The sequence below is a fragment of the Acanthaster planci genome, linkage group LG16 (assembly GCF_054643075.1).
Source record: "Acanthaster planci isolate LZ-2023a linkage group LG16, COTS_SCS, whole genome shotgun sequence".
In the NCBI taxonomy this organism is placed as follows: domain Eukaryota; kingdom Metazoa; phylum Echinodermata; class Asteroidea; order Valvatida; family Acanthasteridae; genus Acanthaster; species Acanthaster planci.
In genome coordinates, this window is record NC_141792.1 from 4,817,533 (window position 1) to 5,020,240 (window position 202,708).

Consider the following 202,708-nt stretch of genomic DNA (forward strand, 5'->3'; position numbering starts at 1 on the left):
TCAAAGACCCAGGCAGTTGATCCTGACAACGATTTACACAATCTCACCATTTCGGGGGCCAAACAATCTCCCTTTTTTCAGAAAAATGCTGGGCTGCTATTTTTAATGCTAATAAGCTGAGCAAAAATTCTTACTTAAATAGTGGACTGCATGCACCCAGTACATGGCATCCTCTCTTTGAGTGCCGCTGCCGCTATGGGCATGCAGAGCCTTGAACTGACAGCTTTTGAAATATTCTCCAATCGTATAGAATAGATCACGAGAAGAACTAACGCAACATCATGCCCAAAATTACTTTCATACACGGAAAAAGCTGCCAGATCGAGGCTCTGCATGCCTATGGCGGTAGCGTACAAAGAGCGAATAGGTAGCAGGTCTTGTTTCTGTTATTGTTCTTTTTCATGGTTACTTTCTAACTTTGTGTTTTCGTTAAGAGTGCAGTGAGTTGTTGAAGAAAACTCTTTTCCCTTTTTCTTTTTTTAAATCAAATGTAATCAGAAAGTGCTTCGCGACTAATCAGCATTGTGTTCAGGAAATGTATAACTTAACGTCAGCCACAACAATGTTTTAGCCTTTCCTGATCTAGTTTTGATTTTTCTAATAATTATTGTAAATCCATCCTAGAATACAATATATCAATCATTATTATGTGCTTGCAAAAATGTAACATGCAGATCTGATGAGAAATTAAGCGCGAGGCCAAACAGAGAAGAAGAAAGGACACAGTCGCAGTGATAGTACCTACAGTGTTTTATTAAGAAACACGCCGGCGGACTAATATCATTGAAAGTGTGGTGCTGATGAAGTTAACGAGGAAGACTAAATTGAAGAAAGACTGAAGACTGAATATTCTGAGGCTGGGTGGTAACTACCTCAATCCGTGGTCAAACTTGCGGTTGTACGATTGTAGACAAATTGTCTGGAGGACTGGGAGAACTAAGGTTACAAATCTGGCACAAATGGAAACTTCATCAACGGTCTTAAAAGGAAATTGGACGGACATTCGAACAAGGATCAGCCGGGTAAATTAAATAGTGACGAATTCTGGGCTTACACTAATTATGTGAGAGCACCTACATAGGCAGATTTTCTTTTTGCTCGTTTTCATATTCTTTTCGATAAAATATGACAAAAACTAATTCAATTTGATGAATGGATGAACACCCCCCCAATCAACGCCTGCAGCTCATGGCATATATTTTGGAATCGCGATGGACGGAAATGAGAGAAAACATAACAAATAATTGCTGGGAAATTAAGGAGTGACCAATTCTAAGCTTGCTTTTTCCACTTGTTTTGAGAGGGCAGTTTCAACATATTCGGATTTCCTTTTGCTTTTTTAAAAATATGACAGAAATTAATCCCAATCAATGAATCGATGAAATAAAAAAATGAAAAATCAACACCAAAGAGCGAATTGCATGTACTTTGCAAGAAAGGTGGACGGAAATGAAAGAAAACGGTAAAGGCGCCCTCTATAAACACCATGAAGCTTAGGGCGACAGCGTCGTGCGTCGTGTCGTGCGTCGTCCGTGCTTCAGGCGACGCAATGCACGACACGACGCACGACAGCACGGCGCGATAGGCGACGGAAGGGTCGACGTTTAGGCAGAAAAAAATTCAACAAGGAAGGGACCTAAGACAGCACGACGCGACGGGCGACGGCACGACGCGACACACGACAGTGTCACACGTGATCTGAGGGGAATTCGACAAAAGTGTGAAAACTGGGCACCATAAGTAAGGTGAAAAATACAGGAAATGACAAAAATGGGTCCCAATGAAAAACGAAGTGAATTTAAAAAAAAAAAAGGTTTCTACCTGGAAGTAATGTAATGACAGGCCATCTTTATGGAGGTCCGCTTAAATTATTAGTTTAAGGACGCCAACGCAAAGGAAGTCGGGCAGAAAGAGTCCAAATGTAACTGTCTCAAAATATACAGAGTTTTTATTTACTCGTCAACTTTAGGGGATTCAAAAGTCCAGGTATGGTTACAATAATTACAATTCAGATCTCTTGTTATTCCTTTACATGAAACGAAATGCCGTATTCCCCCAATTCCTCAAATTCCCCGAATGCCAGACCGGTGTCCGATCCGACCGTAGACTTGGCCTTCCAAACAGCACTCTGTGGTGCCCACACTGGAACTCATGCGCCCACCGCAGTCTTTGCGGGCATTTTAATTTGTTATACATTTCTAAGGGGCCGGGTGGCATGCCAAATAAGCTACCTTTACCCCCTTAAACACGCTTCCCTGCATCTTCCCCGCTTTGAGAACCCTCGCACTCGAGTGGTTCAGTTTCATTACATTTGAAAATCTTAAACTCTGTTCCAGGAGTGAAGAGCGTGTCATTGTAAGTTTCGACAGTATCAATCCGACCGGTGACGCCCTTGCGCGGTCCTCAATTGTAGCGCTAGCGGAGTAGACGTAACTTTCACTTTGATCGAAATTTCTAGACCACGTACCGTTCAGATTCATAACAATTCCTTGCCCTAAAGATAGGATGTAGTCATCTCACCGATGTAATAGTAACCTCAGTGGGGAATGAGAAAAGTGGTAAGAATTTGGCTTTATATTTCAGAGTTATTCAATGCGATTATTGGGATTAAAGTTAGTGAATTTCTGCAGCAAGTTTGCACGTGTTATGCACAGGTTACGTTGGAATGCCGTGTGAATTTACATGTGCATGGGTTTTCACTATATACGTGTAAAGAACATTGCTTTTCGGGATTTCTTGTGGATTGGACTGCAGTCTGAGAGTCCTGCTTCTTTTTCACACATTCTTATTTAGTTCTGTAGCCCTTTGGGCTGACTCTGATTATTATTTAGATAGCTGTGATAGGCCTAAATAACCTTGCATGAGAATTCGCCTTTTTTTTGTAATGGCGTTATTGTAGTTAAGTACTCCACGAGTATAGCAACGTGGTTTATGTTTTTACTGTTCTAGTTGACCGCATGCATGTTTGTGGATGGGAGTCACAAGGAATAAAGACCAAGAGTGACAAACCATAGACCTGTGCGTGTCCAACTTGATCCAATTCCTGCCTGAAAATCCCACTGAGAACTTACAGTCAATGAATTCAGCTCATTGACCCATTTTCCAGCAATAATTGCAAAATATTCAGCAAATCAAACAACTTCAAATCAAATAAGTAATAATACAGAAAAACTTTAAACCTACTTAGGTAATGTAATCATCAGTTCAGATAACACCTGAAATATAAGCAATTCAGAATCTGACTGCAAGGATTGCAAAATGATTTACAATGTCTGATCATGGGAACCACAGGGCTTTACTTTCTTGTTCAGTCCAGACACCTTTTTTTCCAAAGGTTAAAATTATTTTGATACCATAAATATGGAAGGCAAAACTTGAATGGGCACTGTGATGATGCCCTGTGAGCTGCTAAAGGTCGCATCCGCTGGGGGTGCACCCTCGCAAAAAGGCCCTAAATATGTCCGCCGAGCTCATTAATAAAAGTTATACACTCAAAATATTCTATATTAGAGAGTCCAGAGAGCCATGAAATTGAGGAATTGGAGAAATATGGCACTGAACCCCTGGCCCGGACTCTGGGCTTCAAATTCTGAGTAATTTGGATGCAGTTTGGTCCGAAAATGGCACTATTTGGCCGTTTTACAGAGGGATGGTTTTTCAAAATGGCTACTTTTCTGGACAGGGACATTTTCTTCATTTTAGGGGTGGTCTGCTTCTGGTGAAAATTTCTCAAAAATTCATTGGTCAACCCCCCGAAAATTGAAAGGAAAATGAAAGAAGACATTTCGTTCATCGTATTTCTGTGCAGCCTGGACACCTGTGAGAGTTGTGAGTATTTTTAAAATTATTGCAAAGTGTGGGGATTTATCATTGCAGTCTATGGGAATTTATTTGTAGTGGTGCACCCCTGGGAACCTCACAGGGTTCGCCTTATCCCAGCCATCGAGTTTCGGACAAACAACCTGACGCCTGCCTTCTGGCCTCCGGACATATTTGTCCCCGATGTAGCTTCTCATTCGCGAGAGAAATTGTTTCTGGTTTGTACTCTCCAGTGGTACCCTGCCAGGACCAAGCATCCCCGGGAGCCTGGTTCCAGACTTTTCATCACAACACAAAGCCCTTTCATCCAGCGGCAAAGGACACTAATGCCCTACGGACAGTCTCGGTCATTATCTTCGCGCATCAGGACTGGCCGACTCGGCATGACGAGATGACTCGTTCTCACGTCGGAGCCCACAGCGTTCGGGCCGCCTCCGCGTCCTGGTCATACTTCAGAGGCGTCTTCTTGGCAGATATACATTAGGCCTGTGCCGGGTACCCGCCCGTCGATTTCAAAACCCGGTTCCATTTTTCCGGGCCGAGTACCCGTAAAAAAGTAAATAAATTAGGAACAAACATTCATGCATAAAATGTCTGAAATTTCTTACTGAAGGACAGACTTCATGGAAAACCACCGTGCCGATGAAAACCCGGTCCCGTGGTCATACATGAAACTTGAATTCGGAGATCGACAGCTAATTTTGATACCCACTCCGCCCATTGTACCGCAAGTCGTTTTCCTAGTTCCGGAATTTCCTAGTTCACAAGAGCGAAAAAACCACTAAAATTCACGGGCGATAGGTCACTCGCTACGTGTGATTTTAAATATTTCTTTAAATTGAATAGTCATATAAATCTTTGCATCTAATGTCTGCTTAATCAAAATGACTTTTTTAGAGTTTCCGTTTTGGTTAATTTACCGAAACTGCAAGCTTTTCCCCCACTCTCGGATCGCGCGGCGTTACCACGCAAAGTCGTTGCGAACTCAACTACACGGGCGCAGCAGAAATGTATGTGACGTAATGGGTTCGTCAACTGTGCGGCGCGGGGAGGATAACGTCGATAGCTCACTGTACAGTTTAAAAGTCGAGTCAAACCTTACACAATTTCTACCTTTTTAATTCATTGGAATTCTTATTTTTCATCTAATTTTCTCAAAATTAAAAGATTCTCTATTAGAAAAGCAACTTTTTACAATGGTTTTGGCTGAAAATGGATTTTTCGTGTGGTTACTTTTTATTTGTGAAGACGTTTTTGTCTCGATCCCAAACCGATCCAGAACGAGGAAAGGTGTCATCATCAATTTTGTCGATCGATCCTGTGAGTCCAAATATAAAAACTTAGATTTTGAAAAAAAAATTGAAGTATATCCAAAACACAAAGTTGACTTATGACCATATTTCACTCGAATTAGAGGATTTTTTAGCTGCAGTCTTACTGAATAATTTTCGCGATCCGGAACTAGGAAAATGACTGTAGGCCTATGATGACCTATATGAACAAGAGACCGAAGGAGTTTTGTCTTTTGAGGGGGAAGCGCTGTTGACGTACACTTGCATGACTGTATTTGTAACTATCAAACCCTGTCGGCCTAAATGACTTTTGTGCGGAATAAGTAGTGCTTACTGTTTGAATTAAGAGTATTTTTGTCAAATAAAACAATATGAATGAAAATTAATTTATGTTGGGATTGACGACGAAGCGAGAGCGGACTGTGTAATATTCCTGCGGTACTGGGACTCCACGCAGCGTGCGGTAAGTAGTGATCACGCACAAATTGTGCGGTTGATCGGCCTCTTTTTATAATCAAAGCACTAAATGTGCGCTACAAACCCAAAGAGTCAGAGAACCAGTTTAGTTAAGTTTTATACCAAGAAATATTCCGTTTCAAAATTATTTTTAAATTAAAGCAACTTGAATTTCCTCAGTGATTCAGCGGAACTGTGGCTGTGGATGAGGAATTGACAAAAAAAGCAGGAATGATTTTTTCTGTATGTACTAAAGCATTTCAAATCCAAGTATTTTTTATTCGAAAAAAAGGAAATGTTGACAGGTGCAAGTCATAATACAGTCGGCCAATCAAATATCACTTGTCGAAGTGCTTATGCATTAAAATCTCGACAAATTTGAACCTCAGGGGAATGGAGTTATCCTGAAAAAGTATTTATAAAACTAAACCACTTCATCGTGGTACGTACCTTCGTGTGGCAAGACTTTCGTATCGCTTAGTCATTTAACAACGTGAAGCGCTGCTATTTTTTTCACTTGAGCTTCCTTATGTGTGGTCACATGACCTTTCTTTTTACGGTCACATGGCTGCTGCAGTGTCAGCGATTGGACTGCCTGAAGGGGACTACAATTGGGCCCGCGTTGCAATTAGGTTAGTTTCAGCGTCTTGAAAGCCAGGATTACACAGTTGCAGCTACGTTGATTTATGCAACGTGCTGGTTCTCGTGAGAAAAGAAATGAACTTGCGATGATTCCTGACCCTATATAGACTTCCGATTCTTTCAACGCCGTTTGAAGCATTTTGGTGGCGGTTTTTTGAATCAGAAACTTCGAAATAAGTGGATGTAAATGTGTGGACATTGTTCGAGTTACGGTGGTATTTTTGTACATAAAACTTTAAGCCTTTTAACCCGTGACGTACATAGCACTGATCTGATCCGCACGTGACACGACCAGCGCTCACCATTTGTGCACGCCACATGCGCTCCGCGTGTCCGTAGTCATGCAGCATCCGGGAAATTTCCTTTGAGCGTCTGCAGGTGTGTATATAATGTAGGTGGTTTGCAGCTCTGTTCTGTTTTCTGACGTTTCCCGTGAAGATTTGTTTTTCTGTTTCATACACCAACAAAAAATTTGCAAACTGAAGGTAACAATTTCGTTTGATAAAAAGGTAGGAGAGATTAATTCCGACGTTTAGAACAATGTTCTGCTTGCTTCCTACGTACCAAAAAGAGCCGTGTTTCGGGCACATGACGCACCGGGTTGTGCGCAATGCCATTTGTTATTAAGCGATCTCTTTTCCGGGTACCCGATGTTAACAAAAAACGGGTACCCAGTTCTAAAAATACCCGCAAATGCACACCCCTAGCAAATGCACACCCCTAATATACATGTATGCCAGGCGGCTTCCTGGAGATCCCTCTCCACCTTCACCGAGTGCTACCTGAAGGATGTCCTGCGGAGCGAGACGGCTCACGGCGCAGCGACCTTGCGCTCGGCAGTTGGGACAGAATCCAGCGCCGCCCTAATGTAGGGCGTAATAACGCCCTAATTTAGGGCGTATTAATGCCCCGTTAAGGCGTTACAACCTTATATCCATGTTATTTCTGTACATCAGGACTACCCATATGATGCAAGATACGGGTGGAGAGAACCCCCCGCCTTTGTGTTGTTTGATTGGAATCTCAGGAATTCTTTACAGACTTCTATGGGGGATGTATTAGGTTAAATCCTACTAAATCCTACACTATTCGAATTGCCACTGGACTTTTGGTTAAGTAATGTATTGCTGTGACAGAATAAAATAACAGTGAACCTGACTTTCAAGTTTATGAATCTGGCTTTAATTAAAAACCTTTGCAAGCTAATGACCATCAGGACGGCCTTTAGTTCAACACTGGCTTAACATTTATGTTTCACATTCTTGTGAAAACCCCGATTGCAAGAATATCATGATTTGTTTTGCACGAAAGGAGGAAATAAAAGAATTTTCACTGCTCGAAAAGGCTACTGCATATTGTAACGAAAACCTTTTTTTGATGTTCAGTTAGAATTCCTTTCTTTCTTTTCGCTTGTGGCTCATTGCATACAGAGAATTTTGCATGTTCTTTTCTTAAGCAGGACTCTTCTGTTATGTTGAATAAGCTCGAGCAGAGCTCAGTGTGTGGTCCGTAGATCAGAGTCATTTACATTTGAATTATTTTGTATCACCAGAGAAGGCGGGGGTCACTCCCTTACATTCCTTCTATTGAAAACTGAGTAGGGCACTCTGTATAAAAACTAGAGCCCACTATTGTCTGTCGAGGGTTTGCGACTGGGTGCTGGTAAAGGCAGCATGCTGTTTTGATTTGTTTCTGTTGCATATATATGAATGCCACTACTGAAACACATGGATATCCTGACAAATTCTTTAATTGTTTTTCTAATCTTCATGCATTTGTGCCCCGTGCCTCATCTCAGCCGTGCCTGTAGTTCCTGTAATTCTGTTATTATTGTCTAATTTACTGCTTGTGCTGTATAACTGTAGATGCAGTAATGAGTATTAACCAAACTGTTTAAAGATGGCACTTGATTCAGTTATTTGCTGGGTAGAGCCGCGAGCTAATTAGATTGTTAATTACAGCCGAGAAACTTGTTGGGCTGATTCAACTGTACAGTTACAGTTCCTGTAAGTTAGCCATGTATAAATATGATATATTGGATATTTATTTTATACATTTATTCCTTGCAAAACCATATCTTGAGCCAGTCAAAATGAGATTTGCCGAGATAGTGCATCAAATCCTAATTGATTTAAGTAATTTAAGTTGAGGTTGTTGCAGCACTGAAACAATTATCTTGAAAGTTGACACACTTCATTACTCTTCAAATTCATTGATGAATATTTTGTGTTAAATGTAACTTGGCCAGAAAAAACAGAAACATGGGAATATGGTGGTAATTTTCAGGGTTTTACGCTAAGAGGAAGAGGAAGTCGGTTGACCGGTGGTGACAGAAGGGTTGGACTGCGGCGGCGGGACGCAGAAACTTGCCGAGTCAGCCACAGGCCACAGAAGCCGACTACAACGCAAGAAACAGAAGCAACATGGTGGCGGGACATTGAGGCTCTCATCACCTCATTTATATTGTAATTAAAAACAATGTAATGTAAGAAATTATCCTTATTTTTTGTTCTTTTATAAATAAATGTAAATATTGTACAGGCAAAACAAATTTCCAGCAACAGGTGTGTGTATATTCGTGTCTCAGCTACCAAAGGTCTGTCCCTAAGTGTAGTACAACTCTTGGGGTGTGACAATCAGACATATCCATATACAGAAAAAGGGGAGGTTCTTTTATCTCCCGGAGCTTGTGAAAACTGTCCCTCTCTTTTATATATGGGACCGTGAAAAAGCTATCTTCAAGTTTGTGTCTCTCTGTGAACTGATATTTCCTGAGTAACACCGCGCACCAACTGGCAGAGGCTCTGAAAAGGCACATTAATCATACTGAGACTTATTTCTTTCTGCAGATCTGGCAAGCCGACCAGCTGCAATTGCATGGGCTTGCTGCAGAAAATTAGCCTGCTGAGCCACAGCATCCTCACCCCAATCACTCGCTGTGTTACCAAGTAAAGGATCAAGGGGAATGAATGGCTCTCTGCCAAACATATATGCCAACGTCTGTTACACCGTGAGGTGTAGAGTTACAGACAAAGATCAAATGTGGGAGCACCTCTGGCCAGTTCTTCCGATCACTTAGTTCAACAGATTAGACGGCATACCTCCCCAAGGGACATGTCTTCCTCCTGTAAGGAAGATAGGTCTGAATGTCAATAGGCAGGCAGGATTGAACTTGCCGCCCTGTCAGGACTTTGTTTTTGCCCTTACCTCATTTGCACACAAAGATTCAGGAGTGTCTAGTTGAACAACACGCATATAATGCAGGATTTCTACTGGGTTATTCTCTGATGCATTATGTGGATTTCGACTCAGTGCATCTGCACATTTATTGTATCTACCAGACTTGTATCGAATTTCGAGGTCAAAGGCTGCAAGCTGTGCTACCCACCCCACCGCTGCTCAGTGGCCCCCAATTTTCCCCCAATGTAGGCCTAAATACATTTTGAAAATAGTTCGCGTTACCCGCTGCTTCATGTGACTCGGACCGGCCAACTGACCCCGGCAAGCTCGGTGGTCGAGTGGTTAAGACGTCTGCACTAGTAAGCAGGAGGTCGTGGGTTCGAGTCCCCTCGAGTAAACTTGTGACTTTTTTCGCAAGCACTGATCATACAGTAGTTATTAATATGTACGTTGGGTGAGGGCAAAACCCGTTATATAAATTAACATCTCCCCAACGCAAAAATACATCTTGAAAATTCCCGAATCATGTTGGGATACTTGATGTGATTCTGTACTGCCTTTATGCCCATCACGTTCAAGCTGCCACTTCCGCTTGAAACAGTTTCCCACATCATGGCCTGCGCGGCTGCAAAAGGTACACCATTTGTCTGATTCCGGAGGTATGAAAGACTTTTTTCCATGGTGGTAGTCAGTCGGTCAAGGCGGTCATTAGTGGTAGCTTGTTGCTGCATCATGGCAGCCTGTTGCTGTATCAGTTTATCCAAAGCGGAAGTGAGGGCCTTCTGGCTTTCAACCAAATTTTACAAGACCTTTGTATTTGCTGTATCTTAAGTTGCTTACAACCCTATGAAGTCCTAGTTCAGTAGGCTCAGTTGACCAGGCCTGTTCAAGCCCCACTTTGTTGAAAGAGGGTTTACATGTGTCAGCATCTTGGAACAGCTTGAGGGCAAGGTTTCTGACTTCAAAGAATGATGACTCTGAGTGATCAACAACTAACCTACGCAATTCTCTTCGTACAGCAGAATCAGTGGCTCCACGGACAAACTGTTCCTTTAAGGCTCCTCTCTGAGTTGAGCCAAGGCTCCGTTTTCTTTTGGATCAGTAGCTACAGCCTCCATCCTATTATACAATCGGATAATTGACCTACAGAAGTCTGTCAAGCTCTGACCCAGGCTTCGAATTAGAAAAATAATCTACATGCACCAGTGCATGCAATCTAAAACGTTTAGGTGCACCTTCCAAAACTTACATGCACTATGAACTTACATGTACGTATGTCAAAAAATTAAAAAAGTATATGATGTACAGTACATTTAGGTTACATGTACACTGAATTGCAAGTTTACCTCATGCAAGCTGTACATGTACATGCACCCGACTACTGTTTCCGCTCACTGAAAACATTTACCTGGTGTATAATAACGTGTCAACTTGAATAACAACAAACTATCACTTACCTTTAATACTGGCACTGCAACGCCCGACTGTGGACAGTGGGCAATCAGCAGTCATGATCCTCATCACTAGGTTCCCCATGAGTAGAGGAGCCTGACTGCCATGATGGGCAGGGAGACTGTGGACATGGAAGAGACTGCTCAACATCATTGGGCTCCCCGGGCTTGAACTGTCTGGTTTTCAGTCCATAGGGTTAAGTGTTCAGTCTGCGCTTGATCTTGCCCCGGTCGGTTCGTATGTTCTGAAGTCCAGTCCACTAAGCTTGATTGTCAGCAGATCCGCCATTGATTGTGTTGTGAGATGAGTGCGCTGATCATTCATGGTAACATTCATGTGACTGAATCCACGTTCAAGTTCAGAGGTGTGAGCTGGCAAAACCAGAATAATCCTGATGATGGGCAAAATGTGGTTGAACCTCAGCTGATATTCCTCATCCTGGAGCACTGTTGACCACATACTGATGGGGTTCAGGAATGGGTTCTGAAGAGAGTGACTTGCTAACCTTTTGCTGTTGCTTCTTTTCTGACTCCATTTCTAAGCGGCGTTTCCTCATCAAGTGCACTTTTAGCTCAACCCATTGTAGCTGGCATTGCATTAGATTAACTTGTCTGTTCTCTAAAAGTCCACTGAAATGAGAGTACAAGTCCTGTATGTATTCTATCCCATACTCTGCAAGGGCTTCTGGTGATTCTGGCCAGTTTGCAGGGTTTATTATGGCTGCTGTAGCCTTCATGACTCGATGAGACAACAAGGGCTCAAATCTCTTAAAGATGTTGTTGATGGTTCCTTCCATTATCTTTGTGGCCTGACGAACAACCTTTTGTTTCACACGGGCTGCACCTTTGCATGCTGATGATCCGTTTTCCTTGTCACTGCAACATGGAGTTGCATTTTGCCTGGTGCTTCTGGGCTGAGTGGTTTCTAGCTCTAGAGACCTGAATTTGGTAAGATTTTGTGCATCATCAAACCCATTTATCAAAATGTTGTTCAGTTGTGTGGGTACAAACACCTTCTGTAGCTGTTGTTTTACTGCACAGGTTTTCTCCATGACAACATCTATTGTGGTGGTATTTCTTTGCAGAACCAAAGACAGGGCCATGTATGTAAGCATGAAGCTCATGAAGTTGATAAACTCCAAAGATTTCAGAGTGTTCAATAGTTTTGTTACTGTAAACCGATCTGTGCTGTCACCGGTTTGACTGAGATCCTCTGGGTGCACAATCACTGCTGGCCAGTTGTGTGAGAATGATGTCAGTGCACGGTGATGATGAGCGAACCACCTTGTCCCAACCAGCTTTACAGGTCTTCGTACATAAATTTTCAGTGTCTTCCCCGTAGTTTGAAGGGTATTCCATTTTGCTCTGGATCGTTTGTATAGCCTGTAGACAGACTGAAGGGTGGATTCCAATTTGGCAACAGAAGGGACCTCCTTGTTTACATCTTTATTGCCAACTCTAGACGATGGGCACAGCAGTGCACAGGTACAATGTGTGGGGCTTCCTTTGCCAACCTTGTAGCTACACCAGACAGTGCACCCAAATTGACCGAAGCACCACCAAAACAGCAGTAGACAACGTTGTGTGTCCAATCTCTCGGCTTCAGTTTCTCAGTCATTGTTTCTTTGAGTGCTTCTGTCACATGTTCTGCATCAGTATTTAGAGCAGAATGCAGTGTGATGAACTGTGTGACTGGCCGACTTTCCTATATAAGCATAGTCACATAGATAATTTCCTACTCAGTGTTACTTTTATCGGTACTGCCATCGGCTAGAATGCTTATGAAGGAATCTTCCTTGATGTGGGATGCGTTTTTCGCCAGTAAATCTTCTGCAATACATTTGATGAATTTATGACACGCTTTGTCATTCAGGTACGTTTCATACTCACTTTTGGACTGGGTGCCAAAGTTTGTTACCTGCAGTTCCATTAGATCCTTAAAATCTGTGTAAGGTTTCCCAGCTTGAGCTATGTAAAAACCTGTCCTGAAATATTTCTTCATTCTTTGCACTACCCCATCTCCTAATTTTAAGAGTTGCTTCTCCGTTGATCGGTCCTTTCTCTCCAAAGTTGATACTTTCTTGGCATCACTGGCCTTTATATGCACTTCACTCAGTTTGTGAGCTTTAACGTTGGACCAGCGCAAAGACTTGCATCCTCCCTCATGAAAAACATTTTTTCCTCTGATTTGTCATATGTCTGGCAATATGTGCAAAGCATGGATTTATGAACACTGTCCTACACAAGCCAATCATTGTCGGTTTTCCAGCTTGTTTAGAAGGAATATTTTTAGCGGAACTCGACGAATAGTGTTGTTCAACATTACATGTAACATTAGGCCTACTGTCGGAACTGGGATCATCAGGGCTTGGCCTACTGCCGGAACTGGGATCATCAGGGCTTGGCAAGATTTCAGAAGGTGGCGGCGTGGTGCTGTTGTCGGGTCCCGAATGTCCAGGGGGAAGTTTAGGTTCAGCCTCAGGTCCGTCAGAGTTATTGGGGCCGGATTGGCATTCGCCTCTTTTGGGTGCTTTTCCGGAGCTCCAGAAAGTTAACAGCGTTTGTTTTGGCATTGTAGTTCATGTAGTTGTAGAACTGTCAAAACGCAACCGTAGAGGGAGTCCGGACAACTCGACCGTTTGCCAACTTGACTTCGGACAACTCAACCATTGAAAAAACTCGACCGTTGAGACAACTTGACCGTCCGTTGAGACAAGTCGTCTTTTGAGACAAGTCGTCCGTTGGGACAAGTCGTCCGTTGGGACACTGTCCGCTCAGCCCAGTCGTCTACTGAGGCCACGGTGTAAAATAATATACATGTATACCTTAATGATGGGATGGAATTTCATGTAGTAGATAGACAAGCTTAATTCCTGAGGTATTTATAAGAATGGTGGCTGTAGTAAATCAATCTTTGCGCAATCAACTGATATTGCACCCGCGCTGCATGTATATGGCCCATATGCATTACAGTCGTAGCTTGAAATAAAAACCTATACTTGGTGTTGTCCTGGGATCAGGTCAACTCGGACCCAAACCAACTCAGACTCATTCCAATTGGGACCCATGGCAACTCGGACCCAGGACCAACTCGGACCCACGCCAACTCGGACCCACCTCGAGTCAACTCGGACCCATTGAGCCTCATGGTTGCACTACACCAAATACGCGCCGTAGACTGAAATAGCGCCGACTCTTGAACCTCGCAAAGAGGTTGGCCTTTATTTTTTCGCTGGAAATTCAAGATTATGGCCAGATCGATCACTTTTCGTTTCATTTTTATGAACTTTGTTTATTCGCCTCTTCTCGAAGACACCCCCCAATAGTAGTAAAACTATGCGCTCAGCTCTGAATGTAGCCGCCCGCCTCTTTCCAAAATAGGCCCGCAATGTGGGGCTTTTTGTGCAAGAGATACTCTTAACTGGAAACTATCAATTCCAAATTCGGGATTTATTTAAATAATTCTGTGATCCCTCGTGATTATGACACGCCTTATTGTAAAAAGAAACCGTGGGATCACAAAATGTTAATGAGGTCGCCAGCAGACATACGACGCTCCAAAGCCGTCTTCTCAGAGAAAGGGCGTCAATGATTTGGCATGGGTCCGAGTTAGCGTGGTCCAAGTTGGCTTGGGTCCGAGTTGATTTTAAACGGTTGTCTTTCAGTTCTTCATTCTCAGAAAGGTTTTGGTTAAAAGTGAAACGTAAACTTCTTCTTGAACAAAACTTACTCTCGGAAAATTTGGCCAGAATTCTGATTGGCACTTTGGCATTTTGGAATGGTAGTGGGAAAAAATGACGAATAGTCTAGGGCGATATATGTCACTCACTTTGAGTGATCCCGAATCCTTTTTTACACTCTCAACAGTCGTATAAACTCTTGCATCTAATGTCTGTTTAATCAAAATGACTTTCAAAGTTGCGTTTAAACTGGCCGAAAACTGAACGCATAACACGGGCGATTCACAATAGTTCGCCACCAAGAGTATGCAAAACGTTGGCCAATCATAACACGTGAAAGTTGTCGACCCTTTCAAACGCGCATTAGGTTGACAAATTTTGTGCATTGTGATTGGCCAACGCGTTGCAAACTCTTGGTGGCGCACTATTGTGAAACGGCCGTATTGTTTCCTAGTTTTGGATCACGCATTAAGTGCATGCACGCAACTTTGAATGTACTTTGCAAACTCCTCTCGCTACGGACGTTGCAGAAATATACTTGACGTAATGGGTTCGTCGATGGCTCGCATTGTGCAGATGAATAAGTTGAGTCGAAATTTACATAAGATCCATTTTTCAAAAAATCATTGGAACCTTATTTATGAATCAAGTTTTCTGAATTGAGGAATTTTTCATTAGAAAATATATGCAAGCTTTTTACAATTGTTCTGGCTGAAAATAGATTTGCCACTCGCATGGTAGTTTCCGGTAACCGATCCAGAACGAGAAAAAGTATCACCACTTTCGTCAATCTTGTACGTCCGAATTAAAAGTTTAAATTTTGAAACTAATTTGATGGTAACCGTGGTATCTCTATCACACAAGGTGGACGGTAACCACGTTTCATTGGAATTTAAATTTTTTTGTACACCTGCAATCTGAGCGAATAATTAATTTCACGACCTCTAACTGGGAAAATGACTGTATTATGTGAAGAAATCTCACTGGTTGAGTTGTCTCTCTATCAAAGTCGAGTTGTCCCAACGGTCGAGTTGTCCGACATCCCCGTATAGAAGACGGGTGCAACAGCTGTCACCAAAAAAACCCCAAAAAACTAACGCGTAGCACGTGTGTATACATACATGTACAGTACATACACGTACACGAACGCTGAGGGGTTGATCCCATGCATTAACAAGGCAGTAACCCTGTGTTAGTGTTTCCTCCAGACGTAATGTTGGCTACGTACGAGTAGGGTGCATTTACGCCTGCATTACCCCGGTAAGCCTGCGGTCAGTGCGCTTCGTATTGAGGCTACGTGAGCAAGCGATACGCCTGCGCAATGCACATTAATGCAAAGGCGCAGGCGCTGCAGCAGGCACGTGCACTTGGGGTGCACTGAACCAATTCAAGCTCCATTGAAAATAGTGTAAAATCAACCAAGTTTGGAGCCCCATGGCAGGCAACTGAAGTCCCTGAGGCCTCTCAAACAAAAATCAATGTGTTGTTTGGTCCTTCAGATTTCATTTGATTTTCAATTTTTAGTAGGATAACCAATGATTTTTTTTAATTATCCGCCCAAAACAAACTCACCCCCCCAAAAGTGAATGCTGCCAAGCCCTCCCAGCGGCCATTTTTCAAATGACATCCCTCACCTTCCTGGGGCTCTTCTGACTAATTTTCAATCCCATTTTTGTCTGCTTTGCCCCCAGATGGGTGCCCCTGAATCTACAGAGATGATCCTGGGCCATACTGACACAATTCCACCATTTCTTGGCCCAAACAGACCCCTCTTTTCGAAACAATCTCTGGGGGGTACTTTTTGTGCGCCTCGGCCTGGCGGAGAATTTTCCTTGAATTGGGACACTGCACCCTTAGTGAGCCTGCGCCGAAGCATGACCGTAAACTGAGCTGGCTTATCGCTTGCTCAAAGGCGCCCATGGGATTGCACCTAAAGTTTTGGGCAGAGTTATCCATCTTGCGCCTTCGGCGCTATACGATCTTTGATCGACACATCGCGCTATCGATATCGCAGGCTACTAGAGGCCGGCCGGAGATGGCGACGCGGCGCGCCCGGTATTTAGAAAACGGTGAAACTACACACGAAACAAAATTACTGTTATAATTATTTATTGTCAAATTTATCGGAAATAACTGAAACTTGGGTATGGTAAACCGGACAAATTGGCACTAACAGTTACATAAAAATTCAAAGCTGGGAAAAAAAGCATGCACGTCGTGCACCTAATTCGTCGGAGCTACATGCACGTTGAAAAAACCGCATGCACCAGTGCAGGTGTGCACCCAGGTAATTCGAAGCCTGCTCTAAGCCTCAAGTTCTTCCCTTGAATAGAATTCAGGGATTGCACCGACTCCGTTGCTCCGAATCGTGAACGTAGTACTTCACGAAGTTTGCTGAACTCAGCTCGGTTCTCAAGAGGACAGCAGAGAACATCCTCAGAGGCTGCGCCCGTGAGATGGTCAACTGCAGCATTTACTTTTTCCTTATCTAAGGCCAACTGTCGTGCATATGTCTCCACATCCACAAGCCACTCCTTGAGAGTGCACAGAATAAGGCCACACACTGATACAGATACACAAGAATGAAAACTTGATACAGATACACAAGAATGAAAACTGAAGTGAACCTAAGAAGCTGCCGAAATGGTACGCACGACGACTCCATCCGGGCCTGCGGCCGTCTGAACATGCTGTTTCGTGTTCCTTGCGCTTTGCTGAACAGAAAGCAGTTCTCCAAAACTCCACTTGACTTCACAGCCTGACCCGTGCAGTACCACCAGTAAACCCTTACCAGCCACTGATGCCAAAGCTCTTGCAATTGCAGTGAAAACGTAGAACTTTGTATTTGAAGCAAAGCAGGACTTCAGAGTTAAAAACATTCCCAGGGATTCAAGCTCGATGATCAGGTTGTAAGGCAAACGCACCCAATCCCATCCTCGTCGCCATTTTGCAGTTGTACGCCGCAAGAAGAGGGGTCGGCCTCCAATATTATTTGGGACGACGTGCATTTGTAGTGCAACACAATGCAGAAAGGACGCCACACATCACATAACTGCCTGCAATTCTTCTTTGTTGCTGACTTGTCCCCTCTAAAATATCCCTGGGTGTGTTCTATGTTTGAAAAGTTAATGTACATAGAAAGTGGGCGTACAAAATAGCGAGAAAAGACTCAAGTGCAGTCACAGTCACGTGTTGTACATGTGCACGTACAGCAGATACAGTTTGTGGGCCATGGAACGAAACTGTTACCGGAGGATGAAGGTGTAAATACCTAAGGTTTTACTTCTAAACGCAACTGAAACTCGTTCAATTTCACCCACCCGGGAACCTTACTGGCAAAAGAAACCCTACAAAGGATTTACTCACCCCTTTTTCAATCACAACGTGGCCATAAAACATCCTTGGCGCACATAACCCAAACGAAAAGCTAGCTGCAGTGCATGAGCTGCACCAAATTCCGCGCGTCCTATTAACGTATGTGTAACCTCGCTATTCCTCTGGCAATAAACCCCAAATTATTTACACATTTTGAAATAGACTAAGACAGATCTTTATTTAAATGGGCAAATAATGTTTCTTTGAGCAATGTTTAATTAATTTTTCTCAAAGGTACTGACTAAAAGGAATTCTGTAGGTGTCCTATTTTTTGTTGAACATGAATACAGTGTTTACACTTTTGCATGTAGTGATGAGTAGTATTGTAAATGGCAAAGGTGGACCAAATTAAGTCTCCTATATCTACCCGAATAAAAAAGCGAAAATTCCTTTTAAAAACACCAAACAAGTAACATTGTCAACACCGTCAACACCGCTGGATACCTACCCAACCCCCTTCCCCTTCCCTATAACTACCCAACTAAAAAGTAAAATCTCTAAAATTGTCAAAAGGGGATTCATCTAAAAACCCGCCAAAAAGTAACACTGCAACCCCGAATAAAGTCCCACCAACCCAACCAAGCGTAGAAAGGGCTCTATGTCCTTCCTACTAAACCGAATTAGGGGAATCCCCCAAAAGGGCTTGCCATTTGACCTTCAGCCTCCAAACCCGCGCAGAAATAGTGGGGCTTTTACCACGGCATATTATGTACCACCACGCTCTATTATGTCGCAAGAGCGGGAACAATAAATGCAGAATAATATTTCACTCTAAATAAATGTTCTTATATATAATAAAGTATATTATTAATAAAAGGATGTCAACAAATCAAGAAACCAAATGTTGCCAACGATGCCATAGTTGCAAACCGATTACTAAATTGAAACAGATAATTAAAACAAAAAAATATGTATAATTCTGCAACGCTTGTAAAGAAAAAATTAACAACTGGCGAAAGTGCGAAAATAACAAGACAAGTATAAATGTCCAGAGTGTCGCCCCGTTTGCCCACACGGAAAAACAAAGCAAAGATGCAACGATTGTCACAAAGCTATGTTTTGTATACATTGAAAATACAAGAGCAGTTCTTGGCATTGTTTAAATTCAAAGTGAATTATTGTTAATGTGTAGTTGGCTTAAACAAATGTTACTTTATTAAAAATGGCAAAGAAATATATTGTAAGTGATTGTTACGAATTGCTCAATCAAAATTGTGAGGATCCAAACGTCATACATGGCCCTTTTGATTCAAAGAATCTCATTATAGAAAATACAAATGGTTTCACATCGAGAATATATTATTTTCACAAAGATGAAAAATATAAACTTGTAATTATGGTACCCGAAGCAAAATGTTATGGTATACAACCAATTTCTAAATTTCAATCAAAAAAATACCATCAAATATTAATGGTGTCATTATTTTAAAAAGAAATAAAAGGCTTAAATCAAATTAATGAACGAGTGTATGAATTTATCAAGTTAAAAGTGAGAACTGACCAAAATATTCCAAAGCACATTTTGGAAAAATTAAATGAGAGTAAGATTTGGGCAAACGGTAAAGACAAAATACATGATGTAGTAAAGCCTATTTTTACAAATAGTCAATATGGTAAACGTATATTTGTAAAATTACATACAAAAAATAACAGTGAAGACACTAAGATTCTTAATGTTGGTGCATAAATGGGAATTTGACCAATTTATGAATTTAGAACAATATGAAAATGTAAAATGTGATATTAAATCGTTTATTAGTGTAGGGATCTGGGAATTCCCCATTAATTTAGCGAATTGTGTGACCTTTGAACCTTGTGCACGTCTTCAAGGCGTGATTTTTCCCACGTGGGTGCACAGAATGTACAGTACAAGTATTTTCTGTAAGTCTTGCCTGTCGGCCGGAAGTGGCCTACAATGTGATACTTTTTGGCGGCACTGAAGTTGGGCGAGTTTCCAAGGTTTTTTTGGGAGAGCGGGGTGTGCTGTGGGAGACGACTGGGTGGATGGACGTTGTGATGGCTCGGCCGGGAACCACATAGATTAGCACCGGTTTAATTGTCCAAGCAGTTGTGATTATAAAAGAAATCCAGTCCGCTTGAACACCCAAGTCTTTCAGTGTCTGCTGAACTTTCTTTTTGCCTGCCTGGCCTCCAATTCCCCCTTCAGTGGCGGACGGACCGCCGCCCCCGAGCGATCGGCCAGGGGGCCGGACCGCTACATTAGTGTCGATGATATTTATTATGGAACACGTGCAATCGTTAGATTTAAAGTTGTATGGGCCCATTTAGAAGAAAGTTTTAAATGAACCTGAAACAGGGCAACAACTTACTTAAGAAAACTTTAAAAATCGCATATTAGTATGGAAAAGTGAAATTGTCTTAAATAAATTGACTAAATATAAAAGTAGAAAAATTAAATACAATTATAACACTGTATAATAAAGTAGTAAAGATAAAGATGAGTAAAAAATTATTAATACCGTATAAGCTTAGATCGTGGACGCTTGACAGTCTGAAACAATTGTCAAAGATTTTAACGTTAATTTATCACCACCCAGAACACGTTGGCATTTAAAAAAAGACTATGTCAAAGCGATTCAAGATCATCTTAAAGATTACACAAACATCACCAGGCGCAAAATAGAACACCTCAAGCAACTTGTTGAAAGAAACCATTTAAAGGTCACACCCACTGGACAAAACGGACGATATACAAGATCTGATTACATAAGCGCAATAATTCATTTGAAGCCGAAATACGGCTTAAAATAATTTATTGTCCCAAGACAGTGTTGGTATGCGGGGCGCGGAACAAGCCCTCCTTACTCATGCCAACGTATGTCACTGGTTAATTGATACAAGGTCGTACATACTAGTACTTGTTTATCCAAACCATCACGGAGTGGTTACTGTTGTCAGAGCAGTGGAGCCAGATAGTCATTATTTGCCATAGAGCTCTATGCTATTTGCCTCGTCTCTAATATTTGCAAAGTTTTCAAGTTTTTCGAACAATTTAAGTCTTGCAAACCATGCCTAAATCTAAGAGAGGCACTGCTGGATCTACGGTTCAGTCATCTGGGGCCAGGAGACCGCGAGGACGGCCTCGTTCTTCTGGCGGAAGGGCCAACCGACACCGGTCGGCCGTGGCAGTCGGCAACGCTGCTCCACCTCCACCTAGCTAGCCACCTGTCCAGGGAGGTCCACCCAGTGTCCCCGCTCAGGCCAGTGCTCCTGACCCGCCTCCGGCTCAAGGGCTGGGTGAGCCGCTGCTTCGCAGTTTCCTTCAAACGTCTCCCCCACTCCCCCGGTCACGCCCGTTATTTTGATCAGTTGCCCGTTACAAGTTCCTCCCCTGCTGTGACAGCTGTACCTCTGTCACTCCCTCTGGTTACATGTACGAGTACTGCCAGTAGTAGTATTGCCATGGCCGCAAATGAAAGCATGCTAACGAGTGTATGCGAGGATTTGGGCATGTGCGTCCCGTAACCAATCCAAGAAAAAATTTGGAATGGGGATTATGTAGAGTTTGGTTCCTTGCTACAGCCGAATACTAACACCCACGTGAATCAAAATGACTTCGTGTTCATGGTCGGAACGCACGAGTCACCGGCCTGGCAGATTCGCCCGCACAACACTGCTCACAACGTGCGCATCACAACGATTGAGCAGTGGACATCGGCCTTTCTAGTATTTTCGTCCATTTATTTGATGCGGCATGGGGATTGTGCTCGGCATTGTGATTAATTATGTCAATGACAAACAAAAAAATAGCTTTAGTGACTGTACATACAGATCAGTTTTCGCGGTTCCCTACGACCGGGAAATGTCACGCTATTGATAGTTATCGATCCGGCAATAAACTGCTCTGACCATACATAAACAAAGTTAAGCTATCTTGCCAATGCTTAATTACTTTACCAGCTGTCTTGTCGCATGGGCAAATAAGAGATTATACAAGTCCTGGCAAATTTGATCGAGTTGACATAACGAAAACCACAAGGTTTAAAAACAATAGCGTCAATTTTGAATTAAAACCAGATCAAACCATTGCAGACGTAATGACATTTTACAACTATTATAGCAAACTGATTCGCGAAAAAAAGTGTATCGGCTTAGAAAGAAATCGGTTCTCGTCGTCAAATTAAACTCCAATGGGCTATAGAGGTGGGACTTTTTAACCCAGAACGCGGATCTGATAACGACCGAGACAAATATTTACAATGGACATTTTCTACAGAAAACCTCATTGTAACGACACGCGACTCGTTAGACCAAATTATGATTGATCACAGAAACAACCTTATTGAACAAATTGAACGTTTTATAAATAAAGGTTCGGGCTATATCGTTGACGAAATAACTACAATTTATATTAACATTGTTAGGTATGGCGACATTGGCGGAAGCAGTTATATCAAACTCGACCACACGTCAGCGCCAAAAAAGCCGTCATTAATATTAAAAATGAAGACCAATAATGTATACGATGGTGTCTAGGGGCGGCGCTTGAAAAATATACATCAACCGTCTTACAATGGCTAGAAAATAAACCAAATTTCAAGATACACAACGAGAGAACATCAATTTACACTACAGACGACGGTCTTGATTTTACGGGTATAGATTTCCCAACACCGTTGTCACAAATTTCAAAAATTGAAAAACTAAACAACATTACGATTAACGTGTTCGGATATGAATATCCAGAACCAGAAGAAGAAATAGGTGCTAAAAGAGCTGATCAAATATCATGCGAAAAAGAAAAAGAAATATTACGAAAAGAATGCATAAACAATGCAAATCAATGCATAAACATCTTAGTGCTAAACGAGGAGATTTGTTTTATTTTACAGATTTCAAAGAATTTGGCACCAGCGGGATTAAACAAATTAACTCACGTAGATTTACTATACATTAAAGAAACTGAATCTGTTAACAGCCACTATTGTTGGATTAAAGACAAATCGAAACTTTTAGGATCAGAAATTAACAAGCACTACGGAAAAAAATATCTATGCGATCGGTGCAATATACACTTTTATAAGCAAGATGATTGTGTCAAACATTACAAAGAATGTCGAGGCGAAGGAAGCCCAGCTTGCTTTGTTGAAATGCAGGATGAAGTTTGCACCGAACTAAAACTTAGAAATTTTAGACAAAAACAAAAACACTGTTTTTGATTTATGCAGATTTTGAATCAATTTTAGAAAGAACACAAGACAAGTCTCGTTTACAAAACCACGTACCTCGCGGTTTTATTACGCAATGATACGATATGACAATCATAAAATGGATGAAAAACGTTATCGAGGACCAAATGCAAGTTAAGTGTTTGTTGTGAGTCTCATGGAACAAGTCGAAAAAATTAACGACATTTTTATTAACCCAAAACCGCTTAAATTCACGCACGAAGAAGAAAATAACCGAGAAGCCAAAAAGTGTTGGATATGTGAAAGCCTATTGTGTTATTATAAAAACGAATGTTGCTGCGATGACCCGATTGAGGTAGAAAGTAAGAATAAATGTCAAGAATGTAAAAAACTTTTATCAAATAATCCCAAAGTCAGGGATCATTGTCACGTTACGGGTGTCTTTAGAGGCGCGGCTCACTCTTGGTGCAATTTACAACTTCAAGTCGTGCCTAACGAAACGGCGATTCCCGTGATATTTCTTTAAAAATTATGACGCGCATCTTATTATGCAAGGAGCGGCTATGTTTAGAGGCAATGATCGAACAGACATAATTTCTTGCATTCCTAAAAATAGCGAAAAATACATTTTGTTTAGCCTCGGTCAACTTCGATTTATAGACTCGTATCATTTTATGGCAGCTTCGTTGGAAAATATTATAAAAGCGTGTCCAAAAACTAACTCGAGCACATTGCCAAATTATAAAACGCAAGTTTGCTCATGCAGAAAGGCATTTATCCGTATGAGTGCATGGATTCATTTGCCAAGTTTAACGAAACGCAACTTCCACCGCAGCATTTGTTTTATAGCTCACTCAGACGGTCGAGCGTCACCGATGCCGAATATCACTATGCGCAACGAATGTGGAACGAGTTTGGATGTCAAAACATGGGCGATTACCACGACCTTTACATTAAAACAGACACTTTAATTTTGGCGGATGTGTTTCAAAATTTTAGAAATACGTGTTACGACAATTATAGCCTCGATCAAGCAAATTATTATACGTCGCCGGGGCTTTTTTGGGACGCGTTGTTAAAACATTCTGGCATAAAACTTGAATAATTAGAAGACACTGACATACATTTATTTTTTGAAAAGCCAAACGAAGGGGCATCTCGAGCGTCGGTGGTAAACGATATGCCTGGGCTAATAACAAACGACTTTAACCCAAACGAGCCCATAAGTTATTTGTTGTATCTCGACGCAAACAATCTTTACGGATTGGCCATGAGCCAACCATTGCCACTTGAAGGTTTTGAATAGGTAGAAAATCTAGAAAATTTTACCGAAGACTTTTCTCTCAGTTTAAAACCCACAGATCATTTTGGATACATACTCGATCTTTTTAACGAATTTCCTTTAGCCCCCCCCCAAAAAAAATTAAATAGATTGTTCTAGCCCGCAACAAAAATTGATGCTTGGTAACAAAGCCCCCAATGTGAAAAAGCTCATTGCTACGCTCGCTCCCAAAAAAGATTATGTGGTGCACTATCGACTATTGCCATTGTATTTGCGATTAGGCGTAAAATTGACGCAAGTACGTCGTGTAATGAAATTTACGCAATGTAGTTGGTTACGTAACTATATCGAAAAAACCCCAACGAAATTACGTAAAGAAGCCAAACATCACACTGACCAAGACTTTTTTAAACTCGCCAATAACGCGGTATACGGTAAAAAGATGGAAAACGTTCGCAAACGTTGTAACACAAAATTAATGTGCGACAACAACGATTCTGACGTTACAAAATTTAAACGCATGACATTTAAACCAAGTTTTAAGAAAGTTTTGCATTTCAAAGAATGTGACATGAGTTATGTCGGAATGATGAAAACAAAAGTCGTACTAAACAAACCAATTTACGTCGGGGTTACAATTTTGAAACTTTCAAAGATGCTCATGTATGACTTTTATTACAACACTTTAAAATGTCGTAACGACGAGCGAATATGCTTGCTTTAACCGACACCGACAGTTTACTCGTTGAAATTAAAAGGGACGACGTTTATCAGGATCTATTTCACATGCGCAGCCAATTTGATTTTAGTAATTACCCGACAAATCCCAAGCTATATGACGGAGGCAACAAAAAAAGTCATTGGTTGGGCGCAGTTGACGCAGTAGAATCTGCCAACGACGGTAAAGACAAAGCCATCGCCGACGCTTTTAAAAATAGATACGCCATTCCGTTGGACGTTCCCATGTTTACGGATCACGGCCATTTTATCCCTCAGGTTTTAAAAGAACCGTTAACTTATCAACTCACCTTTAACAATAACGATAAAGTAGTTAACTCGACCGACACGGCTGCTGAATATTCAATTTCAGATCTAACTTTGGAATACGAAGTCGTTACCAACAAAGAGCTAGCCCAAATGCTGAGGCAAAAACACAAAGGCTCCGAGTATTAATTATTCGACCTGATTCATTGGAAGAAACAAGCGGTAAATAAATCGGACACGTTGTGGAACATTAACATAGACCTTTGAAAGGCGTTTTGGTTTTGTTCAATGACCCGGCCCTTAAAAATCCCCAACGATTTTATAATCCGCACATTACAAAAACAATCGTCACGGTCGAAGGTAAACCAAATCAATTGTATTCGCAAGGACTATTTGAATATCAACACTTTTCTGAAATTTCCAATGAATGAATGCGCAATTGACTGTGGAAGACGGTAATTTTAAAAGTATGGTTTATTAAATCGGATTTAAAATAAATGGACAAGTATAAATCACCTCACTGCGCCCTAATTGTGGGCAAAACGGGCTCGGGAAAAACTAAATGGATATTGGATCTTTTGGAGTGGGAATATCATTTCGCATTTGAAGCGATTGTAATAATTTGTCCGACATTGTTTAAAAAAAAAACTACTTTAGAGCGTCTATGGATTTATAGCGACGATAACGTTCATTTGTGTGATTTAGATCGAGAAAAACTCAAATCTAATGAAGTGGTCGACTTGTATAAAAACATTTTTGACGGGTGAACACTTTGTCTACCGATCCATATGTCAAGTATCGCAAAAAATTCAAAGGAAACAGCACGTGTGCGTTAACTAAAATGGCCTTCAGTGGGAGACACTATCTTCACAGTTGTTGGTTATTGACACAAAAGTACAATTCGGTGCTCAAAGACCTCCGCCAAAACACCGCCTGGATCGCAACGTTTTACAAAAAAGATATAAATTCCTTTGATCAATGTTTAGACGAAAACGACGTTGTACCAGACGAAGAACGAAATCGGTTGGAACGGCATTTGCGAGACGTAAAGTACAGTAAACCAGTGTTGTTGACTGAGCCGCCCGTTTGCTATAAATTAGTTAGCTAGTTACTGCAATTAACTTGACGTATTACACGTTTGAAGACCTCCATGCTAAGCTAGCGTTTAACAAATTTGAAAATCATATAATTAAATGGATGACATTAAAAGTAAACTCGCAGATTCAAAAGTCAAAACAGAATCAGTCGAACTCAAGCCCAACGTCAAAGACAGACTATGTTCAGTAGTAGCCTCTGGCGAAAGCAAAAAATATTTAGGCCGAGAATATTCTGTAAAAGACATCGAATCTTTAACCAAGAACAAGAAAAAATGTGAAGTAAAATTCGGCAGAGAAATTGTTAAAGCGTTGGGTAACTCAATTTTGAGCTTGTACGCGCGTCCATTGGCAATTGCTATATCGATAAAACTTTTGGGATTTAACGTCGATTCATAATCAGAAGAAAACCTAAGGCAGGATTTTAACGATGATCCAATCATATCACGAACGATGGGCCATTTCTTGAGCGAGCTTTGTAACAAGTACGGGGTTTATTTATCACCATTGGTAGCAACATTAATTACTACTAAACATTTGGCCATCAACAGAAATAAGTCTATTATAACAGAAGATGTCAACATACAAAGAACAAGTAACACCAACACCAGCCAACAGCCCTGTGAAGGTGGTGACCAAAGTTAAAAATCCCAAACGAGTGGAGCAGGGCAAACGCCTGGCGGAACATAACAAAAAGATGAAACAGCAACTCACTAAAATGAAACTAAGCGAAGCAAGCGAAGCGAGCACAAAATCGGAAAAACCAAAACAGATACAGAAACTTGATTTTGGGTGATTTAGTAATTGGAGGAATCGCACTGGCGTTGTTTTTGAAAAAGAAGCCCGCTGTTCAAACAAAACAAAAACAAGTTCAAACGGTATCAAAACAGGCGCAAGAAGTTTTAGACATGGAATAAGTTAAAAATTAGTATATAATAAGAATGAGTAACTTAACAGCGATAGATATAAATGAAATTGCAAATACCGTTTATCTCGGTGTAGTAGTTTCAATAATATCCATGGCCTAGGCCATTCTTAGTAAAAGACTATTACAAATTAAAGCACCCGATTTGGATCGACTTTTGGTTGAAGACACAGCCAAACTGACTGCAATTGCCAGTGGCGCATTGGCCACAGAGGGCTGGCTAGTGGCGCAAGGTATCATACTCGCAATTTTAGCCAGCAGTTAAAAATGGTTTATTAAAAATATCGGGTACATTTATACCAGACAAAATTCCTCTGTTGGATAAAAATAAAGAACCAAATCAAGGAAAAGAAGAATTACAGGATGATACAACGCAAGATAATGAATTTGCATTTGACAATAGCCTTGCCACAACGGAACAAGAAACGTCATTTATAGAAAGTCAACCACCAAAACCAGAACACCTTCAGAGTGAAATGATTAAAGAGAAAATGAATAGTTTTTACGACGATATTAAAAAAAAGATATAGGTATGAAGCGACATTCAGGGATCCAAATGTCTTTAACATTAGTAACCTTAATCTATGTGTTAATTTTAAAAGTGTTAAAGTTGTTCTTACACAAAAAATTGATAAAAGTACATTTTTTAGTATACATACAATTTATAAAATTACAAAAGTAAATTTCATAAGAAATGTTTTAGGTCTCAGTGACTATGTTACCAATAAAACCAAACAAGAAGTAGAAAAATTAAAAAAAGAAGTTGAACAAATACAGCCCGAAAAAATTCCAAAAGAAGAACTTGCTGATATCGCTCATGAATTGAAAATGGCAACGTAGAATTTGAGACACAATCCACAGACACCAAGGTACAAACTGCAGACACCAAGGTACAAACCACAGGCTTTGACTATTTACCACAGCAGCTTTATGAATTAGACAAAAAATAAAAAAATATTTGAGGTAATTTACAACTTGTAGAAGCTAGAATTGCGAATGTAGAAAGAGATATTCAATCAACTGAAAATACATTAAAAGAACCAAATATCACACAAGAACAAAAAAATCAGAGACTAAATTGCTAACAGATTTAAACAATGAATTAGACTCATTAAAAGCGCGACAAAACAATTTAACCTTGGGATTTAGATATCAACTTGTAATGTTGAAAGAAACAATTCAAAAAGCTTTAGGTGCTGATTTAACTTTACGCGAACGGATTTGAACGTTGTTTAAAGAGCAAGGTGTCACTTTAGTAAGCATTTTAACGGCCTTTGGTTTAGCCATTAGTAACTTAATCGGTTCCATAGTAGCTGGTGTTAGAGCTTTGGGCACTCCTACGCCTGAACCAACACCAACGCCAAAACCGCCATCAAAAGAAGGTGAAACCGACTGGATCAAACGTCAATTGCAAAATTTGGCAAATGTGTCGAAGAAACTCGGTTTAAAAGCTTTAGGTGCTTTGCCCGGTGTAATTGGTAGCGTGTTGAGATGGATTTTTAACGTAGCGAGCAAGGCAATTGGATGGATTGCTGATCACGTTTGGACTTTGTTTTTAGCGGCGGGTTATTTGATTTTGACTTTTATACAAAAAAACGTAACTGTGCAAAAAATAAACCTTTCCTTAAATTTGGGGAGGGGTTATTTTCATGCCATAATTTATCCTATTTCATTATTTTATACAAGACGAAACCGAGACCAACAATGGCAATAATTCCAACAGTTCACAACAATTTCTATTCGGTGTGATTGTCTAAAGGTTGTTTTTCTGCGGTAATTTTTGTATTGGCAAAGGGGGTGTGGGTTCTGCTTCAGCTTTTGATTTTTTTTACTTGATCGAGAACCGGCACTTCACTAGAATTTAAACTTGGTACATAACTCATTTGCATGTCGGCTGTCGCAATCTGACGGTTGTTGTTGTAACCTTCAAACGTCCGATGCGTAAGTCCATGTCAGAGGGCACCAAATACAACCCCGGTGCGACTAAAACTAACAAACGATGCATCACTGGAGCGTTAGAACCAGAAGCCGTAACTAAAAGAGTGGTTTTGTCTGGGATTGCGCTTCTGATGGTTCTCGTTCTTTCATCGTGTCATCTTTCTCTTTATGCAATGGACCGGATGATGTTTCTCTTATACTCCAACGTTCATCATTCGTATTTGATTGTTGAGGTCAGTTATTTTTTGCATAATTGAGTGATCAAATTTTTCTAAATTTCCATCTTCATAAGCTCGAATATAATCTTGTATTACGCCATAAAATATATCCAAAGTGTCTTTCTCTAATTCTTTGAATGGTATTTTGAGTTCAAGCGCTTTTACAACGACCTTGTTAATTGTTTCAGCTCCACTTGATAATTTCTTCACTTGGTCTTTCTTCGGGTGGTTGTGGGTCATTAATTGGTCTTGTTGCTTCGAGTCTCCTTTCTGCGGGACTTTCTTCGACTTGGGTCTGCCATTCAATTTCAGTAGATTTTGTAATGTTCAAATATGATCCCGGTTTAAATCTTACTTTTCTGAATTTAATCTTTTTATCGTCTTGCAAATTATCGATGGCATTTTCTAATTTAAACGTCTGTGGATTTTCGGTCAAATAAAAAGTATTTCTATTTTATTATACCATTTTAAATGTTTTGACGGCATTGTTAAAGTGCTCGTCCGATACTTGAAACAGACTTTTGATTTCGTCGTCTGAGACTCAAATTACTTCTTGATAGCACACCGCCGTCAATGCCTTGAGTGGCCGCCCTCGAGAAATTTTACCCACTAAAATTTGGTTTAGTTTGTATTCTATGGCCGCCGCTTGTTCTCTCGTTAATTGAATATTTAGTTGTTTATATATTTTGTCGGTTTTTGATACGGGCTTTTTATAAACAAAACGCTGATTATATTTGCCGCTTTTGTTTTCTGCCTCTTCTGAATAAAGGGGACATAATACCAAGCTGCAATCGCGACAATAGATACATTCATTTCTTTTAATTTTTAATTGTTGTGAAGACATGCGTCTTGTGATTGTAGGTCAACTCGCCCCCTGGCCGACTCGCCCCTTACCAACTCTCCCCCCTGACCGACTCCCCCCCAGCCGACTCGACCTTTACCAACTTGCCCCCCCTAGCCAACTCGCCCCCTGACCGACTTGCCCCTGACCGACTCGCCCCCTAAGTTTGCCAAGCACGTATGGCCGGCCCATTCACCATTTAAAGAAAAATACAATCAGTCAGAGATGGAATCGGTGATTGCTGCCCTTACAAATAGGTTCTGGGGTTTGCAGCTGGCACTCAAAGTTGAGTTTGTTTAAAGCTTGGTGGATTTTCTCTTCATGTGAAATTGGGGGTAACAATCATTTCTTTTTTATATTGGTAAAACTAATTCAGTATTATCGTGTGTATGGGCCATGGTGCAGCGTTTCCTGTGTATTGTCTATGGGATTTCGTGCACCACAACACCAACACCCTACCATATTAATTAACTTTGCAAACTATTTCAGATAAAAAAAATGGTACATATTGGGCATAATGCCCGGCGACGCAAACCTACGGAAGTGTTAAGGAGACATGATTTATGACAAAGGGTGTAACGGTTGCTACACACTTTCAGGTTCCGATAACTTCACCGGATGCATTTATTAGTTCACAATTAACACTACTTAATACTGATTTATTCGGCGAGTACAGTCATCAAGGATCACATTGTTGATCGGCCATATTGAATTATAACCCAGCATACGCTGTCGGTGTCATGACGTCAGGGAAAAACAGTCATGTCATCTGGTGCCCATTACTTGTAAACAAATTAAGAGCACTCTCAGAGATATTCAATTCCAAAAAAGGAATAAAAATTACGCAAACAGAAAAAAAAATTAATAATGGGGTGTTAAAAATTGACATTAGTGTACAATGTACCACTATGACTTTATACATCACACAAAAAGCGTATATCCAAGAACCTAAATCAATTTTCGCAGTATATGTGAGGTCCAAGTCGAGTGAATGAGCAAAAGAACACTATAACTAACTAACTGACTGGATATCGGGTCACTTCAAGAAGATACAGTCACATACCCAAATATTAATGGGATCGGTTCGAAGTTATTGATCCTAAGGCATCGAAATTGAGGCTGTCTGTGTTGAACCTCGTACAAGGGGTCATCCAAGGTATCTTAAGGGGAAAGGCAAGATCAACCTTCCCAGCCTTTAGTGGACTGTCAGATCCCACTACCAGGAGCGAGAGGCAACTGACTCATACAACATTTATCCCAGTTGACCCATGAACCCAAGGAAACTCCTAAGAATTCCTAGTTCGAGCATTCAACCTCGAACAGAAAGTGATCTTTGTAACCCAGGAGACTGACTCCCAGCTACGATATGAGCCAAGTCTAATGCCAAAGATGGAATGTTTAGACATGGAATTTTGACGGGCTTGAGAAATTATGCTCTAAAACAGTGCTCAGACCCTAGATGACCATAATATGAGCGACGAGGTTAATCTTTGAATTACATGCAGGAATGACTGTGCCAGTCTAGAGGCAGAAAAGCAGAAGCATGATGTAGAGAGGTCAAGTACAATCAGTGGAGCGATGACTGAAACACAGCCAAGCCTAAAGGAAAGGAAATTCTGAAATATTTTGCACGTGTGTATAATTTTGCATTTATTTTTGAAAAGGTCCATTTCCACACCATGCGAAAATCACACTAAATTACACACAACTTAAGTTTGGACTGTAGGTCTTCCCTTATGCACATGACCCTCAGCTGAAACAGTGTCTACCATCATCTCTCTCTGCCAATGTTAAAAGGGTACTTCTACAAGAAGCGGATATCGTGCAAACAACTGACGTGTACACATGTACACAAATACATGTACAGTATGTGTTTGTGCATGGAGCATACATCTTGGTCAACAAACAATATGATTAAATTATGCGCACAACTTATTCATTCTTTATTTGGGGGCATTTTTCTCTCTTTGGGCTCCATACCACAGCACTACAAAGCACGAAAATCCGTTTTTATGGACACATTGAATTTGATGCAGCAAAAACTAACTTCAACATAGCCCAGGATGATCTTCAAACATTTTAGGTGAACTTAAAGGATTTTTAAAATGCAAAAAAGGCAAAGTAAGGAATTAAATTTTGTGCAGAAAACCCCATAAAATGTGACTTAAATGGGCTTGTGAAGTGATTTGAATACAGTAAGGACAAGACACAACATGCTGTTTGAACAGATTTAAAGAAACACGCAGAAGATATTCAGCTCATTTTGTTTTATTCAAATTACTGTAAATTACATTACAAACAAGATCTAAATACTTGTTCCATTAGAAATCAAAGGAAAGTGGTAGTTTTTCAGTTCTCAGAAAATATCTTCGTCAATGTATGTACGAGAGCACTATTTTATGTTCCCATACAAAATGCTCATTGTCAAAAGAGCATAAGAACAGTGAAAAACATCAATCCTTCAAACTCAACCAACAACACTGTTTTGAAGAAATATGGGCCACTACTATTGTCAAAACAAGCTGTTTGATATGAAAACCAAATATAAACTACCAGGGTTGAGAAGGGGGAAAAAAATTAAATATCTACGAAATAATAATCACCTGAGGTTTTGATCAAGGGCCCCACAGCAGTGTTGTGTTTATGGCATACATTTGTGTTTGCTAGGAACAACTCATACCCGTCATGTTCTATGTCAACTTTTAAACACACAGGCTTTTCCAAATTTAAAGAGATTGACTGAAAAATCCAGAGGTGGGGAAAATCCTTACAAATCTCGTCCCTGCAACCTACTCAAAGAAATGTAGAAGAGAGTCATTCATATACTGTGCACAAACCTACGGAGACAATTCTACTCTGCCGTGAATGACATAATGCTTTGGTGTTGTAAGCATAACATCCAAAATGTTGAAATTTCTCCCTTTGCACAGGAGGTGAAATGTAATTGTAGCATGCAAATAAAACTGTGATACATGTGTATTTATTTTAAGTCATAAAAATCCAGTAGTTCATTGAAGAATGGTTCAACCTGCCCATTCAACTTTTATTACAAACCAATCTAGTGGAGTCCCAAAACAGCCAAGACTGATCTCCTGAATTCTTTCTCACCTACATGTGTATGAATTAATACTGCATGTATTCTTTCCTGTCTTGTGAACAAACTGCATATGTGACCTGTCACCACAAAATGAACTGAAAGTCGGAATTTTCAAAACTCAGATATTGGTACTTTTGAATTCAGCAGAAAGAGAGCTTTCCAATCGTATGAACATGGAACACTAGGGTAAAAATATAAGTTGACACTGTGGCATTATTCGGGCAGCTTTGCGTCTTTGTCTCCGACACTGTATCAACATTTCAGACCAGGCACAAGTAATGCTATCGTAAAAATTGCTACAAAAATGACATTTTACAATATGTGATTCTGCAAAATATATGTAAATAAATAGAAGGTGGACTACTCTGTCCAAATATTACAAAACCCCAAAATTGACCTCTACTTCAATATAACTTTGAACCCTCAAAACAGGAAAGAGTGGGATGCTACTTTACTCTCATTTTGTCGTGACAGGTCACATATTTTGCTTGATGAATGGTCTAGAAAAGTGTATAGGTGCTTGTGGAGCAGTGTACATCTCGCTTGTGGAGCAGTGTACATCGTGCTCATTATGCTTGCAAGTTTTGCAAAACATTGGACTCCACTATTTTCATAAAGAAAGATTTGCTTTCTTTTTCAACAGCCATGCTCATGAAATGCTGAACAGCATAGCATGAAAGGAGCCTCATGTTGACCTCTAGACTTTATCACACTTCATACTATCACACTGTCCACATATAACCGTCCCAACTGTTTAACTTTTATCCTTACTGCTTGGTCAGAACCAGTATTTTCCATCCTTTGGTGATCAATTCTTGGAAAATTTTGGATTCTAGATGTTCTCTGGTGCAATCTTGGAGACATTCCGGGTCACTTGCTTCTGTATCCCAAATCTGCTAGCATTTACAAAGTGAAATAATGACAAGAATTTCCATAGAGTCAATATACACGTACTGTACATACTGCACCATAAACTCATTTCATTTGTGTTGCATATACAATAGCACAACTCTACTGTACTGTTTGGTTCCATCTTAAGCAAAAGGAAACCAGACTACATCACGTTTTATGCATGCGACTTTTGGCCACTATTTATTTTCATGACAATTCAACAATGATTCCACAGCACTGACTTAAAAAACCTGGAAAACTATACAAATTTGCTAGCCTTATACATCTGTGAGAAACATAAGGCTGTTCTTATGCTTGGACTGCAGAAATGTGACCCTTAAGACACTGCATCATGATAATGTGGGACAAAAACACACAGTCCAGGCTACCAATCAGGGGTTGCCATGTTCAAGTGAGCTATTCGTGTTATCCCAGGGCGCATGCGGGGAGTATGTGTATACTGACTCCAGATAATGCATATGCATCCTGTCAAATTACCAGAAGTAGCGGCTTGAATGCACCATGGATTTACAACATTTACATGTACAAGAACATAACGTAATTTGACGCGACTTCAAAGACAAAGAAAAGATGACGGATGATCAAAACAAAAAAGGCAAAGTCAGTGTAAAGTGTGCATTTCCAAATGTTTGAAAACTAGCCTTTCCTGAACAAACTAGAAAAAGATGCTGTGTAAATATATTGTTTTAATTTTTTTCGCATCTCAAAAATGTGGGGGGGGGGGCTATGCCCCGGGCCCTCCTTGTGTCCATGGCCATGCAATATGACATAAAGATGCTGTTGCTTGAGTGGTCTATGCATTTTGTACACCCGAAGGACACCTAGCCTTCACATTGAAAGGTGTTCAACCAAAGACTTAATATGATAAGTTTTTAAAGCATAAATGGGCCGATGAGCAGTCTGGTGGCATCACTTTTGTATGCAATGTACCAACATATTGATTACGTAAAAGACATTTCTGGTCATAGGCTTTCTTGTGCAATTCACTTCAATACTATTGGACTGGTTTTTCATGTATTAATTTAACTGATAAAGTGTACATACAAGAAATTGAGAATCTATTTTTTTTTTAAGGGGAAGAGGGGTTATTATACATGTATGTACATTCAGAGAAGATTGGGGGTGATGTCATGGTCTGTGTGCTTTGCTCTTAGCTTTCTTGTCCTTGGTAGGTATTCTGCTCTTAGCAGTAGACTCTGCTTGTTTACGAGGTGTCTGCTTGTGCTTATCTGCAGCCTGGCTCTTCTCTCTCACTGTCATAAAATACACAAATAAACAGCCAATTTACTATCATGTCTATTAACACTTTGCCAATGAAAACTCCAACATCCACAACTGTGCAGGAAATCACTTCATAATTTTGTATGTCACCTTTCAAGGGACAGCCGGGTCCTATTTAAAGAAACAGTAGCTATATCACTGTATCTAATGATGCATACATGTACGTGTATATCTACAAAAGGATCAGACTAGCTAAAAACATGTGAAATCCTAGTCTTGGCACAAAACTCCATTTGTATTTTTCCCCATGTATGCTGCCCAGGAGACGAAATATGCACTGGCAAGCACAACTGAATAGTGGTAACAGTAGAGGATGCCAAGCCACAAGAGATGAAATGTTCTGCAATCCAGTCTTGATTTTTGCAGGCTTACCTGTAAAATTCCGAGCATGTCTTATGTGCTTAAATGACCATGAATAATAGCAAGGTGTGCATCTTGGACTTTGACAAACAATGAGGAAAATCCAATCTTTACAAGACTTTGTACAGTGTTTTTCAATTTTTAATGACATAAGTATGAAGTCACAAAGAAACCAGCTGATCCAAGGAAAAGTTGCATGCCTTAACAGTACATGTGTTAATTCCAGGCTGTTGCAAAGTGGACTGGTGCCTTGAAACATTGATGAATGGCTGAAAGTGTTAGTAACAAACGTTGGTGATACTGTTGTGCCGGCTAACGATGGATCAATTTAGCAAAAATGGACAAATGCCACTGATGACATGAATCAGTATTTCGTAGCTGTACCATTGCTAACTCACAAAATAGCCAACAGCATTGAATTAAAAGAGCACGACAATTTTCAGGTTCTTAGAGTAGAACCAAACTGAAATATGCCTACATGTGCTGAGAATTACTAAATTTGTCAGTGCCTGAATCTCACAAAAATTGCTGAGCAGGGGGTCAACAGATGACGAGGGATAATTTGTACATTTGTTGAATAGGTTGTATTAAACAAAATACTGCAGCAAAGGATTTTTTCCTAAATATTTAATGATCAAGTGTAGCAAAAACTCAGAAAATTGTATAGTACAATGCGGTCTTGATGCCTTTTGTCTTAGGGATCAGAGAACTATTTATGGTAATTTGAACACGTTGAAGTCGGCTCAGAATTTTTCAGTAGGCTTGCCAAATTTCCCAAGACTGGACTTCAGATGAGTTTGTCTTTTCATGATCATTGTCCTCTACTGCTATCTGGCTGTGCTGGTCAGTGCATGTTTTCACAGTATCATGCATATTTGTAAAACAATGCAAATCCAGTTGTGAGCCAAGACTAGTAAAATCCTATCAGATGGTAAGCATGTACATTTATGTTCATCAGACTACGCCCCTTCTGTTTCCAATTACACTACACTCCTAAAAAGGGTATGTACACTAAGTGGGATCTTTTTTCACTTGTTGAAAAATAACTTCCAGTGTAACTGGAAATGGGAAAAAAGCAAAAAATCCCCCAAATTACCAGTGTCAGCAACAAACTTCTGTTAACAAGAGAGAAACTGATCTTGTTTGAAAGGCAATGTGTATGTGTTGTTTGTTGATCCCAGGCTGGCTAGATAGCAAATCCATATGAATGTTTTCTTATTGATTCGGTAGTGAATTTGCTTCCAAATCAGTTCAAACATGTTCTTTATGAAACTGAAATTAATAGAGTACCAAAGTGTGACACCATTTTGAACCATCAGTGCAAACGAATGGAGTACATGCGCATGTGTGATTCACACATTGGTTCTTGCTCTAATGCCTTTTACACACATAATTGTGCATGTGACATAGTCATTTCGATGAATAAGGAATTGCAATAAAAAACTTGTATGATATTTGGAAAAAAATTGAAATGCAACTACAGAGAAAGCTGACTCATCACCAATCACTGCTGAAGTGATGTAAGTGCACGAGTGCATTAAATTTTAGTCAGTAACTAACTAAAAGCTACAATTTTATACATGTACAAAGCGAAAGAAACCAGTAAAGTTTTATGGGACAGCAGAAGGCATAGGTTGGGGCCTGGTAATAGTTTTTGGAAGGAAATGAATTTTTTTAACTTTTGGGATTTAAAACTTGTACATGTGACTTCTAAAGACACAGTTTTGGGTAAATAATGGATTTTAATTACGCATGAATTTTAAATAAGTTTTCAAGTCGGGTAGGGGCATTTTTCTTGTCTCTTTTTCTGTTTTGTGGGGTAATTTGTACAGAGTTTTTCTTTTTTCAAGATGTATTTGTGTTGGGGAAAGTGTCAATTTTAATTACAGGTTTTTGCCCTTCCATCAATGTATGTCAAAACTGCCTTGTTTATTTCACCTCTGTATTAAGTGTTGAGTCTGCAGGTTATAAGCAAGATAGCAGGTGGACATACACTGTTGCACAATATGTTTTCTCATAGAGTTTAATATATAATGTCCATGTTATGAACACAAACTTGCTATCATTCACTTTGCATACCATTACGGCAATAGATTGCAGATTTGGTGTTAAATCATATTTCAGTTGTTAACAGTCCATAAATCTTTCTAACAAACATTACTTCTCTGGTTGACCCATTCATTGTATGAAAAATGATCACTTTCTCAATTTTTGTACATAATAGAGCTCACCTAAACACATTTTGATTTTAAGGGGTGAAGATTACATTATTTTTAATCACTTTATGTTAAAGTGACATGGACACATCAGACACAATTCATAATATGATACAACTTCAGCTGCTTGGACATTTATGTAAAGTATGAAAAATAACTTAGGACACAAAGTATGTATATTGACTCACTTCAAGAACAAATAAATCTTTCATTTTAACATATCTTGCTCCAGGGCCTCTTCTTAATCAAGCCCCTTTTTTGGGTTCATTTTGTAACAAAAATGCGTCATGTATCATATCCCTCCCTCATAGTTAACCACTTGCTGCCCAGTGCTTTGAAAAAATGCAGTGGATAACAAAGGGTCATTTTCAAGATTTTCTGTCTGCAAATTCTTCAACATTTCTTCATTTCATTTAACAGACGTTTATACCCACAAGAAGTAATCCTTGGGCACTACTCAAGCTGACAGGTGACCTTCATTGATGCCGGAGTATTTTAGCCAGGCCTGCAGCCTTGTCAAAAGAGCCCAGATTGTGCAGTGTTCTACCCTTTTTTTTGTTCTCGAACGTGCCACAGTATGCTACTGCCCTGTTTTTAATCGGGGCCAGATTAGCATGCAGTGTGGCTCATCACTGTGGTGGTAGAGAGCTTTTGTCCCCAGTTGTAATCCGCTAACTCTAAATGCCCCAAATCCTGGTATAAGGTTTCAAAACAATACTGTATTATCTCCATTATTGAGAGTGAAAAAATGTCGGTAATATCCAGCAGGTCAGTCTTATGTGCCGAGCATGGTCATTTGTTACAAGGCCCAACTCTTTTGTCCAGAAACCGGCTCCCCATCTTTGTGCATTAACCCTAACATTCCTCAGTCCTCCAACAGGTGAAGGATTGAGGAGTGTTAGGGTTAAGCCCAGCTCCTTGAAAATGGGTTGCCCATCAGGAAGTGGTTACGGTAAGAAAATGTTTTCAGAGCCTAAGATGTTTTGCTCATTAAAAACAATTCTTGTTTTAATTTTTTCTTTAAAATTTTTTAAAATGACATATTCTAACCTCTCTTGATAGCTAGTTCTCGCCGGGGATTTTTAAGGCAAGCATCCTTGCCTGTTCCCATTAAATGCTTCCTCCAGTTGCCATCTTTATCATCTGCAGCAGTTACGCTGACATGACACAGTGGGCATTTACTCATGCCAGGCTTGGGAGCTGAACAAAAAATAAGTATATGATTAATTAGAACTCCAGTAGTTAGGCAGATATTCAAAGATCAAATAAAGCAAGCTTCACAAATGTAAAAGCTTAAGGGAGTACATACAGTGCGGATCAAAATAGCAACTGGGCCATACCTCCTTCCAAAAGCAAATAACTACAAGAGGGTAATTGTGTGTTTCTGTTCCCACCCATTCCATTTTTAATTTCAATCACATTGAAACTCTGCATCAAGACCCAACACACCAAAAAGTAACCACCAAACAAACAGTGTGGCTGAGGAATGTAAGTGTAAGCCAGGGTTGTTGATATTTATTTTTAAAAAAGGAATGTTTAAATTGAAATGTTTTGATACAAATTCAAGCTGATCTATTTTAAGGCAAGGAAATATAGCCATGTGTGTTAGTTTTCTTTTGTTTATTTCTTTCGTTACAAAATCTAACAAATCTATATTTAGGTTAAGAGATTGAAATCAAGCAATTTCATTGAAATCATTATTAGCAAATAGGAACCACCTTCAACTTTGTTTAAGCCCACATGAACACCTACCTGTACATGTACCGACATATAGAGCACAGTTCTTTCCAAGATACAGGTGTCAAGGATAAAATACCAGATTTTAAACGGTAAGTCAGAGTTGGAATTATTAACCAAGAGCTGAACCTAATGGACCAGTAAGCAAAATTGCCATCAAGCACATGTATATGTAGTTACTGTACATGCTAGATACAAAAAGCTGGTACAGGGCCTGAAAGTAAAAGGTCACGCGATGAGCATCCAGAACCCTCAGCCCACTTGTGGGGATTTAACATTGAGTCACTCATTACATTCTTAATTTTTGGAAAATGATTTCTGAGACCACCAGGGGCCTCCTCGAAACACTTATGTTGGGATTTCATCTTTGTATTCTTTAAGTAAACTTGTGCACAAATTACCTGGAAATGGGTAAAAAGGATTTCATTTACCTGTCACGTCTGGCATTATCGTACCTCATCATGTACTGTGTACCTAATTGTTTTCTCAATGTGTGCTTACCATATAACATTGTAAAGACATACATATACCTTCAGCCGATGGATTATAGAATTAATTGAGCTGGCCTGAAGCAAGTCTTGTCAGCAAAGATAAGAGACAAAACTTACAGTTTTGTTTAAATACTTATTTTTCCTGTATATTTATTTTTTAATAGTCCAACTATTTTAATTTGAGTTTTACCTGAAAATCACCAAGTAACTTTACACATTTTTACTTGCGTACAAGTACACCGAGTTGCACCGGCCATTATCTATTTTAGATGTTTAAAAGAGAGAAGTCAATTTATTAGCATGATCTTTCTCTTTCAGGTTAGGCAATTTCAAGTTTCCGTAAAGTTATATGCTAAAAATATTAAGTACCAAGAGTCTTTATGACAGCGATTGTTTTAATGAAGGTCAGGGAATTTTTCAGTGTCTAAAAAGTCATGTGCCAGAAAATAACTTTAAAGGGCTTTTCTTGAAGGTGATTATTTCAATGAAACAAATAAATGTAACAAAATTGCAAATTTTGCTTATTTTTGCTATTCAAGGGCTTCTGAGGGCACTTCAGGGGATAAATTTCAGGCTGTATTTTTATCAGGTTCCAATACTTATAAAAAGAGCAGTCTCATTACAATATTTAAGACACTTCATAACTCTCTTTGTCATCCAGCTTCTGTGCCATTAAGCCTAAAAATTCTCATCCAGTGATTTTACATACACCCAAGGGGACTAGTGTTAATAGAGTTACACATGTATGGTTCAGGCTTGCTTCTTATAGTAAGAACTTTTGTTACTGCTTTTGGTTTCACTGTGTAAGGAGGAACAAAATTGTAATCCAACTAAAACAGTGACAAAAGATATATGTGCCCTCTTACTTTTTAATGCTCAACTCAAAGGTGAGCACCTCAATTGCAGTTAAATTAATTCATTTGTGTAGCCAAATTTTTCATGCATTGAGTCCAAACGTTTGATTTAAATTGAAATAATAGGCATGATTGGAACAAAAAAAATTCCGGCTGAACTCAATTATGTGTTAATACACATGCAGCTCTAGTACAGGTACAAGTACTGGAAAAGCACCAAAGAAGTGTAAATGGGTCTGTCCACACTACACCTAAAAGGCACATCTGTGTGACACTTGACACAATCTTCCAATTGTAAAATTTTGTCCTTTTTTTGCTTATACACTGTATGTCTTCACTGTTTCTTATCCACTTTCTGCCGGGGACTCCGGGATCAGAGACGCATGGTTTATATGGGTGGCCGGGGTCTCCAAACTCGGACAAAGGAAACAGGGCCCTGTAACAAAAGACCGTACTCCGAACAAAAGACCAGGCTGCTGGGCATTACCGGCATTTTTCATTCTCAAAAGTGGTGATAATCCAGCGTTATTTTGAAACCGTATACTAGGGTTTGGGGCATTTAGAGCAAGCGGATTACCACCGGGGACAAAAGCTCTCCACCACCGCAGCGATGAGCCACACAGAACCGCTGCATGCTAATCTGGCCCCTATTGAAAAGAGGTCAGCAGTGCACTGAGCCAGGTTCGTGAACAAAAGACAGTTGTATAACACCGCACAATCTGGGCTCTGTTTACAAGGCTGCAGGCCTGGCTGAAATATTCGGGCGTCAATGAAGGTCACCTGTCAACTTAGAGTAGTGCCTAAAGATTACTCCGTGCGGCTATAAAAGACCGTTAAATGAAATGATGAATTGTTGAAGGATTTCGAAAATGGAAAAAATGATAGTCATGCCGGCCCAGCATCATCAATATTGAAAAATGCCCCGGCACGAAGTGCTTATTGTTACCACAGAAAGATCAAGACAAATTGAGCATTATTTAAGAAGCTACATAAGTTTGTTCTTGAAGATGTAACATTTGTCACATTGAAAATTAAATTTAGAATATGACAATTACCTGCAATATAATAAATAGTCATTTTACTTTACATTCAGAAACTTTCATAACGTCAAAAAACAATTCCAGTATACATAACACTGAAATTGATTTCATGAAACCAAGATAACATTTGTCACTGGACAGACATTACGTTACGTCACATGGACAGATATAACATGTGTCACATGGACAAACATTTTTTGGTGCTTGAATTAGAGTATGAAAACCGAATTGGTCACAAGCCAGACTTGTTTGTTTTCAGTTTAAAAAACCATTTTTGTTAGAAAGACTATTAAACTTCAGCTTAAATGAACACTAAGTTTTTCTCAGTGAGTAACATTTGTCACATATAATAAGCTGGGGACAGACGGTATTCTCTCTTTCTTTTAAACAAAGTGAACAGACTTTTTTAATGGATTGTTATTTTATTTAATTTGGCTTTGTAATATATGTAAATGTACTCATAGGATAAGTTTCCTCAGATTTCTACATTTAGAGGGAAAAAATATGTATTCTCTCTTTCTTTTAAACAAAGTGAACAGACTTTTTTAATGGATTGTTATTTTATTTAATTTGGCTTTGTAATATATGTAAATGTACTCATAGGATTAGTTTCCTCAGATTTCTACATTTAGAGGGAAAAAGTATGTTACATGTACAAAATATTTGAAAAAATATTTTCAATTCCTAAATTCAAATCTTAGTTGTTTCCGAAGAAAAAACACAAATGTGATGTTAACCACTTCACGCTGGTGGCAGCTATCAATATTGATGATGCTGGGATGGGATAATCATCATTTTTCTGTACTCAAAAATCTTTAAAAATTCCTTTCACCATTTATTGGGCACTAACACCCACATGAAGGACTGTCTGGTTTCTACTATAATCTGACAGACATCTATTGATGCTGGATTATTTCTGCCGGGCCTGTGGCCTTGTAAAAAGAGCCCAGATTTTGCGGTGTTTCAAAATTTTCTTTTGTTCTCGAAACTGGCATAGTGCACTGCTGACCTCTTTTCAATAGGGGCCAGATTAGCATGCAGCGGTGCTGTGTGGCTCATCGCTGCGGTGGTGGAGAGCTTTTGTCCCCGGTGGTAATCCGCTTGCTCTAAATGCCCCAAACCCTGGTATACGGTTTCAAAATAACGCTGGATTATCACCACTTTTGAGAGTGAAAAATGCCGGTAATGCCCAGCAGCCTGGTCTTTTGTTCGGAGTACGGTCTTTTGTTACAGGGCCCTGTTTCCTTTGTCCGAGGTCGGAGACCCCGGCCACACATATAAACCATACGGTTCTGATTTCGGAGACCCCGGCTGGTAGTGGTTAAAGTATATCTCTACAATTCTACAAATATTAGTAAAATTGTTGAAGTTAATTTTCTTGACTCCCAACAGTGCTTAAGGGAGAGATAACGTTGGTTGTGTGCAAATGTACATGTTAGTGGCCATTAAAGTGTGTAAGACGTGAAAAACAAATGAAAAATTAGTTTTTTTTCTAAAAAAACACATTTTTGCCATTTCAAAAAAATTTAATTATTAAATCTGTGATTTCATGAAAATTATTTGATTTAGATTGTGATTTAAATCAAAATTCAAATCAAAGTGATTCAAATACCCCAACCCTGGCACAGACTTCATTGAAATGTTATACATACCGAAGTATAATTTCTGAATCTCTCACTACGTGAGAAAAATTAAAACGAAGGATTAAGCATTTTTGGGCAGTGGCTACAGTGGTTTTAAGGTAAACACAGAATTGAAAAAAAAATGCTCCTTCAAACATTGGTTTATGATGCATACATGTACACTTACGTTGGCATATCTTGTCTTTAACGTATCGTTCTACTTCCGTTTTCTCATGGGTTTCTGTACATCTTGGGCACTTTGCATACTTGGCTCGACCTTCACATTCAGTCAAAAGATGGTTGTTAAAAGCTGAAATCTCAACAACCTGAAATAAAAGATCAAATTAAATCACAGCTTACTCAAGATTTGGGAATATATCAGGGGGTAATATCCAATCATGCAGCATTTCACAACAAAAGGGATGGAGAATCAGACATGTACATGTACTATACACACAGACATAAAATGACATTGACGTGGGTGTATGGGGATGTGCTGAAACCAAACACCTAAGTTCTCATTCCCTGTGTGTGGAGTCATATGCTTTGAGGCCCCCATCTGCAGAAAATATGGAATAAATGCAACGCACAAACACAATATGCGTAAAAAACATATACTGGGTAATTATAGTGCCTTATGTATGAGAGTAATGCATTAAAGAGGTCTCTGAACTGAAAAAAATTGCTATTTTTGTGCCATAATTTGCTCAAAGTGAATTAATTTAGGATTTGCCCTGCCCGATGTGTATTTAAACACTGTATACTCAGTGTATGCCCTGAAGGTTTGTGAAAAAACCCACAAGCGCCTTCGGGTGGGACTCAAACCCACGACCTCCTGCTTACTAGTGCAGATGTCTTAACCACTCGACCCCGACTCCACCTTTGAAATAATTGCTCCAAGTGGTCACAACTTCATTAGTATTTAAAAATGTCAAAACACCAAAATAAGTGGAGGAGGGGCAGGGAAATGGAAAAATAACAAAACCCTCCATGTACTATGAACATCTCCTCACATCACTTGAACATGCCCCACAGAAATTCTGAGCAACTGTGTTGGACACAAAACAGGGCAACTCATTAAAAAAAGACCAAACTTTGCTAGCAGCAGCATGTCTGCCACTTCTTGCAGTCTCTGGCAATCCATTTGCCCTTGATATTAATACTTGCATGTTATTATCATTGGAAAATACGTTCATATATTGTGTGCATGTAATTATTATTATAATTATTAATTGTTTATGGTAATGTGGGGAGTTGCCCATATATTTATCATGTGTAATCTACATGCACATGGTATACGCCTTTAAGATCCTTTCAATGTTTACGTTGTTGCATAGCAACTGAGAGGGTCCCCTCACCCTTCACGTTGACGTGGCCTTGCGCCTCTATTGGAATTAGCTCCATTCAATTTTTATCATGATAACATAAAATTTGGCCGGGGTGCCTTCCGCCGACTTCATTATCTGTTTTAAAACGCTTGGATTCATTCTTATTGTAATTACAGGCATTGTCAACATTTTTACTATTTATACCGCGCATGGATATGCCGGTCTGCCCAGTGTGCATTACCGACCCTTCGACCACGTCTAGTCCTTTTTCTTTCCGTGGCCATCTCGGTGGACACAGCGCAACATTTCGGGACCATTTTGGACAGTTTTCAGCCTGTTCCCTTGGAGTTGCTGGGCCCTGCAGACCACTGTAGGTCTTGCAACCCGTGGTGTCTGGGTGAGTCGGGGTTTGGGGGGTATTTGGCATATCCTAGCGCCGGTATTTTGTAATTTCATCCATTATACATTGCCATTTATGGTCACTTATAAACGTTTGACATGTACATCGTTTTTGCGCTGTATTGTCACGTGGTCAGTGCATTTCCATAAAGCCCCCAAAGCCACTGTGAATAGAAAATTGGGTTGTGCTGTTAGCTTAAATAGCATATTCGCTTCTATATATTATGTGTGATATGTATAAGCAGTACGCACTCATGCCATTACAGAACATCGATTTCGCGTACACCATTGTATTTGATGTCATTGTTGTTTAATTATTGCCCATGAATCAACTAAAGCACTTATGTAATTAATTAGGGTTCATGCTTTTGTATTAATTTATAGGGTTTTCTTTCCATTGACGAATAAATTGGAGGTGATTATTTGATGACCTGTGTTACAAGCTGATCCAATCCATCCCTTACCGGGAGACCAGTCTCCCCCCTCCGGATCGTCAGGGTCCGCCCCCAGCGGGCGCGCAAGCGCTGCCGCTACAGTAATGACACCAATGTTTCCTCAATAGGGCCCTAAGCTCTGTAGCTGGCAAGCCTGGAGGACTTTGTTAGAGGATTCAACGAAAAGCAGTTACAGTGTTAGAGGTGGGTGGAAAGCCCCAGAGTAAAATTCTGGGTAAAACCAACGGAATCAGGTAGGAACTGAAACCCAATCCACACATAGACCGAGCCATGATTCAAACCTGGACCACTGAGGAGGAAGGCGAGGAAAGAACCACTACGCAAACCTGACTCCCAGTATGTAACTGTATCCAGGTTTTATGCATACAGTTAACAATTTCAAACACTGCACAACAGGAAATTCCTGCAGAAATGGAATTAGTTGCTTTTTTTTTCATTTGCTCAAAATTGGTGAAAATACAGTTACATCTTGTACAGATATATTTAGAATTTTAGGTATATATTTAGGGTCCATTAGCATACATTTAGGGTAGGACAAGGTACATGATTGAATGTGTGGCAGAGGCCTGTGTATACTAGTACCTGTTTACAGCTATGACACCTTTTTAGTACAGGACAGTACTTCCAGTAATGCATGTCTAATCCTTCATCCTTGAAGCTCTTATCTTCCTCTCCACAAAATATGCACTGCTTATCAATGTCATCGCCGAAGTCTGACTGTTCAGCTATACTTGGCGCTCTTGGCATCTTTTTGGGTAGTTGGTCTATCAAGCAAAACAAAAGTAAATTAAACATTTTTAAGTTCAATAGCAATGCCACTTCTATCTGTTTCATTCTGTCACATTGTGGACTTTACTTCATTTGTATTACTTTCCTACATGTGAGGTAGGCAGAATGGTTACATGTAGTTTGCTCAGTAAACCATGCATACAACTCATATGAAATCTAACCGCATAAGGTTACTGACCCAATAAGGAGCCAATGAGAAAATAGTATCTTAATTCCTATCAATGAACTTTTGATGCCACAAATAAGGATTAATCAAATGAGAACATGGCATGTTGCTTCTGATCTTTAAGCTTGTGTTTTACACAATTCTTAGGTATATCTTTCAACAGCCCAAAAAGAGTGGAGTCAAGTCAACAAAAGAAACTTGCGGATAAATTGGCTACTTTATATGCAAAATTTGCTAAGTTTTTATACGACCCAGTGTACTCACTGGCCCAATCCATCACCAAGACTTCAGAGTCAGGTGCAAGCATGAGGTAGCCTTAAGTTGCAGACATGCAGCAGTATAAGAAACCCCTTACATACATGCTCATGTTACCTACATGTGCAGGCGTGGCATACATAGTGCGATGGCGTGGACATCGCACACATCCACACAATGTTTCCCCCCTCTCTGAAAAAGAGTTTCAGAGGCAAGGTTATGTGTGGCAAAATTAAGAGGAACAGTCTAGGGAGTCGTCATCAAAAATCCAGCTCGAAGGAGTTATCCTGGTTGGAGAAAAAGGAGCATTTTCCTCAAGTTTCCTTAACCACAGGAGAACAAAGGAATGTCCACACTTTGCATGTAAAACAGGTATGTGTGTACCTGTGTGGTTATTTCTTGGTCACCCATGTGTGTTGGACGTATATACTAGAGAATATACCACCCCAAATAGTTTTACATGCGCGAAATTCCCATGCACTTATAGTTATTTGCTGAAAAGACTTGATCAAGTGTATTTTTCTCTGACTTCTCACAATACACTGTGGTCACGCTGGAATGTTTGTCCTTTTTTAAAGCGATTCAGGTCGGAGCCAGAGTGGGGAGGATGGGTGGGTGAGGACTGTTTGGAGTAGGTATTCTCTATAATGACCTTGTCCCATACATGTACATGTGGGGAGGGGGAGGTCACTGCACTCAACCTACCCCAAACAGTATTACATATGCAGAGTGGCACGGTTGCAGGCAGTAGCAAGGTTGGCTACGACGTATGGACAAGCCTTGTATAACAGCAGGTGTAATACCACTCACTATGATCAGGTCTTCAGGATGCCTTGTCCACTGTCTTGTCTGAGGCAGGTCTGACTTCTGCACAGCCGACAGGAGAATTGTCTTGCTGTGTGCAGCAAGTAGTGAAGGTAGACGGGCCTTTCCAGCATGCAGCGTTGCATGTGACTGCAATAGAAACACCCTAAAAATAAGACCAAGTCGTTGGGGCAGCTCTGACATCATGGCTCTGATGTGGTATTGGGTGGCGTCAGCAGAGTGGGCTGGCTAGTCTGGGTTTGCAACGTTGTGGCCGAGGTTGTCCAGTGGGCAACGGTGTCCCTTGTCGCCGGGTGGTGAGGTTTTGTAGTGGTAATGAACAGCTGGGTGACTGGTCCCCTGAGGTGTTTGGTTTTTACCAGGTACCATTTAAGTGTGCAGACCGGACACCAGTGTTTCTCCGAGTTGTCGCTCGTTTAAGAAGCAACAGAGGGAATGAATATCTGGCAGTTCAAAGGATGGAGTGTGGTTCTTCATCAAGAATCCAATAGCTGGAATTAGTTGAACTTTATCACCCATGAAAGGATGCATAGCTTTAGAGAGCATGTGGCACCTTGACGGTTGAGGAAGGCCACAGCTGTCAAGTTCGTCCCTCGATGTAAGTAAGAAAATGACGCAGAGCGTTGAAGATTGCCTGGAGTTCCAGCATGTTGACATGGATTTTCTGGAAGTTGGCATTCCACTCTCCTGAGGTCTGGTGTGGGGGAAGGGAGGCTCCCCATCCGAGTGATGACGTGTTATCACCACATCGGGTTTTGTTCGGGTGAAGGGGAGGCTGGCCGTCAAGTGGTCCTCCTCGAGCCACCATCGCAGAAGATGACGAGCATCTTGTGACAGCGGGACTGGGAGGTCTGATCTGATTAGATCTGTTTTGGGACAGTAGTAGGAGAGTAGGTGGAGCTGAAGCAGTCTCTTGCGTAGTATGCCTCATGGTACCAGGTCCACAGTGATGGCCATCAACCCTAGAAGACGAAGCCAGGAAAGGGCCGGAGGTGCCTGGGTAGACTGGAAGTGAGACATGCATAGGTGAAAGTTGGCAATGTGTTCATCAGTCAGGATAATGATCCTGTGGAGGTCAAGGATCACCCTGAGGTAGGTCAGCAGTTCGGTTGGTACTAGCCTGGAATTTTTGAGGTTAATAAATCTGCGATGGGTGGTGAGGTCATGTGTCAGGCAGGTTGATGTTACGGCCTTGTCCTGAGGTCAGCCAGAGTCTTCACTATTCAAGTAAAAACTCCGGGCAACACTGATAGTCCTAACGGAAGAGCCAGAAACTTGTATGTGTTTCCCTTGTATGCAAAGCGTAGAACTTGCAGTCTTGCTCGCAGATAGGGATGTGGAGGTACATGTAATTGTCCTGGAAGTCAACAGACGAAGCCCAGGACGGCACAAGAAGGAATGGGTTTTTGTCTGGAGTGTCCAAAACTTCTTGGGGTGGATAAACTTGTTGAGTGGTTTGAGGTTGATAATTGGTCGCCACTTGTTGGGTTCCTTCTTAGAGGTGAGGCAGGACGTTGACAGAAAGTCAACCTTCACTTGGCTGGGAAAATCTGGAACAATGGCTTGTTTGTGAAGCAAACAAGAAGAATTTATCTCATTCTCCAATGTCTGGATTTGTCGTTGTTGTGTGGGGGTTGTTGAGTTGAGCGCAATATTGCCTTGGACAGTTGAGGTCTTGTAAACTTAAGTGCGTAGCCAAAGGCAAAAGTTGAAAGTAGCCAGCTGTCCGAAGTGATTTCCTGCCATAACTGTGTGAAATGCTGTAGATGGCTGCCGATGGGTTCAGGATTGGAGGCCATGAAGCATTGTAATCATTGCAGGTGTCCCACAAATGAATGGGGAGTGCACGATGAATATCCTTGCCCCCTAGAGGCTTGAGTTGTTTCCGGGTGGTGCAGGGCTCAGCGCTGACTCAGTTGTGGTAGTGGCGGTTGAAAGGAGTAATGGGAATACACATGGTCTGATGGTGGCTTGAGCTGGTGAGTCTGGTGTGGCTGGGGTTGCTGAGGTAGGTGTTTCGCGGAATAAAATTTTCTTGATGGTACAGTGCACACTTAGCTTTGGCCTCAAGGACTTCAACGAACTTGCCAGTGAAGGTCTTTCCCTAAAAGTGGAAGGTCGAGGAGCTGAGCCTTGGCAAACTTGTAGGGAATGAGCATTGCCTCCAGGGAGTTGGCCCTCCGGGTGGTAGTAGCCAAGTAAGAAATACAGGCTAACTGCTCAAATGTGAAGTTGAGTCCCTCATCCAAACTGTGGAGTATGGGGGGGATGCAAAGTCTGGAGTCACCAGAGAGTTCTCCTTGCAGGCAAGAGCCAGATACGCTGATAGGAGGAGCAGGAAAGCCATGCATCTTAGGTAGAAGCGGGATGCTTTATCCAGCTTAGATAAGGCAGATTCAAGGAGAGCCTTATCTTTGTCACGGTAGGCAGCCTTGGTGGATGCTTTGCCTGAGTCAGCGATGATTTTGTCTCTGGCGGTGTGTGGTTTTTACACAAACAAGAAGTTGTTGACATCCTCTGTCAACAAGTGGAAGTACATTGGAGTCTGTTGTAGAATGGGGTGCTATCACCAGACTTTCGCCAGGGACCTGAACATCTCCACAAAGGAACGGTCGAATGGAAATACTGGAAAAACCAGATTGGAAGATTCCAGTTGGGCAGTGTGGCGTTTGAACGAACCATGTCCAGAACCTGGTTGGGGCTGGGAGGTTGCAGGAAGACAAAGGACGTGGACCAAGTCACAACACAGGTAGCCCTCAGAAAGAGTAAAGCTTGCGACAGAGTTAATCTGAATGTCTGAAGACACTGCCAGTTGTCAGAAATGTCGCGGTGCGTGCCACATTTGGAGCTGTGGGTGCTGCCCTGAGTCACTGGTTGTGTCAGCTAGGGGTCATCACTCTTACTAAAAGATTGTAGCATGTCAGGAGAAAGACTTTATTCAAAACAAGAGGGAGGGATGATCAAGTCAAGAGGAGTGAAAATGAAAGCTCAAAAATCAAAGATGCCTAAAAAGACCTGTCAGTTACGTTTCAATGCTGAGAAAGTAAAGATGAATATGGCGTCATGACTTCAGTGCACAGTGGGAGGTGAAGGGGCACCATGGTTGATCACATCTTTTCAGAAAATGACAACAGGTGCATGGGAAATTTGCATATGTAAAACAGTTTGGGGTAGGTTGAGTACAGTGGACTGTTCCTTTTCTTTTTGCTAGACATAACTCTAACCCAAAAATGCATCTTGAAGTGTTTTCCAGAAAAGGGATAATTAACCTTATGTGAGTGTGGATCTGGCTTAGTCCACAAAAGGTTCACACGGCCTGCATTACATGGACCTCTTTTGATGGGTTCATACTATGCATAGGTTAAGTTGGTGCACCTGATGACTGAATGTAGTGTAAATGTTTGATGTGTTAAGCTTAAATTAAACAGTACATGGGTAAAGATAGAAATGGTGAACTGAACAGTGTGAACATTACATATTACAGACCCAAGTTCTATGTTACATATTCCAGGTACAATATTAACTTTACATGTGTAAAAAGTTACCTTCTAGATGGATAACACTCTGCAAAGACCCCAAGAGGCAATGTGGCAGTGTTGTAGTCGATTAACCAATGTCAAGTCCCAGTTGTGAGTCACAATGCTCATCTGAGTTATGAATCACTTGTTTTAAGTTATTCCCCAATTAATCAGGCGGTTTTTTTTTACTGCACGTATCTACAATTCTGTGAAGTAGCTCTTGAAGGTTTGCATGGTGGAATAAGATATTGTAGAGAGTTTGCGGATACACCATGTGGAAATATCTGTTTGAGTATGTGTGGTTCTGAAAAGAACCGGTTACTCGATGTTTCGGACAGTGAATGCTCTGTCCATCTTCAGGACTGATGCAATCCAACCGTGCTGCTGCTTATATGCTTGACATAACTTTTTCCAGACTGTTTTAAGTTAATTAATTACTTTCCAAAGAGCTATGATTCTAACAAAGATGGTGCATACCAAAGGAAAAGCTGGATTTTTTTATCAGAAAGCAAAAGAATCACCATGTAAACTCCTTCCCCACGCGGAGTGGGTCAGGTCTCCTAGTGATACCCCTGCCCAGCCTACATAGGCAGATTCCCAGGTGCCCATTACAATTCACTGAAAAGACTTGATTAGGTATTCTGCCCCTTGACCCTCCACAATGCATTGCGATCCCGCTGCCATGTTCGTCCTTCTTTTTGAAGAGGTGAGATCACCGGAGCCAAAGTGGGGAAGGACAGACGGGAGTGGCTGGGCAGGGGTAAGTATCACTAGGAGACCGGACCCACTCCGCATGGGGAAGGAGTCTCCTGCGTTCACACACCCCTGCCCAGTCTACATAAATGTAAGCTGAAGGGCAATGTATCCTGGAGGTGGGTCAGCGACGAAAGTACAGAACATAAGGCGGGTTTCACAAGAGTGGATACTCACTAAAGCTAGCTATCAGCCGTCTGGCCCGGAGCAGCGCTGGATGCTGCCTGGACTACCAAGTGGAGGGTCGCTCTGCCATGAGCCGTTTCGCTCTGCAGGACATCCTTCAGGTAGCATTCGGTGAATGTGAAAGATTTCCAACAAGCTGCCTGGCAGATTTCAGCTAGGGGAACCCCCCCCAGTATGAACAGGATGTAGAAGCAGCCCGAACATCATGAGCCCTGACGTAAGGCACTAGTAATGTCATCATACTGAGCCGGCCAGTCCTGATTAGCAAAAATAGTAGCCGAGACCGTCCATCGGGCGATAGTGTCCTTAGATGTTGAGTGGAAAGGTTTTGTTATGGTAACAAAAAGCTGCGAATCAGATTCCCGGCGATGGTTGGTCCTGGCAAGGTACCACTTGAGAGTCTGAACTGGGCATCATTTATTGTTATAATTGTCTCCCGCAAGTGAGGTTATATCGGGAACGAGTATGTCGGGAGGCCGGAAGGTAGGCATCTGGTTTTTAGTGAGGAGCCCAATAGATGGGATGAGACAAACTCCTTGAGGCTCCAAGCGGAGATGTGGCCATCAGCAGTCAATAGGGCATGTAGCTCTCCACTCCGTGTCGATGTGATGACTGCCAGGAGGAACGCAAGCTTGATGCTGAGATGGAGATCAGAGGTGTCAACTAATGGTTCAAAGGGGGGGACCACGAAGAACGCGTAGAACGTTTCTGAGATCCCAGGATAAGACGAGGCGTCTGACATGGGGCACTCGATAAATATTCCTTGAAGAAAATGGTGGATAGCAGCGTTGTCAAAGCCAGTCGACCCATCACTGAAGCCTCAGTATACAGCCGCCAAGGCTGACCGGTAATTACGGATGGTGGCAACCTGGAGGCCTGAGTGAAACAGGTAAATGAGCTGCAAGTCTGCAACGGAACTCACAATAGCTTCAGTCGGAGAAGCATTGTAGTGGCCATGCCACTTTAATGTTGTAGACGGCTGTTGTAAGTCTTGAGTGGATGGTCGTCAACCCGGGGCTGCCATGGATGCAGCGTCTATGAAAAGGCCCGATGCTCTGAAGGATCGTTGGACAATGTCCAACACGTCAAGTGAAGACCCTCCGATACTGGGTGAAAGATCCCCAATCTGGGCTAACGGAGGATGTCCTCTCTGACCAAAAGGATTAACGGTCACTGTACCAGGAGTCTTGTCAGTCTTGGAAACCACGGTTGGCGAGACCAGAACAGGTGACAAGGATGATTCGACATGGCTCCCGTTCTTGAACAGGACCCTCAGGATGAGGGAGATTGGAGGAAAGGCGTACGCCAAGAGGGCCCGACCAGTCGATCTGTAGGGCGTCGGTCACCCATGCCCATTGGTGAGGAAACCTGGAACAGAATGTTTGGAGATGGGCGTTGTCAGCGGAAGTGAAGAGATCGACGTGAGGATGTTCGATCTCTGCGAAAATCTGGATGACCACGTTTGGATGAAGAGTCCAGTCTGTCAGTCTGACGGCACCCCAAGAGAGTGCGTCTGCCATGTCGTTGCTGGTTCCTGCTATGTAGACAGCTTGGAGGGTGATGCCTAGATTGTTTGTCCACATGAAGAGCTGCCACGCAAGGGTGCAGAGTTGGGGAGAGCGAGTGCCGCCCTGAGGATTGATGTATGCCACTGCCATGGAGTTGTTGCTCTAGACCCGAAAGTAACAGCCTACTAGTTGTTGCCAAAGAGCATTGAATACTGCTTGAAGTTCAAACACATTGATGTGTTTATCCCAAGAGGCAGAGCCCCAGACCCCAAACGCATTGAGTGCAGGAAGAGGGGCTCCCATCCGAATAGCGACACGTCTATCGTCACAGTTACATCCAAACCTAGAGATACAAGAGGATGGTCCACCACTGGAGGTGATTGTGTAAGGAAGGTCGGCCCACATGTTAAAACAAGGCTGAAGTATTCATTATAAGAAAAGAATACATGTAATAAGCCCTGCTACATTAAACTATGTTCGAAGTGGCCATTCATATCCTTAAGTTGGAGGACTATGGCCATATCATTATATGCATGGTGAATTAAGGTTATTCCGCATGCATTGCAAAAAAGTAGAAAGGCTGCAGGGTAAGGAGCACCCAAAGATGGAAGATCGCTCCATGACTTAAGTATCCAAATATCCTAGATCTATCTCAGCCTCATAACCTTTCCATTTACTTGCTGGAAGACAGAGCATGAGCAGCTAAATGGAGAAGTTAATGAATGTTCGCCAATTCTGCCTTCCATTTCGATTACGCTGGGCGCAGGCTGAAAGTCTACAATGGCAAACCCATAAACAAAATTGTACACAGATAGTAGGCACAAATTTTTAGTCGTAACAGTCACAGTATACACACTTTGGACACGCCCACGACACGACAGAAGAACTTTTGTCTGGAAATCATTGTGGGCGTGGCCAGGCCGAGCAAAAGAATATACATGTATGGAGAGTCAGAAATTAATAAATTAAAGGAGCGTGCAGAATTCACGACGATGTACATGTAAAGTTCGGTAAGTTAGGACGCTCCAGACGTGGATACTGAATTGAATGGCGTGCTTACCAGTCATAGATAGAGGAGAGCCTGTCTGGAGATCGCAGTTGATTTTACATGCATGAGTGCCTCCGCTGACGAAGTTTCAGATATCGGAGGGCTCGATAGGACTGCGGGTAGGGCGATGACATCTACGACAGGCATTATGAACAGAGGACCAATGGTCAGAATAAAGCACGCATGGTATGCTGATCGTATCGTGTTTTATGCACCGGGAAAGCTCCATACAATGGTGTAGTGACACCCGGAGAGCAGATTTCTCTGTTTCCCACCTAGCTGGCCCCCAGCACGGGAGTCTAGGTGCCAGCTGGCGATCTGGTGCGTAGTGTAGCAACAGGCCTGTGAGCAATTGTTTGAGCCACGGTCTAGGTTTAGTATGCGTGACCCAGTCTCACATTTACCAGGGGCCGAGCAAATGACGTAAGGCAGCCTGGAAGAGCATACATGTAGTTCCCGCATGCCTGGACTTCCCGAAACTGGACAGATCAAGGCAGAGGCATAGGGCTGAATGGGAAACGTACCAGCTGTACCTATTAAATACGAAAAGAAGACGCCCCCAGGCGTAGCATGTTCACAGGGTGGCGCTAGATGTGTGTCGTAAGTAGAGCCCCGGTAAGTTGAATTATTATTATTATTAAATGAATTTCTTAAGTGCAATATCAATTCACAAATACATGTGTTAAATGGACAGGTGCCGTCGTGTATTAGACAGACGGACGGAGTCAGATGTAAAGCCGGAGATGAACGTGGATGTCAAGTCACAAGCAGAGCCGGCTACAAATCCGCGTGAGGATCCGGAAGGGGATCCTCACAAAGTGCATCCGGGTCTGGGACAGTCGCCTGGGAATGGAGAATGACTCAAGGTGGCTGGCTGAAGTGGGCAGCGTCTCTGAGAGAGCAGACCACTGTCATCAAGCCCAGTGAAAAAAATATCTTACCAAGGTGAAAAGCGAGATTTCTTGCATCTGGACCCCACAGAAAACAGTGAGTGTTTATGCTTCTTACGTGCTGTGATCCGGCTGTGGAATCTGAAGGGAGAACCTAAGAACCTAAAAACCCGGGGCATCAGCAGTATGTATGGATTACAGGTCGAAGCGGGCTGAGCCACCGGAAAGCTGTGACGGAAGCACCCTGGTCGGATAGTCTTAGCTGGTACATAGGTAGAAGCTGCAGCGATGAGTAGCGTTCAAGAACAATGGCAATGATGCAGTTCTGTAGCCTGAAAAGTGGTCGGCGGAGAGCCTGCATAGTTAGGTGGCGCCTCTGAATGGGCAGCCCCCGGGAATAAAGGGGCATTGACCTGAGGCTTTGTAACTTCCAAGTTATGCCTAAGTGCTATGAAGTTCATCTGACATGTAGTTCATGTGGGGCCGCTCTGATGTGTAGACTGATGAACCATACCAATGAATACACGACCCCCACGGTAGGCACCGGTCGAAGGGAGACCGTCAGAGGACTTCGGAGTGCGGGAACTGAGGGGGAGGAGTAAGTTTACTTGCCCCAAGTGCAGTGCTGGACGGGCAGAGTCGCCACGATCGTGGGCTGCTGCAAAAACTGGTCTGGCTAGAGGACAGCAGTCAGGCTCTGTTGCTGCCAGCTGAGGCTTGGAGTCTATCTTTGCGGGCGAGAGACGTGAAGGCCTCCAAGAGGGACTGAAGGGTCGCCACCCATAGGGGCGGATCCAGGTCTGAGCGGCATTTCTTCTTAGCCTTGGATGAGGAAGAAGCCAAAGAAGACGTTTTGACCTTGTGCTTCTGAGTCTTTGCCGAAGCTGGGGGAGCCAGAAGCCGGGACGGATGGAGATGCAGCCGGGCAGGGATCCCCCGAGTGGGCGGGGATCCCCCGAGTGGTCGGCGGCCTCATGTCCGGAGTCCATCGGCAGAGTAGGGGTCATAACAGAACTTTGGATGGAGTGTGGTGGAAGAAAGCCCCGGCGACGTAGCAGTCCAAAAGGGCTAGCATCGTCCGATGTAGCTTGAGGCTAGGTGTAGTATCGCAAGTTCGCCCGCAGTTGAGGTGGTGGACCGTGGTGACCCAGCCGTGGAACCTTTTGTCTGCTTGGAGGGGGTTGACTGGCCCAGTTCCTGAGCAGACCCTGAGGGACCTGGGGCAGATGGCGGCCTGTTGCACAGCGAGCCCCGCAGGGCCATCAGTTGGTAGGGTCGCCCAGAAAGTGGCTGGTAGTAACACAGTGTCCATATCACAGAGAAGAGACAGCCTGTTAGACTCTGTTCAGCGACGATCAAGGGTAACGTCAGCATGGCCTGACTGGTAGGCACACCGAGTAGTCATCAGTGATCAAGGGCAGTTTTGTGGCAGCTGCTCGCTCAGCCCGATCAATTCCAGCCATGGCCATCAGTGATCAAGGGTATTTTGCGGCAGCTGCTCACTTAATCCATCAATGTAGATAAGGGTCTGGGGTATCTTGCGGCAGCTGCTCACTCACCCCTGGTCCATTGGGTCTTTCCTCGTCAAGGCCGGTTATCTTGGATAATGAAAACCACACCACAAAGGAGCGGGGCAGCCTGCCAAGCCCCACTCCATGGCCAGACCCATCCATCGTTGGGCCGTTATTGTTCAAACACACGCACCACATTGAGAACAAAGGGCTACCCGCTAGCCCTGTTCAACGGCCATACACATGCACAACACAGTCCAATGGTAGGTCACACCAAAACCTGTAGATAATGCACAAAAAAAGGGACAGAAAAGAATGACAAAAGTACGAAATACAAAGAAAAGCACTCTTACCAATAGCACAGAAAACACTCTGTATTCATACTCAGGAATCAAGTCAATTCACAAACGTGAAAGGTTACGGAACTCGAAACTCCAAATATGCCATAAAGACAAATCTCTAAATTATAGGCGCTGAAAAAAGGACAAAAAGCATGGCGGCGGGGCCGCAATGCCTTGCAGAGGGTCAAGGAGCAGAATACATAAGTCTTTTCAGTGAATTGTAATGGGCACTTAGGAAATCTGAATATGTAGGCTGCGTCAGGCAGTAACTGTACGTAAATTTCCTATTTATTTATAAAAAATTTGGGTTTTGTAAATTTATCCATTTCATCAGACATTCTTCTACATGTATACAAGGTGTATACAGTGTTAACATCCCTACAGGTATGGAGTCCTATTAAGTTTTTCAGTTGTGCTCAAAATTATTCATACCCTTTGGAAAATAACATACTTTTCTATATTCTTCATTTGTAAAAGCTATTTTTAATTTTGCCCTGCTTGATGTGTATTTTAACACTGTATGTATGCCTGCGAAGGCTTGCGAAAAAAACACAAGTATACTTGGGTTTGACTCACACCCACGACCTCCAGATCCTGCTTACGTCTTAACGCAGACGTCTTAACCACTCGACCACCAATCTTGTCGGTGTTGGCTGGCTGGTTTGGATCAGTTTTTGCAGTGGGTATCACAAACAACTATTTCAAAGATGGATCTGTGCCGGGGAGATGTAAATTACAATGTATTTGTGGATTTTTGCCCTGCCAGACGTGTATTTTAGCACTGTATACACAGTGTATGCCCCTGATGGCTTGTGAAAAACCACAAGCGTACTCGGGTGGGACTCGATATTGCATCTGATCCAAACTTATATGCTCCTTGATTCCTCCAGACGTAGGCAACATCCATGTGGCCAAACAACTCCATCTTCATCTCATTAAACCACAGGACCGATGAACAAAAAGTAGGATCTTGGTTCAGATGTGCTCTCCCAAATGCCAGATGAGCCTCCTTGTTTCTTCCTGAGTAGTGGTGTCTTCCTGGGCTTGCATCCATGGAGACCTCTTTGTGCAATACTCGCTGGAGGGTTATCTGTGAAACCTTCATCCCTGCCTTGTTAAGGGTACCAATTAGGGCCTTGGTTGTGATCCATGGGTTGTTGTTGGCTTCCCAGCAGATTTTTCTGGCGAGTCTAGGAGATAATTTGCACTTCCAGCCACACCCATTGACCTTTTTTACTGTGTTGAACATCTCACGCTTCCTGATGATACTCTGGACTGTTGCAACAGGGACCTTGTATTACTTGGAAATTGCCTTGTAGCCTTTGCCCTAGCTCTTTATGGACATTCACGCTGGCTTATATCTTCACTGAGTTCCTTCTTCTTGGCCATGGTGACGAGAAACTGAAAATGATCTGAAAACTTTTTTCTTTTTATACTCCTTGAGGAAGATGGCATTTCATCAGAATCTTGAACACAAAGTCATCAAGAGAAGGTATTTATTCTACTGGAACATCTTGAAATAGCTTCATGCCGAAGATTCTTGCAGTCATAGAAAGTGAAAATAAGCGTATGAATGAAAGGACATTTTGTCTTGGGATATTGTCTGAGGTACATGTATGAATAATTTTGACCAGGAGCAAAAAAGAAACCTGGGCCATATCAAATATTACGCAAATGAAGTAAAGCCAACACACAGTCAGAATAAGGCGACCCTTTCCTTGTTTTATGACCATTGTACTCCACAGTGTATATAACTGTGTTTTCTTTCCCTTTTAGTTTGTCCAACCCTTTCGTTCTTATCCATGAGTTTCTTTAAAACAGGCTGAATCTTGCAAGCCGTGGTTGACTGATCATGATAACAATGTAGCTTCCTGCCACACAATGCCTGGGAGAGCATCTTCTCCACATACCAATGCACACACAATACACATCTGTGCTTTCTCTGCACACCTAGGATACTTTGTATATTCATGAGTGTATGTTTAAATGTGAGTGGAAATGATGTTAAGTTTGATTGAGGGGATGGAAATGAGATGCGAAGGGTGGTAAAGGTGAAGAGAATTGGCGGGAACATTTGAAGCAAGATATGGGACGGAGAGAAACCCCCCCCGCCTTTGTGTTGGTCATTGTTTGATCGGAATCTCAGGAATTCTTTACAGACTTGTAGGGGATGTGTTAGGTAACAATAGTCTACAGTGTGTATAGGGATTGGACAGGTAAGGGGGGTACCCCTCCGTCCCATATCTTGCCTGGTATAGGCGAGAAAGGAGACTGTCTCCCTGAATTTCATCTATGTAGATGTGTTGTCACTTGGCTCTGCTGCAGCGATATGATTTTTCTTTAGAGCAATTCAGGCTCTAGGATCATAATAACAAGCAGTCTGGCTTGTAGTAGGCAGCAGCTTGCTAAAAAGTAGAATTTCTAGAGTGGCTACCGAGCAATTTTCTGCTTGATGCTTGTTTTCAACCTGACTTGAGGGAGACGAGTCAACAATATTGATCTAATTGTTCTTTTTACTTTATACAAAGGATGTCATTTTCATTAACGGACCTTTGGTATATTTCCTTATTGAGGGTAGAGTTTGGAATTTGAACTGTTCGAGATATGTTTTGATTGCTGATTTATTATAGTACTTGAACCAGAAATGTTTTAGTGACATGGAACACAAGTAACATTTTATGACCTTTTGAGAATAGAGTTAAGATATTGCATCCATCCCAGTAAATGTCTTGATGCATGATTGCGATTAAACAGATATTTTGAGCCAGAATTACTGTAGTAATGTACTGGAAATTGCAGACAGCCTGCTCCGAAGTTGAGATGAAGCGAGAGCCAGACGGATTGTCTTTGACACCGTGAGAGCCAAGAAAGCTGAAAGCTGTCTGATGACCATCAGCCATATACATGTATGTACCTCAGGTGACAGTAGGCTGGAGCAGCATTTCAAGTTGATGGGACATGAGAAGTGCCCAGAGACATCAGAGACTTCATTCATGGCAGTTTGCATGAACTCTGAACCGTAGATATGTGTTTGTTTCTGGCATCACTCGTAGAAGTGAAGATTTTGTTAATTTGGTAACGAAATTTGAATTATTGTATGAATAAGAATCACACGTCCTAGGTGTAGTGACGAAAGCAACTGTTGATAGTAATTAATACTAGTAACCTCTGACTTCTGATATGCCATTAGTGGCTCTGATTGTTCCTTGAGGTATTGCTGTTGGAAAAAGTATTGTTTAATTTAATAAAATTTGAGAAGTGTAAATTGAACCTGTGGACATTATTTCCTCACGATTGTCATTGAGCATTGTTAAAAAAGGCACTAGTTCTGACACACACATGTGGGTTTGTGTATTGTAACAGACAAAAGATATAGTGGATTTACAAACACAATAGCTTTGATAAATAAGAGGTTGAAACAACCGCAGCCTGTTTCAGTATTTAAAAAAAAAATTGAACTTAAAAAAATTCAACCAAAAGTTAAACATGAAAATATCAGAATGAATAAAAAACAATGACATTTCATGGATGTTACACAATTCAATCAGATTGACAAGAGTGCCGAAGATTGGCTGTTGAAAAACGTGTACAAAACCTACAGTGGAAAATTTGATTTTCTAAAATCAATAAAAAATTAGCTGATGGTTTAATCATGATGTCATAAATTAAACAAATTTTTCTTTTTTCAGGGTCTTGGTCAAACATCTCAAAGTTACTATAATGGTGGCTTGAAAACATGTACAAAATCAATAGGCTAAAAACACACATGCTGAAAAACTGCTCCTTTAAGTTGATGTCATGTGATTTGCATTTAAACTGAAAAATTTTTATGAAATATCCCTTGATATTTTGACTCTAGGCTATATTTGTAATCGAACGAAAGCAAAAATTTAGTCTGATTTCTCTTTTGTTCTCATAGTGATCTTGAGCCCATGTTAAAGACTACTCATTAGTGTTAAGTGGAAAAACGTGAACAAAACCCATGGAGAAAAACTGCAGCTTTAATCTAATGTCATGTGACCCTCCATGATGTTATTTTTACGATTTCGTCCAGGGACCCCCTGTCCATGGTGGACTACATGTGTATACATGTAAATGGAATCAGTCAAATCGACCAGAGTGTCAAAAACTGGCTGTTGAAAAGCATGTACAAAACCTATGGGGCAAATTAAATATCCAAAAATCCATAAAACAAATAGTTCATGACATTGTCATAATGTCACAAATTAAGCACAATTCTTTTATCAGGGTCTTTGTTGGCTGTAGTTTTGGTGACCATCAAACATCGGGAAGTTATCAAAACAGTGGCTTGAAAAGGAATACAAAGTCAATGTGCTGAAATATATTTTGAAAAATCAATAATGAAATAAATACTGTTTCAAGGTCTTTGTTGGCTACCACTTTGATAACAGTCAAAGATCATGAACTTACCAAAAATCGATGGGGTATGTACTTTAGGAAATATAGAGTTTTATAAACGTGCACCTTTAATGCCCCGTGACTTATCATTTGATGATGCAATCATCACATGAGGTCAATATTCGCCTGAAGCACTTCCTTTCCAAGATATCAGCAAGGTTTGAACCCAATTGGGCATGCATTTGGATGCAGTGCTAGGATAAGTGTACCTTTACTGTCACATGATATAATCATCTGATAACCTCATCATCACATGAGGTCATTTCGTCTATAACACTTTCATTTCTAAGTACCTGTCAAGTTTCACCGAATTGGACATGCACTTCAGGAGATATAGTACTTTAAAAACATGCACCTTTAATGTCACGTGACTCGTCAGCTGATGATATTGTCATCACATGAGGTCAATCTCTGTTTATAAACCTTCCTGCCCTATCTGCAAGGTTTCAACACAATCAGACATGTACAATATAAAATACAACACAAAATATTATAGTTATCGCGGAAAGAGGACAGATTAGATATTTTAAAGGGGATGGGTCATGTAGGGTTAAATTGATATACTTTTCAACCGTCTTATACACAGTAAGTTGAATAAACCACTCTTTTATGCAATTAAATCAGCAAAAATTGGAGTTTTCTGAATGCTTTTTTCAATCTCTGCCTGAGCTCTTGGCAAAAACGTACTGAAATCGGTCATTGACGGCAGCAAACAAATCTTGGCAAAATTGTGACATCATTGGATGGACTCCACTTTCAAGACAAGGATGCATAGTTCCGGCAAGAAAGTCGATCGGTCCGCGCAAGAATAATATTCTCTGCTCTGGCACGTAGTCGAGTGTGCAACTTGGATGTGTCAAGTCAACCACATTTGGTCTTGTTTCCTATGCCCTTCTCTTAACACGAGGCAGAGCTATTGGACAACTAACATGACGTGTCGCGTTCATTCTGTTTTGCATCGCGTTTTACACTGTAATAATTTCTACAGTGAATTCTGAATTTCAAAAGAATGCAGATAAACTGTGTTGTCGGTAGCTTTTATCGCAATCAAACATTCCCGAGAGAGCAGTGTTCGTACATTCTCAACCGGCATTTCACATCAGCAATTGTAGGTTAGATTTGTGGATAACACACGATAAGTTTTTACGAGGACTCAAAATTCCCAAATGCATGTTCACATGTGCATTTTTACATGCGCATGTATATACATGTACGACGCGTAAATGATGTATTATGGGACTATATTGCACTAGTGCATCTTCTAGAACTATCTTCTAGTGCAATTAATGCCGCACGGTCATCATGCATGCGACGCATTGATGCCAAACAAGTGACGTGAAGTGCACTGTGAAAAAAACTGTTGGAATGAAACACCGACTTTGATGAATTAAGTACATGTAGGTGAGCCCTATAACCATGGACAAACCTACTTCTACCATACAGCTATCGAATAGCCAATGGTAAGACAATTACATCTTTTCAGAAACACCACAGGACAAAATAAAATCATGACCAGTCACTGTTTGGTTGTTTATTCTCCGGGTTGCCGCAGTGCCCTAGGCCAACAACCTCGAGTTGCAAAATCTCTTCCAGTGTCCTATGACGTCACGATTCTTGGGAATTTCTTCAGACAACTTTCTGTACCCATGGCTGTTGTTTAACTTTTGCTCCCAGAAGGGAGTGAAATATAGGGTCATGAAAACTATAATTGTTAACATTTTTCCGCGCATTTTGAAATTATGCAGTGTGTTTTCTTGTTACGTACATGTACATGTCTATGTTTGTTTTATGTATCGATGCATGTTTTACAAGAAATCTTCCCAGCACTGCCCATCCCCATTAAACATTTGTCTCTTTTGGCATTCCATACAATGCGATCTGCTCTAAATGCCATGTGTTTGGAAATTTGCCAACTCCTGAGTACATGCCCTATGCACATTGCACTGCCTGTATTAAAGGCATTTTACTCACATTTTACCCCAGCCACTTGTAAACAGAATATTGTGGGGGGCCACAGTTGATTTTATATGGAGCTTTAAAAATTAACATAACGTTATTTATTAACATATTTCTTAACAGAATTATATGTGCATCCAAGTGTGAATGCAGATTTTCAAGGAGCAATAAGCCAATAATATTCTTGACTAGATCTAGAATTGGAGGTACGGTACAGCACTGACATAACTACAGGAGTGGGTGGACTATGGGAGAGAGGCATATAACCCCCATGTGGAGGTCCATGCTCTTTCCCCATTTGAAATTTGTATGAAATTTTGAAATGTAAACAACCTATGTACAAGCTGCAGTGGATTGCTTTTGGTACCCTTCTACAAAAATAAGTGCGACCCGGGAGCTACCTTTGAAATTTCATGCAAGTTGGTTCTAGATTGGTTGACACATCAATCACACAGTCTCATCAACGAACCCTGTGCAGTTGTTGAGGGAAGATCTACACCACTGAGTGACATCAGTGTGTGCCTGCAGAATTTCTATTTGTAATTATACTTGGTAATGTCCTGAGACAGGTGCCCAAGCAAGCACAAAGAACTTTGTTTCCACTCACAATGAATGGTAGGGCAGAATTGGGGGACCAGATTCTATCCAGGTCAGAACAACTGTTGTGGAAGGCAAATCAATACGTCCATACCTCACACTCAAATTCTGTCACATTTTTATTGGGAATCCAATGGTGGAAAGAGCCACTGATATTTTATCACCTGTCTTCATACCCCAACACCAGCCTCCAGCAACAATCTCTATTTATTTATTCTTTTGATTGTCTAGGAAGGCTGCCATGTTGCATTACTCACCCGTTTCACTTTCAAGGTATGTTGAGGTTACACTACAATGGACTGGCCTGAGGGCTAGAGATACACATAGCTACATGCAAGGGTAAGTTTGTATGTAAATTTGCTCAATGTTATGCCACAGGAGTAACACATAAACCAAATGATATACCATACCTTTATTTGCTGCTTTGGTTTTCTTCCCTTCAGATGGACCATCAGTGTCTTCAGACTAAGAAAAACAGAAAGATCTTGGTTTCATAGTGATCACTAAAGTTTTTAAATTTACACATGTATACATGCTTTACTTGGCCTTAAAGTCATTTATGATATACATCCATAATGAGCACTTAAGATTATTACAGAGATGCTAGAAAACAAAATGAAAAAAAAACAGAAAATTGCCAACAAATGGAGCATTTTCAGTTGCTATTATGGAATAATTGTATCAAGTATTCTATCATCCAAATTCCAAATGTGCATTTTCATTGGAATTCTTGCTGGTATTTTAAAGAACAGTTTAAAGATTTATACAGCTAATTGATCGAAGAAGAACATCAAGCTCATATTCCTGGTCACCTTCGACATTTCTTCTCCTAATTCTATGGTTTGATTTACCATTTTTCAGATTCTTGAAATGAACCACATTTACAACCGTTACAAACTCTGCAAAGTCATCTTAACTCTGACTACGTATTTTCACATGAACCCTAACCTATTAAGGTAGCCATTCATTTTTAATTTTTGTGAGAGGGAAAAGCTACACATTCTTTGTTTGTGAAAGCAAATCAATAGCGCTTGCAATGTGAATGATCTGTCCTCCATTTGTGCCATACATTTGAGTGCTTATCCTCTGCCTCACTTTCCATAAGGAATTTCAGTTATCACAACAAATCAAAGAACTGCCAGAAATACACCCATTCCATGTTCATGTATAACAAGCTCAAGTTCTAAATAACACCCACCGGTTCAGGTAAATGCAAGCCATTTTTCCTACATAAATATGTGTTTGAATTCTTTCTACCTTGTCATCAGATAGCATCTGGACCTTAAAATGTACTTCAATTATACATGCCACTACAATTTAATAAGGGTCAAACCGCATGAGGCACATGTTTCTTTGTATTATATTAATTTAACAGAACAGAAAAGACTGACATGTTGAACATGCAACTGCTGTTGATATGGATTAAGAATCTAGAACTCAACTAACTCAGCTTGATAAGCCACAGTCATCCAGCTTAAGTAGTTTGACCGCGGGCAGTCTGCTCACCCTACCCCTCCCATGAAAAATCACATCAAAAGTGGAGGATTGCAGCGGTTCTGGCTAATAAATCTTATATCAAAATCAATCCTGAAGGCTGAAAGCTACAACAATCAGACATGACCTTCTGGTCCAGGGTAAATGTCCGCTTCAAACAAATGTAATATAGAATGTGATATCAAGTGGGTCAAAATTGACACAATGACAGCACATTATACAAGAACAAGGCTACAGTTGACCTGCTGCAAGCTAAGCAGGCAGCAGTTCAGTGAGGCTAAGGGCATGAAGGGCAGCAGTGTGATGAGAATTTAGTAGGGCTGCTCACCTAAATCATGCACCCCAAAACTAGCTGACGACTAGGAGTTTGAAAAGACTGTAAAATGTCACAGTTGTGGGAATAAACTTGTTCAACAACAATCACTGAGTCTACCACTTGAGTCCATAAAACCACTTGTGCAAGCCACACGAGTGCATTTAATACACCACTCTGAGCTGAGATTGAGAAGATGGCTTTTACTGACTGACGACAAGCTTTTACCAATGGTTGCCTGCTTATTATACCTTTATGGAATTAAACACACACAAGCATGTGTGTAAACGCCTTCAATCGTGGACTCCCTATCGTTCCTCTTTTGTTCATACTTTAACTTTTTCGGAAGACCTCCCATATATTTTGTACAAAATTTGCCAACCGTGGATTTTTTGGCAACCGTGGACCCTATTGTCCCCTATTGTTATAGGCCCTTGATTGAAGGCGTTTACACACTCACACATGCCCACTTACCTTACATACCTACATGTACTGTAGACATTCCTTTCTTTTCGTGCAGTTAAGAAAACTCAGTGAAAATACTTGTTTTTCTTAAACTGGGAACATGATTTTCAGCTGTTTTTTTGTACAAGGTTCCCTTGACTATTCCTCTTCCTTTTACGACGATGACCCCTACCCCAAAATGCCTCCAATCCTCTTTTTCAGAGAAGGGGGAAATGTCCTGTGGACATGTGTAAGTCCACAAACACCTTCCTTTCCTGCATCGTTTGGACATCTTTTGTTTGCAAGTCCACACTAGGCATGTAAGGTTAGTGCACAAAAACAGTCTTGAAAGGTAGAGAGATATAACCTTCTGGTATTGTGGATACAAGAACATTCATTGCAAAGAGTGGCTTTGAGGCTCACAGGTGGTTGGTACCAACAATGGGGATGAATGGCTCTTCTCTGCCCAATTACATCAGCACTTGCTGGAAATAACATCCAGTTTGGTCAACAGACCTTGACATTAATTCATTATTCTACCACTTGTCCACTGGACTAGTCAATGCAAACTTGTCTGATGTGTGATTGTATTTGCCCAGGCAATTTTTGCCATAGATATTTACTGATCTGTGACCAAAAGCGGAGCCACAACATCGGGCCACGTTACCCGCATAAGTTTCAACGGGAATTTCTGAACTATGCATATCGGATTTTGAGGGTAATTTGCAGCATGCAAACAGCTCTTTCATTTTGTAAAATGTACATCTTTTTCCACTTTTTGGAAATAATAATACGAAACAAAAATATTTTCACAGTAGGATCTGGCCCATTCCTAACCATTTGGTCTATAAAAATAAAACCGAGACACAGTAACAGAGTGGGTAAACCCAGTGATTTTCGTCCAAAGCTCTTTTCGTGAGCACTAGTTCGTTTATGTGTTGGCATGGTTGCTGAAAACAAAGAATTCAAAATTTACCTCAAATTTCCAAAAGTGGGCTGGGGTGGAGAAAGGTGTGAAGATTTCAGATTTGTTGACAGTTTTTCCCTACATTTTTTCCTTTTCCTGACATGATGCATTTGCATATCAACCAGAACTTACCATTAACTATGTGTGTACAAAGTCTTCCAAATGAGAATACTCAATAGAGGATGAGCAAGTTGCTAAGGACTTTCCTTTAAGGTTTACAGGGGTCTGGCCAAGTAACTGCTCTACCTGTTTTGAATCATTTCTGCACGTCAAATGGAAATGCAATGTATGTCAGCCCCCATCTTTCTGCCTGTACATGTTCCAAAATTTGTGCATATAAACTAAAACGATTTGGCATCCTGACACAAGGGCATTTACAATTAATTTTGTGTGGGTTTTCCTTTTGTGGACAGGTTCCATGCTAAATGTAAAATGTGCATCATGCCAACTTCATGCCCAGTGTTTACTTTAGTTTTAGCATAAAATCGAACAGTAACACCTACATGTACATGAGTACACTGTTTGACACGATGGGGACAAGGTTGGCATATTACACGTGACATGCCTACTCTGTAAATTTATGGAGGTTGCATGCAAGATATGTAAATTATTTTGAGACCAAAACATACTCGAAAACATTTTTTTGGTATGAAGAGGGAACATAAGTCAAAGGTAAAGTTTGTGGATACTATTTTAGGCTGTGAAACACTGCACTTTTGAAACAAAAAAGTACCTGTCCATTGGGCAACTTGTCCTGAAATTTTCTTTGCCTGGAATAATAAATTCCTTGTCCCAATCCATTCCGCAACTATAAATGTCAAGGTCTGCTGGCTAAGCTCAAAGGAAACGGGTAATTATATTGAATTGTAGGGAGGTTCAAAGCGACAAAATTGGGAATACAAATTTGTGATTTTGTAATTACCCATTTTAAGATTTTCTATATACATGTATTATCCTTGCTCTGATTTTTGTCGATTATCTCTGGTAACAAAATTGTATATATTGTGCTCATTTGTACTACTGCAGTGCCACCTCTGCTGGAGTTATCCAAAACACTCACTAGAGGTCACACACAACAAATGAACTTCAACTTATTTGAATTTTGTACACGTAGTTCGTGATGGTTTGAAATTTTAAATATGGCACATTATTTTTGGTTTTATTATCAAAATTATTCATTTTTTCCCAATTCTGCTGTCTAAAAATTCCTGTAGTCAAAGATCCAAGCCCTGCTATAATAATCAACCGGACATGTATTGTATGTATTATCCCCGCATGCACAGGACCAGAGAACTGAACTCAGGGACAGGTGGACACTCGCATTCCAACTTTTGTGTCGATTGGCCTGAGCAGCCGTTTATTGAACTTGACACAGTTCAGGTTGTTCCCGCCCGAAGCTGGTGACGCGGAACTGCAAGCATATCTTACATTGCGTTTCAAGCAAAGTGTAGCTATTCAGCAAAAATTACAGAGATTGTTCCCGCCCGAGCCTGGTGACGCGGAACTGCAAGTATATCTTACAATGCGTTTCAAGCAAAGTGTAGCTATTCAGCAAAAATTACAGAGATTGTTCCCGCCCGAGCCTGGTGACGCGGAACAGCAGCACATATCAGCAAAAGTACCGGTACTATGACAATCAGCAAATGTCAGCAATTGTTCCCGCCCGAGCCTGGTGACGCGGAACAGCAACTCATATCAGCAAATACATAGAGCCATCAGCAAAAATGTATGAAAGCAATTATCATATCAGCATTTGTTTCCGCCCAAAGCACATGGAGCGGTAAATTAATACTGGGATGTACCTGCTCGGTACAAAGCCTTCGATATGCAAATTCAAACAGCAATTACAACTGGCAGAATGCAAAAATACCCAACTTTCATGAACAAATTAGCAAGGATTTACTCCAGCATACAATAACTTTGGGCCAGCCATCAAACGCTGGGATCGGACACCAATTTCCACGAGGTGCGGCCCGACTTGGGCTTACACTGGGTTGCTGGAATAATGGGCAACTAATGAGCATTTTCAACAACCACTTACAGCTATTTATGTCAAACAGCAGAAATTAGTGAGTACGAAATGGCTTTTCTTAATTTGGCCCTTAATACTCTAGTGACTCCCCCGACAAAGGAAGGGATCAGGCCTTTCCTTTCGGCACATTCCCATAAGTGTCGTAAATAAGAATACAGTGCCTTTAAACCGAGGTCGATTTGCGGTCCCTGAATGAAATTCACGCCAAACAAACCACCTACGTCGGTGACTTTGCCATTCTAAGAAGGGCGAAAACCCCCCTAAAACCATTAAGGAGAAAAAAAGGGGGGAAATTCCCTTCTGGCTCCGCAAAACTGGCAACCGAGTACAGGATTTACCGGATCACTGTCAATTACTCTAGAATCGGCAAAGTGGACTACCGACGGAATGCCATCAACATTTGTTTTGCAAGGCAACAAAATAGGTATAAAAGTAAGCTACAGCTGACAGGTGGTGGCATTGAACGGGGTGGAGGAGGGTTGCTTTTGCAAAACAGACAGATTTTCTCTTTTCCAACCAAGCGCCACGGCTGCTCAAGCAAAAGTGACCGGGAGTAACTCTCTCCAGTGCTACTACCATTTTAAGGTCACGCCAGTAACTAGTTCGAGGCATTAAATCACCTTGCCAGCAACCGCAAGTAAACACTACTGACCCACTTAGTGACAAGAGCCTCCAATGTTCCGCGGTGATAAATTATTTGAAGCTGCAATTTATTTTGCCTCAAATTGATTATCCCCGCATGCACAGGACCAGAGAACTGAACTCAGGGACAGGTGGACACTCGCATTCCAACTTTTGTGTCGATTGGCCTGAGCAGCCGTTTATTGAACTTGACACAGTTCAGGTTGTTCCCGCCCGAAGCTGGTGACGCGGAACTGCAAGCATATCTTACATTGCGTTTCAAGCAAAGTGTAGCTATTCAGCAAAAATTACAGAGATTGTTCCCGCCCGAGCCTGGTGACGCGGAACTGCAAGTATATCTTACAATGCGTTTCAAGCAAAGTGTAGCTATTCAGCAAAAATTACAGAGATTGTTCCCGCCCGAGCCTGGTGACGCGGAACAGCAGCACATATCAGCAAAAGTACCGGTACTATGACAATCAGCAAATGTCAGCAATTGTTCCCGCCCGAGCCTGGTGACGCGGAACAGCAACTCATATCAGCAAATACATAGAGCCATCAGCAAAAATGTATGAAAGCAATTATCATATCAGCATTTGTTTCCGCCCAAAGCACATGGAGCGGTAAATTAATACTGGGATGTACCTGCTCGGTACAAAGCCTTCGATATGCAAATTCAAACAGCAATTACAACTGGCAGAATGCAAAAATACCCAACTTTCATGAACAAATTAGCAAGGATTTACTCCAGCATACAATAACTTTGGGCCAGCCATCAAACGCTGGGATCGGACACCAATTTCCACGAGGTGCGGCCCGACTTGGGCTTACACTGGGTTGCTGGAATAATGGGCAACTAATGAGCATTTTCAACAACCACTTACAGCTATTTATGTCAAACAGCAGAAATTAGTGAGTACGAAATGGCTTTTCTTAATTTGGCCCTTAATACTCTAGTGACTCCCCCGACAAAGGAAGGGATCAGGCCTTTCCTTTCGGCACATTCCCATAAGTGTCGTAAATAAGAATACAGTGCCTTTAAACCGAGGTCGATTTGCGGTCCCTGAATGAAATTCACGCCAAACGGGCTTGTTGCTGAATGAAGTCGGCAACATGACCGCCGCCAAATAGACCTCAGGTGGTGGTATTAAGGGGAGATGCAACAGGCAAACAATATGGCGCCAGGGCTTGGTAGAAGTTGTGGAGAATGAGCGAACAACTATCATCAGTCAAATGAAATTCGTCCGCATGAAATAACGCCGCGGACGACCACTGGATCTGGGGGTGCCAAATAACACCCCCATGAGAGTTTCGAAATAATGAATGAACGTACGCGTTGAGCGAACGTCGCGTACGCTCGAGGGAACTCTGCTTTAGGGCGTGAGGGTAAGTTTGGCGGGGCAGTAACTCGGAATAAAAAATGACAGTATGCGGCAGTGCTTCTCTGGTCAAATTGATGCACTGCCGTGCTAGAATACTCAGTAAATGTTTGTGTACAAGCCCCAGGTCGTTGGCGCCAAACTGCAGGATGATGACGTCAGGTAAGATCGGAACTGCCGACCACGCTTCCAACAGGAAATCAGAGAACTGGAACATCTGGAGTCTTCGCCGTCCCATCCAGTGGATATAGGCCAGCCGATTAAGACGCTCTCCCCAGGGCGATGACCCCGCCACCCGAGCACACCAGCACACAGAGCTGTCCCCAATGACCCACACAGTTGGCTTGGCAGGGGCCAATTCTCGCAAGAAAAATGAAAAGAAAATCGGAACAAAAAACGAGCAAAGTACGTAAGCTAATACAACGTGTAGCGTTCAATGGAAAATAGCTGGGGGAATCCGAATGTAACGTCGGTAAGCCCCAGACTTCCAACGCCCTAAAATTTTAACATCATCCTCAGACACACCTGCCATAGCTGCAGACGTAGCTGCCCCTATGCGAAAAGAATGAGAGGTAAATCTGGCGTCATAAAGCCCTATATACTCAAGGGCACGACGGAGTACCGCGACAAACTGGTAACGCGTGACAGGACGCCCATCGAAATGTGACAAAAACGGGCCACGGGGGGATGTGGAGCAGTCAAGATAGGACAAAGTCGCCCGGACGGGGCACATAATGTTTTGCCGGCTATGCGCTGCTGGGATGGAAACTACATAACCATGGCCATATTGATCGTAGGATAAGTTCGACCCTTAAAGGGGAGTCTTTGACGGTAACATCAGACCGACACAACGGGCTAGAAGATTGGTGGGATTGGGCAGTAAATTCCCCAATGCGAAGGAACCCAAAAAACGCAAGTAAGAAAGCCACTCGGAAAAGCCGAGCCTCGAAATTACTCGAGCAAACAGCCTGCAAGGCTGGGACCATACGACATAAAATATCATAAGTGATAGGGCGCCGTCGGTCGCGACGACTACTACGCCTACGACAGCCCTCCAGTAAACGTTTGACCAGAAAATGCTTAGTTAAATCAGGATAACTCATTAACTGCAAATTGGAGGAAACCCCCGAGACGTAAGAGGTAATCGTTGTGGGGGCATACCCAGATACCGACAAAAATGCAATAAATCGAACTATCTGAAGCAGGGAGGGGGAGTGCTCGGCATCGAAACCATGGGTTTGACGAAACCATTGAAAAAGATGCCAAGCCCTCTGATAAGACAAGTTCGTGCGGGGGGCCACCGCGTCATGCAAAAGACTCTGGACCTCTAACTGAAGACACTCCACAGGTTGTCGGGCAAGGGGGTCATATCGCAGTCTGCAGCGGGTGCGAGATGACGAAATCTGGTCATCTGAAAACGTGAAAGAGCATCAGCAATGCCATTATCCAGGCCTGGAACGTGCTGCGATCGAAACTGGATATTGTATGTGAGACATGTCACAACGAGGCGGCGCACCAAACGCATCATTAAGTGACATTTAGACGTTTGTCTGTTGATGACACTAACTACAGCCTGATTGTCACACCAAAATATCACACGTTTATTATGCAATGGGACAGCCCACTGCTGGACCGCTAGCACAATAGGGAATAACTCCAAGCAGGCAATAGAAAGGGACTGACTTTTTACATGTTCGGGCCACTTCCCTTGACACCAGTGCGCAGCAAAGTAAGCCCCAAAACCAATTTCAGCAGAAGCATCAGTGTACATGTGCAATTGGTCACTATTGTACCATACCGAATCCGGAAACATTATCGTTCCGCTGAAATGTGACAAAAACTGTTGCCACGCCAGCAAGTCTGCTCGTGCACCTGAAGTGATGCGAATTTTGTGATGAGGTTTGGAGATACCCCTAGCTAGATCATGCAAACGACGGAGAAAGGCCCTGCCAGGTCTTACCGCCTTACAAACAAAATTGAGACGACCTAGCAGGGACTGAAGATTGCGCAGCGTGATTTTCTTCTGATCGAGCACACTCACAATCGTATTTTGTAAAGCAACTTGCTTATCAGTCGGGATTTGGATCTGTCGTGCAACCGTATCGATCGCTAAACCCAGGAAAGTGAGGTTCGTGGCTGGACCTTCGGTTTTTTCTTCCGCGATGGGAACCCCAAATCGCCGACAAACTACTCTGAAAGATTGGAGGGAACGTGCGCACTCGGCATAACTAGCCCCAACGAACAGGAAATCATCCAGATAATGCACAATGTGAGGAGATTCGGCCACCTTACGAGTACAGTACTCAAGGAAAGTACTGAACCGCTCGAACGTAACACAGGATATAGCACAGCCCATAGGCATGCATTTATCAAAATAAAATTGGCCGTTATGGGAAAAACCAAGCAAATCAAAATCACTTGGATGGACGGGAAGTAAACGAAAGGCCGATTTAATGTCTGACTTAGCCATCAGGGCACTGCGTGGTAAACCTGCGATCATAGTTATAGCCTCATCAAAACTCGTGTATGAAACGGTGGTGTCTGCGGGATCAATGAAATCATTCACCGATTTGCCGATAGGGGACGACAAATTATGGATTAACCGAAATTCACCAGGAGTCTGTTTGGGCACCAGGCCCATAGGTGAACAACGGAAATGAGGAAGAGGCCGGGACAAAAACGGGCCAGCAACGCGACCCAAAGCAACTTCACGATCAATTTTTGACTGCAGAATGTTGGGATGTTTGCGAGCAAATGCAGAATTACGAGCAGAGGTACTAACCCTGGGGCCCGAATAGCCTACCCGGAAACCGCGCAAAAAACCTTCTTGCAAAAAGTGGGAGTCCTGAGTATTAGGGTAAGCCCGTAAAAAAGGGAGCATACTACTTAGTTTTACTGGGGTTGATGCCAGCTGCCGGCACCCGTGCTGAGACGCGAGACTGTGAGCTTCCCCGACAACGGGTTGCGGGGTGGCCAAATGCCCTGCAGGTGGAGCAGCGATGCGCGAAGCGACACAACGGGCGATTGCACTGACCGCGGTTGAAGTCGTTACATGTAGGTTGACCAGACCCGGCGACTGGGCGCCGACCAGGCCCGAAATCGGACCAGGGGTTGGTGGCAGTGGAGGGGGCACGCTCGCGTTGCTGGTACGGACGAAAATTATGCTGGTGCGAAACGGGCGCACCAAGCAGCACCAGCCAAAGTTCGGCATCAATAGTTGCCCAAGAGCGCGACGGCACACGCGCCTGGCGCAATCGGAACTGGATGTCGTACTCGCGCCAACCATACCCCACATGTCGAAATGCTGCCGAGCGAATAGTGTCTGCGTACTTCAGTAACGAACGCGCGTGGGTAGGATGGCGCAACAAATACACGGATGCAAAAACTAGAAACGCTGACGTCCACTGCTCGATAGACGTTATACGCGGCGCCTGCTTATGGGGACGAATCTGCCAAAGTGGGGACTCATTGGACCCGATTGTAAAAAGTGTCTCGTCAAAGGAATTATCCAAGCTGGTGCCGCGCGACGACTTCAACAAGGTTCCAAATTCTACGTACTCCCCCCTCCAAATTTTGTCTTTTAGATGTTGAGGAATCGCGGCCCCGAGATCGTCACAGACGCTAGTTAATGGCATATTCGAATCGGAAAAGGAGGTAATTGACAATGTGCTTGGAGCCGAAGTTCCCGACACCACGGGCGTGAAAATGGAAGGTTGCGGGGCTAATTCAAAAGGAGTAGCAACAGGGGACTTACCCGGCTCCAAAGTTTGCGCCGAGCTCCCTCCAGGCCGACTGATGGTAGCGGGCGCTGGCGTTGCATGGGTAGCCTCAACACTCACACTGTCTGGAATCATTCCGACCGTAGCCAACGGTGTAATAGTGGTATCCGGACCGGACGATGCAAGCTGCGGTGCACTAGACCCTGCAAGGGCCGCAACCACCGACGCATCTTGACGGGAAGACTTGCGAGGCCGCCCCCGAGCACGCTTCGCTCCACTCGTCGGCCCAGAAGGAGCCCGCCGCTTGGAATTGGCGCGGGGCATAACTAACAAAATTGCTTTTGCAAAACAGACAGATTTTCTCTTTTCCAACCAAGCGCCACGGCTGCTCAAGCAAAAGTGACCGGGAGTAACTCTCTCCAGTGCTACTACCATTTTAAGGTCACGCCAGTAACTAGTTCGAGGCATTAAATCACCTTGCCAGCAACCGCAAGTAAACACTACTGACCCACTTAGTGACAAGAGCCTCCAATGTTCCGCGGTGATAAATTATTTGAAGCTGCAATTTATTTTGCCTCAAATTGATTATATACACAGTCTCTTAGATAGCATGGGCTGCACAGCCGTGCCTGCCCAATTTCAACAGGTCAGGTCTCTGACCGCAACAATAAATCTCAAGCACAGTTTTGGCAGTGAAGGGTGTGAGTTCCACAGACCCACCAATCCCCTACTCTCCAACCCCACTCTGAATCTGTGTGCCTCCTTCCAAGTGCCCTGGAGGGGAGTTTCCCACCCAGCACAAACTCCACCCCCTACTGGAAGACGCCCAAGCCTCTTCACAGAATAAATAAAAAATAACATCTTTCTCATTACACATGTTTAATAGTGTGTGCAAGTTTTGAGAAAAGGTACGTTTCAGTAACTTATTACTGAAAGATTGACTTTAGACAACGTAAACAGAAACCATGTAAACGATATGACAGTAGTGACAATTAGTATTGCTCACGGTATCATATCGTAGTCTCCACTTTAGTAGGAAAAATGTTTCAAAAAGTCTGAAGTGTACATGTGATCACTTTGCAAGACTTGCATCATCATGTAAAACAGCTTTACAGAATTAAAGATGCAGTTGTTTTTTCAAAAGGAGGATTTAGAGTGCCTACTTTCAGTTGGAAACAAATGAATTCAGGTTTAAAGATAAATAAGGTTTTCTTGCTCTTGAACTTATGTGCAAACGTTTGCAGAAGTATGCATTAAAATATACTGCATCTCTCTCCTTTTGTATATTCATTCCCATGTTGGAGCATGTTTAGGTTACATAAATACTTGAGAAGTAAAAATTTCCATGGATTGATTTATTTTGACCATGCCCAGTATTCAGATTTTTTTTCAGGATTCTGCATTCGCATGCTAATAAAAGGTGTATTGCCCACACTATACATATGATTATGTTTTCAACACTTCAAATGCAAGGTCCCTTTTGGCTGAAAGAACAAACACTAGTCATTGCTTTATGAAACCACAATTTTTTTGACACAGCATAGTAAAGACATCCAAGGGCCTGGTAAATGTTAAGATGCCTGCCAAATGTATCAAGACAGCGGAAAGAAAATGTCAGTGACCATTATTGTTAAGATGACTCAGCTTAAGTTCTATTATAGGCCATCAATGATCCCAGTGCTCCCCAGATGAATGCCAGATGTACAAGACAAGGAACTGCTGGTAGTATAGGCAGCTGCAAAAGGTTCAACTTTACATACATGAGAGAAATAATTACCAGAACACAACTACATCTACTGCATTTCTGTGCATTTGGAAGGTTACAGTGTGCTCCGAGGAAGCTATTGAAAGAAAATCCTAGATGCTACATGTGATCTGTGGGATACTAAAAGAATGGAAGGTGTCGAACTGACAGGCAGGTATAAAGTTAATCAACAATTATCAACTGAGACCACAGAGACCACCTACGTTTTTTCCCTGGGCTATAGCTGCTGCTCGAAGGTCACTCAGTTGTTGCTGTAGCTCTTCTATCTCTGCTTGTTTCTGTTTCCTTTGTAATGCTTTTTCACTTTGCGCCTTGGCCTACATAAACCAGAAAACTCGATTACTATCAATGTATATTCACAGTGCCATTCCATACTGCAGCTCTGAACCTAAGGTCATGTGCTTTGTGGGGGAGGGGGGACACTTCACATGCTTTTATGCCCCTTCAACATCATTGTCTGGGTTTCCTCCTGTGGCATAAAAGTTGGGAGGTCAAAGTTTAAGGAACCTCAAACCATGTGCCCAATGGGTTTTCTCATTTCACCAAACAATTCTATGACATTTTAAACCAGGACATGAATGTTTCTTAGAATCACTTTTTGTTTATCTATGTACTCTTCTTCCCTGTATGAATACTGTTTGTCGTCTTTTTGGAGTTTCGTGAACTGAACCGTGCACTTTTTCAAACATTAAAAATTGACCAAGCATTTCTGGACAAGTGAGGGCCCTTTTGCTCTGATGTAAATCCAGGAAGATGTGGTTCAGGTTGCATGTTTTCATGTTCAAATTGTGAATCCCAAATTTGCTAACTGGAAGCATTTCTGTGAAAAGGAATTTTGCTGGATTATTGCCATATACTTACACAGCAATAAATTGCCAAAGAAAATAAAATCTGTCATAGCAGTGGTTAAAAAAATCTAGAAATTTTCTGTGCACAAATCAGTAAAACATTGAGATTCCGTTCCTTAGATGACATCATAGTTCTGCTCATGAATATGCAAATATTCATCAGCATAAAAACAAAAAAAATCAAAATATGGGTTAAAATTGCAAAACAAAAATTTTAAATCAGGTTCATTGAAACCAAAAGATGCAATTTAAAGGACTGTTGGTAAAATTTACAAAAATATTTCTATTTCCTTGTTCCTTTAAGAAAACCTATGAGATTCAAGCTAAACACAGAAGTAGCTATGTAAGGAAAAGAAATGGGTCAGCCCGTAATACTGCTGCTCTGAAAAACGAATTAGCTCAAGTAACCGGGGTTTCTTTAACCACATGTGAAAGTGTAAATGTGCGATATTCACAGTTCATATCCAAGTTAGTTGATCTGATTGATTAATAAATGCCTTAAACCAAATGCAAATCTAAATCCAAACAATCAAAAATTCTTGGATTTCTAAAGGCTTATTAAAATCTATAAGTACGAAAAATAAACTTCGTAAAATATAAAAAAATAAATGAATGAATAAACTAAAATATAACAGATATAAAAACAAATTAACTTCTACAATTAGAACATCCAAGAAACTGTTTTATTCCGCTTCCTTCAAACGAAAGCCAACGTTAAAAATACCTGGAAAATCATCAATGAGATATTGAATAGAAAACTTAAAAATACCAAGCCCTTTCAACCAATCAAGATTAACGATTGTGACTCTAATGAGACTAAATTAATTGCTGAACACTTTAATCAATACTTTACTGATATCAGTAAAAAAATTGCCTCAAAAATTCCTCTGAGCACTTCTGACCCTTTAAAATGTTTAAAAGGTAGCTTCCCTAACTCCCTGTTTTTGAGCCCACTTACACACGAATAACTCTTTGATTGTATGAGAAACCCTCCTAATAAAAAAGCACAGGTTATGATGAAATTGGTAATAGTCTTATTAGAAATATTGCTCCTTTTATTGTTCAACCCTTAACTGATATTTTCTATCTTTCTTTAATATCTGGTGAGGTTCCTGACCAACTTAAAATTGCTAAAGTTATCCCAGGTCAATAATTATCGCCCTCTATCTCTTTTGCCTTGCATCTTGAAATTGTTGGAACAATTAGTTGCTCACCATCTTAAACAGTTTATGGTTAGATTTAATATACTTGCACAATGTCAATATGGATTCAGGGCCAAACATTCAACTCAACTTGCCCTGATTGATTTATTTGATAAAGTAACATCTAGCCTAGACAAACTGGAACATACAATTGGTATTTTTTTTTTAGATCTTCCGAAGGCTTTTTGGTACAATCGACCATGATATTCTGATCTCTAAGTTATGTACATATGGTGTCAGAGGTACCACCTTGAAATGGTTTAAAGATTATTTAAAAAATTGAAAACAATTTGTTGTCTGGCACAGTAACAAGTCCAGTTACAGACCAATTACCTGTGGCGTACCACAAGGCTCAATATTTGGCCCTATCCTATTTTTTATTTATATTAATGATATATGTAATTCTACCCAACATCTAACATTCATCTTATAAGCGAATGACACAAATATATTCTGTATTGGGAAAAACTTAAACGATACTGTTGATATAATGAATAGTGAACTGATGAATGTATTTGAGTGGATGATATGCAATAAATTATCCTGGAACATCAAGAAAACTCACTTAATGGTTTTTAAGAATCGAACTGTGGACAAAAACACAAAGATTCATTTCAGTGGTAATCGTATTGCTCATGTTGAATCTTGTAAATTTTTGGGTGTCATTATTGATGATAAATTAACATGGAAACATTACTGCCAGAGAATTCTTACACTTATTTCTAACAATCTTTGTGTTCTTAGAAAAATTAATCATTTTGTCCCATCTCATATTTTGCTTTCTATTTATAATACCTTATCTCTGTCTCATCTTCAAGACGGTATACCGGCTTGGGGAAATACTCATAAAACTTGAAAAATTGTTTGTAATTCAGAAGAAATTGTTAAGGCTTATAAATTATTCTTGAGTTAAAGATCATTAGGCCGTGTTATTTGTCAAATTTGATAGTTTATCTATTTACGACCTTTACAAATATCATTTGTGTGATCTAATGTGTAAGTTTGGAAAAGGAATACTGCCTCTGAATATTAAATCTCTTTTTGCAAGGAACACTGATATTCACAATTACAACACCAGGTCTTCAAATAAGCTTCATTTTGATAAAGTCAGAATATCTATTCGCCTTTCAACTGTCAGATACCAGGGACCCCTTGTCTGGAACCAAATCAGATCTCTTTGTCCAATGACGACAATTGCAACTTGTAAAAGGCATTATAGGAAACTTTTATTAAATGCAGCGGACAATTGAGAGTATGATTTCTTCTAAACAATGTCAAAGTTGTATTTATATATTTTAAAACCTGTAATTAGGATTTTGTGTCATTGTTGTATACAGCTATTTACTAACTTGAACTAATGAAGACCTTCACACATTATTCTGTATTATTAATTTTGATAGTTGGTTCTCTCGAGAATTGTAAATTTACATGTATTTTCTTGCAGGGGGCAGACCCCATACAAGCTTCGGCTTTTTGTCTGACCTCCATCCGTACTATTTAAATTACTTTCATTACAGTGTACCTCATATTACTGAAATTTTGTTTATACTCAAACTCCTGAAAGAATAGGAACACCAACAAGGCAGTTTTATTGTGTGTGTGAGTTTGTTTCTGCATTCAATTGGGGACCCTGAACAATAGAGGACAATAAGGTCCCCGATTGACAGAGGGTCCCCGATTGACAACTGTGCACAAAACATATGGGTGGTCTTCTAAAAAAGTTAAAGTACAAACAAAAGAGGAACAATATGGGGTCCCCAGTTGCAGGCAAATACACACTTGGGTGTGCATGTATGTGTCTCTCGCCACAGCTTCAATTTTAATCAACGTTTGACTGTTCATCTGGAATACCAATACCACGGATTTAGGGCAAAGCGGATTAAGAAGTCAAGCAATCTCAACAAAGATCACTATATATCGGCGGTACCCATGACCACCAACCTATATCAACAGTGGTTGTGACACCCAAGACCACAACTCAGATATAGTGATACCCAATGACCACTATTCACCAACACACCAATGGCCGTTGTGTAATTATATTAGAGCAAACAAAAATGTAATAGAAATATTAAGGTGCACAGCACATGCAACCTGTTAGGCACCTGTCTAAAATAATGAAGCTTTACAAAATCACATGGCAAATGTGGTAAACTCTAGTTCCCTCCACTGGCACCTGTAGAGGGGAATAGCCCGTGTGGTACATCATTGGCCATGAATCTACGGCAAAATATATGGACTAGATTCAATAAACCTGAATCTGCCCGTGTGGCACATTACAAGGAACAAGACGATTGAGCAACACAAAGTATGGAGTAATGGAGCTCAACCTCTTCTGGGGTCCTAAATTCCGTAAACTTGCTTAATTATCGTGCCTCATAATCTTGTACACAAAACAAGGCATCGAGGAGGAATGACTGGGGAGGAGGCGGGAAAATAATGCAACAGTTCAACGTTGATGTTTCTTGATTGAAGCTGCGACAAAAAATGAGGCAACCTGAGCTGTCTGCATGGCGTGGTTGCTATTTCCCGCCATGACCAGAGACTTGCTTTGATTATCAGCCGAAGGATCCTCCCTCGGCCTCGACTAATGTTTTTTACAAGTTTGATTACTCCTACCACGTCAGCAATGCCTGTAAGGCCTAAGATTTGGCGCGCGACACACCAATGATGCTTCCCATATGTATACCTCAACCGCATGATAGTGCCACACGCACCACGAACAGTGCACAGCTACTCTGTGCTGATCCTGCAGGTTCACCCTTCGGGTCACTCCCCACTGACCTTTCCGTTGAGTATAATAAATTTTACCTGCTATGCGGTAAAATGTGATAGTATGGTAAATAAATAAACCAAAATAAATAAATTGGCAACCAAAAGTGTTTGATTAGACAGGAATGACCCACAATGAGGCTTAAATATTACACAAAAATCACTCTTTTTACACTAAGTCCAACTTCTATTATAAAAATACCTGATATTCTAGAATAATGCAAAACGCATTTTTTTCACAGCCCCAAATCTATTACACCCTGCTCATTTTACACTTCTATTTTAGCTCTTGTTCAGCTGAGTCTGAGAAACTTTGTTCTGGCTCATAAGCAAATGGGCTTGCATGAGACAAAGTAAACTTCAAGATGACAAGGGTTACATATGGGTAAGAACTTCTTGTGTGAAGCATGACAACAGACTACTTCCACTCAGTAAGTCACATGACCTATAGTTGATATTAAACATTAACAAACACGGCATCCTCCTACAGCAACGTGTGTCATTTACCATAGAGCTGACAGTCAGTCGGTACAGTCCTCAGACTACTCATATGCTGAGTACTATGCCGAAAATTGGCTTTCTTTTTGGCAAACAACACTTAAAACACACTTTGCTCTGGGAGGACGCCATGTTTATTGATGTCTGATGCCCACTATAGGACTTAGCGGGCGGAATCAGTCCGTTACTCTGACATTGTCAAGGGAACACCCATGATTTAGTTGCCTGTTTAGAGTATCGAAGTATGACATTATTGTAAACTAGAAAGTGCAGAGTAAATGAATGGAGTACATGCACGTGTGGGTTCATGCTTTATAGTCCTCGCATTAATGCCTTTAACACATGTAATTGTGCACGACGTACATGTATTAACTTTGGTACCGTTTTCTATGAAAAGGACCACTAATTGGTTCAACTGCAAATAATAAATCTCATTTAAAACCCTTTATAAAATGAGGCTTGCGTATAATACGGTGTATTTCCTGAAATACGACATAAAACATGTACCAATGAAGACAAAACAAATGATGACTGTTACAAAAACTGCACTGAAACTATATTCTCATACAAAGAAAACACTTGTACAGAAGCTATTTCTTCGTGCCAGATTTTTGTTCATGCAGTAATGGTAAATGATGAGAGTTCTGGTACCTTTCTTTCTGCTTTAGTTGGTTTGCCATCTGCTCTATCCATTCCATCAAATATCTTGCAATAGAGTGGATTCTTCATTGTCTTGGGGTCATCTTCAGGGGGAAGATGGGAGCGTACCGCTGCTGCTTTCAGATGATACAGCTCTATAATCAAATGAACAGCTGCTTCCCGTACCTCTCCAGCTGTATGTTCCAAAGCACGCTTAGCAAAGGCCATTACACTGTCAACAGTTAGACCACTGAGGGGAGAGTATGTACACTTCATGAGGCTCATATTCACTAGCAGTTACACTCAGATTACATGCTTTGATAAGATGTCATTGTCTGTCACAGCTTTAACAAAACAAACACCAAGGTAATTAGAAATACGCAAAAGACTTCTATCATGGGCCAGCCATCTTGCTTTTTTACCATTCAAAGAAATGTAGAAGGAAAAATAGTCTGTTCCCTATTATCTGAAATTGTGTTGCTATTGCCCAAAAGGCTACTGTGAACAAGACAATGATGGCAGCATCATGATAAAAGTCTATAGACTGGTGCTTTTGAATATTAAGCAAGTTAGGGCATCCCTTTTATATCCATGGTTCTCGTATCTTTTTAAACCTTGAGGATCAGCTGGTTGAAAAAAATCTATACCTTGGTTAAATTACAGAGATAGAGCTAAGAAACCATCTCAAGTTATTGCTGACAAATTTGGGGTGGTGTCACTTCACCTGCAAGAAACCCTGCAATTTTTTTTTGGGGGGGAGTGAGTTCTGGACAAATTTTCATTAGCAATTAGTCAACTACAAACAACTGTGTACATTTTGCCTGAGGGCACAAAATGAGGTAGCCCCACAAAATGGCTTGTGGTTTCCAGAAGAATGGTATTGGAGTGCTTGGATTGAACACAAAGTGCATTCCTAAGGATTAAGAAAACTACTAAAGGTAGACGAAAATGACATTTGAAGCACAGATTTAAGCAAAGATGTTTAGACCTTGTGTCTGGAATACTGGACAGTACATGTACTTTGAAGGTGTTGGTTATCATGGAGCTATTATACCGGTACATGTACTTCCAGTAGAGTGGGTACACAGTGTGTCCTTGAATGCCCAGACTGGCCCGTATCACCAATCACAGTGGACTTGCACTGTTTCATTGTAGAAGATCAGGGATGCATTTAAACAACTTGTCCCTGACAAATTTTAAGATGACTCCTTACTGATATGCTATATAGTGTCAGTTAGCCCAGGTTGGAAGACGTCTGCATTGCATTGCGACTGACGTCCAGGGTATAAAAGTCCTCCTACTATGCGAAATTTTTTCAACATTTTTTTTCTCACATTTTTACCTGACGAAGACAGCTCAAATGTCATTCACAAGTGCTATGTACATGTATCCCAAATTCCATAAATGCTGTGATAAAATTACTAAATACACCGCAGACAACATATTTTGCAGAACTCTACGCTTTCCGTCGTGATTCATGAACGATCTACGTTTGTGCAGTAGTATGCATTTGCGCATGCACGAAATGGCCTCCAAGCTCGGCCCACATCTGTCAGTTATGCATGTTGTCTAGAACTAGCTAGGTCTCGGTCCTTGTTCCATTAGAAATACGTGGAGATGCCCACAAAATAGACCTAGCCATATCTTTGGAACCCCTGTTCGGACAAGGCCTTCTGCGACTTCTTCACGGCTGTTCTGCGTATGTGCAAGGGGCACTCGGTTACCATGCATTTCGTGCATGTGTGAGTACGTATGTGTGCTAGATAGACATGCTAGATAACGTACATGTACATCGTTAAAAAATTGTGACGGACAGTGTCGTTTTTCTTAAATTTTGCGGCAAACCATGTTGTCCGTGGGCCAGGTGTAATTTCATCATAGCATTTATGGAATTCGGGATACAAAGCACTTGTGAACGACACTTGCGAGAGCAAACTGCTGAAAAATGTTTGCATCGTAGGAAGAATGTTATTCCCTGGACGTTAGTCGCAATGTAATGCAGACGTCGTCCAACCTGGGCCAAGTGTCAGTGTGTGATGGTTTTGAATTAAATTTTGTTTCTATGATTTTCAGAGATGGGAAAAGAATAGCCCCATCATCATTTACCTTTGTTAAAGCAATACAAATAACTACATGTTCCAATTAATGTTAGTTCTTCAAATGTGTACCAGGAGCTCAAGTTTGGTAAGTAAGACCTTCTTCGTTCATTGTTCTCTTTTAGTTGATCAATTTGCTAGCATTTCCAAAGCAAATAAACATGTTTGATCCACTAAAAGACTAAAACAAATGCAGTATATTTTATGACTTGACTTAATGTGAACAGAGGTTTTTGACTGTTGCCCGATAATTTAGAGTTATTTCTATTATTTTCTAGGATGTGCATTTGTGAACATGTAACAAGTTAGTGCATTCATATATTTGGAGAATATAATATATTTGGTTAAATTTGAGACAGTGGATCCCTGGTTTTTCAACTCAAATATGATTCTCTACTTTATACTTAAAAGACAGTGGCCGAAACGTAAGTTCTGCAGAAACTTGAACAAGACAAATAAAAATATGTTAGCCATTTAGGCCCCCCAAAATAGTGCTGCTTCTGGTTTCCCAACCGACCCTAACTTTTTGGCACAACTTTGAAAAACAAATAAAAATATAAACTAGAGGTTTGCGGTCGCAATCTATGCTGTTTTGGGGTTTTCGTGTACTTCAGAATATAATTGCTTTGAAGGGTGTACCTTTGACGTCACTTGACTTGTGACCTGATGATACTGGCTAACGTATAACACTGGCTTTTAACTGCTCCTATTTCAGGGCTGAAAACTGCGCGCAAACACACCAAGTGTAGATTGTCATAGCCCGAGTATTATTATTTTAGTAACATTCTTAAGCTTGAAGTTGCGGCCTGTTTTTAACCAGTTTTTATGCGATTATGTGCTTTATGGGTAAGTTTTGGGGTAAGTCTTTGCTTTTGTACTGACATATTTTCACGTAGCTTTACCTTGTAAGTGGTTTCAAAAGTCATTTTAGTAGTATTTTTTTGCAATATCCTTTTGACAGTGTTGGAGTCGAGTCCTCAAATCCGAGTACAGAGTACTCCGAGTACCTGGCCCGAGTACAAGGAAACTGGCAAACACTGTACATTGCATGGTAAGCATGCATGATACATCTGGAGGGGCAGAAGCTATACTTGTGCTGCGGTAGGAAATTGTGCAGAAAAATGCTAACTTCAAGTACAAGAAATACAACCTCATATTAAATTCATGAACAGAAAATACATATATGTAGACAAGAGATCAAGTTCTGTGAATTAACTTGCAAGCCAAAATCTTCTTGCAACATTGATTTTATGACATGTAGCTGCAGAGTTGTGTGCATGTACAGTGTAGTGTAACAAAGACAACAGGATTTTTTATTTACAAATTTTTTTGAAATTTGTTTTTACTCACTTGCCGATAAACATTTTAGGGTCGCACCAAAAAATTAGGGTCAGTTGGAAAACCGGATGCAGACCCTGTTTTGGCCTTAAAAAATTGCATATTGGAAATCGCTGACAAAAGTCAACTACGAAAAAGCTACAAAAAAGTGCAACAAACGCTCTGCCAGTGTCAGTCCACGAGCTGCCATGGTCATAGAGTGTGAGCTCGGCTCATATCAACACCACAATTTCCTAGAGTAAAAGCTGCAGAAGCGGAAAAGAAACTAGCTGAAAGGCTCCTTGTACACATGAAGGGCATGGTAAGCATTCTGTACGTGTTAGGCCTGGTTTCCATATCAATGTAAGAAACACAGAGAGCAATTTTCAAGATGTATTTTTACATTGGGAAATGTTAATTTATATAATGGGTTTTGCCCTTAACCAATGTATATTAATAAGCACCGTATGCTCAGTGCTTGTCTGAGAGGTTGTAAAAAACCTCACAAGCTTGGGTGGGACTCGAACCCACGACATCCTGCTTACTAGTGCAGATGTCTTAACCACTAGATCACAAAACTTGCCGGGGTCGACTGGCCTGTCTGAGTCAAGTGAAGCAGCGGGTACCGCGAACTATTAACAGAGAGCAATGCGATCAAGACACAAACTGCAATGTGGACATATGGAAACATGTCAAATGGAGGTGACGCTGATAACGAGACTCATGTAAACCAGATGACTTGTTACACGACACCAAACACAACTCTACAGCTGCACGTTGAAACAATAATGTTTGTTTGCAAGATTTATGCAAGATAATTCAATGCACAAAACTTGCCCTCTTTTCTAAGTACATGCACGTGTATATATTTTGTGTGTTCCTGAATTTAATTTGAGGTTGTATTGGATGTACAAGTTGAAGCATGTTTCCACAAAATTTCCTGTTGCAGCAGGTTTATTACCTGCCCTTCTAGGTGTATCACACATGCTTACCACATGGTATACAGACATTGTTAACCGTTTTCCCACCTGACTAGTTAGCATTGTGCATGGTGGTGTGAATTGTTTTCCCCCACAGAAATGTGGATGAGGTCTGTATATACCCAACAAGATATGGGACGGAGGGGAACCCCCCCTTACCTGTCCAATCCCTATACACACTCTACACTATTGTTACCTAACACATTCCCCAAGAAGTCTGTACAGAATTCCTGAGATTCTGATCAAACAATGACCAACACAAAAGGGGGGTAGGGTGCTCTCTGTCCCGTATCGTGCTTCATAAGGAGGTCTGCCATTGAATACCCACCCCAAACAGTTGCTACATATACAAATTCCTTTGCATCTGATTCAATTCACTAAAACTTCTGATAAGCCTTACGTAGAATGCCCTCTTGTCCCATGATGCATAGTGGTATAGCCACAATATTCATCCTTTTCCAATAATAACCACTTCATGCCGGACGCATTATGAATGTTGATGATGCTGGGACAGGATAATTTGTCTGGTTTCTACTCTAATCTGACAGACAACATCTATTGATGCTTGAGTATTTTAGCCAGGCCTGCTGCCTCGTAAAAAGAGCCCAAATTGTGCAGTGTTATATAACTTTCTTTTGTTTATGAACCTGGCACAGTGCACTGCTGACCTCTTTTCAATAGGGACCAGCTAAGCGTGCATGGGTACTGTGTGGCTCATCACTGCAGTGACGGAGCACTTTTGTCCCCGGTGGTAATCTGCATGTGTTAAATCCCCCAAACCACATTTCAAAACATGGCTGGATTATCTCCACTATTGAGTGAAAAAATGTTGGTAATGCCCAGCAGCCTTGCCTTTTGTTACTAGTATGGTCTTTTGTTATAAGGCCCAGTTCCCTTTGTCTGATTTTGGAGACCACGCCCACACATATAAAGAATATGGTTCACATTCCAGCAACCCCGGTGGCAAGTGGTTAAACACATTCTGCCGGGTGCTTTAAAAATGCAGTGCACACATACGGGCAATTTCAAGATCTTCAGTTTTCAAAATTCTTTGAAAATTCGTCAGTTCATTTAATAGACATTTACACCTACACAAATGACTATTTGGTGGCTACTCTAAGCTGACAGGTAACCTTCATCAACTCCTGAATATTTCAGCCAGGCCTGCTGCCCTGTAAAGAGAGCCACTCACATTTCGTCCCCAGTAAATGCGAGTGGCGTCTTTTCAAACATGGCTGAATTAGCATGCAGCTGTGCTGTGTCGCTCATCAATGGGGCCCTGGAGCACTTTTGACTTGACTTTTGACTTGACCATTTCCAACAGCAGTGTCCGCAGTGCTAATCCATGGGAGCATTATGCCCAAAAGAGTGGTGGTATACCAGAGCTGCCAAGTTCTTTTGGAGCATTTCAGTAATCTCAACTCTAAAAATCAGTAATTTTCAGAGGAAATCAGTAATTTCGTTCGCAGAGCCAATTGGCGACGAAAATACTATTTTTATTTGATGCGCAACAACACAGCATGTTTACATTGTACATGTAGTATGAGAGTTTTCAGTATGTGGAAAGTACATGTAACACATTTTAATTTTGAATTACATTTGCTTTGCATGCCAAATTATAAATCAAATGTACAGCATTTGATGATGTGTGTACTTCCACAGGGCATCTGCAGCATAAGCATAGAAACCAATGTTCGCAATACAGGTTATCCACATTTTTATTACAACATGTGTATACCGGTACATGCTCGGTAAGAAGCTGCACCATCAACACCTCAGCTCGAATGGTACCATTGTCTTTAGGGCGGATGAATGTTGCTATGTCCTGATTCCTTTACCAATCATCCTCACCTGCCTGAATTTTCACTGACTTGTCATGTACTTTGACATCATTTGATCCCCCATGTCCAATCGAGAAATCGCTGGAGCACAGCGTACATCGCGCAAATTTTCACCCTTTGAAGATGCCGTGATATATGGCCATTTCTTGTGGTATTATTCTCTACACGTCTGCAGCTTTTTCATATGTTTAGCCTTAGAAGCCATTTCTTTTCCAAGAAACGATGAAGTCTGTGCGATCATAGAAATATCCGAGCGAGTACGGTGGCGTGGTGTTGTCATGCACGGCGCGTCACACGCATGCCGTGATTGTTGCAGAAATGGGTATCACACCAATTTGGACCAAAAATAGCTCGGACCCATACCAACTCCAACACCAATGTGCACACACAATACTGCACTATGCCTTGCAATGCCGAGTTGTCCGTGCATTCGAGTTGTGTTATTGGTTGATGTTTCCCATGTCGAGTTGTCCCATGTAAAAACAGCGTTTTTTATGCGAGTGTGTGTCGTCGGGCACCAGCGCGCCACAGGTAGTCCTACGTATGTTTCACTGGTTACCGTATCATACAATGTACATGTATATGTACAATGTACATGTAACCGTGTGGCGTAAACAAAATGTCCGGATCGCTGCGGAGTCGGTCTTGACACGTTTCACCGCCGCACGTGCACGCAAGCGCAGGACACTGCATACGGTCTGAGAGTGGGCCGAGTCAAGTATCAACCGAACCATTTTGCATGGTTTGTGCATGATCGCCAGAAGATTTCCGTAATCACAATCAATTTCCATACCAATTATGGAAAATCCCTACCACTTGGCAGCTCTGACGGATGGATTACCTTCGAAAAATGCAAGCCGGAAAATGATGGCAATTCCCAGCAGCAGGTCTTTTGTTCCGAGATGAGAAGTCTGGTCAGACGCGGGAACCATGGCTGGTGTGGCCAGAAGGGGGTGATGAGGAGGACACGACAGCTTTCCCATTCCACCTTGGAGAGAACTGCTGGTATTAGGAATAATGGAGGGAAAGTGTAGTCCAACATCCCTTCCCAGCTGATTTGAAGAGCATTCATTTCCCAGGCTTGCGGGTGGTAAAATCTGGTGCATAACATTGGCAGTTGGGCATTCTCAGCTGAGGCAAAAAGATCAATGTTCAGTTTCTCTACTTCGGTGAAGATCTGTTAAACTATACCGGTCTGCAGAGTCCACTCTGTGGGACGTACCTTTCCCCAAAAGAGAGCATCTGCGATGGATTTGTCAACACCAGGAATGTGGGTCATCTGAAGGTCGATGCCATAAACCTGGGCCCAAAGGAATAACTGACTGGTCAGGAGGCATAGGGGGGAGAATGCGTGCCTCCTTGGCAATTGATGTATGACACTACTGTGGACTTGTCCGAGGGAATGAAGACTTGTTTGCCTATGATGCTCAGGCAGAAAGTTTCAGTGCATTGAATACGGCCTGAATTTCCAGTATATTGATGTGACTCCCTTAGAGCTGGAGGTCCCATGTTCCTGATGCTTTAAGCGGCAGTTGGGAGGCTCCCCCGCTCAGATGAAAAGCATCCAAGGTTATAGTTATTTCCAGGTTCACATTGGGGAAGGGAACTCTGAGAGAGAGGTGTCTCTCACAAACCACCACTGGAGATGAGGGCGGATGAAGTCCGAGATTGGGACCTTGAGATTGATTGAGTCCCATTTTGGCCTGTAGAGAGCTAAAAAATGAAGTTGTAGTGGAAGCATGAGCAACCTGCAGAGGGGAATGAGATCCACTATGCCGGCCATCAAGCCCAGGAGATTGAGCCAGTCGCAGGTCGGAGCCCACTTCTTGGTAGAAAGACTTTCACGCAGTCGAGAAGGTTGTCGATGCATTAGGTCATAGGTAAGATTATACCCTGTTGATGGTCAATAGATGCCCCTAGATATGTTGGGTATTGCATTGGGGTGAGATTCAACTTCTTGCAGTTGATAATGAAGCCCAGTCAATTTGTGATGTCGCAGGTAAGGTGGGTAGAAACCTCTGTTTCATTGAATGATCTGCAAATGAAGCATAGATATTCGTAGCTTCATGGGTGAATTGGGATGTGAGGGTACGCATCTTTCAAGTCTGTGGAAGAGGCCCAACATGGAATCTGCAGAGATTGGGTGACCATCCGAAGACCAGGTTTCCATGCGAAATTTCCTTTGGCGGATAAAGCAGTTCAGAGATTTGAGGTTGACAATAGGTCCCCAGCTGTTGAGTTCCTTCTTTGGAGTGAGGGGGAACGTTGAAATGAAGCCCCTGTTCACTTGAGATTTGGGAACCGGTTGTTTCTGAAGGAGAGAGTCTATCTCAGACTCCAGTGTCTGTCGTTTGCTTCTGTCGGTAGGAACTGAAGTCGGACATAGGATAGGTACAGGCAGAGGGCGTTCGTGTGAATTCGAGGGTGTATCCATAACGAATGGTCACGAGCACCAAGCTGTCCAGTGTGACTTTCTCCCAAGACCCTGCGAAGAGTTGAAGTCACCCGCCGATGGGTCTGGGATCAGCAGTCGGCGGAAGGTCTGAATAGTTAGCAATGTGACTCGGTAGTTCTTCCCTTGAAGCTCCTCTGGGGTGGTTTTTGTACCTCCAGAAAAGGGATGGACAGCCGCAATTTGTCTGGTAACTGGGTTAACGAAAGGGGCGAAAGGAACCAGAATTGCCCTGATGCAGAGGTCTAAAGGGTAGAGCCCAGAGGTCATCAGGACGGGATTTGCGAGGAACCGCCAGCGGTGGAGGTTCACGTAAGCTAAGTTTATGTGTTGTGTCGTTGCTTTTAACTCCCGACTCTATCATCTCCATGAACTTCTCTGCGAAAAGGTCTTTGCCTTAGGTGCCTTCCCCAAATTGACTAAGCGTTCCAGGACATGGACATTTTGCCGAATCAAGGAGAGCACGCTAATTCCTGCTAAACAACTCCCAACAATTCCACTGTCACCAAGTTGACCCTATGTATCACTTGGTTACTACCTAGCCTACATGTAGGGTCAATGTTCTATAGAATGCACACACATGAGAACAGAGAAACATCACCAAAACAAGAAAATACACACATTAACTTAGAAATATTGACATGTACATTTATTACATTACATTACGGTTTGATCAGAACATCATTAAGGTGTGGAAGTGAAATGGAAACTCGATAAACTCAAAGATGTCAAAAAGGTCCGCTTAGAATCCCACCGAGGGAAAAAAAGGACGAAGATGGTGGCCATTCCACTATGCATCGTGGGACTAGAGGGCACACAACGGTTGATCAGAAGTTTTAGCGAATTGAATCAGATGCAAAGGAATTTGCATATTTAGCGACTGTTTGGGGTAGATTGAAAGCAGAAGACTTCAGAATTCTCGACTGTCTTTTTACATGAAGGCAAATTTGTATCACTTCTAGTGGCAATGTTGGTATCTTTAATCCCCATTTAATCAGCACAAAAATTGACTACCCCCATAAAAAACTTTCCGACCAACCAACCCTACCTATTTTTGAGAGGCATATAATCAGAAGCATACCTTTCTATTTTTTTCTGGCCTTATGTGGCATGCAAAATTACTACTCAACTTCACCACAGTCTGTCACTGCATGGGTACACATTACTGTTATGGAAAAAGTAGAGGCCCAATTGGTGTGTAAAAAAGACATTGCTAAGTATATTTTCTTCAACACGAAAATGGGTTTCTCATATCTTTCAATTTTGTTTTCCTTGGTTATGTTGGATAGAGTTGGCAAAATATTTTTTGGGGATCCGCTACATGTAGGAGCCAGGGTAAGTTGGACATAAGATGAAAAAAAATGCCCTTTTAGTACTATCATACCTTCCAACACGCTAACCCACTTTGGAATCAGTTGGGAATCTGGGATGGATTTCTTATATATTTTCAAATACATGAGCCAGTAGAGTTGAACCAACTTAAATCAAGAAAGAAGAGACTTGAATGTTTGCATAGTGGAGATAGACTAAAGAGAGGGCTTGCAGTAACATCATATGGATAAATCTGTTATAGATGAGGTATGGTTCTGATAGGAACTATTGAGTGCGAACTCCACATTTCGACCAGTGTGCTCTGGTCATCCTCAGGAGTGGAGGACCAGAGCACAATGGTAAAAACGTCAAGTTTACACTCAACGGTTCTTATCAGAACCATACCTCTTCCAAAAGAGATCTATCCACATGGTGTTACCGATGTTACCCCTGTCTTTAGTGACTTTAAGAATTAATCTAAATAAACTTTCTTCTTCTATTGTGTAAAAACTAAATCAGACTACAAATTTTCCAATGATTTCTAGCCGTTATATTCATATGAATTATATTTTATTTTTCATGTCTTTAAATGTGTATGACTGAAAATGGTTCTGTAATAATTTTCCCTATACTCTGAAAGCTGCAACATTTTCTGAATACTCAACTCAGAATTTTGAGCAACCTTTTTGGATGTACAGTAACAAAGTATTTAATATTTAGTACACTTGGCTTTTCCAGAAAGCATAAAGGATACCATAGACACTCAGACACATTCTTAACCACTTCCCGCCGGGCGACCTGTTTTGAGTACATAGGCTTTATACATGAAGCTGGGGAGCCTGAAACTGGGACAAAAGAACTGGGCCTTGTAACAAAAGACCATGCTTGGCACAAAAGACTGAGCTGCTGAGCATTACCAACATTTTTTCACTCTCAATTGTGGAGATAATCCAGCCTTGTTCTAAAACAGTATACCACAGTTTGGGAATTACCACTGGGGACAAAAGCGCTCCACCACTGGGGTGATGAGCCACACAGCACCGCTGCATGCTAATCTGGCCCTAATTGAAAAGAGGTCAGCAGTGCACTGTTCTGGTTTTGGGAACAAAAGAATCTTACATAACACCGCACAATTTGGGCTCCTTTTACAAGGCAGCAGGCCTGGCTGAAAAACTCAGGCGTCAATGAATTAAGGCTACCTGTCAGTTTAGAGTAGTGCCCAAAGAGTCCTTCCTTGTGTTTAAACGTCCGTGAAAGGACAAATTTTTGAAGAATTTTGAAAACTGACAATCTTGAAAATGACCCGTATGTGTGGAATGCATTTTTTCAAAGCACCCAGCAGCAAGTGATTAAAAAGACCGAAAGAATAAAAGTACCGTATATTCAAATAAAATGATGTTCCAATGCTGTAACAAAAAACCTTGACTACTCTTTACTTTTAAGTGCTCAGAATGCTTCTTACATACCTGTTTTTTTCAATGCCCAAGTCTTTTAAAAGTTTCTCCACAATTTCCACCCTTGTTACTGCTATCTTTGCTTGAGTTGTTCCTTTGAATGGAGCAACAAAATGGTGAGGCACACTGTGTAAAGGACGGACTTCCTTGTACGATGCCAGTTCACGTATAAAGTCAATGTCTGCTGCTTTCAGTCGAGCATTCTACAAACCATAATTTTTAAAATACAAAGAAACAGAATGAAAAAGAAATTCTTCCGAGAAATTACAAGTCCATGTCAACTATTCAATGTAAACCCCACCCCTGATTCTCAGTTAGTTGTGACTGGAATGGGTTTGGATCTAATGCAACTCTTTTTTTTGTAATCAGAGTGAAAAAAGACACTGGGGTATAAAGAGTAAAAGAAAAGGGAGCTTTTGGGAGTTTTTGTCATAATTATAATTCAAAGAATTAAAAATAGAACAAAATCGCTTTTAAGTTTTTGCTGTACGTCTCAATAGTTTGGGAGTGTTATTTCCAAGTCTGAAAAAAAAAATCAAGAAATACTGGCAACCCCATGTACATATTCAAGTTTCAATTAACCACTTACTGCACCGGTGGACCTGTTTTCGAGCACCTACCGGTAGGCTTTATACATGAAGCCAAGGAGCCCGAAACCGGGACAAAAGAGCTGGGCATTGTAACAAAGGACCGTGCTCAGCACAAAAGACTGAGCTGCTGCGAATTGCCAACATTTTTTCAGTTGTCAATATCGGAGGAAATCGGATTACCACTGGGGACAAAAGCTCTCCAGCGATGCGCGATACAATACCGCTGCACGCTAATCTGGCCCCTATTGAAAAGACACCAGCAGTGCACTGTGCCGGTTTCAGGAACAAAAGAAACTTACATAACAAGGCTGCAGGCCTCGCTGAAATTTTCAGAAGTCAATGTAGGTACCTGTCAGCTTAGAGTAGCCATCAAAGAGTCATTTGTGTGGGTGTAAACATTCGTTAAATGAAATGGTGAATTTTAGAAGAATTTTGAAAACTGAAAACTTGAAACTCGCCAGTATGTGTGCACTGCATTTTTATAAGCACCCGGCAGCATGTGGTTAAAGCAAATTTGTTGACACCCTCAGTCCTGCTTGACGAATGTTGGACTATTTGCATGCCTGCCAACATTGAGGTCAGAAATTGGAACGTCTATTTTACGAGGCCATTGCAAAACAAGCAGCTGTTCAAGAGAAGCTACATGTATATACATGCACACATCCAAGTTTGTGCAACAACTGCATTTTGACAAAGGAAATAGCACACTCTTTTTTCTGCAAAGAGTGCCCTCTTTTGGGAAGATTTTTGCATTTATTTTTAATTTATTTATTTATATTTATTTATTTTGCAAAATTAAGTTTATCATTTGAATCTCTTGTATTTATTGCAGCTGTCAAATGAAATGACGTAGATTGAGAGCTATCTTTTAGATTGTTGTGGGTCCAACAAAGTATAATGCTTTTAACACAAAAGTGCTAATGTAACTTAGATACAGTGACGTTTGAAACTTCTGTTTAGTGTAACTCGTGCTGTCACTGTATAAGTTGTTGAAAGTAAAACAACCCATCTTGAATATCAGGGTTAACGTAATTAATAGCCAAAATAAGTAAAGAGAATAGAATAAGAGTGTAAAATGCATGTGTGTACAGAGAAAGTTGCACCAAACAGGTTGCAGTTTCTGCCACAATTTCATATAATACATTAAGTCTAATGATGTATACATCTCCCATGTTTTATTCTAAACAAACTTACCTTGCATCCTAACTAAAGTTGTGGAATGACCGTATCTCAATCATGTTTTATTTAAGGTTATGTTCAAGAACACATTGGCAAGTTTATCACCCCAATTTTAGAGGGCAAATGGTTCCTGTATCATTTGTCTGCCAAAGATCTTGCAGATGAATTACAAAACAAACCAAAACCACGAGCCCAAGCTCAAGCCTAGCCAAGCCGTTTGAATTGAGGAAACCTTCAGCAATCAAGCAGTCAATATGGCTACAAACAGCAACAAATAATGTTCATTACCGTATCTCCTATTCTTGTCATCAGCTCTGGCACAACAACTTCTAGTGAATGGCTGGTGTCTGCTTTGTTAAGTTTGTGCTTTGGAATCCAGTCTTCATAAAGTGACCTCACTAGACTAAGTGCAGACATAAATACCTGGAATCAAAAAACACGAAATAGCAGTAATTATGTTCTGCAAAATATACCCAATGAAAGCACAGGATTGTCTGTCACCCCAAAAGGTGCTCACTTTATAAATGTAAAATGAGATACAATCCTAAGTCACAGATTTCCTTATTGAAAAAAGTACTGGTATGTCATCGCAAAGAAAAAAGATTTTATTAGTGCACTAAGCTTCACCAAAGATGTCCATTATTTTTCACTGACGGCTTTAATACAACCAGTTACTGGAGAAATGCAGGAACCAGAACAGGTCATTGGTATATTGGTGCTTTGAATGTTTACAAATTTTTTGGCGTAATACAAAAAAATTGTTACCCAGTACACATCTTCTTCAGTGCATAGATACATGATGGCATTGACAAACTTGTCCGGTAGAGTAGCTGTATGGAATTTATGCACCCCAAATCCCCTGCCCATCCATATATGAGGCAGCCCTTCTCAGTATTTCAGTGACTGCATCAAACATTTTGGCTAACATTGCTGCCTCACAGGCTAAAAAAAAGCCGAATAAATGTAAGAGCAATGGCAAGACCGAACTTAATTTGTTTCTACTCTACATTTCAATTGAAAAGTACTGCACATCGTGTCCATCCTTTTCCATGTTGCTGGCTACAATCAAGCAGCTAAATGAAATGCAGCATGCAGTGCTGTTTACATTGGTTCCTGCTGCCAAAAAGGTCTGAAATGATGATGACAGGGTCAGGAGCCAGTCTAAAGCTCTGGATACATGATGACATAATATGTCAGAATCTTAAAGAAGTCTGGAAGGCCTGCAAATGTCACTTGACAGTTTTAGGACATGATTGAGTAGATTGATCAAATATTTAAATGAAGATTTCTGTCAATCAAATTACAAACCTGATATCTCAATCTGTGCTTTTATTTTCTGTTTCCACACAGATCAAACCACTGGGTTTTTTTTGTACAAACCATTTCTGTGCTCCTCAATTTTAATAAAGGTGGATTTTCCCTGACAGCAATGTTTATTCATAACACTATATGCTTAATTTTTGTACGAACGCTTGCAAAAAAATCTGAAGGTTACTGGGGTGGTACTTCGACTTATGACCTCTTGCTTAATATGGAGGAGTTGGCTGAACAGCTGCATAAACTGTGCCAATTTGGATCTGCTGGATTTTGGGAGGCCAGCATTGACAACGGTATCAAAGCGAAGCGCTGTTCGAGCAATACAGAAAAAAGTAAAATTGGCTGCAAAGTGTGGTTTATCTCGACTTCATTCAACAACAATAACTTAGAAGGTTGCAACAGATTCGTCGGTGAACTGGAGTACTTGCTGAGGAATACCTATGACTGCTACACCTCTCTTGTACCCGTCTATTCTTTTCTACAATAAGTCTGATGAACTATTCATGAGGCAGGGTTTATACAGTCGGAAACAAGGTGTAGTTACAGTTAGAAAACTTCAAAAACCTCTTAGTCATACATCTTGGTTTCATTCTCACAAATGACAATGAACAAATAATACCTCAAAACAATGATGCTGTAAATTAACGAGAAACTCTCATTACTGAATGACAGTGCAACTTGAGAAAGCATAAGGTCTTCGAAGAAGCCTACAAGTATTTACTGTTTTTTTCTAATTTCCAGTTTTCAGTTTGTAGTTTAATTTTAAATGAATGCCTTGAAAATGTAGACTTCTAGTGAAAGAATGCCTAAAAAATTCACAATTTCAGTGAATGCCTCAAACTTCAGACTTTGAATGAATGACGAAAATGCATGCAGACTAATTCAGGCTATGAATGAATGACTTCAAAATTCAAACTTACCAAGACGAGGGGTGGAACACAATTTTATCGCCATATTTCGATATTGCTTTGAAACATTTGGAATCGCCTATTTTTGGAATAAAAGTGAAATGTCAATAAATTTGGTTGTCCTCCACTCCTGAGGACAACCAGAGCACACAACCAGTGGCCTATTCACATGGTCCGCAAGCCCTCTCTGTTTCAGCTAGTACTGCTAGTTGGTATAATGCCAGTTTTCTCAGCCATACATGTTCATGCATTTATCTTTACAGTGTCATGAAGTTTTTAATGAAGTACAAATTTTGGATGATTTAGGCATTCTGTTGGCGACATCACTGGGCAAAAAATAGAGCACAAACAAAATTAGTACTGCTAACATGATTACTTTAGACTTCCAATGGCAGACTCAGAGTTTGAGTTACTCACTTGAAAATTCAAAGTTTGAGTGAATAACTTGAAAATTCTGACTTGGAGTGAATGACTCAAAATTCAGACTTCCAAGTTGGGCTTTGAGTGAATTACAAGAAAATTCAGACTTTGATAGAATTGTACTATTAAAAGTATTTCTCCCACAAATTTCATTGGTTTCCTAAAATATTGTACAAACTTTTTTCTCCTAAATTAATCAAGAATGGGAACTAGGACTCCTCCCTTTATGCCATTAAAATTGATAAAGCAGTAATAAGATTTGGCATATTGATGAGCTATGTACTGAATTAAAACTGGAATTGGACTCTGTAAAAAAAAGAAACAGAATGCAACAAAAGAGGCGGTTATATTATACTTAACACTAAAAGCCCAGTTGCAAGCAGCAAATGAGAAACGAAGTGTCGTATTCTCAAGCTGACCAAAAATCAAAGATTTAAAACCAGTTTTCAACTAGGAATGAACTTTATTCAGCGCTCCATTCAAGGAAGGGGAACCTGAGCGTCAAGTCAACTCCTGCCCAATGGACTACAAATTTTGTCCTGTCTCTTTCTTCTTCCTACGTTGAAGTTTTATAAAAATACAAGTACATTACATCTGACTGGAATTTACCTGTGAGGATAATGGTGAAAAATTACCTTCAGGCAGCCAAATTTACAGTGTTTGCATTACAATTAAATCATAAAGGAAAGATGCTTGAAAGTTATTTGAAAATAACCAGATACTCAACATTGCAATTACATGTTTACACATTCTGGGGAATAAACGTTGTTGAAAAAAGTCCTTACTCAGACACTTTTTGGCAGGTGGTACACACAAACAGGTTTTAATTTTCAAGTTATTCCCTTAAAGTCTGAACCTTTGAGTCATTCACTAGAAACCTGAATATTTGAGTCTTCCACTCGAATTCTAAAGTTTTCGAGTCATTCATTCACATTCTAAATTTTTGAGAAATTCATTCTCTGAATTGTCAAGTCATTGACTCGAAGTCTGAATTCAAGTTGTTCACTCAAAATCTTAATTGAAATCTTAAGTTTTGAGTCATTCACGAGTTCTTAAGGCATATGCTGAAAGTCTTTAAATTTTCAAGACATTCATTAAAGACTAGAAAATTAAAGTACATTGTTTAAACTGGAAACTCTAAAAAAGTAACTCTTGTTTTCCTTTGGACAAAACCTTGCCCTCAAACCTTTCCTGGTGCCCTGCTGCCTGTCGATACACTGTCATTCTGAGTAATCTTCAGCATGTATATTTTCTTCCATGCTTGATTAAATGTGTGCTGCCTTTTTTCTTTGTTTTGGAGAGGATTTATTGGCTTTTAATATTAAAGTCAGACACATTCAAACACACAAAAATAAGCCCCAGCCTTCTTGACAAAACGACCATGCAAACACAAATTCCACATGTGGAGTATATCTTCACATGTCCAAGCCTACATATGCTGTACCAGTACATGTACATGACACTCCTCCCCACAGAAATGTGGGCAAGGTCTGCTATTGTATACAACACCAAACAGCACTGAATATGCAAATTTCCTTTGTGCCTGATTCTGTTCTCTAAAATTTTGATCAACCGTAGTGCGCCTTCTAGACCCATGATGCACAGCGGAGTACAGAGCAAATAGTGGGGAGCATGAGAAGGATCCGCCTGTTTGTGCAGGTTTTGATAGCGGACCTCGCGCATTTTTCTGTGGGGAAGGAGTCTTCTGCTGCCATCCTATCCCAAAAAGTCACTAAATATGCAGAGAAGCTCCACTTCCCAGAGGAAGGTTAAGACAAGGATGCACTACATGAGAGAGAGAAGTGTGTGGTTAGAGTTAAATACATGTATATAATCATAGGATGAATAGCTATAATGCATTCACCAGGCAGTGGAGCTGTTAGGTACATGTAGTTCAAGTGTCAGCCCATCCCAATGAGGAACCCCTCTGCATTGGTGTGACTGATGCCAGGACCACCTTGCCATGTAAGCAGTCTCTTTGTAGGACATCAGTGAGGTAGCATGAGGTGAACATCAATGGGGACTTCCAGCTTGCTGCTTTACACATCTCTTCCATTGGGACATCCCAGAAATAGGCCCATGAGGTAGAAACAACACGGATGTCATGGGCCCTGATGACGTGTCGAGTCTTATTGTCTGAAATGTTTGGCCACTCCGAGTTGGCAAACTTGATGGCCAAGACAGCCCATTTAGCTATTGTGTCTCAGCATGATGTGGCTTTATTGCCACAATGAACAGTTGTGATGTCGTACCTCTCAGTTTCTTGGTTTTTGCAAGGTACTATTTAAGAGTTCTCACTGGGCATCATGGTTTGTTGTCTGGAGTCCTGGTGTGTTTGGTTATTTCCGGGAAAAAAATGTCAGGAAGATGAAAAGCGGCCGACCGGTTCTTGGTGAGGAAACCTAGAGCTGGGATGAGGCGGGTGCCATGGCGTTCCCACCTAATGTGGCCTTCAGTAATGGAAAGTGCTTTCAGCTCGCTGCCTCGGCATGAGGTAGTAACCGCTAGTGGGAAGGCTAGCTTTTATGGAGTGAGGGGCTCTAAAAGGAGAACCAGTGAGGAGATGGAGGATGGCTGAAAAGTCCCAGGAGGGAAGCAGTCTCTAGGTAGGGGACACTGTATAAACATTCCCTGGAGGAGATGATTGAGTGTGTGATTATTGGACACAGACGAACTATCGAGGAAGCTCTCATGTATGGCTGCGATGGTGGACTGGTAGCTCCCGATGGTTGCTACTTGTGCAGGCTTGATTTGAATAGAAACATGAAAAAATTGGCAATGACAGTCAAAGGAGCTTTAGTTGGGGCAAGACCTCGCTCGGTACACCATAAAGTAAAATGTCGTATTCTGCTATTGTACATGTACACGCTTCATATTGATTGGCATTGGCTTCTTGCGGCCATCTAGGCAATTGCCTCGGAAAGTCCTGAAAAAAGTCCAGAAGGGCAGGTGTAAGGACACTGGATGAAGATTAAGTATGTCCGACTTCACTTGGTGAAGGAGATCTGGTGTGGCAGGCAGGTTTCGGCAGGGAAACCAAACTGTAAAGGTCAGAATGGAGCAATGAGAAGTACCCCACAGCGCTCCTGTTCGATCGTTGTTGCCCAGGCCAGAGGGTGATAAAATCTGGTGTAGAACACTAGCAGCTGGGCATTCTCTACTGAGGCAACAAGCTTGATGTTCAGCTTTTCAACTTCGGCAAAGATATGTTCCACCGCACTGGTGTGTAGTGTCTACTCTTTCGGTTAAACTGAGAGAGAGCATCTGTGATGGAATTATTGACTCCCAGGATGTGGGTCACCTGGAGTTTGATTCCATGGTTTAGCACCCAAATGAACATTTGTCTAGTCAGGAGGCAAGAGTGAGTTGAACGAGTCTATAAGGATGCGGTTCGATCAAAAGAACTTCAGCACACTGAATGCTGCTTGGAGTTCTAGGACATTGATATGACTCCCTTGAAATTGGGGTTCCCAATGTTTGAAGTGGCAGCAAGGAGGCTCGCTACCCCAGGAGGGATGTGTCCAGGGTTATCGCTATCTCTGGAGTTGCCTTTGGGAAGGGAACCCCAGGGGAGAGATGATCTTTCACCATGCCACCACTGGAGGTGAGGGCAGATGAAGTTCGTTACAGGAACGGGAAGGTTGATGGAGTCCCACTTGATGGAGTCTGAAGAATGTTAGGAGGTGGAGCAGCAGGGGACGGATCTATAGTCAACAGAGGGGGATGAGATCCACCATGCTGGCCATCAATCCGAGAAGGCAGAGCCAAGCCCGAGAGGGGGCCAACCGCTCGGAGGAAAAGATCCTGATGCATTCCAGAAGGTTGTTGGTGTGTTTGGTTTTCAGCAAAATATATCCCTTGGCAGTAATCAAAAACCACGCCAAGGTATGTTGGGTACTATGTTGGGGCGGGCTTTGACTTCTTGTGGTTGATGATGAGCCTGAGGTGACTCGTGAGGTCGCATGTTTGGCGAGTAGAAGCCGCTGTTTCAGTGTATGTTCTGCTGACGATAAGTCAGTTGTCAAGGTATTGGAACAGCACGCGACATCATGCTTTTGAAGATAAGTTGCTACGATTTTCACCTCTCTGGTGAACACCCTTGGAGAGGTGGAGAGGCCAAAAAGAAGAGCTGTAAACTCAAACAGGTTCCTGTTGTATAGAAAATGAAAGAACTTCTTGTCTTGAAGGTGGATCGGGATGCCCAACATGGGATTGGAAGAGACTGGATTAATGTCCAGAGGATTTCCATGTGAAATTTCCTTGGACAGACAAACTTGTTCAAAGGCTTGAGGTTGATTAGGGGTCTCCATTTGCCTAGGTTTTTCTTCGGTGGGAGAAAGAAGGTCGAGATGACGCCCTTGTTCCCGAGTGATATGGGGACTCAGCGAATGACTTTTTTCTGAAGGAGGCGTGCAAGGAAGCCTCAGTCATAGATGACGTAGAGGGCAGGCACAGTATCTGGGTCATGTCCCTCTGAAGAAGACATAGTTGAGCCTCTGAGGGTGTAAGACTAGCAGCGGAGGGAAATTCTTTGCAAGATGTGTTGTGTTTGGCTTGTGGTTGGTCCATGGTGTACTCGAAGGACATCCAAGCCTGTATAACAAGCAGGACCCAGAACAGGTGTGAAGAGTGTCCGGTATCTGGACTGGAGGGAGGAATGTAGTTATCCTGAGTGGGCTGGAATGCAACCAGGAGATGTGGACAAGGTTCCACAGGTAGTGGGTCAGGGTCTGGAGCAGTTGCCAGGGGCACAGGTGTAGGGCTGAGGCTGACAATGGGGGAGTGGCCTGGCAAGGTGTAGTGTCAGAGTCAGGGCTGAGTGAACCCAATGAAAAAGTGTCTAAAGATAGTGTCTCAGGGCACAGGGCGGTCAGTGTAGCCAGTGCGGGAGGCTTAGGGCTATCCCGGTTTAAGCCTTTGTGGGCCATACTGGTAGATGCATGTACTGCTCGGTAGGCTGAAGTGAAGACCGCTGCTGTAGACCTATTCAACGTGAAGCTTGCTCAAGGGGAGCTGAGCGTTTGCACCACACCCACTACAGTTTAGTCCCCTGAGAGTGGCAGGTGGCTGGCCCAGAACCCAACAGAACCTGAGCTGTCAGATGGGTGTGGCTTGTAGGTGGAGAGCAGACCACCACAGCAGACCGTCACAACAGACCGTGTTGTTCCGATAGAACCACGAGGGCATCTGAGCAATCAGATCGCACACAATACAGCTCAGTTGCCTGTGGGTGGTGGTTGGTTAACCCTGGTTCCGAACCAGAACTTGTGCCAGTTGGAGTGGACTGTGAGCACCATAATCACGAGTATCAAACTTGATCAAACTACTGAATGATCAGAGTCGGTCTTTGGGAAGACTGGGGAACGCTGATCGCGTTAAGCCCCCAACTGTCCCAGGTTGCCCAGTTGATCCTATACCATCTGTATACAATAACTCATGGCCAGTATACAGTTGGTACCCGTTGTGAATGATAGGGAGACTATTAACCACTTCGTGCTGGGGCAATTTTCAACGTTGAGGATGCTGGGCCGGCATGACTATCATTTTTTCCGTTTTCAAAATCCTTCAACAATTCATCATTTCATTTAACAGTCGTTTATAGCCGCACGGAGTAATCTTTAGGCACTGCTCTAAGTTGACAGGTGACCTTCATTAATGCCCGAATATTTCAGCCAGGCCTGCAGCCTTGTAAACAGAGCCCAGATTGTGCGGTGTTATACAACTGTCTTTTGTTCACGAACCTGGCTCAGTGCACTGCTGACCTCTTTTCAATAGGGGCCAGATTAGCATGCAGCGGTGCTGTGTGGCTCATCGCTGCGGTGGAGAGCTTTTGTCCCCGGTGGTAATCCGCTTGCTCTAAATACCCCAAACCCTGGTATACGGTTTCAAAATAACGCTGGATTATCACCACTTTTGAAAGTGAAAAATGCCGGTAATGCCCAGCAGCCTGGTCTTTTGTTCGGAGTACGGTCTTTTGTTACAGGGCCCTGTTTCCTTTTTCCGACTTCAGAGACCCCGGCCACACATATAAACCATACGGCTCCGATTTCGGAGTCTCCGGCTGGTAGTGGTTAAGATTACAACCACAGTTCTCTTTCATCTCGCTGATCATGAATGGATGCAATGTTAAAGAGGAGAACACTGTTGCCGTGTTTTACTGTTTTCTCAACAAGTACACACTGTGCGAACTGAAACTTACCAAAAAACCTTAACAAGAACCAAACTATGACAATACCTTTAATCAACCATCTTTTTATCATTTCATTTTGTAATTTATAACATTTGTGGAATGGCAGAACTCAGCAACATCTGGGAAAACTTGTGCATAAAATTGGGATCATGTTAGACATAGCTGAATGTGTGCGAGAATGGTGTTCAGTATTGGGTCTGTTCTTTTTACCTTGTGTTTTTCCTACAAATGGCTTTTAAAACTACAGCTGGGTGTCAGTAAAAATGTAATAGAATAATTCACCAAGCGTTTAAAGCCAAAAGAAGCTATCACATGATAGTACATGTACTACTAAATACTAAATTTAAAAAATCTTTAAAATGAATGGGAAAAAATGTACATTTTTGAACAAATTTGATCTAAAATCAAAAACAAAACCAACCAAATGGTGATTTTTCTGCAAACTATGACTGCCTATGCAAATTGTATAAAATAAGAATGGTCTATAGAGATGTTATACTGTACAGCAAATTTGAAGTTTAACTGTTTTTGAATAAAAAACTGAAGCTACAATGGTCTAAAAATGTCACATTCCAATCTTCTAACAAGCCTAATAAACTTATCATAAACACCCACTGTGACAGACATGACGCAATGCAAAGAATTACAGCAATAAATCCACTTACAGCAAAGACCTTATCCTTCAGTCCCTTTGATGAGAGGAAGACTGAAGCTCTCAGCATGTTACGCAATTCATCTTTGTCAATAGTTTCTACTTCATTCTCCAGTTTTTGCTTTACTTCTCCCAAGGCTTCTTCTCGAAATGTCCAGTTTTTGGAGAATAGTTTGGAAACCTGCAGAATTGAGAGATTAGCGAGCATATCACTTGGTATTATTGACAAATTTCTCAACAATCAGCAACACAAAAGATTATGGCAACAACACCTGACGGGGCATCCAAAGAGGCAAGCCATTTGAAACTTTCTATTTGCTTATTTGCAATTGGACAAATTTTATAGCCATAAAGTCTGGAAGACACTGTCATTCAACAAAGGAATAACAGTATGTTCAAGAACTGACATCATTTTGATTGAGACTTGGGCGATACTTCATTTTTGTACAGCGGTATTTATGTTGAAAATACACACAACCCTGCGTGATTTGAACCACAAAGAATGGAATGAAATGAAATGGTGGTTTTCCTTAATTTTAAAAAGATTCTACAAACATTCTGAACACATCAGCAAGAATCAGCAAGAATTATTTATGCTATTTATGGACTGGTAGTAGGTATTATTCGGTACTGGAAAAAATACACCTCGTTTTGGTACGGTAATATCAGAAACTGTCCAAGCCTGTTGTGAGCAACTGAGGTTGTGGAAGGATTCTTACCAGTTCTTGTCCAAATATTTCAATAGCTGCTGCAGCTTGCCGTAGGGTATTTTCACTCATTGGTTCTACATGCTCAGACTGTACTCCTCCTGCCACAACAGAGTCATTCACAGCTTCACCTCTCTCTGCAGCATCATCTTGGTCAGATTGACGGTGTGATGGTTCCGTTCCATCATTTCTGGGTGAACTAAATATATACGTACGCAGAAAGAAAGAAGGTCTGCATATTATACTGTATCTTTCAAAAGGATATATACATTGGAACTGGGTACCAATACCTGAATACCTGATTGCTATCAGAAACCAGTTCCAAACTATGTAACCAGGTACAAGCAACCATGTGGTAACGCTCAAGACAAGGAAAAAGAGTGGTTTTAAAAGGCTTTAGTAAGAAACCTTTAAGATAAAACAAGGCTAAATGGACTACTACAATGAATTTCATATTTTTCATTCCAAACAAATATGACAAAAACGTACGCAAAATGTTGTACAAAACGATGAAATAAAGTACAGGTCTGTGACCTTTATGTAATCACACACGATAGCAAAAATGGTAACATTCCATGACAAAGTTCATGTACATGTACATTGCTGCATGATGATATGATAATCTTTAAAGCTGCAGTATTATCTGTGCATTCATGTAGAACACAAAAAAGTTCCTCATACCTGGTAGTTGATATGTTTTCATCATAAGATAGGTAATGAACTATACTCATCAAGCAACTAGCTGACCAACCGCCAGTATCGCACTCTACAGGTATACTATATATCGGGGGCTAAATGGGATATGCCACATGGGGGCTACTACATCTACACAGCCGTGCATCCATCAATCATTTGTATTCATCTCATCATTACCAATCCCTGAGTTTATTGAAAGGACTGAGTGCCTTCTTTGTGTCCATCAGCAACTAGTAACTTAACATCCCCTCCCACAAAAAAGTGTACAAAAACTCTCAACAGTGTCTACAGTACCTGTACACCCTTTTTACCTCAAATTTGGATAACCTGAAACTCTAGTTACCTCAGTCATACCTCTTTTTCGACAAAAGAATGGAATATTACAATGTGTGTACATTTATTTATTATTTAATTTATACCTGTTCATTCAACAGTGCATTCAGTGTAAATTACAGGATGATTGCCAGTTTCATGAGTTATCATCATACAGCATTCATCTTTTCATGTTAGGACACACTGAGCAAGCTACATGTACTAAGCTTGGGGAATCCATGCTGGAAATAGGGTAGAATACATTCCAATTTAGGAAATTGATTCACGATTTCATTTTTCTAAAATGGATTCCCAGAATTGATTGATTCCATTCCTGTAAATTTGATTTTACAAAGTTTTGAATGATTTGGAATACGGGCCCAACTTGCATGTCCTGGGCGATTCCTTAAATAATTGAATACATCAAAACGATTCTATGACTTAAAGAAAACTGGCAGGGAAAACAGCTACTTATTGAGTGCTGCTTTGTTTTGTCTGCAGAACCACAAAAGGCGCCACACACAAACCACCAGCAGACCAACTACTTCACAATGTTTTCAAACTGAAACATCAGGCAACATCATGTTGAACATGGTTTTCTTGGAATGCTTGAAGTCTCGACAAAACACCCTCCTATAGTCTGGGGCAGCAACCAAGAACTAACGATGAGTGCTGACAATAGAGAAATTTGAGCCATTTTCAATTTTTGCCATCCCACACGCAGTACATCCACACATGATGCCTATGTCTCTGCTCACTTTAGCACTGTGAATATGGCCCAATTCTCCCCCAAACTGGAAATTTACAGGATGAATGCTCCACAAATAGCTTAATATGGGTGGTTATGAATCCAATCCATTGGCATAAGGCCTGTGCCAGGTACCTTCGCATTGATATCAAAACCCGGTTCCTTTTTTTTTTTTCGGGCCGGGTGGCCATAAAAGAAGTAAATAAATTAGGGCAGACTTGCTGAAAAATCCCTGTGCCACTGAAAACCTGGTCCCGTGGTCAGACATGAAACTTCAGTTCGGCGATCGACAGCTATTTTTTGTTATCTACTAAAATTCACGGGCGATAGGTCACTCTTTACGTGTCATTTCAAATACTTCTTCCGACTTAACATTCATATAAAGCTTTGCATCTAATGTCTGCTTAATCAAAATGACTTTTAGAGTTTCCAGGTTTTTTTTTGTTAATTGACCGAAAACTGACAGCTTTCCCCATACTTTTCGGATCGCGCGGTGTTACAACGTGAATTTGTAGCTTACTCAACTACACAGGTGCAGCAGAGAAAAAAATGATGTGATGGGTTCGTCAACTGTGCAGCGCGGGGAGGGCACCATTGATAGCTCGCTGTACAGTTGAAAAGTTGAGTCAAACCTTATGCAATTTCTTCTTTTGAATTCATTGGAATTCTTATTTTGATCTAATTTTCCCAAAATTAAGAAATTCTATATTAAAAAAGCAACTTTTTACAATGGTTCTGGCTGAAAATGGATTTTCCACATGGTACCTATTTATTCGTGAAGATGTTTCTGTCTCAATCCTAAACTGATCCAGAACAAGGAAAGGTGTCGTCATTTCTGTCGATCCTGTGAGTCCAAATAATATCTCCAAAACACAAAGTTGACTTCTGACTCTATTTCACTTGAATATGAGGATTTTTGTAGTTGCAATCTTATTGAATAATTTTCACAATCCGGAACTAAGAAGATGATTGTACCAAACCTACATGAACAAGAGACCGAAGGAATTTTGTCTTCTGAGGTGGAGGCGCTGTTGATGTACACTTGCATGACTGTATTTGTAATTTTCAAACCGTTAGCCTAAATGACTTTTGTTCGGAAGTGGTGGTGCTTACTGTTTGAGTTCAGAGTATTTTTGTCAAATAAAACAGTACGAATGAAAACTACTTTATGTCAGGATTGACGACGAAGCAAGAGTGGACTGTGTAATATACATGTACAAGCGGTACTGAGATTCCACACGGCGTACTGTAAGTTGTGGTCATGCACATATTGTGCAGATGATCAGCCTCTTATTATTAGCTGGTAACCAAAGCACTGAATGTATTCTATAAACCCAAAGAGTCAAGAACCAGTTTTAATTTTTTATATCAAGAAATATGCCGTAATCTTCATTCAAACTTCCGTTTCAAAATTACTTTTAAATAAAAGCAACATGAATTTCCTCAATAATTCAGCGGAGCAGTGGATGAGGAATTGAACAAAACAGCGAGAAGGATGTTATCTGTAAGTACAAAAGCATTTCAAATCTAAGTTTTTTTTTTTCATTCGAAAAAAGGGAAAGGTTGACAGGTGCATACAGTACAGTTATACAGCTGGCCAGTCAAATGTCACTTGTTGAAGTACTTATGCATTAAAACCCCAACAATGTGAACCTCAAGGGAATGAAGCTATACTAACAATTATATAATAAACTAACCACTTTATTGTGGTACCTTCGTGTGGCAAAATTTTTGTATAACTTTGTCTTGTTTACAAGGTGAAGTGCTGCACAAAGTCCTTTTTTTTCACTTGGGCTTTCCTATGTGTGGTCACATGACCTTTCCTTTTGAAGTTACATGGCAGCTGCAGCGTCAGCAATAGAGCGTGAAAGTTGACCCCTGATGGCGCGCTTCCGGAACCCTTGGAAAGGAAAAATAACGTGCAAAAATTTTAGAATTCGTAATATTTTTTCCTTCAGTTACTTCTTAAAAAATCCAACTCAGAAAAAGGCTTTGGAAAATATTGCTAGTATATCGATTTATAGAAACTGAAAAATCACCTGACCTAAAAGAGAAACAACCTGCCAAAAATTGACCTAGCACTTCCGAAAATGTGAAGTACATGAAGAACAGTGCAATGATGCAGTCTCCTACACAGATGGACATTTTACGGTTTGAAATTTTATGGTAGTCAGTCGGTAAAAACCGAAATAAAAACAGTTCAAAGTATTTTACATAGTCTTATAATTTATAAGTAATAAACTGAAAGCAATATTCTCCTTCACCAATTACAAAAGATTCTTATCTTTTATTAACCCTTTGCAGACAACAACTGCGTGATGTCAACTCACCGGAATCTGGAACCCATCGACTGCAAGAAGGTACATCTTTGCAACGTTGCACAATCTCGTTTTCACGTACGCACGGGCAGTGAAAACAAACGTGCATGAACATGGACACCTAGGTATGATATTGCCGGAAGTGAAAGGTCGTTAAGAGAATTCGTTTTTTACCTATCTCCATGTGACTTTTCCTACATATTACTTGAGGAAGAGAAAGGTAAAATTCCAACATGAGTGTTTCACGGTGTGGTTTCAGTAAGGAATTATTCTTCCAAAAATTAGTGAACGTGATAGGATGGCCTAACGTTAAATCCCCATAGGAGGACCCCACGAGGGTTCCGGAAGGTTGCTGTGTGACCTTTTACTTTCAGGCTTTATTGGACTGCCTGAAGGGGACTATAATTGGGCCCGTGTTAGCAATCAGGTTTATAGCTTCAGAAAGCCGTCTGTTGCTTGAAAGCAAGGATTCGTTGCAGTCGGTTTATACAACATACATACAACTTGTCTCTGTGAGAAAAGAAAATTCACAGTGATGACTCCTAACTTATGATACATTCAACACCATTTGAAGCATTTTGGTGGCGGTTTGTTGAATCAGAAACTTCAACATAAGTGCATATCATGGTGTTATGGAAGTATTTTAGTACATAAAAACCTTTCACCTCCGTGACGTATGTACATGTAGCACTGATCTGGTCGCACGTGACGAGACCAGCGTTCACCATTTGTGCACGTGCAATCCACGTGTATGTGGTCATGCAGCATCCAGGACATTTCCTTTCAGTGGATGCTGGTGCGTAGGTGGTTTGCAGTTCTGTCAGCTTTTCTGATGTTCCTCGTGAGAATTTTGTTCTGTTTCATATACCCCCAAAAAGACAATTTGCAAACTGAAGGCAACAATTTTGTTTGATAAAAAGGTACGAGAGATTAACTCCAATGTTTAGAACAACGTGCTGCTTGCTTCCTATGAACAAAAAAAGAGCCCTGTTTTGGGCACATGGTCCACCAGGGGTCGTGCCCAATGCTATTGTTATTAATGATCTCTTTTCGGGGTACCCGGGTACTCGATGTTGACAAAAAACGGGTACCCGGTTCCAAAAATATCCAGAAATGCACACATCTAATTGGCACGCCCCTAATCTTAAAAATCTTAAAGGCAAGGGGGCTTTGCATAATTGTTGCTGCAGATTGACAGCGTTTTGGCCATGGTTTTGCAAGGCTGTGTGCAGACCGCAGTCTGGAAGCAGAAAATCACTCATGCGATGGCAAGTTAATGAGGTATCCCACGAAGCTGCTCCAATGTCATGTTAATAACCTCATGAATTATGCAATACTTCGATAACATTGGAACGGTCAGAACGCAGCCACCGCATTCACCGCATACAGGACGATCGGGAAGTGCTTGCGTGCATTGTGTTTCAGTTTTTAATAATGTACATGTGTTTGCTGCAGGCGCAATGTCTTTTCTTGCTCTACAGAGCACAACGGTAATCATGCGGATATTGGGCGGTGATGCCCATAAATTTCTGTAATATTTTATTTGGAATCTTGTTTTTGTACATGTTTTCAAAACTGGAATTCAAGTCCCTCAGTTGTGTGGCTTATTTTTCACTCGGGTTATATTTCGATACGTTCCAAAAATTACATGATGAAACAGCCGTGGCGTCGTGGCGAAACTTAAAATTTTTAGCAGTTCGTGCTAAAAATCAACCATGCCAACAGTTGCACAGAAGAGGTGCACTTGGGAAACACGGGAATCACAGGAACAAAGTTATCAAGCAATGCAACAGTGGCGGGTCGGTAAAACAATTGGTAGTGGGGTAAAGCTGTCCACTCCTCCTACAAAGTGAACTGGGTTCTATGTAGGCCTATTTTGGTTTCATGTACTTGTATGTTTTGTTTAATATTTTTCCGCTTATTTTGTGGCTGCATATTTTACTTTTTATATTTATTTTTGTTTGGGAGGGGATTTATTGCAAAGTTGGAGATTATACCAAAACTTTGACTTCGTTCCTTTTAAGGGGTTGTTCATAATTTTCAATGTCTTGGTTTCGACTTACGTGACAAAAATGTGGCTGGGCACAAAGGCGTACATATAGGCTGACTTGAAATTCAAAATTCACTTTCCATCAAAAAAAAGGGACTGACAAATTAAAAAATATTTTTATTCAACAAATACTTTCAACATAGTAAATAAACTCACCGCGGGCCGGTGATATGATTTTGTAACATCATGCGCCACGGAGCCTGTGAAGGAATCCGACGCACAAGTTTTTGAGCGGGTACCAATATGCATCAAGTTCTGTAACGCACAAACTAGCTCTAGGGCACCAACGTGTGGGATACGTACCAACGTAACCGAATTCTCTCCATCTACGTCAGATTAAATCCAATGCAATCAGCTCAAAACTTTCTTTGACATTTTTCGTTCTAGTCGTGATTTTTAAATCATTAGTCATCACTCTGGTCACTTTATTTCTTTTGTGCAGTGTATCACGGGAGAGGAAACTATTATAGTTCATAATGACTTGTTGGAAATGTAGGCTTTAATTGTAGCATAAGTTTTTTCCACGTGGTCGGTGACCGACAATGGAGCCTTTGTTAGTAAGTTTTATTGTCATGTAAAGTAGGTAGTAGAGCCAGGAAATCCTCCCTGAATAGGGATACAGAGGCTGAAACTTGATTCCAACAACAAAATCTTTTATTTCTTCTAAAAATTCAAAAAGGGGCTAGTAACTACAGTGCTAGAAAAAAAAAAGACCACAACTGTGTGAAAATCAGATTTAAAAATATTCACCCAAAGACTTGAAAATCTGGCCAAAAGAATTCCAGAAGTAAAACTTAAAATGTAGAAGCAATACGACCAAGACCAAAATTAACCTTAATAGACCAATCCTAGACCAAAGAAAACCACAAAAAAAAATTCAAGGTAAGGCTCAACCAAACAAAAACAAGACCAATCCAAACTAAAAAAAAGAACCAACACAGCACCTAAGAAAAGTTACAGATCAATTCAACTCGAGCGTTCACTACCAAGTCCACCTGCAGGTCTGAGCTTTCAGGGCAGAACTTGGATGGTATAAAATGGGTGTGTTACTTCACTAACTGCCAACCTGCTTACTGAGACTGGGGCTCAAAGCACGCCCACAGTGCCTGGTCCAGTTGCATGAGTCATCATCAAGTAAACAATTACACTGGGGGCACAACGCAACTTTAGGATGGGTAGACTAGGGGGTGCTACTCCAGTACAGTGCATGGACTTTTGCATCAAGTACAAAGAAAGAAAAAAGTTAAATCCACCCCTGCTACAAAAGCAATAATTTTTTTATGATAGGCAATCAGTCAGTTATGTCTTGATGACCCGTTGACTGTACTTAAGCGTACTTAGGAGTTACTATGCACATGACCCCTATTAACCACTTCATGCCGGGGCATTTTTCAGTGTTGATGATGCTGGGCCGGCATGACTATCATTTTTTCCATTTTCAAATTCCTTCAAAAATTCATCATTTCATTTAACGGTCATTTATAGCTACACCAAGTAATCTTTAGGCACTACTCTAAGTTGACAGGTGACCTTCATTGAGTATTTCAGCCAGGCCTGCAGCCTTGTAAACAAAGCCCAGATTGTGCGGTGTTTTATAACTGTCTTTTGTTCATGAACCTGGCTCAGTGCACTGCTGACCTCTTTTCAATAGGGGCCAGATTAGCGTGCAGCGGTGCTGTGTGGCTCATCGCTGCGGTGGTGGAGCGCTTTTGTCCCCGGTGGTAATACGCTCGCTCTCAATGCCCCAAACCCTGGTATACGGTTTCAAAAGAAGGCTGGATTATCACCACTTTTGAGAGTGAAAAATGTCCGTAATGCCCAGCAGCCTGGTCTTTTGTTCGGAGTACGGTCTTTTGTTACAGGGCCCTGTTTCCTTTGTCCGATTTCGGAGACCCCGGCCACGCATATAAAACCATTCGTCTCCGATTCCTGAGTCCCCGGCAGGAAGTGGTTAACAGATGCACAATTTGCAATGTTACTTTTGGCAGTAAAAATCAGAAACACTTCTGAGTGGCATCATGATTCTGAGATGGAATCGGAATCCATTCCGAGAATGCTGGATTCACCCAACACTACAGGCTACCATTGTGATCAGACAAGTGACAGTATCAAGCTTGTAACTACAACAACTGCTGATTTTGAATTTGCCTGATCACTGCTGCCCGTGCAGCTGTAGCCCATATGCCAGCAGTCTGTTTGATGGCTCTTCGTGTTGGCCATGCGACGATATTAGAACCCTTTGACTACACCACATGCCCATGGTTTTATAATTAACCCAATCACCACGATGGCCATGATGAAAATATAGAAAGGATTTTTTGTATGGATTGCTTTTCATATTAAAAACAATTAGTATAGTCAATAAGTCAAATTTGCTTCAGTTAAAGTTACAAGTCATTTTTTTCTGAGAAAAGTCCAAAAACAAAAGAGCCACTTCACTGGATGTGAATACAAATGAGTCAGCAACACCACTGCCATCTACCTGTGCACATGCCTTGTAAGGATCAGAATCTTGGTACTTATCCTGTCTGATAAACTTACTGTTTCAATGTTGGTAATGGTCTATCATCTACAGTTGTAGGAATAGAAATATTTGCAGCAGTTTCTCCTGTAGTGGATGGACTTGACGTCCTGACGTGAGCTAGACGGTTTCTAGGAGACTCATTCTCCGGGGGAACCACTGCATTATTTTTTTCACCAGTCTGAAATGAACATCACCACTCTTAATGTACATAAATTCACCAACATAAACTACACATACTTTTAGGCAATACATGCTCTAAAGCACGTTATACATTGAGATTCTAAGGAAAAACTTCATGTACTATGTTAATATGTGTGAGTTTTGAAACAATATGGAGATACATGTATATTTGCTTTCTTTTTACCACTTTTCTAGAATTTCATGGGACAAGAGTGAGAAGTTTTACGAGGTCCAAGAGACAGCATATCAGTGGAAAACCAATTCTAGTTGTTTCACAGTTATCTACTCTGACCCCTACTAAAATTGGCCCATTCAAACCAACTGATTTTTGAATTAGATTTAATTGGAATGAATTGGGTCAAATAGGCAATCAATTGGTTTCAGTTGGTATGTTTTCTCTCCAATTTGTTTTCCCCATCAATTGGAGATTTCAAATGGGACGCAGTTGGTTTCAATTGGCATATTTTCTTTGCTGTTTATTTTCCCCAATCAATTGGAATTTCAAATGGGAAATGGTTCCAATTGGTATGCTTTCTCTCTGTTGTCTTCCTCAATCAATAGGAATTTCAAATGGGGTGCAACTGGTTCCAACTGGTTTGCTTTCAGCTTGTTTCCCCCATCAAATGGATTTTTCAAATGGGATTCAATTAGTTTGAATTGGTATTGAAATGGTTTCTATTGGTTCTTTGGTTACATTTGGATTGTGAATTGGCATTCAAATGGTGTCAATTGGTTTGAAATAGTCCAAATTTACTATTCAAACCAAGAGAACCCAATTGGATTCCAATTGATTCCAAGCAAAAGCAATTGCTTTTGGAATTGGTTATTAAATTGGTAAGTGAATTGGATCCAATTGTTATGTGAATTGCAAATCCAATTGGTATGCGAATTGATCCAATGGGTAAGTGAATTGGATCTGATGGGTAAGGCGTGAGGTCAAAATACAAACGCTTTTGAAAGCGTTCAACGCTTTATAAACGGTAAGCCTCACGGACGGTCAACATCGAACAGACGAACGCTACAGCGAGACTGGCCAAACCGTTGCGGTCGAGTACACCTTGCACTCTGCAGCTTCCAGTAAACAATGGACAGCTCATCGCATTACGGCATCATAGACTTCTGCAGTCTGGTGGATTAGTCATAACAATGGCTCTTTACTTTGCAGCAACACAGGAGGATTTAGATCGGCAGACTGTTTTAACTTCCTGATAAAACATGTGTATTGAGTAGTTGAGTTGCGCTGTTGGTTTCCAGACCCAGTCTTTTCAGGTCTCAATACCCTGTAATCTTGATATTTTGTCTCGGTATTGTGAGTAAAATACACACCTAACCGTATACCTGCAGAATCGAATGTACTAACTCGAAATAGTATTTACCTGAATCATACACAACGTGGTGTTCTGATCGCCAACATGTAGTAACAGATAAAACCTCTCTTTTTTTTTCCCGTGTGCACAAGCTGGGACTCAGCATTGCGCACTCGCAGGTTTTCATGTGTAGGATCGAGGAAGAAACGTACGCGAACTACGTGTTTTCTACTTCGAAGCTGCACCTGCACGATTTAAGGATATAAGTACATGTTTTTTCTTGAAGTCAATAGTACATGCGAGCACGTTGCAATATGTTTTGTACGTACCATTCTTTTGTACTCTTTGAATACTTTGTGGCTGCACAAAATTCTTGTTGGAAAAACAAACATGTCGGGTTTTATACTTATCTCTGGTGTTTGACTTTACCTATTAAAATTAAATGCACAGTAAATTAAAACAATAAACACAATTTAATCTAGTGCTGCCGGTGAACCACCGAACCGAGGCAAAAATCATCAAACAAGGCACTTTTGAACCAAACCAAACTGTTCGGTTCGGATGTATGGCTTTAATAAGGCATTTTATTGATGGCACATGGGAAAACATACAAAAATACAAGAAAACTTAATAAAAACAAACACAACGAAAAATGGATAACAAGTTGTACGGCGCGCTCCACACGTGTGTGAACATACTGATACTTACAATGGCCCGCATCATGAGATGGTTGTAAAAAGCATGTAGTGAGAATCACTCAGAAATCAACCAAGAACATGCAACGTACGGCATTGTTGCTGCATAACATTTCTAATTCTCACTACATCCAATCGTGCTCATGTATATTCAGATTTATTATTTTATTTGCCAATCTCCAATAGCCACGCCCTTACGTTTCATATTAAGGTAATGACGTTCCACATTAGGCCAATGGTCTCATAAATGGAGTGCAAAACGAATTTTGGTTGGATGCCGATCACAGTCAGACTCGCGCTCAATCCAAGGCATCCCCGGATGAAAATTTTACCAAGCGGTTTGGTGCATGCTGTGCTTCAGCGCAGCGCGAGAAGATTTTTGTTCGCGCGGTGGCGTAACTTGCCTTTCATTTGACCATGAAGGGTTTGATCGCAGTGCGAATGCGTTGTAATGGAATTTGCCAGATCTCAAATAACAAAATGCTGTTATCCCTTCAAAAGAGGCCGATGGAAAATCGCCCCCTTGGTCACGTGCACGCTGTCCTTGGAAAGGTTCCCCCTCAGATATGCAACGAAAGCCATTTTCGTAGTTTTCAAAAGCCATCTGTTTCGCCAAAATAACCAAAACACAATTTGCTCGAAATGTGATTTTAATCTTGTATTCTGTACTGGAGGAAAGTCCTAATTGAGCATGCTGTTTTTTTCTATTTGCACAAATCTTGCGATCGTTTTGTTGAGTCAAGCGTGGTCCGAACACAACCACTTCTGGTCGGCAAAACACGGTCGGAAACTGTCACACCCTCGACGATAACTTTATATGGAATGTACTCGTAAACAAACTCTGGGGAAAAAGTTTATAAAAAAAGGTATTCAAATCAAAGTTGCTCGCGGATCAGGAGAGATAGCAGATTCATAATTTTATACGTAGAAATACTTTATAGGCCTTTGCAGCACGATCGTAGCGAGCCTTTCGATGTCTCAGTGTGCATTGTACTTGTACATGTGTGTACATGTCCGAACCCCAACCAATCCGAAGTTCGGCAAAAAATGTCCAAGCCCTGTCTGAACCGAACCAAACCTTGACACATACTTGCAGCACTATTTGATGCAGAGTTTGACTTTTTGTTATTACCTTCAAAGAATATGGTACACGGGACAGAAGTTCCAAATAAATTCATATTGCGTCTATGTGAATATTTCCTTTCATAGACGATAGATTCGGCGGTAAAATGAGGCAACCGTGTTTGGCATTTCCCGTCACTCCCATATAAATGCATTTATTTTCCAGTCTAAAAAACGCTTAAACACGAACAATTTTCTTGAGGCGATGCTTCATGGTGTCATAAAATACCCACTCAAAACGTATCTGAAGCTAGATAAATGTCTGTAGCCTGGAATGCAGTTGATTTTGCGTCTTCCTATCACAAGGTGTTAACCACTAATCCTCACGGCCAGCCCAGGAAGGCTGACCGGGGTCAGTGAAGTTCTCCCTGAATAGGATCTTTTGTTCACAACAATGGCTGTGTAAGCAACAAACTCCATTGTTATCAGGGTTGCTCGTGAAGCTAGACAGTCCAGGGCAGACGGGGTCTGAAAAGACTGGGTCTGGAAACCAACAGCGCAACTCAACTACTCAATACACATGTTTTATCAGGAAGTTAAAACAATCTGCCGATCTAAATCCTCCTGTGGAGCTGCAAAGTAAAGAGCCATTGTTATGACTAATCCACCAGACCGCAGAAGTCTATGACGCCGTAATGCGATGAGCTGTCCATTGTTTACTGGAAGCTGCAGAGTGCAAGGTGTACTCGACTGCAACGGTTTGGCCAGCCTCGCTGTAGCGTTCGTCTGTTCGATGTTGACCGTCCGTGAGTCTTACCATTTACAAAGCGTTGAACGCTTTCAAAAGCGTTTGTATTTTGACCTCACGCCTAAGTACATGTAAATTGGTCTCAAAAGGTAAATGAATTGGACATTTTCAGTAGGGACTAGAAATCCAGGTATCTTATCAATAGAAAAGAAAAGATGGACTGGTAGGGAAAGTACGGAAGTTGACAAAGTATGTTTTTAGTGTGTATATCTAATGCTGTGGAAATTAATTTTAAATACCTGTACTACCACAGTGATTGCCTGTATTTTCAAGCTGAGTTCTTGGATGATACATGTACATGTATGTTTCACTGAAAATGTTGGTCTGACAAATTTTCAATGAATCGTGTGTGTTTTGCTTTGATAGGCTAATTTGTATTTAAAATACATGTATTCCAGTGATTGCTACGTGTAATGGTTCACAGAGTCGGGAACCAAATTTTTTCAGCAAATGGACTAAACACGAGAAATGCCATGACTGAGTTATTTCAACAGAGCCTGTGCTACTGGAATGTTTAATGCCGGCAATGACATGCAAGGGATATGGCTGCATATTTCCAAGTCCACGAATTGGCAATCATGTAAGATGCACTGGAAGTGTGTCAGATCGTCCAAGAACCATAGACCTTGAGTGATGATGCCAAATCAAGATCGGTAAATCACTATGCGACATCTCTGTGATCAACGCCGCAATGCAGAAACTACAGTGAGGGAGACACCCAAATGAACAACTCATAAGGTTACGGTTGAAGACTGTTAGAAATAACTTTGCGCTGTAGGACTCCGAAGGAGACGCCTTTACACAAGTCTCCCACTGACGTCAGATTGTCATCAGCATAGGCTGGCATGGGCCCATAAACACTGTGACTAGATCCAGAGAATGTGAAATCAAGTGTTATTTTCTGATGAATCAGGCTTCCGTATTAGAAATAATGACAGAAGAGTTGAGTTTACTGTCGTTGTGGTGAATGATTCTTCGACTGTTATATCCTAGAGCACCCCGGCATCCTGGTCTGGGCTACTATCAAAGCAAATGATTGTACCAACCTGTTAGTTATTAAAGCTAACCTCAGTGTCCAGAGATACGAGGATGAAATTTTGGAGCCAGTAGTGTGGCCATTTCTGAATGGATACCCAAACATAGCCTTGTTTCAACTTGACAATACACAACCTCATGTCACCAGAATGATTACCCAGTATCTTGAAGGCAATCGCATTGAACTCCTACCATGGCTAGTGAAACCTAAGCCCCATCAAGCATGTAAGGGATAAACTTGATCAATGCATCTGGTCACATCCAGTGGTGTCTATAACAACTCAAAAATTTGCCACTGCCTTAACCACTTCATGCCGGGGCATTTTTCAATGTTGATGATGCTGGGCCGGCATGACTATCATTTTTTCCATTTTCAAAATCCTTCAAAGATTCATCATTTCATTCAACGGTTGTTTATAGCCACACCAAGTAATCTTTAGGCACTACTCTAAGTTGACAGGTGACCTTCATTGACGCCCGAGTATTTCAGCCAGACCTGCAGCCTTGTAAACAGAGCCCAGATTGTGCGGTGTTGTATAACTGTCTTTTGTTCATGAACCTGGCTTAGTGCACTGCTGACCTCTTTTCAATAGGGGCCAGATTAGCGTGCAGCGGTGCTGTGTGGCTCATCGCTGCGGTGGTGGAGCGCTTTTGTCCCCGGTGGTAATCCACTCGCTCTCAATGCCCCAAACCCTGGTATATGGTTTCAAAAGAAGGCTGAATTATCACCACTTTTGAGAATGAAAAATGTCAGTAATGCCCAGCAGCCTGGTCTTTTGTTCGGAGTTCGGTCTTTTGTTACAGGGCCCTGTTTCCTTTGTCCGAGTTCGGAGACCCCGGCCACCCATATAAACCATACGTCTCTGATTCCGGAGTCCCCCGCAGGAAGTGGTTAATGACTGCGTGGCGCACTCTACCTCAGGTTACCATTAGGAGGTTGATTCTGTTCATGCACCGACACATCTAAGCGTGTTTCATAGTGACAAGAAGGCATACACTGTATTAATCAGTTTCAACTCAATTTCCATGATAATTTGTACACTTCAAATTCAACATGCTTACACATAGAAAAATATTGCATTACTTCTTTGCTATGAATACATTTCAACTGCGTCCCCTTTGCACACACAAAGACCTTGCATTCCAACAGAAACTGAATGCATGCACTTAACACATCCTGCACCAAGTGTACAAGAACCTCTCCCGAGTACAAGGGACATTAAGTGCTTGATGTAAAAATTTGTCTCCTCCTCTTCCTGCACATAGCAGATCATGTTGACAAATGGTATTCAAAATGTAATGTGAAAATTGCTGTACCACAAAAAAAGAACTTTACTTGCTGGAAAAACGTATTGAATGGGAGCAATTTACTTCATGACTGATTTTGATGTAGTGTACGGTGTGAACCTAATATTATAGTGCATAGATCAGAACAAGAAAATAACATTAGTGTTGAAATGGTTCATAAAGCAGTGGTGATAGAGTCCATTAAGTGTCAAAAATAGACATGCTACGATACTTGGATAGTTCTACTTGGTTCCAACTTAATGGAAAGTTTTGAGTTGGTAGTATGAATGAAAATGGCAAATGTCTACTCGAGCTAGGCTGCCAGCAATAGACCAGATCTCCTATCTCTGCCAGCTTATAGAAAAGTGCATGGAGTTCGGTCAATTGTCTATTTTGCTTATGTGGACTTCAAGGCTACACATGAACATATTTTTATGGTGTCAACAGGGAGGTAGATATATTGAAGCACAAGCAGCCAATCAGGTAACAATACGAAAGAAGCACAACTTGTTTGTTTTATGCATTATCAGTACATCACATTGTTAATGAAGAGACAGGCAAACATAAATGCACTGGATAAATTGCATTAAGTCTGTGGTTGAAGATGAAGGTGTTTTAGTTTTATGTTACATTAGGGATTAGATCTAATAGAATATGTACATGTATGTAATGGCAGGTGCAACTTGGAGAACGTATGGGCATCTAAAAATCCCAAACTGAATACTTACATTCTTTGGAGGCCAGAAGAGATTCTTGCAAAATAAAAAGAAGAAATATTGTTAAGCCAGATATAATTTGTTTTGATATGGTCTTGAGTTTGCCAACACATTAACCTTTTAAAAGATGCAAAAAGTTCATCCCTTTTAGAGTGCTCTTAGAGGGAACAGATACTCTGAATAGTGCTACAGCCAACGAAACTACCACTATGAACATTTTCACTGTACATCACGACATGTAACATACATATAAAACTTAGTCTAAATCAAGTTATCAACAGAATATACTCAGCATCTCAAATTCTGGTTTTACCATGCACATATTCGAGTATTTTTTGGTGTGTGGAATCAAAACAGTTGGCATAACAGTGAGATAAAGTACACGTACCAACAGCCAGTGACCCCTGTAATGAAATAAAGTACACTCTGAGCTTGAAACAATTTAAACCCTTTGAAATTAAATGAACTGTTGAAACAATAAATCTTCAAATTAATGCACAGAAAGGTCAACCTTTCGAATTTGAAAGTTTCAGAAAAAAAAGGTGAAGTTGGTAATATTACATGTAACTGTATAAAAGAAAGTGATGCAGGACATTAATGTGAAGCCACTATTTTTTTTTTTCAAATTTACAGGCGGGTATCCGTAATGTGCATAAATTAACACAGACTTAATTTTTATGTTAAAAATATTACTTTAATCCCTAAATTTAATGTTGTGACTTTTCAGCGTGTACTTTTATTATGATAATTTAGCTGTTGTAATGAGTGCTTGACTTGTATAAATAAATTTCAAAACCTAAATGAAAATTTCAGTTCAGAGTTAGTCAGTAATTAACAAAAGAAATAAACGACTTTGGGCGTCATACCGGTACACGTAAGTATGGACAAAATTTGTTCTACGCCTCAAGCATGGCTACTATTACATGTATATTCAAAACAAGCAAGTTTTATCAGGCCTTACTGTATACAGAACATATACCGCATTCCCACTTGATCCACCAATTGAGGGATCTGATACACCTTTTGCCAAATTGCTGGATCAGATCCCCTAATTGGTGGATAAGATCTGGCAATTGTGTGTAGAGGGAACGCTAACCATTACAAGATGGATCAGGATCAGATCCACCTTTCTTGATCCTCCTCTGGAGCAGGACACAGACTGGTGGATCAGATCCTGCAATTGGCAGACCATGATCAGATGGGAACACAAAAGATGGAATTGATACGGCAATCGGACGTGTCAACATCTATTTAATAGAGGCCTTCCAAAAAAGTTAAAGTATGAACAAAAGAGGACAACAGGAACGTCCACGATTGCCCAAAAAACATGTTTACATGTGTGTGCACATTCCATGTACATGTACTGTATGTACTGGTAAAGCCACGTCAATCATGTGAATAAATCATGCTTACTCACAACCTACAGTGTACTATTCATATTATGCACAATTTTTGTCCAAAGATATAACAGAGGAATGACTGTAAACAGCATGTACATGTACCGGTACCTGTGCCGCGCCGGTACATGTTGTTTCTGCATGTACAGGTAGCAGGTGCCTTGATTGCAAATTGTTCTCTCTTTTAGTCTCAGAGATTATTTTTGCAGCAATGTGTTAGAAGGTTTTTTATGCTGCACTGTAAAGTACCAGCATCACCTCCATCCAGTTACAATTACTATTCAAATGATGTACTATTAATGTAGATGTATTTTTATTTAAGGGCTCATGTGTGCTAGGGTAAGGGTGTGGTGTATTTTCTACTGAATGAAATTCTTGTGGTGATTAGGTCTGTGCTTCAGTAACAGATACATTGGATCTATACTTTTAGGTGTAGTGTGCCCTCTGTTGTTAGAACTTAGGGAGCCGAGTTGTTGCATGCCAATGTGACTGGCCGTCTAGTGTGACATGTAAGAATTAAATAATTGGTGACGATGTAAAATGAATACTTTGGGCAACATTGGAGAGTTTCAGCCTGAGGAGACGTGGACCGTTTGGCACAGTTTTTAAGCAAACAATGTGAAAGTACATGGTAAAAAGCAAGCTGTGCTATTGAGTATTTGTGGGGTAACAACTTCTAGCTGATCACTAGCTTAGTTATACTGGCACCGGACAAGCCAGGTGAGAAGACAGGAGTTAATTTCAATCACCAAAAATCATTTCAGCCCCAAGCCATCTGTCACAGTAGAGAGATATAAATTCAACTCAAAAATGAGGCAATCAAGCCAGTCAATTTCTCAGTTCACTGCAGAAAAACATATGCCACCTTGCACAACACTGTGACTATGAGGAGACTCTCAGTGACATTACGTGATTGCTTAGTGTGCAGTATCAATGATGATCAGATTCAACATAGACTGTTGTCTGAATCCACTCTCAAGTTGGATAAAGCTTGGAAAATAGCTCAAGCTATGGAGCTGGCTGCCAGAAATGCTAAGGATATTCAGTAGCATTCAAGTGACGAGCATTCCCCACTTCCCAAACAACATCTGGCGCACCAAGCCAGCAATGCTAAACCCCAGGGGAAGGGAAGAGGGAAGCCATAAGCTCAAACTCAAGCACATGGGGAGTCAAGTGGATCACACAAATGTTATCCCTGTGGGCGACTAAACCGCTAATCACAGAGCTGTCGAGCTCGCTCATACATGTACATGTACACCGGTAATAACTGTGGTAAGCAAGGCCATTTGGCCAAGGTGTGTAAGAGCAGTAAACCCCCATAGACATCAAAACAGTCGCAGCACAACACATACAACATTGATGGAAATGTTGATGTGGATGAGAGTGCACAGCCTCCAAATTACACCATGTACAAGATGACATCACAGACAAAAGAGCCTCTGTAACTAGTAACTGTGTTACTCAATGGCAAACCTGTGGAATGGAAATCAACACTGGTTCCATCCTCAATGAAAACGCCTTCGAGTCGGTATTTGTTGACAACAAATCAACCCTATATGCAAGAACACAGACAATGAAGCGCGCACATATGTTTTTCAGTACACCTGCATGCCCTTTGGTGTATCTGCTGCACCTGCAATCTTCCAATGGACAATTGAAAGTCTTTTGGCAGACATACATGTAGCTTATGCAGTGCCATTACTTGATGATGTGCTAGTAACCGACAGGATTGATGCAGAGCACGTCACAAATCACAACAAGGTCCTGAGTCACCTCCAGAGTGCAGGACTCCGTCTGAAGCAGGAAAAATGCATGTTCTGTGCCCCAGAAGTGATGTACAGTATTTGGGGCATCATATGAATGCAGCAGGCTTGCATCCTACAGCAGAGAAGGTTCAAGCAGTAAGGGATGCACCAGTACCAGGTAATGTGACAGAGCTGATGTCCTACCTACCGGTATGACTCTTGCACTATTATGGCTGATTCTTGCCAAATCTGTTATCACTTCTAAGGCAAGAAAAAAGAAGAAGAAAAAAATCTGCTGGTCATGGAGGCCACTACTTGTAGAAGCCTTCTGAACTTCAAAAGAATTGCTGATTTCAGCCAGAGTGTTATCCTGTGATGCAAGTCCATACAGTGTGGGTGCAGTGCTTGCCCACCGCATGTCCAATGGCTCTGAGCACCCTGTGGCTTATACCTTGCTGTCAATATCTCTGCCAGAGTGAAACTACTAACAACTGGATAAGGATGGACTAGCAGTGGTATTCAGGGCAAAGAAATTTCACCTGTACATGTACGTTTATCACTTTGAGACTGCTACTGATCACAAATCACTGCTAGGGCTGTTCAGTGAGGAGCAAGCACTATCTCCCATGGCATCATCCAGAATTCAACGTTGGGCCTTTACAATGACAGCTTACAACTATCACCCGGTGTACAAACCAGGACATCTGAATGGCAATGCCAATGCTTTAAGCACATTGCCACTGCCGGACATCATCAACTGTACCCCAGTTTCAGCAGACATGGTTGTGCTTGCACTTGGACTACGCTGGCCATTTATGGACCAGATGTTTCTTGTCATGGTGGAGGAGCATGCTATGCACACAGCGACATCTCAAGCCACATTAGAAAGGCTTCATCATACCATCGCAACATATGGACTGCTAGAAATCATTGTCACTGGTAATGGCACAAACTTCACCACTGCTAAATTCGAGAAGTTTCTACAGATAAATGCCATCAAACGTGAGGTCTGCCCCATTTTATCCATCATCGGATGGTCTGGCAGAAAGGACGGTGCAGTCATTCAAAGCTGTTATGTCACGCATGCCAGAGGGCACAGAGGAGACCAAACTGTCATGTTTTCTGATAACATACGGGCTGATACCACATCCCACAATTGGCTTATCTCTAGCAGAGATGTTGATGAAATGCCAGCTACTGGTACATACCAGACTTAATGCAGTTAGACCCAACATCCACCATCGCACTGCCATCAGTTAGCACAGGAGTAGTACCATGACAAGCATGCCAAACAACGCACCATCAACTCTCAGGAGGCAGTCTACGCTGAGAACTTAGGATTGCTGGTTGTCATCACTGCTGCTACCAGTAACTGCATCCAGCTTGAGGATGGTTGTGTCTGGCGCTGACATGAAGACCAGATCCAACCTCCCTGGGTGCCTGTGACACACGTCTTAGATCCTGTCTACGCCTAGGGTGGAGGAGATGGACAAAACTGAGCCTAGTCACAGCAGGTAGGAGCAACCAGTGGAGCCAAGGACTGAGAAAAATCCACCAATACCAGAACTTGCCCGTCTTAACACAAAAATATACCTGGTCGATATGGTTTCCCAAATATGTAACTGACTAGAATTCAAAGACTGATTGCATGATTTTCATGTACTGTTAAAGTTTGTCATTGGTGACGTGTTTAGATTCACTCATTAGAGAGGTTTGAATAGTTGTCAAGGTTAGGTAGGACTGTTAAGTTCCTGAATACAGTTAATTCTTGTTTTTTTCCTGACTGGGGAAAACTAACACAAAAGTAATCTACATACATGTATCTTAGTTTGGGGCTTGAAAAGTTGTTCTTTCTGAGGGAAAGTTTGTCATATAACAGTGTTCTTTATATCAAGAGTTGACTGTAACATACACATGTACTTCTCACTGAACAAGCAAATATAAACCAGCATAGGAAATGCTAAATTGCATTTAGTAATGTTCGATCCAATGCTAGTTTCCCGTACATGTACATGAAAGACTGCACATGCCCACAAGCATGTACTTGTAAATAATGGTGATGTAAAGGCTAAAGTGTTAATGTCATTTTGTAATGACTCAGTGGTAGCAATGGGTCAGCCCTCCCCCATGGATGTTTTGCTGTACAGTCAGTAAAATCAAACCTATTTAATACAAAACAATGAGTATGAACTCAAACCGAATTTCTTTATTTTCTTTAATTTTGACTGGAATAAAATGGAGAGCCAATGAGTTTCTGTTTCAAAAATGAGTATTTTCCGTTTCGCCAAATCCCACATTCCGCTTCAGAAATTCAAATTCCGTTTCATACCTTCCTAAGCATGATATAGGAGAGCAAGTTTTAAACTATGCATGGAAATCATTTACCCAACCACATCGCCCCCCCAAAAAAAGAAAGAAATGAAACAAAAATAACAACAAAATTTGGAATTACTCTGCAATTTTTCCAACTTTTTAAAAATAATTTCTATAGTGAAAATTAAAAAAAAAAATCCCGACAAAAATACTGCACACCCCACCACTTGATTCCCACCGGCACGTTACGATTAATCAATGGCCAATTCATGTGCCACTCCTCATGTATGAAATCAAATTACATACATGAACATGTACAGTTAAGTCACAGAGGAGGTCTTGCATGTAACAGTCGTTGATCACAATATGTTAATGTGGAGATCCGGGGCATAGTAAACTAACATAATTTATGAAGGTGACGTCATTGTGGCCTACGAGCTGAAACGCGCATTTGCATTTTGAAGATCATGGCCGACGTCTTTCGCCGAGACTTCAAACAAACCAACAAGTTTTGATGCAAAAACCCAGGAAAACCGAGAGTTTCCAGCTTGGGCAGGAACCCACACTTAAATAGATTATCCCCAAACAGTCAAGGTGGGTTTAGTTTAAAGGAATTAGTGGTAACTTTCCGGAAAACTTTATGTATCGGTACTATCTGCCAAACACTTGAAGCTGCATGTATAACATTACATGTCTGTGCGTGTACTTGAGGACAATAGCCTTTACATGACTAAAGACGTCCGTTATTCTTTCAATTGTACAGGGTTTCTTTTATACTTGTAACTTTACGTCACTTGGGATTTCTGACTGGGGCTCAACCTGTCCTTTCCACTACTACTTTGGGACTGGTCAGCTGGTGTGATCTTTGTGATGGAATAAAAAAATGCACCAATACTTGCAAACTCAAGAAGTCTGGGGTCGTTATTTCGGCATGTTCAGTCTCCCTTCATCATCCTCCTTCACCCGTGGACGAATCACCCCCTGATAGTTTAAGGCAGGGCTGGACCACTACATTAATGTTGGATATTGACCCGCCATTTTCTTTGGTAATAATGAGACAAAATTCGGAAAGTCAACATTAAATCTGAGCCTTCAAATGTATGTTTGTGACTGAAAACTTCACTCTTTATTGAACACTTCTGAGGGCCCAATTAGCTATGGTACACCAAGCTCACTAGGTTTCGTTTAATTCAAGAAATACGTAATTAGTCATCCGTGTTGCTGCCGGGATTTCATCATTTTGCCATGCGGTACTAGCCTTGTTTCAAGGCGTCCATGCGGATTCACAGAATAAATTCCCCATGTGTGCAATAGTCATATGTGTGAGTAACAACTTGTTTGTGCCTTCATTTCATTGCTAGTATGGTGCGCGTGTGTACGGCCAATGTGTGCATACACAATATACATGTACATGTACTGTACCGACCGCTGCGCTGTGCTGGCTGCCGCCTTTCTGCATGGGGCTCACGCACGCCATAGCGCTGACAAGTATCGGCACCAGCGCGGCGCAGTGCGGACAAGCCAATCGTGTGTTGGAGTGGAGCAATTTAGCATGTTTTGAGCATAATTCATTCATTAAAAGCAAGCATTTGAAAAGGGTTTGTAGGCATTTAGTTTTTAGTACTTTGCAGAAAGTTTTTTTTACTTTTTAAGCCATTCTTAGAGGGAAATCTTGCCAGTTCCGTTTCAAGCAGTGGACTCAGTTTCAAAGTGTTGATACTGCAAATTCCGTCCATTTTCACCGATTGCGGAAAATCATTGGCTCTAAAAATGGTGATTTGATTAAACAAAAGTTGAAAGTTGTTTCAAGACTACATGGGCGATACTGCTTTCTGGCATGCCCAGTATGTCCATAGGCAGAGCGCAGGGAGCACTTCCTATGCACCATCTGTTTCACAACCACATGACCCCTTTGTACCCCATGATCGCCGCCGCAATTTTTCACTAGTAATTTTTATCCTTAAAACTTTTGCACACTGAAGTATAAGAATTTGAATATTCATGCTTTGTTGGTGTTTGGTATGACCTCATAACAACATCAAATTAATGCTTGCGCAGTTGCTTGTGTCAGGCCGTGTGCCCTGAATGTTCATGTGCAGTTACTGTCCTTAATGAACGCTTTCTTCTGAAGTTAATTTTGGGAATAAATAGCCATGTTGTTTATAAGATTTTCTATTTTGTTTGAATCATTTTTTATGCCCAGCATTTACACAGAAGTATTTACAAGATCTCATGAACACTCCTTGTGATGAAATAGCACATTTTGTTTGTTATGAATTTGGCTTTCCAATGGTGGTCAATGTTTTGTTGGGCAGTCTTAGCCAAATTCGTACCAAGTCTTTGAAAAGAGATGTTTTGGAGGGAGGAGATTGAAATGACAAACTTTGCAAGGATAATGGAGCTGTGTATCAAAATAAAAAAGTTTAGCTATGAAGGCAATAGTAACGTCTAACGTCTGAGGGATTTTTCTCTCTCTGTTTCCTACTCACAGCAATAAGTTGCATTTAATTGTAAGCAAAACACCAAAAGTATTACTTGGATAATTACTGGCCTCACTTTTCTGGCTAAGCTGCAGGCAGTAATCAGACATTATTGGAATGCTTTCTATTATTTGTCTGACCTGGTGGCAATGATCACTGAGCACTTTGAAGTGCGAGAGTTGTAACTCCTGCATTCTTCCTCTATTGTTTAACGTACACAACCTATGTAAAAACATCTAGGAATGTGAAAAAAAAGATCTGTATCCAGAAGAGTGTTATATCATGGAGTACTGAAACAGGAATTCATTGCCTTAATCACTTCATATCATGCGGGGGCAGTTACCATGATGCTGGGGCGGAATAATTATCCTTGTTTTCTGTTTTGAAAATTCTTTAAAAATTCGTATCTTCATTTACTGGACACTTACATGTACATTCATAAGAAGGACTGTCTGGTTTCTACTCTAATCTGACAGACATAATCTACTGACTTCTGAGTAATTCAGCCAGACCTGCAGCCTTGTAAAAAGAGCCCAGATTATGCAGTGTTATATAACTTTCTTTTGCTCAAGAACCTGGCACAGTGCATTGCTGACTTCTTTTCAACAGGGGCCAGATTAGCATGCAGTGGTGCTGTGTGGCTCATCGCAGTGGTGGTGACCACTTTTGTCCCCGGTGGTAATCCGCTTGCACTAAATGCCCCAAATTGTGGTATACCATTTCAAAACAAGGCTGGATTATCTCCATTATTGAGAGTGATAAAATGTCGGTAATGCCCAGCAGCCTGGTCTGTTGTTCCGAGTACGGTCTTTTGTTACAAGGCCCAGTTCCCTGTGTCCGATTTCGGAGACCCTGGCCATGCATATAAAGCATGTGTGTCGGGTACCGGAAACTCCGGTGGCAAGTGGTTAAAGGACGATGCCACTATTCCAAACACTACTATATCAAACAATCACATAGACTGAGCATTCCCCCTGGGCTCCAAAATTTGTGTACACTTTTACCAAATACTGAAAATTACTTAAAATAAAAGAAATATACAGTATATTGGACTAGTGATAATGCTTGAGAGTTATGGAAAATTTTACACGCAAAGAGCAACAGCCCACTTAACACAGGCAAAGGCAAAGATTTTTACTTTGAAAGGAATGAATTAAAATGGAAAACAGAACACTTAACTTGCAGAAATCTATGTTAATAGTTTGCTGGGTTTGGGTCATTTTCGACGCACTACGTACTCGGCGTATAGACGGGCCATTATTCAGTGTACTTGGTTGTTTGTTTCGTCAAAAAGCAGCATTTTCTGTGGCGCTGGGTATATATTTGCCTGGCCGCTTCCCGGCCCTCAGTTGCATTACACAATGTCTTCCAGCGATGGGGAAACTTTAACCGCAACTAGTGGTTCAGATTTCATGTTAGAATCTGAACATAGTTCAGAAAATGTAACTAGTGACAGCGATTCTAACGGGCAACCACCGTTAGCGAGGCCTGCCAAGAAGGTCAAGGCTTTGTCCATTCAATGGATGGCTGATTGACAACTTTCCCCGCCGACACGGCTTTCAAGGCACAGCGGGTGTTCAAGTACAAGAACTGGACAAGAACAGTACTCCTCTCCAAATCTTCGAGCAGTTTTTCACCCCAGAGCTGACGTTGCACACGGCCAACGAGACCAACCGCTATGCCGCTGAACACCCAAAAAGTCAACCAGAAGCAAGTCAAAGTCACATGCGAAGCTGGTTTGACACAACACCAGACGAGATGTCAGTGTTCCTGTCCATGATGATAGTCATGGGACTGATTCCGAAACCCGACTTGAAGTCCTACTGGACGAGAGACTCAATACTTCAGACTCTGTTTTTCCGGATACCATGCCCCGCGACAGATTTATGGACTTGCTGGCCTATCTGCATTTCGTCGATAACAACCGTGCAGATGCGACTGATTGACTCTACAAGCTCCGCTCAGTGATAGACCAACTGACCGAGAAGTTCAAGTTCGTCTACATTCTGTCCAGCAAGATTACTACCGACGAGTCCCTTTGGAAATTCAAAGGAAGACTGAAGTTCAAGGAGTACAACCCCAAGAAGCGTGCAAGGTTTGGCAACAAGGTGTATCGAGTCTGCCAGAGCACGGGAGTTGCCGCTGGATACACCTGGAACTTCAAAATTTACACCGGCCAAGACCAGATTGCTGGACTGGCAAGTACGAAAATTGTATTTGACTTGAATGCCAATCTTCTTGGCAAAGGGTACACCATTTTCCTGGACAACTGGTTCAGCAGCCCAGAACTGTACCTGAAACTACACAACCAGAAAACCAACATTGCCGGGATGGTGAGAAGCAATTGTCAAGACATGCCCAAGGACTTGTGCTCCTTGAAACTTGAGAGAGATGATGTTGTTCACCGCTCCAGTGACAAAAGGCTTGTTCGCCTTGGTCTGGCGAGACAAAAAAGATGTCCGTATGATGTCCACGATGCACACAGCCGAGATGGCCGACACCGGCAAGCAGAACCGTGACCGCATCGCTTTGGAGAAACCCAAGTGTGTACTCGACTACAACAAGGGGATGAAGGGTGTGGACATTGCAGACCAGCTGGCATGGTCACACCGTTCAGTCAGAAAATCAATCAAATGGTGTAAGAAACTGTTCTTTTTTTTGCTTCATGTTGCTCTTGTAAACTCCTATCTTGTGCATAAGGAAATTGGTGCACTGACAGTTTTTTGGCATTTAGACACATGTAGGTGATTGAAATTTTAGAGTTGTGTTCACCAAATTTGCCAGTGTATTGATCTAGAGGTAGACCATCCCGTCTTCCTGGTCCAGGCAGACTGACAGGAGGACATTTTGCTGTAGAAATTCCCCCAACTGGAAAACGAGCTACATTATACAAACGGTGTGATGTTTGTTCTAGAAATGGCAAAAGAAAAGAGACCAAAGTGATGTGTGAAATTTGTGAAGTGCCACTTTGCGCTGTTCCTTGCTTCAAGTAATATCACACTTGAATAATTGCTTATTTGTGCAAAGTTTCCTGTATTCCAAGACATCATAAATGAAATAGTACATGAAATTTTATGATGTTTGTTCTAGAAATGGTAAAAGAAAAGTGACTAAATTGATGTGTGAAGTTCCACTTTTCAATGCTCCTTGTTTCAAGGTTTATCATACTTGAAATTAATTGCTTATTTACGTAAAATTTCCTGTATTCAAAAAAATAGTACATGAATTTTGAGGCAAATCCTTCAAGGTTTATTATACTTGAATCAATTACTTATTCATGTACATGTTCATGCAAACTTTTTCACAAGAATTTTCTCCTGTGTGAAGACATCGTGTAATGCAACTACTCTCTCTTTTTTTTTTTTGCCTGAGTTTTTTACTGGAAGGTTCCTTTTTTTTTTAATAAAATTGAAGATAAAATGATTGTAAATATGAGAAGAGAGAAAAATAAGAAATGACAAGTCGTCAAGAGAAGAAGAAAAGTGAGAAATTTATCTTGTGTTTTTCTTGTGTCTGTTTATTTTATAATTATGGGGAGGATTAGTTTGGAAAGATAGTTTTCATGGGAAGGTTCAAACTTAGAAGAGGCTGTTTATATATATCATTACATACGGAAAGGGGATTTGCATAGAACTTGCCAAAAAAACAAATTAGAAATGTTCAAGAAAATTATGAGCAAACTTCGCGCAAAATAAAAACATTAGGGGAATTTTACGGGAAATCTTCACTGGGTATTAGCTGAAATAAAAACTTGTGAAGCATACTCAATGTACAAGTTGGGGCTGGGCATTGATGCTGGGCATGAATGGACTACTGGGAAGCGGGCACACGAGCCACGGTGCCCGCTAAAAGCAAGCATAGACTGTGTGAACTTAGCGGGCGCTGCACTCTCCACTGTGACCGAGCGTCCTTGGGTAGTTGGTGTTGTTACGTGGGCAAGGCAAGTGCTGGGTACCTGGTATTTTGTTGAACAGGATCCAAATACCCCAGCAGGCTTCATGACTACACAGAGCCAGGCTGTGTGCAGTGTGTGACCCAGCAAACTTTGCAGATACATGTAGGCCTGGTGGCCAATGTAGCCGTCTGAGGTTGCCGTTAGCAAAATTCGGAAAATAAACCCGGCAGCCTGGTGGGTTGTGGTAAAAATATCCCGACGTGAAGGGGTTAAAAGACTGTAAAAGATTGTAATGACAAACCTATTTGAAGGCTTGCACATTTTAGTATAAAATGGTGGTTGCAGTGTCTGAGCCATTTTATCCCACATTGTCTTGATATTTCTATCAATATTGTTCTTTCTTTGTATTGTGAAGGTCATGCCAACCACTGGCATGGTCCAAATCACCACCTTTGAGGCGGGCACCGTCATCCCAGACGGTGCAAAAGATCCATGCCGTCATCATCGGTGACTCCTTTACCAGGTATTTGCAGAGGAACATGTCAAGTGACTTGCTTGGTGTTGATGTGATCACTCTCTCAGGAGCCACAATCAGTAGCCTCCGGAAGAAGATCATACATGTAGATGAGAGGATGGACAATATGACTGGCCAAGTGCATATTTATTCCTTTACATAAACACCTTAAGTCAGTTTATGGTGAATTTCTGATGACTTAGTGAAGAAATTTCATTTTCATTTTGCCCAACACCCTTTCAGTCAATTTATGGTACATTCCTCCTGTCACCTGTGATGTGGTTTAAACAGGGCTAAGAGGGATAAGTTAACTGTCTAAGGTACATGTATTCATGAATACTTTTACAAGTACAGGTTTCATTTTTGAAGTTTTTTGTTGTATTGTGTAATAGTGACGGTACAATTTTTTTTTAACAATGTCTATACATGGGAAAGAACGGGAAGATTATTTGCGTGAGTACGAAAGAGTAACTTTAACTTACACGCATCAACATACATGATGCATTTACCTTTGTTAAATTATTAAGCTTAAGTGAAATAGTTTTTTTAATCACATGCATCAACATGATGCAGCTACAAACATGAACCTTTTTCCAAAGTCTTGTGCCCAAAACTGCATTTTATCATTTTTTTGTTTTTCAGCAGCAACAGGTTTATATGCAAAATACATCTTTAACTCCCTGTAATTTATTTATATTTTAATTCCCATTATATGTATAAACAAAGATATTATCGGTTGTTTTTTTTTCACCAAAAATGGGGCGCTTTATCCTTTTTTTAGATATATGTAAGCAGCTGAAGACATTTATGATGGACATGATATTGGGGTAAGATTCTAATTTAGTTACATAAGGAATGACAGTAATTATATTTTTATCTGTTGTGTTTGGATGGGAAAAACCATTGCTCCTGTTGTTTTTCTTCATGAAAAGTGACTTTTTGCAATTTATAAATGGATCAGAGTGTACTTAGCTATTGCAAAGGATTTGATTACAAAACAAATTGTGCAAAGTATGTATTGAAAAATGTGTTTCCTTCAGCTTGTCACTGAATTACAGGTATTTTTTGTTTTGAAGCTGACAAATTGATCTCTACAGACAACTACTTTCCTTGGACATGACATGGATGACGGGACATGGGGTGTTAATCACGCATTATTGGTTTATTATTGTTTTTATTTTTTTATTGTGATGTTATTGTGTTTTATAGTGCTTTAGTATTAACAGTGTAATATGAAACTAAAAGAAATACTTGCCACCATTGCTAAAAAATGGAAGATTTATGTTCAAATATAATGTGTATAGCTATAAAATATTCCATACGAGCAAACATCATTAAGTTTTGGAAAAAGCCCTTTTATCCGGTATTTGGTCATCACAAGCAGCTCAACAACATGTTCATTTTATGACTTGAAAATCAGTTGACATAAAAATGTGAATATGTATTCTGCAAATAAACTGAATAATGTGTTTATTGCCTGAACATGTTTGTGTTTTCTGGTATCACTTTTGTACCTGCTTAGTTCCTCCTCTTTAAACTTGGATATTTCCAACATAAAAAAGACAAATAAAAAATCTGAAATATGAAGGTTTAAGAATCTGTGATTCCCTCTTTGTGATAAGCACAGCTAAGCCCCGTGCCCATTCATTTAGCCTTTCTTAATTAAACCCACACCCCCCCAGAAACAAACTACACGGTTTTTAGATGCCTTTCGAAAACACCTTTTTCTGCTTCAAAGTTCTTGTTTTGAAAAGGAATTAACAGTTATTTAAAGTGATCCTGTTCACTGCATTTGGACAAAATATGTAATTAAAACTGCATTTAATCCAGTCGGTGTTATCTCAAACGATAGAAACAATACGTTGAAGTTGTCAATACTATCGCAAAAGACCGTCTACAATACAACACCGACATCTGGGAATGTGCGTGCCAAAGCATGATGTGATGTGTACGGACCAATCGGGAAGGCAGAGAACTGTGGAGGCCGTTATGAAAGCGATAGACCTCGACGGTTTGGGAAGGACATTGGTAAAATATTGCCCTGACCCATTTAAACAAAAAGAGGGAAAATGATGTCCAGAATATCCTAGAATATGAATTTATCTACTAATCTGAGGTACAAATTGGTTGTGGCAGGTTAGCAAAGTTGTGGATTTTGCTGTCTTCCATCACGCAAAGTTACTCCACCCTTGATTAAAAAAAAAACCCATCAGTATATGAAAGATATAGCAACCGTTCAGTTAGCCAATCGATAGTCTCAAACTTCCGAAATTTAACGGATTCCGCAAGCTGTTGCATTAAATATGTAGAAGCAAGGTCACAGTCTGAAGCTCACGCATATTCAGCACGTAAATGGAACAACTTCTGTGTGCACTGTGGACTGACTGTTAAAGCTGTGCTGAACATTATGCACACCATTCAACACGAGTGCTGTTGATCGAAAAAGCGACAACACTGAAAAAGTTAATCCCATGGCCACTAGGAAAGAGAAAATAAACTTACCTTACTAAGCTTCAGAAGGTCATTGACCTCCAGCTGTTGATATATCTGCAATCTATACTCCTCCATTTGAATTTTCTTAATCTTAGCCAAGTCATAGTCTTCAGTCTCTATGGCTCGGCGTTTCTCTACCTCATAACGACCTAACTTCTCTCCAACCTAGAAGATTCAAAGATTGTGTTCAAAGAACACAAAATCGAACATTAACGAAACAACAAAAGTATATGTACAGTGTAGTAATTCCCTGTACATAAAAATTACTCTTTACAAAAACCAACACTTAAAGTGAATGACCAAAGCTCAAACCACATATAATACAAAACCTGCTGCAAACTGCTTGCTGGCTACAGTGACCTAAACACACATCAAAAAAGTAGGAGGCTGATGTTTTGATTCCAGCAGAATCTTTCTCAAAGGAAAACAACATGGAGAAAGATTCTACTAGGATCAAAATGTCAGGCTCTCCTATTTTTAGAACAATTATAATGTATAAACTTGGATTATCAAATGACTGAAGCAAGTTTTTCTTTTATCTGAGATTAGAATATCTACAGGTCCATCCCTTCCCAGCAAAGGTAAAACCTACGAATCCACTTCCATCATTAAAAAAAAAAAAAAAAAAAAAAAAACCTTTGCTATCTTAGCTAGTGTTTCTACTGATCTTAATGTTTTGGAAGGAAGGAATATAAATATTTATGTACCAGCGTTATAGTTTTATGCAAAATAAGACAACTCTGTAGATTTGGGCAACAACTGCCAGTTCAGACTTATCTGAACTGTCTCCGGGACAGACAGAAAAGTGGTTAGATGAGACAATATCAGAAAATCAGGGATGTGATTGGTGCTTTGGAAAAAAAACTGAAATTGCAATTGCAAAGCATGAAGCCTATACGGCATGGGGTTCTGGGCCTACTTAAGGGCCTTGGGAAAAAAATGAAGTCTAGATGTTCGGTGGTACATTCTAAGTCTCTCTGGGTCATGCTTTCAGCAAAAATATTTTGAAATTTCTGCAACTTTGTCTTGTATTATTATCAATTATGGATAAATTAAACATTAATAGTTCTAATTTCAGTTTGTTAATGTCTATCCTATAGTTTAATATGAACTTTTCTCAGTCATTTGTTCCGATAAAAAAGAAAAGACTAAGAATAAACAATATTCCACCGTTCCATTCATTCTGTTTGTGTTTTATTTCCATCTCAAAGGCACCCAAATCTCTATGGTAAAATTACTTAAGTTTTAATTTATCTTGCAACTTGACCTATATAATGTTTTGAAAATATTTGGCTTTTGACACAAATTTAGAAAGTATGACTTGAACTGGTGTCCTGACTTCAGAAACTGGATTGTAATGACTTTGGGAAATGGAAAGATTAAATGAGAACTTACATGTACCTGTTTGAAGTTTAATCACGATTTTATGAGAAAGGGCGAGCGAGAGATTACGTGAGATTCCAGTTGCGCATGTACGGTCATAATTCAAAGAAATACAGTATGTGTGGGTTGATGAATGCCAATCAAACCTTGAATAACAGAAAAAATGTTATAGAGAACTTACCCTGCGAACTACCTGACGAGAGAAGGGCGGGAATGGAGGGCACGTAATCTCTCGCTCGCCCTTTCTCATAAAATCAAGATTAAACTTCAAACAGGTAAGTTTTAATCTTTCCATTTTATTTCGAAATCTCGCGAGAGTCCGTGAAAATTTAACACCCATCAAGCCACATATAAGTTTGTTTTTTTTTTAAATTGAGGTATGTTTAGGCATAATTACAGGAATACAACAATCCTGATGGTTTATTCATGCAAACCAAGGTAAATACCACAAGTGTCAACATCGCTTCTGTCAACATTCCACTTGAGTAGATCCAATATAAATATGAGAACTTATTAACTCTGAACTTCACTTTAAAAGAAAATATAAACAAAATGTCAATGTGACAAAAAAGAAAACAACCAGCCTAAATGTCTTGATGCTATATCAAGTTGGTAACTGTTCCTGTAGCCGAGTTGTATGTACATGAGTTGAACTGGTTTGGTTTTTTTAACACATCCATGCACAAGGATACAGTACATGTACAGCTTCACACTACGGGTTGTAATCTAAGTAAGGCGGTCGAATACGGTTTCAAGTTAGTAAAGTCACTATTTCCAAGGCTTCATTAAATACAACCCTGTTTTCTGTTTTGCTGTAACCGCACTCTCAGAATGGACAGCATAGAGAATCTTCCAATAAAATTCCCATTTAACTTTCCTGCAATAATGTGTCAGCCAAATTATTTTGCTGAAATGGGAGAGGTTTATTGTAATATTTCTGGAAAGTAACCTCTTTACTCCATCATGCAGTTCTCAGAATTTCTGGGAGTGGTACTCCCAGCCTATTGGCTGCCGAGGTGGAGGCTGCCCTAGTGGAATGTTGTTTGAACTGTTCGTTGTCCACTCCAGCCTGGCTCATGATAATATGGATCCATTTAGCGATTGTATCTTTGCTCACTGGAGCCTGAGGCTTCTTGATGAAGCTGATAAAAAGCTGGTTTGATGTCATTCCCCTTTGTCTCGAAGCTCTTTAGTGCGGCTGAGGTAGTGTTTGAGGTAGGTAAATACACAGAGATGTCTATTTGCGGGGTATGCCTTCAGTATGACTAAGAGCCCGGTGTGTCCTGGTCTACTTTGCTTAACTAAGTCGCTGATTCGGAAGAAAAATGTGCTTCCTTTACAAGACATGTGATCTACGTTCAGTTTGTGAAGTCTGCCCCCGCTGGGCTGAAATGAGTGCCACTAGCATGACCAATTTCAGGGTGAGGTGTTTGAGATCTAGAGTACTTGCTGGTGCCCACTTCCTTACCATATCAAACACAAGTTTAACCACTTCATGCCGAGGCATTTTTCAATGTTGATAATGCTGGGTCGGCATGACTATCATTTTTTCCGTTTTCAAAATCCTTCAAAAATTCATCATTCATCATTCATTTATAGCCACACCAAGTAATCTTTAGGCACTACTCTAAGTTGACAGGTGACCTTCATTGACGCCCGAGTATTTCAACCAGGCCTGCAGCCTTGTAAACAGAGCCCAGATTGTGCGGTGTTGTATAACTGTCTTTTGTTCACGAACCTGGCTTAGTGCACTGCTGACCTCTTTTCAATAGGGGCCAGATTAGCGTGCAGCGGTGCTGTGTGGCTCATTGCTACGGTGGTGGAACGCTTTTGTCCCCAGTGGTAATCTGCTCGCTCTCAATGCCCCAAACCCCAGTATACGGTTTCAAAACAAGGCTGGATTATCACCACTTTTGAGAGTGAAAAATGTCAGTAATGCCCAGCAACCTGGTCTTTTGTTTGGAGTACGTTCTTTTGTTACAGGGCCCTGTTTCCTTTGTCCGAGTTCGCAGACCCCGGCCACCCATATAAACCATATGTCTCCAATCCCGGAGTCCCCGGCAGGAAGTGGTCAACGTCCCAAATGTGACTGTCACATGGTGTTGGTGGTCTAAGTGCGTAAACACTTTCAAAAACTGGGTAATCATCGGGTGACAACCTACACTAGCACCATCTTTTAGCACAACAAATGATGCCACTGCACTTCTGGCAACATTAAGAGAACTGTAACCCAGTCCCAGTTCAAACAATGAAGTTAGGAAAGCTACAACTTCAACTGCATCTGTCTGCATCGGATTACTCTGTCACTGACCACAAGTTGATCCATCTTTAAATGTATCCATCTGTCTGTATCAGATTACTCTGTTGTTGACCACAAAACTTGATCCATCTCTCAATGTATCCATAATATTGTCATTTAGCTGACTGTCGCCATGAAGACAGGATAATTTCTGTAGCCTTTACTGGTATTCCTGTGCTCTCAGTGGATTACCAGACAGCCTGCAACAAACCAAATCCAGTTTACCATGTAAGGGATGTACTCGTATAGTGCCTGGCTAAGTCAGTAGTGCCTGTGGTTTTCGCAAAATAACTGGGTCATGGGTTAACATGTGTAGCAGGCATGGAAACCAAGGTTGTGTTGGCCATTTTGGAACAACCATCATGCCCTCAGCATTGTCTTCCCATACTTTGAGACATTTGCCAGTCAAACAGAAAGGGGGGAAAGCATGAAACCTGATTTGTTCCCACCTGAGGGATAAGGCATCAATTGCCTCTGCCCCAGGATCAGGCTCCCATGAGACATATCTGGGAAGTTGAGCATAAGCCTCGAGGCAAAGAGATCCACCTTGGGTGTGTATTCTTCACAAAGTATTTGGAAAACTTATCGGTTTAGCATCCACTCTGTCTCATCCTGAAATTGCCTGGATTTCCTGTCCGCTGTAACATTTTGAACTCCAGGTAGATGAGAAACTGACACCCATATGGATCTAGAAATACATCAAAGCCATAGCTCCTTTGCTAGCTCATTGCAGTCTCCCATGTAATTTATATAGGCCACCGCAGTAGTGTCGTCAAGATTGAGTTTGACATGTACAGAGTAGAGTTTGCTACAAAAGGATTTTATGCTAAGGAATGCAGCCAAGAGCTCAAGGATGTTGATATTATTGGCAGCTTTCAACTTTTCAGTGTCCTTCCAGCGGCCTCCAATAGCAGTGGTGCCATCTGTAGCACCCCATCCTTGTTTTGACGCATCTGAGGCAATTTTCAAGTCAGGTGCCCCCCGGCTAATTTTGGAAAAGACAGTGTCAATAGTATCTATCCACCAACTGATCTCATTCCGAGCGGCCCTGGAGAGTTTCATCTGCCGGTCAAAGTGACCAAAATTGTTTCTGAGGGCAATGGTTTTTTTCCCTTTCCACAGTTCAGTAGTAAAGGGGGCCGTATTGCACTGCAGGAAAAGTCACTACGAGTCTGCCAAGAATGGATGTGATTGTTTTGATACTGTGTGTTTCTTGGGCAAGCAAATTGATGCAAGCGGCTTTTACTTCTTCTTTCGTACTTCCTGGCAAACGAACTTCAATATTCACAGAGTTTATTATAAACCCTAGGTATTCAAGCTCTTGTTTAGGTGTGAATACAGATTTCTCAGGATAAATAATAATACCTAGGTTTTCCAGGAGCTTTATTGTGTCTTGAACAGCCTGCGTAGCTCTCTCTTTTGATGGTGACACCAGAAAGGTGTCATCAATGTAACCAGTAATGATGTGCCCAAAACTTCACAGCTTAGTAACAGGGGGTTTCAAGATCTTTGTGAACAAGCGTAGCTCAGAACTTAGGCCATTAGGCAAGGCCTTGTACTGATAGAGTAGGTTTCTCAAACGAAATTTCAGAAATTTTCGGAATTCCTCTGCAATGGAAATAGAGTAATAGGCATCCTGTAGGTCAAGTGAGGCCACATAGCAATGTGGGGTCACTAGATTTCTGGCAACATCAAAGGTATAGTGTCTGTACACTATACACTGATTTAGTTCAGATAAATCAATATTACTGTCTGACGATGCCTCACCAACATTGAATTTGTAAGGTCGTGGTGGGCTACTTCGAGGGAGTAGTCCCTCTGGCTCATCAAAAAATTCCAATTTATAGCCTGATACCACTTGTATAATAGTTTGGTCTGATGTTAAGTTTTCCCACTCACTGGTATGACCTCAATCGGCCCCTAACTGTCATGAATGAGTCTGTCCCATGCATGGGCTTTGCAAGATTTGGATCACAATAATTAGGGTTGAAGCACTTGAGGAGACTCACCCACCTGTTCTGCCTTGCTGTGTGGCTCATCTTGGCCTATTTCGTGGCAGGAGCGGGGAACAGTTTGGAAAATTCCTGTCTCTGCAGACTGGGCCTGGTCTGCACCTCTGGTTTTGCCACTGCATGCTTTGTTTCCCTTTAAAGTTTGAGCTGTGGCCGACCCCTAAAAAAGGATTTGAACTGCTTCTCCATCCCGCCAATGCAGCTTGGAGTTGAATCTGTTGGAAGTGGTCTTTGCATATGGCTAGTATCGGTTGCGACTTTGTCCTGGCCTCGCATGTTTCAACACACCAAATGTGACCTTTTGTTCATCCTGAAGTTCTTTGATTTGTTTCCCCAGTTCATCACCAAACAGTTGAGATGCAACCCTTATTCAATGGTTTGCACGGATGTGCATAACGGGGATTCAGGTCAGGTTAAATTAGTTCTTTCCTGAGGCAGTTAAGTTCAAAATTGGCTGTAGTCAGAAGCAGAAAGGCATGTTCTTGCTCTACGGAGTATGGTCCCTCACAAGCTCTTGCAAGACAGTGATACCGTACCTTTTATCAGGGGTTTCTGGACCCTCTCAAGCTTGAGATCATGTGATCTTGAGTGGGCATTGATGTTCTCCCAGATGCCAGAATCATCTCAGATGCGAAATAGACATTTTTCTATTTTATTGTATTCAGCGAAACACCCCCGACAATGTGAATGGTTTCTCTCCTGCTACAACTACATGTATATCTAACCAATGACTTTTGTTCAAATTTCGTGTGCTCGGGTATTGTGGCTAAAGGAATTCTCCAAACGCGATCAGGCGCGAATGCTGTGACCAAGAGACGCTAAGGCATTATACAACCTTTCGGCCATGGTTATTGTTTTTTTTTGTTGTTGTTTTCAAGTCCAGCTGTACTGCTATGATTCCTGTTGTCTGTACATACCACACGCTTTTCCTGTTTGTAAAATTTAAGGTACGTGAGACGAGTGTGACGCAGTATGATTTCGATCACCGGACAAAAAACGTCTTGAGTGTGTGAGCTGAGTGAGAGCGTATGGTTGACCAGTACCAACTAACCATCTTGAAACCCCTGATGCAGCAGGTGGAGATCAGCCGGTAAATATCAGTTCCGGTTTGATCGGGTCAAAATTGGCAAAATCAGAGCCAACCCATCCTATAACTATACTGGTCCCAATTCTCGCAACGCTCAGCCTGGAAACCGTCCTAAGATCGATCCCAGCGGGATAACCGTAAGTTTCCATTATAAATTTGTGTCTTGATTAACACTTTAGATGTTGAAAATAAATGAAGTTGATTTCAAGAATGTCAAATTATTGTGTTCATGAATGTTGACAATTATTGACTTTTAAGAAGGAAATGTAGAATGTGTAAAAATTCAGTGTTGTTAGAGAATGAATGTAGATCAATGCCCTATCAAAATCACTGTTTGTGGTTTGTCGAAAAGTGACAAGAAATCAATGTTGAAGATGTCAGACGTAATAATTTATCATTGTTAAAATTGTTGATTGTATTTTGATTACTTTAGCCCTCGAACTTAAATTGCTTAAATTGTTCCGATATAGATGGCCGTACCCCTTGGGTTTGAGGTTTCCCCTCTCGCTCCAATAGCTTTGTGAGCTTGTTTACACGGGAACAACTTCATCCGAGCAAGGCTACCAAGGACCTATTTGTCAAGACGTCCACAGAAGGTCAACCTTAATGCAGGGCCTTTGCGCGCCACACGCGAGGGAGTAGCCTGCGTTTATTTAATATAATACTAATTAATATTCTCAAAAGAACAAGCCCGTGTTTTTAGTAACCTTTTTTACGCTGTTTAAAATTAGTGTGGGAACGTACAGGCGAAGTTTGAAAGATCTGACTCTGAACATAAGAAATTGTTAACTGAATTGAGATCTCTGGTGTTTAATTTCCCTCTTGTAAATTGTGTAAATATAAGCGTGTCAATATACTTCAAGTTTCCCTGTCCTCAATTTGGTGGTTTGTTATTTTAAAATAGTGGTGAACCTGGGGTCATCACTGAAAAAGATAGCCTGGAAATAATATTTTGCGTATAGTGATGACACCAGATTTGGGGGTTGACCTTGGGCACGACAAGGGCCGCACAATTATTGGGGCACTTTTAATTTTTGGACTGTGTCCTGAATGCACTTTTCCTTGAGTTTCTCGACCAAAGCAAAGTTAAGGCTATTAGCCACATCATGTCAGATGGGATCTCCAATTTCTGCATCCACAGCCAAACTTGCAGCAAAGCCTTTGTCGTGTTTGTCAGGATTCTTCACTCTGCCTGCATGTCCAGCAGGATGAGTAGCTTGTTCATGTTGGCAAGCGGTGCTGGGACTTGACAAGGTACTGTAACCATTGTAGTCATCATCAGTTGTAGCCAAATCCTGAGAATCTGTATTCTCAAAATCCATATTGGTGCAGTCCTCGGCGGGAAGAGTGCTTGCGTCATCTGCAAGGACCACACGACCTGTTAAGGCTGCTGTAATTGTCTGTCTGAATTTTTTGTTGTCGGTTTCTTCTTTTTCAACCAGCTTTTCAAGCTGAGTAATGTGGTGTTCAATCGCACCATCAGCTGCAGTCCCCTTTGTGTTTGGGAGTGAAGCAGGCATTCGAGGCCGTTTTTGCCTTGTCTGTTGACTGGGTCGATGCGGATTTGGGCACACGGTTACCGCTTTCGATGCCTTGTCCAGTTTCGGACCGTGACATCTCGCTTCCGTTGAGAAGACTTGGCGTCATTTGTGTGCACGACGGCCTTGGTTGCCAAAACATCGGTCTTGTGAGGCATGAGTATTTCATCATTTTTCAGCCTGTTTGAACCCCATTCCGCTTAGCGGTATCCAGGGGTATGTTGACATGCTATAATTTCGACATGTCGAGTGATTCACAATGTCTTCGCAAAAAATAACAACTTATGATGTGAAAAATCACACATGTGAACAGCGAAACAGTTGCTGTTTCGACTGCACGCAACAATAATGACCGCGCATGCGCAACTGGAATCTCACGGAATCTCTCGCAAGATTTCAGAATAAAATTGAACTTATGCAATGACAATTATTAGAGTTGCGAGCATGATCACTTATTTCTTGTGACAAAAATTATACTTTACTCAATATGTCCGTCCACCATGTACTCTTCCAACCAATTCCACTAAATTTATAACTGAATTTATCTACATGTAGCTCTCTAGCTGATAAATCTCCTTTTGATAGAATTTACTAGTTGACTTTGGAGAATGATGTACGATGGCTTTCATGTTAGGTGGCACAGCCAATGAAACCAACATCCTGTGCATGCACGGATGTCACACAAGGTGCAAATAATATATTGCAGTGTGATCCTTACACAAGTGAATTACCTACAGTGTATACTGCATTCTATGTCTGCCAGACGTAGACTACATGAAGCCTGGTACAGTGTTTGTATCGAGCTCCATATGCAACATACATAAACACACACCACATAGTAAACAGTAAAAACACCAACACACCCATACATGAAAATGTGTCTCTAAGGTAACAGTTGCAGCCAACGGAATATGTGTATGTCGTGATTGTTCTTGTGTGGGTGTGTTTATAGTCAACTCGTATATTGTGGTGTATATGTACGTTCCATGCTGGGCTTGATATGAGAGCCAAATTTCATATTTCAGTCATACAAATGCACAAAGCTGAAGTCCTATCCCAGTCTGGTTAAATGTCGTTCTCAAGCAAGGGGACGTCTAAAGGGATGTAAAATGTACATATATTTATATCGCACAGATGTACTGGTACATGTATGAGGAGCAAATACCAGTAGACAAAAAAGTCGGGTTCTCGAGACAGTGAACCGTAAACTGTGTAAACCATATGAATTGAATTTTATCATTCCGTTCATTTTGGCATACATGCACAATGCGATATGAATATTTAATTAGTATACATATACATGTACCTCCCCTACCATTCATTTTCTAACCAGATTCATAAAATTCACAAGGGTCAACTTCCGAGGCCCAAACAACTGGAAGAAATCACATCCCTGGAAAACAAATGTACACATTGTACAAGCCTGAATTCAAATCTGACTAAAGCAATGAATGGATTTACCAGCCATGCAAAACTGATACGTTTTTATTGGCCAAGACTGGCTGTGAATTAAGGTATATTCCCTTAGTGCAGACACCTGGCCAATTGAGGACACTATCAAGAAGCCAAATTTAATCCAGTCTTGGTAAATCTGGCGGGCCCACCTGAATGAATTCTAAGCGTACCGTACTTCACAGGCATGAATTACTGTGTGCTCCAACATGGGACATGTTTGTTGTTATTCATGATATTCCAGCACTGACAAGATGTAAGTATACTAAAAAAAAGTTCCACTTACTAGTGCTGTGTACAGTTGCAAAGGACTGGGTGTTAATTGGGTAAACATAATCTAGATGTAATGGTTAGTAGGATAAGAGGTCAGCATGTGGCTCAAGAATACAGGTACATGTACATGTATGTGCATGAGTGGACGTACCTTTTGCAAATCAGCAATAGCTTGCTTCAATTTTTTTGCCAAATCGTACTGTTCCTCTGTGGAAAAAAATAAATACCTTTTGAACATGTGAACTGTTGAATGACACTTGTTCAACTCTATCAGATAGACAAAAATGCTGCAGCTTTGTCAGGTGAATTAAAATCACTCTACACTTTCACAAAGTATAAGTGAAATGAATGGTTTTTTGCATATTGCCCTAAGAACAAACCTCTCAAGTGGCAAAACAGACATATATAAAAATATTAAAAGCTACATTTGTTTAGGAGCTGTGCACTCTACATATTGTGTGACTAGATTTCAGTTTGGTTCGGACAGAAGATTAGGAGATGTCCGAAGTTATTGAGATAAACAGTATTACAAGCTGGGGACTGGAATGAAAGGAAAGGAAAATGAAAGCCAAAACAAGTATGTCCTTCAAAGCAGTTTCTACAAAAGCCAATGAAAGATACCAGTAAATAAGGGGTGCTTTCCCTTTTTCTTTAACGTTCTGTCTAAGTTCCAATTGGTTGAAAGTTTCAAAGTGAAAAAACAACTACTGGTTCATTTAATAAATTTTCACAGCCAAAATTCATAGTGAACCTTTTTTTGTCAATCCTCGCTACCAGTTGCATGACTGAATGTGGGAGTAATTTATTTACTTACGAAGTACAGCTTCATTTTTCCTGACATCAAGTTTTCTGATAACCTGAGCAACCTCCGGATCCTGGTACATATCAAAAGCCAAGTCATCCATCGGTGAAATGTAGTCCTTCCTGCAGACCAAAATTCACATAATAATCCAAAATTTGACTGGTCATAACAAATGACACTCTTAAAAGCTAGTTTACTTAAGTTTACTATAGTTTACTTAATACATGTATATACCGGTACTAGTGGTGATTGGTTCAGGGGGGAGGGGGACGGTGTACCAAAACCCCTCCCAGTCCACAGACTGAAAGCCTGACTTTGTGATGACTATTTCGGTCATCTGACAACAGTTTGGTTTAATAATTAACTGAATATTCCTCATTTTTCTGTGGATAATCATAGCAGCAAACACTATGTTTACTGCTACTTTACAAATGCCTAATTATCGTATTACAGAAAGAAAATGTACATGTACAAATGCTTTATCATCACATATATGTACCTGTACAGTACATATGTACAAGTGCTTCATTATCATATTACGCAAATATGTACGTGAACGTGTACATTAACTCAAATTATACAATACCTGCATAAATCCCTGTCATATGATTGACTGATCACTGATCATATCATTGAATTATTCATTCTATTCAACAAGTACTGTTGAATAGAGCTTCATTTCACTTAACTGGTTCCTACCCCATTTCATATATTTGTTTTATTAGTAAGCTGCAGAAAATAATGTATGGACAGGAGCCAGTCTAACATTACACTTTAGTACAAATGGGTGGCACTTTAAACACAAATCTGCTTTGCCAAAGAAGAAAACAAACATACACGTATGTGAATAAACGAAAACCTGCTTAACTGAAACACAGCTAAGTGGGATTCACTTATATACAGTACCAGGATGTGGCCTGTATTACTGAATCCCACTTAGCTGTGTTTAAGCAAAACATGATTAAGAACCAGCAAGATTGAGGTGTGTAGTACATATAGGTACACAAATGACCATGCTAGAGTCATGTGAGTGCTGCAAAATTGAAGGTGCCACGCAGTTCCTAAAAAGAGCTAGTCACAAGCACCTGGGGACCAGTCAAATTTCCTTTCCCTCTGAAATGGTCTTTGTACACATAGATTGCACATTTTTGTTTCAATTGATTTCTTCATCTTTTGCGTGTCATATTTCCGAATTGCAAAAGGCCATCCTGGAGTATGTACTTACATGTATTTCAATGTGTGTACATGTATTTCAATGTATGGACTGCAGCAAAACAAGAAAAAGCATTTGACTGCCTACAGATCAATGTCAGTTGTGAGGAAAAAATGTCTGTTTAATTTAAGGACCAACTCCAACGATTTTAAAAGTTTTGAAAGTAAACTATTATTGTGTTTAGTGTGTACTAAATCATAAAGTCATTACCAAATCATGTCTGTACTGCGTCTGTATTTTTTAAAATTTCGCCACACCTTTGAAAGGTATCTTCGAGTTTCATGAAAAATTTCCACAATGCGACCGCTGGTAGCTCTGTTGAGAAACGAAAGTTATATGATGTAATACTGGAGAAAACATTGAAACTGATATCTGTGGCATGACTGGTTCCACTACAAATATGTAGAAGAAAACGGAGCTACAATGAACACGTGCATGCACTGCGTATACCAGGGAATGATCTGTGTACGGGGTCTATTGTGCAGCATTATCTCTTTTTCATCGAGAGTTTGGGTTCCTTTCTTCATGGTTACAACAACATAATGCCCAAATCGTGTGCATTCACATCGGTGGATATACTAGAAATTCTGCAAATTCGTGCCCTCGTCTGCGAATACACGTGCTATGCTTGCCGCACATGCACTGTGGTATTTCCTCTCCACGATAATACATCAAAGAAATCAATATCCATTAGATGCTAATGAGTCGTGATGACACATCCATTTTTACAATACCGCACTGGACTCGCAGGAAAAATGGGTAAAAAACTGTGTTTTATTAACACAAAAATGTGTATTGCAAGGGAGATATTGATATGTGCCACTTTTATTAGACTTGGCTCTTCTTAATTGGATTCAATATGAGAAACATCAGCATCATTGCAGTTGGTTTACATGTAAAAATTAGATTGCAGATATTTCCGTTTTTTTTAAAACTGAAGCGATTATAATTTGTCAATGACAAATGTCATATTGTTGATATTATCCTGCACTTCATACAGTATTAGAAAGTTTAAGTATCAGACACTTTTTAACCATTCTGTCGTGCCTCCTGAAAGAACCTTTTATCTTCGCAATTTGATAAAAATAATTGACACATTAACTTATTCATCACGTTAACCCTAACACTCCTCAGTCCTCCAACAGGTGAAGGATTGAGGAGGGTTAGGGCTAATGAACAATTCCTGTAGCCTTAAGACTGGTTTATACTGCATGCAAATGTGAAGCAAATTTGACGTCATGTAAAATTTTTGCAAAATTTCACTGGAGTTGAAATCTTTTCAACTTTTACGAATTTGCAACACTGATCTGATGTTACAAATTTACACTTGTGTTGGCTTTTGCATCAAGTATGAACCAGTCTTAACCACTTCCTGAGGGGTGACCCATTTTTGAGTACCTAGGCTTTATACATGAAGCCAGGGAGCCCGAAACCAGACGAAAGAGTTGGGCCTTGTAACAAAAGACCACGCTTGGCACAAAAGACCAGACTGCTGGGCATTACCAACATTTTTTCACTCTCAATAATGGAGATAATACCACAGTATACCACAGTTTGGCGCATTTAGAGCGAGCGGATTACCACCGGGGACAAGAGCTCTCCACCACCGGGGTGATGAGCCAAACAGCGCTGCTGCATGCTAATCTGGCCCCTATTGAAAAGAGGTCAGCAGTGCACTGTTCCCAGTTTCGGGAACAAAAGAATCTTACATAACACCACACAATTTGGGCTCTTTACAAGGCTGCAGGCCTGGCTGAAATACTCGGGCGTCATTGAAGGTCAGCTGTCAATTTAGAGTAGTGCCTAAAGATTACTGCCTGTGGGTATAAACGTCCGTTAAATGAAATGATGAATTTTTGAAGAATTTTGAAAACTGAAAATTTTGAAAATGACTCGTATGTGTGCATTTTTCAAAGCATCCAGTAGCAAGTGGTTAAGACTGCAACAACAATAACAAAAACAAAAGAAACCCCCCCCAAAAAACAAAAACAAACGAATGAAAAAACTGTAATCAACCACCTGACTTAAATGGCATTTTATGATACTAGGTCAACTCCCATGTTGAATACTTGGGTTTTATCTTATTATATTAACCACTTGCTGCCGGGTTAATTATAAATGTTAATGATGCTGGGCCGGGATAATTATCATTTTTTCTGTTTTCAAAATTCCTTAAAAATTCATCATTTCATTTAACGATAAATATTTCCATGATGAGGGGTCACTTAGATTCAGTCTTGAATCTTGATAAAATCTTGACGTCTCGAGGTTACTCAAGTTGAAAGATCATTATATGGTGGTACATATGGCCTGGTTGCAGCTTTTGTGGCAGATTTTATCCTTTTGAGGTTGCCGTATAAGCGGCAAAAATAATGCATATGTATAACGAACCTCCAGCCGACCCCGGCAAGCTCGGTGGTCAAGTGGCAACGACATCTGCACTAGTAAGCAGGAGGTCATGGGTTCAAATCCCACTCGAGTAAGCTTGTGAGGTTTTTTTAGCAAGCTCTCGGACAAGCACGGAGCATACAGTGCTTATTAATATACGTTGGGTGAGGGCAAAACCCATAATATAAATGTATATGTAAGTTCTGCTATGGTATTCCAGAAACTGTAATGTATATAGGAGTTGCCAGATTGTATGTACATGAACATGTACATGTATTTGTATTGTCTGTTTTTTATATTTTTGTGTTTCTTGATGTCTTTCCCTATGATTCTTTTAGTGATACCATTAGTCCCGCTTTTTTTCCATCCCTTTAATTCCTTTTTCAGCCCTCACAACTCCAATATTCAACTTCAAATTCTGCTTCCTGTGATGTTTACCCTCTCTGATCTTCCCCGTGTTTATCCCTTGTGTTTCGTCCCCCTTGCCTCAGTTCTTTGTTCACACACCCATGTTCCATCATGTCCATAAACATGTGATGTTCATCCTTTTGCCCTTTCCCTCCTTCCCTCTCTATTGCCCCCACCCCCTTCCTTCTGTGTTTCTCTATGGAGCCCTGTTTGTCTGTACATACATTTCCCACTCTTCTTCAGCCCCGTGCTGGTGTCTTAAGACTTTGCCAAGTTTAGGACGTGTTTCAATTTGTAATTTTTGATTAATTTTATGGTTATTTGTATAATTTATTTGTACATTATTTAATTCAGAGATTTAATCTACATGTATTTCTCATGGATGCTTGTAAGTGGCGGGTAACCACTGTTGGTCATCAGAAATAAATAAGATGGAATTTGAGGTTATTCATGGTGAAAGCAATAGGTGGAAAGGCTTGCGGTAGCACCATGCAAAGGAATATATCTCTTATGAGTACATTTATGTGTGGTTCTGGAAAGAACTGGGAGTAAACTCAAAATTTCGGACTGCATTCTCAGAATGTCGTCAGGAGATCAAAGAGATACTGAAGGTGGAGCTGTTTATATAAGGTGACTGGATGCGTCCTGCAAGAGCGCCCAGCTGAATCCACCATTAGCATCCTCGTCACACCCCACTGCATTCAGTCACCTTATATAAACAGCTTCAATTTCAGCATGTCTTCATTCTCCTGACAACAAACTGAGCACACAGTCTGAAACGTTGAGTATACTCCAGGTTCTTTTCAGAACCACACATACTCATAAGAGATATATTTCTTCGCATGGTGCTCCCGCAATAATAGACATTTTTCTGCACGAGAATCAATGTACATGTATAATGGCTTATATTCTAAAAATTATGGTAATTACTTTAACCTAAAGATTGTGTCTTTGTAATTGTGAACTGGTGAACCCTTCCTGTGAATGGACCCACATTTCATAAAGTCTGAACTGACCAACCTATTGATGGCACCAAATACAGCTGCATCAGTCTCTTTGTTGGCATGATTGGATTCTTCACTGAAATATCCTTCTGGCATAAACTCTTTGATGACCTGGTTGACCTTGAGCATGTTGTCTTTTTCAAGTAACTGCAGATCTTCTTCTGATGTGATCTCATCACCAATAACATTGATGGCAATCAGGCTAACCTGCAAAAATTACATTAAAAAATAATTATTGATAATGCAATTCTCACTCTGAAGAGGTACATGTACCACTTAAGACTAAAAGGAAAACTTCAACGCTAGACAATTTTGAGAGATATTCTTTGTCAAATTTCAAACATCCTGCTTCTATACATGAACTTTAGAATTAAGACTTTACAATGTCATCATTTGTTGTTTGGTGAAATTCGTGAAAATTTGGCCCTACATGAAAGGAGTTTTAAAACATTCAGACATCTTAACTAGTTTATTACATATCTAAATATTAGGTTTTTGGGTCAACCTGAAAGGACAAATCTACATGTGCATATGTAGGTCCTGAATGAATAGGTTTACACCAGTTTTAAATGAATGGTGTCATTAACATTTTCATTTGACTGCAGAGAAGGCAACTACAGCCTTTGCCATGTACTGTGATCCAGAGCTACATGGACACTGCTGTGTGTCAATAGCATCTGCCTGTAACACATTACTGTTGGATTTTGGATGTAAACAAAATAAGCTGTCTTTTGCTACACTGGTCTCCTACCGTGCAGTGGGATGTATGTGTATGAAGCATTCATGTACATTGTATCTAAAGCATGCTTCTTCTTCAGGCATCCTGAGGATGTGTCCTAGAAAGCGTAGTTGCCTTTGCCTGACATGGTTAGTATGAGGGTCAGTCTTGATGTGATAGATTCAGCATAATTCAGTAGCATAGTGTAGCAAATGCACTAATCTTGTTTTCCCATGTCTTTACATACTAGACATTTTATCGACCTTAGCGATAAAATTCATTATACTCTAGGAAAAAAAGAAAACATGCTCGAAAATTTTAAGAGCAAACACGTCCGATAGTAATGGCTCTAAGAAAAGGAGGAAGAACATGTTGGCCACCTTCGCGAGGGTCGAGTGAGTGAAGGCGTTCTGCTGGTGATCGAAAATTTAGCAAATGGAAGTACCAGTAACAGACTAGGAAATAATGCATATGTATTGGTAAACTGCAGGCAGTAGACTTTGTAATTTTAGAAGTTTTCCCAGAATTAAATCTTTACTGCACACAGACCAGGAACTAAACTACAAAATACAGTCAATTTCATATACATGTACCTAGATTTTTTTGTTTGACTTCTGTAAGTTATTTTAGATAGAGGCAGTCCACACAGCACAATGTACTTTACCAAGCCCAACAGGCGATACTACACATACATGTACCTGGACGAGTGTACTGCACTATTACCAGAGAGAGTGTACATATAGTTCACATGTAGTATACATACATGTACATGTACATGCAACACTGGGGCTACATATTGTGAATTTGTTTTTCTCCTCGTAATGCTATGAAGGAAATACATGTACACAGACCTCGGTTTTAATAATGAACTTAATGTATCTTTGTGTTCGTCTTTCACTGAACACTGAATTATTACACCTGCAAGGGCATTCAATTAATACTTGAATTATTAGTATTGAGTTTTTGGTAGATATGAAAACACATCCCGTTGGGAAAAGAAAAAGAAAAACGTCTTTCTCAACCACATCCCAATTTTGAACACTTCAGGAAAAATTTGAATTCTTTGTTTCAGGCCTTCAAATATCATGACAACACAAACTACTGTTCACAAAAACAACTTTGGACAAAAATCACTAGCAACTTACTGGTACCCTCAAAAATGGACATGGCAGTTCCAAATTTAACATACATGACTAACAGTCAGTACATGATTAAGCTTGCAATTAACCTTAGGGCAATATTTTGAAAACATATTCACAGTCAAGGGGGATTAATGTACCCCTGCTGATCTTGGCTCTCCTGGAACATTTTGTGAAATGGTACCTGTACAGTATCTCTGATTTACAAAAAAATGGAGTTAAACATCCACAGGACATTAGTTGCAAACTCATAAAAGTTTGCTTTGATAATGAAAATAGCTGAGTAATAAAATATGCCTTTAAGGTTGAGATAGAACAACAAATAACACAACAAACGAGACAACTAATATCAATTTATAACGTGCACTAATCCTGCTAATCTAAGAACCGGTCAAACAGTGCTAGGATCTACAAATACATGTACATGTACAGTACACGGTTGTTCAAATACATGTACATGATTGTTCAAGCACATAACTCTCGGGTTTGAATTTACAGTTGAAAAACAGGGAAAAGACAAACACCCACCCCCACCAACCCCTAAAAATTCAAAACGAAGTACCTGATTGTACACGTTATACTTGTTGACATGATTTTTGTGAATGACAAGCCGCACGTACTGACCAACAGCATCAACATGGACACTCTTCAGCTCTCTGGCTTTGTAACCAGTCTTGGAGTTATCAGACATAGCAACATATCTGTTAATGATTGCAAGAGGGAAAAAAATAGTAATTTACAGACATGAATTTCAAGTTTGTTTAATATTAAAATCATTACCACCATGAACGTGGTTTCTGCAGTGTGTAGTGAGACTTCATTGCATTTGACACCATCCCAACATGGATTTTGCCCTGCCTGACATGTAATTAACACTGTATGCTCAATGCATACCCTCAAAGGCTTGTGAAAAAACCCACAAGCATACTCGGGAGGGACTCGAACCCACAACCTCCTGCTTACTAGTGCAGACGTCTTAACCACTGCACTTGCCGGTGTCGGCTGACTGGTTCGAACCCATAACGAACCCGGATATAATGGGTACCGCAAACAACTATTTCAAAGATGGGTTTGCGTCGGGGAGATGTAAATTAATTTTGGGGGTGTCGGGGTGGGGGAGTACCTCTTTAGGGAAGGAGCTTGCCTTGCCCTCTCGGGGGTAACTCGCCCTACATTGGCGCTCCTCTGACACTCAACTCTCACCTGTGCCTCCCAGCAGAGGCAGCACGCGCAGCGGGCACACCCCGGTAAACCGTTTGGCAGGCGGGCTAAACCAGGTAAGGGTAACCAGCTGCGGGAACCAACCCTCTGGTGAGTTAAGCAGGAGGTCATGGGTTCGAGTCCCACCCCAGTAAGCTTGTGCCTTTTTTTTCGCAAGCTCTCGGACAAGCACGGAGCAAACAGTCTTTATCAATATATACGTTGTGTAAGGGCAAAAAACCTGTTATATAAATTAACATCTCCCCAACGCAAAAACACATCTTGAAAATAGTTTGCGGTACCCGCTGCTTCACTTGACTCGGACCAGCCAGCTGACCCCGGCAAGCTCAGTGGTCAAGTGGTTAAGACGTCTGCACTAGTAAGCAGGAGGTCGTGGGTTTGAGTCCAACTCGAGTAAGCTTCTGAATTTTTTGTAAGCTCTTGGACAAGCACTAAGCATACAGTGTTTATCAGTATATCATCGCATGCCCAGCAGAAGGGTGTAAGCGCACTTACGCCCTTTCGACGGGAAGCATGATCACAGCAGAAAAAAATGTTCCCGGCAAAAGAGAGTAAGAAACACACTCTCTTTATTTAGTAAAAACGGATATAATTTACTACAAAATCAACCTGGGCTGTACAAAAAGCAACCTTTGAACAACTTATTAAAGTACTTAGGCATTTATTTATTATTATGCACATGTGGGATGTACAGGTCTTCTCTTTACAAACACAATAAAACACTAAACCAAATCTCTCAATTTAATTTGGCGACAGCGCAGCACAAGAATCGATGCTCGTTCCTCATCTTTTATTCTATTGGCATGACTACCATTTATGCCATGTACTATGCTGGTTTTTCTTTTTTACAAGATTTCATATTCCATTAGGAAAAATTTACATCAATGGCTCAATATAAAATAAGTCGTCCATCGGCCATGTCACGGAAATGTACTCTTAGTAGTTAATTTTGAGAAAATTTTCATTTATACTCCTGTCTGCATACCCCCGTTTGCAAATGCAAATTGTACAGCAACTCTCTTACGTTGTCCTTAATTTTAAACAATACATACATACAGTAATACCGTTTTGCAAACAAACCCATGTATCCGGTATTCTACTGATCACATCATTTTTTAGAATCACTTCATGGGAGACTACGACGTCCAGGAAAAACTAGATATAAAAATTTTTAAAATGCTCTGGAGACCTGTGTCCAAAAAGTGTCAGCGGTCCCCTCTGTGTTGGTGTTGGACTTCACCTAATAATTGTACCGATATAGTGATTTTAACATGCATCTATGGGTGTGCTCGCTAGAACTAACCATCTACACAATTGACCCCCTTTAAAACTCCCATCCTGACATTCCAGATTACATAATACACCTGCTTACTGACCCACATACTATGTTTATTCAAATTTACAAGACAATAATTTCCCGCTTTACTGTGAACTGCGGGAAATATATATTTTACACTATTTGTCAGACAAACCTTGAGCTATATACATGTACATGTATAGTAACCTACCCAAGTCGCTTGTAACGTGTTCCATGCAGTGTGGTGACATGGTCTGGAGGTAGGCTGCCGATGTAGAATTCTATCTTAGTGGCTTAAAAGAAACGAAAACGAACTGTAAGGTACATACAGTTTGAAAAGGAAAAGAAAACATGAATGTTTTCATAAAAATAAAGTTGGATACTGGTAACTACATGTATTAGCTGCAATTTACGGTAAACATGGTACAGTTCTTTTGCACTCTGAGGGTATACAATGGTAATTCAAAAACTGGCTTAATTTAAATTCAAAACACAAACAAGTACATGGAAAAATTTCCTTGACTTAATGTGAACGGGTTCAAATATAATTTGGTAGCCATTTAGAGAAACACTGGCCAAACACATCTAAACACATCTACACTGCTCACCTGGACCAGAAGGCCGGTCAATATACCAAGCTGAATATAGAGTATAGGACCATGAAAGGAGGACACCCAAAGATACGTAGTAGAGCTGAAGGTAGACATAGAACTGATTCTCGTGATCTCAACAAAGAAGATGCATGTATTATCGGTTTGCCTCTGCAGAACGCATTGCAAGCCCATGCTAAGGGTAGCCTGAGGTAAAAGGTCGTAGTGTTATCTGGCATATAGCCATGTAGATTAACTACCAACATATACTAACGAAAAATGTCAGCATTGAGCATGTACATGTACATAAACCTAGCGTCGTGGATCGTGATAGGGATCATGATATTCCTTCCAGGAAGAGGATACCTGGAGTCAGTGTTACCTTGCTGAGACAACACACAGTAGCTACATGTGATTGGCGACAGCAGTACTTTGTCCCGTAGAGGAGTCGGTTACTGCACTATTCGGGAATTAGAATTGGAGTTCACATCGCTCTTCATGTCAGGAAACGGGGAACTGTATACTCCAGTGTAGATGTTTCCCTAGGAATCTGGCTAAATTAATTCTGAGGTTTAGGAATTAGGTCTAATGATCTGAATGGCAGATATTTTTCCTGGCAAATTCTGACAGAATCACTGGGAGTCTGGTGTAGAATAACAGCAACTAGATGTCCCATGTCAAGGTAGCACCAACAATATGTAGACTGTCAGGTACCAAGGGACTAGCTCAACCACCCTGTGATGTAATGTTCTGTTCTACTGTGTGAATCCTTCCATCAGAGCAGACATCTGTTAAGGAGTTGTTGGCTTGAAGATGTTAGTTACCTTCAGGCTAATCTCAAAGCCTAGGGCTCATTGGAACATCCAATTTTCAGGAGGCCAAGGCGTAGAGTACCTCTGTAGTAATTTATTTGGTAACAATGTGCCAACCAATGTACTCCTGCGCTTGAAATTTGGAAGTTTGGGGACAGGAGTACCCTATGAAGATTAGGAAGAGCCAGTAGGAACTAGTAGTTGAAGGTCCATTGTCAGATTCAACTGTTAACAGGGTGTGTCTTGATGGTAAGAGGTATCAGGGTTTTTTTTTGGGGGGGGGGATTCATCCTCGGGCCGAAGATATGCTTACGGGATAAAGGCCCAGGCGAAGGGCGAGATAAGAGCACAGTTAGATCAGAGAAGGTAAAAGGACAAGAATCGTAGAATTAGGAAACTGGAATTCCTGTGGAGAGATTGGAGTGGGAAGTAAAGCAACATCCCAACGAAGCTTGGGTTGAACCTAACAGGGGCCAAGTTGCTGTGACCCATGCTCATGTTACAATTACCTGTAGCAACAAAGATTAGAATTCAATAAAGACCCCAGTCGAATGAAGGGCAGACACGACTGCAAGAGGGTAGCCGAATGAGCAGACGAAGGAATTTATTTGACTGAGGAAATGTCTTCTAGAACCTTGCTACCGTAGAGAGTGCCTTGAATTTGAGCATTGAAGGCACCTGGAAAGCAATGTAATCAGAAGCATCAGACCAACAGGGATGGGAAAAGTGTCGACATTCCCTCTGGTCTATCTCCCAAGCACTGCCCATGAAGACTGATGAAGAGGCAAAGTGGGATTTGACCAGTGCATACAAAACTGGCGACGGAAGGAGGACCAGAACTGTTCCACTGTATTTCCTCCAAACCTTTGAGACCTCCGGTAAGTTAGCAACAGGTTTCTCCTATCTAGAGATGGAATTAAATCAACCCTTTCACATGGGAAGTTCACCCCACAAGCAAAGTCTGATGTGTAGGTGTGGAGAGAGATGAAAACCTCATGAATTATCTAGAACGAGGTGACATATCAGAGTTGACCAGTTCAGACCTAGGTTCCCTGATGACGAAGTCTCAGACACCAAAGGGATCAGGCGTGTGGGAGTCATAAGGGGTCTGCGGGCAAAGCACAGAATTATCTCCCCCAGGTCCTGGCCCAGGTCACATACACCTGGTAAGCTGCTCATACCTGGTCTAAGTTACCTGGTCTAAATGAAGTGAAGTCAAACAGCATAATGCACTTCTCTGTTTCCCGGCTCATGCAGCACCCCCAGAGCTACTCAAGCGTCAGTCGGGGGCTGATACATGGCATAGTGATAAAAATTACTTCAATCAGGCTCACGCTGAGTATACGCGTATGGACTAGGTGTCGAATTAACCAGAGGCCACCACAGAAAACAACATTTGTATATTGTAGAGTGGCCTGGTAGAGAGTAGCATCTACTGCACGACTGAATGCACCAACAGAACAGTTGGCTGAGGCACAGATGTAATGATAGACAATGTACAGAGGCCTAAATAGCAAAGCAGACTGGGTATCTGCGTTGTGGTATGCATCGTGCCCGCGTTACCTGTACTATGTCAATGAGGAGAAAGAACTGGGCCCACTGTACGGTACACTACTATGCGCTTATACATGGGGCCTTGTTGGGTTCGGGAACAATGGGAAGTACCATATACCCCACACGGCCAGTTTTCACCTTGTGGGGTACCAAAATTGGTACCCTGCAAGAATTTCACAAAACTGATATTTGGAAATAGCTCAAAAACGGAAAATTTTTTATGGATAAAAATCTGTCGCAAATTGAAGTGTTTTATATAAGGGACATATGGTCAAAATTTCAACCAAGGAAAGTGAATTTGATTTAAATTGGAGTGATTTGAAATTTTTTGCGTGTTGTGTGGGAGTTTTGTAGACGAGAACAAAGGAAATACCCAACAAGTATAGCTGTGTAAGGATGTGTTGTTACATGCGACTAATTCCAAAGAACCAAAATGAAGTAGGGCACGACAGAGATGAACATGACAGCAGAGAAAAGGAAACCAGCAACTATATTTACAGAAATTTATTCAGTTTACATATCAAAAATAATATCTAAAGCAATTTAAATCTAGGTTACTATTTGTTTATAAAATTAAATAATTACTTATAGGTTGTTGTTGAGGACTTGATTGGGTGCATGCTGTCAAGTTGACTATTGGTATTCTGTGGCGGAGGGACAACTCAGGCACAGCTGGCTGAAGCACTGGCTGGTGCACCCGGTTGGCCTGATCCAGGTCATCTGGGGTTGTGCCTCAGAACCGGTCTGGTCCCAGGCCATCTAGGAAGAGCCTTAGAACCAGTCTGGTCCTAGGCCATCTAGGAAAAGCCGCAAAACTGGTTGGTTTGGGCCATCAACTTGAAGGAGAGAGAGAACAGCGGAGACTCGCTGTCTCTACATGCAATGCATGTGGCAAGCCATCAACTTGAAGGAGAAGAGTACAGCGGTGACTTGCTGTATCTGCAGGCAGTGTTTAGCTGGAGGGCCAATTCGTCATTGGCTGGAGTGATGAAGGTTGGCGACACCCATCAGTTGAAAAAAAGAACAGAGCCCCTAGATGAATGGGTGGCTGTGGTATGATGAGTGCACCCAAGCATGGTACAACCCACTTCTTAAATACATGTGCACCCAGAAAATAATAAAAGGGCCATTACATAACCAGTCGGCCCACTAGGCAACATCCTAAAAAAGAATACTGGGTACAAAACACAATATATAGGGTCTGCTGCGGAACAGTTTCGACTTAAAATACCACAAATGTCTAAAGAAAGAGTTAAATAATAAAAACAGCAGGCGAATTATAAAGGAAGAAATGTCCCATCTGTAACAGTGTGCATGCACATAATGTACTTGTGCATGTCATAAGTGGCCAAATTTGAAAGACCACCTTGTTGGGTCTGCAACTTCTGGGTTTAATGTCTTTATTTTTTCACTCAGTGTTGGACGACAATTTGGGACGGGGGTTCCTCGTGATATGCCTGGGAATGAATTTTAACAGCTTTTCAGTTGCCCATCACAAACGAGGATATGATTGATTCAGTTTAGTCAGCCTACCACAGGCTTTTAATACTGTCACTACACCTGCATACATATACATTGCATTATGAATGCCATGGTTTCCACATTGTGAAATGATAGAGGCCATGACTAAATGTGCAAATGTTAAGTCATTTTTTTCGCATTTACATGTACATGTAACATGTGTGTTGGTACATGTATGTATTTCATTCAAATTTTGTGGAAAATGGGGATCAGTTCACAACATTTGACTGAAAAGTTGGTGGGAGCCTTCAGTACAGTGCTCAGTACAAACTATGAAATTGAACACTTTCACCAACAGTAAGGGCTGCATTGTACATGTAGCACTCCTGATGATGCAGTAACTTATAAATTTATTAAACATGACCTATTTTGCCCACTGATGAATGCTACGTGGTTTTTGTGAGAAGCGAATCATACCGTGATGAGTTTTGCTGGCCTGTACAAAACCCGTCAAGGCATTAAGTTACAGACTGGTGTTGTACATGTGCAATTGCGCATATTTTACGTTTGCCACGCTTTCAATACATGTACAATGTACACTGCACACATAGCCATACAACACAAAGCATGCACACAACACAGGTCAGGGGTTATAATAGTAATGGCCTACAGCTTACAAGCACTGTTTCGGACATGTTTTTCCTGTATTAACCACTTCATGCTGGGATGCCTGGTGCTGGAGACGCTGGCTTTATATACAAAGCCCCGGTGCCTTTAATTGGTCAAAAGGAGCTTAGCCTTGTAACAAAAGACCATACTTGGAACAGAAGACCGAGCTGCTGGGAATTGCCAACATTTTCCAGTTGTCAATAGCAGAGGAAATCCGTTATTGTTTTGTATGATTATACCACTGAAAATGGTATTGGTAATGGTAATTTTGAAAATGGGAAAAGCTTAAAAATCCCCCAGGAATACGTCATGCAACTTCAAATTAAACCTGGCAGCTAAGACTACCTCCAAAAAGGCTTTTTCAAACCGTAAATGCAAGTAATAATTATATTTTCTTTCATACATGTACATGTATATTGTACTGGCAGTCCCAACTCCCTAAAAACAAATCTGATTCAATCAATGAAATTGTGTGACTTATACATACGTATGAGATATTGGTGAACGAGCAGCTGTAGTTTCCTTATGCGGGTTTTGTCAGCAAGCTGAATCACAATCTCCTGTGGATAAAGGCAGAATCTTGGTGACCGCCAACCCCTAGCAAGGGGACTATGCACCTCCAAGTCATGCAGACTCACGCCTGTGTCTGACCCACTTGCATGAATGACGTAGAAATTAATTTTGTGTGGCATTGTAGGATGGTTTGACTCTCATTGCTCCACAGTAGTACCAATGATGATGCATGTACATGTACTCAATCGTCAAAGGTAACTGAAAGTAGAGAACAAACATTAAGCTATTAAAATTGTCAATATCAGGCAGCAATTGATAAATTGCACGGCTTGATTACATCAAGAAACTGCAGCTAACTATAGAGAATTTTCAGTCACATGATTTCAGTCACGTGTAAGTGGAGAGTAGAATTTTACCCCAAAAAATGTTTAAATTGTCAAGAAAACTATATCACTGTGATAGAGTTGTGAATTAAGAAAGGCACAGTACATATTTAGCTGGCACAAACTAAATTGACGGATTGAAGCCACTTAAGCACTGAACGTGCACAGTGACTTTTTTGGTCTTAAAAATCGTCACTGTGACTTTTATCCTTATGAAAACACCTCCAGAACCATGAATCAGAAAAATAAAATATAATACTCTGTATGTTTGAAATAACAATAGAGAAATATTCTAATTTTGGGAGATATAAAAGCTCAGGAAATCTTTCATGAATCCTCAAAAGTTATAGGCCTCCATGCAATTTACCATGTGCACTAGGCCACTAGTCTTGCACAAATGTTAGCGGTAATGTTGATTCATTCGAGTGAGCACCAAAACAAATTAGAATATATCTACTTTATCCTTGTACATGTGTATCTTAAAACAACTGTTGAGAAGTCAAGGGAAGGTATAAAGGGTTCGGTATAGCAGATGCTGAGTTATTCCACATTTCCTTCCTCCACTTAATTTTGCACCTTGTTCAGGGCTGAACACTGAATGCCAGCACAGCTTTTGTGATGGAAACGAATCTCTGATGTAATTCTTTGTTATTCAGTCTTCTAATTATGCAGCAGTAGCCTTTTTCTAGTGGTGAAATTCATTGATTACCTCTGTGCCTGTAAAAAAATATCATGATATTGCAACGAAATCCCTTTAATTAGGACTCCGCCAGTAGTGGGAACACACACAAATCAACTAAACAGAAAAGAACTATTTTTAAATTCGCCACTGGCCAACTGGCCTCTGGCATTTAATTAATGAACAAAAATAATTGCATCATTTCAAATATTTACAATTTGACAGTATGGATTCAAATCATTGAATCAGCCCAACAAGTTTCTCGGCTGTAATTCACAATCTAATTAGCTCGTGGCTCTAGCCAGCAAGTAAACGAATCAAATGCCATCTTTAAACAGTTTGGTCAGTACTCATTACTGCATCTACAATTATATAGCACAACCAGTAAATTATACAATAATAACAGAACTACGTGTACAGGAACTACAGGCACGGCTGGGATGAGGCACGGGGCACAAATGCATGAAGATAGAAAATAAACTTAAAGAATTTGTCAGGATATCAATGTGTTTCAGAAGTGGCATTCATACATGTACATGCAACAGAAACAAATCAAAACAGCATGTTGCCTTTGCCAACACCCAGTCGCAAATCCTCGACAGGCAATAGTGGGCTCTAGTTTTTATACAGAGTGCCCAACCCAGTTTTCAAAAGAAGGAATGTAAGGGAGTGGCCCTCCATTCTCTGGTGATACAAAATAATTCAATTAAAATGACTGATCTACAGACTACACACTGAGCTCTGCTCAAGCTTATCCAACTTAACAAAAGAGTCCTGGTTAAGAAAAGAACAAGCCAAATTCTCAGCATGCAATGAGCCATGAGCAAACACAAAAAAGGAATTCTAATTAGACATCAAAAAGGCTTTTCGTTACAATATTCTTGCATCCAGAGTTTTCCCAAACACATAAAGCTGAAGCCAGTATTGAACTCAAGGCTATCTTGATGCATATTCACTTGCTACATTTTTTAAAAGGCACATTTAAGAACATAAATTTGGTTTATGCTGTGATTTTATTGTCACAGCAAGTCATTACCCAACCAAAAGTTCAGTTATATTTGAATAGTATTGAATTTAGTGGGGTTAAATGGTATCAATAAAAATTACCTTATGATATATCAAGGATCGGTACTGGCATTTGTGGACACTAAATAACGATGCTGCATAAAATGATTTAATATCACTTTTTACAAAAATGAAGCACTTTTGGCTTTATCGTGTATGCCATTAGTAATGTCTTTGCAAATATGTACATGTACGTTGGGCATATCTCCAGAAAAACTCCTGTAAGAGACATTTTTAATGGTTTACATGTATCTTGCACACTAAGCGTGCTATGTTGGCAACATGCCCTGCAGTGTCTCCATGTGAGACTACAACATCCACTAGTATTGAACATTGGCTACGGCTCTTCATTGTTTGATCAGAATTCAAAGCAGTAGTCGTATGGAATGTGACCAGAATGCAGCTTGCCCACTACGCTCTACCCTATACAAATCTGTGTATTAACTAAATGGTACACTGGCAGCAGTGGGTGAACAAACATGTACGTGACAGTTTCAGTCAACCTTGAAGCCAAGTTAAAATCTGCCACCAAAAGTCACATAACCTGGAAAAGAGAAGGGCAACTGGCTAGTGACTCTGACAATGACAAGAAAATCATCCATGTCAAGACCAGAGCTGTATGCAAGCTCAAAGCCTAAAGAGCAGTTATGAGACCTTGATTTCTTCTCACTCGCTTAGAACTATTGCCTGCTCAGCCTCCGCCTTTTTGCCTCAATTGAACCCCTTCAAGCCATGGCATCTGCTAAACCTGCGGCAGCCAGGGACACTGGAGAAGTGCTTGTTCCAATATCGCCACATCTCAGCCCATTGGCAACCCCAGACCAGCGTCCAGCAATTGACAAGACTTTCTGTCGGGATAAGCCCTCACTAGAGCAAGTTGAGTGTTTTATTTCCAATAAGCATGATGTTAACATTACCGACTTTTTTCGAGTATGAGGAAAATATTACTTCTGATACTAAAGTTGCTGATCTTTTGTATGCCCATAAGCATTATTAGTATTCCATCATGCATAACTCCTTTGTTCTTGATGTTAGTGAGAAAGGTTACACCATCCCCTTTCTGAAACACCTCCTCCTACCCCCAAAATAACTTTGAGTGTGATTTAATAGTTTTAATAATGCACTGGTCAGCTTGAGCTTATAAAAATTACGTCAAAGAAGCCATATCGCATCTGGAACGATGGCACTGTCATGAAATGCTCTGATCAACCATATGTCAATCCTTTATCTACATGTAGCTGTGTCAATAATGAGTTCACATAAACAACAGCTATTTTTAGACTTGAGAGACGTAAACAAACATGTTAGGAAACAGTCTTTCAAATATGAAGATTCGCATACTGCTTTGATATTCCTCAGAAAGAACAGCTTCCTCTTCAAATTTTATCTAAAATCGGTATACCATCATGTCTGCATTCTACCAGATCATCAAAAGTATGCACAATGTAGGGTTTGTACGATTTGATAATGGGACCCACATATTTTACAGATTCAAGGTCTTACCGTTTGGCCTGTCAACTGCCCCTTCGTTTTTACAAAGGTGCATATAGTCAGACCACTGGTTTAAAAATGAAGGAAAATCGATACTCTATCTAAACAATAGGCTAGGTTATGCAGGTAGTTTGCTGATGTCAAGAAAGACTTGGCGAACTCTGGTTTTGTACCAAATCCTAGCAAAAGTGCATGGAAAGCCACCATGGAAATGGAACAGTGCAGTTTGGAGATTAATCTGCAACATGGTTACTGATATTGCAAGAAAGGAAAATTGCCAAAAGTACATGTACGGATGATTTAATCGCTTTAATGAAACCTATGGGTTCACAATACAGTCGAGAATTTTCTACTTTCTGAAATTCAAATTCTCCTTTCTTTCGCTTTCTAAATATATAGAAATGCATATACATGTACATGTACTGTGGACCTACATGTACATGTACAGTACATTTATCATATAACTGGTATCTTTGGCATAATGACACATGTAGGGCCTACACACACCATGCCACTGTGATCTTAGACTGGTCCCCGTTCCTAATGATTTATTCATAAGCCGTGAGATGTCTGGGCACTATGTAGGGAACGGGGACCTGTGTGATCTCCGCAGTGCGGAGCAGGAGGAAATCAATACCAAATTCTGTGATATCAAAAAGGAAAAACAGGAGGGGAAACGCTACCAAAATGTTACTTTCAAAGTGAGTTAAACAGTGAAAATGAGTTGTCATTCCTAATTTAGGTTCGTATTTATTTGATTAATTGTGCAGAAACCAAAAACATTTATTTGTTTTATTCTGGTTTTTTTTACCGAGAATGGCATTGTCTGCTTTGTACCCTCAAATACACGATTTTTGCAGATTTTCCTCAAAGTGGAAAACTCTGGACTTTAGATCACAATCCCTTTAAAGATTTACTATGTTCATAAACTTGCCAGTCTGGCCAGAAAATACTAGCGGCATACGGTACTTAGTGATTAAGTCCATAGGATAGATCATGACAAAAACAATTATCACGGAACTCTTTAAGGTTTTCCTTCCATCACGGCATAAGAACTACATTTCTGGTTACATCATGTTGAGTCCTTTATTAAAAGCAACTCCCATTTAATTTTAAACGTAGCTATTCTTACACTAACGCTACATGTTTCACTGGCTATATTGTTCACTTAAATAACTGTCTCTCATAGTAGTCAGTGGTCAAGACAAGAAATATCACGTAGCTCGATCATATGGAGAGAATTAAAGGATGTAGAAATTGTTTTACAGTTGACCAATCAGTTGTTAAAATTATGTCTACCGGTAGCATGAAACAATATCTAAAAAGTATTGCCCTAGATATTAGCACTGAGTCTCCTAGAAATGGAATGGGTGCCTTGGAACAAAAATCAAAAAGCAGCTTTTCTTATTATTAGATTCAGGTGATTTGGAACCTTCAGACAAAACGTTCCCATGCTTGTCCAGATGCTGGTGTCCATACACTGCAGACCATTTCGCCAGTTACTATTCATGTAATTGTAAAATTCTAAGGTTTAATTCCAGGTTACGGAATGAGAGGCCACCAGCATTTTAGCTGCCGAGGCGTGCAGCCGTGTTTTGCACGGCCAGTTTTGTGAAATCACAGCCCATTTTTTCAAGCACTGCCTGGTAGTGCAAATCAAGTGGTGCACTACTTAATTCGAGGCTTGTGTAATCTAGATCCCAAAAAATGTGAAAATAAAATCTGAGCTAAAATTCAGTCTTTACCCATGCTTTTTCTTGGCAGCAAAATGGCAGATATACCAGAGATGGATTCAGCCACATCCACAAACTGTTGGTAAGGTTGTGAAGACAACGTGTAGTACACAATTTCATCAAGCACACATCCACCAACATCCCCAACAACCCCATGGGTAATCCCCCCGAGGATGAAGAAAGACATCACAATGGTTCTATTTGTGATCTTCGAGCTACAGGGAACCATGCTTCCCTTGATGAATGTGATATCAGGAATACTTTTACCAAGTACACGTACATGTATGTAATGCTGCCAGCCGGAGGAGTAACATGGCAAACAAGCACCTGCTTCGGACATGCTTTGTAAGGATATCCTGCCATGTCACTGTTAGGATATTCTGCATAAACACATGTACTTCAGCTTTCATCTTTAAGTTGCCATGATTGATTGGTTTTAGTTTAGATTTCTTCAGCTTAATGCATTTTCTATGGGTGGTCCTAAACTTTTGCAAATTATGATTGTGACAGGTTAAATGTCAGCTTCCAGCTGAATTTACTCTGCCAGTTCCTAACTGGTTAAATGTCAAAAGCAGAGAATTTAAGACCTTCACCGACATCGCAGGGATTGCAGCAGTCGTACTTGTAGCATAGAGTCTGTAAAATGATGCGTAATTACATTCCGCTGGCTATGTGGGGTTCCAGAGTTATTTGAGCTGGTGAGTTACCGCCAGGCAGGTCGTCCACTTAACCTAAATGACAGTGTGGCTGTTTGTGCAGCAACTGAATCATTAAGGTGGAACCCTAGTACATTATTTATCAACAAAGGAACAAAATTTCCCATGAAAGTTACCAGCACAAAGAATAACAAAAAGGATTTACAATTTATAAAATCAGGCCCTACAATCTTTTAAAAAGCTGTAGCTGTAACAAAGGAAAACATTAATACGTTGCTCAAATAAAAGCTACTGGTAAGTGACAATTAACCTAATGAATATTCAAAGGAATTGTCAGTGACGGAAACACACATTATGCATAGGAAACACAACCAAATTGGCTGCTGATGGCTCTAATGCCAGTATTTCTTCTCATAACAAGGGTACTGGAATTTACACAATCTTCAGGAATAAAGAGACATGTTACAAGGAGAAAAGAAGATTCAGTGAGACTGACGTGAACTACATGTACCTCACGTCATGTAAGCTGCCTTAAGTAGCAGTTTTGAAGGAATGGAGCAGCATTTCTGTGGGTACACATTACAAGGGTCATGAAATTCCTATTCTCACGCGCAGCATGATGTCACTAAGGACATAACAATAACACATGGCAAAAGGGCAAATTTACAATTTGTGCTATTCAATATCATATCCACGAGTCACCATAATTCGCACGCATGAAGTGTGCGAATTATGGTGATCAAACTGTGTTCTTAAACTAATTTCTAATGGCTTAATTCTCAGTAGCTGAAAGTTTGACAAAAATCCTGCATGGAATATTGTTATGAAATGCGAGGGTGTCAGAGATTGGTATGGATAGCAGACTGATACAAGTTTATTGTAAGAGACTGGAATGGATTCACAAGGAACTACTGTTATATTACATATAGCCATGGTCAGTGAAGTAGGTGTTTGCAAGGCATGTGCATTGTGTTTACATCTGTGGTGTGTATACACATGAATACCCCATCTGTTGCAAGTGAATGTATACATGTTACATGTATATACATGTTATATGTATATTTTTCCTGGGAGTCCAGTCTGCAATTATAAAAATGGACGTGTTGTCACGACTCATTAGCATCAAATGAATATTGATTTCTTTGATGTATTACCATGGAGACGAAATACCACAGTGCGCGCGCTATATGTATCCATAGCACGCAAAGCTGCGGACGACGGTACGAACTTGAAGAATGCTCTCATTCTTCGGAAACTCAAAGAATTTCAATCCCGGTTCCTTTGCAGAATTTCTAGTACGTCCACCAAGATGCACAATTTGGGCATTCTTGTAAGTCATGACGAAAGGAGCACAAACTCTCGACCGAAAAGAGATAATGCGGCACAGTAGAACCTGCACACAGATCGATCCCCGACAAGTGGTGCACGCACATGTAGCTCCATTTTCATGTACAGTATATGTACGTTCATAGCACAATCAGTCGTGCCGCGGATACCAGTTTCAATGTTTTTCTCCGGTGTTACATCAAACAAATTTCGTTTCTTAACAGCGCCATCAGTGGTCAGATGGTGGAAGTTTTTCACAAACTCAAAGACAATGTTCAAAAGTTTCGGCAAAATTACAAAAAATACAGACGCAATACAGACATGATTTGGTATATGATTTAAGAAATGCAAAAATAGTTTATTTTCAAAACTTTCAAAACTGTTGGAATTGGTCTTTAAAGGGGTAGATGTATTTGATGCTTGAATGAAAGGAGCAACGGGAAGCTCATCCAAGCAGTGCCAGAGGTTCAGGCGGCTACGCAGTATCGGGGTATAGAAAAACCACAAACGCAGAGGGTGAATCAGTACATGGGTACAACCGAAGAGTTGTCACACCACTCTGGATGCTTTGATTCCACATCCGGAAGTGAAGTCATAACACCAACCCAGAATTTTCCTCACCGAGCAAATACAGAACTTTCTACTTGAGTTTATTTTGGAGTTATTTACTAATTTACTTACTTTGTTTGATGTACCTTCTGGAGATGTAAGCCCCCAACGCTATTTGTTTTGCATGCATGTGAGTTTTATGTACTGACTTTTGTTATTTTCAGCATTTGTTGTTACCGCATGCATTGACTCTGGGTTGAATCATTAATTTGTTGGCTAATTTCGTTTATTTGCGGCTTCTACATGTATATTAATTAATACAGTTTATTTGTTGGTCGTTTGTCTGTTTGCTTGATTAAGGCTTGTGTATTTGTAATAAGCCTATTGTTTATTTATTCATTTGGTATTAGTAATTTTGTTAATGCTTAGAGATAACAGAATAATTTGGCAGTGTTTTATTCTATTAATGTTTTTTCTTAAAACAATTTCCAGTTAATTTGGTGAACCATTCCCTTACTTCTTGTATTTGTTTTGAGTTGAGTTAAATGATACGTTAGTGATATTTTAATTGTTACAGTAAAAGTTTTACTTCAAACTTGTAAAGAACTTTGCTTTCAATAGACTTATTTTGTTCTTCACTAAAGACCTTCAGTAACATTTTCACTTTCATTTGCTAGGCCTACTTTTGACAATGACAGAGTGCCTCCACAAACATGTCCTAAAACTTCTTTGCTTATTCATTACTTAGCGCCCTACTCCTTTCGAAACAACTTATCTAAACAAGTTGTTGGTGATTATCATATATATCAGAAAGAAAAGAGAACTGGGCTTTTGGTTTTGAGGGAAATTTTGAGGTAAAACGGCAGCGTACACACAACAGCCCGAAGAGTTGTGAATGACAAATTAGTGAATAGAGTCTGGTTCCGTGACCTGGATGGAGATTTGGTAAGATAAATCTAAAATCACTGAGTCAGGTAACCAGACGAAAAACAAAATGGCGTGATTCGGCTGACCCGTCCGGTTGTCTTTTGCCAAACTCGGGTTAAAAATTTGAAGTTTTGTTGCTTATATACATTTGTTTTATTGTCAACGTTTACCCAAACTAGGCCTATCAGGATTGAGTAATGGTTCCTTAAGGTCAAAATGTCAGTTAGTTTAAGAAATTGGACTTTGTTTCCTTTTATAGGAACAGGGTAATCAATGCCCTAAATCCATGACATGGAAAATAGCATGCTTAGTTACCGGTTTCCCTGGTTACCAGTAGGCTAATACATTTACATGTGGTACTGCTACTGGTAGTACTGAGTTGAGTAGTATAGTAGGCCTGCTATCTAAGCAAATACTAACGTAAGACTCAGTGGTGACTCCCTCAGCAAAGCTCGGTAGTGCTGGCCTACAATACATGTCACAGTTCAGTCAAACTCCGCCGCGTGACAATGATTTAGCCTCGTTGTTTGCAGCATGCATAGAGCAAGGACACAGCTCACAGAGACAGTCAATCGAGCGTCGCGTCTTGCATTGATCGCTTTGACAATCCCCCCACTCGCAAATTTAAATGTTGGTTGCACTACTACACAAAAAAATCGCGCCCATGGAAAAGGAAATAGCGCCACCTGTTGATTCTCATAAAGAGGTTGGCGTCCGTTTTTTCACTGGAAATTCAAGGTTATGGCCAGAAGATCGTGCGTTTCGATATCATGGGGCATAGCCACGAATTTTTTTTTTATTCGCCTTTCAACGAAGATACCCCCAAAATAGCAGTAAACCTAATTAAGCGCTCATTTGTGAATGTAGCCACCCGCCTCTACCCAGAATAGGCCCGCAATTTGGGGCTTTTTGTGAAAGAAATACCCCGAACTGGAAAATATCAGTCCTAATTTCGAAATTTATAGAAATATTCTGTGACGCCTTGTGATTATGGCCTGTCTTATTGTAACAATCCCGTGGCTCACAAAATATCAATGAAAAAAATGAAAGGGTTGCGTAGCTACGTTATCAGAATATTGACAAGAAAATAATCTCACTCTCTCAAAAAAATTTATCACACTTACAAACCACCAGATCAAAAACCTAGATCTCGCACCAAAACAAAAACCAATACATGTATCTGTGACTGATTGTGAACGATGCTTCGATTGTTACTTTTGCAAAACACATTTCCATTATAAAATGTGACAGATGGTGTTAATTCTAGGCCTAGTTGTAAAAATTGTAATCATATCGATAAACATGCTTTATGTAAAAATGTAACTATTGCAAATGTTGCAAAAATTGTACCGATTGCCTGCGTTGATTGTAAAAATTGTCACGATTGTTTCGAATGCGACGAATGTCAAAACTGTTATAATTGTGATAGTTGTAAACGCTGCAATGATCGTATAAGATGTGATGATTGTGAAAAATGTGATGTTTGTGAAAAATGAGTGACTTTAGCGATTGATATAATTGCAGCAACTGCGTTGATTGAAAAGATTTCAGGGAAGAATCGTTTTTAAAATACATGTATGACAAAATAAATGCCACCTATCAAAGTCTGAGATTTAGGGAAGAATATGACTCTGACCGACTCAGATTATGAAGAAGGACAATTAGGTTTAAAAATTGAGTCAGACATGACAGAGTCAGACTTTGGCGTAGACAAATAAATACAATTGAGAAGAAGACATACAAAAAATAAAACATAGTGCTGCGTTCCCTAAATATCAAGTCGATGGTAGCATGGACTTTATTAGTGTCAACGGGATGTGATATTTGGGGTCAACAATTTATTAAAAGGTGGACGTGGTATTGTTGGTTTATTGCTCTCACTTCTCTTCATCAAAGTTCAATATGGATTTGAAGAAGGTGTAGCTTGACATAATACAACACACAAAAGGCAAAGTTGCAGAAAGGCGAAGTTGTATACGAGTGTAACTAAACTACGGTTTGGCAGGACCATTGGAAATGCAAGTCAGACGGAGTGGGTTACGATACGTGTGTGTAGCATCGCACAGCTAGGCTACACTCATCGGGCCGGGCCGTGACGGGAGCTGTCCCGGACCACCACGGTGGCTAGCAAGGGCTGGACGGGGCCAGCGCCGTTGAGCGCCAAATGTGTTGGGTGCAATGATAAGATCGCCGCACTGTGTACCATTGGCTCAGCGTAGAGACGGGGAGGACTGGGCTAGTTAGCATGACATGGGTGGCGAGGAAGACGGGGGTGTCTCGCCTGGCAATCGGGTCGGACGTAGTGGTGACGGGCCGCTACGACTCTCACTAGCCCCCTGGGCTAATTCGTACCGCTCTCGCATCGGTCCAAGCTAAGCTAGCTGGCCATTCATACGGTTACATTTCTTCGCCATAAGAATGGTTACTATCGCACTTCTCTCGGAAAGGGTCCAACTGCTGCACTACGTTAGGTTCCGCTCTCGCAACAAGGGTTTGGTCCACCGCACCTGATCGACGAGCCAGGGAAAATCTGCTGTATTTATAGGATTCTAGAGGCTAAGGAATTAATAAAATATGAGCGTCGCTGAACAGCTCAACCAATGAAAATCTTCCATCTCAAAGAGTCACATGACTTCCTGCAAGAGTCGTGTGCAAGAATCAACGGGTGCGTTCGATTAGCTTACACGTGTAAGTCAAACTTACACCAGAGCGTTCGTTTAGCGATCACGTGATCCTCGTGCCTGCCCTGGTGTCAACCACTTACTACCCCAGCTGGCGAGCGGGTCTCTGGAGGCTGCCCGAGTGTAATGACGTAACGGATGGACTGTTAGAGCATGGACGTACATGATGGAACGTGGCGGGGACTTGACCTTTATCCCAGAATGCCTTGGAAAACACACTGCAGCGTTCGATAAGCCTCATTTTGAGGCTTCCCTTGAGTGTAACACTGGTGTGTTCAGGGAAGCTAATCGAACGCACCCTAAGTGTCGTGTGTAAAAAGGTAAAATACAGAATAAGAAGTCACGTGCACAAAGTGTAGAGCCGGGTGCGTGAAGGTGCTTACCCGGTTATCTGTGGCGAATGATTGACAGTTACAAAGTCTGAAGTTTCTGAACAGTAGCATTTCAGGGAACCTTACCACGCCCAACCACGCAGCCACATGGAGGGGAATTTCGACATGCCAAAACTGAGCAGAGAAAACACAAGGATAAAGGAGTGAAGGAACATGCTATCACGCCAGAGTACAGCATGAATAACTTAATATAAAATTAGCGCCTCTGCTACATGTCCATAGCTGAGCTAAATAAGAGACCCTAAGAAATGCAAGGACCGAGAACGAGTAAACTAGGGGGCGCTAGAATTCCAAGATTTTCGGGTGCGCAACACTATTATCACACTATATATAAATCACTACCAAACCATGTCTAAACCCGAAGACTACCAACGTCTCAGCAACATCAACACTGACCCAAATAGTTTGAGCCATTTTGATATCTTGGAGGCACCCTTTATGACTTTATTAGCAAATAGATATATATCGAACGAAAGTAATATATATGGGACGAAACTGATATACGTGTACGTAGGACGAAAGTAACTGTACGTACTTAACTACCGTACTACCGGCGCGTGCTCACCCACTCACGTGTTATTGTTGTGCACGCATCTCATGCATGCTTGTTGGCCGGCCGCCGGGGCCAGTACTCTTTAACCACTCACCATGGCTGACGATATTTCTAATTCAATCGAAATTTTACCACCCTTATTGTTGATGACTTCTCCCTTATCGTTTCTCAACGAAAAATGAACGCTTGTTATTTTTTTCGGCTTAAAGTGATGAAGGGCGCCTCAGAGATATCTGCTTATTGCGGATTTTTTCTTTCAACTCGTTAATTTACTCATCAATTGTATTTAACTTTGTGTCACACAACAACCGAATCTGATCGTGTTTTCTACTTTTTTGAACCAACCTTCAGCTGGCATATGCACGAATTCGATAGGGCTGGTAATTGAACCCAGCAAAGTCGAGACACCAAAAGCAGCCGAAGTGAAACCCAAAGCATTTGACTCTGTATAATTGCGCGCGGTGAGTACCCGTTTGATTTTTTTTTGTACGTGTTTTCTCTTGCGTTGCGCTCTTGCATCAATTCTTTTTGATGTCTTCGATCTTTTTGAGTCTGAGCTTTGTTTCTTAGTTCGGCTCATTAAATGGATTATTACTTGGTTCATTATTTGGTTCATGAAATGGATTATCATTCGGTTCGCGCAGTCCACGCTCTGGGAGCTCAGGATAAAGCCTTATTGTATTGGGGCTATTCGTCGTTTTTTTAATTATTGTTTAATTATACACCTCAAAAATTTTTACAATTTCGAACTCGACACATGTATTTCTGACTCGATATTTCTAACTCAATCGAAATTTTATCACCCTTATTGTTTGAGGACTTCTCCCTTATCGTTTCTCAACGAAAAATGAAAACTTGCTATTTTTTCGGCTTAAAGTGATTTAACGGTCTCGCTCGGGTCTGTAACAGAGTACAACACGTCTGGAGGTTGACCGTTAAAGTAATTAGAACTGGTGTTTGACAATATATCCAAAGCTACGGAAGCTTAAAGTGACCATCCACAATACCGCGTTTCTGTGATAAATTATCGCGGAAAGACGCCAATACCCTGATATTTCGGACGTGTTTCTCTGATAGCGTGATTGGGAAAGACGGTTTTCCAAGATATAACATCATGTGTTTTCCAAGATGTAACATCTAGGTATAACATCATGGAAAGACGGCTTTCCAAGATGTAATAACATAGAAAGACGGCTTTCCAGGATAAAATATCACTAAAATGCTTCTCTTTAAGATATAATATCACTGAAAGAGGTATTTCCATGATTTCCTAACTTGAAAGATATCACATCTGGAAAGACATCTTTCCCAGATGCCTTTTAAGACAAGTTAAAGATAAGTTAAAACTTATCTTAGAAAGTCGTCGTTTCACTCTCCAAGGCTATTCGGCGTGGTACATGTGTGTGTACATGCGCTTTTGCTCGGTAAATTTTTGCATGTGCTGGTATAACTCTGATGGGAAATGCTGATCTAGATCTGGGGCTTGGGATGATGAGAAGATCAAGATCTTGGTGGAGAAATGCAGCGGTGAAAAGATAGTGGCCTTTGTAAAACGGACAGATGATTTGTTGAGTGTAAGTAGGCAATTGAAGCCTGTGCATTGTATTGTGGCGGGACAACTGACACCTTTTTGTGGCGGACCAGCAGACTGGCCTGATCGGAGATAGAATTGACCTGGCCTAACCCCATAAATATATTTATTAAACCTTACGCAAGAATGAGCGGATATCCAAACGCAAGGGGGGATATCAGTTAACGAACGGTGGACAATGCCTTAGGGGCTGTTCGTTTGGTGGAAGTTTACCACCGCTCTGTGATTAGGTAATTGATCCCAATGCCAATAAAGATTACATTAAATGTCAATAAGTGATACAGGACCGACTAAATCTCATGGTGACCAGTGATTTCCAAGGCAATTATATGATTTGTTTATTCAATGTTGGTGCTCAGTTATCTGTTATATACAACAGCAATTAACTATATACAAAATTATCCTCACAGGGAGATAGTTCTACGTGGTCAACTGCACCACGAACTTGATTAATAAGCCTTATCCTTAACCTACACCAGAACAACGCTCACGGTGATCAGGGTAAACCTCACAGCGATCAGGGTAACCCTCACAATAACCAGGTAACCCTCACAGTGATCAGCGTAACCCTCAAGTTTAAATAAATAATCTACCGATGGCTTATAACTGATAAGTTAATACACAAGCTAATACAATCTTCGTAATAATACAACACAACAGGGTAGACTTATACAACAATAATCTATACTGCCTTACGAAGCAACACAGTTCCCAAACTGCAACAAGGTTCAAGGTGACTTAAATAACCCTCACCCACTTCAAGTCATTACGAAATAACACAGGTAAGTTGATTAAGAAGGCGATTATAATAGTCCTCACTAGACTCTAACAGACACCTGCATCCAGTAAACCTCAACGAGGAAAGCAAGCTCCCAGACCAGGACCGCAACCAACCGTCGCTATGCCAACACGCATGGAACAACGGCACACAATCCTTCTAGTCTAAGCTCCGCTAATTCCCCAATTAACTGGTTCACACGGGTTCCCTAACCCTATAATCTACCATTTCTTAAATAAACGAGACTGTCTAACGATTCCCCAATCTTCAAAGAGATCTGATATAATCGGCTACTCCTAGATCCCCAACCACCAGCGGCCGTACGTCAGATTTACATTCGAAACTCAGAACACAACACAACTCCACAGAGCTCTGGTTAGCACGCGGCCACCTTGAGAAGTCCTGGCAACCCACGCAGCCAGCGCCCAGACCTAAGTTAATGCGCGTCTCTGATTGGTTGTCGTGTGCATGTTTAATGCATAAATTAGACGGACCTGAATTATTAATGACCCAGACTAAACACAAGTCTGCGCAGCTACCCTGTTTCGCCACACAGGCCCCAGCTAAGCTTAACCCGTCCCGGGTTAAAAAGCTTAACCCAAATATTAAAAGAAACAGGGGCCATAGAAATTTATACAGCATAACATGTGAGGTTTACTTGAAATCACACAATACATGTTATACAATTAAAAATCATTCCATGAGATCTAGTTAATCAACCGCACATGTGTTATACAAAAACACCCGTTACTATACCTGAACGTGAAACAACGCTCAAGCAACTTACCTGGGGCTTACCTAGTAATCCTCAGACACCATAATTAACATAAATTATGCACTGTTGATTTAGAAAAATATACAAACTTTCGTAACTTTATAAAATGCTTTATAAAACCTTACAGAAATAACTTATATAAAAATTTAAGAACACTTCAACACACTTCATAATTTTACAAGGAGAAAAACGCTAGTTTAGGTCCGCAACTTTAGGATAAATTATGGTGAATCATCTATTTACAAATAATCGTAGGCAATCAAAAATCTTGGATATAAAACAAATATTGAATTGGAATAATTCTGATTAGGAAGATAAAAACTGTAATTAAGCTTGGGTTGAGTAGCAGCTGGCGTCCACTACCTTCTTATACTTGGCAGTTGTCACCTCCTCGTGGACAAGCTCGCCAGCGCTCCGTCCTGGTACGTCGCCAGCAGTTCTTCTCCCTAGGACTGTTGTCCTCCTACACCTCTCCGCTGGCTCATATGATGTCGTTCTCGAAATCCATGATCCAAGTGTTGCCACTGTCACTTTGGGGCAGTGGCCCCAGCAAGTCCACAGCCACTCACTCCATGGGCTCGCCCACCAAATACTGCTTGAGAGGGGAGCTCTCCTCTTGGCAGGAGATTTCGTCCTCACACACAGATCACAGCTCCTAAAGAATGACCTCACATCTGCGGTCATCCCAGGCCAGTAGTACCGCGACTTGGCCTTAGCCAAGATTTTTGTGACCCCAAGGTGACCGCTAGTCTGACCTCCATGTAGCTCCTGCAGTACAGCCTTTCTCAATTTCTCAGGCAGTACCAATCGCCACCTAATTGACCTTCCGTCATGGGACTCCCAAATTTGGTACACGATATCATTGCGCACCCCTAACTGATCCCATGAGGACCACAGGGTCTTGTGCGCCGAGGAGGCGGCTGATACAGTCTCCCAAACTGGGCGGCTCTCCGACTCCTCTTTAGCCCTCACAATCCAATCAATACTTTGATCGTCAAGTTGTGCCCCCCTTACTTCATCCCTAGACCTGTGTGGTTCGGCAAAGATGCCCCTCATGTCTGCCTCAGGAACTGCTAAGTCAGAGTCAACCTCTCCTTCTCAGACACAACCGTTGGATTTCCGGCAACTTCCGTTGACCCTTCCTTATCAGACCGACCACACTGTTTACAGACCTTCCTGGGCAACCCGTCAGCATTTCCATGCTTACGTCCAGGTCTGTGCTGAATGGACACGTCATACTCGGGGATTACCTCAAGCCACCGAGCAAGCTGACCCTCGGGGTTCTTAAAATTAAGTAACCACCTAAGAGCAGCATGATCGGTGCGAAGTAAAACTTTCCGACCATACAGATACTGTTTGAAGTTCTTCAGATAGACAACTACTGCTAAAAGTTCTCTCCGGGTAACACAATAGTTCCTCTCGGCATTGATGAGCTTGTGGCACGCAAAGGCCAGGACCTTCTCGTGACCCTCATGGACCTGGGACAAAACTGCCCCAAGTCCATCCCCACTCGCGTCCGTGTCCAAAACGTAATCAGAGTCAGGTATGGGATATGCCAACACAGATGCAGTCTGCAGCCTCAGTTTCAACTCTTCAAATGCCTCTTGGCAGGCATCCATCCAGCGAAACTATCTTGACTTTTCAGTCAGCGCATGCACAGGCGACGCTACCTAGGCAAATCCCCTTATAAACTTCCGATAATAAGAAGAGTAGCCACACCTTCAGATGACACTACATGTCCCAAATAGGTCACAGAGCGCTGGAACAAAAAACACTTACTAGGCTTCAACTTCAATCCAGCTTTTCGGAGTATGGAGAGAACAACTCCTCTCTCTCAGTCCTGCCATAAACAATGACATCATCCAGGTAGATGGGCAGTATCTCCCACTGGAGACCCGCCATCACCTTCTCCATCAACATCTCGAACGTCGCAGGGGCGTTACAAAGACCAAAGGGCATGCAACGCCACCTATACAACCCGTTCCGCACCACAAAGGTTGATTTCTGGCTCGCGTCCTCGTCGAGGGCGACCTGCCAATATCCCGACGCCAAATCAAGCGTCGAGAACCACTTTGCCCCTGCCAACGCATCTAGCGTCTCATCAATACGAGGGACAAGGTAAGCATCTTTGCTTGTTACCCTATTCAGCCCGCTGTAATCAACACAAAATCGTCGGGTCCCGTCCTTCTTCCGGACCAGCACCACGTTTGCAGCCCAGGGACGGTCAGATGGTTCTATAATGCCCCTCTTCTGCAAATCTTCCACCTGCCTCATTATTTCCTGTTGTTACACAGGGGATGATGCCTTGGCCGCTCCTTAATAGGCCTCGCGGCGCCAGTATTGATCTGGTGTTTTACCACATCACTCCATCCTATGTCCTCATTACCACGGGAAAATACGTCCTGATACTCAATCAAACAAGCTTTCACCTCCTCATGATACTCCCCACCAATGTTGACTTTACACTGGTCATACAGATCATGCAGGCAGGTCTTCATAGACCTCACACTCATGGTTCTCACCAGGCAGGACTATGGAGTCAGCCTCAACCGCAGCAATTGTACCAACAGCTGTCCCCTTTCGGACAACATGTCTCTCCTCATTCGGATTAAATATCCGCAGCGGTAGAGACTTGGCGTTTGGCTCCACCAGCGACCGGGCTAAAACTAACCCTCGCCGAGCCAATTCGCCTCCACCTTCGACAGGTTCAACCAAGGCCGGCTGTCGCATTGCCTCACAGGTACTGGCTATAGTACCAGGCACAATAGCCTCATGGCCAGCTGGGATCTCGGTGGTTTCCGCCACCAATACTCGCCCGACAAACGGCTCACCAGCATAATAGGTACATCTTGATCACTCTCCATTCAGCCTTAACTCCAACCTTCCACAATCTAAGTTACATCAGGTAGGTAACAGAAAGTCCATCCGTAATATACCCTCACACTTCATGTCGGCACAAAATACCCTAACCGGGTAAGCCGTTATGCCTATTTGTATATCGACCCAAGCAGTACCCATTGTTACTAATGGACTGCCATCAACTTGCCGAATGCCGGCCTCTTCCGCTTCCAGCACAGGCCTTTGCTCCTTGGGAATTTTATGGTAAACAACACTACTGAGAAAAGTGTCTGTTGACCCTGAATCGACTAAGAACCGATACTTCACCCCTCTAACGACTCAATCGACAAACAGCCCACACCTTAGACAGGAAACAGACTTGGGCTGAGCACCTAGTGGCTTTCTGCCTTTTTCTGTCCTGCGCCTCTGGTTGGCTTCGTTTGCCCCTCGTTTGGGCCCACAGGAATGTCCAGCCTGCCCCTTTCTCTCTTTCCGAGGCTTGGTACATTCCTTGGCAAAATGACCAACCTCTTTACACCTGAAGCACTTCAACGCACAAGGCTTCCTTTTCTCTAGTTTTGGCGACAGCCTCGCTGGAGGCTTATCGTCACCCTGTCTCATCCCCTTACTCGTGAACTCAGTCAACATCTTGACCACCTGATCTATCTTCTTGGCTTGCTGCCCAGCACTCTCCTCCAACTTCTGCAAACGCTCTTCGGTGCCCGAGTCCACGGCCCTTGTGAATTTCGTCGGCTTCTCTACTCGCCTTTCACTCTCAACTTCCTCGAAATTCTCCGTCTCTATAGCTGCATGTATCGCCTCGTCCAGTGTCTTCGGACGGGCGCGATAAATGCCTTCCCGGACCGCCTGACTCGACACAGCATCCATGAAGTGATTTTTCCCCATGCGCTCACGTGCCCCTTCGGGAATCTCTGGGTACGATTTCACCACCAACTCATGGACTGCCTGCCCCAGTTCTTGAAGACTCTCCTTCAACCCCTGACATCGGCTCCTTAAGTCCACGAGGTAGTTCTAAGCCTGTTGGCTGGGACTAAACCACCTGTTTAGAACCTAAACAAGTTCTTCAAACATGAACTTCTTGGACCCGTCGCCAAGAATGCGGAGAGCATCACCCTGGAGGCTAGCAGCCAAGAACTCGGTTGCCTGCTCCTCACTCCACTGATTCACCTTCCTACAAGCCTCAAAGTGGCGGTAGTACTCGTTCCACAGAACCTTACCGTTATACCGATCGGGGGTAATTGTAGGCCTTTGAAGCCTACCGCCGGGTGTACCATAACCCTCACTACCCACCAACCTAGACTCCCTTTTTAGTGGCCAAGGGCCAACTCCAGGTGAGTCCACCTTACCGACAACGTTGTCATTTTTCTCCACAGAAGGGCGAGTAAGAGAACTCAACAACTCACTGTGTAACCTCGCTCCTTCTCGGCGCAATCAACGTCACGGTTCAAAAACGGATTGGTGCTAGGACTACGCATGGGAATAGGCCTCACAAGCGTACTCTCAGCGTGCCTCTGCACTTCCTTCGAAGCCAATTCCAGCGATGTGCCAACGCAGGAACGCTCTCTTGCCTTCAAGTCATACCCCAGGGGACCCTTAGGCAATTTCCAGCTGATTTCAGAATCAACTTCAACCAGAGGTGTATCCCTACTCTTAGGGGTACCCTCACTCAGAGTTTTAGGCTGTGTACCTTTCTTGACAGCCTCCAACTCTGCGTCCAAACGGTCCCTCTCCCACTTTAACCACTGAACCCTATTCCTGAACAGTTCAGCTCGTCCAAAACAGAACCCTTGTCAGCCCCCATCGAGCTAACACCACTGTCCTTAACCACGCTCATACTGGAGTTCCCTCCTGAGCAGGGATATCAGTCTCAAATAGATACCGGTAACTCACAGGCAAACTCAGGCTGCGGGACTCCCATTCCCAAGCCTCCAGAATTTGCCAACTTTGTATACCTACTACCACCCGGTGAGTGCTCAACAGGATTGGCAGTTGCTGTCCTGCAGTACGTCGCAAGGATCGCAACTCCGCTCGAATCCCCACCAATGTCACCAACCCAATAAGGAATACAATGTACAAGGCAGTAACAACCCAGGTAAGCATAACCTGCCTACCTCGTTACAATTACCCTCGCTGTGCACCTCTGTGAGGCACATCCACTTCACAACAAATGACAAAAAAATTACTCTTTATTGGTAAACACAACTATAACAAAATCACAGAGTATCCCACTTCTGACACCATTTGTGGCGGGACAACTGACACCTTTTTGTGACGGACCAGCAGACTGGCCTGATCGGAGATAGAATTGACCTGGCCGGCCTAACCCCACAAATATATTTATTTAACCTTACGCAAGAATGAGCGGCTATCCAAACGCAAGGGGGGATATCAGTTAATGAACGGTGGACTATGCCTTAGGGGCTGTTCGTTTGGTGGAAGTTTACCACCACTCTGTGATTAGGTAATTGATTCCAATGCCAATAAAGATTACATTTAATGTCAATAAGTGATACAGGACTGACTAAATCTCACGGTGACTAGTAATTTCCACGGCAATTATATGATTTGTTTATTCAATGTTAGTGCTCAGTTATCTGTTATATACAACAGCAATTAACTATATACAAAATTATCCTCACAGGGAGATAGTTCTCCGTGGTCAACTGCACCACGAACTTGATTAATAAGCCTTATCCCTAATGTAGACTATTTTCCAAGTTTAGTTGGCAATCTGGTTTATTGCATGCTAAGCAAGAACTTGGTACGCTGATTTGATGACTTGGACATGCATTTAAGAAGAAATTCAAGAAAAAACCCTCCCGGTATGTAGTTGCTGTCCCTCCCTTGAATATATGTGAGCTAACTGAATACTTCTGAACCCCCTAGGATGTATGATGATTGCTGATTTGAAACCCTGTTCCAAATTCTGTTAAATTGTATACACCGAGGCGCTAGCGCTAAGTGTGTCCTTTTGATGAAGCGCGCCCTCACGAGACGGCCGTGAAATCGCGGCACTGCTGCAAAACTTAACCTACACCAGAACAACCCTCACGGTGATCAGGGTAAACCTCACAGCGATCAGGATAACCCTCACAATAACCAGGTAACCCTCACAGTGATCAGGGTAACCCCCAAGACTGAATAAATAATCTACCGATGGCTTATAACTGATAAGTCTTTACCACACAAGCAAATACAATCTTCGTAATTATACAACACAACAGGGTAGACTTATACAACAATAATCTATACTGCTTTACGAAGCAACACAGTTCCCAAACTGCAACAAGGTTCAAGGTGACTTAAATAACCCTCATCCACTTCAAGTTATTAAGAAATAACACAGGTAATTTGATTAAGAAGGCGATTATAATAGTCCTCACCAGACTCTAACAGACACCTGCATCCAGTAAACCTCAACGCGGAAAGCAAGCTCCCAGCTAGACCAGGACCGCAACCAACCGTCGCTATGCCAACAAGCATGGAACAACGGCACACAATCCTTCTAGTCTAAGCTCCACTAATTCCCCAATTAACTGGTTCACACGGGTTCCCTAACCCTATAATCTACCATTTCTTAAATAAACGAGACTGTCTAACGATTCCCCAATCTTCAAAGAGATCCGATATAATCGGCAGCTCCGGCAACTGAGAACAAGCACAACAGGGTCCAGTCCACTAATTCAAGCCCCATTGAAAACAGTGTAAAATCAGCACCGTTCAGGGCCCAAAAGCATGCACGCCAACATCCCTGAGATTTCTGAAACTCAAATGAAATTCTTGTCTGGTCACTTATCTTTCAATTTCTATTAAATTTTTTGTGGGTTAACCAATTACATTTTTAATTATTCCCACAAAACAAAATCACCCCCCAAAAAGTGATTTTTCCGAAGTCTTATTGCAGCCATTTTTCAAGTGGCAACCCTCAACTTTCTCGGGCACTTAGGACCATTTTTCAACCGTAGTTTTCAGCCCTTCTGCCCTCATATGAAAGCTCAAAGACCCAGGGAGTTGATCCTGACAACGATTTACACAATCTCACCATTTTGGGGGCCAAACAATCTCCTTTTTCAAAAGATACTGTGGAAGGGGGCACTTTTAATGCTAATGAGCTGGTCAGAAATTCTCACTTGAATTAGTGGTCTGCACCCAACACCAACCGATCGCACCAGGTACACTTGAGGTAGATCCCCAACCACCAGCGGTCGTACGTCAGATTTACACTCGAAACTCAGAACACAACACAACTCCACAGAGCTCTGGTTAGCACGCTGCCATCTTGAGAAGTCCTGGCAACCCACGCAGGGTGCACCCTGGTAATTAGGCCAGAAATATGTCCGCCGAGCTCATTAATAAAAGTTATAGACTCAAAATATTCTATATTAGAGGGTCCTGAGAGCCATGGAACTGAGGAATTCAAGAAATATGAGACTGGACCTCTGGGCCGGACTCGGGGCTTCCAATTCTGAGCAATTTGGATGCAATTGGGTATGAAAGTGGCACTATTTGAGCCATTTTGCTGAGGGAGGGTTTTTCAAAATGGCTACTTTTCTGGACAGGGACATTTTCTGCATTTTAGGGGTGGTCTGCTTCTGGTGAAAATTTCTCAAAAATTCATTGGTCAACCCCCCGAAAATTGAAAGGAAAATGAAAGAGGACATGTGGAACATCATTTTTCTGTGCAGCCTGAACACCTGTGAGAGTTGTGAGTATTTTTAAAATGTTTGTGAAGTATGGGGATTTATCACTGCTGTCTATGGGAATTTATTTGTAGTGGTGCACCCTATAGATCCAGAGAATGGTGGCGGCCATTTTGTTTTGATGGGGATTTAAAAAGATGTTTTTTGCTGCTTTTTCGGCACATTGAGATTAAATTGAAGCAAAATATAACAGAACACAAAATAATTTGCCCTCTGTACTTTTGAATTCCAGGTTTTTATTGACAAGAGCAGAAAAAACAAGCATAGTGGAGTAAACGTTTACCGGTAAGTGAACCATCATACACTATGGAAAACATTGAGTCATTCGAATCATTCTAGTTTCTGCTTGCTGTCATTTTTTCTTCCTGGCTAGTTTATTTATATAATTATTGAGATGGAAACCCAGATACATAGTTTTGTAGTGAGATAAAATCAAGTAAATCCCAATTTTCTGCTTGGGAAAATTTAATTTTGACTGCATGCTGATAAAGTCGAGGATATAGAGGGCGGGCAGCATGTCGGGGGTGAAAGTTAAAACACACAGTGCATTAAGACTGACACGACTGAACTAAAATTTGTCTGCAGCCTAATAAAGTGGACAATTTCAACGGTTGCCTTGCCAAAAGGATGCTTGACTTTGTCATTCGCCACAGCAAGCGGCGTCTTTCCTGCAACCCTGCACTTCACGTAGGTTTTGCACGATTGCTCTTGATCTGGTTGCATGTGCCCATTTTTGTGACAGTTTCAGCATGTTCACGAAATTTGTTGATTTATTTGCAGGACATTCCTTGAAGGGACAGTTGTGTCCATTACTGATAAGAGCCTCCTTCCATCAGCTGTGGAAATTCTGTGTTGTACAAACCCCAACATTTCTCAGTCGGCATCAACGTGGGCTGGCCATCAGAATCAGGATTTCCTCTCTCTGTGGTGTACATGTGCATGTATGCATGAGGACAGCATTGCAACTAAGTCCACTGCAGAAGGCTTGATGTCAACAAACCGCCGTGCTGCTCGTACCCCTGTGACTGTCCGTTGGACTCTTTGGCACTCGAGTTTGTCTGAGAAATCGTCTCGGCAACATCGGGACGGAGCAGCGTGACATCCTTAAATTGTCAGCACTGCATTGGACTGGTCCTTGAAGACTCATCTCTGGCAACAACTACTTCCTATTTACTCCTGTGTTTGCCTTATATAGACTGTTGGTGAGTTCATCTGAAATGGACTGCAAGTTTGACAGGGACAATTTGTGGCCATTCTGACGCCAGCCTTTGCTACATTTGCAGACTGCACATTCCAATCAACCCAGTATTGCTGCAGAACTAGTTGGCTGTGCAAGTCTGATAAATTTTCTCCTGTGTGTGAGCATCTGACAAAATGCATGTGGCCACACAGACTCACTGTCAAACCCCATAATAATGAACACAGAGCACATCAAATATACTTGACAAGCATGACATGGAATAAGATTTCTTTTATTTTATTAGGGTGTGGTGTGTATGTGGGGGGGGGGGGGTTGGAAGATAGGTCAGTAACCCAGCTAGTACAATTGTGGCTAGGCTGTGGTGGGGGCAGGGCCTGGGAATCATATATCCTCGGCTTGTAGTTTTATAGAATTGGGCAGCCACGACCAGGGATTAACCCTGACATTTAGTACTGAATCCTCCGATTTCAGTATGATTTTACGTACACCAATGCATAGCATCAGCCTCCATTGTGTACAGCTGTTGATCTTCTGTTGGTGTTTCTTTGTTGCAATAAATTGAGAAAGAGCCAAAATACCAGAGAGCCTGATGTCACATTATCATCTGTAACATACAGAAAGTCCCACATACACTTTCCAAAGTCCAACTGTGCGTATAAACTTATAATTAGAACCCTCCCCCTTTCCACCCAGGATCCGCCCCCAAAGTGGGCATATCCACAACACAATGAGCCCAGATTGATCGCAAAATGGAATGTTTGTGTTAAAGAGGGAAATTTTGTCTAGATTTGGTGAGGGAAGGAGAGAAATAAGCACCCTCCAGATGCACAAGGCATGCACACAGGCATGCAGTTTTCCTATTCAAATTGTGCAAAATGGCATAGCCATACCCTTATGCGTTTACCTCTGCGGTTTCTCCCAGGGGCAATATTTTTCAATTTTTTTTTTTACATAATGACTTGGGATATATTCTGATTCTCTAAGAGTGCTGTTTGTCACAATGTGAAAGTTGCCGGCTGTTAAAGGGTGCACCCTGGTAATTAGGCCAGAAATATGTCCGCCGAGCTCATTAATAAAAGTTATAGACTCAAAATATTCTATATTAGAGGGTCCTGAGAGCCATGGAACTGAGGAATTCAAGAAATATGAGACTGGACCTCTGGGCCGGACTCGGGGCTTCCAATTCTGAGCAATTGGATGCAATTGGGTATGAAAGTGGCACTATTTGAGCCATTTTTGCTGAGGGAGGGTTTTTCAAAATGGGCTACTTTTCTGGACAGGGACATTTTCTGCAATTTAGGGGTGGTCTGCTTCTGGTGAAAATTTCTCAAAAATTCATTGGTCAACCCCCCGAAAATTGAAAGGAAAATGAAAGAGGACATGTGGAACATCATTTTTCTGTGCAGCCTGAACACCTGTGAGAGTTGTGAGTATTTTTAAAATGTTTGTGAAGTATGGGGATTTATCACTGCTGTCTATGGGAATTTATTTGTAGTGGTGCACCCTATAGATCCAGAGAATGGTGGCGGCCATTTTGTTTTGATGGGGATTTAAAAAGATGTTTTTTGCTGCTTTTTCGGCACATTGAGATTAAATTGAAGCAAAATATAACAGAACACAAAATTAATTTGCCCTCTTGTACTTTTGAATTCCAGGTTTTTATTGACAAGAGCAGAAAAAACAAGCATAGTGGAGTAAACGTTTACCGGGTAAGTGAACCATCATACACTATGGAAAACATTGAGTCATTCGAATCATTCTAGTTTCTGCTTGCTGTCATTTTTTCTTCCTGGCTAGTTTATTTATATAATTATTGAGATGGAAACCCAGATAACATAGTTTTGTAGTGAGATAAATCAAGTAAATCCCAATTTTCTGCTTGGAAATTTAATTTTGACTGCATGCTGATAAAGTCGAGGATATAGAGGGCGGGCAGCATGTCGGGGGTGAAAGTTAAAACACACAGTGCATTAAGACTGACACGACTGAACTAAAATTTGTCTGGCAGCCTAATAAAGTGGACAATTTCAACGGTTGCCTTGCCAAAAGGATGCTTGACTTTGTCATTCGCCACAGCAAGCGGCGTCTTTCCTGCAACACCCTGCACTTCACGTAGGTTTTGCACGATTGCTCTTGATCTGGTTGCATGTGCCCATTTTTGTGACAGTTTCAGCATGTTCACGAAATTTGTTGATTTATTTGCAGGACATTCCTTGAAGGGACAGTTGTGTCCATTACTGATAAGAGCCTCCTTCCATCAGCTGTGGAAATTCTGTGTTGTACAAACCCAACATTTCTCCAGTCGGCATCAACGTGGGCTGGCCATCAGAATCAGGATTTCCTCTCTGTGTGGTGTACATGTGCATGTATGCATGAGGACAGCATTGCAACTAAGTCCACTGCAGAAGGCTTGATGTCAACAAACCGCCGTGCTGCTCGTACCCCTGTGACTGTCCGTTGGACTCTTTGGCACTCGAGTTTGTCTGAGAAATCGTCTCGGCAACATCGGGACGGAGCAGCGTGACATCCTTAAATGTCAGCACTGCATTGGACTGGTCCTTGAAGACTCATCTGCTGGCAACAACTACTTCCTATTTACTCCTGTGTTTGCCTTATATAGACTGTTGGTGAGTTCATCTGAAATGGGACTGCAAGTTTGACAGGGACAATTTGTGGCCATTCTGACGCCAGCCTTTGCTACATTTGCAGACTGCACATTCCAATCAACCCAGTATTGCTGCAGAACTAGTTGGCTGTGCAAGTCTGATAAATTTTCTCCTGTGTGTGAGCATCTGACAAAATGCATGTGGCCACACAGACTCACTGTCAAACCCCATAATAATGAACACAGAGCACATCAAATATACTTGACAAGCATGACATGGAATAAGATTTCTTTTATTTTATTAGGGTGTGGTGTGTATGTGGGGGGGGGGGGGTTGGAAGATAGGTCAGTAACCCAGCTAGTACAATTGTGGCTAGGCTGTGGTGGGGGCAGGGCCTGGGAATTCATATATCCTCGGCTTGTAGTTTTATAGAATTGGGCAGCCACGACCAGGGATTAACCCTGACATTTTAGTACTGAATCCTCCGATTTAAGTATGATTTTACGTACACCAATGCATAGCATCAGCCTCTATTGTGTACAGCTGTTGATCTTCTGTTGGTGTTTCTTTGTTGCAATAAATTGAGAAATAGCCAAAATACCAGAGAGCCAGATGTCACATTATCATCAACATAATTATTAAGAGTCCCACGTACATTTCCAAAGTCGAATTGTGCTAATAAATGTAATTAGAACCCTCCCCCTTTCCACCCAGGATCCACCCCCAAAGTGGGTATATCAACAACAAAATGAACCCAGATGGATCACAAAATAAAACGTTTTTGTTGAAGAGGGAAAATTTGTCCAGATTTGGTGAGGGAAGGAAAGAAACAAGCACCTTCAAGATGCACAAAAGCATGCACACAAGTATGCTGTTTTCCCTATTCAAATTGTGCAAAAATGGCATAGCCATACCCTTATGCGTTTACCTCTGCGGTTTCTCCCAGGGGCAATATTTTTCAATTTTTTTTTTACATAATGACTTGGGATATATTCTGATTCTCTTAAGAGTGCTGTTGTGTCACAATGTGAAAAGTTGCCGGGCTGTTAAAGGGTGCACCCTGGAATTAGGCCAGAAATATGTCCGCCGAGCTCATTAATAAAAGTTATAGACTCAAAATATTCTATATTAGAGGGTCCTGAGAGCCATGGAACTGAGGAATTCAAGAAATATGAGGACTGCGACCTCTGGGCCGGACTCGGGGCTTCCAATTCTGAGCAATTTGGATGCAATCGGGTATGAAAGTGGCACTATTTGAGCCATTTTGCTGAGGGAGGGTTTTTGAAAATGGCTACTTTTCTGGACAGGGACATTTCTGCATTTTAGGGGTGGTCTGCTTCTGGCGAAAATTTCTCAAACATTCATTGGTCAGCCTCCCGAAAATTGAAAGGAAATGAAAGGGGACATGTGGAACATCATTTTTCTGTGCAGCCTGAACACCTGTGAGAGTTGTGAGTATTTTTAAAATATTTGTGAAGTATGGGGATTTATCACTGCTGTCTATGGGAATTTATTTGTAGTGGTGCACCCTATAGATCCAGAGAATGGTGGCGGCCATTTTGTTTTGATGGGGATTTAAAAAGATGTTTTTTGCTGCTTTTTCGGCGCATTGAGATTAAATTGAAGCAAAATATAACAGAACACAAAATAATTTGCACTCTGTACTTTTGAATTCCAGGTTTTTATTGACAAGAGCAGAAAAAACAAGCATAGTGGAGTAAACGTTTACCGGTAAGTGAACCATCATACACTATGGACAACATTGAGTCATTCGAATCATTCTAGTTTCTGCTTGCTGTCCTTTTTTTCTTCCTGGCTAGTTTATTTATATAATTATTGAGATGGAAACCCAGATACAAAGTTTTGTAGTGAGATAAAATCAAGTAAATCCCAATTTTCTGCTTGGGAAAATTTAATTTTGACTGCATGCTGATAAAGTCGAGGATATAGAGGGCGGGCAGCATGTCGGGGGTGAAAGTTAAAACACACAGTGCATTAAGACTGACACGACTGAACTAAAATTTGTCTGCAGCCTAATAAGTGGACAATTTCAACGGTTGCCTTGCCAAAAGGATGCTTGACTTTGTCATTCGCCACAGCAAGCCGGGTCTTTCCTGCACCCTGCACTTCACGTAGGTTTTGCACGATTGCTCTTGATCTGGTTGCATGTGCCCATTTTTGTGACAGTTTCAGCATGTTCACGAAATTTGTTGATTTTATTTGCAGGACATTCCTTGAGGACAGTGGACTAGCTTGTGTCCATTACTGATAAGAGCCTCCTTCCATCAGCTGTGGAAAATTCTGTGTTGTACAAACCCCCAACATTTCTCAGTCCGGCATCAACGGGGGCTGGCCATCAGAATCAGGATTTCCTCTCTCTGTGGTGTACATGTGCATGTATGCATGAGGGACAGCATTGCAACTAAGTCCACTGCAGAAGGCTTGATGTCAACAAACCGCCGTGCTGCTCGTACCCCTGTGGACTGTCCGTTGGACTCTTTGGCACTCGAGTTTGTCTGAGAAATCGTCTCGGCAACATCGGGACGGGAGCAGCGTGACATCCTTAAATTGTCAGCACTGCATTGGACTGGTCCTTGAAGACTCATCTCTGGCAACAACTACTTCCTATTTACTCCTGTGTTTGCCTTATATAGACTGTTGGTGAGTTCATCAGAAATGGGACTGCCAAGTTTGAAAGGGACAATTTGTGGCCATTCTGACGCCAGCCTTTGCTACATTTGCAGACTGCACATTCCAATCAACCCAGTATTGCTGCAGAACTAGGTTGGGCTGTGCAAGTCTGATAAATTTTCTCCTGTGTGTGAGCATCCTGACAAAATGCATGTGGCCACACAGACTCACTGTCAAACCCCCATAATAATGAACACAGAGCACATCAAATATACTTGACAAGCATGACATGGAATAAGATTTCTTTTATTTTATTAGGGTGTGGTGTGTATGTGGGGGGGGGGGGGGGTTGGAAGATAGGTCAGTAACCCAGCTAGTACAATTGTGGCTAGGCTGTGGTGGGGGCAGGGCCTGGGAATCATATATCCTCGGCTTGTAGTTTTATAGAATTGGGCAGCCACGACCAGGGATTAACCCTGACATTTAGTACTGAATCCTCCGATTTCAGTATGATTTTACGTACACCAATGCATAGCATCAGCCTCCATTGTGTACAGCTGTTGATCTTCTGTTGGTGTTTCTTTGTTGCAATAAATTGAGAAAGAGCCAAAATACCAGAGAGCCTGATGTCACATTATCATCTGTAACATACAGAAAGTCCCACATACACTTTCCAAAGTCCAACTGTGCGTATAAACTTATAATTAGAACCCTCCCCCTTTCCACCCAGGATCCGCCCCCAAAGTGGGCATATCCACAACACAATGAGCCCAGATTGATCGCAAAATGGAATGTTTGTGTTAAAGAGGGAAATTTTGTCTAGATTTGGTGAGGGAAGGAGAGAAATAAGCACCCTCCAGATGCACAAGGCATGCACACAGGCATGCAGTTTTCCTATTCAAATTGTGCAAAATGGCATAGCCATACCCTTATGCGTTTACCTCTGCGGTTTCTCCCAGGGGCAATATTTTTCAATTTTTTTTTTACATAATGACTTGGGATATATTCTGATTCTCTTAAGAGTGCTGTTGTGTCACAATGTGAAAGTTGCCGGCTGTTAAAGGGTGCACCCTGGTAATTAGGCCAGAAATATGTCCGCCGAGCTCATTAATAAAAGTTATAGACTCAAAATATTCTATATTAGAGGGTCCTGAGAGCCATGGAACTGAGGAATTCAAGAAATATGAGACTGGACCTCTGGGCCGGACTCGGGGCTTCCAATTCTGAGCAATTTGGATGCAATTGGGTATGAAAGTGGCACTATTTGAGCCATTTTGCTGAGGGAGGGTTTTTCAAAATGGCTACTTTTCTGGACAGGGACATTTTCTGCATTTTAGGGGTGGTCTGCTTCTGGTGAAAATTTCTCAAAAATTCATTGGTCAACCCCCCGAAAATTGAAAGGAAAATGAAAGAGGACATGTGGAACATCATTTTTCTGTGCAGCCTGAACACCTGTGAGAGTTGTGAGTATTTTTAAAATGTTTGTGAAGTATGGGGATTTATCACTGCTGTCTATGGGAATTTATTTGTAGTGGTGCACCCCGCAGCCAGCGCCCAGACCTAAGTTAACACGCGCCTCTGATTGGTTGTCGTGTGTATGTTTAATGCATGATTTAGACGGGCCTGAATTATTAATGACCCAGACTAAACACAAGTCGGCGCAGCTAGCTACCCTCTTTCGCCACAGTATTATGTAGGCACACAATGATCGTTACATACAAGTATCCGTCATATCCATGCACCAAACCCAGATGAATGTGTAGGCTAGGCCTAGAAGAATTTCATAATCGTGGACTCGGAGTGAGTACACCTTAGAAGACTGGTCTGCAAAAATAATCAAAGTGTATTCTTAGTAAACGGCTCAGTATTACGACATTGAATACAGAAACAGTATAATCGGGTCGTTCTGCTTAGATTTCATATGTAATTCTTTTCATATGCTCAGTGAAAATAATGATAAAATTAAATTTCAAACCAAATATGAATGCATTCTTTGCATTTAGGTGCCTAAAAGTTCAGAAGTGAAGGATGAATTGGAGAAGGCTCTCCTAATCCTCTACTGCTCAGTGGCCCTATTGTTTTTTCTAATAATAACCCAAGGCACAGTGGACAGGACCTCCAGCTTATTTTTACTGTCCTCTGCATTAATTGTTTCTTGTATACTTGTGTTGAAGGTCAAGGATGGTGAAATCCTAACAATTTTCGACACGGACTTTGGTGAATACATCACATACAGTCCTGAATATGAAGTATCAGCCCTGGACAAGTTGAAAATTGGTATGTTCTTTGTTAATTTTGAAGCATGTTCAATACTTTATTGAAGTGGTAAGAGAGGCCGGACCTCAGTGCAAGCTTAAGGTTGGTTGTCCATCTACTGATGAAGTACCGGTGGATAAGGGGAAAACGCTTGGAGAGACACACACACAAAAAGCAATCGATGTCCCCTGCCTCCAAATAAAATTCTTGCTGATTTTTCTTTTTATGTGTTTTTACAATACACCGCCAAAAAGAGACCCTGTCCATAAAGACAAAACAATTATAGGGTCGTCATGTGAATCAGTATTGATTCAGCTTTGTTACCAACTTTCTTCGCAAGAATGACCAAGAAGGTTGCGATAGAATTGTAAGCTAACTATTGACTGAATTGAAGAATTGAAAAGCAGACTAATACTGGATACTGGATACTGAGGAGCTGTACGATGATGTAGGACTTATATACGGTTAGAAACAGGACGTAGTTAAAGTCACAAAACTTAAGAAAGGAAAGCCTTAGTCACATGTCTTAGCTGGACTCTTAGAACAATGACTGTGAATGAATAATTCCACCTTAAAACAAAGTCCTTGGTGGATGATAGTACAAGCTTCAATGAAGCATGCTGAAGTGTGCCACAGCCTCTAGGCTAACAAGGCCAAATAGGCGGAAGCAATATACACTGTACAAGACACTGTGTGGGTGTACACTTACAAGGAAAATGCAGTGAGTAATGTGTCTAAGAAATGGTAAACAGGATATATACAGGAAATGAAAAAGGTATCAAAGTTAAAAATGAAGATTCTGAATGCTAAATTCACTAAAAGAAATAAATGCAAATAATTCAAGTAATTGTGCAGAAAATGCTACACAATCAGTAAATTTTATTTATCTATTGTGTGCTTAATACAAACTTAGTCACAATAAGGCTTTTTTACATAATTTATAAAATCATAGTACACTGTACATGTAAATGTAGATGAGCACAGAATAAGAATAAATCTTTGTGTATCCTGACATCTCAAAGAGGGTATGAATATGGCACACAATTTATTCGATGTTGATCATTCACCAGCTTACCCTGATATTATATGGGGTGGTGATCAAACAGAATGTCAAGTGCTCTCCGTCATGTGAATAAGAGGCCTACAAGATTTTCAAAACGCAACAAAGTCTGTGCATGTAATGATTAAGAGTAAAAAGAATGACGTACAATCCTTCAGCTTGATGTTTGCAAGCCGACATACTAAAGGATCCAAGATATTCTGCAGTCTTAGATCATCAAGGAAAACCTGCCGAGAAACTTATACATCAGTCCAAAAACTTCTTTGAGATAAACAGGATTGTGAATTATTTTGTACATTTTGTTATCTTTTGTCAATGGATTTAGGTGTGGCTTTGAAAAGAAGCCTCCAGAGAAAATCACTGATCTCTTAGCAAAGAGAAAGGTAAGACATAACTATTTTAGGAGTTATTTGAAAGTGAAAGCAAGTTAGTAAGAACAATGCATCAGCAAATCAAAGTCAGAGTTCAATACAGGTCAACTACATTTAACTAAGAGGTAGAAAATAGTTCTGGCCAGCTGGCAATAGCCTGTTCATTCTCACAACCTCAAGTTCTGGATTACCGGCCCAGTGTGATATGCAGTCATGGATCAGACTTTGAAGGGGAACTGTATGAATTATGCTGCTGTGTTAAATTTGTTATTTTTAAGTATGTAACGGGTGTCATTATTGAAAATGCTGATGCATTCAATCACTTTATCTTTGTTCAGAAAAAAAAAAGTGAGGGAAGTCCTCTGCAACAAAACAGGCGTTGCTGAGCAGATTTGACAGAATCTGCTCAGAATCCCATGCTGGAGATTCTGACAGAATCCCATGATGGAGTCAGGTCCAGCAAAGGAGGGGGTACAAGATACTTGACCGTTTCTACCAACTCCTCATACTCCGAGCTTTGCAAAAAAGGGTCTGGATGCATTTTTTTTTCCTCTGGAAAAATCAGCCCAAGGACCAAGATCAGGCTTCAAGTTGGACGGACTAGGGACATTTCAACAACTGCTGGGTGGGGGACAATTCAATCTTGCCAAGATTGTCAGTGCACATGGAGAAACCCTTTGAAAACTTGTGTACATATTCACAACCAATACAATTTATCACAGTTTTTATATATTCCTTGAAAAAACTAGGTCCTGTGAAAATTACACTCGTCATTTAATTGCTGGTAATAGTGGCTTTTTATATCCCACTATAGCTAGTGTCACAGTGTGCTCACTTTAAGGCCACTGCAACAGAAGGACTGATGCAGGCAAGAGAAAATGATCGTAACAAAACCCAATCCATACTATTCACAATATTTGATACGAATTTATTTACAAAATTTCTCAATTCTATAATACAAAATATACACCATTCCGTATTTACAATCAGATGTCTCTCAGGTGAGTGTAGCTACGACTCAGAATTACATTGCACTAATCAAATGAATGTCTATTCACCCCCGCATGAAAACAGCATTTGCAATTCAAGTATTTACAGGTAAGTACAGGTATGTGTGAATTAAAATGTTGAATTCACAGTAAATTCACAAACTACACAAACTAGTGCATCAAAGAGATACACTTGATAGTTTCTAATTTCTGTAATATAATGCTGTAAAATTTCAGCTCTGAAAAGCACCTCAAAATAAAAGAATTATCAATTAAAGTTCCTCCGAGGAAAATAAGTATTCGAAAGAAAAAGGAATTCAAGAACCAGCCATCGAGCGTGAAGAGGAATGGAACTCAGCCAGTCTTTGAGCCAAGCTCAGATCTTCAAGGCCATCTAATTAAAGCAATCAGCCGCTACGATGATCCTGACAACCAATTTTGCCTCATAAGCAGCCTGACAAATCTGCTACTGGCTGTGGCAAATGGCGCAACCAAAGTACAAAACTCGCGCGGCACTGGGATAGGGACTATCAACTCAGCCCACACACCTCATCATCATGATGCGTCTCTCAGGTCTCTACTGTCTATCACTGTTCATCACATTTAGACACTCGGTTGTGCTCTGTTCACATTCAAATCGCCCACAGAACTCCAGCCTTATTTTCTTTATCTACACAACCTGTGACATGTCTTTACAAAAGAAAGCTCCACTGCAATACAAAAGGACAAGGTAGTGCATCCAAATTCCTAAGTACAGAAAGCCATGGCCCTGGTCATTGATGTGTAACCTGAAGAAGTAAAGTGATGAATTAAACATGAAGGGAAAGTCTAGTGAATAATACATGCCAAAGTTTAGTTCAGATTAATTGGGCACAGGAGCTGACACTGAAATAGAAAATATCTGACATTAATTGACCTGATGGAAAAATAGGAATAAAATATGGAATTAATTAATGGAGAATTCTGACAGCTAGTAATAGTGGCTCTTTATGTCCAACAGCAGAAGCAGAGCCGTGTACTCTTGTGAGAAGCTCAACTTCAGAAGAGTTCTGAAGGAGAACATGGCAGTGAGGTGAGCAGCATGAGTTACATTTCTTAGAAGGCCAAAGGGCTTTGGGAATAATGCTCATTATATCAGGTGTATGCCTGTAGAATGGTGCCGAGCAATTTATTCTTTATTTTAGTTACGGGGTGATAATATGCATCCCCATTGCTGTAATACAACTAAAGAGGTGTTTAGCTTGTCAACATTCACTACGAGCATTTTTCAAAAACTTTGAACTGAGGGCTGTGTACCAATAGCTTGATTATTTGCACACCTTTAAGTATTGTTAGGCCATTAATTTCGATTGCATGTGTATGATTGTTGAAGCATCTCCTGAGAATCAAAGTCAGAAGTATAAGACTTCATTTTTTTAGGTCATCGAAACCCCCGCAAAACAACAAGCTCTATCTTCCAACTATTCTGAGTCATTGCCGAATGTGGATTTGACACCTCCATGGAATTTCCAGGCACGTATAAAATGTCACCATAAAATAAAGTTCAAAATGTAAAAATACAGGATTTCTACAGAAAAGGAAGCATGTCTTTACTTAAATGCAAATTATTAGAAATCTGTGCAATATTACAAAATTCAGTATAAATGCTAGGACATTAAGCCCCGACTCTCCTCTGTCCAATGGTGCTAGAGAGCACCATTTGAAGGGGCCACATCTTCATTGCAAGTTGGGCCTAGTAGTTGTTGAGTGGGATAAGTAATAAAAGTAATAACAGATCACAACAAGCATTGGTGCTAAATGTGGATAAAGGGACATGTCTGGTCTTGTGATGTTTTGAGTGCAGGTTATACCAGTTCAGTCTTCGCCCAAAGTGTCCCTGTTGAGATTCAAACTTATGTCTTGTTTCTTTAATTTTCCCATATTTCCGGATGGTCCTTTTGTTGTTGCCTCATCAGAAAATTCGTTCTGACAGACTTATTGAATAGCAATGAAACTTCAAATTTCATGGTCCCGTTCGACTACAAATCCTCTGTGCTTTGTTGGCAATGGAACCATGCTGGTAAATTAAATGAAACAATATCTGCGCTTGAGAATGATTTCGAATGAAATTATAAAAAAATGGAATTACTCCCCAGTTAAGACAATGATACATGCTTTCACCATCAAACATCATGCAACAGCAAAAAAAAAAAAAGAATACGATGCCCACACATCTAGTGCCACATGGGAAAAAAAAATTGTCAGAGTGAGTGTTTCACTGTCTTCCATGATGGTCATGTTTTTATGCATGACGGTAGGATGCTTGCTACCATTGGACAGAGGTTAGGGCTTTGTCAGTGGTGAAAAAGATGTGTAATTTGCCTCATTTAAAGTCCATAAAATACAAGGCGTTCCTAGACTAGGGAACAAACACCATATTTTCAATGTGTTAAATATAAACTAAATTGCTCCTTTTTCATATACAACAACACCATATTTGGCCAAAAATGTTTCACAGATTAATATGGACTAGTATATCATTTCTTCAACAAAATATTTATCAACTTTATATTTGGGTGTACAGGTGGATGTCAGGCGATGGAGTGGGTCCTAGTAGCTCTGCACAAACACAAGTATATTTTATTAGTAATGTGACACCCAAACATGTGACACCAACAAGGATAGTGTACATTACTGTGTCTAGTTCTTTAATGGTGACTGCATCTTAAAAAGGTGGGAAACTGAAACCCTGAAAAAGATACAAAATAAAATTTCCCATATAAATACAGTGCTCTAGGAAAGACCAATCCAGCAAAGTAAATTTTAAGTAAAAACCTAATAATCCTCAAAGAATCTAGTGCAATCTAGTGTCAAACTCAATGACACAATTTGCTTCTAAAAGTAGAGTCCAGTTAAATTTCAAAATTGAACTAATACAAGGTAAGTGAATGCTTTAACTTGCAAGACAAAAATGGGAAATAACTAAAGCAAGTGTCACAGCAATGATCTCTAAGCATACTATGGACTCAGAAAACCACAGACTCAATACAGTCCACTCATCATCATAACCTTAGGATTCATAAAAACAAACTTAGGATAAATGAAAATGCAAAGAACAACATTATGTCGAAATACATTGTAACATAACAAAATAATACGCTAACCAATATGCAGATCGCACTCTCAATCAAGTGTAAAAAAGGAAAATTACATGAATATGCTGCATCTTATAACTTAAGGACTAGTGTGCCAGTCTAATAAGACACTGCAGGTATCTTAGTTAGTATCTTAGTATCTGAGTAATATGTATACAGTCAAATAAGGAAACCTATTCTTGAACTATGCGTACTCGAGAAGTCAACTGCATCTTATAACTTAAGGACTAGTGTGCCAGTCTAATAAGACACTGCAGGTATCTTAGTTAGTATCTTAGTATCTGAGTAATATGTATACAGTAAAATAAGGAAACCTAATCTTGAACTATGCATACTCGAGAAGTCAACTAAATGTGAACAAGAAATAAAGTGAATATAAAATCAAAGTAACGAAATTCAAAATGCTTCAAATCCAGGTAAATAGAATATATCGCTAAAGAGAAAGTCATCAAAAGGCTGATCTTTCTTTAATATGTAGTAGCTACAACAACACAGCGTCTAGGTTTCCTAAGACTATCATCAATGAATCCACGCTTTCAATAACCAGAGTAACACTTGAGAACACTTGAGCTAACCTCCAAATTAATCAGAAAGTGTTCACAGATGCTAAGAGACTAAGAAACTTTAAAGATAAGAACAATTACTAAACATTATACATTGTAAATGAATTCTTACCCCAGTCTAGTCATCCAAGAAATCTTGAGGCAACTAAGTACATCGTACATGCGTGGAGAATAACGTAGAATGCTGTGTGTGGTCTGAACAGTACCAGTGCTGGTGGTGGAATGACTCACTCAAGACGGCGCAAGATGGCGAACTTCACCGTGAATGCACGTAAAACGTTGTAATCGCATAGGTGCCATTTGAGCAAGCGATACGCCTGCGCAATGCACATTAATGCACAGGCGTAGGCGCCGCGCGCGGCAGGCACGTGCACCCGGTGAGCTTGCGCCCAAGCATTACCGTAAACTGCGCAGGCGTATCGCTTGCTCAAATGGCATCTATGGTAATTACGTCTTTTGGGCAGAGTTATTCATCTTGTGCCTTCGGCGCTATACGATCTTTGCTCAAGACAAAGGCTAAGTCTGAGGTTTACCTCAAGGGTCAAGCAAAGGCACTGCGCAGGAGGGATATGTAAATGAGCTGTCACAGTAATGTAGGGTTTTTTTCCAAAATAGTCTGGGTGCGTGATATTTTGATCCTTTATAGTGAGATTCCAGTTGAATCGAATTCCAAGCCCTTACATTCCTTTAATATGAAGCATTCATGAATTTAGTTATGCATTTCTGTTTTTTATGTTAAAGTGCTACTGCCAAATTCCATGTTAGTAAACATTAATATGAGTAGGATATTGCATTTTGTCATTGACCATTTTTCATGATTGTATAAATCAGTGAAGTACCAAGTTGTCATAAACAAGACAGACAGAGTTTAAGTTTTGAAAAGCAGAGGCATTTGAATGGTTCAGCTCTGGGAAGTTTTCAGTGTTTCGACAGTGATTACAGAAAGTTTCATTTGGCATATGCATTGACTAGAAGTGCAAAACTGTAGGGAGGGGGAGGGGGCAAAATCCCCATTTTTGAAGACATGGCAAGGTTTTTAATTTTTTCAGGGGGGGAGAACAGCTCCCTACCCAATAAGACTGTCTGCTAGTGTTTGCACACCAATTAATATTTTTTGGGGGGAGGGGGCTGGTTGACTTTCCTAATTCTCCCTCCACTTGATACACAACTGTACTTTTTCCAAACCCATATATGACAGTGGAAATGTCTTAAACTATAACAGGTTTATTGAGAACAGAAATGTTTCTATAAAATTATAGCAGCTTTGATAGACTTTTGACTCTAAACATCTTAGGAAGTTGATTTTTGTACAGAGAGCAGTGCAAAGAAGGGGTTCTTTGGTGGTTACTATTTTTTAGGCACA

The 202,708-nt window shown here is 41.1% G+C and overlaps 2 protein-coding genes, 2 long non-coding RNA genes and 1 pseudogene across 11 annotated transcripts; 3 read left to right on the forward strand and 2 right to left on the reverse strand.

Moving 5' to 3' along the window:
* Nucleotides 1-10,852: 10,852 nt before the first annotated feature.
* LOC147796419 (uncharacterized) lies at nt 10,853-12,458 on the reverse strand (annotated as a pseudogene).
* Nucleotides 12,459-30,920: 18,462 nt separating this feature from the next.
* Nucleotides 30,921-172,882, reverse strand: cep104 (centrosomal protein 104). 5 transcript variants are annotated; one of them, XM_087147410.1, is made up of 22 exons: nt 172,626-172,877; nt 163,371-163,654; nt 158,009-158,090; nt 155,842-155,980; nt 153,439-153,629; nt 148,422-148,531; nt 147,759-147,814; nt 137,573-137,728; nt 122,739-122,762; nt 115,654-115,814; nt 107,001-107,187; nt 106,295-106,462; nt 97,083-97,217; nt 95,038-95,228; nt 83,587-83,824; nt 77,819-77,932; nt 65,292-65,346; nt 46,702-46,883; nt 44,125-44,263; nt 39,244-39,393; nt 35,441-35,589; nt 30,921-34,317 (listed from the first exon to the last, which is right to left on the reverse strand). In XM_087147410.1, exons 2-21 carry the CDS (start codon nt 163,573-163,575, stop codon nt 35,465-35,467), a joined length of 2,808 nt encoding a protein of 935 aa, XP_087003536.1. In that variant the 5' UTR covers nt 163,576-163,654; nt 172,626-172,877; the 3' UTR covers nt 30,921-34,317; nt 35,441-35,464. The 5 variants fall into 5 exon arrangements, with proteins under 5 accessions (XP_087003536.1, XP_022101598.2, XP_022101600.2 ...); XM_022245906.2 differs by having other exon boundaries at nt 30,921-35,589; XM_022245908.2 differs by lacking the exon at nt 122,739-122,762 and having other exon boundaries at nt 30,921-35,589.
* Nucleotides 165,870-169,704, forward strand: LOC147796420 (uncharacterized). The gene is made up of 2 exons (XR_015428023.1): nt 165,870-167,715; nt 168,779-169,704. It is a non-coding gene; the product is annotated as an uncharacterized LOC147796420 (long non-coding RNA).
* A 13,265-nt stretch (nt 172,883-186,147) lies between the features above and the next one.
* LOC147796421 (uncharacterized) lies at nt 186,148-189,448 on the forward strand. Of its 4 annotated transcripts, XR_015428073.1 has the most exons (5): nt 186,148-186,539; nt 186,767-186,819; nt 187,120-187,221; nt 187,315-187,736; nt 189,391-189,448. It is a non-coding gene; the product is annotated as an uncharacterized LOC147796421 (long non-coding RNA). The 4 variants fall into 4 exon arrangements; XR_015428070.1 differs by having other exon boundaries at nt 186,149-186,819; XR_015428072.1 differs by lacking the exon at nt 187,120-187,221 and having other exon boundaries at nt 186,152-186,539.
* Nucleotides 189,449-194,621: 5,173 nt separating this feature from the next.
* LOC110985126 (uncharacterized) lies at nt 194,622-196,671 on the forward strand. Its single transcript, XM_087147573.1, has 3 exons — nt 194,622-194,772; nt 195,147-195,249; nt 196,614-196,671. Exons 1-3 carry the CDS (start codon nt 194,728-194,730, stop codon nt 196,658-196,660), a joined length of 195 nt encoding a protein of 64 aa, XP_087003699.1. The 5' UTR covers nt 194,622-194,727; the 3' UTR covers nt 196,661-196,671.
* Nucleotides 196,672-202,708: the final 6,037 nt, after the last annotated feature.

Bases quoted from the DNA above. Each gene is read 5' to 3' on its own strand.
- cep104 (XM_087147410.1), bottom strand. From the start codon at position 163,575: ATGCCACACAAAATTAATTTCTACGTCATTCATGCAAGTGGGTCAGAC. The intron at 122,763-137,572 runs GTAAGTTTATTT...TTATTTTGCAAG, and splicing joins ACCTTCTGAAGCTTAGTAAG to AATCTCTTCTGGCCTCCAAA. The intron at 107,188-115,653 runs GTAAGTTTATCA...GTATATATTTAG, and splicing joins CCATTACCAACATTGAAACA to TTCACCCAGAAATGATGGAA.
- LOC110985126 (XM_087147573.1), top strand. From the start codon at position 194,728: ATGTGTAGGCTAGGCCTAGAAGAATTTCATAATCGTGGACTCGGA. The intron at 194,773-195,146 runs GTGAGTACACCT...CTTGTGTTGAAG, and splicing joins TTCATAATCGTGGACTCGGA to GTCAAGGATGGTGAAATCCT. The intron at 195,250-196,613 runs GTATGTTCTTTG...CAATGGATTTAG, and splicing joins CCTGGACAAGTTGAAAATTG to GTGTGGCTTTGAAAAGAAGC.